We start from the raw sequence: 240768 nt of genomic DNA on the forward strand, positions 1-240768 counted from the left end.
ATATTCATCTCACTGTCTGTTATTTCTCGTTTCTTAAGCTACATAACTCTATCAGTAATGTAACTTACATTCATTTCAATGCAAAGGAAACATTAAAACTATTTAAAAGAGTAATTTGTTGGTTATCCTTTGCAGACTTAAAAAAACAACAATGTGAACATGAATACTGATTGCACTTTGTTGACTGATTTCCATTCCTGACTACAGACAAACAATTGAACTGCGGCAATTTTCCATTTTTGTCAGGATTCTCTGATGCTCGTACAAGATGTATGATCTCCCATGTGGGGTCTAGAGTGTCAAAGAAGACCTAAAAGTCACTTGTAATACGATGAAGAAGGTTAAAAAATGAAATATTAAGTTATAAGATTTTAAGGACGTGTGTGAATGAGTATTTAGCAATGAAATCAAGAAGGGGAGGGGGGGAAGTCAACCAAAATTATGGTTTAAAAATTTGTTGATGAAGCTTTAGGGTTTTTTTTTGGAAAAATTAATAAAATGTTATTAAAGAAATAGAGAGAGTGTGTGTCAAAGAAGACCTGAACAAAGTGCTCTTTCTTCATGCTTAACTTGGCCCTGAGTATTCTCTGTCACAAATGTTCCAAGTGAAGAATCTCTAAGTCACATCAAGTGCCTCACAGCCTTTATTTTGAGGTCAGCATAAGAGATACAGAAAGCTTCCACCAAGATTTCTTTTGCTGCAACATTTACTGTAATATTCATCTAAGATGACAGTCCTCCTGGGGATCCGCAGGGTGCTCTCATTCAATTCACTGCTTCCTTTGCCATTTATTTATCTCTAATGACAAACAGAAAGACAAAGTACTCTTATATGAAGATTGGACATATACCCAACGGTGCCATAAAAGCACGACTTTGGGGGAGAATGAGCAGGGCGATCCTGGAATGCAGCAAGGCTGGGTTACCGAATATTGAAGTAGGTGGAGTAATGCATACTGCCATTTTAAAAGGGTAGAGGTGTTAGCACCATCAGCCCAGAGTCTGCTATTACGTAACTGCACAACTGCATAGACTTCCTCATTCTGTCCAAAGCTTTACACTGATCATTTCAACTGGATAAATTTAAAATGGGTGAAAATAATAATATGCCTGGAGAGAGAGAGAAAATAACTTTACACTCGGTGCTGGGGTTCTTCCCAGTTCATCACATTTGCCGCAATCAGGTCTGGTAGTTGGCCAGCTGTCAGCAAGAAATATTTAATTCTTCATTTTTATTTTGTTAAATTTATATACCACCCTCCACCTGAAGATTACAGGGCAGTTTACAATATGAAACCAGAAAAAAAATCAGAAGATACATAACATAATGAACAAAAAACACACCCCAAAACCTTGAAAAGGCCACAGGTTGTTCAATCAGCCAAAGCCCTGGGAGATGAGGAATGCTTTTGCCTGGCATCTAAAGATATGTAAAGAGGGCATCAGGTGAGCCTCCCTGGGGAGAGCATTCTGCAAACAAGGAGCCACCACAGAAAAGGCCTGCTCTCATGCTGCCACCCTCCAGACCTCTTGTGGAGGGGCACACAAAGATGGAGCTCAGATAATGACCACAGGAACCAGGTTGGTTCATGTAAGGAGAAGCTATTTCCCAGTATGATGGAACTTGGATGACATCCGCACCATAGATTTAAAGCAGTCATATACTGATTTTACAGTCATGGCTTCCCCTGAAGATTCCTAGGAACTAGTTTGTTAAGAATGCAAACCTCACAGATCTGCAATGCCAGGCACCCTTGACAAAATGCAGTTCCTAGATTCTCCAGAACTATTAAAGTGGCATACGAGTGCTTTAAATCTATGTCACAAATGTGACCATTCAATGTACCACAAGAAGCAGAGTGATGCTGTTCTCATTTGCTGAAATAGTTACTCTTTTATTTTTATTTTGGACTCACAGCTGTCCATGGAGGCACAGGTCAAATCTGTGTCCAGGGCAGCTGTTTACCAGCTCCATCTGGTACGTAGGCTGAGACCCTATCTGCCTGCGGACTGTCTCGCCAGAGTGGTGCATGCTCTGGTTATCTCCCGCTTGGACTACTGCAATGCACTCTACGTGGGGCTACCTTTGAAGGTGACTCGGAAACTACAACTAATCCAGAATGCGGCAGCTAGACTGGTGACTGGGGGCGGCCGCCGAGACCATATAACACCAGTCTTGAAAGACCTACATTGGCTCCCAGTACGTTTCCGAGCACAATTCAAAGTGTTGGTGCTGACCTTTAAAGCCCTAAACGGCCTCGGTCCAGTATACCTGAAGGAGCGTCTCCACCCCCATCATTCTGCCCGGACGCTGAGGTCCAGCGCCGAGGGCCTTCTGGCGGTTCCCTCCTTGCGAGAAGCAAAGCTACAGGGAACCAGGCAGAGGGCCTTCTCGGTAGTGGCGCCTGCCCTGTGGAACGCCCTTCCAGCAGATGTCAAAGCGATAAACAACTACCTGACATTCAGAAGACATCTTAAGGCAGCCCTGTTCAGGGAAGTTTTTAACGTGTGATATTTTACTGTATTTTTGGTTTTTATGGAAGCCGCCCAGAGTGGCTGGGGAGGCCCAGCCAGATGGGCGGGGTATAAATAATAAATAATTATTATTATTATTATTATTATTATTATTATTATTATTATTATTATTTGTTTACTTAAAAGCATGTATAAGCTGCTTAGCATTTTTCTAAAAAAAATCCCTAAATACTGTATGATATAAGAAAATATAATGAAAATAAAAACATGGCATAAAACTATAGAATACAGCTTTGTTTAAAAAAGAAATTAAACAGGAATTTGGGGACTTCAAAAACATAAATCAGGATCTGATATTAAGGGTCAGTTAAAGCCTTGGCAAAAAGAAGGCTGTTGGTTTTACATATGGGAGAGGAAATGACATTGAAGAGCACAGAAAGAATAGAAGAAAATACCTGCTATTGAGCAGAAATTCCCACACTTTTCCAGATTAGTGGGGTTAGAAACAGATTATTTTCTGGAAGCAAGTAGCATGAAAATGTGTACCAAACTCCTGGAAAATTAGTAGAATAAAGCAGTAGTGAAAGATAATACAACATGATGGGATTATCAGGTAAGGAAATGTCAGGGAAACAGAATAAAGTGCTGTCCGAATGCAACTTCATTGGGCCCAACATTTGATCCACGTGGCTTCAAAAAACAGATGCACAAATAGTAATTACTGTGTTACTGGGAATAAACTGTATTCACATACAATACGGCCCCTTTCTCCTAACAGGACTTGTGCAATGAGATACAGAAACAAAAGACTTTCTTCTCTCTCTCTTCCTTCCAACGCCTTTGTTGCTGTTGTTGAAAATATAAGCAAAATTGGTTTCTAGTATCAAAGAACTACTTTGGCTAATTGAAAACTCACTTGAGCTTCCTCAGCCATTGTGATGCCAGTTCTTGCTTCAGTCTTCAAAGCAATCCCTCCCAGGTTGCTAAGGTGCTTCAGGTGTCAATAATTAAGCAGCCATCCTACCAAGGGGAGGTATGTCCTGCAGGGTACAGTGAATTGAAAAATGCCCTTTGTCCTAGGCTCCAGGGAATTCACAAATTATTCTGGGAATTGCTGGATGATCACCTCTGCTTTAACTTAGTTTCAGTTGGGGAACATGTGGGCCCTCCAGATGTTGTGATATTTAAAAAAAACAAAAACAGAAAAGTTGTTGAGCTTTATAAAAAAAAAGTGGCCAGAGAAAATTGAAGTTTCAGCAATTCCCATCCAGACACAGTTTCCAACAGTTGATTGCCACCTATGTCTGGGAAATTCCGAACATATGTCAACCCTAAATTAGACTTTCTTCATCCCTGACCAAGGGTACTGGCAGCTGAAGTTCACAACAAGCTCCCCACTTCTGATTTAAATTATAAATGGGTCAGTTGTTGTTGTTGTTTTTACCCTGCCTTTTCCCTCTGACAGGGACTTACAGATAAAATAAGGTAAAGGTAAAGGGACCCCTGACCATTAGGTCCAGTTGTGACCGACTCTGGGGTTGTGGCACTCATCTCGCTTTATTGGCCGAGGGAGCCGGCGTACAGCTTCTGGGTCATGTGGCCAGCATAACTAAGCCGCTTCTGGCGAACCAGAGCAGCACACGGAAACGCCGTTTACCTTCCCGCTGGAGCGGTACCTATTTATCCTCTTTGACATGCTTTCAAACTGCTAGGTTGGCAGGAGCAGGGACCGAGCAATGGGAGCTCACCCCGTCGCAGGGATTCGAACTGCCGACCTTCTGATCGGCAAGTCCTAGGCTCTGTGGTTTAACCCACAGGGCCACCCACGTCCCTACAGATAAAATAGGAGCAGCTAAAACATAGGAGGGATCATTAAAAAACAATTACACATTAACAGAATTAAAACTTTTATATATTTTATATGCAATCTATTAAAACATACAGATAATTACAATAAAAGCAACATGGCAAACAACAAAACATTTCAGGAGAATAAAACAATAACTTCTCACATTATACATAGTTTCGACCTGAAATGCAATGCGGGAATATAACTCCAAGGAAGGTTGTGCAGTATTATTAAAAATGTCTAGAAAGATCTCAGCAAAGGCTATGAAACAACCAGCATTTCCCAGTTTGAGTTCTTTTTTCTTTTTCCTTTTTGGCCAGCTCTTAGCAACATAAAATGGGGAAAGCCTAATGGAATCTAGCAAAGTTTAGCCATGCCCTAAGAGGGTAAGACTTATGCATAATGCAGCAGTACAAATGTTAACGGACTCTTCCAAGAGCGTTTACATTTATTTTTTATGACCTTGAGAAATTGATCTGTAAAATGGTCCTGCTGGAGGGTGCATTTGGGCCCTGAACGATGCCCAGAGAGAGAAGCCTGTCTTCCTTCCATCGCATCTGCTATGAATTTACAGATCTCAGAAGAACAGGGGATTCACATGTCCACTGCTGGGTTGTTACAGGCAAAAAGTGCTCCTCATGTACAGAATTTGGGTTGTAAAACATCAGTTTGAGCAAGGTGTTCTCTTACTTCCTATCAGTCTAAAGCACACCTCTGAGAAGCAAAACATGAATGCCATTACTAATAAAATAACAGTGCTGAGCATCTGTTTTTAGCCACACATTGTGAAAACAATCCATTCTCTTTTAATCCTGTCGTATCTCTCAGCGCCGTTCCCATTCACTAGAAATGAGGGTGGAGAATTGTGTTTGTTTTTCTTTGTTTCAGAGAAAAACCCGAACAACCTTACTGGAAACTTGTGACAGTCATTGGTGTCTGTCTATCTACTTTTTATTAACAGAACTGGGAATCTAACCTGCAGCTCATTGGGAATTATGACAACCTTCCGTTTTGCCAGCAGAAGTCATGATCCCCAAGCCACTGAAGGCAGATTACCTGGATTTCATCCAACAGCTACCCAGTTCACAGAATAGTTAAACTGGGGCATGTGGACTTAAGCTGATTTTGTTTAGTTAGCTTTACAGAGACTTTAACTAAAGTAACCTAAATCCATGGACTCTCTATGCTTCTTGGTGGTGGATCAGGTTGCCTGTTTCCCCAACGTAACTGGCAAAGAGCTCTCTTGCTGTTACTAAGCCACGTGTACAAATACTGCGGCTGTGATCTGGTCGCTCTATTCCACACACTGAACCCCTCATGCACAAATGTTCCCCATTGTCCTCAGCAAGACAGATGTTGTAGGAAGCAAGAAGGACCTGCAACAAAATGGTGCCATCTGAAGCACTACTGGAATGTTCAGGGTTTAAACCAATCCTTTTCTAGGATACTCCGATACTCCTTTGCCAGCAGCCAATCAACATTCTGTGCCCACTGAGCATGCTGAGTCCTCACTGATCTATTTGGGATCCCTGCCTCCCTTTAAGGTTTCTTTCTAAAGGGCTTTGCTTTTTTACTTTTGCACATCTTGGGGTTCCCCATAGCCTGCTGTTCCCTCACTTATGTATGTGATTGGAGCTGCTTTGGATCTAGGGTGGTCTTCAAGGCAGAGGGCCTTCTCAGCAGTGGCCCCCACCCTGTGGAACACCCTCTCATCAGATGTCAAAGAAAAAACAGCTATCTGATTTTTAGAAGACATCTGAAGGCAACCCTATTTAGGGAAGTTTTTAATGTTTGATGTTTTATCGTGTTTTTAATATTCTGTTGGGAGCAACCCAGAGTGGCTGGAGAAACCCAGCCAGATGGGTGGGGTATTATTATTATTATTATTATTATTATTATTATTATTATTATTATTCGACTAAGTTTGACTCAGAGTAGGCACACTGAAATTCATGAACATAACTAAGGTTCATTAACTTCAGTTGGTCTGCACTGAGTCACCTTGCATACAACCCCAGAAGCATCCATTCTCAGAGAGTGAATTTGCTATTAGCATTGTATGGGGCAGACCCCAGTCCCTGAGCAGTAAGAGGCTGCAAAGGTCTCCACACATACTGTGGGTTATTATCTCCACAGAATGAAGGTCATTTGAGATTCCAGTATCCTTGTCATATATACAGTTCTATTTGCACATATATAGAGAGGATAAGTGGTTCACGGCATTAGCACTCCAACAGGTACTGGTCCCCATTATATTTTGAGGGCCACAATCCCTCCCTTTTTTCCAGATTCCAGTTACCAATCTGGCTACTCCATCCACAGACCCACAACATCACCTTCAGCCAGGGGAGGGGAAAAAGTGTGTCCTCCTCAGCCTACCTTCTGGAAAGGTCTCCATCTCTTAGTTCCTATGCACCATTTGGACCCCAGTTTAACACAACAAAGGTATTACTTAACATGCTTGGCTAGAGCCATTCACTTAACCAAAAATTGGTTTGGCCTCTTTTAGCAGCCTCTCTTTCTGTAGAATCCAACCCCCTGCCTAAGAGATGGGGTGGGATTTGAGGGGACCCAGAATGACATCTAGAGACTATATAGGATATCTGTGGACCATTCTCATTTTCTCTAATATGAAATCCCTGAACGTGCAAATAATGTTTTTAGGTGGCAGCAGACGACACACACTATTCTACAATAGCTTTCAGTGCAAATCCCAGTGCCTTGAGAAGTCTGCATGAACTTCTTTGAAATGCTGCCTTTAAAAACAGTGAATGGTTTTGTTTCACATATAAATCCTCCTGATTTTAGCTGGGTGACCTGCTGAAGAACAAGTGATGTTCAAATAAGTAACACAATCTGCATAGGAAAGGGAGAGAAGACGTGGCTTATAATTGAAAGAACTTGAAACGTATCCATTTTCTACAAATACATGTGGAAAGAGTAACATTTCACATTTTAAATCTCGGCTCCTTGTTGCTTTACATTCCGAGGATTGATCTTCCAATGGATCACCACAACCTTTTCTGTTCTGTCTGTTGGAAAGCTACTGCACTGCTATACCCGTTATTGGAAATCTTTCATTAAAAGCAACTGTTTAAAGAGGTTATCCAGACCCAGGGCCTTTCTTTTAGTGAAGTGGGTGGTGTGTAATAATACAGCTACAAAGCCAAAGTGTGGCACAACGTCTTGGGTGGTGGTGTGGGGAGATAAAAGCCCCATTCTCAAGGTCACTAGAACAGTTCTTTAACTGGTAGGTTTCAACTGAATACTTCAGTTGTTTACTTGTTTACTTAATTGTTTACTTGGAACAGTATTCCAAGATATAGATGGGTGTGACACACAAAGAGAGAAAAATGAAAAATGATGCACTTATATAATCAGTCAATCAATCAGTCACTTGATAGCAGAGGAACTCTGTGGGGCAAGTGGGCACAGCTGGAGGGAAATGGCCATATAGGGGAAATTAGGGCCCCTGCCAGGCTTTAGATTTCCAATGCCTGCTTCAGAACAACTAAACTTGGGAATCAATTCATCAACAGTTCCATTTATTTCAACAACATTTAAAGCAGATAAGTTGTACAAACGTTTTAGCATATATATGAGTGCTTTCAGCTATTGAACTGTAACATTTAAAATCCACAGTAGCGAAATATCTTTATCAGTACAAACCAAAAGATCACAAAAATAGTGAGCAAGCTTTTGAGTTGGGTAGCATTACCCAGTGGCTGGCGTTTGGAATAGGGCTAAATTACACCAGGATAATCTGCCCTAGGCACAAATTATGCTGGTTTCCTATAGCTCGAATTGCTCTGTAAGTCTCACTGACTTCAAAAGGATTTACTCCCAGGTAAGTGAGAATAGGTAAGTGAGAATAGGATTGCAGCCCAACTTTCCTAAATCTCTTAGTTTTAATTATGTCCTGAACTATAATCTGGAAATATATGTATGTAAATCATAAATATAAATCCTCTCCATTTTTATGCAATCTGTTTTGTAGATTTCACAGAGGCAATATAGATGAAGTAGCTCTATTCAAAATCGATTCCAAGATTGATTTTCCTCCAGTTTTAAAATAACCTTTTGTTGAAGGCACTGGAGCAGCCTTTTGCCATTCAACAGATCCTTATGGCCCCTTGTCTCTCTGGAGTGTGCATGATATATAGAACCAGAATTCCCAGCGTTGGCCTCAGAAAAGTGGTTCAAGCAGTTGCTGGAAGATAAATGGTTCCTTCCATTTCAGCCTGAATGTGCTTGATGAGTACAAGGCAGGGAGATGCCAGCCCTTCGCCTCCTAATCAATGCCATGTGATCAACTATGTATAGGGTTGATAAATGATAGTCGGGACAAGTACAAAAAGCTTTTCTAATATCTTCAGCTCAAAACCTCATATTCATTTCAATACGGCAGAGATGAAGAACCTGCAATCCAGCCCTAATACTTCATCCAGGATTGTTGTTTTGGAGTTGGGGCATGTAATATGTGAATATCCCATCTTCAAATGCAATCTTCCAACCTCTTTGGAAATCCTTCCAAAGTTGCATTATTTTCCTTTCCAGAAAACTATTTTCCCTGCATTAAAAATGCTGGCCAACTTCATATATAGAAAAGTACTTTTGAGGACAGGGTTGGGGGATAATATTGTCACCTTTGTTATACATACATGCAAATTAATTTTCATAAAATCGTTCTTTTGAAAGATCACACATTCCAGTTACATAACAAGGTGTAGCTGAAAGGTTATTGAATCTGCTTTCATTAACTGGCTGTGTGAGTACGGATGGGGGAGAAACAGAACTCACATTTAAAGGTGAACCTACCTAACTCACGCTTTCTGAAAGAATACAGGAACTGATACACAGCCAGCCTTTGAAAGCCACATTTCTGAGAATTTTCTGATGTAGATCTCCAGCCAAGTGGTATCTACAGAAATGTATAAATGACTGGGGTAAAGTGTGCCTATAAATGTATATATTAGCAAATATAATGCACAAAGATGTCAAATTAGCAGTAATTTGCAAAAAAAAAAAAAAGGATATATTAGTCAAAACTGCATACAAAGATGTGTGTAGTGGAAGAAATTCATACAAAAATACTGATGACAACTTTTTTCTTTTCTTTTTGCAAACTGATGTGGAGAACCAAACTGGAAAACTTGACAGATTTGCCCATCCTTATGTATGAGGATGTGGAGAGAGGATCACTTTTGGCGGTGTTTAGGGCTGGCATTCCACCGAAGAAGCTGAAAGTCATTTTCTGATTTACAAGGCAAAGGTTTTCAGGTAGCTGGAGACTGATTCTAAGAGAGAAGCCTGATCTGTTGCTTCCTTTGCCAACATTGGTAGACCACACTTCCATTGCTCAAGCTGGACAAGAAGAAAAAAGAGAGCAGTTATTCTTGGTGTAAAAAACTTCAGGAGAAGGCTAGTGTGCTCATATCCTGCTTGTGGGCTTCCCATAGACATCCGATTGGACACTGTGGGCGACAGAATATAGGACTAGATGGGCCTTCAGTCTGATCCAGTTTTTCTTATGTATCCAACAAGTGTGCAAATGGCTTCAGAAATATACAGGAATGGCAGTTCTGAGAGCCGGTGTGATGCAGTATTGCAGATATTAATATTGTACAACTTGAAGCAACTGGATGCATAAAAACTGAATCCTTTTGGAATAAAAATTGTCCAGACCCATAAATATTATTCAAAGCTTTACTAACCAGAACTTCTTCAAAACAGGTGCAAAAACCATCAATGATGCACCCAGAAAGCTGTATAAAGGATATACATATTCAAGCATAGGCTCTTCTCCTTAGATATATAAATAACATAATTAGGATCAGAGCAAAGGCCAAAACACTGTCTCTCCTATAGCTTGCATTAGTCTGCATCCAGCCTAAGGGTATGCAGCTGCTGGAGAGGCATCTTATCACATCCTTCTCTCTCTGTGCCTGAGAACAAAAAACCTTTCAAAATGGAGATTTGCAATTGAATACCTTAATCGCATGTTTCAAGGTTAAACACTCACATGACTGCTAGTAGAGAACATCAAATTATCAACTCAGCTAGAAGCTCAGAGAGCCCTCTTCTAGCTTAGTATACTCCAATGGAATTCTCCAGTGTTAAACCCTTAGCAACACACAGGCATTCTCCATTTCATTGTGCAATTATACTTAACATGTAAGGGATGGTGCCAGAAGAGTGGGGCTTTGGGTGAGCTGGAGAGGATAGGCAAGGGGGTGGGTGAGGTGTAAAGAGAGCGGGTTGGGCAGATGGGTGGAAGGGGAAAGGGATAGGTGGGGTTGACAAGTAGAGTGAGCAGTGGCAGTAGACTCAAGTTCTTTGGTTTTTAATGCAAAGTCACATGGAAAAGTGAAGAACTGAAGTGAAGATGAGAAATTGAAAGGAGCTGAAATTGACAGATTCAGCCATCCCTACTTTTAAGGCAGCCATTTCTCAGAAGTCGCTTCTCTTGTAGTTCCAAGTAAGGATTGTGATGGTACTCAAACTACGCAGACAACTGAAGAATCTGACCTGAATAGCTTTGCTTATCTTTCCTTTTGCTATACTTTCGAGGTAAAGACATTCCCCAAAGATAAAGAAAATCTACTCACAGGGTTCTGAAAGGCAGAAATAATCAAGATCTTTCGTATCACAGTCTGTTCCATCAGTGGTTCTTCCTTCACTGTTGTCATCGCATGCCATTACAATGAACTACAAAACAGGTAATGTGCACATGTGAGTTTGTATAGGCACATAATAATAATAATAATAATAATAATAATAATAATAATAATAATAATAAATTTTATTTATACCCCGCCCTCCCCAGCCAAGACCGAGCTCAGGGCGGCTAACACCCGATATAAAAACAAGTTAATTGAAATACAACTTAAAAACAAAGTTAAAATACAACATTAAAACATTAAAATATTAAAATACAGCCTAATTTCAATGGAAACTTTATTGCAAGCTTTATTGAAATGAAGGGGACTCATTCATTTCAATATGGCAGAGATAAGAGCTCTCCAGATGTTCGACTACGATCCCTATCCTCCCTGGCCAAGCTGGCTAGAGATGATGGAAGTTTGAGTGCGGCAACATATGGACTGCTACTTATTCAGCCATCCAGCATATGGAGAGTCACAGGTTCTCCAGGTTTCCAGTTTTTTTTAATTATTATTATTATTTCATGGACTTACTTCAGGGCATAGCCACAAAAACTTAAATATGAATACTCTTCTACCAAAAAAATATATATCTCTACTTCTTATCCATTTTATTGTATACCTGAAGATCTTCCTACTGACCCAATGATGAGGCTAGACTAACAGAATTTGGATCCTACCAACTGCTGCTAATAATTTCACTATCAAGTAAAGCAATGCAGCAGAGAGAAAATCAACAGTGAAAAATACATCACAGCAGATTAAGTTAGATTTGATTTTATTGACTCAGTCCACTGTTTAGATGTTTAATTAACCCTCATACTCAATGACAATTATATTACTAGCCAAGATTAACTGCGGCAGGAACCACTGCAAAGGGCAGCCTTATTCAGCGATGACAAACAGCTTGACGTGAACAAGGTGGTTGCAATTCTAATACATCATTCTGGTTCTAGAAGTTCTAGATGAGATGACAAATTAGGTTTTTCGCCTATTGCCTCAAATAACGCAGGTTGTAAAATAAAACCTTTGGTGCAAAATGCAGCATTAAGGCACCTTTATTCTGTCAGGGTGGTATAAAACTGGCCTCCATGTAAAAGTTAACAAGGAACATGAGGTGATCTCATCAGATCATTTATCATTCTCTTTGTTTCACTCCTCAGCTGCCGAAATAAATTCAAAGCTGCTTCTGGTGCAGAGGCATTTCATCCCTTCCAAACCAAACATCCCTAGGTAGCACGCAGGATCTGTGAGCGGCAATTTGGTACCAACTTGAGCATGCTTCGGACTCCTGGACTTGGGTGGCGAGCAAGCATGCCTAACTGGTTTCAGGATTGCAGGCTCGGTCTCTAAGAAACGAAACCCGTTTACATCTCTGCTGTGAGAATCAGGCATGTCATCACATCGGTATTCCTTAATTTAGAACACATCCCCTCCAACTGTTGTGTGCCGAGCTAACAATAACACTGTCTCCTGCCTGCAACGCACCCAGGCAGCTGTGAACTTAGAAGGATAACATAACAATGAGGTAAGAGGGACTGGGGTTCATAGCTAAGCACTTGATGACCCCAGCAGTTATTTAATATATTTAAGATGTGAATTATTTGATGGATAATCTCAAGTGGATCCCTAATGCCCTTTGATCCTTTCTCCTTCTCTCACCACTCCACGTGTTAATATAGAATTACCAGAGGCTCGTTGCTGGGGAGCTTCGTGTTCCTGCTGTCAGCACTGCTGCCGCTAGTATCTTGTGTTGATTCTATGTATGGCTCCTTCTTGAAAAGCCTCCTGTGTCTACTGAAAAAGAGAAAGGAGCCAAGGAAATAAAACGCCCTCAGGGGAAAGGGATACTGGCCACACAACACAGCTCAAACACTCCATTTGTTTTGGCAGCTGAGCTTCGTTTCATCACTACCAAGAACCAACGTAGTCTAGCATTGCTCTTCAGCTGATGAGTCGGCACTCAATACTGCAGGGTAGCCAATGGGATGGCCCTCCAGATGTTGGCGGACTACAACTCCCATCAGCCCCAGTTCAGAGATGATGGGAGCTGTAGTGCAGCGGCATCTGTAGGGCACCACAAGCTGGGACACAATTCAACCTACAATTAGATGCAAAAGTGGTTGCTCTCTGCAGTGGTCGTCCCCCTGCCAGAAGCCTGCCACTAATTTTCTTCCACCTTCAAATGCCATACCCTTCCATATGAATCTCTGGGGAATGCTGTCCATATCCCCAAATGCTGGCCGAATTGTGGGATATAAAATTTGGGAGGCTGGACTCTTGAATTCAGCACACTTTCCCCCATAAACAACCACCTGAGTGTAGCACCATTTAGCTAGCTATGGATTACACTGACACAGAGGTTCATCCTTCCAAAGCCTACTGAGTTAATTTTTTGAATGTGCATCCTTGAAGAGCACCATGACCACACAAGATGGAGCTTTAGCAGGCTTAGTATAAACCATTTTTTTTAGAAATACTTTTTTTTTTTTAGAAGAAGAAAACAAGCTAGGGCACCCCAATGAGGACTGAACATGCTCACTGCCCACAGAATGCTGGCTAATTATTTCTGGGGAACCTAGAATCAGGAGTATCCTTAAAGATGGCATGTCTGAACAAGAGCATTCCACATGGCAAACGTTGGTTGCAGTACCCTCCTGTAAATGTTCTGAATAGGTAAATACACGGAAGTTGGCGGGGAGTGTGTGTGTGTGTGTGTGTGTGTGTGTGTGTGTATGTTTGTAGGTCTTGGTCTTTAAAAAGTCTTATCCCAGCAGCTCATTTTTTATTCCTGCAAGCCTCACATTAAGGGGCAAGATGAGTTTATGTTTTATGGATGAAGGGAAGGACTTTTACTGACCTGCTCATGGAACTTAATCGATAGGTCTTAAAATACAGCAGAGTATGAGCAAAAATGAAATAGCAATCCCAATCCAAATATTGGTTTCTGGACTCCAGTTAAAGGGGGATTTAGATCAGTGGTTTCATTTTGATCTAGTTAGGCTACTAATAGCTGTAGTACAAACCCAGCCGAGCATGTAATTGAAAACTTGCTTTCAAGATAAACAGTTATATTGATCAAAACCATTTGGTAAAGGAGGAAAGTAAATCAGGGCAAAACAATGACTTTTTATTTTTGTTTCTAAGTGAGAACAGGTTGCAGAAGGAGAAAGAAGAATAAGAGTGCATGAATCAAGGCACCCAAATTTATATATACTGTATATATATATATTCTCAACAATATTTCCAGTGTTGTTAAAATGACATTTTTAGTGCTAGTTCACCAACAAATTTAGGAGCCTCAGTGTCATGTAATGATTACAAGTATATCACTCAGGTTGTTGGGAAGTGGTGAAAGCAGAACAATCAGCGATCAGTTTTCACTATTGAACTCTAAAACCAGGCCACAGAATCTATGAGGCACAAAAGCAGCACTATGTATGAAAGCAACATGTACGTAGTCTAAAATATTGCATATACTTTGCATTAGAATAATGCGCTGGGTGACTCAGGGCCACTCTGAACTGGTGCATTTTTTGGGTGTATGTATGTCATTGAGGCAATAATAGTGCATTAGTGGTGGACTTTTAATGGACCCCCAGACAGCATTCAACATTATTAGTTGTGCTGTGATACTTCACCAGCCTTATTGCATTATTGCAGCCTATTGTTCACTTAATAGTGATATCCCTGCCGTGAGGTGTTATTGGTCTACAACTCCCATCACCCTGGGCCACTGGCTATGCTAGATGGAGCTGGTGGAGGTGGCCACAAACAAATCAGAACCAATGCTTGGTAAAGACTGGATATAACCTAACTTCTGTGTAAGCTTTGTGCAAGCAAATCAGGGTGAATGCTCAATAAAGAGGTTCTCTGGAGGGGCACTGTGGCAGGCTGTGCAGATAGTTTTACCTGTAGCAGTAGACAGCGGCAACTCCAAGGAGGAGGGCCAGGAGCAACATGGCCAAGCAAGCTGCAGTGACCATGTTCTGGTTGTTTCTTTGCATCACTTGCTGCTGCTCCCACCACTCCAAGTCACTGAACTGGCAGCGCTCTCCCAGGTAGCCTTTTGGACAGCTGTCAAACGAGGAGACACAGCAGCCAATAAAGGAGAATACTACAAAGATCACCATCATGGTTTAATTCCACCAAATTCAGCCATTTCAGAAACCTTGGATTAGGGTAATCTAAAGCAGTCGAAATCAATGTGGGCTTTGCTAATGAATCCAGGAGGGGTCGACTACAACCAGTTGAGCACTTTTAAAATGAGGTTCTCTTGAAACCACCAGTAAGGAAATTAAAACGAGCTATTTCCTGCTGAGCAAAGACACCCTCTGGGTGCCAATTTTACTCCAAACTATACTGTGCAGAGAAGCCCAACACAAACCATGAACAAATCATAAACACTAAGGGTGTTTGCAGAGGGATGCTGATTGTGGAAAGGCGCTCCTCATGCTTACACATTTTTTGCCACAGCAGAATTGCCATTAAAATTAGGGCTGTGCACAGACACACCTGTGGCCCCTGGATTGGACCAAGCCTGCCCCCCACCCTATGCCAACCTTGGGACCACCTACCCCAGATCTAGGGCCAGATGGATTTGGGGATGAGGCTGCTTAGTTAGAGTTTTTCAAACACTACTTAAACATACAATGAGGAGAACAGAAAGAGTATTATTCACTGCATCTCTTCCCCGCTGCAGGCTGCTGCTTGCTCACAGTTGCCTTCCTTGCAGCAGAAGCGGTTTTAGGGTAAAGGTAAAGGTAAAGGACCCCTGACCATTAGGTCCAGTCACGGACGACTCTGGGGTTGCGGTGCTCATCTCACCTTATTGGCTGAGGGAGCCGGCATACAGCTTCTGGGTCATGTGGCCAGCATGACTAAGCCACTTTCTGGCGAACTAGAGCAGCGCACGGAAATGCCATTTACCTTCCCGCCGGAGCGGTACCTATTTATCTACTTGCACTTCGTGCTTTTGAACTGCTAGGTTGGCAAGAGCAGGGACCGAGCAATGGGAGCTCACCCCGTCATGGGGATTCAAACCACCGACCTTCTGATCGGCAAGCCCTAGGCTCTGTAGTTTAGGCCACAGCACCACCCGCGTCCCTGTAGCTGTTGCCAATGATCCGTCTCCAATATCAGAACTACCCATTTGTAATATTAAACTCCCATCTAGAAGCACCCTCATTTTGTTGAGCTCTGTAAATTCATCATGCTTTCCACCTAGCGGTACCACCACACACATCTGAAGAATTCAGTTAGCTTTACAAGATAGTTTATATCACTAGGCTAGGAACATATATATGCTGATATCTAAACACTAATCATGTCATCTGCTCTGTAAGAATGGCATAACATGAGCAATATTAATAACTTTATACCTCATGTATGCTTCCCAAAGTAAGTCAGAAACTATGTAGTTTTGTCTACTTGAAACATATGGCAGAAGAGTGTGTGAGAGAGTGTGCACGCACGCGCATTTCCTGCTATGTTTTCTGTGGGACCAAGAGTGTGCATGTGTTGGTGAAGAATGGTGAAACACTGCCACCTAGTGTGAATTTATTTTCAAAAAATTGACTAACATATTTATTATAGCAGAATATTTCCATTTAATGAAATGCATGAAGTGTCATCCTGAGTTGCAAGCATAGGAGCAGGGGTGAATTATAAACAGGGAGGTCAGAAGGAAAGGAAATTCAGAAATTACTGGAAGTGAATTAAATTCTTAACTGTTGTTGGTGATATCACACATCTTGACATCGTTAAGATGATTAACTTGGGAGGGGGGTTTCTCATGGAGAATGTACATATAATCATTTCATGAAGAGGGAATTGTGTGCCTCTTTTGGTCAATATCTCTGCTGAATTCTGTACATGAAAAAAGAGTGAAAAGCAAACCTCCCTTCTTCCTGCTGCTTGGCTGATCACAATTTCCTCTTCACAGAAGAATGATGTGCTTATTCTCCATGAGGTTTGGTGAATGTGCCCAATGGCTGATTGTTATGAGCTCAAATTATGGTCCCCTATGCCTCTGCTAAACACTAGTATATTATTAACATGTTCAGCAACACTGTTTAACCTAGATGTTATTCCACTGAGCCCCAACCAAAATATTATATGTCATGGACGAAAGAATTCCCACTGCAACAAGTAGAAAACCCACAGCAGGGCCGGCCCTGCCATTAGGCAGAGTGAGAGGCCTCAGGTAGCCAATTTGGGATGTCATGAAAGGGCAGCAAATTGTTAGTTATTTAATGTGTTATTATGGTTGTATTTTTACTGCCATGGAGAAAGAGAGGTGCTTGTGGGATTTTCAGAGTAACTCGACTGGCCTATGATGCAGGGTGGGGGCAACAAAATGTCTTGGGCTGCCCTAGCAGCACTAGAGTTCTCCACTTACTTGCATGCAAAAGCTTGGAGATCAAAAAAATAAACACAAACTCCCTCATGGAGACAGTAAGATGGAGGGCAGCCAGCAGAACTTTCTTGCTCAGATACGGTGGACTCATCACATGTTGCAGTGGTAGGAGACATGGCAGGTTCTGAAACACAGTATTCCACAATTGTTTTTGTTTGTTTTTTTAAGAAAAAAAGAGAGAACTGGTTTGGACAAGCTGGTGATTTACACTATAATGCAGGGCAGTTGCGATGTCATGGAAGAGAAGTTCTAAGGACCAGTAAATAGACCTAGAGAGCTTTCAAGATAAAAGAAAGATAGAAATGTGAGAAATAAAAACATTTCTTTCATTATCTCATACTACTATATGCAAAATGGATTCTTGAATTGTTTTAATTGTTTATTTTAATTATATTTCAAAGTCTTCTAAGATGACAATGTGATATATTGTGGTGTACTTTGTCATTTCTTCTGTGAGTAGTCACGCAGAAAGGCAGCACACATGCTACAAATGAAATGAGAACAAAATACTGAGAAACTGGGAGAATAAAAGCGATATACAGCATAGTGATAGAATAATGTCAGACCTAGTTGTGGGGATCAGTGAGTCTGGCCTTAATTGTGAACATGGATTTAAATGTATTCAGACTGTAAATGTCAGCACTCTGAATCTCATGACTATTAAACCAACATAAAATTATTTGCTGAGTATTATGACTGACTCAATACTTTGCTTTCGTTTATATGCATGTTAATGATTTCCAATAAATCTCTGTTGAGTCATTCCCCACCCCCACCCTCCTTCCATTAGATCTGCCTAACAAAAGGAGAAGAAAACATCCAGTTGACAAGGTGGCAACTGAAGGCTTTACATATAGATGAAGTGTTGAGGCTGCACATCATGAAGAACAGGAAGGGCTCAAAAGGAGAGCATCATCGGAGCTCAGAAGTTTAGCTTTGGCACAGAAGGCCCTAAAGGCTAGTTTATATAGGAATTACAAACACACTGAAGCATTTTTAAATTTATTTTTTACATCATAATATTTGGGTGTGTGTTGCAAGGAAAATCTATCTTCTAATTAGTGGGGGAGCCCTAACGCACAAGCTTAGAGGTTGAAAATCAAGGCTTGTGGCAGAGCTGCCTGGTGGTACAGGCTAGAGCAGGGGTTGTTAGCCTGGTCCCTCCCACCCACTAGTAGGTGATTCAGGTTTCTAGGTGGGCGGTAGAGGGTTCTACAGCACAAGCTGAATCCTCCTTCCATCGAGCACTGGTGGGCAGTAAGGAAATTTTACCATCAAGAAAGATGCATTAGTGGGCGGTAGGTATAAAAAGGTTGACTATCCCTGGGCTAGACTGTACCACAAAAGGGGAATACTTAGAATATAAGATCAACAGGTAAAGTTGCATCACTACAACCCTAAGAAAAATAGCTCATGTTCAATTTGGGCTGTCATTCAGAAGCCTGCCACAAAAATCCCTTTGCAGAATATCAGCAAATCATCCCAAGTGCAAGATTTTAGAGGACAAGCAGGAACAGCCTCCCATCCACTCACCAGAGCAGCGAAGCCAGTCTCCCGTATATCCCACAAGGCACTCACAAAAGTAGCTGCCTTCGGTATTGATACACGTTGACAAGCTCCGATCGCATGTGTCCATGTCGAAAGCACACTCATCAACATCTACAACAGAAACAAGGTTAAAAGCTGCGAGAAGGAATGGAAAGGGTTTTTGGTGTTTTTTGTTTTTTCGGTAAGAACTAGATTGAAAACAGTGTTGACTGCATTAAAAAAAATGTAACTGTTTTTAAGTGTAGATCAAGCTTTCTCAACCTTGGGTCCCCATTCGTTTTTGGACTATGACTCTCATGATCCCTGACCACTGATATTTGCTTTATTGTATATTGTGAGTCGCACCCAACAAAGTCACACTCAGCATGGACCCATTGAAATCAATGGACCTGACTACCCCTAAGCCCATTGATTTAAATGGGTCTTCTCTTAGTGGGATACAACTCTATATGTCGGAGGAGGTAAAGATGTACATCTCCTTGGGAGGGCCAAATAGTCCTTAAAACTTGTACACAAATATCCACATGAATAAAATAAAATAAAATAAAATAAAATAAAATAAACATGCGACACTAAAATTACCATAGCACAGTTGGCCTTCCATGACGAACCCTGCCTGGCATTGACAAGTAGTGCCATCTTCATTCAAAATGCACTGGGCGTTGATATCACATCCCAACCATATGCAATTGTCCTGGTCTGTGGCACAAAACAAAACATGCTCATTCTCATTGTTCATAGTACATGTGCTCAGAATAGGTCATTACTCAGGACAAATTAATTAGAGCCAACCTTTCAATACACTTCTCACTGAAGAAATTTGCAAAAAGTTCACCCCCCTAAAATGATATGCCCTACTGTGCAGAAACGTGTCCTCAAATATACTTGCAACGAATTATTTTTGTGTTTGATAGCAGCACCCATGCCCTGGGACTCCCTGCCTTTTAACATCAATAGTTGTTGATAAGCCTATTCAGGGCATATCTGTCTGAAACCACATTGCCCAACGCTGGATGAATCAACCACTTCCTGGAGTTATGAAATAGGGAATTGCAATCTTTACTAGACACCACGATTTCAGCAGTCAGCATCGGTTTCATCTGTTGTGCATCTCCACTGCTATCTCCGTATGAACTGTGCCTCAGAGGATGCTGGTGGGGTGTTTTCAGAGCTAATAATGTCTTGTTAGCCAGCACTCCTGCCTTGGATGTGACTCTGCAACCTGAAACAATAACAAGAAGACTCAAAGCATTTTGAAGTTTAGGTCTAGGGTGGCATCCAACTGGGGCTTTTGATCCAGCACATGCCTCCACCAGTAACTTCCAGATGAGAATATGGCAATGCACTCTACATGGTGCTGCCCTTGAAGACAACTCAGTGATTTCAGCTGGTCCAAAATGCGGCAGTCAGATCACTGTCGAGGTTGCCACATAACCCCGGTTCTAAAACAGCTGCATTGACTTCCAGTTTGTTTCCAGGCCTAATTGAATGTGCTCACATTGGTATTTAAAGTCCTAAATGACCATGGTCCCAAATATCTGAAGGGCTGCCTCTTTCCCTATAGACTTTCTCAGGTGTTAAAATCAGCAGAGAGGGCCCTTTGGGTAGTTCCACCTCCCTCAGAAGTTTGGGAGGGTGACCCAGGAGAGGGCATTCTCTGTGGCAGCCCCTAAATTGCTCTTGACACCTGAGATTTGTGTTTTCAGGACCCACCCTAATCCTGTGATCGTACTGTTTTTAATTCTTCAATTTTTAATTGTTATAACCTTCCCTAGAACTTCATGTTGAAGGGTGGATAAATTTGTTGTTGGTGATGATGCTTATAGAAGAGAAGATGGGAAAAGGCAGTTTTTGCTGATTCATTCTTTCCCCTTTCCCTACATTCTCCTCTGCCATATTCTGCAGAGTCCCCCAACTGTATAAAGTTAATTTTCAGAGGCTGCAGGGGGAAAGGGCTATCTTCAAAAGTCCTTTCATGCATGCCAAGTCAATGCATTGGATTTCTTGCATAGCTGACTGGTGATTAGCAAATATCACAGTAAATATCACAGTCGTATATGCAGCTTTCCAATTTATAAAAGAAAACAAATGCAGCTTCTTTCTGGGACCAAACGGGCTAGTAATAGCTGCAGGGATCTGCATGTTGTGAAATAACACATATTGATTTCACATGGGATTCCTGTGACACTCACAAAATTCAGAGTAATAGCAACAACATTCAACTGATAAGATACTTCACACATGGGTTGTTGGTCTCTATCTCATTTGCCACCAGGGGTTCGTTTCTTTCTTCACTATCTACAGCATTCGCCAAATAATACCTAGCCCATCACTCTGCTCCTCATTCAGTCAACCTACCTAATAGGCCCTGTTAGCTGGAACTAATGGGGAAACAGCTGTCTAACCCTTGAAATATACCTGGTTTTGCTAAGGGGTGAATGACGATCAATGACGAGGGTCTCAACATGCTCCCTCCAAGTCGGACCCTATTTAGGCCAGTCTTCTTGTCCATTCTCAGCAACGAAGGCCTTGCCCAGTCAGAGATCCAAATGTGATCCTCAAACACTGTTATGTCAAATGGATGGCCTAAAAAATATAGATATGTATGCTCTTTATAATCCCATTGCACCAACATACTGAAGAAAACATCAATGAATATGCACACAAGCATCTAGTCCTCACCTTATACTTAACATTGTATATAGATCATAGGCTGTCATAGGTAGGACAAAACCCACAGGTGACCCAGGAAAACCTCTTTTCCTGAGGAAGCACATTCAGCAGGGGTTGCCAACCTTTTGAGACCACTAAGTGTGTTTGGAATTTTGAGAACGTGCTCTGGATACCAATCACAAAATGGCAGACATGGGTGGGGGGCTTGTAAAGAAAATGGCTGCCATGAGAGGGCATGGCATGACACATTGCCAAGCCCTGATCCACCACCAAGAACTTATTCAGTGCTTAAAAGCCTCCAAGGAAGGAGATGTCACAAACATGCTGACAGCTTGTTCCATTGTTCAAAGTAACTTTCCTGGAGTTCAAACTGCTGCTTGTTGCATTATGCAGAGCGGATAGGAAGTCAGCTGCTCTTCCTTCTCTGTGGCATTTTTTAGGCTGCTGTTACCTTGCTTTTGCATTTCTGCTTTGTGGCATACCGTGGTTGAGATGGCCAAAGTTAATTGCAGTAGCAGCTAGAGGAAAACTGGACAGAGAACTGAGCTTTTGGTAGTGGATAGGACGAATGATTTTGTATCCCTTTTCCAGCCCTATAATTCTATATCAATCATATTGTTTGAGTTTCACCATAGACTTAATTCTTTAACTCAGTTGTTGTTGTTTTCATATGACCTAATTCCATGCCAATTTATGAGGGACAAAAAAAACCCTTCCTTGTCCAAATCAGGAGCTGAAATATATATATATATCACTCAGTACATAACAGGAGCTATAATTTTATGATATATTTTCAGCCCCTCTTAACAAGGGCAGCAAAACAAGGAATGCAAAGCCATGCTGTTCTTGCAGTTGATGAGTCTCATTATTCACAGATCACGACACCAAGCTCAACAGCAGATGGCAGTAGCACTGCAGCAAGAATCCTTGCTCTAATAAATCTGCATATTAATAGTACTGCTGAGCCAAAATGGGGCTGTACATTTTCTTCCCTGAAAGAACATGCCCAGTTTTCCAAGATTTTTCACATCTCTTTCCAAAAGGGTGTAAAATTGCAATGAAGTAGGTGCTAAAGGTGCTAAAGGAATACATCTCCATTGCCAAGGCAACCACACCAATGCTTAAAATTATAGGAGGATAGTGTTGAGGGGGGTCTTGTAGGTCATCTAGCCCAAAGCAGGAAACCCAGAGCTAAAGCATCTCCAACAGATGGCTGCTCAGTCTCTACCTGAAGATCTCCAGGAAGGGAGAGCTCACCATCCTTCTAGGAAACAGGTTCCAGTGTCAAGGCATTCCTCCTGATGTTCCACCAAAACCCACACTCCTGTAACTTCCACCCATTTTAACTAGTCCTGCCCTAGTCTTTGCCCCAATGCAGTCACAGATTGTTGACTAGTTGGGGCAAAAGGGGAATAGGGAAGTGGACTGGGCACATCCAATTGAGAATAATGGTGACAACCCAAGACCTTTGCAGCATAAACTGAAGCCCAACTCCTTCTTTGCTGCCTTCATTTATACTTCCTGAAGTACACCAGTTCACCCTGCTGCATGGCATGGCCAAGCTATGTATCACAGATGGCAGATCCACAGATGCAAATCTGAATGTGGATAGTATACATTTGTTATCCACTTCCAGTGGAATGTACATCTGGATGTGTGTTCCTATGCATAAGCTCATCCACATACCGCCCAATTAGTCATGAGTAGAAATGGAAAGCTGTGCCAGCTCAGAAAGTCTTGTCATACAAGCACTGACACAGCATAGCAAGCCAGTGATCCTCAATTCAGCTGACAGAGGAATAGGGACATATTCCCTTATTCCCAACTCAAGTGAGAACAGTGAAACGGCTTTGTTTCCCCAAGAGGCTGGGATAATGCAGTGAAGAAGTTTTTTTCAAGTTGCACTGAAACAAGGAAACAAATCAGGGAAACAATGGCTGTAGGCTGATAAACAAACTGCAAGAAAGAGGTTACTGTCTGAAATGGCAATGCTTGTAGCAAAAAAGATTAAAATGCCATGAACTTTCAGCAGAGAACTAGTTACTGTATATTTTTAGTTGTCTCTTATAGACCTTTCCATTTTAAAAAAGAAAAGCTGTTCCCCTCTCATATTATTACACATTTCTCTTTTCCCTTTGCAAAACTGCAGCTTGTTTCTATAGCTATCTTTGAATATATGTATGTTTTCACCCACCCCACCCCAGTTTGCTCAAAGCAGTTCACAATATAGACTGATAACTTCAGTAAAAGCATAGAATAAATATGCAGGTTTCCTGAAACTGGGTTAAGCATTTACTCCTTTTTCAACTGGCATCAATCTGTAGAATTCACAAGGCACTGGTTAACGCAAAAGGTGGCCTTTCACTGATATTTCGATATGTGCAGCATACCAATGCACTGAAACTCTTGCATCTATGGTCAGAAAACTGTCAATCCCAAAGCCTCACCTACATCATTCTGTGTGAGTATTTGCCGTTCAGAACCATCCAGATTTGAAGTCTCAATAGCAGCCTTTTTGGAATCACACCAGTATAGCTTGTCAGCAAAGTAGTCAATCGTTATTCCACTGGGCCAAAGCAAATCGGAATCTACTATAATGAGACGATCAAAGCCTTGTAAGGAAGACCTTTCAATCCGTGGATTAATCCCTAGGTCTGTCCAAAATAGTTGCCTTTATTGAAGAAAAAGAGATTTATTTATTTTTTTAAAAAATTACTTTCACCTTGCAGTAAAGAGAGAGAGAAAATACTTAAAACATTATATACATTACAGGATTTATTGTTGTGGATGATATAAATGTAAGCAATTATACAGGTAGGTTATTATTTTGTATGTTAAATTCTCTCCCTGATCCTTGAGCTGTGACAAGACAAAACAAAAGTCACATGACAACTTCAACAAGCACATTTCAAGCCACAGTGGTCACCAAGAGAATTATTTTTATTTTATTTTATTTTTACAGAATTTATATAATTTGACTGGGTTTTTTTTTTTTTGTAAACTGCTTGGTGGCTATATTTGCAAACATTAGCATTGTCAATAAATGACAGGGCTAAAATACGAATTATTTTTTTAAATGAAATAATGATTATAGTCTACAATAAGCCAAAACCAGAATCATAGAATTGTTGACTTCTACATGTCTGGATAGGCTTGATTGAAGAAAAATGTTTTAAGCAGTTGCCAAAAAGAGTACAGTGAAAATGGCTGCCTGAGATGAGGGAGTTCCAAAGGAGAGGTGCTGCAACACGAAAATATTTATTTCTTACAAGTGTGGAATGAATATTATGTAGCACCTATAACTGTGCCAGTTCCGCAGATCAAAACTGTCAATTATGCTTTTCTCGTGATGAGTTCAGCACATGACAGCTGTGAGGAAAGCCTTTGGGTTTAACTGAGGTAGACAAACCCACCCCTACGTGGTTAATTCAACGTTGCCATGCCACTGCACACCGTGGTTTAGCATTTGTTTTGCATGCAGAAGATTCCCTGGGTGAATCCCCAGTATCTCTAGGTAGAACAGGGAATGTCTATGGTCTGAAATCCTGCAAGTCAATGTAGGCAGTGCTGACCCAGATAGACCAATTGGTCTGACTCCTGTGTACACTAACAGTTGACAAGTGATTGCCATAAACCCACAATTATCCTACAAGCTGTGTATGTCAATATGCTTCAGTTTGATGTTGCCTTACTGGAAAAATTGACTCCCTTATCTCCCATGTGCACGTGATTCCCTGTATTAGACCACCACAACCTCAGGTGTCATTCTAGACAGATGCTCTAGGATAAAAGACCCTTTGAATTATTTTAATGCCTATTTTTATTTCATCCCCCTCTGCAGGGATGCCAACTTGAATAAAATATTGTGGGGCCCAGATAAGTCCCGCCCCGCATAATCAATCACATGACACAGTGCAAAAATGCCATTTGAATGGGAATGCTCATCAACTTTGTGAGCAAAGTTTGTGCTCAGCCCCCTCAAATATTTTATTGGGGGGCTCAAAGCCCCCATAGCCCCTAGGAGTTGGCTCCTATGCCTCTCTGGGATCAAAACACTCAGACAAGAGCAGGTTATGAATACTTAGAAAGAAAGAAAGAAATGATCCCTGTTTTGAGTGGCTTAGCTTTGTACACACACTCCATAAAGGCATTCATGCCAAAACAGGAATCTAAATAATAGTTTCACATACTTTGTTCAGTGGTGCATTCTGGGCAGGATTTGGGGGCAGAAGTCCAGAACCCCACTCAGCAGAATGATCATAATATCAACCCCCCAGCCCCACCCAACACAGCAGGGCTGGCTAACCACATTTTCTTTAAATAAAGTTTTAAACATTCCCATCTAACGAGCCTGTAAGGCTGCAGTCTTAACCACCTCTTCTCAGAAGTCTCACTGAATTCAATAAGACCTGCTCCTAGGTAAATGGAGCTAGGATTGCAGTCTAAAGAAGACAATGAAGCCCAAAATCTAAAATAATCTAATTGCACTACTGGCTTTATTCTTTAGTCTGTACACTTCCTGCTGTCAGTTTCAAAGAAAGTTTCACTTCTTACTCAGTGAATGGATGGACAGCAATTCCCCGAGGCTGAGACACGTCTTCCCAGATAATTATTTTCCTCTGCATTCCATTCAGATTGCTACTTTCAATTTGGGACTTCCTGCGTACACAGGCAGATAGATTAGTTACTACAGTAATTTATTACCAAAAAAATAAATTGTTGCTCTTTTCATTTGTGGCTACAGTCAATTCATGTTACCATCTATATTTCCATCCAGTTTTGTCCCGCTCCATCGCTCCTATCTTCCTTCCTGATTTCTCCTTCTCAGTTTTGCTTTGTCCCTCTTACATGAGTCATAAGCTGCCTAGGTAAGGGAGTTTCTATTGTATTTTGCTATGCAACCAGCCATTCTGTTAATGTTACTGCATATAATTGCAGCAGTAATTATAACAGATTATATCAGGATTAAGAACCGGTTTAGCACAAACTGTCTGCGGACAAACGCCAGCTCCCTTGGCCTGTAAAGTAAGATGAGCGCCGCAACCCCAGAGTCATCTGTGACTGAACTTAACTGTCAGGGGTCCTTTACCTTTTTTAAGAGCATGAGCTATGCATCAGATTGCCCTGTTTAAAAACCACATATCAGTCCCAAAAAGCCATTGTTTGTCTTAAGCAAGCCTTATTCACCCCCATCAATAACATGGGGATAATATTATTAGCCTGCATCATAATTTGCTGATACATAGCACACATCTCCTTAAAACATGTTGCACACTTCCCTTTAAGCACCACAGAAGTATCACTGAATGCAAATGACATGACATCATGGCATGGCATGACATCATAATTCTTTGGTCTTGGCTCAAAAAGGGTGCAGCTTCTCCCACACCCACTCCATTGAGATTTCCTCATTTAACTAAAAAATTGTTCCCTTCCTTTATGGTGCCCCAAAGCTGAGAAATTTCTGTAGAAGTTTCAGAGAAAAGAGGCTTAAGAGAATTTACACGCAGGGGACATTGATCCACCATTGATTTTATTGCCCCAAAAGGTATGGATCTTCATGCAGACACTGCCTTCCATGACCACTTCTACGCAGAATAATGTTCAGTAAAAAGGTCTGTCTGACCCTTCGACATTGGGCAGCAATGGCATTTTCCATTTGCTAAACCTTTCCGTTATGACTTAAGCACACAAGAGCACACTGGCATCTTTGAGAACAACATTTCAATTACGCCAGTCTTTTGCCAGTCCTTCATTTCCCACAATGTCTTACGCCAGCATTAAGTTTGCTGTAATATGTGTGAGAGAGAAACCTACCCCCAGTCAGTCCAATACAATTTGCGGTTAATCCAGTCAATGGCGAGTCCTTCAGGTTTCTCCGTTGCTTCGCGGATAACATTTTCACGATCTGAGCCATCCAGATTAGTTCTCTCTATCCACTTCAAGGCTGTGTGAGCAAAATAAATCTGTAATGAGAAAAACAGAAGGTTTATAGCTGATTATTGCTCATCTTATTAGAGAGCAGGATTTCCTTAGCTAGTGGCTTTACCATCAGCAATGAAATTTCTTGGGGGGGGGGGAATAAATGAGTAATTACAAAATTGTAGCCCATGATTACAGATCAAATAAGCAGGCACTTATCCTTCAACCAGAATGACTTCTGCAGCCTGAGCATGCTTAGCAAGTAAATCCTGACTGCCCTATATACCATCTCTTCAGTAACCTGTGCTTCTCTTTCAGCCAAGCAACTTGCAATAGGAGAAATAATCAGTAATCTATAAAATAATTCTGAAATCTGATAGGCTTTAACTAAGGACCTGCAAAAAATGGTTTCAGAATGTACTGCTCCTGTTCAGTGCTCCAGTCAGTTAGTTACCCCCTGCTCCAAAATACTCAATTCCACGCCCTCTTCCACTCAGTTTTCCCACCTGGCAACTGTCAGTCATTCCATGGCTACTGCTCATTCTCAGTCTTTCTTGGGTATTTCTGAGGGCCCCCCTTTAGTTTTCTAAAGGGCAGCGGTTTTTCTTTTTGTTTTAAGTTCTGCAAACCATGGGGTTCCTTCGAGGCTGCTCCTGCCTCTCTCGTGCATTGTTGGTACTGTTTTGGCTACATACACATTGGCCTTCATCCCTGAACACTGAAAACAGTGGGTATGGTTGCTGATATCTTTTGAAACAAATTTGGAAATGCCAAGTATGAAAGATAAGTCATGTTAGTGCATTGAGAAAGTCAAACTACAGATTGCAAATGAGGAATTCCTGGTTTTTTTATTCCAAGAATAAAATATAAATTACTAACTGATTCTAAAGAGAGAGGAGGCTTCTCTTTGCCAGATTTGAAGTTATATTATGAAGCGACCTGTCTCTGCTGGTTGCAGGAATGGATCTTGTTAAAAAATACAGATTAACTAGATTTGGAGGATCATGATAATAGATTTAGGTGGCATGCTTATTTGTTGTACGATAAAACATAAAGGAAATATAAAGAGAAAGAGGGCACTTTCTATCATATGTGGTGGACATGTACATTGGTAAAAAACTTTCTGGTAAACGATATATAATGAGTTAAAGAAAATATTTAAAAACACATTTGTCAAAAAACCAGAAGTCTTTGTACTAGGTATAATAGGTGAAGAGTTCCCAAGAGAAGATTAAAAAAAAACTTTTTATGAATGCAACGACGGCACCAAGAATGCTACTAGCCCAGAAATGGAAAGAAGGAGAAGTACCAACAAAAGAAGAATGACAGGTGAAACTGATGGAGTATGCGGAAATGGCAAAACTGATGGGGAAGATCCGAAACCAGGAAGATCAAGTATTTTCTAAAGACTGGAGTAAATTTGTAATTTATTTAAAAGACCACTGTAAATGGTTAAAATCTTTGGCAGAGATGTAAAGACACCTGTAATGTGAATTTTTTTATGGTAATTATGGTTATATAATAGAGAGATAAGGGTAAAAATGCAATAAATTTAATCTTCAAGATGGAACCCATGGAGGGAGGGAAGGTCTAAGGGTTCAAAAGAACTCTGTATTTTAATGTTTGACATGGTTTTGTTTTATATGTATAAAAATTTTAAAAAAACTTAATTAAAAAAGAAATAAAAAGAAAAAAGAAATGAGGAATTCCATTTAACCATTGATGGATTCTTAAGGATCATAAGAAATAAGCACAAGGCAACTGTATCCAAATACATTATCTGAAAAGATAGCAGGTCGTCAGCTGTTTCCAAGAACTCTTCTCATTGTGAGATTTTTGTGGGTGAGCTGTGAGTTTGTTGGACCCTGGGTGAGAAGCCGGAAGCTGACAGGGTATGTCGGAAGCAAACTGAATTGATACTGATTTATACATACTAGTAGCTTTGTATTAATGTAACATTTTTATATGTAACTGTGTATTTTTGTAATATTGCCATTGTTTGTGTTGTGCCTCATTCCCAAAAGGAAACACAGACCTTGCATAAGTGCCTGGAACACCATGAATCTTGTACCACTCAGAGAACAGGGTGGCATGCAACAATGTTCTGTTTAAGTTGTTTGATTTTGCTTCAGTTTTCTGTACCAAGCTTAGAGATATTTTTAAATATATTAAATGAATCTAATCTAAACTATTGCACATCAAGAAGAACCAGTAACCAAGAGGTTAAAATGCAAAGAAGCAAAAGCCAAGTGTCCTTGCAACACTTCAAAATCCTCTAGTTTGCAAATGCCTTACCTTATTTTCAACAGGGTCATAGTCAAGAGCTAAGACTATTCCCATCTGCCACTCGAGTAAATTTGAGTAATCTGTTCCATCAAAACCAATACGGCGGATCTCTCGGCTCTGTGCAAACAACAGAAATGGCTTCGGCCCTGTTTGTGACAAATTTCATAGCATGTTAGCTCTTCTAGTCCCATAATAATCTTTAGAGAAGAAACCTTGAGGATTACAGAGTTACTTTTGCCTTTTACACACTAAGGAAAAAGGGTGTTGCAGACCATTTTTCCCCTAAAAAGTTTTTTTTTTAATGAAGTCTACAGAAAAACAGAATGTGACACTTGAATGGTATGGCATATGCTTCTTTTTCCATATGGAAAAGAGAAAAAAGCCACAGTGCAGGGAAGAAAGAGAAACTTTAGAGGCAATTAGGGAAAATTAGAGAAACTCTCTCTGTAAGGTCAAACTCAAAGGAAACCTGAGCTGTCAGTCTTATCTCTCCACCATGCTTTTATCTGAGCTGTACATTTTTATTTTTGTAAAGAGCCACTTGTGCATTGAAACAACATAGGCAGATATAATCGATAGAAGACATCTGAAGGCAGTCCTTTATAGAGAAGCTTTTTAATGTGTAATGTATTATTATGTTTTTATATATGTTGGAAGCCACCCTGAGTAGCTGGGGAAACCCAGTCAGATGGGTGTGGTACAAATAATAAAATAATTATTATTATTATTATTATTATTATTATTATTATTATTATTATCTGAAAATTGCTTCAGAGGGAGAGGAGCAAAGGAATTATGACATCACAGCTGTCAGCCAATCAACACTGTGCACAACCAACTTCAGAGGTTGAAATGGTTTTCTCTTAGCTCAACTTAAGGAGAAAGAGTGATGTCAGACAAGAGCGTGATCAGTACACTTCCAGAGTTTTTTCACTACTGAAATCATGTTTGCTTGTAATGAAACCAACTGTTGTGCTACTAACCTGCAGCAGTACAGTGTCTTTTGTCCTCCTGGAGAATATAGCCAGGAAAGCAATCACATTCCCAAGTTAATGGACTCAGAGAAACACAAATGTGGCTGCAACCACCATTATCAGGAGATGAACAACCTTTAAGAGACCATGGGAAAAAATTGAACACTAAAACTCTATTACAACAAGGCTTACATTAAACATCACCACCCACCCTAATGAAGCCTTATTAACTGTTACTAAACCTTCTAAATAGTATTAAACTTTCTAAAACATGACTGTTCTTTTGAAATAAACACTTGGAAGTGTTTGCTTCCAAGGAAGGTAAGGACTAAGGTCTCTACCATATTGTCTCTCACTGGAGCTTCAAGGCAAGGAGGTTCTTCCAAACTCCAAAAAAGGAAGTTCATTCCTCATGGTTGGCTGTCTCCAACAGTTAGCAAGTCTGGACACTTGTCACGATGTCTAGATAACTTCAGAAAGATTTGCCGTAGCTGCTCACCACTCTAATTTAGTAATATAATCTCAGTATAAGAAGGTTTACTCATGCATCACCTGTGTACACACTATATGTTTAAAGCTCATTTGAAGCACATTATTTTCCCTCAAAGAATTCTGGACACTGTAGTTTACCCCTCACAAACTTACAATTCCCAGAAGGCCTTAGCAAACTAGAATTCTTTGAGGGAAGAGGTGTTATTTAAAGTTAACGTGTATGCAGAGTCTTAAACTCAGAAGATACTGATTGTTTACAACACTTGAAAGGCCACATTCTCGTGTCTGCCCATGGTCTATGAAGTGCTGCAAGCGCTGCCCTCTGAATGTGGAGTGACAGTCGGAAAAGAAAAATGATGAGTGGTGGGGAGGGGGCGGGATTGGAAAACTAGAACCCTAAACAGGAGTTCTTACTTTAGGAAGGTTGAAACACTGCAACATTTTGCTGCAGTTCCTATGTGTCCACTAAGCAAGAACCTCTACTAGCCAATCTGCATGTCACATGCAAACATATGGTTTGAAATCTGCTTCTTTTAAGGAAAAACAGCTTTGGGAGAAGAGATTTTGAGTAGAGAAGAAGCAGACATCATGGTGGGGCAGTGTTGTCACTGAAAAGTAGTGGGTACGTAGAGGCTTAAAAACACTGCTGCTTCTACACTTAAAATCACCCCTTCCCAAACCTTAACCCTCTCCACCACCAGAAGAAAGATTTTAAAACATACAGTTGTGTGTAACATTTAGTTCAGCCCTAAACAATTAATGTTATGGCTGGACAAAGACTTAAGGAAAAGGTTTCATCCCTAAGCTCCATAAAACATTTGCAGTAAAATGGATGAATATCACACATACACCAGGGAAAACAGTATTTTTTGTTAAACCCTGTTCATGACAGACAGAAGAATCTCTGCCAAAAAAAGCAATGAATTCTAGCAGATATTAAGCACCCAAACCTCATTTAATGACACACCAAATGAAAGTCGTTCACACACCACAATATGAAATGGCTTTGGATAATGAAGCAGTGAAACCCAATGATCCTGAAACTTGTCAAGAGGATGCTTCATGTTTTATTGCATCTTTTACTTTTAAATCCGTGTCTCATGATGAGTTGGGGGGGGCTTTAACCCTTTCCCTGCCTTCTGTTTTTCCATTTCACAGGGTTGCTACTGTAGATGATGAAAATCTTGTAGCAGGCTGGGCAGCAGTTATCTCAGTCAAAACATTTGGGTTGAAGTCCAACTTGAAGCTTACCTGTTACATGATTTAGCTGCTAATAAAAATGGGTTTCTTATTCCTAGGATACCAATCTGGACAGTGCAAGAGTGGTGGTGAGTACACACAAACACACTCACCTCCCAGGCAGGTGGCTCACTCTCCACATGCTTACCTGTGCATGTTCTTCCATCTGCTTGGAGAACTGATCCCTCAGGGCAGAAGCAAACAGGCCCCATCACTGTCTGCCCGCAACCATGGCTGCAATGAATGTAACTGCTTGGACAGGGAATTAGTTCTACAGTAAGTTTAAAACAAAGGCAATAATAGTTAAAGGGGGAACAGATTGAACAATGGAAATAATGGTTTGCAGGAATTTCAAGGAAGGGATAAATTTCAGCCACCCTGGCTCCTCAAGCCTCAGCTCTTTTAACATATGGCAAGATGGTCTCTGAGTGTATGATTTAATACACAGTACCTCTGCTTTGAGAATTAAGCTACGCAGGTCTCTATAACCAAAATAATGCATCTTGCCTCCAAGATCATAGTTTAGCCTCTGGGGTTTTTGGAGCAAGGACTGGCACTGCTTTAAGTAGGGATGGAAAAGACTGGCTATTGAAGTTAGAGTGTCTAATGGACCAGGAGGATGCGGGGAAAGGAATTGTGCAATGTCCAGATAAATGGAAGCAATTTATTTGTCTTCTTCCAGCATTGCTTGTGTGTATCATATCATCTGCCTTTTGAGCTATACTGTATGGTGCACCTGGGACACAGAGCAATTGCTGCATATAAGCAACATTTGTGTGAATGAAGGAAGAAGACCAGCCCTACCCGAGTACAGTGATGTCAGCAACATGAAAGCTGAACACAGGATAAAGTGGAGGACTCCATGATCCAACAACGATGTTTGATCTGGAGGAAAATCTCATTTGTCCCCATCTGTTCAGACCATTCATGGCTGTTGTTTTTTAATCTCACAATGCACACGTTTCTCATTTTGCTGAATAAGATTTTAGAATTTGGAGATAATAGGCTGATAGTAATAATGCATACTTTTCATCTCTAAATTCTGGCTTTTGTCCTTCTTAATATCTGCAAGCTGGAGGAGGAGCCCCTCACCCCTCTCTTTTGCTCCCTTAATGGCCCATTCCCCAGGCAACCACCTATGAGGAAGCTAGCCTGATCTACATTTTAACACTTGCTAGCATTATAGGGATTAGAACTCTGGGACCCACAAACTCATAACAATACATTTGAAGCAGTATCATACCACTTGTGCCTTCCCCCAAAGAATCCTGGGAAGTTTAGTTTGTTAAGGGCGCAGAGCAGTGTTAAGAGACTCCTCTTCCCCTAACAGAGCTACAGTTCCCAGAGTTCCCTGGGAAGAGGGATTGACCGTTAAACCCCTCTGGGTTTTGCATTCAGAGTACCCAGGTTCACTCCACAGCTTCTCCAGGGTAGGGTTGGGGAAAGCACAGCCTAGAATCCTAGAGAGCTACTGCCAATCATTGGAGACAAGACTAAGCCAAATGGACCAAAGTTCTGGCTCAACATAAGACAACTTCCTATTTCCCTGTGTAACAAAATTGTCGGATTAGCGTGGCTGTGCTGGTAAACTTCCACTGCTATAAGAAGAGGACTTTCAGAAGGCAGGAGCAAACATTTGTGTATTTGTGTCTGACAGCTACCTACCGTGGCAAGTTTTCTTGTCAGACAGTAGAACAAAATTTCTTGGACATGTACAATAATAGGAGCCTGGGACATTGACACAACCTAAAGTACATCCATGGTTCCAAAATGCGCATTCATTGACATCTGATGGGGAGGAAAGAACAATTATAAAAACTCAAGGGGGGGTTAATAAAAAAAATTGAGAGAACATCATTAATGATATTATGGGCTGTCACTATTTGGGGGGTGACATGCAAATGCAGGTAACACAATTAAAGCTGATTTGGAGTTCCTGCACAACAAACCCACCCCCCACAAAGATCAGACTTCTGTGAAAAGGAAAGTAATGGAGAAATGACCTAGAATGCGTATGATAAAACTTGCTTTGATGTAACATTACCTAACCTCTACACAAACAAATCAGAGTGAATGCTCATTCAATAGTCCATGCCTTCTAATCTCACTGCAAAAAAATAAAAATCAGCAAGCAGGTCATCTGCAGGTGCCCAATATTCATATTTGGATGTCTTGAGTAAGAGAAGGCAGCTATGCTACTTTGGGGAGGTGAGGGTTATTGGCTTCTTTTGTTTTTGTTTTTATTATGTATTTTGTGTTTTTATGCTGTAAACTGCCTTGAGATCTTCAGATAAGATGCAGGATGCAAATTCAATAAATAGTAATGATACAATACTACGCTGGAAACTTCCTGCAACTATTGGGAGAGAAAACTGAGCTAGATGAACCAAGGCACCCAACTCAATATAAGGCAGTTTTTAATGTGCTGTCCAGAAGAGCTATAGCACAACAAAACTGGAACAAAAAAACCACCAGAATATTTGTGGTATGAAAAATTATGGGGTTTCAGCAGGAAGTTACATGATATGCCCTATTTGGAAATGAAACAGTATGACTGCCCCAAAACTCCACCCACCCCCGAAACAGTATTAAAAGCAGGATCCCATGTAACCATGCAAATACTATTGAAAGTGTGATTGTGTATGACCATCCCAATAGCATCGTGCACACAAATCACAATGAATGTGCAATGAAAAGCATGTCTGGAGGAGCCCATAGCATGATCACAACCAAACATTTTATCACTTATCTGTACCTAGCTCTGTACTTAGCTTGGTGGCCACGAAACCATGCACCTCAGGCTAAGAGACCCAACACCATCATCTGTCTTGGTTCATACATGCCTATGCTTGGGACAACTCATTCTACAAAAAACTGGCACTCCTTTTATTTCTATGTCCAGTGTTAAGTGCTGATCAGTTTAGAGTGTATTATGTCTCATCAATCCCCTGCTTCACTCTGAACAAACCAGCACTTGAATTACAAGGGACAGCCTCATTAGTTAAAAAGTGTAGGGAGTCATGATTTGGCAAAAAAAGGGGGGGTGAGTCAGGAGCTGGGGCTTGTGCATTTCACAGAGGGCCTCCTTGCCACCCACCTCAAATTAGTCCAGCATTGTGAACCAGACTGAAAGATTTCAAAAGAGCTGCCTTGTGGTCTGACATTTTTGTCCCTCTGTTCCTAAAATATATATGGTGGAGAAACACCATCTATTTTTCTAATTTAGTGCATCTGTTTATAGTTTAAACACTAGAGAGTAACAAGTATGCCTGCCTACCCACATCATTCAATCACAAGCAGTTATCCTTCATTACCTTCACAATATTGCTTTGTTTTGCTTAAGGTAAACCCACTCATACATTTACAACGACTGCTCTTGGGGTCTCGCTTGCAGGTACTTGTCTTGCAGCTTTTTCGAGTTGAAAGACATGGCCTTCTTTCTGGAAAAGAGGATTATATCAAGATAAAGAGTGACTCAAAATGCACCCAGTTTTTATTTATATATTAGGGGCTGATGGCTTCCCTGGTGGCTTCCCTCAACAATCCCTTCCCCCCAACCCTTCCCCCAGAACCCGCCTTCCCCTTACTCCTTGCCCAAGCCCCCATCCCCAAACCTCTGTCTACTCTACCACACTGCCCATCTCACCGAACCTGCCCTTCTGATGATTTGCAGCATAACCCAATTCCACAAGGACATTTGCTACAATCAGTGGCGTAGCGTGGGTTGTCAGCACCCAGGGCAAGTAATTTGCGCCCCCTAACCCGTGGATTTGCGCCCCCTAACCCTAACCCCCAGATGTTGCGCCCGGTGGGGCCGGGCCCCCCTGCACCCCCCATGCTACGCCACTGGCTACAATACTGTCTTCCTGGAGAATAGATTCACTTGAAGAACAAATCTGAATTTCAATGCTCCATCTGTGTCTCAATTAGAAATTAGGGAAATTAGAAACTGAGCTGGATGCAAATATATCTACAAAAAAGGCCTGTGTGTAAAAAAAAATTGAGCAGAGAAAATTAGGTGTGTTTATGCATGAATGAATTTTGTGTATGTGTGTGTGTGTGTGTGTGTGTGCAGACATATACAGATAAATGACCTATCTAAGGCATAGGTAGGAAGATTAGATAGATAGATAGATAGATTAGATAGATGATAGATAGATAGATAGATAGATAGATAGATAGATAGATAGACAGACAGACACACACTCACACTCAAGTAAAGGAAGCCTTGGGTTCTTTTGATAGGAACATTGTACAGAACATGGCTGTAAGTGGGTTCATCTTCAAATGCCGCTTTGTCACTGTATACAATTGTTACTTCATAAAGGTGCACTGTTTATGAATAGAGCTATGACATTGCACAAACACATTGCATTGGTTTTGAAGCCAACGTACTTCTGTGCAGTGCCATGAAAGAGTCCTGGTAAAGATAAGTCAGAACGCCGAGGGAAGGGCAGGTAAAACAGTAGGAGGCATCCTGGTTTGACCTGTTGGAAGCAGAACACTAATCTAGTGGAAGGAAAAGAGCTTGCAACTAATAACCCAAATTTGACCTTAGCAAGCATTTGACAGCTAAAACAGTTTCTGTATTGTACGTGAAAAGCACAGCAACAGCTATTTCTTTTAAAAAAAGAAAAAGGAAACAATGTTAGATTGTGCACTTTTAACTCCAGCGCACATTGACTTAGCCTCTGCAGAGCATTGAATTAATGCTCACATGATTTCATTTTCAGGTTTCCCTTGTTGTAAGATCCCCTTATAAATCTCATTTGTACTTTAGGCTAATTAGCCTTCCCTCAATCCAGGTCCTTGGGCTGGATAAGCTAAACAACGCACATGCAAAGTCCAAAGGCTTCATCTGGATTGGGCTACTTAAGCTTCTTTCCACCCCCTCAATGTTTTATAAGAAGTCATTGGTGGGGGAGTGGGGGGAGGCCTATATTACATCCATTTCAAATTCCTATGCTCCAGTCTATCCTGCCGTAAAAGGAAGATTCCGGAGTCAATGAAGAGCTCGTTTTAAAAGCGAACTAATTATTAAGGTGGGAGAGAAGGGAAATTGCATCTCATCTCAACAGCTTTATATTATGGTAGCCAAAAAGGTCATGAGAAAAGGCAACTAGGAGCATACACATGAGTCAATAAATTGCACCTTACTATGTACCTTCATTTGGATGGACAATTTACTTTCCCAGAATCCTCTGCCACTCTTGTCAGCCATCGTGACCCATGTCACCTACAGTGTTGATTGCCTGTTCCCCAGCTTAGGTAAAGGTAAAGGTACCCCTGCCCGTACGGGCCAGTCTTGACAGACTCTAGGGTTGTGCGCCCATCTCACTTAAGAGGCCGGGAGCCAGCGCTGTCCGCAGACACTTCCGGGTCACATGGCCAGCGTGACAAGCTGCATCTGGCGAGCCAGCACAGCACACAGAACGCCGTTTACCTTCCCGCTGGTAAGCGGTCCCTATTTATCTACTTGCACCCGGGGGTGCTTTCGAACTGCTAGGTTGGCAGGCGCTGGGACCGAACGACGGGAGCTCACCCCGCCGCGGGGATTTGAACCACTGACCATGCGATCGGCAAGTCCTAGGCGCTGAGGTTTTACCCACAGCGCCACCCGCGTCCCATTGTTCCCCAGCTTACACACATGCAAATACACTGGCAGGCCTCCAGTCAATAAGAGCACAGGCTGACTGAGGTGATATTATGCAATGATGCTTGCTAAGCTTAGGTTGACTGCTTGCATCATCCTCCGCAACAGGATGGCACCTCAGCACCAGCCCACAATCATCTTTATTTGGCTGAGCGCACACAACTGATTAGCAGTGTTCCATTTACAAGGATAAACTGCAACGAACTCACTGTCTACCATATCCAAAAGAGCAATGGTCCTCAAGGATACAGGTGGACAGGTTTTACATATTTCTTGAAGTGTCATAAGCTTTGCAATTGCCCAAACATTCCCTTCTCTCTCCTCCTGTTTGTAAAGGTCCTGCATATGAATGGTCCATAGATGGGCAGACTATGCATGTACAATGGCTATGCATGTACACTGCGGCATTCAGACTTTCAGGCAACACTGGCAGTGAAAGCAGTACACAAGCATAGAGTGTCATCTGACAGATTTGGGAATTAGGCTGAAGGGAAGAGAAGCATGGTCAGGAACACATTCATCAAGCCAAGTTCCTTTGGCGTTCTTCCAGTTTCATTCCTATTGCTTAAAGTAAACCATTGTTTTAATTTCAATCTTATATATTGGTGGGTTTGTGGGGAAGAAGTATCCTTTATTCACAGCCATTTTATACTCCCTCAATAAATTAATCCAGAAGTATCCTCAGTGACACTATTTTTAAAATAAGGAATTTATAATGAAGGGTGGTTTGAAAAACTACAAAATTTGGGACACGTTAACATGCAAACATTTGTTCCGAATGGATTTCCAGTGGTTGATTATTATACAATATGTCTGTGAAGAACAATGGGTATTATTATGACTTATTCTTAGAGGAGGAAAAACTTCAGATGAATAAAAGTAAAAAAGGAAGAGAATGAGGTATATTCATGTTTATCACATTATTGGAAATGGAAACAAAAGTAAGTTGTAAGAGCTTTTTTGTGCCAATATCAAGGGAAGGGGAATACAAGTGTATGTGTGCATGTGTGTGAGTGTGAGTGCTTGTTTTACACAAACATGCAATCTTCTTTTTAAAATGAGGTGCTGGAGAATGTGATATTAATATTGCAGTTTTTATACCTACATGATGAGTATGCTTAGCTAAGCAATGCTGAACAGGGAGAGAGATGAAAGGAATTTCTAGATATAGAAACATTCAGTTGCAGCATTGTTAAGGCATTTGAAAGGTTTGGTTGGAAAATGTGAACAGGAATTATCATGACAGTATATTCCTTGAATATCATAACAGTAGCAAAAGCAGGGTGGTACAAGATAATTTAAGATGTGATCCGAATGACCAAGCAGAACAATTATGCAACATCAGTTAAGTTTAAATTCCTTAAATATTTGATAATCAAATTAGATGGAAACTTACCAAATGTTTTAGAACCCATCCTTATGCTGAGCTGTTTTAATGGGTGCACTACCAGTATTTCAGCAGGTGGGAGAAGTGACAGCTGCAGGTTAATGGCAACTATATCTTTTCCTGTATATTTATTGGCTCTCCAAATACTACCAGCGGTTGAGTCGGAATAGTACATGTGGTCAGCAAAGAGGAATATGTCAGAAAGTTGGTTTCTATGGGAAAATAAAGCAAATAGTTGCATCTGTTCATTAAATTGCTGAAAGTTCATTAAGTCATGGACATTCTAGCCCATTAACGGCCAAACTCGGCCCTCCAGCTGTTTTGGGACTACAGTTCCTATCATCCCTGACTACTGGCCCTGTTAGCTAGGGATGATGGGAGTTGTAGTCCCAAAACAGCTGGAGGGCCAAGTTTGGCTATCACTGTATCTAGCCAGTTAGGCAGCAATTCAGAGATAACAGGGCAGATCCTTACTATACATTTAAAACACATTCAGACACATTTAAAGCACATGAATTCCCCAAAGAATCCAGGGAACTGTAGTTTGTTAACATTTCTGGTAATTGTAGCTCTGTGAAGGGAAAACTACAATTCCCAGAATGCTTTGCAGGAAGTCATGTGGTTTAAAAGCATGTTGGATGTACTTTAAATGTATGGGGTAGCCCCCATATGTCTCCTGGCTAGATTGGGGTAATTTATTTTACACTTTGGCATTATATATTCACTAGCATATATATAAGTTATATTCATTAACTTACCGTACTATGTATTTGTGCAAATGAACAGAACTAGCATTGTAGTCACAGCTTGCAATATGTGAAACTTCATCACTGGCATCATATTGGATCCAGAAGAGCTTCAGATCAATAAGATCTAGTGAGATACTTCTGATTTTTCCTGTGCTCCTCAGAAGTCTCCACATGTCTTTCCCATTCAGAACTGCTCTGTAGATGCTGTCAGTGGTTCCTTCAGAGGACCAAAATAAAAACCTGTTGATAAAATCAGTTATTGTAATTAATGTTATTAAAATTACTTCAAGAGCAGCAGATCATAAATCTCTCACTTAATTCATTTGCAATCATAACTTGGAGGGCTCACCAAAATTTACCAATTCAGACATAAGAGGAACCTAGGTTCAATCATGCCAGGAAATTACTCATTAAACTGATACATAAGAGGAGGAAGGAGAGAGAAGATGAGAAGGAATATCAAAGTACATGACCCTTTCCCAGTCCTCCAAACCACAGAGGATCCTTCAGTCTACATTTCATCTAAAGCTTTTTGTTTCATCACTGTGTCACTATAAACCATAAAGACAATCTCAGTTACCTTCTGTTTGGATCAACCACAATACTTGTGGGATGGTGTCCATCATTTATGATGATTTGGGAATGGTTTCCATCCATGTCAACTGCCTCAATTGTGGCCTTCTGGTAGTGAGCGAAGTAAAAGTTGTGGTTTATCCAATCCACTGCAAATCCAGAAACATCTTTTTCTATGTGGTAAATTGTCTGTAATGGGGGGGGGGGGAATTGTCACCCAATTGTCATTATACTAAGACACCAGATCACTGGTTGAATCAGAATACCATACAGAGTATTGGAATTAATGAACCTTAATCAAACAATTCAGGATGAAAGCCGCCTGAGATTACCACTTCAGGATATACATTTATGTGTTTACCAGAAAAGCAAGAAAAGGCCTGTTAAATTTGTAAGCAGCTATGCTATTTTTTCTATCATGAGACTTTCCTTGCTTGGACATTTTAGCCTTGGTTTTGTCTGCCTGACAAATAGCTGCTTTCTCCTAGCATCTGTGGGGGGAATTGTCATTAGGACTGCTATGTGGAGATGTTTAAACCTCTGCTCATCCTCAGAGGAGTAGAGAAACAATAAAATTAATGACTAATTTAACATCATGTCTAGTTTGGTTGAGTGGCTAACCAGATATCTTACTCAAGATATTATTTCACACTACATGTAAATGCACAAAACACTTTTAGCTTAAAGTAAGGAGAGGGGAGGGAGACATAATTTTAAAAATATACACACAACAAACAAGCAAACAAACATAAGGAAATGCAACAAAGAGGAAACAGCTTTGCATTAAAATTGTAATTTATAAGTATAGATGCAAATTTAGAAATAATTACTCTAGTTTATATAGAGCTACAATACATCTCACCAACTGTGTGTGTCTGCTCAAGGCTGCTGTAACTTCAAGGCCCTTTCTCTTCCTTCTTCTTCTCTTCCTTATCTTTAAACTGGGCTTGGTTTACACTTCCAAGACAGGACTCATTGTAATGGAGGGTGGTCCTCTGCCAGTCCTTCAATTAGAGGACTACTCTCTGTAAAGTTGGGTGAGTGATCACTCTAGTTATGATCATTAATAATAGACCGACCATCACTCCTACTAATAGTGAATTTAGTTGGTGAGTGCTGAGAGGGCAGCAGCTAAAATGTGTTTTTTATATTGTAATTTTATGTTGTGAATTGCACTAACATCTATGGAGGGCAGTGTACAAATTTAATAAATAATAATAATAGAGAAACAGATGGAGGTATCAGCATGCTCCAGGGAGATGCAGAGGTTTTCAGAATTTTGATGATTACATTCCATTACCTGTTGATTTGAACCATTCAGATATACTCGCCGGATAAGACCTTCTTCAGTGTCCACCCAATAAAGGCAATCTTCTTCATAATGAAAATCTATTAATGTTGATAAACTAGCATCAGCCACCAGTCTTTTGTGATTGGTTCCCTCAGTGTCCATTCTAAAGATTGCATTTCCTTGGCTGAAAACTAGGAATGGTGCAGGATCTAAAAAGGCGAGAGAGAGAGTTAAATACAATAAAGTAGAGAATTTTGGATGTTATAGAATTTTAGTGACTTCTACTCAGACATCAGGACTTCCTCTTTCTCTCTTTCACCTCCACCTGTTCCCTGTGTGTTCCCAAAATTTTATCCAAGGAGTACCTCAACCCTCTGGAACAGATTTTGGGGGTACATAGGTATGTTGCCCCAGCCACTCTGGGCAGCTTCCAACAAATTATAAAACCACAGTAAAACATCAAACATTTAAAAACTTCCCTATATAGTGCTGCCTTCAGATGTCTTCAAAATAGGTGTTTGCATGGAGAGGTGAGGAAAGGAAAGAAAATAGCTTTCAGGGACTTGTTTCTTTTGCCTTCACCCTAAAATTCAAGTTAACTGTAGTTTTGCTTTACGTATCTGAGCTTTAAGCACATCATTGCTATCATGCGGCTGGTCATTTGGGTTTTTTGTGCTCAAAACTATCTCCATGAATCTAAGGTTTTGATTTTGAGTTATCTAATAACACTTTTAATAAATATTAGACTGGCTTATAGATTTATTCAATGGGTAGTCCTGGTTTTTGGCTACTCAAGAGAAAACATCACGAAGTGTGGTTTATTGGGGGGGGCGGTGTTATTTGGAACGTTCAGAGTTGCTCCTGCATTTGAAGTGATGTTGCTTTCTGCTGTTTGCACTGGGAGAATATGAAACTATGTAGACTTGCTTTGCGTACATGGTAAATGAAGGCTGAACTGCAACAAAGTTGATTTGTCTCAGGAATCTGACAGCTGTACGACTTGCACTTTTTCCAGTTACTCCCTTGACCAAACATTAACATACATTTTGTTACTAAGTTGTCTGAGACATGGAATTTCACACTGAGGTAGGCTAGTCCTACAGGACTTTGGAGGAGCAAATAGCTATGATGGCAAAAGTATTTTTGCTGTTGTTTTTGCTGATATTCTAAAATCTGTTTTTATTATTTAGTTATTGTCCTAAAACGTTGCCATGAGGCACCTTTGAGTATATGGGGAAAGGAGTATAAATATATAAAATGCATAAATACATGTATGCTATTTTTTTCCGTGTGAATCCTAGAGACAGAAACACTGGTCAGCTAAAACCATTACGCCTTAGTTGAAACAAGTCAGCAGTTTCTCAGTCAATTTGAGAGGATCAATATATCACCTTTGCAAGTTATCATCATCAAAAGCTATTTTCAACAGGACACTAAAAACCAAAGTGATATCCCATTAAGAAAATTCCTACCATGCATTTGGCTGATCCATGAATTTTGGGTGACTCAAGAGACCACTATGTAATAATTACCCACTTAAAAATATCTCTCCTTGCATATGTTTTATTAGTGGGAGTAGGAGAGCTGGGGGGGATCACATCTGGCAACCACTGCACCCCTTTGGTTCCAGATAGTACATTGGTAAAGGTAAAGGTAAAGGTACCCCTGACCATTAGGTCCAGTCGTGAACGACTCTGGGGTTGCGGCGCTCATCTCGCTTTATTGGCCAAGGGAGCCGGCATACAGCTTCCGGGTCATGTGGCCAGCATGACTAAGCCACTTCTGGCGAACCAGAGCAGCACATGGAAACACTGTTTACCTTCCCGCTGCAGCGGTACCTATTTATCTACTCGCACTCTGACGTGCTTTCGAACTGCTAGGTTGGCAGGAGCAGGGACCAAGCAATGGGAGCTCACCCCATTGCGAGGATTTGAACCGCCGACCTTCAAGCCCTAGGCTCTGTGGTTTAACCCACAGCGCCACCCACGTCCCATCAGTACATGGGTAGATGAGTCTTAAAAGCCCGGGACACAAATTTCCAAGGCCCTCTAGGGGCTATGTTGCCTCATTTACCGGAAGTAATGTACCGTATTTTGCATTAACTCTGGAAGTGTATACTCAACTCTGACCAAACTAAGCCTCCTAGAGCAAAATATACATTCATCAATATCTATAAAGTAATCATTTATAGGTTAGAACACAACGGTAAACCACAATCCAAACATGTTTCTAATTGTTCAAGTACTGGAATATGTCAACTACCAATTGCCAATTTTTGATTCCTGTAAATAAAGTAGTATGAGTTATTGTCTTAGATTTAGCTGTTCATGACACCTGGTAAAGAAAGCAAGGAATGAGAGTTGATGATCAGCCTAAAATAATGTTCAGGTACTTTTTGAGGGCATACTATCTCCACTCTCCCTGTATTTATTTGTGTTGATAATCTGGCCCTCATCCAGCTCTTACACAAATGGAAAGCCATGTGATCTGAATGCACCTTGAATTGAAAATGTGTGCTGTCACCATTAAAGTTGATAGATACATCTGATGTCACATCCTCATTCAGGTCGACTAGTCACATATTATAAAGCACAAATAGAACTGGATTTGGGCACTGGCTTTTGTTAAATAAAATAGGTACTCTATTTAGTTTGCTCTACATCTGGAGCTCAGTAGGCTCTATTCAATAAAGTCTTATGTAACTCATTTTAAACATGTGCTTGACTGTCAATGCATTTCCATCTTTATCCTACAGATTTTGGTATTCAGACAATCACAAATAAAAAATCAGACCCCTGGAATTCAATCCAAACAGCAGCTAAGATTCAAGCACAGACATCCAAGTTCTGCAGGCTCCAACTAGATCAGCGGTTCTCAACCTGTTGGTCCCCAGATGTTGTTGGACTACAACTCCCATCATCCCTGAGCTCTGGCCTTGCTAGCTAGGGGTGATGGGAGTTGTAGTTCAACAACATCTGGGGATCCACAGGTTGAGAAAGGCTGAACTAGATGTTTTGCATGTTAACTAGCTAGAGAATTGCATGTAAAAGAAACAGCAAAAGTTTTCCCCATCCCATCATCACCTGCTGGCTCTGCTTGTAGATCAAAAGCCAATGTGGTGAGATGATATGATGGTGTCATATATCTGTGATGGTCCTTTCGGACAACTCTAGAATGTTACAATTCTATGATGTGGCAAGTGATTTCTTCCCTTTAGCCACAACTTGTCTCTGTTCCCTTTGCTAACAAATCAGGCAATTCTGGCCAATGCAGGGTGCTGCACTGTACAGACTAGACATCCAATACCTTGGGCGAAGCCCAACCCAAGAATTTATCAAGTTCCACATAATTCTGCAGACTGAAAAACACGCCGATTCCACAACAGAGGGGGTGGTGTTTTGTTTATTCCATTTGCAACTCTAGGTTTGCCTGTTTTAACCAGCAGCTGAAACATCTATCGATTTGTAGAGAAGATGCTGTTTCTTAACATACGTCCCACAATATCAAGTGCAACCAAGTCTTAATCATCATCAGCTGCCTGTTTTTACCCCACACCCATCAAAATAGTGAAGTAGCTGCCATCTTCCTGCAGCTGCTCTGGATACCCTGGCAACAATTTCCCCGTAATGAGAACTTTCCCTGTGTTAAATAAATCCTCTTAGGGAGAACAAAAGTTTCCTACAATGCTCTGGCAGGCAGCGCAGAATGGAAGAATGAGGTTCTGCTCCCAGCTCAAAGGCCTCTTTATGCCATCTCAGCAGAGGGTCTTAAGACGGAGCAAAAACGATGAATCATGTCATTGCAATGCTAGTAGCCAGTCCTTAGCATCTTTATACACAAGCAACCTCATTTACCAAGAGTCCGAAAAAAAGACACAGTTAGAGAAGGTGAAGAAGCATTAGTATGCTTGTCAGGGACGCAGAGTCCACATTGGTGTATTGTGTAGTGAGCCAGAGTCTGCTCTTGTTTATTTCCTCCCTAATGCCAAGGCCTATACAGAATCTTCTAGTATGATAGCAATATTCAGCTATTCCAAATTTAGGTTGCTACATGCTGCTGCTGAGTGTTATCTGCTGTGCTGCTACAAGTTTCTTCCCACCCCCTCTCTCCTACTCTTCGTTTCAATTTCAAATCATATGCTGAGGAGAAAATATACTTCGTGTTAACGCAGATGCATTTTACCTCACCTCCAAAAGACTGAGGCTGTGCAAACACTATTTGAAGCATTGTTTGAAGCACATTTCCTCCCTCTCCAAAGGATTCTGGGCACTGTACGTGGTTGCCGGGAATTTTAACTCTGTGAGAGGTACTCTATGGTGCCCAGAATTCTTTGTGAGGTGGAAATGTGCTTCAAATGTGCTTTAAATGTATAATGTTTATGCAGCCTCAGTCTTTTGGAGGTGAGGTATGAGGGACCTCAAATACTGTGGTGTCTTTATGATATATGGTTTATTTACACACATATACAACTTTACTACAATGAAGAGGCTCACACCCCAAGAGCTGTTGCTTCTCCCATAGCCACAGCCTTGAATTCCAGCAGAAACCAAGCACGTCTCTGCCTCCCAGGCTTCTGCCTGCCGCCTGCTTCTGGCTCAGTCCCGGCTTTTGTACTTCTAACTACCAGCCACTTGAGGGAGGTGGCACACCCATTTGACATCTGGCCAGAGTCTCTTCCTTTGTTGCCTTAATGACCTACCTGTACATAGACTATTACCAAGAAATTGACTGGGCTATTCCAGCAATTGAATCCTTGCTGGATTCAAGAAGTGGAAGGGACTCAGGCATACAACCTAACCCCTGCCCCCAGATTCACAACACTATTGTTTACTCAGATGCTGGACTCTGATTTGCAATTTTCTGATTGGTGGTCCTTTTTTTCTTTTTGAGCAATGCTAATTTTGTCTATGGTACATCATTTCATTCTGTTTTTAGTCAGCTTTTAAAAAGTTTTATTTGATTGTTAATGTTGCACTTCTACATGAATTTATATTGAGTTTCCCCATTATTATCTCTTATGCCTTTTTACATTAAGCAAAATGGAAATTTCATGAACAAACAAACAGTGTGGGCAATAAACAAAAGGACCTCATGCAACATCTATAATGGAGTCCTATCCTGACTGTTAAATCCTGCCTTTTGTGGATTTGAACTAAATGTAGAATTATTCCCAAAATCAGTGTCTTCACAGGGTCTTGAACTGCAAAAATTAAACTTGTAGTGGATAAAAAGGTCATGTGAATTCACCTTCAGTTTAAGGAAATCAAAGGATTGCTAGTATATAGGCCTTTTTAAAAAAAACACCCCAGTGATGGAGAAGCAACACACCTTTCAACTATTTGATCCATCTGATGAGAGCTCTTATTGCTATGGTTTTAGCTTTCATGGGTTTGGAAACACTTCTCAATAAAGATATCTCAGAGGCAAATCCTGCTGAGTTAATGGGATTTACTCCCAAGTAAGCATGCGTATGATTGCAGCCAATATCTATTATATTTACACTGCAGACTTACATTCCTTGGAAATGGTAGTTCTGTGAGAGGGGGATAGGCATCTTTCACAGATAATACTCATTGGCAAATTACTGTTCCCAGTGTTCTTATGGGGAAGCAAGAACTCTTAAAGTGGTAGAAAGAAAATCAATAAAAGTTTTTTGAGTCGCTCAAGAAACAATTGCTGCAAATTAGTTACTCCAAGGCACATATGAACCTAACTTCCATTAAATGTATCAATACTAACGTCTCCAAACCCACACACCCCCTCACCCAAATATTTCTCCTGCATGCTTTCGTTTTGTTATTTTTTCTGACAAGTTTCTTGGCAGACATCTCAAAGCACCTGTTACTGTTCCACTGGAAACTTATCAAGGTTGTAGTCCTAGCTATTTCTTCTAAAAATGCACAGCAAACATAGCAGAGACTTCAAAGAATAAAGGCACATAAACATGGTTTCTTTTTAAAGAAAATAGTGTTGAACGAAAAAGCCCCACATTGCTAAGCCTCTTAACTGACCTGAAGTTTGGAAGGGGGGAGGGACCAATTCACTCACCTACACAAGAGGAATTTTCCTTCTGCATTTCGTATCCTCTGGGACAGCTCCAGAGCTTCTCAGCTGACAGACTGACCAAACTGATTTTAAAAGCCACAAGCAAAAGATCTGTGAGCAACATAGTCTTGACCCACTTTTTCAGTGGCAGTAGGACAGGCGAGACTGCTCAACTTCAGGCATCTTCAAGACAAAAAAAAAGCAGGTGTCCTCATTCCCAAGGTGCATCAACGACAGCAGAGACACATCACCTCCCAGCTCAATTCTGTGGTCTGGCTAAACTTGACACTATGAGAGCAGAGGGGCTGGCTGACTCCAGTTCTCACCCTCAAAGAAATTCCAGGGTGATCTCTTCTTTGCTCATGCACACACTTCTTCTTCTTCTTCTTCTTTTTTGGAAGCGAAGTATGAAATGCCTAACCCTCTTGTTACAAAATTAACATGGCTTTTTTTTTAAAAAAAAAAGTGCTACTGCAAAATTCAATACCAATGAATTTGTTGTAGGTTTATATGGCTATATAAAGGCACTAATTTTTAAAGTAATATTTTTAAAATAATAGGTAAGCAGAGGCACTGTACTCCCCAAAACATAGATCCCATTTTTGTACGCATGCTAGAATGACGGTCCTTCTCTTCCTACAGCTTCTTGCCCCCCCCCCTCTTTCTTGTATTGTTAGTGCCACTTGAGTGAAGCTTGTGTTTGCAAATAGAACTGTAGCCAGCTCCATGGTCCAGGGAAGTTAGGCAATGCATAGCTAGACAATCGCTCCCAGTTAATTGCCTATTTGAAGGGAAAGGGAAAGGGAAAAGAGAGGGGAAGCAGCAGCATGGTGTAGTGACTTAGAGTGTTGGACAAGGACCTGGGAGACTAGGGTTCAAATCTCCACTCAGATCAGGCGTAGGAGAAGGAGCACAGAGATCAGGTGGGCAGGATGGTGTGGCAGGGGACGTCCTGCTTTGCCCTCCCAAAATGTTGGAGGATATGCAGCCTCCAGTATTTGCTGAAGAATGCTGCATGCTGACTCTGGGCCTGGAGGGACGCCCAATAGTTTGATAGGCAAACCACAGCAAAATTGTGCCTAAGATGGGCCCAAGATGAGAGCCACCGTGGTGTAGTGGTTAAGAGTGGTGGACTCGTAATCTGGTGAACCGGGTTTGCATCTCCGCTCCTCCACATGCAGCTGCTGGGTGACCTTGGGCTAGTCATACTTCTTTGAAGTCTCTCAGCCTCACTCACCTCACAGAGTGTTTGTTGTGGGGGAGGAAGGGAAAGGAGATTGTTGGCCGCTTTGAGACTCCTTAGGGTAGTGATAAAGAGGGATATCAAATCCAAATTCTCCTCCTCCTCCTCCTCCCTCCTCTTCTTCCTCTTCTTCTTCTTCTTCTTCTTCTTCTTCTTCTTCTTCTTCTTCTTCTTCTGTCGCTTGGAACCAGGGCTTCTTTCTCACAACAGGCTTGGGGACCTTTTTTAGGCCTGAAAGATTCCTCTCATGGGGAAACATCCAGACCAGATGCAAATGGATGGTACTCTTACTCTTACACACACACACATACCCTCCATTTTCCAACCAGGCAAGCAAGAGTCATTATCACAGTTCAAGGACACATTCCAGTCATGCAAAAATACTCAAGGATGATGCCGCCTATGGGGTAGTTTGCAGACTTGGGAAAGTCCTGAAGCCCAAATGAGTAGGTTGGGAGAAACGCAATGGGTCCCCAGGCCTGAGATTCTCCACCCCTGCCTTAGGGCTATCAGACACCTAAAGCCCTTTAGCTTGATCAGACAAGCTGCTATCTTGTCAGCGCCTCTTTGCTAACATTGAAGTCTCAGTCTCTTGGGTCCTCTAAAATTAATTTGCTCTTTAATAGACACAGCTACTTGTTATCTTCCAGGCCTTTGTTTCCAAGTATTGCAGAATGGTTTCAGCATGACACCTAAACATGACTTGAACTCTTGAAGGAGCATCTCCACCCCCATTGTCCAACCCGGACACTGTGGTCCAGCTCCAAGGGCCTTCTGGTGGTTCCCTCACTGCGAGAAGGAACCAGGGAGAGGGTCTTCTCAGTAGTGGTGCCTGCCTGGTAGAATGCCCTCCCATCAGAAGGCAGTCCTGTTCAGGGAAGTTTTTAATAGTTGGTGTTTTACTGTGTTTTTAATATTTTGTTGGGAGCCACTCAGAGTTGCTGGGAGAACCTGGTCAAATGGGCAGCATATAAATAATAAAATATAACAACAGCAGCAATAATTCTCTGCTTCCTGATTTGCTTATCTCTAAAGAAGTATTTTAGTAGATTAATTAGATGGGACCCTTCAGGCAACTCCTTGTGAAATGTGAAGTATATTATTATATGATTAGCAGCATGATGCAAGTCCCATTGAGTTCAGTAGGGCTTGCTTCCAGGGACATGGGCCTAGGACTGCAGTCTGGAATTGCACAACACAGCAGCTGGCAATCCTGGCAGCACCCAGGAGATGCCACGGCTGTACATGGAGCCATTCCTAGGAACACTAGCTTTGTTGACCTTAACTGACAGAAACTGATAAGCGTGTACTCTTGGAAACGAAGAAATAGCATGAAATAGCAGATCAGAAACTGTGCCAGTAACAGCAATGGCACGAAACTGTTTCATTGTCGTTTATACATCTATGCAGACTAAATCTCCTGTTTATGTAATCCATTCCATCCATTACTGGAGAGATAGGAAACCTTTTGCAGCCCAAGGTGGGTGTGTCCAGAGACAAAAGTCACCAGAGCCATGAATGTAAATGGTTTTGTGGTCCTTTCTTTTCATCTTCTTTTTAAAATGTAGTAGCAATCCCCCACAGCAGCAATTTTGTGACCTACAGGGCTTTCTCAAAATTCCAAATATGTCCACTGACTCAAAATGGTTGATAACCCCTGGCATAGATGATCTAAATAAATAAGTCAGGTTCTGGGCAGTAACATTACACAGCTAAGATAAGGTGTGTTGTTAAAACAGACTAGAAACTATTACAGTTACTTTAGGAGTGAACTGTGTTTCACCCAGAGATTATACTGTTAAGAGGTGATATCACAGCTACCTTCAAATATCTAGTGGCTATGACTTTGATGATAGAATAAATTTGATTTTACTGCTCCTGAGAGTAGGATCTGACTCAGACAGTTCAAATTACAGGAGTGGAAATTTCAACTAATCCAGGAAGACCACTGTTTGACAGTGAAACAGACTGCCTTGGAAAGGTAGTGAGTTGTCCTTTGTTAGAGCCTTTTAAGCAGAGCTCTGGGTTGTCTACCTATCAGGGATGGAGTAGCAACAGATTTCCTGAAGGACCTTGGAGATAGGGATGGGGCAGAGGAGGAGATTTGATTCAATTCACATTTAAAAGTGAACTTACCTAATTTGCACTTTCTGAAATAATACACGAACCAAAACACAGTCATCAGATGGAATTTGCACTTCTTTGCCTTTTGCAAGGCAATTCTCTACCCAAGTAGTTTGTACGAAAGAAAATGCATATACTAGGGTAAAGCGTGCATTAAAATGCATATATTATTGAACATAGTATAAAAAACTGCATTAAATGAGGGGGACACTCCTTCCAAAAATATCAGGCAAATTGGCATACAAAAATGTGTATATTAAGGGAAATTCACACTAAAATGCAGGTGGATTTTCAATAGGACTTTTTTTGGGGGGTTTCTTTTAAAAAATGCAAACTGGTGTGAAAATATGGAGAACGTAAGATTGGAAAAACTGACAGTCAGAAACTGAAATTGACATATCCACCAATCCCTACCCAGTAGTTCCTTCTAACTCACTTCCGCACCAAACATTTAGGGGATTTATACTGCTTTAACAGTCATGGCTCCCCCCCCCTCAAAGAATCCTGTGAACTGTAGTTTGTTAAAAGTGCTGGGAATTGTAGCTGTGAGAGGGAAACAGCAATTCCCAGGATTCTCTGGGTGAAGCAATATGCATTAACTGTGCATTAAATGCATGTGTGGATGTGACAGACGATTCTCCACAACTGGGGTGAGAAAGTTGAGGTATAAAATGCACTGTGGAGGAAGTGTTTCACCTTGCGAAGCAAACAAATCCAGTATAAGATATAGTGCACTAGCAATGGCCAAGTCTTGTTTATTTCAAGACAGTCTGAGACCCACATTCTCCTAACATTAGCTCATTGTGAACAGTACCTTTACTACAAAAAGTTCAAGTGAAAAAGGGTGAAACTTGGCATAAACTAGGTAACTCAATGCTGGGCATAATTAAAAGCAATTGTAAGTAAAACATATATTTCAATTATGGCTTTATTTCTAATCAGGAAGTGAGATAGTTTTGTTCCAAATTAGGCCAGATTCAGTTGCATCTGTGGAAAATAAGTGAGTTGCTTTGAGATCAATATGAAAAGAAACAGGATGATATATCATTCCATCAAACTCAACTATGAAGTCTTTGAATGCCTTTTCCATTTGCAGTCAACGCTTGATTTGAATTGATGAAACAGGGTTTTTTTTAAAAAAAAACCTACCTGAAAATATTCCAGATAACATTTATGGGGAGTGTATCTTATTTTTGAGATATTTTGCTTTCTGTTTATTCATTTGATGCATCTTTGTTTTTTAAATAATATCTATTATTATTTTGACTTGATCAGATAGATATAATTCTCAATGCACCTCCAAACTGATCTGTCCTTATGAAGCTACAGTTTTATTAGAAAACCTTTTTCTCCCACTGAAAATTAGATCCCAAGGAAGGAGAACCTCTTTGGAAACCGTGCCCAAAGTCAGGATGATTTGTTAACCAACATCTTCAGCGCTGCTTTTCCTTGATCAGTGCTGCAACCAACACTTCTAGAATATTCTGGAGTTCCTGGAAGTGGACCCTTTCAACAGTTGCAGCAATTGTAAGCAGTACAACACCGCTTTCAAGTTAACAGTTCTAAAGGTTTTTAACTACAGACATGTGGATAAGCCTTCAACAACATACCAAGCTATGCTACTGATAAAATTGGGTCCCAAAGTCTGTAAAGTATGTATTCAGGGGGAACTAGTTGATATGGAAACTGAACATGCTCTGTCTTCACTGAGCTATTTTTTTGTCATCCCCAATAGGAGTTTCTAAAGATGTTTGTACTTCTGCCAACCCTGGAGTTTCCCTCAGCCTGCTGACATTACTCTCTTGTGCAGATAATGTTGCTTAACATAAATCTGGAGTGGCACTGACACCTGAACATTGGAAAGAGAAGGGGAAATGTTTTGCATTGCCAGGGGTATCCTGGAAATTTATTTATTTATTTTTTATTATTATTATTATTATTATTATTATTATTATTATTATTATACAGGATTAAACAAAAATCATGGAGTAATAATAGTCGGCCAACTGCTATAAGTCATGACAGCTGAAATGGACCTTCCATAGTCCACAGTCCACAGCTGAATTGCAGGTGCTGAGGAAAAGCAATGAGGGAGAGCTAGTTTTGCCTATATTGAAATACCTACCTCAGAAGGCCTATTTCAGTGCCTGTCTGTAAAGGCTTTAAATTGGTTAGCACACTTAACAGGGCCGTCTCAGCAGTGGCTCTGCAACCAGAAGCCAATTCCCCATCTCTTTTCTCAAACAGTTTTGATTGGGGTGGGGCATGAGAGAAGGTAGTTAACTACTATGGTATTGCTGAATGATTTTTTCTACTGGTGGTTGGTTTATTATTGCTGGCTGTGTTTTAAAAGGTTTTATGGAATGGATTTGTATTTTAAAATATTGCAAGCTCCTCTGTGGAAGATTTCTTCCAGAAGGGAAGGAGAAACCCCTTAAATAAACAAGCAAAACAAACATGCCCTGCTATGTGCCTTTAGACATCTGGATCAAAAAATTTGGATCAAATTTACCTTGATTTCCTCTTATATCTTTAGCACTTATATCTAACCTGGATTACAGTGTAAATTAGGAATATATTACTGTAGCTATCTTCTACGCTAGCTGCCACCAACCACGTCCCTCCAGATGTTTGGAACATCAACTCTCATCACCTCCAGCCAACATGAATGTGTTGGCAGGCAGGCAGGCAGAAATGAGAGTTGTAGTACAAAACATCTGGAGAACCCTATTTTGGGGAGGCTGTTATGCACTTCTGTATAACATAACACTTGTGTCTTACAAAATTCTATATATTCATCCTTTCCTTAAATTCAGAATGCAGATAAAACTTCTCCCAAATGTATCCATCATATACAGCTGATGCATAATTTCTCACAAGGAAAAAAAAGCCATGAATTTTGACTAAGTGGTTTGGATCCACAGTAAGTTAGTTACCCTTCCCTTCCTTTGAAATGAATGGGACCTAAGTAGGTCACTTAGTCTGGATCCAACCTGCATATCAAAACAAGGCATTATTTAATGTTCAACTGTGTTCTACAACACAAACCATGTTTTTATCACCAGACATCTCGCCCACAATTCAAAAAGCAGAATTAAACCAACGAATCCACACTTATTTCAATGAGTTGAGCTGGATTGTGGCCCTTGTATCTGTCAAATGTCCAAGCATAGAAATCTAACATTTTAACTGCACATGAAAAATGTATTTTTTAATACCTATTAATCTAAAGTTAGTTTATATAAAAACAAGAAACATAGATAGCAATGGACAGGCTGGTGGTACATGTTTTACACAAAATCTTTCATTTGAACAAGAGCAAATTGATAAAAAGACAGAATATAAACAGGCAGAATGCTTCAAAAATAATACAAAAGTTCAAAAATGTCACTTTTCAAAGAGGCATTCCCCCCCCCCATATGTCCCACCAAAGACGATTCTGATTTCTATTCAGTGCTGCTGTCCTTAATCCTCACATTTTATAACTGGCACTGATCCAGCATCTGAAACAAGGCTGCAGTCACTCCCCTATTCCCCAGTAGGGATCTTCAGATGGTCCGCAGAACACCCAGAGTCAGCAGAGGTACTCTGACCTTGAGCCTTCACTTTTGAAGGTCATCTGAGAATCCATACTTGACCTAGAACACAGCAGTAGTCTTTCTGACTCATCAGTGTTCCGCCGAGCCCAAAGCTCCCCACCTGCCACCACGGAACGTGGTTTGAGGGAAAGGGTTTCAAATTTGACGTAAGTCTCTTTTTCAAGGTCATCTTCCCTGACAGGTTTTGGTTTCCTGTGAAGCATTAAGACTTTATACAGTAAGAAAAATATCAATGGCAAGACAACGGCACAGGCCACCCCACCAGCTACCAGCAAAATGGGAATCTGATAATCATCTTCCATGGTAATTCCATCAGTGGAAAAAATGATGCATTGGTCCTTCGTAGGTGGGGTCCCTTTGGGAACAACACAGGCCATATATTGTGTGCTGGGTTCCAAACCATCTATGGTGACTTTGTTTTTCGAGGGGTCTGTGCTCAGGGGCAGCATGTCTTTCTCCCCATACTTTGAGTACAACACAGTCAAAGAAGAGTTGCTTGTGACATTGGCAGTTTTCCATGTTAAGGTCACTCTTTCATCAGTTTCAGGAATTACTCTTAGGTTTTTTACTGGACCGTTTTTTTCAGCTCCTGCTGCTGCGCTGAGAGATGTCCCGTCATCCTTCTTGCTGACATCACCTGGTTGTTTCTTGCCTCCGTTTGTATTTGATTTGGCGTTCTTTCTTCCATCTGGCATTGACTTGGGTGGTTTTTTGTCGCTGCTTCTGTCAGTTGTAGGCCTTTCACTGGTAGCCACTGTTGTAGGAGAAGTGGTGCTTGTAGGCAATGTTGAAGGAGAAGTGGTGGTTGCATTCAAGGATTCTTGTTTGACCTCTTCCTGGGTGGTGTTTTGCTGGTCTGGTCCAGTCTTTTTCCCATACTTTTGTGGAGAAACAGTTGTGGTGACAACGCCAACAACAGTGACTGTAACAGCAGCTTCTGACATTCCAGCCAAATTTTTGGCCTTGCATCTGTAGTCACCTGCATCCTTGTAGGAAATGCCGGTCAAGCTGATGATGGACCATCTTACACCTTCACCGGGACTTTCTTGAATAACTGGAAAACAATTCAATGCAGGTGAGTATGATAACCTGAACACGAAGCAGCAGCATTCATACTACCTTAGTGTGCTTTTTGTGGTGTTACAACATACATTTCAAACTTTTTTCATAGGGCTACAACATTTCACTGATTAAGATCAATCAGTTGATTAAGGTCAACCCGTTAAAAACCTTTAAGTCTGATTATTCAGACACCATCTTAGAAGAAACATTTCTCCTGCCGTATATCGTATTTTAATCCAAAATCCACTGGACTCTGTAGGACTTGATTCTAAACAAATATATGCAAGGGTGGGTTGTAAATCTGTTTCAGGTATGTGAAACTGGTAGAATGGCACAGGATCCAAGTCAGCCCTACATACAATGATCTATAAAAACAGATTTCTTGTTTTGCCTCTCAGACCAGCAGCATCCAATACAAAAGATCTAATACATTTCTAAAAGGAAACACAGACCCTGGGTAAGTGCCTGGAACCCCTGGAATTTCACACCACTTGGAGACTGAGGTGGTGTTCAACATAAGGAAGGCGAGGGCGGCAGGAGAAGCATCATTCATATCCCTGCCATCCATTTCACCACACTTCCTCTCTACACATGAGTAATGCACGAAGAGGGCTATAGTGGCTGGTCAAGACTACCTAGTGAGCTTCATGGCTGAGTGGGCATTTGAATTTCAGCCCAGCACTCTTGATGACTACACCCCTATTTTGGTTCTCAATGATCTCACAGGTCGCTGTCAACTCAAGGTAAAATGACCTCTAGTCTCCCTTTTGCTTGAGACTCAATACCTGTATAGTTCACCGGCACATTGTCAGACCTAACCCAGGTGAGTTGTGGGGTGGGATAGCCAGTTGCATCACAGCGCAGTAGGACGTTGCTTCCCAGGGGCGAGGTGATCTTTGTGGCTGAAGTCATGACAGATGGTTTCAAGCACTGTTCCAGCTCTGCTCTTTGGAACAAAATCCCAGCCAGGCTCTCAGGTCCACTGCAAGCGACAAAAGGGTCCAGAAGCAAAATGGCAGTATCCACAATTTTAGAAAATTCAATTAGCTTGGAAATCCGACAGTCACAATACCATGGGTTGTCTTGCAAGCCTGAAAACAGAAGAACAGTATGCTCATAGTCTTGCTAGCAATGCAACTCAGCAGTTAGACTAGGTTTATGTACATACCCCCATTTATTCTGCATCCAAACAGTGTACATATTGCCAGCTTAAAACACAGCTAGGCAGTTCTTTTTCTCAATTCAAATCAAAGCTAGCTTGGAAGAAACACAGTATTTCATAAGAAATGACAGGGAAGGGCCATAGCTCAGTGGCAGAGGGTCTGGTTTTCTATAGTGGCCAACTGAATGCCTTCCAGAGATCCACAAGTATGAGGAAAATACCAACCGCCAGCTTCTGCGGGCAACTTGCTTACACAGCCAATGCAGGAAGCTGATGGGCAGAAGAGGTGAAGCCTGCTTTCTGCAGGCATCAGTTACATGGGCAAGTTCTTGGCAGGGATAGGAGCGTAGGAAGCTGCCTTATACTGAGTCAGACCATTGCACAGCTGGGACAAAGAGCAGGGAGCCCAACAGCAGGCAGAGACAATGAAAGGCAGAGCAAGCTAATTCTAGCCTTGTCCCCATCCTCCTCCCTCCTGAGTTTCTACAGGGTCAACTCTGAGACTCAGGAGGAGGAAGCCAACAGGCAGTGCCAGGCCCTAGAGTGGTTGTCAGTAGGAAAGTGGGCTTTGAGGACTCAAGGCTCAGGTTGGTGGGTGGTGCCCCATTTGCCCTAACAGAGCAGCCTCCAGTAGACATTAGAGGCAATGTCTTAGCAATAAGCCTACAGTGCCAGCCTATCTGGTGCTGTTGTTTTGGCCTCATCCTGCTTCTCATTCTTTAAGCAGCTGAAGTTATGTCTGACAACATGGGGGCGGGGGGGCTTAAGTTATACCAAGCCGGGCCTTTGATCCATCTAGTTCAGTACTGTCTGCAATGACTGACAGTGACTCTCTAGGATCAGTGGTCTCTCCCAGCACTATAAGATGGGGACATCTCCCTCCCTCCCTCTCCCTTCTCCACACCCTGAAATGTTTCTGTCAAGGTGGAAGTCATGGAAGTAAAGAGGACAGGTAGCAATGGGCCAACTGCTTGAAATATTTTGAAATATCTTCCCATTGTACTTTCTCCTTTTAGCCCACTCCAAAATTTGAACCACATTACACTCCAATGAAAAAAGGAGGAGTCCAGGTACATCTCACTAACCAATCAATGTCCCCCACCAATCTGTGTGCCTCATTTTGCTGCCTGCTCCCCTTTTTCCTCACACTCAGATGAATCTGTCAGTAGTGACAACTGGAATTGAAAAGTCTTAAGTTTGTCCTTACAAGCCCTTTAGGAAGCATAATAGCTAAGTGCTAAAGCTTCTTCTTTGCATGCAGGTGGTCTCCAGTTCAACCCATGTCATCTCAGGAGAGAACCTCGCCTGACATCTTGGAGAGCTGCTGCCAGTCAGTGTGGACGATACTGATGGACCAATAGTCTGACTCAGTAGAAGGCAGCTTCCTATGTTCACTTAATTCCAAACTTTGATGCTATCATTAGAGTAGAAGGCACCAGTAAATATATTTAAATCTGTGCAGACGGGAAGCCAACCCAAGCATCCAAATTAGAATGAATAATCTGTGCACATGGTTAAAGATTTGAAGAGAGAACAATTGGGGGGGGAGGGGTTATAGGGGAGGGAGGGAGGGGAAAAAATTAGGATAAATGAGTAGGGACAAAAGAATATACTGTAATGCATAACTAATAGGAGGGCGATTTTGATGTATGTTATAGTTAGATTTTCAACTGAATTATTTTTTTATAAGTTATTCAATGAGCCTGGAGGAAAGTGTGATTATAAAGAGTAAGAATAATAATTTTATAAAAAAACTTGTGCAGATCTGAACATTGAGAAAGGGCCCAGCAGAAAAATTCAGAAAGAATAGGCACTTCCGAACAGGAGAAAGAAAGATGGGGAAAAGGAGAGAGAAAAACAACATTCTAGGCATGAATCTCTATTGCAGCTGATTCAATAAATGAATCCCTAATTCAGGGCAGTTGTGCACCAGCTCCCTTGTGCAGAAACAGTGCAAGGAACCTTAAATGCCTCCCAGAATTTCCAGTACTGAGTTTTATTTTAGAATTGGAGATGCAAGACTTTTGTTTTGTTGGCTTTTGGCACTGCCAATTCTGCATGCAAAACAAGATAATTTGTGAGGAGGCACCTGATATTGAATCAGGATCAGCAGCGATGATTTATGAGAAGATAGTGCAAGAGAAGAATCAATCCGCAGGAGAAATGAGAAGTGATTTAAAAGTCATGTGTACAGCATAACCTTCAGAGTGGCGCATTCAGAAACTGGTGCTCAGTTCCAACTATAAAAGGAACAGCACCCTCTGCTGAACAGCGATTTGTACTACCTAAGTTGTCTAGCAAAGTCACCCGCAAGGATAACTTTGGAATTTGGACAACCCAAAAAACCGTGTTTCCCAAAGCGTAGTGCATGCATCCCAGGGGATACATGAAAGGGTCTTAAAGGGTGCACAGCAGAATATTTTTATTTTACTTTATCATAGTTAAATCGTATTATTAATACTACCCCCAAATTATATTTGTCTTAGAAGGGGTATTCAGGTAAGACTAAAGTCTCAGCAGAGGTATGCAATTCTTGCAGGATTAGGAAACACTCCTATATAACATATAAAGTTAGCAAACTCATTCTCTGAATGTGGACAATGGTGCATATTTGTCCTGGCACATATTTGTATGTGCTACTTGAACAGCCCATCAGTGCATAGGAGAGATGTAACAGCAGGCTTTGTGAAACCTCAAGAGTTGCCCCCATATTAATATGCATATTTGTAGAACACATGGGCAAAAGTACAATCTTTAGAGGGGTGGAAAACTAGGGAGCCCACTCCAAAGCTGCTCTGTGAGGAGCTCAATGGACATGGAATACTGACTGCCTCTTGAAGAAAACAGAAAACTGGGGTTGGGAATTGAATGGAATGTCCTGGAAAAGGGTATCCTGAGCAGAATCACATGACACTACTAGATTTTGTTGCAGAACCCACATGTGTGGTTATAATACCAAAGCCAATGACTTTGTGTATGCCCGCCCCCGGATCATGAATGGAGCTTTTGTCAGGTCAGTTCCTTTAAGGCGCTTAAAGCAAACATGTCACAGTAATGCACATCTGCAGTGGGTTCTGGTCAGCACATCAAAAGCTCACAAGGCACACAAGCAGTGGCAGTGCTTCCCGCTAGTCAGCAAAGCAGACCATAGGAATTGTGGGTGCTCCAATCAACACAATAGACAGCATTGATCAAACTATTCTAACCAAGTTCCAGATCTTGCTGTTCTCACATTCCTTTCATGCTAAAATGCCAAACTAAAATTTAGGGAAACAGCAGTGCAAGAAATGTATGGCCAGAACTATTTTTCAATGGCCCAGGGACTCATTCAAGATTCATGCCAGCTGGCACAGTTCAAAGAAGGAATTTCACGATATTTGCCAGCTTACCTAATATGACCCTCTGTATTATGGAGTCTGCATTCCTGGGTTCTGTGTTTCTGGGCAATCCTGTTTCAGAAAAAGGAAGCAAGATATCCAAGATGTCTGATGGCAGAGAGGTTAATTTGTTGCTAGATATGTCCAGGTAAGTGAGATTCCTCAGATATTTGCCAGCCTCAGCAGGAATGCTGGTCATTAGGTTGTTGTGTAAGTCAAGTGTTCGGAGGTTAGGCATCTCAGCCAAAGATTCCCAAGGGAAACTCGACAGCAAATTCCCATCCAGGCGCAATTCATGCAATAGTTTTAAATTATAGAAGCTGCTCGTGTCAATGTTTGCTATAGAGTTGTAGGTAAGCCACAGGTATTTGAGATCCACCAGGTAGTAGAAGGCTTCAGTCGGGATCTTTCGTATGACAGTCTTTTCTATCCGGAGTTTCACTGTATCCACTGGAACATTTACAGGTATCTCAAACATATCAGGATCATTGCACAGCACAGACCTAAGGTAAAACAAAAAGAAAGAGAGGCGATAATGAATTGTTTTCAATGAATTTTTCAAGGAACCCTATTTCCCTCACAGCTATAAGTCCCATAGTAGTTTAACGAGCAATCCCATGGAACTCTGGGAATTATAGCTCTTTGAGGGCAACAGGCGTCTCCTCCTAGCAACTCCTAACAAATTACAGTTCCCGGGATTCTTTGAGGGAAGCCATGGCTGTTTAAAGTGGCATGATACTACCTGAAATGTACAGTGTCAATAGGGCCATAGCACAGTCACATGATGGCAATGGGCCCAAGATGGGCCTTTTCGCTTTGCCAACCTGTGTTGCAGACGGGCATTTTCCTCTTCCTCACCCATCTTCTGCCCTGGCATGTGACAGTGGTTACACCACTGTTAAGCCCCATTGCTGCTAGCCAAGGGCTTGGATTGCAGCCTAACCCAGTCAATAGCACAGTATAAAGGGGGTTATGATGACCCAGGCTTCCTCAACCTCAGCCCTCCAGATGTTTTGAGACTACATTTCCCATCATCCCTGACCACTGGTCCTGCTAGCTAGGGATCATGGGAGTTGTAGGCCAAAAAACATATGGAGGGCTGAGGTTGAGGAAGCCTGTAATAACCCTTCAAACCCTCATGTCAAGTCTGCTCTTTCACTGCAGGTTGATGTTAAGTGAGCAGAGGAGGATGTAGCCCACACCAGAGGAAGTCCACATGGTGCTGAACAACACTGGCTGGGGATGACAGGAATCGGAGACTGAAAACAGATGGCGGCAACCACTCTTCGTCCCCAATGGTCTCACACCAAACCGATTGCCTTCAGCCGGTGTTGTGGTCCTTCTGAGGTACATATACAAAGTGCCCATGACACACTTCCTCCAATTGGGTGGGCACAACAGTCTCAGACACTCACCTGGCTTGATGTTTCAGGCAGATTTACTTGAGCATCAGCTACTTTCCTCAGGTGTAAGAAAAAGTCAGAGATGAAAGGAGGGCAGATGACACCGTCCCTCACCCTACTCCACTGCTTAACCATGTGCTCCCCTCACCTGCCGTCTGACGGTACAATAGTACCATTTAGGAACTGGTTTAGCCCCTCATTTTTTATTTTCTATCTATCCCTAGGCCACCTTTCAGGGCAAAAGCCCTCACAAGGCAGTTTACATTTAAAACAACAATAAAACCTAACATCACATTTCAATAAAAATTTGATCATTCAAAGCAGCCTAAAACACCACACAGGAAAACAGCATGATACACTTCATAATAATGATGATAAAATGTAATCAGACGTGCTATGTGTCCTTCAAGAGAAACCATCCAAAATAAACTGGTTTTGAAAACCAAGTTATAGCCTCTACTACTGGGGCCATAAGCATATTACTCAGGATTTCAACAAGGCCCAGCGCCTTGTGCCTTCTGCCATTTGTGGTATCACCTACCAGAGGCCACAAGCAGAGGATAAGCACAATTCAAGAAGGAACATGGGCACAGACGACGCCAGATGGCTGACAGCATACATGATTTACAGTAACTATTCTTATTAAGCTGCTATAAGATTGCAGCATATTTGTGCAAGAGAAGAAGAACTGCACAGTTCCTAAAGACAAACCCCTTTTCTAACTGACCACTAATTCCACGACTCTCCGACCAGAGAAACACTAATGAGTTCTCAATAGGATTATGTAAGAACAAATGGTGAAAACGAAACCTTAAATGTGGAGCACCAGAGCCAAAGAACCTTCAAGCACAATTTATAACATATCTAGACTCAAAAAGCGTCTGGAATGCTTCTGAATTTATTTTCTGAAGGAAGGATTTTCAAAACCACTTCATCTAATTGAGCTGACATTTTGTTCCCTTCCCCCACTCAATGGCATTTGGGGAGATAAGGCAGTGCAGTTCAAAGCGTATCTACTCCCACTGAAACCGGTATAAGATTGCAGCATATCTGTGCAAGAAAAAAAAAACTGCACAAGTCCTAAAACCAAACCCCTTTTCTAGCTAACCATTATATCTGGCTTTAGAAAACATATATATATATACCTAAATGATATTTGCAGGTGCTGAAAATTCCATGAAGCTGCTGAGGCAGGGTCCAAAAAGGCTAAGCCTATCATATTAAAGATCTCATTTTAGAAATTCTAGACAGTTGGATTTTCACTTTCATTTGTGTTTTACCTTATGCTGCACCATTCCATTATTTCCATCAGTTCTTAACATTTGTTTAGTCACTTTAAGCAAATCAAAGTCTCAAAGCCACTCATGATAAAAAAACAGATAAAACCAATTTGAAGTCAACTATTTAGCAAAAAATGTAATACAAACTGCAGATGTTTGTATTGCTTTTATGTCCTTTGTTTGTCCCACATAAGGTACAATACAGCTAAATGAACATTGTTTTCTTTTCCAGAATGAGAATAAAATACATGTTTTGAATCTATCATTACAAATTGTATTGAAGTTTCCAGACCTTGGCTTCACTCCAGTGGTGTTGCTGAGGACCCCAAACCCCACCGAGGAAACAGGCTTCTGTCAATGGATTGCCCCACCATATTTGCAAATGGTTACTGTGGGGCCACAGAATCCACTGCATCCTGAAGCCTGGGTTGCACAAATAGTTTCTGGCCTACAATCAAGTCCCTCAACCTTCTCTTGGCTCAGTGTACCATCCTTCTCTATTCCACCAATTATCTGCTTGGAATGGAGCAAAGCTGAAAATTCGTGGGCATGATTGCTCTCATAGAATTCTGGACCTGGATATCAGTATCTTCTTTGTTTCAAATCTGGCTTCCCTACGGAATGAATAACTGTAAAAAAGTGATGTGCACTGACTAGATGTTCTTTAAAACTATTTTCAAAATACTGGCATTGCAGAAGGATGTAGATTCTAGGGGCATTTGTACCAAGCAATGAAGGAAACACTTCTATACTCGCTCACTTACCACTAAAGCCACAATGAGTATAATGGGGGTTACTTCTGAGTAGACATGTATAGGCTTGCATTGACATTTTCCCCCTGCAGTTTCAGCCCCCTTTACTGCAATCCAATTAGATCAGACTTTGCGGCCAACTACCCTGCCTATGCACGTAGCTTACTATAAGAGTGCAAAGCGGGGTGGGGGGTGGGAATTCTAATTTCTCCCCTGGTATATTAATTTGCTACAGAAATAACTTGCAAAGCACATGCACCACTGTAGCATTTACACCAATCACTAGTAGCATTGGATTATTTTTTTTGAAATTTCATCGGCTGCTTTCCTGTGGTTGTACTGAGTAGCATTTTCTTTTGAACAGAAAAGAAAAGAAAAGCCTACCTTGTTCCAGTGTCGTCCCCTCTGCCATGATAGATGCAAGTGCACTGAGATGGACAGAAACTATCGACCTCTTCCAAAAAGCTCATCACAATGCAGACAGCAGCAATCAGATACATGACTTCCTTCCAGGACAATTGATATACCCAAAACCTAAAATCTTTTATTCCTAGGCACTCCCTCTGTGTGCCACGGCTGTGAACATAGGCATCCATTTAGTAAGAGCAGATTACCCTGGATTAACCAAGAGCTGCAGTTACTTAACCTTCAAATGTATTCTGCAAAGGATCAGTTGAAACAGCTCGCTCCTTATTGTGTCAAAGGAGGAATATATTACCTTTAAACTGCAACCATCCTAAAGAGGGACTCTTTAAATATCAAATGAAAAACTGAAATTAAAGTGGGGAAATGTCACCAGAGAAACTCACAGTTTAGACAGCCAATGCAAGTAAAACACTACCATTTCATTTTTTTAAAAATGCTTTATGCTTTGAATAACTGTGAAGCACACCTATATTATGCAGCAAAAATAAAACACCAAATTGGCAGAAGCATATTATGGGGGCAAAAATGCTTTTTGACTGGGTGCTATTGTAAAAGACCAATTATTTTAAATTAACAGCTGAATAAAATTAGCTGTATACAGATGGAGACCCATGAAGCATAAAGGAACTGATAATCATTTAATGAAATATACTTACAATTAGTAGCAGATGGTACCAATAATCTGAGTGCAATAATCTTGAAAAGTGGCTTCCTGTTGATTAAAAACTTAACTGTTTGTCCTTTGCTCTTCTTTAAAAACGATCACATATTTGCTTTTTTAAAAAAGCACAGATTAGCTATCAGATCTAATTACTTTCTTTCAGAATAGTTTCAGTAAAAATCACTTTGAAGCATACAAGAACTGGGAAGAGAAGGTGTATTGCTCGCTACTGTTTTTCTGTTGACATTTGTTTGCTTTTAAGAAAAGAAACAGGAATATTGGCTGTTTAAAAATATACTTGTTACTGTAATATGGTTTATATTCTTGATGAAAATGTACCATCCCCTCCTCCCTCAACCTAACAGGTACAAAACTGACTAATAATTGTGGGAAAGGATATAAACCAGTCAAAAACACTAATCTCTGAAGTCTTGATTTTTATTGATGTTTTATTATAGATACTAAGGGCACACGCCTATGAAATATTGTGCTTGTACAATGAACCACAAGGGTCCTTTTGCTAATACAATGCTGCAGCAGATAGCTTGGCACCAGGGGTCAGCAACCATACAGCCTGGGCCAGCCAGGACCCTGGTACATCTCGGGGAATAAAATATATGGTGCTTGTTACCATCATAGCTACCACAGGATCCAGCTATGGAGTCAAATGACTTGAAAGTAAGCAAAGGCCTTGTAACACAACTATCCGCAAAACAGATCAGACTTGCTTCTTTCCAGGGATTCGACAAGCAAGTCGAACATAGAGGCAATGCTTTCCATCAGCATCCTTAGGTAATTGTGCTTTGAGACGCACTCATTGGCAAGAAGACATGGTTGATTGTGATCTCCTGCCGTGTTTGACATCTGACCATCGCAAAGATGGCCCTTCGAAACCTGAAAGAGGGAGAAATCCTTTCAGTGTTGGATGCATGAATTCCGTGCCAATCCCTCGAATTCCAAGAATTTCACCTCCAAGAAGTGAATGGCTCAAGGGCTTCACCATCCAAGTCCAGCAGTCTAACCACTGCATCACACCGGAACTCTCACATTTACAATTATAACACATTCTCTCCCCACAGAATATCCACCTCTTAAGTTGTGGTAGAAGTGAACCACTTACTTTTTGTTCGCAATGACATAAATACAGGGATTATAGAATGTGGAGGACTTGGCAAACAATGGTGCTATAATTGCCATGGCAGGAGAAATTTTCCTGGGATCCCCAAATGAAGACCATAAACACACGATAGAATATGGTGACCACGCCACCAGGAACATTAAAATCATGACAACGGACATCTGTAAAGGAAAATGAACAAAGTGTGATGTCCCAAAATATTTTCAGTTCTGTTCTAGCATCTCTTTGATCGTTACCTCAGACCTTCATTCTGTCCAGTCCCCCTTTTTTGTTACAAGCCCATCTAAGGTTGGAATAAAGTAGGGATGGAGGGACACAGAGGAGATGTGAGGACGTGGGAGGAGGGAGGCTTGAAGGAGCCGTGAAGATATTTGGTTTTGTGAGGTGTAAAGGAAGGAATTTGGTTTGGCAAGGTGGATGGCGAGGGGTGGCAGAGTTGTCAAGCGATATGAGCAGGGGCGGCAACCCCTAGTGCAGTGTTTTTGGACTACTACCATCCCTAACTAGCAAGACCAGTGGTCAGGGATGGTGGGTATCGTAGTCCCAAAGCAGCAGGAGACCCAAGTTTGGGTAACAGTGCCCTAGTATATCATATTTGTGTTTGGCATGAACATATGTAGCTCAGTGATAGAGCAATGGCTTTTCATGCAGAACGCATGGCTGGGAAGCCCCATTTCTAAAACTCTGGGGAACCACAACCAATCAATCCAATGAACTTGATGGACCTATAGTCTGATACAGTCTAAGGCAGCATCTTATGATCTGATGATTTGTTTCAGCACCTCAACGTGCAAAAGAAACTGATTTCCTCCCCACTGAAACAGAAAAGGGAGCTCTGCCAGAATGACCATACCTTTGTTACATCTACTTGATCAGACCAATCTATGTTGATGCTCTCCAGGCAACTGCTTCTGGCGTACCGCTTCATAGTTCGCGAAACATTGAAGTAACAGTAAAACATGACCGATAACGGGATGACAAAGTTAACGGCAATCACAGACATCGTGAAAGAAACAAAGGATCTGAAAGTGGAAAAAACCCCAAAGAAGATGACTAGAAAACACCACCTTTCATCCTGGTTTAACTGTAAGATTAGAGTGAAACATTTTATGTACTGTGCAACATGTTCTAAAAGTGTTTTTTTATACTGTACCCATCAATAATGGCTCCATTTTGGCTGAGTTTAGACACACAGCCTATTACCCACTTAATAGGGAGTATTTCCCATTGAACCCAGTAGCACTTGCTTCTGAGTAAATATAAAAAAGGATTGTGACCTTCACAACTGCCCACAAGGGTTTGTTTACTTGTCAACAGTAAGGGAGTCAGACTCTCTTGAGTCTCTAACTCCAATCTATTCACAGTCCACTATGAAGACTTTAAATATGGCTTTTTAATAAAATAAAAAACCCTTGCTTTTATATAAAATATAAAGAGAAATAATAAAAAATAATTTAAATATAAAATCAATACAATATATTTTAAAAAACCCATGCTTTATACTCTTGGAGAAAACATAGTTTGGAAACCTTTCTTGCCCTCTTTAGAAGCTCTTTCCTCCCCACCAACATCTCAATAGTTGCCACTTTTTATGGTAAGGCTGCACTGACACAAGCCCAGTACAAATTTACGAACAAACACACACACGTACTACCCGACAAGTCAAAACATACGCATCGTTTTTCCTCCAGTTCACTGTACAGGTAGCTCCAGTTGGATCTGGGGCATAGCTTGCCCAGCCCACAATCGGCATCGAGGCCCAAAAGACTGCATTGATCCAGGCAGCAAGAATCAGAACTGTGTAGTTGTTAGCAGTAAGTCTACTACCTATGGAGACAAAACAGTGATACCTCTGTTTATTCTCCCTGGTCACTTACAACATTTTACACTGAAGTAAACACGGTGTTTGAATGATAACAAAACTGTATAAACAAAATCAATCTACACTTATTGTAGATCTATATAAGTAAGCCCTCAGACATATTAATACCCAAATTATATATTGGCTTCATATAGTTAATGAAATGGAAGCATTTATTTTCCCCTCCATCAACACACTTTTTACAATCAAAAGTTGGCCCCCAAAAGACAAGAGATGACAAAACACCACCCCCCAAAACCAGGGGTAGGAAACCTATCACCGCCCACAAGATGCTGTTGGTCTGCTAAGCCCCATCTGCCCCAGCCTGAATGGCCAATGTTCAGGGATAATGGGAGATGCACTCCAGCAGCATTTGGAGAGTCACAGGTTCCCCACACCTACCATGAACCTTTCACTAACAGGATTACCCCTGTACTTTATTTTCATTTATATCACACCTTTCTCCCATCATGGAATTCAGGGCAGCATGCATAGGATTAGGTTCAGCAAGGTAGCTTCATTGTGTCATAAAATCATAGGATTTTAGAGTTAGTAGAGACCTAGGTAATCTATCCCAAGTTGCTCAGTGCTGGATCTCCAATGCAAGATATGTAAGTAAAATATTAAAATGGTGCTTTTGCCCACAAAACCATCATTTAGTTGCCCTGTTCCCAGATCAGTGCTCTGAGCCTTGTGGCTGCACTGCAGCCTATGCTGTTTTATGACAAAACAAATTTTTTAAAAATCCTTCCAGTAGCACCTTAGAGACCAACTAAGTTTGTTATTGGTATGCGCTTTCGTGTGCATGCACACTTCTTCAGATACACAGATAGTGTGCATGCACACGAAAGTTCATACCAATAACAAACTTAGTTGGTCTCTAAGGTGCTACTGGAAGGATTCTTTTTATTTTGTTTCGACTACAGCAGATCAACACCTATATCTTGTTTTATGACAGTTGAATCTCCCTCTACACACACCCAAACACCCACACACCCATGCAAACTGGTCACCAAGATTGTCTGCTTTCGTCTTCACCCCTTTCAATTTTTCAAGTGCTGGATCTCATAAACCTTATTAAAATATGACTTGGTTAACTCTGTGTGGGTAACAAAGTTTCCAAAGAGCACTAAGAAAGCAAACAGAACTGCTGGTGCTTTAAATGGCAAAACTCTGTAGCATTTATTTGCTCAACTGGTCCTGCTGTGCGTAAGCGACAATCAACTCAAGCATCTATAACAAAAAGTCTATATGAAAAAACCAGTTCATGAGTTTAGGCAATAAAATATAACCTAAACCTATACCGTGTTTTATACAGTAGTTGCAACAGACTATATTTTTGTTTGTGCAAGAATATAACATACCTATATGTGGCTTGCAGATTGTCAGGTAACGGTCAATTGCAACAACAGTAAGCAAACCAATACTTGCCATTCCAAAAAAGATATTTAAAGCAGCATAGATCTGAAATTGGAGAGATTATATAATCATTTTCAAGGAATAATCGTCATTGTTTTCAAAGGTTTTGAACTCTGATCCTTGTTACTGTTATTTTTGCAGTTATTATGCATTGTTGCATATATCAACCCCAAATAATATCAAGTTTAGCTTTAAAAAATGTAACACTGAAGTTCCCGTGTTGGATTTTGGCTAGCTGAGCATTGTTATCTGTTCATATCTTAACAAGAGAGAGCCATAAACATATAATACATATAATTTCCTCAAAAATTGTATTTGGGTCTCATGTTTTTTAGAGATTTAAGTTGCTTTGATAACTTTTCCATAAGGGAAATGTTCCATACACTTTCCAAGCAAGTTTCCAGTGTCTACATTAGATCTTTTAAATCATCAGCAAACAAGCTGAACCATGCTATTTGGGGACCAAAGGGTACTGTTTGACCTGTAACAACATATACTTCATTCATAATTAGTTCCCCAAAGGATTGAACCTTCTTGCAGCTCCACCACATATTGAGATAAGCCCCCATTTGCCGACATCCTCTCCAACAGAGTAGACTAGGTTGAAGATTTATTCTGTGACTTTTTATAGGTGGATGGTGCTATCTATATACTTTTTTTGCTGTTTTATTTTTTCTGGTAAATGAATTGCCATTTCCTCTATATATTTTTACTAATCTGACATTTCTCTGTTACAATTCCAGCATAGATAATACTGAGAAGAATACTGGTCTGACTCAGCCCATTATGTACTGAGTTGAATAGGATCCAAAAAAGCAGCAGTCTGATTGGTCCTAGAACAATAGGATTCAGAATGCAGCAGTCTGATTGGTCCTAGAACAATGCAGCAGTATGATTGGTCCACAGGAGCCACCCAATCCAGGTCCAGGTGGAAGTGAATCCACAACCTGATTGGCCTACAGGAGAATCCCAGAATTAGCCAATCACGTGTGACCCATTGTGTAAATAATGTATATAAAGCAGATATTTTGGGGAAACTTTCATTCCTCACTACTATGACCTGAATAAAGAGCATGAAATCCACACTCGACTCCAAGTATATTTCACAGCCTCAGTGGGTTTACAACTAGTGTGCCACAGGCAACACTGGCCTCTTTTTTTCCCTTCCTTCCTTCCTTCCTTCCTTCCTTCCTTCCTTCCTTCCTTCCTCTGTTGCCCTCTTGCGTCTCTGCCTCCCAAAGGCTTGCACAGCTGTTTGTTGCAGCAGCCTTGGTTACAAGCTCCCCAGACAATTGGTGCCTCTGTGGCTGGCCAGGGGATGCTGGTTGCCAGGAGCAAAGGAGCTTCAGAGATGGGGGGCGGGGGCTGCAATGGCTGCCTGGAGGACTCCCAAGGAGATGGGAGAGGAGAGGAGGCTGAGGGAACACTCCACAAGGGAGGGTGTTTGAAAAAGGATGAGAGGCTGCCAGTTCGGCAGGCAAGGGGTGACATAACTGGGCTCCTGAGCTCCACAGGGGTGCTACAGAAAGAACATATTTGGTCAAGGGAGCTGTGGACTCAAAAAGTTTGAAAACCTCTGGCCTAAGGCATCATCTCAAGCTCTGTTTCCTGTTCCAGCTGGCAGTAGCTCTCCAACAGAGTTCTTTATTTTCACCTACTCCCTGATCCTTTTAGCTGGAGGCACTGTGGGGCCTGTGGCAAGTGAAGTGTTTTGCCCCTGTGCTGGGTCCCTTATCCACCAGGTCTTCTGCCCATTTGTTGCCGCTAATAGTTTTCACAGCTGAAAAATGTTATGAATAGCTAGACAGTGCTAGGAGTCAGACGTTCTACTCTAGGCAGCCATCTAGTGGCAAGCCCAATTTAGTATGTGTTTTAATTTACAATTCTGAAATGCCTCATTTCCAGCTTGCAGACGGGTAAAGGTAAAGGGACCCCTAACTTAGCATGACTAAGCCACTTCTGGTGAACCAGAGCAGCGCACGGAAACGCCGTTTACCTTCCTGTCAGAGCAGTACCTATTTACGTAACTACTTGCACTTTGACGTGCTTTCGAACTGCTAGGTTGGCAGGAGCAGAGACCAAGCAATGGGAGCTCACCCCGTCACGGGGATTTGAACCGCCAACCTGCTGATCGGCAAGTCCTAGGCTCTGTGGGTACCAGATACCAAACAGCTTTGTGCTATCTGAAAAGCTAACAGATTTATTGTGACATAAACTTTTGTTCACTAAATTCTCTAGAGCCTATTTTATCAGCTATTCGCTCTTTGGGAGCATGCATACCCTCCAACATTTTTCCATTGAAAATAGGGATGTCCTATTCCATAATAACTGTGCCTCTGCTGTAACATATGGAGTGGCTGTTAGGACTGCATCACTGTTTGTGCTCAGAATGGAACATGAACAATTGTAGGAATGACCTAGATGCATCTCACTTGTTTACATGCATTCAAATCAATCAATCAATACTGCCCTCTTATACCTGGAGGTCTCAGAACAAAATAAAAATATAAAACCACCAAATATATAATCGAAAAAACAACCCAGTCACCCCCTCCCCCCAAAACCCCACATTTTAAAAGGGCATAGGATGTCAGTCAAATCAACCAAAGGCCTTATGTGCACTTCAGCTGGAACAGGGATAAACACAAACACGCTTTGGTCTTTAATTTCTAACTTCCAAGTACCTGGCAGCCTGCATAGCCGAATTTCCAGCTTCCATGCAGATCTGAAGCTGCGGACATGGGGTAGCCAATCCCACTCACTCCAATGTCAGTGAAAGCCAGGTTAATAATAATGGCATTGGTTGCTGTTCGAAGTTCCTTATACTTAACAAAGATGCCTAGGACCACTATGTTACTCAGAAGACTTACGACTCCTGTTAAAAGACCAAAAAGGGAAACTAAACAATAGCAAATAATTAACATTAGCATTCTGAAAAACAACAACAACTCTATTATGGCTAATTTATTAAGGGTATCCATAACTCAGCAAGGCATTTTAAAAAAACATTTCTATAAAACTTGGAAATGTATGCTAATGTTAATATAGTCTTATAATGTTGTGTTGCATGCTTGTATACAAAGCTCTTGCTTGTTTTGAAAATGGGTGGATAGTTTTCTTTACCTCAACCCTTTCCAACTCAGAATTATTCATGCATTCAGCAATATTGTACCCAACATATGTCCTGCTTTCCTCAAGACTGGGTTACTGTAGTATGTTCTATATAGGGCTGCCTTCAAAAAGCATTTGGATCCTGCAGCTTATCCAAAGGAGTCAAAATAAATCATGGTCCTGTGTACAAACCAATGAGCAGGAACCATCCCATCACTGAATCTATACCCTTTAGGAACACAATCAAAGAGTTTAACAAGTTCATCAGTGGGGTAGCTCAGTCGGTAGAGCATGAGATGCTTGATCGCAGGGTCGTGGATTCGAGCCCTATGTTGGGCAAAAATATTCCTGCATTGCAGGGGTTGGACTAGATGACTCTTAGGCCCCTTCCGTCTCTACAATTCTATGATCACCAAGCCCTGTTTTCAGCAGTAAGAATCAACAAAGCATCACTATGTGCCCCCAGGTTCAAAAAGGTTGGTGACATCTAATTTGCATCAAAGAGCTGCACTTCACAAAACAGCTCCTTGCTTTATTGAAGCTTTTTCGTCTAAGGCAATACAGTCTGAAGCAAATAGAGCAACAATAAAACATTACTTCTTCATCAGCATATACGCTACTATTTATTATAAGGTGTCAGACCATCAGTGGGTACTTAGTGTATCTATATATTTTCTACTCCTACACAACGTAACATAAGACACAAGCCCAGAAGATAACAGAACATGTTCAGCATTCCAATTGCAAAAAGTGCATTTAAACAGAAAAGTTGTAGAATTTTGTCATTTGTTCAGTTTGTGACTATAAAAGTAATAGTGACTAAAATTTGAGCACTCTGGCAGTAAGATTAACTCTCAGGTGGTATCGCATTTGTTATACGCTGTCACATTGACAATACTGCTCAGTGAGTCTTCCCTTAGAAGGAAAAGATTTGCATCTAAGAAAACTGTGACTCAATTTATCATGATAAGACTGGCCGACAGTGACATCTTTAATCAAAATGGGTGAGAGCATTTATGATCCAACTGCTACAATGAAAAGCATCCATTAAAAAATATAGCACTGTAAGAATTTGGATTTTAAAAAAACTTTTCTAAAAAATTATTTAATTGAAAAAAGATAGTGCAATATACCTGACCTACAGTAAAACTACCACCTACTCACAGAATGTGGAATCTTATATTGATGACAGAAGGCAGCCTTTGCATCTATGACCTCCTCCGTTGCTTTGCTGCATAAAATAGCTCACCATATCTCCCAGTACAGCCACTGCTTCAGCCAAAATAGAGATGCTCTAGCCTTTTTGAGACTATGCAACAGGCTCCTTTAGAAGCATGACAATGCTTGTTGTATATGTCATAATAAGCTACTCAATCTTTAAAGAGAATTCTTGCTCACACTAGCCACCTCCTTTACTGACCTAGAGCACATCTAGGGACCAAATATTATTTCTGAGTATCCAATATAGATACAAGTCTTCAACAAAACATATAGCTGAAACAAGGACCTATAGTTGGAGCTTTTTCCTCACGAGCAATTCAACATCTCCCATAAAATGTACATAAGATTATATTAGGTGGAAATCAATTATGACCAATCCATGCACAATGTTGTTTTTAAAATATATTCCATAACCACTGCTATGGGAAATGGAGTTAGAGCTGTTGAAATAACAAGCACTTGCTTCTTGAGGATAGTTTTGAGGCTGTATTGCTTAATCATTCACTGGCTGCCACTTGTGGCTGCAGCAGAGGACCCCAAAACCAAGAACAAGGCAGAGAGGAATGCAAAATGGGTGAACTCTCTGAGCTCCCAGACCATTCCAGCCTAGAACTAGCAAACAAAGAACTTCATATGGAGAAGTAAACATAGGGCTGAGAGCCAATATCCCTGCATACTTTTTATTCCTCAAAGCGACAGATTGGAGACAAAGCCATTAATGTTCAGTAGTCAAACAGAGGCCATTGGGACTTAAAGTTAGCCACGGTTTCAGTTAGCCCACTCTAAGCAAGACTGCATCCAGGTCCAACCTTCTATCTTTATGATAAATGGCTCCCAAAACAGTGACAAACACATCATTTTACAAATCTAAATAAATTACATTTCTTTTGCAAATTAACATGTACCATCTGAGTCACATCCACTCCACATATATGCATATAGGGAATTGCATCCTTAATGTCCATGTTTGATACTTGTTTAAGATCAGTTTTATCATTTCACATTTGATTGTTCCAAATCTTCCCTATCTTTAGAAAATGCTGGACAAAAACCAATTAACAGCTTTTTTTTGCACTTGAATAACACAGAATGCCTCTATTCCAAGTCTTAAATCCTGGTTTTTCATCCCCCTGCCACAAATTCCATCAACATTCATACCTGCTGTTATCAAATAAGCTGCAACTATGTTGTGTTCAGTCTGTGAAAAGGCCGAATGAGGTTCATTTTCACCTTCTGAAAAGTTAGCAGAATCATTCAAAAACATTGCAGGGGAAAGAAAATTGGAAAAACACCCTCCAGGGTTATCCTGTAAATGGCCATTCGAAACAAACACACATCCCCAGCTTTTGTAGGCAGATCCTCGTCCTGCAAAACTGACTATAAAAGTTTTTCCCTGCTGCAAAGCTCCCAAATGGATTTCCACTCAAGAGCAAAGGGGTTTAGATTCCCAAACTATGAAAGGGGAAGGCTTGTTAGCTCAACAAAGAACAGCACAGAGCTGCAAGTGCATTTTTAACAAGATCCTTACGGTTCATGGCCTTATTACTAAAGAGATTAGCGGCTGCATAGGCCCCACACTTTGGACTTCACATTTTCTTTCTGTTTCAAAAAACCCGGCAGGAGTTGATTGTTCATCATGTGTATGTTTGCATCTGAGAATTCTGAACCAAGTTTTAAAAAGCAATTAAGCAAAACAATAACTATAAAAAAACCCTATTGCAAAAGACAGGGCAAAACACATCTCAATCTACAGTGGTATCTCGGTTTACGAACTTAATCCATTTCAGAAGTCTGTTCTTAAACCGAAACCGTTCTTAAACGGAGGCGCGCTTTCCCTAATGAGGCCTCCCACCGCCACTGCCCTTCCACCGTTCGGATTCCATTCTTAGACTGAGGTAAAGTTCGCAAATCAGGACACTACTTCCGGTTTTGCGGTGTTCGTAAACCAAATAGTTCATAAACAGGACTGTTCTTAAACCGAGGTACCACTGTATTTGCAAGAAGAGGTTGAAGATTCACATCCTGATTTGAAATCCCAACTCGAAATACCTGTAATGTATCTGCTTTAAGAGTATCAACTTTACATCAACTTTGATTATTTGTCCATGGAGTCCATTATCTATATCAGGACTGTAGCTCAATGGCTGAGTTGAGGCCCAAGATTCAATCCTCAGCAACTCCAGGTATGCCTGGAAACGACTCCTAGCTGAAACTCTTCGAAGTTTCATTGGTGGAATGGCATTAATAAAAACATCCAGGTGAGAGCACTTGATGTGACACACACAGACTGGGACCTGATGGCACAAGCAGCCAAGAGGCCACCCACATATTTTGGATAGCTGTGTATGAGTGAAATAATGCCAGTTTCTTTCCTCCCTGCTGGTTCCAAGTTATTATGGTACATTCAAACCAGATATCTTGGTTTGTTTCACTCCCAAACAAATCATAATCAGTAACCCAGGAACAAACCATGGCTACATATTATGGTTTGCTGGGAGTGAAACAAACCACGATGCCTGGTTTGGACATAACACCAAGCAAGGGATCGTAACTAAAAGGCCATCTTAGATGTGTACACAATAAACCATTAACTATGGATGCGGGTGGCGCTGTGGGCAAAACTTCAGTGCCTAGGGCCTGCCGATCGCATGGTCGGCGGTTCGAATCCCCGTGGCGGGGTGAGCTCCCGTCTTTCGGTCCCAGCTCCTGCCCACCTAGCAGTTCGAAAGCACCCTTAAGTGCAAGTAGATAAATAGGTACCGCTTTATAGCGGGAAGGTAAACGGTGTTTCCGTGTGCTGCGTTGGTGCCGGCTCGCCAGAGCAGCTTCGTCACGCTGGCCACGTGACCCGGAAGTGTCTCCGGACAGCGCTGGCCCCCGGCCTCTTAAGTGAGATGGGCGCACAACCCTAGAGTCGGACACGACTGGCCCGTACAGGCAGGGGTACCTTACCTATGGTTTACTGTGATGTGTGAATGGAAAAATGAATTTAGCACAAATGCCCATCAATTATACTTTTGAGCTCAAACCTAAGTTATTACCAATTTTATTTTTAAAAAACAAGAAAACTTTTGTCATTTAGACATATCATTCATTAGACAGCCAAGTTAAATATAACTGCGAAAGCATATTCAAGTTGTTTTGATACAATTTTGTATGAATCCATGAAACACTATTTGAAGATTGACAAAAACCAAAATACAAAGACGGATAATAAAAAATAAAAAATATATTGAGAAGACCATCTTCTAAGTTATTGTTTAGGAAGTCACTGGTTTCCCAACTTCAAGATGAGTTTTTGACTAAAAAAATATAGCTCATAAAAAGTGTTTAAAAACAACATTCTGTTTAATGTCAAGAGCACAAGAGGTCCAAGGGGATTTCAAGAGAAGTATTTGTAGATCTGCAATTGGTTCATCTCAGTAGAAATCCAGGGACACGTGTGGGAGTACTTTAGACAATAACGTATTAAAAGTCCATTTTACGACATTCAAGTTCATAAAAAAGATCTCTCATTATATTCTGAAGATGAAACCATTAACTTGGAATTTCCCAGAACATCTTCACTTAACGTCCTCTGCCTAATTTGAAAGAAAAACACAAATCAGATCATCATTCCCATCTAGCCTGGAAAAATGCAACAAGTTTTCATAACAAACGGGTAGGTTGTTGTTGTAGTGCCTGCAATATTAAAGACATCTGCATTTCTGGTTTTAACATTCCACTGAAGCACTATAGATAACATTCTACCATTTACTGGTAGAAGTTTGGCTGGGTATTCTATCCAAGGGCAGCTTCACATGTGAGGATCTCCCAGAAAAGTAACATGAAATGGGGCTCCAAAGTGTTCCTCATCACTACCATAAGTGCCTTTGCACAGGATTACTACCAACAGTGGTAACAACACTGTTGTGATCCACAGCAAACACTTGTGAGACTCCTATCGCTGTTACAATGCCCCAACATAGAAACATCCTACATGTGGGAACATCAAAATGGGCATCTTCCTAAATATTACTTAACTGTTAGTGCCTTGACAAATTCAGGTGAGAGAATATGCTCAGCTTGGAGCGCCTACCCAAACAGCAGCATGTCCTCTTAGAGCAGCTGGACCTCTGCACCTCACCTGTCTCCATCATTATAAACTTTCAGGGCAAAATTGAAAACATTCTGTTGACCCGGGGATTTGGTGGCTGAAGAATACTGTTGCTGCCAACCTCAAGATCATTGGATCAAGTATGTTTCTAGGTGTAACTGCTTTTAGACATTTACAATTGTAATTGTTTTTGGAATGCTGTAATCGGTTTAAAACATTTTTGCTTTGCTTCTGTTTTGGAATTGTTTGCCACCCTGGGCTCCTTGGGGAGGAAGAGCCGGATATCAATTCAATAATATAATAATAATAATGCATGATACCGATGGCCTTGACTCTACTCCTGGTAGTTTTAAAGCTTTTTACCATCAACAAACACTGTCCACATTGCAGAGGACTCCTCTGTTCATTCACTATGGGGGTATGCTGTATGTTGTACAGAATATCACTGGATCCCTTACCAGATCCTTGGAGCATCACCAGTGCCCTGTGCGTGAACTTAACATGCACCACAGAGCACATCCAACACTCTCCTTTGGTTGCACATTGCTGGGGGTAAATGGGTACTTGTGAACAAGCTATTAAGAAAGCCTATCATCCAGTAAGGATCAGGAGCTCTTGATAAATTTCCAAGAAACCCTAAGTTTTCTGAAACAGGTTTAAAACAATTACTTAAGTCACAGTAAGAGAAAGGTAGCTGAATAGTGCATAGCTGTATTACCAGAAACAGTACCATAGGTAATTAATTCCGTAATGCTGCCATTATACTTGCCTCTAAATCCTCGGCCACCTCCACCACCTCGTCCTCCTCTGAACCCTCCACCACCTCTGCCACCCCTGAAACCACCTGGAAAATAAAAGCAGAAGGTAATTAATTAATTACGTAATTTATTAATTAATAATACTAATATCCGGCCCTTCTGGCTGGGTTTCCCCCAGCCACTCTGGGCGGCTCCCAAAAGAATATTAAAAGCACAATAAAAAATAATTAAAAGCACAATAAAACATAGGTATATTTTATGACAGCAATGAGGTAGTACAACTTCCAAAACCATCAGGAACATCTTGCTTCCAGACCTGGATTTTCCAACTTTTTTTGGGGGGGGGGGGAGAGAGAGAGAGAGAGAGACAGAGAGATGTCTACCACCTAATTTCATGCATCCAGACAACAATACCTACCTCCCCCTCTGCCACCTCCACCTCTGCCACCTCCTCTTCCGCCACGGCCTCCTCTTCCACCTCTCGGAGGTCCTTTTTCACCTGGAGGCCTTGGCAAAAATCTCTGAAGAGGGAGCAATTTTGCTGGATCGATATAAAACTGCGGGGGAGGGGGGGAAAGGCCGAGGTTAGGTTTTGTCCAAAACCTTTCTTACATGTGTATATAACTTAAAAGTTAGAGTAAACAAGTTTACTTTAGATTTAACAGCTAATATTAGAACTAGGTGTTGCTGTAACCCTATGTTTCACTGCTTTCTTGATCCATGTAAAGTCATCACCAAGTCCCACTGAAACAAATGCTAGACATATCAAGTTTCACAGCATCACAATGATATTTATTTCCTGCCTTTTTCTCTGACAGGACTCAAGGAAGCTTACATATAAGAATAAGAACCTGTCACACCATAGGGAAAAAACAATAATTAAATAGCAATTGAACACTGATATTACATACGTATATAGTTTTACTTCTACTTAAAACCAAAGAAATAAATACAGTGGTACCTCTGGTTGCAAACGGGATCCATTCCAGAGCCCCGTTCGCAACATGAGCAGAACGCAACCCGCGTCTGCACGGGTCGCTGCTTCTGCGCGTGACATCATTTTGAGTGTCACTCAATGACTACTTACATACCATTAATACTTACTGCACATGCATTTAGAAGGTAAGCTTAAATAACACCCCATGGTATGAGAGCTTTCATGCACCTTATCCAAGTTCAGAATTTTGAAACACTGGGTAATAGGTACTTTACCTTTTGCAACTTTTTGAAGGAAGCAGCTTTCATGTTTTCCGACAATTTGACTGAAAAATACTATTTGACTTGTTTAGGAAAGATTACATTAAATGCATGTCCAATTCTTTTCATATGGATGAAAAGTGCCCAAGCAATGTTTGAGTCTCATTACAGCTTTTTTGTCATTTATATTAGAAATTATCTCTTTGACATCTGATGGAAGAGCATTCCACAGGAAGGGCACTACTGCTGAGAAGGCCCTCTGCCTGGTTCCCTGTAGCTTTGCTTTTTGCAGTGAGGGAACCGCCAGAAGGCCCTTGGAGCTGGATCTCAGTGTCCAAACTGAACGATGGGGGTGGAGATGCTCTTACACACATCCCTATGTGGACATTAAGCTTTGTCTTCCCCCACAGAGAGAGATACCAAATGGAGATCCCAACAAACTAACTTTGTAAATCAGCTGAGAGAATTATGCCTGCTTTATACTCATAGGAAGGGATGGCAGACATACGATTCCATCTCTGTACAAGCCCCTTGCGTGAGTAAAAACACAGGCTAGCCACACAAAAAAGTTTCTATTCTGGGTGCGAAGGTAATGTGTGGGGTTGCATTTCACCCCTTCTCCAACAGCCCATTTGCTTGAATGAACTACAGAAAACCAGGTAAATGGTTAAAATACAAGGCTGAGATTAATCTTAAAAGATATCCTGAAATTAGGTTCTAGATTATGGAACACTAGAAAATTAAACAGAGAGGAAATGCTAGTAATTTATCTTCTGCAAACATTCAAAAGTACACAACTAAAGGATACAAAGTCTCTGAGCTGCCCAAAGATTTCATCCACTTTCCCAATCTGTTCCTTATTTTCTAAATAGACGGGTGCATTGAAATAAGGTACTTTGCTCTCCTGAGTCACACATTTGCAAACAATGTCATCTTCACAGGGGTGCATAAACTCTCCCAGGACTGTAAATAACAAAAGGAAACATATTGAGATCAGGAATTCAAAGTCAGGATCTAAACGTTTTGTTTCATGTACGTTAAGAAATGACTGTAACTTACTGACTACACTTTCTGGAGGTCCTTGGTCATATGATCTGTTGAAGCCTCCTCGTCCACCACCTCCACGGCCAAATCCACCTCTTCCACCACCCCGTCCACCTCTATTGAAGCCACCGCCACCTCGGCTGAAGCCACCACCTCTATTGAAGCTGCCACCGCCACGATTGAAGCTTCCACCACCGCCTCTTCCTCGATACGACATGACTCTCTCCTGTTCAGTAAAGAATTCATGAAAATCAGTAGCACTCCTATATATCTCTGTAGCGCTTGAATCACTCTAGACTTGTGACAATCATTTCACTGCATGCATTCACTAGCGTTATCATGCATTAATCTACATCATCCAAAATACTTTTCAAAAGATCAGTCACGTTGAAGGCATAAGATGTTAGGTTTTGAGTTTGGGTTTTTTAGGTTATTGAAATCAAACAGTCACTTAATCATCATAAAATTCCTGTAACAAGAGATTCTTTTCTCCCATTAAAAAAACATTCTGTTTTCACATTTCAGTTGCACCAACTATCCAAAAACTAGATGCACAGATATATTTGATTCCTTAGCTGTTCCACACAGCAGTTGTAATACAGTGGTACCTTGGTTCTCGAACGTAATCCGTTCCAGAAGGCAGTTTGACTTCCGAAATGTTCAAAAACTGAGGCACAAAGGGGCTGGCTGCAAATTCAATGGAGAAAATTGAAAAACGCACAGCGGAAGCCATTCCACTTCCAAGGCGTGTTCGAAAACAAAAGTATTTACTTCCAGGTTTTTGGCATCCGAAACGTTCGGCTTCTGAGACGCTCGAAAACCTAGGTACCACAGTATATGAATCAAACAGATAGTTGTACCTTGGTTGATGAACACCTTGAAACTCAAACATTTTGACTCCTGAATGCTGCAAACCCAGAAGTGAGTGCTCTGGTTTGTGAACCTTCTTTGGAACCCAAATGTCTAATTGGCTGCAGTAGTTTCCTGCAGACAATCAGAAGCCGTGCCTTGATTTCCGAACGTTTTGGATGTTGAAAAGACTTCCAGAACAGATTCCGTTCGACTTCCAAGGTACCACTGTACTGGTAGTTTTAGACAGCAAGTCTACCACATTCATGAGCTAAATGAGGGAGTAGGAAGGTACTAGTCTGCCAAGGGCAACCATGAGTCTAAGACAGGGGTCAGCAACCTAAGGCCCATGGGCCACAAGTGGCCCATGGGGGTCATTTAACCGTCCCACAAGCCGCCCCTGAACCAAGCAGCCCACTCGAGTCCCTGCACGCTGCGCTAAACCGGCGCGGCACGGCACGGGGACTCACTTCTGTGGTGCTGGAAATCGCGTCTGCGCAGATGCAGAAAATCGTGGGCGTGGGTGCTCCAGCCCACAGAGGGATCTCCGCTGGAGTGAACTGGCCCTGGTAAGGTAAACTTTGCCACCCCCTGGTCTAAGACACCTGGTAAATGAATAAGACTCCCTACATTTCAATTCCGTTATACAACACAACTTTATTCCAACAAAAGGTGAAATTAAGAAATTAAGTACTATTCAAGGAGTGAAGCAACCTTTAATTTGAACCATAGTTATTTAAAATGGTACTACTTTATCATTTGGCCCATGAAAGTGAACGAAAACCTTACCCAAATACTCAAATCATCATAGAATTATCAGTGTTGTGAAAGGACATATAGCAAGTACTGTTTTTTATTTAAAACAAAGGGAGAAGGGGAACAGCTATTTCTTCACCCACGACTATCTTCCTTACACTGCTTTCAACTTAAATATTACACTAAACTTATACTGAAGTGTTATTTACTCTTCAGTACAGTGGTACCTCAGGTTACATACGCTTCAGGTTACATACGCTTCAGGTTACAGACTCCGCTAACCCAGAAATAGTGCTTCAGGTTAAGAACTTTGCTTCAGGATGAGAACAGAAATTTTGCTCCGGCGACGCGGCAGCAGCCTTCAACGGCAAAAACCAGGATATGAGGAAGTGGGTCATTTTAATAGCACGCATCGCCTTAGGAGTAAGCCTCACCGAGTTCAATGGGGTTTACTCGCAAGTAAGTGCGTTCCACATCCCAAGCTAAGAGCCACGTATTTCCCAGCACAGCCCCGCTGCATAAACGGCCAGGAGGTTCAGAAGCAGGCGCCCAACCCGGGGTTTTGCAGAGAAGCACAGCAAGGCTGCAGCAGCAACCACGACCCCCGCCCCCCCTCCTCCCAGCCCACAAGGGCTCCAGGCGCCTGCAAGGCGCGCAAGCCCCTGCAAGCAGCATTGCAGGGGGTCGGGCTAGATGACCCTCAGGGTCCCTTCCGACTCTAACAGGATCTCCCACCTAAGCGCAGCACACTCCGCTCTTCCTCCCCACGTGGCCGCACCTCTCTTCCGCCAAGGACTCACGCTCTCAGGCCACTTCCGGCGGCCCTCCTTCTCCTTCCACGCTTGCCGGCGATCCGGCCAATCGCAGGCCCGCCGTAAAATCACGCGCTTCCGTTTTACGACGCGTAGCCAACCATAGAGACGCTTTGTTTCTCCGAGGAACGACGAGCCCCTAGGCGAAGCGAGGCAGGCGAATTGACGGGCGCCCGGAGCTCCGCAAGGCGCAGGTTGTGTCGTGGAATATTATTACCTTACGGATTATCTCACGGAGTGTGTGTTCGTGTGCAGCAGAAACACACACACAGAGAGAAAATTGCAGTATTTTATAAAATTTGCAGTATTTTGCACAGTTCGGACGTCACCGGCGGCAGCAGAAGCCGCACCTTGTAATAAATCATATTGCGGAAAAAATGAACGCCGTGTCTGTTTTCGTAATTCGCTTGTTTCCACATTACTGTGTTGTTTGCATGCACCTGATGGAAGCTGTTGTCGCAATACGTTTGTGTTGCTACAACGGTGGGACGCGAAACTTCCAATGTGAACTTTTTTGTCAACTGCTGCGGACAAAATGTATGTCTGTATCCTTGATCAGAGCCGGTTGGGGCTGATAGGAGTCGTAGTCCAAAACATCTGATGAATCAGGTTCCAGGGAAAAACAATTTTTTGATAGAATTTTCCCTCAATCTTTTGGTGTTTCCTTATGTATCATATAATAAATCAAATTATTATAACAGTAAGAATAAAAATGTCTATTGTAGCTGTGGGCATTCTTATGGAAATATCTAAACATGCTTATTCACTTTATTTTGAATTTTACATGCAAGAATTGTTTCCAAACTAGCGTTTTGAATGCTAGTTATTAAGAAGCTTCCTTGACACTGCATTTGATTACTGGGAATTTGTTGGACGGAAACAACAGAAAAGTTTTTATACGTCGCATACATTACTAAATCAGGCAAAGTGCGGGAAATACCTGCAGGGCTAATTTTCTGTTTACTTCCTTGTTTCCTAATCATCAGTGATAAGAATTACTGAGAAATCAGCTACTGTGTTTTTAAAGTGAAAGAAATATGTGTATTTTAATCACACAAAGCCCAAAGTCTTCTGCACACTGATTTGAGATTAATCCCTATTGAACTGAGTGGTGCTTATTTCTAAGCAGGCATGGCCAAAACAGAACTGTTCTTTCCAAATAACTATTGGCGTACACCAAGAGAAGTTACAGAATGTAGACATGCAGACCTCCAGGGTCCCTAAACCCATGACAAAATTCCTGGACATAAGCCATTTTCTTGTATGTCTTAATGTGCCGGAACTCACCATGAACCTTGTTCTCTTAAAATGGCAATGGTGCCCACCCTCAGGTGCAGGAACTCAGTTCTGGTGAGTTCCAGCTGAAAAAAAGCCCTGACAAAGAACATTTGTTGTTCTACTCCCCCTACAACTGTTTTATGGTGTGGTCCCCCAAGTATCAGTACAGATGAAGGGATGGGGCAGGAACTGTGTGCTGTAACTTAAAGTTGGAGGTGGCCCCTGGTGGGAAGGCTTGTGTGAAGAGGTTGCCGCTACAGGCAGATGGACCAATGGACTGAGTACGGTATGTTCCTAAGAAGAAAAACTAAAACACAAACCTTCTTCCCTTGCTATTATTAAATAGAAGGATTTTTGAACTGTACAGCCCCACTATTTGTTGATTTTTAAGGGCTAGTTGATTAGCCATTCCCAGAAACTGGCACTCCCAGAGCTTAGTGCACAAATACTTTTTTCATCCGTTTGCCAAGGCATTGAGTAACTGGCCAAACACAACCTTGAAATCTTAGTCTCCTGTCAGTTAAATATGCAAATCATCCATTATCTTTTGTTCCAGAGAAGCAGGCAACTATAAAGCAGCTACATAAATAAGTGAAAGTATTAAGAAAGTTGTGTGAGAGTTATGCACAGGAGAGCACATTCCTTCAGGGATCTACCAGTCTTTTTACCTGTTTGCTTCTCTTATCGTTCTTGCAGTGAACATTGAACTGAGGTTTAAGCAGGATCTTGTCTAAGAGCTGAGAACCATCCATGCACATGGATGCTCTCGTAGTTATTTCAGAACCATCTTTTTAAATATTTGCTAATGGTTAAAAATTAAACACAGAGCAAAAATCTGAGACGGGAAATTTTAGGGAAACAAAATATTCTAAATACGGACAGAAACTCTTCACCATGAAATCATTATCCGCTCTCGTGTTTATTTCATGCTTACCACTTGGAATTTTTCAACAAAAGGTAAGGATTTTTTTTTTTAATGGTTGGCATTGTAAGAAACATGTTTTATTGGTAATACTTTAAGGCTTGTGTTTATTTTATTTTTTAATGTACTTAGCATGCATCTGAAGGAAGTGTGAAAATAACAAATCAACTTCTGTTGCTGAATAGTATTTGTTTTTTAGGACAATACATATCTGATAGAAGAATGTGTAAACAATGGCTACACTCAGAATTCTTGCGAGAAAGTGTTTTGCCAGCCATGGCAGAGGTGTGTGGATGGCTCCTGTTTCTGTAAGCTACCTTACCAATGCCCCAAAAACGGAACCTTGGTTTGTTCTACTGAGAAGAGGACTTTAAATTACTGCCAGCTAAAGAGCTTGGAATGTCAACGTAAAAAGAGCAGATTTATGAACAGAGGAAGATGTAGCTCTCAAGGTAATATGTTTCATTTTCTTCTTCTGAATTGATTGTTGATCCTGATAAAGACCAAGCTTTAAGGGTGGGGTGCAGACATGTGCCGACATTGATGTCTGCCTGTAATTCTGTTATACTTACACAGTTTTGGTGGTATCCAACTGTGGCTTTGCCTTAGCACATAGTGCTTCCACTTGCAAAAGTTGGAGCACTTGATTTCCACCAAACCACCACCACCACATTAACCCACTACTACCCACCCCAGGGATAGCCCATTGTTATTTACTGTTGTTAAGTGTCTTTTGAGTTATTTTTGTAAAAAAGAAAAACAATGAGTAATTTTAATATAATAATTTAAATGTGCATTATGTATATGCAGTCAAATACACAGGCAGAACAATCCTAGACTCGTATAACAGCTCTTGACACTCTAGGCCTACCTGTAAAATGTTGCACATTGTCATTCCAAAAGCACAGAGTATTTTCTATCATGCCTTATCACTCTCCCTCCACTGCATTTACTAGTCATATGCACAAAAAGCAGCAGAGAGTCTCGCTTGCTTTCCGCTCAGAGTCCACTGCTCAAAGACTGGCTTAGTGACATTCCAGGCTCTTTAAAATAAACACGCCCTGTAAATGGGGAAAAAACCCTGAGCTTTTTGTTTCTATATAAAACATCCAGCCATTTCCTGGTATGCATTTGTGTGAATTGTTGTAGAAATTCAAATCTGGCATCCCAGAGAGGAACCAAATTGACAAAGAATGTGCCATTTGATTAAATAATACAGTACCCGCCTTCCCATTCAAGGTTAATTTATCCTTTCACTTATTTTAACTCCACCCTTCAGACAAACAATGCCAACTGAACTATACACATGGTGCCTTGCATACAACAAAGTGAGTTTTGTCCACATTGCTGTCTTTTGTAAACCTTACAGACCTAAACATTAGCAGATTTTGCTTTGCTTTCTAGAGACTTTTCAAGTTTCGTTGAAGCCTGAAAATGCAACATCAGCAGGAATTATCCAAGTTGAAGTGAATCAATCCCCAAAGACACCTGTGTGTGGATCTTCTTGGGGTATGAATGAAGCAAATGTGGCCTGCAGACATCTTGGTTTTCCAGAGTAAGATTCTGGGGTGGAATGGAGAGCTGCTTATATGTATAAAATGTTACTTAAATAAATCTTAAGAAAAACTCTACATTACAGTGGTACCTCAGGTTAAGTACTTACCGTATTTTTTGCTCTATAAGACGCACCAGACAACAAGACGCACCTAGTTTTTGGAAGAGGAAAACAAGAAAAAAAATATTCTGTATCTCAGAAGCCAGAACAGCAAGAGGGATCGCTGCGCAGTGAAAGCAGCAATCCCTCTTGCTGTTCTGGCTTCTGGGATAGCCGCACAGCCTGCATTCGCTCCATAAGACGCACACACATTTCCCCTTACTTTTTAGGAGGGAAAAAGTGAGTCTTATAGAGCAAAAAATACGGTAATTCATTCCGGAGGTCCGTTCTTAACCTGAAACTGTTCTTAACCTGAAGCACCACTTTAGCTAATGGGGCATCCTGCTGCTGTCGCGCCGCCGGAGCCCGATTTCTGTTCTTACCCTGAAGCAAAGTTCTTAACCTGAAGCACTATTTCTGGGTTAGCAGAGTCTGTAACCTGAAGCGTATGTAACCCGAGGTACCACTGTAGTGGGATCTATCTTTATGATGGATTTGAGCTGGGATGGGGAATCTGTGGCCCTGCAGGTGTTGTTGGACTCCAAGTCCCATCATGCCTGTGTTCTTTCTCATGCAAGGGTCTCAGCTGGGTGCAAGGGAGGATTTTAGCATGTGCTGAGTAAAGAGCCCAGAGACACCAGGTAGTGTATTGCTAGCTGCTAGCACCACTTCCAAATCCTGGAAGCAAAGTCAGGTCAAGCAATGCCAGTAAGTCCAGATAAGGAAGGTTTAGCAAAGCAAAGGCCAAAAAACAAACAGCCAAGGGGGATAGCTCCAAGCAGCACCTAGCTGGGATGTCAGCCAGTGCAGGCTGGATGTTGCTCCAGCAATGAGCAAATCCAGACCAAGCCTTAAATAGGATGGCTTACACAACACTGTCAAACCGATAGTTACATATGCGGTATCCGGCATGTCACTTGTTCCATGTCTCTGATACACAAAATATGAGTATGCCCGGCAGGGTGAAACAAGGTATTATTCCGCAAATCCTTGTCACGTTTAAGTTCTTTCGTCTGACACCGGCATACAACAACTATATTTTGCAAATGCACATGTTAAGATCTTTTGTACCCTTTTCTGATACCTGCATACAGCAGCTGCATACAACAACCATACTTTGCAAAGGCAGATATGGAACATTACAAAGAAAAGTTCATCTTTTGCAAGTACTGCTCCTTAAAGTTGTTACATTTGACACTTGTATTCGCTAAGACATACGTGGAACACAGAAAGCTTTTATTTGGACATTATGTTTTAAAAAACTGATTCATTTGTACATACGTGGAACACAAAAGCTTCTATTTGGACATTACGCATATAAGCACTGATCCATTTGTATTTCCTGTTCTAAATGTTGGTCCTTAATTGCTTCTACTCAATTAGATAATATGAAAAGAGTTATGTTTATATGATGTATAAAGAATTAATATAGTTAAAAACAGCAAGTTACGTTGTGGCTATGTTTGTTAAATAGGATGGCAGCTTCTTTCAGCCCTGATTAATGGAGCCCTTTCTCTTAAAGGGGCCCTGGCTGTTTACTTAGTTTACTTTGGCTATGGTTCTGTTTTGCATTCTCAGCTAGAGTCTGAAGAGAGTAATGTGGCTTCTTCAAGATGGCATCAGGTGCTCCTCTGGTGCTGGAATTCTCAAGGAGATAGGGATGCCCAAGGTGGGCTCAGAGGGCACATACTTCTCCCAGCTCTGAATTCGTAACAATTTTCCCTGAGGATGGGGAGGCAGAGCCCTGGGTCATGGTTCCCTGACCACTGGGCATGGTGGTTTTAAGTTGATGGGAGCTGGAGTCCAGCAACACATGAGAGGGTCCTAATTCCCATCTGTGGATTATGAGGTCAGGGCCATAGTTCATACAGCCAGTGCTTTTTCCCCCAGGAGGTACTCAAGAGTATGCAGTTTGAAGTAGTGGTGGTGTAGTGGTTAAGAGTGGTGGACTCATAATCTGGTGAACCGGGTTCGCGTCTCCGCTCCTCCACATGCAGCTGCTGGGTGATCTTGGGCTAGTCACACTTCTCTGAAGTCTCTCAGCCCCACTCACCGCACAGAGTGTTTGTTGTGGGGGAGGAAGGGAAAGGAGAATGTTAGCCGCTTTGAGACTCCTTTGGGTAGTGATAAAGTGGGATATCAAATCCAAACTCTTCTTCTTCTTCTTTGAAGTAGCAGCACTTGGGAAGACCTTTCTTGAGTCCACAGAGCACTACTGAACCTTATAGAAGGTCATATTATTTGCCCATCTAGCCTGCTGTTGTCTTTTCCGTCTTGCAGTGTTTTGGGCTGCTCCCCATAAACTGGCAAAACCAAAGAGATGCTAGGTTCCTTACAGTTCAACAGCTCTATTTGTAACACACACACACTTTTAATATATAAAACATGATAATTTTATAGCAAACCAAGTTATAAAGAATGCATTTTATATTCCAAAAGTAACAAAGGGACTTTCAATTTCTAAAGGAGGGGGGGAGATTGAATCTTTTCCAATTTCTCCCCAAAGTTCTGTTTTTTCCCATGACTTCATTTTATATCTCTACTCTTCCCTTTCTGGAGTTGTTTTGGCTCCTGGCACACAAGGTGGGCTGGTTTAAAGACTGTTGCAAATATGTTTTTTTTCCTATTTCCCATCGGGTAAGTCCTGTATGAGTAATATGTGTGGTCCAGGACCAATGATTACTTCTCTTCTTCTTTCTTGCATTGCTCAGAGGGGCTGATCGTACAGACACTGTTGACCCAGAAGAAGACTCTGATTCAATGGAGTGCCTTAAGGCAAGATGCAGAGGAACAGAGACCAGCCTAGCAGAATGTACTTTAACTAGAGTGAATAAAACTAATGAGAAAGTGGCAAAAGTGGCGTGTCATACAACACACAGAGGTTGGTAAAATAAGTTTTATTGGGGGGGATTGTCTGTAGTAAGCCATTTCTAGCTTGATAATTAGATGGTAGAGATGACAAGTGGGACCAAGAACAAAACACTGCAATATGAAATATTCCTGTTCAGTGTGCTAGACATGCTACACTTACAAGAGACTCCATTCCATTCCATTTCTCCTCTCCTCACCATTTCACTGGCATTAACTCCCCTTGCAACAAATAACTCAGCATTCTGTGGTCACTGAACATATCACAGGGTTTCAGCATGTTGATACCTCTCTTGTGGCTACATAGCTGTTGTAACTCAGCACCTGAGTTCATCACAGTATTAGTATATGGCTTTAAATGATCTGTTGGTGCAGTCCCTCTCTCACTTTCCCTGGGGTGGCTTAAGAAAAACTAGGGTACCCTGTGTCAGGAGTTCAGCCTACACTCAAGTAGGACCCTGGCAGAGACACATGCCTGACTGGCATGTTTTCTCCCACCTGGTCGATCGTTCGGGAGCTTCATAAGCTTTCTTCAGTACGAACATCACAGCGACCGATGCCAACCGACACCGGCACACTTAGGGATCCGCAGAGTTTGCACATCATGTGCGTGACAGACCTCAGACAGCCAGTGTGGTGTAGTGGTTAAGAGCGGTAGATTCGTAATCTGGTGAACCGGGTTCACGTCTCTGCTCCTCTACATGCAGCTGCTGGGTGACCTTGGGCCAGTCTCACTTCTCTGAAGTCTCTCAGCCCCACTCACCTCACAGAGTGTTTGTTGTGGGGGAGGAAGGGAAAGGAGAATGTTAGCCGCTTTGATACTCCTTCCAGTAGTGATAAAGCGGGATATCAAATCCAAAATTCTTCTCTTCAGTAACTCAGCATTTTGGCTAATCTACTTTATTTACATATAAACACACACAGAGCACTGCAACATGGCTCCCTCTCTCTCCAGCATCAGACAGCCAAGAGAAAAAGAACAAAGGACAATAGTCCCACTTCACGGACCATAGTAACACAAACATCCTGTCTCCGTCACTTCCCACTTTGTGGAGTCAAAACGTATACCGTCATGTGATAGACAAAAATCCCATGACTGCAATCATGGAGCAGGAATTCTAACACCCTGAGGCAACAAAGCCCAGGCTAGGAATCCTATGCCATCAGGCCCAGAAGAGACTTTTGGCATGGCAGGACACTTTTGCTTTATGTCTTACACCATTTCATAGAATAGAATCTTAGAACCATAGAGTTGGAAGGGACCACAAGGGTCATCTAGTCCAGCCCCCTGCAATGCAAAAATCTTTTGCGCAATGTGGGGCTTGAACCTGCAACCCTGAAGTAGTCTCATGCTCTACTTTTTTAAAAAAGGTAAACCAGCTTGGGAGCCTTGGCAGAAAGGCATTGTATAAATGCAGTCACTCAGTCAATATGATAGAAAGGTTGCCTCTTAATTACTGCTGCTGTTGCTGCATATTTAGTCAAACTACACTGTGGATTCTTTTTTTTAAAATAATTTTTATTAACAGACCAATCAAATCAAATCACATAAATTCCAAATTACAAAGCCGAATTTTAAATTTTTTGTTGGGGGTACCCATATTTCAAGTTCTGAAAGGGATCCAATCTTCTTGTTGTTGCTGCTGCTTTAATGTCCACAAATCTGTCCAAATAGTGTTCACCATTCTATCCAATCCTTTCTTGTTATTTTCCACATCTCTTCTTGTTATTTTCATATATTTTTCCTTTCTCTTTGTGACCTCTGATAGTCTCCACAAGCGGGTTGAAACAAATTGTAATCCTTTGTGGGTTTTTGCTCGTTAATCTTCACAGATCTGTCACTCCCTTTCTCAGTCCTCTGAGGAGGTTCTGCCAGTCCATAGCTTCCTCCTCCCGATCATCAATCTTTCGACAGAACCTGCCAAGATGGCGACTCCCTTTTTATTACTGCGTCATTCCAAGAGCCTTTGTTCTTTTCTCGATCTCCATAAGCCAAACTTTTGGTTAATAATTCATTTCCACACAGTTTTTAATCATCCTGCTTAGGTCAGTTATGCGACGGTTCTTTCTTGGGGAGGGGTTATTGGTTAATCACATAGAAGAAAAGAAAAAAGTCCCCCCCCCCCCATCCAGTCCCGCTCTGACATACCGAACCTTTGATGTATCTTCTTCAGATATATTCCTGTTAAATCCAACCCGTCGCTCTACTTTCACAGAGGTCACTTCAATTAGCAGTCTTCACTCCCGTTCTTCACTTGAAATATGTGCATTTGCTTCTCTCTCTCATTGTTTATTTTGAGTTGCTGCAACTAGTGCGCGATCAGAGACAGCGTCCGGGAGAGCCGGACCCACACAAGGGCTTTGTGCCTATTGCCCTCACCCCCTTCTTTCGAATCCGGGGGTGATTTATGGCCACAGCAGGCAAGGGAGTGTTTCCCATATCCTTGGGGCAACAAGGGAGGCTGCATACTCCCATATCAGCCACTTAATTACCTCGTGTGAGCCGGAGAGATGTTATTGTCGGCCATCTTCCAATGCGCCCCTATCGGCCCCTACACTGTGGATTCTTTGAGACAATGCAGTCAGTGTGCACAGTCAGTTGCGTTACCTGAAGACATGCTGCTGTGTTTTTAGGTTCTTAATGGTCGTGTTTGTTTTAGCTAGTTTTAATGTTAGTTGCTTTGGGTCACTGTTGCAAGGAAAGTGACTAAATAATAATCATCATGAATAAAGTCAGGTGACAGGTCCCACTCAATTTTCGAAGTGAACCCCGTCCCCCAGGGCCAGCCAGATCCTGTTCATAGCTGTCAACTTTTCCCCTTTTTAAAGGGAAATCCTATTTGGAATAAGGGAATTTACCTTTAAAAAAGGGAAGTGTTGACAGCTATGATCCTGTTCCCCTCCCCACAACATACAGTTTTAAATCTCTTTTTTGTTTTTTAAATCCTTGTGAATGCTATGCTGAATTCATCTTTTTGTTTGCTGTCTCGGATTTGTCACTGATGGAAAGGAAACATAGAAATGCTCTTAATAATTAAACCAGAGGCAGATAATTATGCTGAACACAATAGTTTCATGCCTTCAGCTGCTGTGCACCCATCCCAGCAAACAATCCTATGGATTTCTATACAGTATTTCCTTTTCTGCTGTAGAATATCTAATCAAAACATTATTTCTTTCTCATCCCACTTGACAGAATGTTTGCCAAAAGAATTCCGTTGTGTCAATAGAAAATGCATCCCTCTCTTTAAGACATGCAATGGCGTCAATGACTGTGGAGACTTAAGTGATGAAGTATGTTGCAAAGGTATGCTCTATACTATGTAATCATTCTTTTTGTGTGTGTGTATTATCAGTCATATACACACAAATGGTTCTGAAAGATGCTTTAAAGCTATATGTTTGTCAAACAAATGCTTGTAAACATCATTGCTCTAAACTCTGCTTAAGAGCAAAAGGTTAAAAGTTTCAAGTCATATTTCTTCAGTCATGTTAGGTGTCAGTTAGATTTATATACCAACTTTAACTCAAAATTCCCCAAGGTGGCTTATAACAAAGCAAACTAAAGCTTCACCAATCAAAATCAATGGATCAGAAGTAAATCAATGGATCAGAAGTAAAAACAGTACTATGAACATATGGGGTGGGGGTGTTTTCATTGCTCCCCAAAAGGAGAGAATAGCATTCAACTTTATACACACAAAGGAGCAGAAAAGCTGGAATATTTCAAAGTTACATTGCTGAATTTTTAAAAATAACTGAATAGTTCAATCGGTAGAGCATGAGACTCTTAATCTCAGGGTTGTGCAAAAAGATTCCTGCATTTCAGGGGGTTGGGTTATTCGATGGCCCTCGTATGTAATATCAGTGTTCAATTGCTATTTAATTATTGTTTTTTCCCTATGGTGTGACAGGTTCTTATTCTTATATGTAAGCTTCCTTGAGTCCTGTCACAGAAAAAGGCAGGAAATAAATATCATTGTGATGCTGTGAAACTTGATATGTCCATTTGCAGATGACATAGTTTTGACGTTACAGGAGCCAGAATCTAGTACTAAAAGAGTTTTAGAATTAATTCAAGAATTTGGTCAGGTGGCAGGATTTAAACTGAATAAGACCAAAACTAAGGTTTTAGAGAAAAATATGACATTGTTTGAAAAAGAGAAATTTCAGAATGAAACAGGTTTATCAGTGGTGAGGAAGGTGAAATATCTGGGGATTAACATGACATCTAAAAATGGGAACTTATTCAAAAATAATTATGAGAAATGCTGGTTAGAAGTGAAAAAAGATCTCGAAATATGGTCAAATTTGAAGCTTTCCTTGATGGGTTGAATAGCAGCTATAAAGATGAATGTATTGCCTAAAATGTTGTTTTTGTTTCAAACACTACAAATTGTGGACAAGATGGAATGTTTTAAGAAGTGGCAGAAATATATTTCTAAATTTGTCTGGCAGGGCAAGAAGCCTAGGATAAAATATAAGATTTTAACTGATGCAAAAGAAAGGGGTGGCTTCGCCCTGCCAGACTTCAGACTCTATTATGAGTCAGCAGCATTCTGCTGGTTGAAAGACTGGCTGCTTCTTGAAAACACAGACATTTTGGATTTAGAAGGTTTTAACAATGTTTTTGGATGGCATGCATATTTGTGGTATGACAAGGTTAAAGCTCATAAAGCGTTTAAGAATCACATGGTTAGGAGATCTTTGTTTAATGTTTGGACCAGATATAAGGATTTACTGGAAAACAAAACCCCAAGGTGGTTGTCACCAATGGAAGCGAAAGCTCAGAAAAAACTCAATATGGAGGCCAGTTGGCCAAAATATTGGGAAATTTTGGAGCAAGAAGGAGATAGACTGAAATTGCAGAGTTTTGAGAAATTAAAAAACAAAGTCCGAGACTGGTTACATTATTTTCAGATAAGGGAGGCATACAATTTGGACAGGAAAATTGGCTTCCAGGTGGAAAAATCTAAATTAGAAACAGAAGTGCTAGAACCTAAAACTAAAATCATGTCAAAAATGTATAACTTGCTGCTGAAATGGAATACACAGGATGAAACGGTTAAGTCAGCTATGATTAAATGGGCACAAGATCTTGGACATAACATCATGTTTGCTGATTGGGAACAGTTATGGACCACAGGTATGAAATTCACGGCATGTAATGCCTTAAGAGAGAATATTATGAAAATGATATACAGGTGGTACATAACCCCAGTCAAGCTCGCAAAAATATATCACTTGCCCAATAATAAATGCTGGAAATGTAAGGAAGTTGAAGGTACATTTTTTCACCTATGGTGGACGTGCCCAAAGATTAAGGCCTTCTGGGAAATGATTTATAATGAAATGAAAAAGATACTTAAGTATACCTTCCTGAAAAAACCAGAGGCTTTTCTCTTGGGCATAGTCGGCCATTTGGTGCCAAAGAAAGACAGAATTTTCTTTATGTACGCTACAACGGCAGCAAGAATACTTATAGCAAAGCACTGGAAGACTCAGGATCTACCCACTCTGGAAGAATGGCAGATGAAGTTGATTGACTGTATGGGACTGGCAGAAATGATCGGCAGAATCCGCGACCAGGGAGAAAAGTCAGCAGAAGAAGATTGGAAGAAATTTAAGGATTATTTACAGAAATATTATAAAATTAATGAATTTTGAAAAGATGTTGGTTTGAACTTTGGTGGGGACTAGCTGTTATGATAAAGATAATGGGGATTATAATGGTTTATGTTATTAAATTTTAAAAAAGCTGAATGGAAAATAAGGTTTTATTTTAAAAGGAAATTTAAGAGATTAGGATCTGCTGAATTAATAAGGTGAACTAGAGAACAAGAAGGGGAGGTATGAGGAAGTCAAAGAAATATGTGATTGAAAAACTGTTATTGAAACTGAATTGTTTTTAATATTTTTCTTTTTCTCTTTTTTTTGTAAATTTTATATAAATAAATTTTATATAAAATTGGAAAATCTAATAAATATTCATTAAAAAAAAAAAACAAGGTCCCTTCCAACTCTACAATTCTTTGTGCTTAGGCCTTAAACCACTGTGCTATTGATGTACCATTTTGTGTTTTATATTCTGACTGATCTCTTTCCGATAGCATGTAGGGGGAAAAGCTTCCACTGTCATTCAGATGTGTGTATTCCAAGAAAATACGTCTGTAACAACGAAGTGGACTGTTTAACAGGAGAAGATGAGACTCGCTCACAGTGTAAGAGTATACCTTTCTATTTATTTGTGGCTGCATTCGGACAATAATCCCACACCCCCCCCCACACACATACCATGTAATGGGTTTGGATAAGCTTAGAACATTCTAGCTAGCTCAAATTGTGGTGATATCTGAGACCATTGCACAGCCCATCCTTCATGTCCACTTGTCCCTCATTAACAGACGAGCAATATCAAAACCTAAACGGAGTGCTCCCGCACAACTCACAGTACAACAATGCAGCTTGAAAGGGGGGAGGGATGCTTTCTGTAACCTAGTAGCTTACTTGATTTGAAGTTTGTGCTCCACTTACTGATATATAATTTGCAGCTGCGTTTTTGTTCATCTTATTTGTACAGCCTGCCCCATCCAAAGAGGTTGTTGTAGCTAAAAAAACAGAAAACAGCTCAAGAAAATGAGCATCATTCATTTCAATGGGGCTCATAAAGGCAATGCTTTCTGTTTATTTAACAAAAATATATACCTCTCTATTGTAAAAAGAACCCCTAAACAATTTACAAAAACGAAACGAAACATAAATGGCGGTATTGTCAATAAAAGGCAGCTGAAAACAGCTATTTTTAAAAGTTCAAAATATAATTAAAATTAACAGTAAGCTAAAAACACATGTCACCTTCCCAGGTGGATATCGCAGGTTGATTTGTACTACGGTAATTGAAAACCAAACCCTTCTCATTCTCATAGTAGAAGCAGAAGCAGTTTGCAAGCATATCTATGCATTTTCTCAACAAAGGCAATCATCCCCGTTCAATATTCTGCATTTTCCACAAATAGATTTGTGCACAAAGCAGTCCACAGCAATAGGACATAATCATAATAATGTGATAATCGTAATGAATCATAATTTAATCACATTTTTTAAAAATGTAAACCACCTTGGGTATCATGGTAGAAAAGTGTGTATATATCTATATAAAACACAATAGAAGTTATATGATCACTGCAATGCAGCACTATCCATCCAACTATTAACAATTTCATTTAAAATTCATCAAAAAGTGAGCATGTTTCTGGTCTACATATCATGCTTGTCTAGTCACTTCACCCTGCAGAGCAAAAGGAGTGAATGGAGCCTAGGTCCATATTAAACATGATGCTAGAAAAATTAATAGCAAGTGAAGCACAAAGAGAAAGAAATCACCCCATCAGCACAACTGCTATTAGCCCTAGGAGGAAAGCTAATAGGGATTCCCAATGTCTACTTTGGCCCTTAGTCATCCGTATTACTGAGCAAGGTTCATATGTAGTTTTGAGCCACTCCCTACAATCCTTCCAATTTAGAGGTGGAGTTTAACAACATCTGCAGGACTATAGACCCTTAATATAATGGAAGCCAGTCTAATTCATTGCTTGTTGGTGGATTGGTTTTTTTCTGTGCTCACCTTTCTTATTTTATGTATATGTGCATGTTTTAAATAGGTGATAAAAAAAGAGCTGAAGAAAATGAAAACACGGGTAATTATTATATATATATTATTTTATAACTCTCTTCTTATGTTTCTCCCAGGGTTCTCTCAGGAGTGACCTGTTCTTTATAATTCAGCTTATTGGGCAGCAATAGCCCAGAAAAAAAACAGCCCATTCATGGAACCACAGTTATACAGAGCAATACAACAGTTTCCCCACAAATAAATAAACGCACTATTTGAAACTATAGTATTTGAAAAAAGAACAATGCAACCAATGGTCTCTCTGAGTCAGAAGAGAAAATGTATATATTATTGCTTGCAAATTTTGTGATCAGCCCATTTAAATGTTCCTCTGTCTATTCTCAAACTTGGGTCCTCAAATGTTGCTGTACTACAGTGCTCATCATCCTTGACCATTAGGCCATGCTAGCTGGGGCTGATGAGAGTTATAGTTTAACAACATCTGGAAATCCAAGGTTGGTAGAGGCTGCTCTTGTCTACCAAGGTGCAGAAGGCTTCCGAGTTGCTCTCTGCAATCAGCTTTAGTCCCACAATGAGAGGACAACGGCAATTGGCAACTTACAAATTGCAGCTCTACGAGAACGGACTCTGCAACCCCATGCTAATTACTCATGCATATAAGAAAATGCAATTTAAGTTGTACAGGGTGATCTACCCTATAATCTTATTTGGCTTCCCAGCTCTCTTCAAGAACTCTTCGAGAACTTCACCCCTGCAAGGCTAAACCTGGAAGGTTATACTAGCATAGCCAATGGTCAAGTCTGATGCAGGCGTTATTGGACGTCCAACATCTAGATTCTCAAACCCCAATATACAGCAAATTCATAGCATAGTGTGCATTGGTGTATGTTTTTTTCCCTGTGTACACCCTACTTATATATAATATGTGTGTATGTTTTTAATAGGCAATAGAAGAGCTCAACAAAATGCAAGAGGTAACATTTTGAGTTTTGATATTATTTCATGGACATCACTAAGTTCTTTGCAGCATGAAAATAAACATTTTCACTTGCAATTGCTGTATAGATCAAAGAGCTGTGAAGGCTCAGCTGCGGGGATCAGTTCAAAATGTTCATAGGTTTAGGGATCTGAAACTAGGTTTTCAGTTACAATAATTTAAAGTAGTTATTTTATTTCAGAAGGAACAGAAGTCGCTGAACAGTCTATGGATGAAGGTAAATACACTATATCATCATCAATAGACAATATGACAATTGCTTGGACTGATTCAGCAGTCGAGTCCTATGCATGCTTAATCATAAGTGAAGTCTGCTTTGCTCAATGGAACTTATTACATGCATTCACTAATCGCTCTTGAAAATGGGAAACTACTTCATGGAGAAGCTGCTTGTGTCAAATCATGCTTCTTGCTGAGCTTCCAATGATTTTCACCATGCTGGTTTATCGCCTCTTCTGGGGCACTTTTGACAGTGCGCTGTCAGAAATGTACTGGAAGATGCTCACATGAACAGCTGTGTAAAGCACATGAATATATGAACAGAGGATGAAGCTTTCAAAGGTACACAGGAGTATGTTGCTTAACAACCCCCTTTCCACCTTTGAAAACAACAATCAAACGAAAGAGCTGGCCTTGAAACCCCTGAGTCTTGATTCTTTTCTCAGGAAAGTGCCACGCATCAACTCCCTGAATGGAAACCTTTTAAAAAGTTGCTTACATTCACTCAACAGTCCTGATTTAAGTAGGATATCCCGGAATTACAACAGCCAATCCCGACTTCTGATTAGATCCTGGAATGTCCCATTCTTTGGTTTGGCACTCTGGTGAGAGTCAGTAGACTTGTGCCAGAGAGCCGGAATGAAAGCCGCTTGGTTTTTGGTCTCATGAGACCAAAAAAAGAGCATCCTGGTTCTGGTCCCCAAGATATTAGAGGATATATGCTTAAAGAGAATTTTTATGTAGGCTTAGGTGAATCTGCCAGTTTTGGTTTCTCATTTTTCCAATCTTCAGTACACCCAATTTCTGCATTTGTTTGCAATTTTTTTAAACAAAGGAAAAGTAGGTATAAAAAATTATACACATTTTTGGGTGCACCTCCTCTAAAATGTGCATTTTTTGCAAGCAATTATCCCTAATATGTGGGGGTTCTAGATTGCACAGGCGGCCTCCACGAGAAGGGGCAGCTCCCCAGTTCAGAAGTTCACAATCCATCTTGTGAAGGACTGGAAGAACAGGGGATGTGATGTTCCGAAGGAGGTGCGGTTTGCCAGTGCACCCGACTCTCCTTCGTTCAATTATCATCAATGCACGTATGTAATCTAAATGCCCAAAGAAGTCATAAAAATCAAACCACATGACACTGCTTATCTCTTTTGTTAAAAGAAAGAAGAAAGATCAAAACATTGTTACCCCAATTACAGTGCGGCATTGCAAACCACACGGCTACTCGACGGAAGCGAATTGTAGGTGGATTCACTGCAGGAAAGGTAAAAGGAAAATCAGGCGTAGCTAACAATACAGGCACTATACAGTGGTACCTCGGGTTACATACGCTTCAGGTTACATACGCTTCAGGTTACAGACTCCGCTAACCCAGAAATAGTACCTCAGGTTAAGAACTTTGCTTCAGGATGAGGACAGAAATCGTGCTCTGGCGGTGCGGCAGCAGCAGGAGGCCCCATTAGCTAAAGTGGTGCTTCAGGTTAAGAACAGTTTCAGGTTAAGAACAGACCTCCGGAATGAATTAAGTACTTAACCCGAGGTACCACTGTAATGTTGAGTCTGTTAAGTAATGTCAAGTCTGTGTTTTTAATGCATTTTTTAGACCTGCAGGAACGGTAACAATGGATAAAACAATCTAGAAATCTATGGTGAAGCATAAGCTTTTTGAGTATAAAGTAGGAAATCGAAGAGTTAATTTTCAGTCTTTTAAAATATTGCACAGCAATATATTTTCTCCCCTTTCCTACTTCTCAACCTTCCCTCCCTCCAATCATAAGCTAGGGAATCTGAATCGGCAGTACAGTTGAAATAAGTGAAACACTCCAGTTAAGGGCCTATCGTGGATTTTTTTGCTATAGGACATTTTAGTACATCAAATATTGTTTTTAAAAATCCAACTAGAAGTACGAACCAAAAAAGTGGAATAGACAAAAGAGCTATTTCTTTATCCAACAGGAAAAGAAGCAGCAGCACATCAAAATGCTGAACCTTTGTTTCTCTGACTTTTCCTGAAGAAAGTAGAGTAGAAACAGTAGGTTCTGAAATAAATATCTACTTTGTCAACCAACGTTGATTTTTGCTCCTACTTCTAGTTCCATCTGGAGACCACAAACATAGATAGATACAGGTAATATTGGTACGTAGTAGAACTGGTCTAGAAAAGTGTAACATCATGCCTCATGTATTTGCAGGATGAATTTCCTTGGCAAGTGGCCATTAAAGATGAGCGGACAGCAGTGAACTGCGGTGGCGTTTATATTGGGGGCTGTTGGGTTTTGACGGCTGCACACTGTGTTAGGTAAGTGGATTTGGCAACTCTCAAGTGGGAACTGCCTTGCAGCAAGAGACAGAACAAAATGAACTTTTAGGGTCTTGGACGTCTGCGGCTCCACCTATGTTACAACCATCTAGCAGTTCTATATTGACTTAATTGACATAGGTGTAGCCGGGGGGGGCGCAGGAGGGACAATCATGTAAATAAAAAAAAATATTTCCCTCCCGAAATTCTTTGAGATCTTTGGGGGAATCTCTGTTGGTAGTCCCCCATGGCTCAGACACACAGCTCATAACTAGTAGAAGCTGTACATTCAGCAGAGTGAGCTCAAGACTGTTGAACTCCCTCGCAACTGAAATTAGAGAGACACACTCTCTGTTGAACCTCAGGTTCATGACTGAAGACTTTCTTGTTCCAGCTGGCATTTTGGTTTTATTGTGATTTTTTAATTGTTTGATTGTCCCATTTTCTGTGGATTTTTTTTTAAAGAAATGCAAATAATTAAGTGGTTTTAAAAAAACAAATCTTAAAATGAATGCAATAATAAATAAATAAATAAACATGTAGCCAGGCCTCAGCTATTTTTGCTGTATCTCAGATGCAAATCAGCTTTTCTCATCTAATGGATTTCATAAAGGCACAGAAAGCTGTGCAGGAGCCTATTGCTAAAAGTGGGCGCTTGTGTATGTAATCCATTTGACTACTTGATTAATTAGCTGGGAAATTTTTCATAATCCAAAGTTTGTGTTTCTGCTTGTACTCTTTGAAACACATTTCTTCTTTGCAGAGAGAACCGTGCACATACTTATCAGGTGTGGACTGGAATGCTGAACACAGTAGTACAGGAAGGTATAATAGAAGCATTTCAAGTAGTTAAAGTAATAGTTCACGAGAAGTACAACACCAAAACATATGAAAATGACATCGCTTTGATGGAGATGAAACCCAAGGACGTGAACAGCCCAACATGTTACCCTGTGGACTCTGCACCAGTCTGTGTCCCTTGGTCAAAATACATGTTCAAAGGTGGCCACCAGTGCAAAGTGTCTGGCTGGGGACTAAATGAAGGTAAATGGAATAGGCTAATTACTTGTTTAAATTATGGTTACAATTTCCTCATCTCTTCCGGCCTCAAACTTTGCTAAGCTACAAAAGCACTTCCTTTCAACTCTTCTTTATAACAGCTCATTAAAAGCTGTTTCACTAGCATTTCCTATTGGTCTCAGCTAGTATACTGCTGAACTTGTCTCCCCTTCTTCTCCCCGCCCCCCATCCTCCATCAAGGCATAAGAAATTGCATTCCAACATTATCAAAGGGGAAAGAAAACACCTGTGAAATTCTCATGGGTGAAATCCGCAGATGGATTTGGGAGTCTCTTCAAGTTTCAGCTAGCACAGCGTGAGCTCTTTAGAGATACCTGTTGCTAACTGGTTCAGCAGTCCATATTGGCCAAGTCTTCACAACTCCTTCATTCAGTGACTTGAATGAAATTTATGTGAATTTTTTCACTTTTTAAAATTTATGTGAAATTTTTCACTTTTTTAAAAAAAAATGCAAGTTGTTTTGTCCTGCACTGCATAAGAGTCTCATCAGATACTTAAAAAATCAGATTAACCTGACCACGCTTGAAATGGGATAAGTTTATGGACGGAGAATGAAAGTACTGAATTGTGAACAATTAATAAATGGTAAAATGAAACACCAACTGTTATTTATTTCTTCTTTAGAGTTTTCAAGGCAATTTGGCCTTAAGTGGGGCTACATTTATCTAATGGAAAACTGCTCTGAAATCTATGGGAACCGGTACTTTGAAGGCATGGAATGTGCAGGTGAATATGAACTGTATCTTTTTTGACACCCATCTGGATGCAAACTCATGAGACAGTATTAAGTAAGCAGAGACGGGTCAACACATATCAGTGCCTGAGACAAAACAAACACACATATAGCTCCCCACATGAGTATTAGACTCGTAATCTGGTGAACCGGGTTCGATTCCCTGCTTCTCCACATGCAGCTGCTGGGTGACCTTGGGCTAGTCACACTTCTCTGAAGTCTCTCAGCCCCACTCACCTCACAGAGTGTTTGTTGTGGGGGAGGAAGGGAAAGGAGAATGTTAGCCGCTTTAAGACTCCTTCGGGTAGTGATAAAGTGGGACATCAAATCCAAACTCCTCCTCCTCCTCTTCTTCTTCTTCTTCTTCTTCTTCTTCTTCTTCTTCTAAGAAGTTAACAGGAGGGAATGTTGATCTGCCTGCTCCCTTCTGCCTTGGTTGTCATGCATGGCAGGGCTATGGATGCAGCCATGGCCCCATTGCTCCATGTGACTCCACTGGACTAGTAGGAGTTTGGATTGCTCCCTAAATCACCAGCATTTAAAGATATTATCCAGAATAACACCAGTTCACTGAATAATTATGTCAGTCTTTGACAAGGATCAGGCTCAATGAACTCAGGCTCTGGATATGGGGGAATTGATTAATTGTCCCAAATGGGCAAAAAACAAATGCCTGAGCTATAGACAAGATAAAAAAAACAACACCACAAAGCCATAGTCATACACACACTTTGGGCTTTCTACTCTATTTTGACTGTATCCAGTATCAATAGAATACTTTGGGAATGAACGTGCACCCATAATTGTCTTTGTTGTGGGTGAGGGCATCTGTAACAACTTACTTTGTTTTTCTCTTTTCAGGAACGCATGATGGCTCTGTGGATTCCTGTAAAGGTGACTCAGGAGGACCCTTAGTTTGTTTTGACTCTAATAATGTGGGGTATGTTTGGGGTGTTGTGAGCTGGGGTGAAAATTGTGGCGAAAAAGGACACCCTGGGGTTTATACAAAAGTGGCACATTATTTCAGTTGGATTGGCCGTCACACTGGACTGAATCTCATTTCGCGATATAACTGGTGATTTGGAATGTAAATATTACCTCTTTCTGCCTTGGCAATAACTATAGATAGGCTGCAGAACTTGTGGCTCAATCCAGCCAAAGTGAAGCATTGTCCTAGTGGTTTCAATGAGAGAAATGTATGGCATGATCAAGTTTACTCAGAAGATGTAACTTACTCCCAAGTAAATATGTGTGCAGTTGTAGCTTTAAGCTTGCTGAAAACTGTGGCAGGGATGGGGAAGGAACCTTTGGCCCTCCAGATGTTTCAGGCTCCAGTTCCCATTAGCCCCAGCCAGCATGGCCAGCAGCCAGGACTGATAGGATTTGTAGTCCATTAACATGTGGAAGGCTACTGATTTCCCATCTCTCATCTGTGAAAGTTAGAAGTGCTCAGCTCTGGCTGGATTATGCTGCGAAAGATCATCAGTTATGAGTTGTGAAATTTTGCATTTAATAAATTTTAAAGTATGTGTGCTTCTTTAAACAGTTACTGCATTTCTTTTGTACTCATTGTATATTCAAATAAAAGTGATGTATACCACCAAGGAAATGTTTGTTTTTATTGTGGGTTTTGTATTGAGATTTGCTAAGCAGGCTCCACCGTACACAAGATGGCACAATAGCTATGGACAGAGAATATTCAGGTATCTTACTGTACAGACTATTTTCAAACATTTCAAACAGTTGCAGAATCCTTAAAACTCTGAAGTCCTGTTTAGGTGCTATTTTCCCTATTGTTCAAAAAATGCATGGAGAATGGCATGGCCTTGGGCCAATAAACTTCAGGGATTTAGTTATGCAGCAGTAGCTCAGAAGAAAAATCAGAGCCTGGTTTAAGGGGAGGACCTATACTTGGATCCTGCACCCAACCTGATAAAACCCAGGGAAGTACTGTAAACTGCCCTGTGATCCTCAGATGGAAGGGTGGTATCAAAACAACAACACTGTTGTCACCACCCAGACTCAGAGGAGTAGACTTCAGACTCCTCCAATGAGCAGGAAGGCTCTGGGGAATGTTCCTCAACTAGATTATCATTATTCTAACCTTCAGAAGCCAGCAAATGCAGAACATGATTCAAGCCTTTAATATAGCTAGCTAAAGCAGCTGAGGCCACTAGAGGTGAATGGACCACAGTGAACTGCAGTTGAATTTATATCATAGCTGTCAACTTACAGATTTGAAAATAAGGGACCAGCAGCCTCGAAAATAAGGGATCAGCAGCCAAAATAAGGGATTTTGCTTAGCTTATACATAAATCCAGCACTGATGGAGCCATGCTGTTTTGCAGTTATGAAAGAGTTATGAAAGGGATGCAGAGGGGGAAATCACTACATTAAGATGCTGCACTGGTTGGAGGGTATGCTAAGCAGCACGTCGGGGCTGCCGTTGTCCTGGCGCGAGGAGTTCCATTGGCCCTTCCCCGCCCAAGAGAGAGGGAGGGAGGGAGGGAGGGAGAGTCTTGCCCACGCCGCCCGTGAGCCCGGCATGAGGCGGTTGCGGCGCCATGGCAGCCGCTGAAGCACCGCCCTTCTGCGTCCCTCCCCATCCCCTCTCTCTTCCTCTTCCCTCAGGCCGCCTCCTCAGCCGCCGCCGCCTCCGGCTTCGCCCGGCAGCACAGCGGAAGTCTCGCAAGAGAGGGGCTGCCTGCCCGCCCACTGCCACCCGTCTCCTCACAACACGCCCCTGAGGGGGAAAAGGGAGAGACGGAGATGTGGCAGCTCGTGCGCGCGCTCTCGCAGCGGAGGACCCCGAGCCACTGCTTCCCTCCCAAGCCAGGAGAGCATGAAACCCGGGAAATTTAAGACATCATCAATAAGGGACAGCAGTGGGACACGGCGCTGGGATAAGGGAGTTTCCCGCCAAATAAGGGACGGTTGACAGCTATGGTTTATATTGGGGGGGCTGTTGGGTTTTGACATCTGCACACTTTTAGGCTTGGGCAACTCTCAAATGGGAATGGTGGGCAGGTGGCCTTGCCTTGCATCAAGATACAGAACAAAGTGGCCTTTTAGGCCTTGATGCTGTATGGCTCCATCTACACTACACATTCTACCAGTTCTCCATTGTCAAACAAAGCACAACATGGGTCTATACAATATAGGCTCTATACCACCTCAAATATAGACACAGAAGCATAGGTAAAAGGAACGCGGGTGGCGCTGTGGTCTAAACCACCGAGCCTCATGGGCTTGCCGATCACAAGGTTGGCAGTTCAAATCTGCACAACGGGGTGAGCTCCCATTGCTCTGTCCCAGCTCCTGCCAACCTAGCAGTTTGAAAGCATACCAGTGCACAGAAGCAAATCTTGCTTTAAGTCTGCCACCCACACTGATCTATTAGCATATGCAGTCAGGACTCAACTATTATTGCTGTGTCTCAGATGAGTATAATCTTTCCTCATCTAATTAATTTCAGAAAGCCCCAGAAAACTGGGCAGGACACTACTGCTAAAAGTGGACACCTGTGCTTATGAAATATTTGACTATGTTTCAGATTTATACTAAGCCAAAGTTTACACATTTGCTTGCACTTTTAAAACCATTTTCTTCTTTGCACGGGGGAAAATGTGCATACTTATAAAATCTTGACTGGAGTGGTAAGCCTCTCCCCAATAGAACCATTTGCTTTAAACAGAGTAATAGTCCATGAGAACTTTGAGATACGAAAATGGCATTGCTTTCCTGGAGATGAGGCCCAAGGACAAGCCTACCAGCCCAACATGTTCTCTGTAGGACTCTGTGTCAATTCCCTGGTCACAATACATGTTCAGAGGCAGCCATCAGTGCAAAGTGTCCGGCTGGGGATTCAGTGAAGGTAATTAGAACTTACTAGCTCATTGCAATCAAGGTAGCACATGCAGTTAGAAGTTTGTGAATTAAAGGGAAAAATAAATTGTAAAGCCTGGTGACAATATCTAATGAGTTGCAGGCTGCTGAAATTTCAGCCTAGAAAGTGGTGAGGATTGTGTGGCTCGGGGGAATTAAAGAAATCAGAAACTGGCCAGACTGTGTGTGCAAGTTTATGGTTCATAGTACTTTGGACATAAAATGTTAGGAAGAACATAGACAACACCAGGGGAGGAAATTGGGCTGTTTAAGTCACCAACAGCTTCTTGGAAGGGAAAGAGTGAAATACTCATCTATTGCACTTAAATAGGGATAGTTCAGTTTCTAGAATTGTTTCACAGTCACTATGTAGTTTAAAAATGCTATCGTTTAGGGCTGACAACTTTAAATACGCACACGTATAAAAAATTTAATTTTTTTTAAAAATGCAAAAAATCATTTAAAAGAAAAGCAAAAGCCTGTTCTGTCCAGAGTTGTATTTATCGCGCATTAAATGTATACCTCCAGAATAAGGATTTAGCTCCTCCCAAACCATTTTTCTGTGTCTTTCCCCTCAGCCAGAGACTCTACCAATTGTGGTAGCTAGCCCCAAAAGAAAAATAGAAACAGCGTGGCGTGAAAAGAGCTCAGGCAAGGCGGTGGAGGCAGAACAACTACATTCGCTCATCCGTGCGCTCTCTATCCCGCGGTTGCGCCCGCAGTGGGGAGGGAAAGGTGACTTTTGTCCCCGTAATACAGGTCCGTCACCCACCCACCCCCGAAGTGGAAGCCGTGGGATCCAGGGAAAGAATGCGCGCTTTTCCTTTAAGGCCTCTGGAAGAGCTTCAAGCGCCTGCCCACCGCGCACCGCCTACCTCCAACCGCCACGACCTCTTTCCCTACCGGGAGAGCGCTAGCCGCGCCCCCTTTCCTTCTCTGCGCCCGAAGCGCCCTGACGCGAGCGCGACTGAGGCGGGGCTGCTGGAAGCGGACGGCGCGCTGCAAACAGGGACCGGAGGGGCTTGTCCGGGATGGTAGCGCTTCCGTGGCCTCCGAGGGGTAAGTGCCTTGGAGGCGAGGCGGCTGCCTGCGGCGGCGACTGTACGTGCGTAATGCAGCTGCCCGCGGGAGGAACGGGAGACTAGCCGGCCCGGCAGCGTGCGCGCCTCCCTCCCGAGCCCTCCGAATCCGTGGAGCTCCGTTGCGCCGCGCGTGGGCGGCGTTCTAGCACTCTGGCCCCTGCGCGCTCGGCAGAGACGATGAGCCGGGCCCTGCTGCCGCTTCTCGTGACCTGCGGCTTGCTGGGGATGCGGCCCCTGCCCGCCCAGTGCCAGGAGGCCCAGACCCCGGACTGGAGGATGACGCTGAAGACCATCAGGAACGGCGTCCACAAGATCGACACTTACCTGAATGCTGCTTTGGATCTCCTGGGAGGAGAGGATGGGCTCTGTCAGTATAAGTGCAGCGATGGTAATGCCGATAGGGTCCTAAAGAAGTGGGGAGAGCGGGAGAGAGGTTAACACGGTAATTCCCGGTTGGTACCAGTCCCAGCTCCTGCCCACCTAGCAGTTCGAAAGCACGTCAAAGTGCAAGTAGATAAATAGGTACCACTCCGGCGGGAAGGTAAATGGAACTTCCATGCGCTGCTCTGGTTCGCCAGAAGCGGCTTTGTCATGCTGGTCACATGACCCGGAAGCTGTGGGCAAACACCGGCTCCCTTGGCCTATAGAGCGAGATGGGCGCCACAACCCCAGAGTCGTTCACGACTGGACCTAATGGTAAGGGGTACCTTTACCTTTTTTTTTACCGAATCTTAAAAGTGTTAGGTTCAAGTCTAAACGGTTTAGAAGGTGCATCAGATAAGGGATCTCCTGTATGTACCTCCTTGGGTTCCAGAAGGCAAGGTATTTTTTATTTATTACCTTTATCTTCTAATGATCTCAAGGCTTCCCATTTCATCCTCACAACAACGGTGTGAGGTAGGTTAGGCTAAGCGATGGTGACTGGCCCGTGGTAACCCATTGAGCTTCATGGCAGAGTGGGGATTCGAACCCTGCTCTCCCAGGTCCTAGTCCAACATTGTAACTATCATGCCGCACTGGCGTATAAATGTTATAAATAAACTCTCTTTAGATCAGAAGGTGCACACTGGGTCCATTTGGTTGAAAGATGCAGACCTATAAGTTCTACTGAGCTTTAATGGGGCATATTCTATGTAAAGGAGTAAAAGATGCAGCTTAAAATACGTTTGCCAACCTTATGGCAGTTCAATCTTGAAGCTTTGCATACTTACATGCGTCCGTAGGATCTCACTTGTGATGCTAGCCAACAACAGTGACCTTTTAAAATGTTGACTGTAAAGATTAGTGCATTGTTGTCTTGGTTCCTGGATGCTTAATAAGCCTGTGTTAGTATTGTTGGTTGTTTTATCATGACCTCAAAGTTCTCTTTGTTTTGGATGCTGGACTAGATGGGCCTTTGATCAAATCCAGCAGAGTGCTTCTTAGTGTTGTCAGGTCTGAGGTTAACTTGTAATGGTGCCAAATGATTATATTACAGAAAGACTAAGCTTTTATAAATACATCCTTCTGTGTTTAGGCACCACTTTAATAAACTGTGGATTGAAGTATTTGGAAATCATTGTGTAAAATAATCCATTCTTCCTTCATCAGCACTGAAAGTTCCGGTTAACCAGTTGGAGCCCAGTTTTTAAAACCAATTTGATTGAGGTTTACCCCTAGTTATCTCTGGTCAAGGAGATGAGAAGATGGCTATGTGGAAAACTAGCTACTTTTAAAATGGTGTTGCTGAAAAATATAACTTCATAACTATGGTTGTATACCTTTTCCCTAAATTGTTAGATATTTTATGTGTTTTGAGAAATGCATCTTTTTAAAGAATCCTAAGGGAAGGGAGATTCTGTGATGCAGGAGATGCCACTTCTGGAGGAGCAGGAAAGCAACCTCTTGAGGGCCACATGAGGGGAATTAGGATCCTGATGATTCACAGCCTCTGACATCCCCGTAAAACAGCTTATGTCTGGGTATGGTGGACCAGTAAGAGCAGCAGAGCTTTCTTCTGTTGCCCTAGGAACACCTCTCCACCCCCAGGGAGAAAGATCTCCATCATCCTGTCCCTCCCCACCCCACTCAGCTGCCCTCCCAGGGAACATAGGATTGCTCCCTTAGTACAGAATAGTTCCAAGTTAATGGTGTAGTGGTTAGAGTTGGGCTAGGACCTGGAAGGTGAGGATTCGCTTCCTCACTCAGCCATGATCCTCCTTGGGTGACCTTGAGTCAGTCACCACATCTCAGCCTATCCAACACTGGGTTTTTGTGAAGATAAAATGTGGACTCCCCTTTGAAATCCTTGGAGGAGAGGTGGAATCTAAATGTAGTAATAAATTAATTTTCCTTACCCTAAAGTCTCCAAACACAACTGTATATAACAGCTTATACTGGGTTATTTTATTGAATTCTGCGGTACAGATAATTTATATACATCTGTACCAGTTGGATATTATTCGCGGGCTCTTGCCTTGAGACATCTAATCAGGTAGAAATGAAACATGTTGAGTATTCAGAATTCTTTATATTTTACAGGATATAAGCCTTTACCTCGCTATGGCTATAAGCCTTCGCCACCCAACGGCTGCGGTTCTCCTCTTTTTGGAGTTCACGTAAGTATCTTCTTATCAAGTACTTCCTCCTGCTCACTAGCTACATCTGTTACAGATAGGTAGCCGTGTTGGTCTGCCATAGTAAAAACAAAAAAAATTTTTTCCTTCCAGTAGCACCTTAAAGACCAACTAAGTTAGTTCTTGGTATGAGCTTTCGTGTACATGCACACTTCTTCAGATACCCTGAAGAAGTGTGCATGTATCTGAAGAAGTGTGCATGCACACGAAAGCTCATACCAAGAACTAACTTAGTTGGTCTTTAAGGTGCTACTGGAAGGAATTTTTTTTTTTTTTGTTTTAGCTACATCTGTGTTTGGATGAAAAGAAGGAAAGATGCTTAAATGGCAATGTAACTGGATTAACCTATATTAAATTTATGAAAACACTCACATTTATATGGAGAGACTGTAATATATAAATAGTAAATGTGCAACTAGTTTATGTAAATAGTAGGCTACTGTTTTTGTCTAAGCACAAAGTGTTGTGATTATTCTCTCAAAATCGCTTTTGTAAAATTTTAAAAACTAAATATCTCAGTATCCCAAGAGGAGTCTTCGCAGCCTCAGAACTATAGGTCTAAAATATGAGAACCTTCATTCTGAGACCGTGGCCAGTTGTTGTTATTATTATTATTTATTAAATTTTATTCCACTTGATTGTAGTAAAACTTCTAAATGATTTACAGATAATATCAATAAAAACAGTTTATAATGATTTTAAACATTTAAAGATAATTAAAATTAACAGGAAAAAGATTGAACTAGTCAACATCTGTGTCTAGATAGGCTTTGATAAACAAAAATGCTTTGTGCAGGTGCTTTAGCACAAAAAGTTACATGGCCAGGCCCGAACCCACATTGGGATTATGTTATACAATAATGTTTTCAGCTGTTCCACCACTACTCTCTCCACTACCTTCCCCAGAAAGGGGTTATTTGTGATTGGTCAGTAGTTATTCCAGTCCAAGGGGTCCACAGCAGGGTCCTTATAAGTAATGACACCACCACCTCTTTCAAGGCTGCAGGGACCACCCGTTCGTGCATTGAAGCATCAACCACACTCTGCACCCAACTAGTCAAACCCTCTCTGCTAGATTCAGTAAGCCAAGAGGTGCAGAAGTCTAGAGAAAATGTAGTTAGGCGTCTAAGCTGCCAGCACCTTGTCCGCATTCAGCTGACTCCACCAGCTGAATCCCATCCCACAACACATAAGAAGAGCCTGCTGGGTCTTGCCAATGACCCATTTAGTTTAGCATCCTATTCTCACGGTGGCCCAACCAGATGCTTGTGGGAAACCCACAAGCAAGGTTTGAACACAACAGCACTCTTCACTGCTGTGGTTTCCAGTAACTGGTATTCTGAAGCATTACTGCCATCATCTGTAGCGTTCCCCTCCATGGCTTTGTCCAGTCCTCTTTTAAAGCCATCTAGGTTGATCATGGATCAGTGCCTCCCATGAATCTGAATTCCATAGTTTAACCATGTACTGCATGAAGAAGCACTGTGGAATTGTTTCTCCTTCATTGTCATCTCACATCATTCTGCCAGCCTAAATGCTCCTGTTGTGCAAAGGCTGTCTCTTAGTCCTGTAGGCAGATCAACTTTCTTTCTTTCTTTCTTTCTTTCTTTCTTTCTTTCTTTCTTTCTTTCTTTCTTTCTTTTTTGCTGAGGGTATTAGGTGGGGTGCAGGATGCATTGAGAATCTGATAATAGAACTATCCTGTACAGCAAAAGCTAGGAAATTTTGTTACAGGAAACCACATTACAAGATTATCAGCCAATATGGTCAAAAAAGTCCTCTCTGACCCCTATGTGATTATCAGTTGGTCTCTGAATGTGCAAATTCTAGTTTTCTGCTCCTCTGGAATATACGCTTAGCTAGAACAACAAAGTGCCATGTTTAGTTTCTCCAGACTGAGTAACTGGGGTCCCCTTTTCCTAGTTACTTTAAGATGTGTGTTTTAGACTACATCTGCCACCATCACTAACCATTGGCCATGCTGGCTGAGGCTGATGGGAGCTCGAATCCAACAATATCTAGAGAGCCATAGGTTAGCCATCCCTGCACAGCTGAAGCATCAGAAGAAAGCATAGATTACCATGGTAAACTCATCTAGTGCTGTTAGAGTGAAATGTATTTCTTTGCTCCCATGACAGCTTTAGAGAAACTTTTATAATTTGGTTTCTCTGATGAAAATCCTTTTCCAATTTCCATCTTAAATTTCCTGTGGGCCTTTCTTTATTTGGTTTATTAAAATTCTCCTTTAAGACTTGTTCTGTTTTATTAACTTCTTGATATATTTTTGGAGTATAAACTCAGCCCTCTTCTAGCTGGTTCTGAGTTGTTGTTGTTAAAATTTATATACCAGCCTTCATCTGCAGATCTCAAGGTGGTTCACAATATAAAATTTCAATATAAAAATCACAAAATACATGAGTTTCCCTCAGGAGACACAATTTCATCTTCTAGTACATTAAAAATAATAATAACAAGTCTCACAACTGTTCTCAAGGAATGCTATTATATTATAATACTATATACTATTATAACTTGCTTTTCAGTTTGACATTGGCATTCCTTCAATGACAAAATGCTGCAATCAACATGACAGGTGTTACGATACCTGTGGCAACAAAAAACACGATTGCGACGAGGAGTTTCAATATTGCCTCTCTAAGATCTGTAGAGATGTACAGAAGACACTGGGAATACCAGAGAGCGTACAAGGTAAGCTTGTCTGGAATAACGCAGCTGTAATGGATATTTACAGAGCTTACATATAACTGTAGGTAGTGTTTTATTAGAAATAATAAAACCAGGAGGCACAAAGTAACGTGACTTAACTCTGTTCAGTTTTCCCAGGGCCTGGGTGCAGCTACTAAAGAAGAGCACTTTCTAACAGATGATGAAATATGGATTGTGTTCATCATTGCACAAAAGTGGAAGGATTTGCCTGATACTGGAAATGTTGCATTGAGCAATGCATGATTATGTTGCCCAGTTTGGGCGAATTCTTCTCTCCTTGTGCAGCTCTGTAAGATGATGTTTTGGGATAGGTTTTGGCTGGGTCAATAGGTTTTGGAGTGTAGTCCTGGACTGGAATAGGTTTTGTACTGTGGTCCGAAACATCTGGAGGGTATCCTGTTTGCAAATGCTGTTCTATGTTGTGTCACCACTGAACATTCCTCCCCTTACAGTAGAATGTGAAAAAGACATGTCCTCCTAGCAGATGTTCTACCTAAGCAAAGCCATTAGCATGTATCAGTTCCACTGAATTGCTATAGCAGTGTGGAGAGTGAACATTAGATTTACTATATGATGAATGAATAAAAGGCTTCTCTTGATGGTTTATTATCTGCCAGTTCTTAATTTTAGGCCTCCATTGCACTTTTGATTTCTGCAAGTTTGGTGCAAAGAAGGTCACAATATTTTCTTTTTCTGGGGCTAATTCTACTTTTGACACAGTGTAGACAGGCCACAGTCACACTTATGAGTTAGCCAAATCTTGTAGGCTGTATTTGTGATCAGCGCAGTGCAAAATGCAAGCAGCTTCTGTCCTATTGCAGGAGCTGAATTGCTTGTGTATTGCTATGAACCTGATGCTCACTAAACCTTAAACTTGCCCAAACATTATAGCTGACTACATGTCATTATCTCAAGCACGTGTGGAGCTGGTACCTCTACATGGATCGTATTTCCACATCCACCCCAATTCCCATGGTAGTGGTCTTACTCTGAGCAATGATGGTGATGGAAGTGACAAGTATAAGGTGGTTGTTCAATAAATTGAAATTTCATCTTATGTCAATCAGCAGAATAAGCTGCATACCTTGTGTTGGGTCTAGGTTAAGTGGATGCTTTGTTTCTTTATAGTGACAACTGGGCCTCAGTACAAGAATTTAAAAATTGATTTGCTTTTTCCTCCTTGCAGCGTGTGAATCAACAGTTCAACTAGTGTTTGACGCAGTCATACATTTAGGATGCAAGCCATATCTTGACAGTCAAAGAGCAGCATGTATGTGTCGGTATGAAGACAAGACAGACCTTTAAGAGAGAAGCTTTCGACCTGGTTCAGTTCATCTGTATTGTGAGAGCCCTTTTGTTGTTACAAAGCTGTTCAAAGCATACAGTCAGAGCGTCAAGCTGGTCTACACTTCTGTAGAAGACACTAATTTTTTATATAGCACTTCTTCCCTCTGTCACCTTTGCATCCTTAATCTTTAAGGATCTTTTGCATACAACTTTGAAAGCGAAAATTGCAATTTTGGCAACTGGCCTCGGACTGGTACCTCTATGTGAGTTTTTCCTCTTGAGGGGATTGTGGATGCTGCTCTTAAACTGATAGAGGTGAACACCCGTAACTATTGCATGGGGTAAAAAGTAGGTCAAACTTTGGTCTTACCAGCATTTGGCATCTCCTCAGAGCCTTGCTTTATGGACAGAAGGGAAATGCCTTAAAAATGTATGGGTTTTGTTTGCAATCTTATGCTGCTGTTATAGTGGAATATTCCCTTGAGTAGATATTCAGTTTCTGCTTCTGTAGTTCAGTCCTGTGTGTGTTCAATTAATTAATGAACCTTCTGTATGTTCAATTAAGTCTCACTATTCACTGAGGCTTACCACTTAGTAAGTATATTTAAATTTTTCAGCATTACACAGCAATCCTCTGCGTTCTTACTTGGGAGTAAGCCCCATTAAAAACAGTGGAGCTTACTTTTTCCCCACCAGAAGACACAGACCAAACTTTATTAAACATTCAATAGTACTTAACATAGAAAAACCACAGGAAATTTTCTTTCTATCCACTCCCCCCACCCACCCTGGTTTGTAAATAAAAATCAAACTTATTTTGCCCCTGTATGGGCCTATGGCCGTAATAAATGATATTCTATTCTATTCTGCCCCTTCTGATTAAGTAAGGGGAGAGAAAACAATGAGGTTGTTGCTTGGGTTGGCAACAGATTTCTCAGCCTCGTTCCTCGGAGTGATGAAAAGGCTGCCATCCATTCTGGGCTGCAGCTCAAGCACTGCACCATTGCAGGAGAAGTCACTGAGAAGAGAACCTGGGAAGGACCTGAGTGATTAATTTTGTTGTGGCTCTCCTGCTCGGTCAGATGAATCACTTGCTGGCAGGTCCACTTTCTGTGGATTGATCTGCTTTTCAAAGGGAGTAGCAGCCATTGTTTCTTTAGTTACACATTCTGTGTTAGCACCTGGAAATTCAAGTACAGATGGATGTTCCGGAAGAACTGCCTTTGTCATTCCTGGGCTAGAGACCTTCTGTTTAAGCCCACAGCCCTGTGGCAAAACTTCCAGAGCACCTTCTCCAGGGACTTTGCTGGTGGTCTTTTGCAGGGCTCCAGCAAAGATTGGGCGACAGGAGCACACCTGACATTGGCTTGACTTTGTAGGTGGTCAAACCCTCCGGAGGCTTGAACACAAAATTCTCAGGGGCAAATGAGCGCTCTCTCCTTGTTGGTGCAAGAGCCAGGATGATAGGGGCTGGAAGGTTATCTTTTTCCAGCTCTGTGGCTGTATCCAAAGGGATTTGGGTGATCACACCTTCTTTAAGAGGCTCCACTGAATGGTTCTCTTTCATGCCACACAACACTGCTGCCTTTGCATTTTTGACCCCTCTCTGCTGCTGTTTTCTGTTACTTGTTTTGCTTTTCTGCAGCGGAAGACCTGCATTCACAGCAGGCCGGGATACAGCAGCTGTGGCCCCTGTAACTCTTCCAGCGGCAGTTGTGGAAGTTGTAGGCTGCGCCCCTTTCCTCTCTTTGGGGGGGTTTGTCTACGTAGATCTGCCTCTGGTTATGCTGAGCTGTTTGCAGAGTGGAGCCCTTGCAAGGTACCATCACTGAATGCGGTGGTCTAGCTGGTGGTATGACTGATTCTTGCAATTGGTTCTTCATCGTTGACCTTGTTAACCGCATTTCCACACTTCCTCCTTTTGTTACCGTCTCCTTTGGCTTGTTAAGCACCGGTATATTTGTTGATTTTGAAAGGAAGGCAGGGAAGGCATGAGACTTAGCTGAAACACTTGATTTTGGGCTTGATTTTGTGCTGCTCCTTAGTAAGTACCCTTCACCTGTCTTCTCCAGCAGTGGAGACTCACCATTTCTTGATGCCTGTGCATTGTCATCAATGAGTCCAAACTGCCTGCCTTTATTAAACTCCTTGTGTCTGGTCTCCTTTCGGGACTTTTGGTGGGCAAGTTTTGCCTTCAAGGTCTCCGTACATAGGTCCTTTTTGTATCGAGCAGCAAAAGTGGCAGCCATCCAGCTGCTTACTCACCAACCACTTCCTACCAGCTCCAGCATCGACCCCCAAACTGCCTCTCGGCTCACCCCAGATTCCAGTGGAATTTACTTTTGCCTCTACCAACAATTATAGCATGTCAGATTATTAATCTCAGTGTTTAAGGATTACTTTAATGTGAATTAGATGCATCTGAATCCATTTATACAACAGATTCTCAAGTGCCTTAAAACTATAGATGGTATCTGACTGAGTCATATTCAGACTAGATCCACTACTGTGTACATTAAGCACACTGACCTCATTGGATCTACTCTGACGATTACTTGGTTGCATATCTCCCTTAAAGTTTCAACTGACAAAGTTAAGTTGTTTACATGTTGGAATTCTAGGGTGCATCAAATCCATCTGCCAAAGCAATGAAACCACGCTGCCTCCCAATTATCCAAGAACACTATAAATTTTTAAAATTATTTTTGATCTCTAATCAAGTGTTTTAGACACATAGACATTCTGCGAAGTAACGGTGTCTTAATATGTATTATTGGCCTGAACAAGAGAAATATTTGCATTTAGTGTGCGGAGCATTTGACTATCAAACCTGTTTCTTCTGTACTGTTTCAGAACGAAATAATATGACTAATGAATACTTTTACCATTGTTTCTGTGTTTTAGGCTTATGGAATTGCTTTGAGAACTCTGCAAGGGTTGTTTCCCACTTGATTTTTAATAATTTATTTGTACTTTCGCATTTGACATCAATAGAAAAAGATTCTAATTTATTTGTCTGTACTTGCCTATTTGACATTAGTAGAAAAAAAATTCTCTTAATCTTTTCTATATATATATTTTAAAATGAAGTAATTTGTGAGAAATAATCTGTTCCCATGCTGCTAATGTTAATTATAACTGACCCAATGAAAACAGTGGGGCTGTCTGCCCTATTAATTCTAATAGGTCTTGGTCACAACCAACTTTAGTTGGATTGAAACCTACAAAATGGGTGTTCCATTTTTTAATCTTGGATTTTATAGAGGTTTTTTTGTCAAATGTCTTTTGTCTTTTATGAAAGAATGTGAACTTTTAATGCTGAGTTGTTCTCAAGTTCTGAACACACAAGCACTAGAAACTACTGAATGAAATTACTTGAAGAGTGTTCTGTGATATATTTTCTTCTGGGAAATAAGGGATTTCTTTAGCATGAAAATTTGTAAACAAAAAGAACTGTATTTGTGTAAAGTGGGGGAGAAGAATTAAAGAGTCAAAGCTCTGTGTGTGTCATGTCATTTTGCTATAAATAAAACTTAACTGAGTAGCATGCTATATTGAGGAAAATCTGCAGGATTCATTTTATAAGCCTTTATTCTTGCTCAGGGGTAGGCAACCTAAGGCCCATGGGCCGGATGTGGCTCAATCGCCTTCTCCATCCAGCCCACGGACAGTCCGGAAACCAGTGTATTATTACATGAGTAGAATGTGTCCTTTTATTTAAAATGCATCTCTGGGTTATTTGTGGGGCCTGCCTGGTATTTTTACATGAGTAGAATGTGTGCTTTTATTTAAAATGCATCTCTGGGTTATTTGTAGGGCATAGGAATTCGTTCATTCCCCCCCCCCAAAAAAAAATATAGTCCAGCCCACTACATGGTCTGAGGGACGGTGGACCGGCCCACAGCTGAAAAAGGTTGCTGACCCCTGTTCTAGCTGCATTTGGATGTAACATGAGAGCCTGCAGCACCCAGTATGGCTGCAAGGTCAGAAACTTTCCCTTCCATTTTTGGCTAACTGTAATTGTCTGAAGCTAGACAAACTGTGGTTAGTCATAACTTTTGTTTACTGACTTACGGAGCTGGCTTGTTTCAATAAAATTCAGGTTAAGAGTAGGTTCAGAACTAAACCTTTAGGTTTGTGAAGAAGTATTTAATACAAGGCTCCAAAAAAAGTACACTATAACAACCTTTCATTGAAATACACAAGTGCAATGAAGATGCAATTCAAACAGCAAATTTCAGTACTACTTTGGCCTGCCAAGAGCATTCCTAGCAATGTGATTCAAAGCTAGTAGTTTATATTATTAGCTTGCTGTAGGTACAAAGTTCAGCAGGAGCAATCTGCGAAACACAAACCAAAGCCAGAGGAAAGGAAGAGCAAACTACTTTCTCTAGATATTTTAATGAAAGCAATGGCAAGCCAGAAACAAGAGAACTTCAATTTGGAGAAGTTTGAAGGAGTGTAAACTTTAATCATGGATCTAAAATCTAGAACTGATAGTTAAATACCCCCCTGCCAAAACACACTTTGGGGTAGAAGCATTTATACTAACCATTTAATGCTGGTGAATCATAAAAGTTCTGGCCAGTTACATAATGCTGAGCTATGTTCCCATTGCATTCTTAACAAATGTTAATTCAAAAAGCATGGCATAAGACTTTTTTTGGCATTGAAATGTCAGTTATATAAATAGTGACCTAGGTTCCTTCTGAATATTCAAAAAAATGTCAATACATTTATAAACTATTGCACTTGGCACAATATCCTGAAAAATACCTGCTTTTGTTTCTGAAAGAGGAAGTTTATACTATCTAGCCCTTTATACTGAGGTGATTGTGCCTGGTGAAAAATTAGGTGCAGAAGAAAAGGCGTCTGCAGCTCTGAAGAGAATATCTAGTTACAGGTGGTAGTTGGGCTTCCATACTCCACATAGGTCTTTTGTATTTCCCCACAATTTAAAGATTTGTATACTGCTTGACTGTCATAAAAACCTTTAAACAGTTTACAAGAAATATTAAAATTATCAATGAAAACCAGTTAAAACCAAAAAAATTAAAACAATTTAAAAGATAATTAAAGTTAACAATAAAAGGTTACAGCATGTCAATATGTGTCTGGGATTATTGTTGTTGTTAATGCAAACTGAATAAATTTATACAGTATATGGGTCAGAAATCAGGTTACTGTGACCCAATAGTTTTATTTATTTATGTTAGCACAGGGTTGACACAACTGTGACTAAGAGATCAAAGATTCCAGGTATACCTTGACCAAGGTTTAATTTTTAAGTTTGGAAAGAAAAGGTGATTCTTATATAGGAGTGCCATAACACAGGCACGTCCAACTCTCAAGAGACTGTGATTTACTCACAGTATAAAAAGACCAGCTGTGATCTACCCATTGCCATTGCAGGAGTTAGGGGTGGGTTGACCAAAGGCAATCACTAAACTTCATTCTGTGATCTACATGGGACACCCCTGCGATCTACCAGTAGATTGTGATGTACCTGTTGGACATGCCTGCCATAACACAATGGTAGAGCACATGGATTTTTTGCATGCACATTTTCCTAGGTTCAGTCTCTGATATAGGGCTGGGAACTGCTTCTACATGAAACTATTGAAAGCCCCCATCATCCAAACATGCAGGCCTAGGTGGACCAGTGTATGAGGCAGCTTCCTGCAATGTTAATCAGACGGTCCTGGAAGTGGTCACCACAGAAGACACTGGATTTAGTGGTACTAAGTGGGAATTTGCCAGCCTCATGAAGAAGCTTTTCCACCTACAAACAGTGAACCCTCTGGACGTTGTCAACATTTACATTATTACACTTGCTGCACAATCCTATACACGCCTCAGTAGTTAGTCCCAATGGATTCATTGGAGCTCACTCCCATTTAAGTAGGGATAGATCCTTAGACATAAGGTCAATTTGAGTTACTGGGTTGCAGTCAATGGTACCTTTGTGCTAGAAGTGCTTCTGCTAACAAGGTGAGACAACCCATTTTCACCAACCCTCCCTACAATTTGTGGGCCATACCCATTTTCTACCCAGCCTGCAGGGAAAGCTTTTGGGGGGTAGGAGGAATTGTGGTTAGTAGCAACCGGATGTTTAACTTATGCAAGCAGACACGCTTCTGCTAGCCCAAAGTCATCATTAGATACGATTCCTAGTCTTCAGTATGTTACATGTTAGAAACAGCGTGTGTCATGCTAGTGGCTTTTTTGTGTTGGGCTACATCACAGGTGATGTTTATATCCTCTACCACCCTGCCAGCAGCCTGTATATCATGTTTTAATTTAGTCAAGTGGAAACATTGGTACACACCCTTGAATGCTAACCATTTTTATGTCTAGTCAATTATATTTTCTTTCTAGAGGAGGACTACAGCAGGCTTCCTCAACCTCGGCCTTCCATGTTTTTGACCTACAACTCCCATGATCCCTAGCTTGCAGGACCAGTGGTCAGGGATGATGGGAATTGTAGTCTCAAAACATCTGGAAGGCTGAGGTTCAGGAAGCCTGGATACAGCCTTACAGTAGTTGCGGGGTGGTGGTGGAGGCAATGAGAATACCCATAGATAAAGGCAGAAAGACTGCCTTTTGGAAATTTCCTTTCAGTGTGTCCACCAAAACCCCTAGAGACCCTTTTCACATGTGCTTCTAGTAAGCCAGGTGTCCCCCATCTTATATTTGTGCATCTGGTTCTTCCTGCCTAAGTGCGGAACCTGACATTTATCCCTATTGAAAAGCATTTTATTAGCTTGGGCCCAGTTCTGCAATCTGGAAAGGTCATTTTGAATTCTGATTCTGTCTTCTATGCACTGCTACCCTTCCCAGTTTGGTGTCATCTGCAAATTTGATGAGTATCCCTTCAATTCCTTCATCCAAATTGTTTATACAGACATTGAACAACATCTTTTGCTTCAGGCGGCAAAATGCGCTGGCCTGCTCCTACTAACATGCAGGGATTTATATTTTGCAAAGTGAACCATGGAAAGAGAAGAAAGGAAGTCATTGATATTTTAAGGTTGTTTAAATGAATGTTCTAAAATGTAAAACAGAAAATTTAAGAAAAATTATAGAATAAAATAAAAATAAATTAAGTTGTAGGAACAGGACCGGCCCAGCCATTAGGTAATAGGCAGCAAACCGCTATATATTTATTATCAATGTGTTTTTTAATCCCAGGAAGAGAGCCTGTGCTATTTTTCTACCTCACAAGTGGGCCAGCCTTGGAACTACCGTATACACCTTGTGGAGGGGAGGCGGTTGGCATTTGTTGCTTTGCTTGGACACGTCTTGGGAAGGCAGTGTTGGGGGCTGGCAACGAAAACAAGCCTCGGGGACAAGCCCTGGCGAGTTCTTTGACCTTCGGAGGGAAGGAACACGGAAGCTTCCTCGAGCCCTGCGTCCAGGCTGGCACCCAGGAGCAGCAGCCCACGCCCCGCCTGGATAACCGAGAGGGACAGAGGAAGATAACTCGGGCTGGGTTGGGGTGGGGGGAGAAAAAGGTGGGCGGAGGAAGGCGGCTGCCTGGAGGTGGAGAAACGCTGACTCCGGCAGACGCAGCACTCAAGGGGGTTCCTCCCTCAGTCTCGGGCGTGCCAGTCGAAAGCCCAGCCATGGCGAGCTCCAAGCGGCAGAGAAACTCCAACAACGGCTCAGGTAGGCGCCGGAAGCCGAGCGCGAGGGGCGTCTGTGCACAAAGGCGCCCTTTGCGCACTGGTGGAGAAACCGAGGGGCGGCGGGGCAGGAAGCCTGAGCGCGGCCCGGGTGCAGCCGGTTGCGGCTATTCCGTCCCCTTTGCTCGGCTTGTCCGCCTGCATGGTCAGAGCTCGGAGATTTCTCCTGGCGGGGAGGAACAGCCGCGGGAGACGGGTCTCCAAAAGGTGCCCCCAAGTAGGAAGGCTGCGCGAGGGATCCTGTCGGTGGGGTCTGGAGTCTGCCTGCGTGTCAACGTCTGAATGGGAACCAGGGGGACACCCAGTTCATTTAAAGCGTATTTGCTCCCCGGAAGAGCCCTGGGAACAGCAGTTCACCCCTCAATGAGCCCCCGTTTCCAGCACGCTTTATGAACCCGCGATTCCCAGGACTCTTTGAAATGGGTGGTGTACATGCAAGAACTCTCATCTGCAGAACGCTCGTGTTCAGGAAAGAATGGCTTGTGCATCTGTACTTGCATTTAGTGATCAATATATGATACACGGTCCTCCTGAGGCTTAGTTCAAGCAGGGGGGCACTAAGGGGTATTCTTTTTTACCGTTGAGGTAGGGGGAGAGAGAAAGCAAAACTGCTGTCCACGCCCGCCCTTTGTCCTCTTGGTTCGAGTCGGCTTCTGTTCTACTTGTTCCTTTGTTCTTTCTCGCCTTCCTGTGTTTACTCACGCTCCGCCCCTCCTTCTCCTTGTCGTCACGTGGCCACGTCGCTGTGTTTTGGGCTGGGTTGTAGCTGCCGGGCACGTTTGCTGTCGCTCCCGCAGGGCAGGGAGTCGGGTGCTTGGCTGCTGGGGAGAGCCGATTACTCCGTAGTGCTGCAAAGCAGCCAGACCCACGCCCACATTTGGGGGTAACTGGAAAGAACAGTACAGGGTGCGCTCAGCTCTCACCTGTGGCTCCTAGAAGCATAGCTGTCAACTTACAGATTTGAAAAAAAGGGACCAGCAGCCTCGAAAATAAGGAATCAGCAGCCAAAATAAGGGATTTTCCTAACACGGGTGTGTTCAACTTCTGAGCCCCTCTGAGCCAAAGGCAGAAAGCCCAGCCAGCAGCCAAAGGAAGCCTCAAGCGGTGGTTCCCACAGCGCAGCAACCTGGCAAAGGGGATGCAGCAAGGAAAATCACCGTCACCTCTCCACTGGGAAGCGCTGAGCAAAGGCGAGTCCCCAGGCAACTCAGCCGATTTGATCGGCACAAGGCATGCAAGCTCCAACCCCCAGTCGTTCTTAGACTCTTTATTGGGTGAGCAACGCAGCCAAGCAACACAGTTGGAGCCTCCCTCCTCCCTGGCCGGCAGGGAGGGAGGGAGAGGAGCTGCTTCCTTTGAAACCCGGGAAATTTAAGGGACATCATCAATAAGGGACAGCAGCAGGACACGGCGCTGGGATAAGGGACTTTCCCGCCAAATAAGGGACAGTTGACAGCTATGTCTAGAAGCTGTCAGCAGGTGGCCGCAGCAGCCACACCCCGAGAACATAGCTGTCAACCTTCCCTTTTTTTTGCATGAAATTTGCTTAATCCAGCGCTGCTTCCCGCTGCTATCCCGGATTGTTAGATATCCTGTAGACTGTCCCTGGGACAGGTGAGGTTGCTGATCCCTTATTTTCAAATCTGAAAGTTGACAGCTATGCCCGAGAATGGCTTTGATGGCCTGGTTGGTCTCAAACCTTCAGTGAGTTAGGGACTTCCCCTGCATGTGAAGACAGGGTTCTGCGGATTTAGCAGACAAGACCAATGGTCAAGACGACAGTTTCTGCATGTGCTGTGGAGCGAAGTGAGGGGCAGGTGGGGCTCATTCACCTGGGAAGGTAGCTCATCTAGGAGAAGGAAAACTCTGACCCTAAACCTCTGCTGCTTTGCGGGATATCTTCGGGAGAAGACAAGGCTGAGGAATAAACCCTATACAAATCCAGAGTGGCATCCCTAAGATAATTGGATGGCGTCTTCCAGCAGCTCCTGCCAAGCTGGTGCCAAATGCATCCCTCTGCTTTCCTTTGAAACACATCAGTGAGGCCAAGAGGGAGGGGGGAGTCTTGCCCTTGTGCAGCTCAGGACATCCATAAACACTGCCCAGGTTTGTACTCCAGGGAGGTCACTTCAGTGCTGCTAATGCAGCCATTTGACTTCACCCCCAGAGGCACATTCCATTGTCTCATGTGTCAACAACAATGTGACAGTCTTTAGGGCAGCATCAACTTCCATTTTCTATTCCAGAGAAAGTGTGAGCTGTAAGTTTCTTCTTCGTTTTACAGCTCATGATTTCTTTGGAGAAGACAATCTATGAGCCCAGGTTTGGTCAGCACACTAGTCCCAGTCATGAGTTACCTTGCTGCAGCAGGTACACCAGGGGAGGAGTGCAGTGGCTGTGATTTCTCTGGGAACCCTTGTGTTCATGCTAACCCGTGTTTTGTCTTAGAGTGCATCATAGTTGGACTTTCAATTCCCATCAGTCCCAACCTGCATGGCCAGAGACAAGGTCATGTATGTAATTCAAGAGTGTCTGGAAAGCTACAGTTTCCCTATCACTGTTCTGCAGGCACACAGCTGCACAAATCAGCATGGACACCTGGCCAAGGCTGGATTAAAGTCTTCTTGAGTTTAATGAGCAAGCAGAATCTACATAACCTTGGAACCAACACAATTATATATAGAACTTCAGAAAAGAAGTGAACAGTCTACACTTTTATTGCAACACTAAATATGTTGTTTTCTGTCATAGGAGAAATCCATGTGGACAGCAAGAATGTACTGCAAGACAGAGGTAAAGTATCTGCTGTTCGTTCAAAATATAATTGAAAGCTATTCAAAAAAGTGTTCTGTTTCCACTTAGCTTTTCTAAGTGGGAACAGAACAGGGAAGCAAGCAGGAGAAGGAAATCTTCCTCCCCTGATGGGGTGTGGGTGTATTCCTGTGGAGGTGAAAACATTCAGAGGTGGATCTGATTTATGGGAAGGTGGCACACTCTTGCTTCATTAACCCAAGCTGGATTGTTTGCATAGGGAATGAACTAATACACATTAAATTTGTAGGCATGACGGATTGTTCTAATGAAGCTTCTCTGTATGTGCATTTAGAATGGAATGTACACGTCCTGTTATTTCCCCTGTTCATTGCAGGTGCTGTGATCCAACGATACACAGAAACCGTCCTCTAAGGATTTGTGCATGTCTCCCTATGCAAAAGACAATTGATTAGGCTTGAAAGTAGAGACAGGAGGCAGAAGTTTCGAGTTTCAAAAAGATTGAGAAAGATAGACCTTTAGGTACACTTTCAAGATTTCAACTAGGGCAAAAGTTGTAACATATTTTAAAAGATGAAATGCTGTTTTTTATTGTTAGCCAGGAACAGTGGAGGGGAAAAGCAGGACTGAAATCTGCGCATACCTATTCATGCATAAGTACAATTGATGGCATATCTTTCAGCTTTCAGGCATATGATAATACTGGAAGGCAGACAATTAATTTCTGGGATAAGCAATTATTGTCTTGGTGGCAACCTTCTTTACAGGAACACACAGTGTTATTGAGACCTTGGTATATTGGGGCACCGTTTTTACATTTTGCATATTGTATGGATAAAGGCCAGTTTTTCACTTCGTTTTTATGTATTGTATATTTTTATATTGTTGTAAGTTGCCTTGGGTTTGTTTGAGAAAGGTGTCAGCAAAATTTAATACATGAAAACAACAAAAATAGTCAAAGTTGGAGTGCTATTTTTTAGATTGCTAATTACAGATTTGGGGACAAGAGTTGTAGAAGCTCCTGATTTACTATAGCAAAATCTTAATACAGGAACAAACCCAGTTATCTCAAATGAAAACATCTTTGGAACATGTTGATGATACATTCCTTAAAAGCTTATTTGAAAAATAGGTCATTTATATATCATTTGTGCCTTTAAGTATATTGGGTCAACCATGTTTTGAATTATTTTCAAATTATAGATGGACAGCAAAACCACACTGAAACAGATGCCATTGGTGAAAGGTAAGGATCTCTATTGTCCTTGAACAGCTGTTTGTAGCTGAAAACAAAGAGATGGAAAAGTATTTTCCACAGTATATGCACAACCACACCCCCAATATTTACTGGATCTCTAATAAGTATGGCTGTGCTCTGAAGTGCTCACAATACAAAAGATAACCTTTCTAGGAGCAACCAAAATTGTACTTGCTGATTGACTGTTGTAACTGGGTTTATCACAGAATTAAGAGTTGTCAGTGCAGTGTAAATTTTCTATCCTAAAGCAATGTGTTTATATTTGTGTGTGTATATACAATGACTGGACTATTTTCGTATGGAATAAATCCTGTTTGATTGGCAAAACTACAACTGGCATATGGAATTGGGACCTGTTATTTTAGAATCATACAAGTCCTCTGGCCATGTATAACTAGTTGTACAGTTCTTTGGATCCTGGCTTGATCCAGTAGATTCAGCAAGGTGGTATGCATATGAGAGAGAGAGGGAGACTGGATTTAATAAGTGAAAAAACTCCTTACTTTTGTAGAAACATCCAGCTTTTTGATCCAGCAGTGGAGTATAACATGAACCACAAGAGGAGGGGACTTGCTCTGATCTTCAACCACGAACGTTTTTTCTGGCACTTGACATTACCAGAGAGACGTGGCACCCAAGCTGACAGGGATAACCTAAAACGCAGGTGTGGAGATGTTCTCAAATAATTTTTAAGCATGTGTGAGTTTGTGGGCGGAGTAGGGAGAATCGAATTCAACTTCATGCCATTTATACATAAAAACACCAAAGAATGAAGTTTCTTAAAGACAAAATCATCGTGTATAAAAATGATGAAGCCCACTTGGGACTCACCCTGACTATAAGGACTAAAAAAGCATGAGCTGTGAAGTCCACAGTTCAAATGCCTCAGACATGTTCTTCTTAGTTGGTCATTATGACTCAGAGTCTTTCCCCACCGGCCAATATACAGGTGAACATTACAGGTGCAGTTGAAAGAATGACTGTATATAAAGCACTTTGAATGCAGATTTCAAACCTATGGCAACCCTTCCCATGTTGACTTGTCTGTCACAAGCCACCTGTGTTTTGCAGAGAAGCATGACGCCACGTGAACTGAAAGTGTACCTTAGAAGACACCCAACCTACTCTTGTGGCTGCACATTCTTTTTCTCTTCATTTATAGACCACCTACTTGCCAAAAATGGCTTCTAAGCAGTTTTGAGTGCAGGATAGGAGTACACAGAGCAACCTGTTAAGAGTTGTAGGAGAGAAAACACTTTATTTTCCCTCTCTCCTTCAACCAATAAATTACATGGCAGATCAGTAATGAGGTGCAGAGGGGAGTGTGCTGAGCTATCAATATGCTTTTTTGATCCAGTATTTGCTTTGAGAAGTCCCAAGAAAGTTTCCAGAGGAACCCCTGGTTCCTGTTCAATTAAGATCAAGCCACTCGTAAACTGCTTCCCAGCAGATTACTCAAGTTGGGATAGCTTTCTCTTAAAAAAGTAGTTTCCTTGCCTGTTCTTTTACTGCTGTTTTGGAGAAACCATGTCATATGTAATGGGTTAGTTATTACACACATTTCTAATGCTGCATTTTCTCAAGAAGAGAAAAATCAAGAAACAAATGCAACTTGTAAGACTTTTCTTGTTCCTGTTTATACTAGCTTGACGGAGCTTGGGTTTGAAGTGAAGTGCTTTGACGACCTTAAAGCAGTTGAAGTGTTGCAAAACATTTACAACGGTAAGTGACTTTGCTTTATTTACTTGAGTAAATTCTGCTATGATTATTATACAGCTTTAATAGTGAATGTGTTCAACTTAAAACCTTTTGTTTAACCCTTTCTTGATAAAAACATGTTACAGTAAAAAAAAAATCATAGAAAAGAAATATGGTACTGTCAGAGTTGCTTAGTTTCCTTATGAGAATTGAACTGATCCAAAGTATCTATATCGGGCATAGGCAAACTCGGCCCTCCATATGTTTTGGGACTACAACTCCCACCATCCTTAGCTAACAGGACCAGTGGTCAGGGATGATGGGAGTTGTAGTCCCAAAACATCTGGAGGGCCGAGTTTGCCTATGCCTGATCCAGATCGACAAATCAATAGCTGAATTATGACAATAGCAATAAGTAAGAGCAGATATGATGGCCAAATATTTGAAGGGCTGCCACTAGAATGGAAACACTCATGTTTTCTGTTGCGCCATTAGGAAGAAAGGTGGAATACTGTGTTGTGATAGTGGGAGACTTACTCTAATATAGTGGGAGACTTACTCTTCATTAGAGTAAGTCTCCCGCTACACAGTGGGACTGAATAACCAACATCAGGGATGCTCTAGTAGTGTATTCCAGCATCAGCAGGACGTTGAACTAGATAGCCTTCCAACAATGTAAAGGAGCGTGTTTTATATTTAATGAATGAAACCTGCTGCTGTAGTTGACTTAAATCTGGAAAGTTGCAGCAGTGGTATCAAGTCTGAAACAAAGCTGGTTTTGAACTGCAGTTCCAGAACAGCCAGAATGCACCAACTGGCTTTAGCAAAATTGTTGTAAGAGACTTGCAGCACAGTCTCATCGTGTCTTCTTAGAAGTAAGTCATAGTGAATTCGGTGGGGCTTACTCCCAGGAAAGCAGGGTTAGGATTGCAGCCTAAGGTACTAGAATTTGAGTGGGAATGTATAATTGAATTAGCAGGCAATATAGAAGTAGTTTAATAGCCTTTCCAATTAAGTCACCTGACTCTAAATAAGAACTTGTTCCATTCATAGTATTCACCTGCACTATTTGCCCCATCCGTAGTTCTAATCGTCTCTGCCTGCAAGGAACCTCCTTTCCTTACCTTGAATCCAGATACAGCAATAGCCCAAGCAGTAGCTTTTTGGGTACCCAAGTCCCTAGCATGGATGCTAATCAATCTGGCCTGATGGAGGCAACAAGGTCACCTTGAAGCCCATGTCACTTTCATTCTGAACACTGCTTCTGTCAAGAACCTCTAGTTTTGAGGTTGCCACAAAATGGCAGCTGTGCAGGATTGAGGACCTCATGAGGAACTTGGCAAAGGTGCTAGGTACAGCAAAGAGATCCAGTGATACAATTGAGAGCAAACTATGGTTCACATTTTCAATCCATCTTGGTATTTTCCCTTTTTGGCTTTGCTGAGCTCAGTTCCAACATGACCCCAGGGTACTTTGTTCATCACTACTTTACCAACCATTGCTTTTAAAATTATGTTTTTCAATGGCATTGTTTCGCAGTGTCCACAGACCAGCATGAAGATGCAGACTGCTTCGTGTGCATTTTCCTGAGCCATGGAGAAGATGATCACGTTTATGCCTACGATGCTAAAATAAAGATACAGGAATTAACCAAGATGTTCAGAGGAGACAAATGCCCAAGCCTAGTTGGGAAGCCAAAAGTATTTATAATTCAGGTGAGAAAGTGGAGCTCGTGAATTAAACCACAACATGATTCCCTCCAGGGGTTTTGGGCTGGAATTCCCACCAGTACCAGCCAGGTCACCGCCAGGCTAGGGAAGGCAGGAGGAGACAGTTGCATATTTTATTGGAAACAATACAGAAATAAAGAAAAAATGGAAACACAAAACCCCCTCCTCCAACTGAATAGGCAATGGCCCAGTTATCTGCTGCTTCTTGCAGTTCCTGCCCTCAGTTTGGGGTAGACAGAACTTCATGTGTCAGTTTATGGAAAACTCTTTGGTATCACAGAGACACCTTTTATTCCCTTGCTTTTCTGAGTATTGCCTTGATTTATGCATATGATAGGAAGTACAAAGCATGCTTCTTTCTAAACTCAATTCTAAAGTGAAAAACACACACCCTTTTCCCAGTGTTTGCTGCACTTTCTAAACTGAGTCATCCTACCAAAAGACTCAGCAAAGCGTAACCAAATATTTAAGTATATATTCAGTGTATGTCAACAAAGGCAGAACTCGGAAGGGTTCTGCGTTAGAATGGTGTCCAGCTGTGAGACTTCGTTACCAACTGTTTCTCCTCCCGCAGGCATGCAGAGGAGATAGGCATGACGACCCAGTCCTTCATCGTGACACAGTGGATAGCAAAACAGAAATCAATGAAACACAAGTCGATGCTGCCGCTGTATATACACTGCCTGCTGGTGCAGACTTCCTCATGTGTTACTCGGTTGCAGAAGGTAAAATGCACCCTCTCCGCCCCCCCCCCCCCGGCTGTCTGCAACTGCTGATTCCTTGAAATAGCAGTTATCTACAAAAGAAATAGACAATCTTCTTGAAGTTAGTCTCTGTGTATACTTGTATTATTGCTATGTGCAGGGTTGCATGCTATATTTACGATAAGAAAAACTGTATGCAAAAACCACCCATTTCCTTTAATAGGAGTTGCTTGTGGAAGGTTTAAAAATTTGCCTTGAGAAAGTAAAAAAACAAAAACACCCTCTGTAGCTCAGAGGTGTCTCTGAAGCTTTGAGACCAGACTGCTTCAAGCAAGTTACCTCAGTTCAGAGCTTTTAAGTATCTGCCTTGGGATTAAAGCTTTGTCCAAAGTGGATGTACACCTGTTGTCTTCTGCTGTTGAAGTTGGACACTGGGATTCTTGCTGCAAGGTGTACTCATTAATAGTGCAAAAAATATTTTTAAGCCCTTAATCATTCTTGTTCCACAAATGAATATCCCTCAAGACCAACTAAGGCTGTAATCCTAAGCATATGTATTTAAAAAGTTCAGTTGATGACAGGAAACATGTTTTTGGATCAGGGTGTGTGATTATTTTCAGCTTTCCCAAAGCATGGAATTAGGTTTAATAATCTCTTAGATTACTATTTGCTAGTTTAAAAAAAATAATTGAATGCAGGTTCAGATCCAAGGTTTTTCTGCAGACATGACAAAGACTTAATACCCTTTCCCCCTTTTTGCAATAGGGTACTATTCTCATCGCGAGACTGTAAATGGCTCTTGGTACATTCAAGATCTGTGTGAGATGATAAGAAAACATGGTTCTTCCCTGGAGTTCACAGAGCTACTGACGCTGGTTAACAGGAAAGTGGCTCACCGCAGAGTGGATATGTGCAAAGATCTTAATGCTATAGGGAAAAAGCAGATTCCTTGCTTTGCATCAATGTTGACTAAGAAGCTGCATTTCTACCCAAAATCAAAATAACACTGAAGAGCAGTAACGAGAGGTTATCTCAGACTACCCACAATCTTGACATATGGGGTAATAGATTCAGGCTGCAATCCTGTACCCTTTTACCTGGGAGTAATCCCCACTGAACTCAGCGGGGTTGCTTCTGCGTAGCTGATGTTTGGAACTGCACTGTCAAGCATTGTCAGTGTGCACTATTTCAGTTTGCTTAAGAAATCACCCTTGTTTTTCTTGATCAACTAAGACGATTTGCAAAACTACAAAGTAGCAATAATGGAAGACCCAAGTAACCAAATTACAACCAGCAAGGTCTTTTTTTAAAAAAAGTGATTGTAAATATTGTAAGATAATTTCAAAATCTGAAAGACTTTTTTTTTTAACTTGTTAGAAAAATTGCAAAAAGAAATTTGAAAGGAAGTTGTACAATGCTGAACATTCCATAAAATTCAACATTTCTAAACAGGAAGTACTTTTTATGCACTGCATTATAAATTATTGGATTAGAAATCAACATTATACTTACCCAACCTCAGAGAATTTTGGAAAATGAGTCAGTCTTTTTACATTTGAGCAAGAAAGAAGCAATTGCATTTTCAAGTGCATGAGTTTGCAAGCTTCATTTTGAAACTTTAGATTTTGTACTTTCTCTCCCCCCCATACAATAATGCTTTTGTAGGGATCATTTCCATTATCTGACCTCATCCCCATACTTTAGCCTGGCAAATACTATTTGAACACTGTCAGACTCTGTTGTGCAACTGCCACTGATTGGTGTAACTGGCTAGTACGGTCAAAAGAGTTCCAGGCATCCCATTTATAGTTCAAAATTATTATTAAGTGGCTTGACCTACTGCAGGCCATTAGCTATTGTTTTATAGGTGCTAGGACATGTACTGTCTTGCTCCCTGATGTTGGGGGTGGTGATGTTTGTACAGGTGAGTTGTGCCCCATGGATTTTGCATCTTAAATGTAACAAGAAACTTTATATGTTTATAAAAAGCCACAGACTCTGAAACTCTTTGTGCATGTGAGGATTTCTGAAAACTTAGGAGGTGCTTTTTAATTTTTTTTTGCAGAACAGATCTTAACTCAGAAAATAAACCCAAAACAGCAATGCATTTTTTATTTACCTTATTATAAAGTTACATTCAAATAGAGGGGTTCCAGATTAAAATAAAAATTGTAAAAATCATTTTTGTCTCTTCTTTCAATCAAGTATGCATTATTAATTCAACAGTAGCTGCTACATGTTTCTTTTTATTGTGAACAGTATTAAGAAACAAACTATATACATGGGGAGTCTGAATTTCTTTGTAAAACATGAAAAAGAAATCTTGGTTATCAGAAACAGTTTTAGCTGTTCCTTGTAGATTTCTTCACCCCCAAACCCCTTCAAAAACAGAAGGACTACGTTAGTCCAGAATACTCCAGTTTCAAATCTTATGAGGCAATTCAACAAGGCTAATTATTATGAAAAAAATTAATGTTTGTCATTTATTTCTTCGATAGGAAGACGCAATTGTAAGGGATTCTTCAGCCGCCTCAAGGATTCTTCCACCTAGCAGTGAGAAGAGAGAAATATAAACTGGTGAGCTTGCAGTTGTGAACCCCTTCAGAATCTTTCTGATGCCTAGTTAATGCCATCTGGATGGCTGTTGGCATTCAGTCATGCTACAAGGCAAAGAAGGGGTTCCTCAGAGGGAAACTACAACAAATAAAAGCAAATCAAAAGCAGAAAAAGCAATGCAAAATACACAAAATGCTCACCCAATAAGGACCACGAGAAGCACCACCTTAGGAGGCAACTTAATTACCAATGGCCTGAATAAACAAAAAAGGTCTTGGCCAGGTGCCTAAATGCTGACAAGGACAAAGCCAGGTGCATCTCAAGGACACCATTCCACAGATACCACTGAAAAGCCTTTATTTTTCATGCAGCCCAACTCTTCCTCCAAAAATCTCTGCAATGTTTTCCACCCTAACTCTGAGATTAAAAATTTGTTTAGTTGAAGGAAAAACAACCTTGGGGCATAGGTAGAGAAGAATAAACCAGGAACTGGTTCTATTAACTCCCAGCTGTTATTCACTGCATGTTGCCCTCCAGCACTTGAGTGCTTGCTGTAACATTTAGTTCTGCTCTTAGGTTAGTAGTTGTATACATTAATATAACCTTTAGGCTAAGGCAGAGGTGGGAAACCTGTGGGCTCTAGTAATTTCTGGACTGAAACACCATCTCTGAGTTGGGAGCCTGACAACAACTGGAGGGACACAGATTCCCCATCTAGGCCTAAGGAACTGGATAGTTTAACTGCATCCATCTGTCAGCATAAAAGGTACTCCAATTGTTGGCTTCTAGAGGAACTTTTTATATATCACATGCATGGAGGAAATCTGCTGTCATTACAGGAAACCCTGTGGTTATTTACATGTGGGGTTCCTGAATTTTTAAATCTCACAGCATGCATCCAAACTGTTTCCCCCAGTTAACTGCCACTTAATTCCAAGGAAGGAAATTCATTGTGTCTACAACCACTCGAAACGATGGACAAAGGGCAGTAAGGCGTAATAAGAGGAATATCAAGTGTGTGCACACATACACTTGTATATGAATGAATGAGTGGCAGGTATCGCTGGGACAATTTTAGGGGTAGTCACTCCTTTAAAAATCATAGCATTAAGAAGTAACAGGCTAGCTTCAGTTGCAGAGCCTGGTGAGCAAGCAGAGGACTAGTATCTTAAGCAGGAGTGGGGAATCTAAAGCTGAAGGCCAAACGTGGCCCTCTAGGCTTGTTTATCTGGCCCTCAGGACTCTATCCCAGGCCACACTGTTTTTGCTTGGCTAGAATGTATCCTTGAAGTCTGATTGTGCCTCCTGCTTGCTTGGAAGAAAGAGGGAATGTGAGAGTATATGTAGAAACTAGCCTGTAGCACAAAGGTAAAAAGTTCTTCCCACTTTGGCCTCTGGCTCTGACCATCAACCACCACTGGCATGTGCCTATCCATGCCCCATCTGAAGGTTGGCCAGAAGGGAATGAAAAGGGTTCCCCAGCCCTGCTTTTAAGGATGATGAGACAAGCTTCAAAGCCATGTCCAACCTTTAAAGCAGTGGAAGGCAAAAACTGCCAAATCACTTAGCATCAGGGTATTTGCTCCTCTGCTCTAAAATCAGATGGGAACTGATCCAAGTAATCACTGTCATTTAGAAAACCCTGCTGCTAAGGAGCAATCATGAATTTACCGCATTAAGATACAATAGACTGGATGCATGGTGACAGTTATTAGCTTCATCAGGGACAAGGGTAATTTTTAAGCCTTTTTAAGAGAGGAACACGGGTGGCGCTGTGGGTTAAAACACAGAGACTAGGACTTGCCAATCAGAAGGTCAGCAGTTTGAATCCCCGCAACGGGGTGAGCTCCCAATGCTCGGTCCCTGCTCCTGCCAACCTAGCAGTTCGAAAGCACATCAAAGTGCAAGTAGATGAATAGGTACCGCTCCGGTGGGAATGTAAACGGCGTTTCCGTGTGCTGCTCTGGTTCGCCAGAAGCGGCTTAGTCATGCTGGCCACATGACCCGGAAGCTGTACGCCGGCTCCCTCCACCAATAAAGCGAGATGAGCGCCGCAACCCCAGAGTCGGCCATGACTGGACCTAATGGTCAGGGGTCCCTTTACCTTTACCTAAGAGAGGGAATGCTTCCCAGAGTTTTGAAGGAAGGCACTGATTACCTCTGGGACCCAACTGGATATGCCTAAACTTGTCACGTTAAGGGCACAAGAAGGGCAAGGGTCTAGCTGCATATATGCAGTTGGTTTCATTTCTTCAAGGACTCTGTCCATTTCTCTGAACTCATTTCAAAAACTGGAATCCAAATCAGAACTTATGCAAGGAGAGTTTAGCTGCAAAAGGTCTTGCATGATGCTCACAGCAGGCATCAATGGTTCTATCACTTCCCCTGCTTTGGCCAGATTGTAAGAGGCCTTTCAACACCTGCGCAAGCTTAGCTCTGTGACACTGAGCAGACACAATGGTGGCAAAGAAGACTGATTTCCACATTTCAAATCCAGATGTCCACCATGAGCCGATCACTCATCTCACAGATTGTTGTGTGGAACAAATGGAATATACATCTCAAACATCACGCTGCCTAGTTACATGGTTTAACAACCAAGAGCACCCTGCAGGTTCGTGTGTCCCTCCCACCTCTGATTAGAATTAAGTATGGTTCAATTAACTAAAATCAGGAAGCTGGTTTGGCCATCGTACAGCATGACATTTCAACACGGACTTTTATGGGCACTCCCTTCTTCAGTACCCTTGGGCAAAGTGCAGGATATAAATGCAATAAATAAATCTACTTAGTGTAAGTATATATACTAAAGTATAACAGCATGAGCATTCTTCCACTGAGCAACTAGTGTTAGAATTTATTTAATCATCAAACAGTGGTCAAGTGTTTAATGGGGATGTCTTCCAACACAAAACCTGTACCTCAGCTTACACATTGCTACAGGTCAACCCCCCCCGCCCCAAGATCTGGAGCCTGGTACTCCCATGGGTTGCAACACATGTCCAAGGATGCCTGAAATCTGAAAGGGTAAGCAGAGGCAGTGACAGGGAGGGAAAGATGCCAATAGGGCCACTGGACAAAGAAGAACTGAGAATAGCAAGGGAAGCTATTGGCTTTGTAACTGTGTTGTGCTATATTGACAGTGAGCTCCTGGCAATCACATAAGCAAGTTAATGTGCCATCTAGGATGGCAGAATCCTCTTCCTGGCTGGCAAATCCAGTGAAAGCAGCAGCCGCTGGCAGCAGCTGCAAATCACAACACTCTGCCAGGGTCATCTTCTGCACCTGGTGACTATGGCAATGTCTCACCAGTTCTGAGAGAGGATATAGAAGGTGGGCAGGCCTATGATTTGGCTTTCTCTTTTGCAGCTGGTGCATTGTAAATTGTCACCGAGGAGTAGCAATGAAGTTCATAATCCAAACAATTCTCTATGGACTTGGAAGGTTTGAGCAGAGCTGGCCTGGCAAGGTCAACACTATTCATTTTTGTTTTAAAGCCTACTGAAGTAGCTGGGAAGCATTCCATTAGCTTTTGGAGACAGCAAGGGAGATAAGGGTTTGTTTACTTTGGAGCTGGAGAGTTTTCCATTTCACATCTCCTTGACACTAATCACAGCTGCTGCAGCAGATGGAAAGGGAAGCTGTACCCATTTCCTCCAAAGTAAGATTATTACTTTTCTTCCTCACCTGTCAAGTGGCTGTCAATATGCATTTTAAACCCACTTTTCAAAAAGGAAGCCTGTATACGGCTACAAGAGTGTGCTTTCTATGCATGTTGTTTAGCAACAGACTACAGCGTTACTCCCTGAAATGTGCCAGCTGCAGAAGTGGGGCCAATGCTGGGATTTCAAAACATTTATGGAGCCACTATTATGTTACAGGACAAAATTTAAGTACCGTATTTTTCGCTCTATAACACGCACCTGACCATAACACGCACGTAGTTTTTAGAGGAGGAAAACAAGAAAAAAATATTCTAAACGAAACAGTGGATGTATGATTTTTGTGGTTCATGCTGTGGCCACAGACGTGATCTGACGGTGAGTTTGGGGTAGCCCAATGCAAAAATCCTGAGGATCCATGTGGATCCATGCTTTGTAACCACATTTTTGCGCCATTGCAACCCCATGAAACAGTGGGTGCGTGTGTGTTTTTTGGTGCAGGCTGTAGCCATGGATATGCTATGTGATCTGATGGTGAACTTGGGGTGACCCAATGCAAAAATCCTGAGGATCCATGTGGATCCGTGCTTTGTAACCATGTTTTAAGTGGGGAGGGAAGGAAAAGCATTCAAGGGACAAGGAGCACGCGTGGGGTGTGTGGAGAAGGATGCTGCTAATAATGCAGAAGAGGGGTTTAAGGGGAGAAGGAACACGCGTGGGGTGTGTGGAGAAGGATGCTGCTAATGATGCAGGAGAGGGGTTTAAGGGGAGAAGGAACACGTGTGGGGTGTGTAGAGAAGGATGCTGCTAATGATGCAGGAGAGGAGTTTAAGGGGAGAAGGAACACGCATGGGATGGGTGGAGAAGGATGCTGCTAATGATGCAGGAGAGGGGTTTAAGGGGAGAAGGAGCTCGTGTGGGGTGTGTGGAAAAGGAGCTTTTCGGTGAGCTGAGCGGGGAGGGGGGAGGGAAAGAGCACTGTTGCTTTAAAGGAGCCAACTGGACAGCAGCCACTTACAGCAGTGTAAGCAGCTCCTTTCCTCTCCCGCTTTGCTCCTTCTCTCCCTCTTTGCTGCTTTACACAGCTAATGGCCCAAGTCCTGCTCAGCGGATCAGCTGAGATACTAGGAGAATCGTAATTTCCCCCTCTCCCTCATCCTGTGCCCTCCTGTCCCCAGCAGCCTTTTTAAAAACCTTTTTACTGGTTTTCACTGCGCTCGTGGCTCAGAGCCCTCCTGTGCCCTGCCGTCCCTCTGCAGCCTCATTGCTCCGTTTAGAGAGCGCACGGACCTTTGCTAGCTGAGGCTGCAGCAGCTGTTGCTGGCTACACAACGCTTTTTCCAGCTCGCTATGGCTCCCGTCTGTCCCTCCTCCCGTGTAAGCGGCTGCTGCCCGCTTTGCTGCCATGGCTCTCCTTCCCTCCCCCTCCTCCTGGCTGTAAAGCAAGCAAAGCTAGAGCCGTGCAAAGCCCTGCAAGCGGCTCCCGCTTTGCTTGACTGACGGCAGCCATGGCTCTGGTCGAGTGCATTCGCTCCGTAACACGCACAGGCATTTTCCCTTACTTTCTAGGAGCAAAAAAGTGCGTGTTTTGGAGCGAAAATTATGGTATATTGTCTCAAAGCAAGTTATGCAACTAACCTCTGCAAGATCATCTTTTAATTTGTTATACTGATCCACATCAAAGTTCTGGCTTTTGGATTTCTGGTGAAAGTAGTGGAGAAATTGCCTGTCCCGAGCATCTGGGTAAATATAATCCTGTGTAGGAAAACAAAATATAAGGGAGTACTCTGAAATTTTCAAACAGGAGATCACAATTGCAGAGCTGTCCATTTTACTGCAGCTGCAGTCATTAAATGTGGATAAAGTGGTTTTTCCAAAAAAAATAATAATTTAGATTTCAAGCCCATTTCCCCCTTTAAAAAAGTAAAAAAGAACCAAACATACAATGTAGCATATGAGAGACAGAGTATCTACGAGACTCCTAGTTCCATCAAATCAGTAAACAGAAAGATCTAAAAAATGTTAAGGGCTCATTTTCACAATAGCTTTTGAGGTAGAAAAAATCACAATGAAATGCACGTTACAAATCTGAGTAATTTTCAGCATGTGGCAACGTGCTCTTTATCACATGGGATTATTCTTACAAGGCCACTTTCACATGAAGTCTAAAAGGTGAAGCCACCTCACTGTGACTCTTTCATATAACTAATTTTAGCCTTTATAAATGATTGATTCAAAGTCCCAAGACATTAATGACTCTCCCAAGGTGACAGAGTGAATCAGCCACTGGAAAAAAAAAGAGCACTCAATATGGTATGGATGAGATGCATGCATTTCACATTTAGGCAAGTACTCTTGGTTGATTGTGGATATGTTGAAGGACAGAAGGTGACCCTTCAGGCATGTAGCCCCAGGCATAGAAGCTTTATAGATCCAATGACCAGCATCCACAAAATTGTATGAACCCCGTGGAGATCAGAACAATAGGACAGTCTATTCCAAAATAGGTCTAGTTCAAGTGAAGGCAGAAAACAAACTGCCCCCCAAAGGAAAGGGAGGAGCCAGCATCCAGTCAAATGGGCGATGTTTTTCACCTTCAAGTGAGTGGTGCATAAAAACACCCACCTGGTAGTGCACTTGTGCCCACCTGAGAAGTTGAAGGACCCTAACTACCACAATCCCTTGTCCATTGGCCATGCCAGCTGGAGTTGATGGGACATAGAATCCAATGAAGTGGAGGGCTGCAGGTTAGCCAACCTGGGTCTATGGACATTTTACAACCTAAAGAAATCCTAGGCCTCCTTGTTAGGATACTTTAGAAGATTCACAGATATGTACTTGCAGACTCTCACTATGATAACCATGTAGATTCCGCTAACATTACAGCTCCAGATTTACTGAGACTCACCTGTTTAGTAAGCACAAAGTAAGCATAGAATGCCATGGCAGTTCCATAGGTGATAAAGTAAGTAACAGGCTCCATGATATCCCATGAATAGACCCACCAGGTAAGCCATGCCAAGGCTCCACCTTGGGTTGACATTAAGGCTAAGCCAATCCATAGAAGCCGAGAAGTCTTAGCATCAACATCTGTAGTAATTCCAGCTTTAAGCTAGGAAGAGAGAACCAATGTTAAGACCGAAGAGACAACATTGTTCAAGCATGCCCCACCCACTCCCACAGATTACCTTGTATGCAAAAGTGCATTAATAAATAAATTAAAATATTTCACTATGTGGAGTGTAGAGAAGTCTCAAATGATGACTTCAGCCAGGCCTTCCCATGGAGACAAAACATGTTTCTCCTGCATCACTCACTACAGCCATAGCAGGTGCTGCAACCTTCCAATACGTTGACTTCACTTATAAAGGTGGACTCCTCCATTGTCCCCCAAAACAGACGGATGCCAACAACAATTCAACTGTTTTCAAGAAGCCATTTAACAGTAAGCACTGTCCTTCTTCCTTAGTCTTTTAGATGGTCTTGAACACTCTTCTAATCTAACCACTTTGGGAGAAGAATGTTGGATTTTGTAGACCTTGGTCTGATCCTGCAAGCCTGTTCTACTTTCTTATTGATAAAGCAGGTGTGACCATTTTGCTTTGTTCAGAGGATGTATCTAAGCCTGATTTCTATGTAGCAGAAGTTGAGTCTGACAATTAAGTTGTTATTTAAATTTGTATACAGTGGTACCTCGGGTTACATAGCTTCAGGTTACATACGCTTCAGGTTACAGACTCCGCTAACCTAGAAATAGTACCTCGGGTTAAGAACTTTGCTTCAGGATGAGAACAGAAATAGTGCTCCGGTGGTGCGGCAGCAGCAGGAGGCCCCATTAGCTAAAGTGGTACTTCAGGTTAAGAACAGTTTCAGGTTAAGAACGGACCTCCGGAACAAATTAAGTACTTAACCCAAGGTACCACTGTACAGCCCTGTACCCGTAGTTTTTCATTAACAACTATGACATTCAGGGGGAGACGGATTAGTCTCCTTAGTATTAGCACACAGAAAAATCTAGTGTTCAAGGAGAAATTTTCAGGCGTATAGCAGACACATTTCATTTACTTAATAGAACTTAAGCAAGCAATACAGATAAGAAGATAAATAGCATAAAAACCTTATAAAATAACATTACTGATGCAGAGCTGAGAAACCCTAATTAAATCATAATTACTTTAATCAGCAAGGCTAGAATTGGGCAGCAAAGAAAAGGTGATATGGGCCCCCAAATGAAAGACCAAAAGAAGCTTTAAAGAAGGGATATTTACACTCAATTTTTGCTTCCAAGGAGATAATTTTTGCTATCCTTTCTCAATTATCAAAGAAAAAGAGTCTCCATTTCACAAACTATCCATGAAAGAAATTGATTAAGTCATATGTCCAAAATACATACACTGCAACTTCTGCAATAATTTTAATTTTCAATTATTAAATATAGTTTACTATCATCAAAGCAAAACATCTAAAATAACTACATCAAATACAAACCACATGCTGCTTTTAAAAAGTGTATCTGGAAAGAAGTTACAATATCAATATCTAAGTTATACAAGAATGTGTTTGGCTCACATCTGAGCATACTAAGAGAGTTTCAATGTTAAAATACAACTTGGTTTACTTATCTATAAAGGTGGATTAATTAAGTTGAGCCAATTCAAAGTATTATTTTTATAACATAAACCTAGTGGTTCAATATAGGGAATGGGGAGTAGAAATATACCATTTCAGTATGCAGATCTGACCTGTCTCTGAAGGATGTTACAAAAACAGAAAGATGCCTTGTATTCCCATTTTGATAAGTTAAATTGTGTTGAACTGGGGTAACAAAAATCAGGTACTGGGCCCATTCCAGTGTCTCTGGAACCAGTCAAAAATGGGGGCAGAAGTGGGAAAATCTGCCACACATTTCATGGACTTCACCTGCTAAACTCAAAATAGATTTCCACAATATGAAATGTATGAAGAAATATTTTTCCAGACCTGCTCCAGAGGCAGCAGTTCTTCTTTCAGAAGTTCCATTTTTTGCATTAATTCCCTCTCCCTCCTTGTCTGGTGGTCTTCTAAATGAAGTGCTGTAAACAACTTGTGGACCATAGACTTGATGTCATCCATCTCCAGTTTATGTTCTGTGCTCATTTGATCTGAAAGAAAGAAAAAAACTGGAACCACTATACCAGCGCAGCTTTTGGGAGGCCTGAAATTCCATGCCTTTTCAGGGATATGGCCAATGGGCAGGTACAATGGACCCGCCACTTACATGAGGGTTTGATTCCGGGAGTCTTTGTGCAAAGGCAAAATCACCAAAGTCAGGAACCCCATGCGCTATGAGCAGAGGGCTGTTTACTGGTCTCTGGGAAGGAGATGTTAGGCCCCTGGGATGCTCCCAGAGACTGGTAAGCAACTCTTCACATCACCTTTATTTACTCCCCCCCCCAACACCTTGCATAAGGTTGCGATCTTCTGTAAAGTGAGCATAAATTGCAGGCACACTGTATTTTCTCCTGCAGGCTGCCTTGAGCTGCCAAGCATTTCCTGCTATTTCTTTTTCTCCCACTTCACCTCTTATTCAAGCTCAGAATAATGCAAATGAAGCAGGGCTATGCAAGAACAAGAACACCTGCATGCATTTCAATAGGCACCATTTATTTCAAGAGACAGAATTCAAATTAAGGTTGGGGGTTTGCAAAAGGAAGGAACAGCTCTATCATCCTAGTCATTTAAAGCACAGAATAAAGTGTCAGTTTTGACCGCTTAAGGTTGCAATCTTCCTATTCACAGTTACCTAGGAGTAAGTCCCATTGAACTCAATGGGGCTAACTTCTCAGCCAGCATGAAGTGGTACGAGTTAAGTTTCTATTTTTGAAGGGATTAATTTTAAATATATTAAATATGTCTGCAGATGATTTCACATTGGTCATGGAATTGTGTACCTTTCAGTGGAGGATGAACACTGTATTCTGCACCATTGATGACAAGTTTAAAATCATTCATCAAAAGAACCTCCATCAACGTTGAAGAAGAAATCATGCTGCCATCTGTAGGGAGAAAGCAAATACCTCAATACTAGCAATAAAAGGCTTCATTAAGTAATGAAGCACCAGTACTGTGTTGATCACAGATAATGAAGTTCAATGCAGGCAAGGTTTACTACACCAACAATTACTGAGTTAGGTTGTTTCTATGATAGGCCCATGTCTTGTCGCTTCCTGTTTCTTGTCACGTCTAGTGAAACTCAAAACGGGACATGACATCAAGGCAATGGAAGCTTTCCTCCCAGGACTAATCTAGGAGGGAGATGGTTGCAATCGTCACTGAAATCATAGCATGGAGAGAAAGGGTTAACCCTTAGGACTCTATATGGGCTCTTGGATACCCCATAAGGGGAAAAGGGCAGATTTTGTTTACAACACCCTGCTTCCCAAAATCTACTTTTCCAATCCTGCCATTTACCTGGAAAAAAACAAGAGAAGCTACCATGCATCCATGCACACCATTAGTGTGATCTACACTTTGGTCCGAAGATTCTGAAAGTTAGTAAGCCAAAAATCACCACCTATGTGCTCACATCTAGATCAGAACCACTGTATCCACCCATGTATAGATTACCGTATTTTTCGCCCCATAGGGCACACCAGCCCATAGGGAGCACCTAGTTTTTTTGGGGGGAAATAAAGAAAAGAAATTATTTCCCCCCCAGGCGCGGGGCTGGGGCAGGGGAAACCCGAGCTTCCCCCAACCCCAGTCCCCAGAACAGGCTGCTATCCGCAAGCCATGGGAGAGCTGCGCGAAGCTCGAAGCCTGGGGCGTGCTGAGCTCAGCGCGCCCCAGTCTTCTGGGTGCAGGCAGCTCTCCGCAAGAGGTGGGAGAGCTGCGCGACTTCGCGCAGCTCTCCCACGGCTTGCGGAGAGCCGTGCGAAGCCCGAAGCCTGGGGGCGCTGAGCTCAGCGCGCCCCAGGCTTCTGGGTATAGGCAGCTCTCCGCAAGAGGTGGGAGAGCTGCGTGACTTCACGGAGCTCTCCCACGGCTTGCGGAGAGCTTCCTGAAGCCTGGAGAGCAAGAGGGGTCGGTGCGCACTGACCCCTCTCGCTCTCCAAGCTTCAGCGAAAGCCTGCATTTGCCCCATAGGATGCACACACATTTTCCCTTCATTTTTGGAGGGGAAAAAGAGCGTCCTATAGGGCGAAAAATACGGTAATTCCGAACGCATACTCTAAGAAAAGCCTATCTTCTTCCCAATATAATACTTTTTGGAGCAGCATTTTGCTTTGGGGCTCTTGACCAATGTGGCCAGGGTTAGGGAAGAGCTATACCTCAATGGCAGAGCACGTATTTCGGCTCCCATTGGTCCCAGGTTCCATCTCTGGCATTGTCAGGTACAGCTGAGAGACTCTTGCCTGAAACCCTGGAAAGCCACTGCCAGTACATATAGACAATACTGATATAGATAGATCAATGGTTTGACTCAGTAGAATAAGTCAGCTTCCTATGGTTTTATCAAAACAAGGAACAGTGTAGTGATTGCCTGCACACTCTCCCTGTTTCCCTCTTCCTGTGCACTGTATGGTCAGAGCTGTTTACCATAATTTGCTGTCCTCCTGTCATTTGCAGGTTATGGCAAGTGGCTTTCTATCATAGATCCTTCTCGCTATCAGACTGCTTTAAATGGAGATTTATTTTCTTTAACAATATTGATATACCATTTGATTGTAAGGAAACCTCCGAGCGGCTTAAAGAATATAAAATAAAACATTAAAATTATTGATAAAAGCAGATATATTAAAACCTTTCGGCTTGTAACTTCTACATGTCTTGATGGCCTAAAATAAAGATGTTTTAAAGCAGGTGCTGAAAAGAGCATAGTGAAGGACCCTACCAGAGATGCCAGATGGAACTGGGGGACCTTCTACATTCAAAGCATGTGTTCTAGCACTGAGCTGGTCATTCATCCAAAAGGTGCAACGTCAGTGCACTAATGTTTCTTTAAAGCTAGCACAACAAGAGGCTCTGATAAAACATATTACTATTAGCTTGGAACATGGCCTGCTTCTCTGTCTTATGTCTGACTCAAAGTAATGTGCTGTTAGCAAAGGCATACTGGCATATTCTAACTGGAATTCTGTCATCTGGGCTCATGCTGGGCTTCTGATTACAGTAGCAATGAACCAAGTACAGCAGCTTTCTTCTCCACCCGCTCTTTTGGGGATGCAATCTGGCCCAGTATCATTTATCAAAGGAGGGAAGGGGGGGAACATTAAATATTTATATGAAATATTATTCTCGCTGCTTTGTTTTGCTATTAACTTTTATGGGTCGGCTACCAGGCATTCTACAAATAAATAAAAAATGCAACAACACAAAAATGCCGATTTAAGAAATGTTAAGTGCAAGTGAGATTCAGTATTCTCATATAAACATAAATTAGGTTTGGGGAAAGAAATCCAGGAGGGGTGGTATCTTTAAAAGGAAATATTTCTCTGAAAGCACTGCACACAGACTCTTTTGCACTTGTTGCAATGGTAAATTCACATCGCCCTAGAGACTGAAAGATAGAGGAGAACAAATACAGGAGTCTCTCTAGTACACTTCTTAACTGTAACTGTCGTCTGCAAGATAATTTTCTATTTAATGTTGCATAAAGTGAAGCCTGGTTGGTAGTTATCTCAGCTTATGCAAAGATGCAGAATAGAAACGCTGCAAATGTTTTGGGAATGATAACATCAGCAGTCTGATAATCTCTTCAGTTATAGATTGCTGACAAGGATATTACTAAACTATGTTATTGATCTGACTATCAGCATAATAAGGTTTTCAGTTCTATGATTCCAGCCAACAAGCCAAGAATTCCCTCCCATTTGGTTACACCTATAACAACTTTTTAAAAAGTGAGTAATTGTAATAGAACTAATAGTATGATTGGCTATATTCATTCATTTAAAAAGTTAGTAATACCTATCCAAAAAATGAAGTGGCTTCAATTAGTGACACCATTAAAAGAGATAAAAGTCAACCATCAACATCTTGCCTGGTTTGCACATAACACCAAGTGATGGTTTGTTTAGCCAATGTGTGGGGTTTTTTAATGTCTCAACACAGCCCAAACGAACTAACTATGATTTGTTTTCTGGAGACGAAATCACATCCTCTGTTGAGATGTTGGCAGGAGCCCAACAATGCCAATCCCTGATGCTAGTCCTGCTTATTGCTAGCCCAAGATTGTTCAGACTTCAGCCTTGTTCGAGCTTCCCTTTTACCCCCTTGAACCTCAAGATGTACCAATCAGAGCCAGGTGCAAAAGACATTACGAGTCAGAATTAAACATCAGGGGGCCTTTGAGCAAATTCTGAGCCTCACAATTTGTTTTCAGTCCAAGAACTGAACTGAACTCATATTCTTCCTTTCAAACAGAGGTCCACTCCTGCCTAGCTATCTTAATCCCAGAAGCCTAATATAGGTGGGAAAAGACATTTTGCTGTGGCTATTGTTAAGCAACAGCATGTGTCTCCTGAGAAATCTCTATGTGGGACAAGAAGCTACAGTTAGAACTGGATATAGAACAATTGATTAGTTCAAAATTGGGAAAGGAGTACAACAAGATTGTATATTGTCTCCCTGCTTATTTAACTTATATGCAGAATTCATCACGCGAAAGGCTGGACTGGATGAATCCCAAGCCGGAATTAAGATTGCTGGAAGAAAGATCAACAACCTCAGATATGCAGATGGCAGAAAGTGAGGAGGAATAAAAGAACCTTTTAATGAGGTTGAAAGAGGAGAGTGCAAAATATGGTCTGAAGCTCAACATCAAAAAAACATCATGGCCACTGGTCCCATCACCTCCTGGCAAATAGAAGGGGAAGTAATGGAGGCAGTGAGAGATTTTACTTTCTTGGGTTCCATGATCACTGCAGATGGTGACATTAGTCACAAAATTAAAAGACGCCTGCTTCTTGGGAGAAAAGCAATGACAAACCTAGACAGCATCTTAAAAAGCAGAGGCATCACCTTGCCAACAAAGGTCCATATAGTTAAAGCTATTGTTTTCCCAGTAGTGATGTATGGAAGTGAGAGCTGGACCATAAAGAGGGCTGATCACCGAAGAATTGATGCTTTTGAATTATGGTGCTGGAGGAGACTTTTGAGAGTCCCATGGACTGCAAGAAGACAAAACCTATCCATTCTGAAGGAAATCAGCCCTGAGTGCTCACTGGAAGGACAGATCCTGAAGCTGAGGCTCCAATATTTTGGCCACCTCATGAGAAGAGAAGACTTCCTGGAAAAGACCCTGATGTTGGGAAAGATTGAGGGCACAAGGAGAAGGGGACGACAGAGGACGAGATGGTTGGACCGTGTTCTCAAAGCTACCAACATGAGTTTGACCAAACTGTGGGAAGCAGTGGAGTACCTGGCGTGCTCTGGTCCATGGGGTCACGAAGAGTCGGACACGACTAAACGACTAAACAACAAAAATTGTTAAGCAACTGAGCATCAGAAATCTTTACAGAACTACTGGAGATCAGTTACAGAGATCTACCAGTTTACTTTCTGCCCACTCTTGTGCTAGACATCTCATTGAAGGGGAAACCTCTACACCCCCAAAGTAGTACAGTTAACAAAAATTTCCAAAAGTCATAGTCTGCTTTGCATGTAAAGGAGCTGCAACAGAATGTCCTTTACTTTCAAGGTGACAGTGGTGTTAGTACCTGCTGTGAAGACTTCTACCTTTTCAATGGCATTATCCTCTCTTTGTATGTCCTGCAAGAAGACTCCCACAGTCATCAGCATCGGCTTGACTGTAAACTGGCAGCGTTCCTTTCTCGAGGGTAATGTCAGAGTTATCGCAGGCAATCCATGTTTATAATGTACAGTTACTTCTGGGGGAGAAAAGGGCATTTTAATTGATATATCACTCAAACTTTTTTTAAAAAAATGATGACAACAGAGTAACTTACAAGCACATATTGAAAAGCTTGGGGAAAACAAAGACATGACACACCTGACTATATGCTGCCACATATACTCTGCACTGAAGATCTTGAAGAAAGGATGTGATAAAAACCAAACAAATACATATATATTAAATAGAAGGTCCAAAAGTGGAATGGGTAGCTACTAAGTGTATATGATATGATAGAAGGCCTCACTCCAGAATCCTATATATCTACATTACAGGATATGAAGAACTGAAAGTGGTTGAAGGAAATGCACTCTCTGCAGTACATGCCATGCAGAGTTTAAAGGAGGAATATGCTACTGAAATCCTGCACCCGCCCCTGCCAGAATTCATGCAGAATTTAGTGCTTCTGCTTGGGGTGCAATGGGCTCCAAAGAGACCCGGGATTTAAAGAACCTGTGAGACTTGTTATCTATCAAGCCCCAACACTACTGATCTTTGCCACACCTGCGCCAAGATCTCCAAATGCAGCACCGTTCACTATTCCTAGGAGTTCAAAATACACGAGCATCTCATGACACACGAGGAGTATACTATTATATGATTGGGGTGGGCAAAATACTAAGAAGTCCGAAGCACTGGAGGGATATATGTTGACCTAAAATTTTGAAGACTTTCAATTGTCCAGAATTAAAACAGAGAAATTCTTGGATATGCATGCACCCAGACACTGTGAACGAAGTCATCACTTGATATGAGAACAGTAACTGATAAGAAAGCTTACCATCAGATGGCACTAGTGTGCTATAAAGTGCTCTTCTGTGATGTCTTAGATTTCCAGTTTGTCTCAGGCAAAGCATCTGTAAAGAAGATTGATTAGATGTCAAGAGTTCTCAGCTGAATACATTCAATGTAAGGGCTGCTTCTCATACCTAAGTTTCCTCACAAAGAGCCCACTGGGAGAAAAAGACAAGATATTTATTGAATATCTCCAGTTTAGACCCAAGTTTGTCCAGATTTTAGATAATATATACAATGCACAGGCATAGGCATGGATTCAATTATATTGTTGTCAACAACACTACAAACTCTAAAGATGAAAAGCTCTTTAATGACTTTTGTTCACGAGGCTGTGATGACTCCTGAAAAGTAATCTAAAAGAAGTGGGAACAGTTCCCTGACTGCGATGTGCTAAAATATCAGGCAAAGTTATTACCACTGACAAAATGGCACAGAAAACACACAATTCTTAAATAGGAATATAAGATATTTAAATTCAGGAGAAAAATTGTGTTAATAACAAATTCCAAAACATGCAAAAAACACTGTGCAAGACCCTGTAGTGAAAAATTATATGTGTTTTAAAAAGAAATACCTGAGCCAAACTAAGCTAAAAAATTGAAATAAACTTGCATAAACAAGCTATGAATTTCAGCTCCCAGCAGTTGGTTTTTCTTATGAAAAGCAGCTTTGGTGCCAACTCATTTTGAGTGATATATATAGGCAGAAGAAAGGCAGATGCCTAACATTATCCCCACCAACATTTACTATTCCAAAGCTCTGCAAGCTTTTCCTCTCATGGTGTTTCAAACATCAGCAAACAACCTGCACTATGGCAAAATGCTGCTGAACTTGTTGGGACTGCAGAAGTGGAAGGCCAAAAACCATACGTGCAATTTTGAAAGTGCTCTCTAATCACTACTGATGAAGATTCCCTATTTCATGCAATGCACACAAACACAATTCACAGGTTATCCTGTTAAGAGTTCCATAATGCCACCACACATCTTCAGCTAGCATAGGAGAAGACACTCTTTGACCAACCTGTTAAAAAATGCTAGCCGTTCTGTTCTGCACTCTCACTACACTGGATACAGGTGAATCCTTCTAGTCCACCTCACTATACAGGTAAACATGCATGCCCTTTTGGGTGGGAAAATGGTAGGAGAGAAAAGGAGTAGATGGCTGAGGTCATCCTGGTATCTGTGAAACTGACAAAGCTTTCTTTGAACATAATCAACTTTCACGGGAAGGCAGGGAAAGCAAACTGTTAAGAAAGCCTACAATGTTAAATGACAAGGTTCCCTATACTTCCATTCAGAGGATTTATTAAAAAAAACATGAAAAATGCTATTTAAATGTGTATAAATATATGAAAAAATGCACATTGGGTAATATACAGCAATTCTTCTACAAGGTTGGTGACACAAAAACACGGCGAGGTGAAAATGCTAGTTTAAATCCACCCTCTCCACCGCCAATGAATGCTAAAGTTATGACACACAGATGGATGCCAACAAACTATGACACACAAGCATTTTAAATTGACAATCTGGACTTTCACATGCACCCCCATGGGGCAAAAGTGGTTCACAAGGGATGACATGATCCCATGAGAAATTGATTACTAGACAGACATGCAGAGGAGGTCATTCATGTAACTGGGTTCGACACTGAGACAAGAATTTCAAATGAATAACCTTAACACTGATGCATGCTGCACTAAAAAATTAGAAATCTTGGCATGAAGGACTACTCTTATTCCTGTTTCTTAATATATCTGTCACAACCAGCACAGCTATACGGAGACACAAAGGAAAACCTGGTCTCTCAAGCAGCCATAACTACTACGGATGTGGGTACTATCATGGCATAGGTGCTGAAAATAGTAAAAAGCTTTTATGTTGATTGTTAAGAAATGCACATATAGCAACTTTGGTTAGAATAGTTACCTTACAAAAACAATAATAATCAAAAGTGAACGCCTCAAATTTGAGAATGAGTCTGTTTTGAAGCAAGACAAACAGAATAGAACAAACTAGGAAATTACCAAAAACAAGCAAAGTCTGCTTTAAAGGAAATGTTTACTTCTACCAATGACCCATTATTTCTGCTTTCAGTCAATATCCAATTATTTGTGGTTCTGGTTACTATACCCTGCTGCCAAATTCTAGTAGAGTTTTATTTCATTATGCTAAAAGAGTTCTAGCCAAATTTCCGAGTAATAACCTTGTCTCCATGTAATCAATTTAATACTCTCATTTGCTTTTGAAATTGCCCAAGTGCTTGCGAGGGCCACCCCTATTCTTTGCTTGTAAAGTAACTGATGCACGTTAACCCATACACACACAGCACATTTGCTTCTTCATCATCTCAAATTTGATTTACAACCCCCAATACAAATGAATTGTGAAGCAATAAAAAGGTTGCTGCGGATGCTAGAAATTGAGTGCAAGCAAGTAGCAGTCGGCTAGGCAATCAGGCACTGCAACTATTTATCATGCCAACTGCTTGGTTAATGGGAAATGCTGTTTGGTATACAGGGGCTTGGCAGATAAACTGAGGCTAACGCTGAACAGTGCCAATGCTTGCTCAACACAATCAATCTGCCAAGAGCATATTGGATTATGATATACACAAACTCCCAATGTTTACCATACAGTGCTCACTACTATAGTAGATTAAGGGACAGGTGACGACAGAAAGAGCAACCGGTCTCCTTTAGTTCATTTAATTAGGGTTTCCAATAGTCATGGTGCATAAATAGCAGGATCATCAGAAAGTCTTTGCCCTTCTTCAGTACACTTGCCACCAATGTCTCAGGGGGCAATTCATCTCTGGCTAATACCATTGCATGATCAATTTGGGCTCCAAAGAACCAAGAACCTGTTTTGCGGGCACACAAATTTTGTTCTACAAAAAGGATCCACATCCTTCTACAACCTGCTGTGTCCTGTATCCAGCATTGGTGCATTATGTAGCAACATGAAAATTAACTCTTTCAGTGGTGGTGATCTTGAATGCGGAACACCCTCTTCCTTGGAAGTCAGGCTGTTTGCAGGCTTTTGGTGCATGCTCAAAACTTATTTTCCTAACCCTTAAAGATTTTAATGGAACCATCCATAGGAATGAATTTTAACTGGCTTGAGTATTGGTTTTATCTGCTCTTGTTGTGTATTATTATATTCTGGGAACATTTATTGTTTTTATACATTTGTAACCTACCCTGGGATCAAGAATGATGAAGAACATTCCTGCCCAGTGATTTTTTTGGTTGATTCAATCTTTAGTGAGTTTATGGTATGATCATGTTTCCGCTTAATCACAGGAAAAGTTTCTACTTAGTTTATTATAGTACATATTTTTTTAAAAATAAAATATATTATTTGGTTATGTACTGTACAGAAAGTGCTTATGCAAAATATTACTTAGGATACTGTCAGAATTTAATCCCGCCCCCATGGGGTAGCCATGTTTGTCTGCTATGCAAAACAACAATGAAGAGTCTTGTGGCACCTTGAAAGCTAGCAAATTTATTGCTGTAAGGGCTTTTATGGAAATCGACAGATGCATGTAGTGTTATCCTAATCTTTTTTTTTTACACAAAGTATTTACACAAAGTATTTTTTGGGGGGTATGGGTGTAAATAATTGGGTCAGATAAAAACGAAATGCAAAAAGTACAGGTAGCAATAGTAACAAACTGGCAAAAGTTGTTGATAATAGACATCCTGGTATTCATAAGCTAATTTACACATGTAGAGTAATAATAATAAAAAACAACCTTTGAGCCAGTTCAAGCTACAGTTCATAGAATTTGATCTCTTGCTGAATTGTAATTCAGCAGTTTCAGGTTGCAGTTTCCCTCTGAAGTTTCTTTGTTCACATAAGAACACATACAGGGTGTCCTGGGAGAATGAAGTGTTGCTTCACTACTTTTTATTTAGTATTGTCATTTCTTATGTCAGATCTGTGTCCATTTATAATTTTCATTAGAGCTTGTTTGTTTGACTATTAACAATGCTCTTCTGCATTCTACATAGGTTGAAGTTTCTCGTTTAAAAACATGACTAACAAACTCCAGCAGCCTGCAATTACATGTTGAACTGCTGCTCAGATAAATGAGTGTGTGCTGGGAGCCAAGCTTTCTGCAATTGGAGGAAATAAAAATTAATCTCACACTCAAGGCAGGAGTGACATGATTCAAGAGCTGAAGACTGATCTGGAATGAGCCTCTACAGATTGCAAGAAAAACCCAAACAGAGCATTTTGGCTGATGTATCAAACAAGAGCATGGTAGGATACCAGTTTTATCAGTGATTACTGCTGAGTTTGCAGAAAACATGACCCTGAGTTGCCTATAAAAAACCAGTTTGTCTTGGAAAATATGAGTTCTCTAGTATGGAAGTTGAAATTGTTGTAGTTCTGATTCAACCGTCTAAGGACTTGTTTCATGGACTTGTAATTTAAAGCCTCTACAGAGGCTATAAGATGCAACAAGTAGAATCTATTCTCTTAATTTTAGAACAATTTAAACTTTGTATTTAATTGTTACATATTGCTTTTATTGACCAACATTATTTTTTATTAAAATACATTCTCTTCATTTTTTGGAACTGATGATTACTGTTCTGGAATTGAAAGATTAAAAAAATAAAAACCTGAATGATAAATTAAAAACAAATAAGTTCGCCAGAAACGGCTTAGTCATGTTGGCCACATGACCCGTAAGCTGTCTACAGACAAACGCCAGCTCCTCGGCCTGTAGAGCGAGATGAGCACGCAACTCCAGAGTCGTCCGCGACTGGACCTAACGATCAGGGGTACGTTTACCTTTACCTTTACTCCATTTGAAAGTATTCTACACTTTTCTATTTCATTACATCGTTACAATATGGCTAAGAATATTATCAACATCATGATGCACAATGGTGGCAGTAGTGGAATAACTCATACATACAACTTCAGCCTATGATGGAGGGGTTCAGAACCTTAACACCCCAAGATGGTCTTGCTTCCCATAGTCACAAATTTGAATTCAAGGAGAAATTAAGCATGGTTTCACTTCCGCCTGCTTCTAGCCCAGCTCTCACAAACAACCCTGGCTAATGTCCTTCTCAGGTGAAGGAGCAGTGAGGGAGAGGGTCCACTCCTTTGCCCTCTGGCACAGAACGACCTCCTTTGCCATACTAATGATCACACTTAGGTGGCAACTATGATCCTTGTATGGTTAATTCAACAATGGAATCCTCCATTAGATTTTAACCCTTGCTCAATCCAGGGGATTAGAAAGTATTCAAGCACCATACATACTGATTCCTCCCCCTTCCATCAAACTCACAACACTATCAAGAATTCAGCAAAATACTTCAGCTAGTGGTGCCTGCATATAAGAGGCAACAAAAGCAATAGTGGGGAAATAATGATTGAAATCTGACAAGTATTCTGCTGACATACAGGCTATAACAATTCCATTGGTAAAACCTCTACAAGCTCACTATCTTGCCCTCAGAGAAATCAAAGAGAAGAAAAGCTGTATGGGTGGTTAAAACCAGTTTAAATAATGCATGACATAATTCATCACGGGCTTAGTTCCAAAAATTCCACTAAACAAGTAAAGTCCCTTCTGATTACATAGCAGGCTCTTTGGATCCAAGCCTGTTGTTCTTACTGCCCCTTTTAAAAATTCTTCAGGTTTCAGCAGGATATCTGTACAATGGATATCGAACAAACTTTTTCATTTCTTAGAAGGATGTTTTATATAAATGAAGGTTTTATATCAGGGAAGTCCCCCCATAGCATGTATATAAAGAATGAGACTAACACTGCTATACAGGCAAGAAAATCCAGAAAAAAGATTACAGCCAAACCCTTCAAGAACACTGAAGGTACTTCCTAGAATGAAGGCTTCTTGTTTTATGTTGTTAAATACTTTGCTTTTAACTTTTATGAACTTTGAAGCAGCTGTCCTTTCTTAGAAGGAAGCTGCAATTGTACCTAGGTACAGTAATCCAGAGGCACAAACCTCAGGGGTGAAACTTTAAGAGAGCCACATTTACGCAAACAACCACCACCCTCACACGTTTCCTTGCTTAAAATACAGCTCAAGGTAATTTCAGAATTTTTTTGTTTATACCCCTTTAAAACACACACACATGCGCAATGTTAAACACTGAATTCTGGCAGAATTCATGAAGGGGGAAACATTTCAGCAACCAAGGAGTTGCACAGAACCCAGTCCAAGCTTCCTACAAGCTACTCCAAAAGCATTTACCTATAATTCAAATATTTTCCACGAAATGATGAGTACAGAATATCCATCAGAACAAATAACTCCATATCCTCACTACATGAAGGATAAGCAATTAAGTTTGTTAATAGCATTTATTTGTTTTACCATTTGTCTCACTCATTTTTCTCCCAGTCTCATCATCAGATCGACACCTTCCATGGATCACTTCAATATCATGTCCCATCCAGCCTACTAGCATAATTTCTGAATAGGCTTTAAATTACTCTTGGTATTTTATAGGTTTCAGTACAGTATTGGACATTTCAAAGATTGATTGGATTCCCTTCACAGTAACGATTGCTAGACACATTTTATGTCTCAATTTTTAAGTCTACCTTCATTCTCTAGCAATAAAAGCCTGGTACTTTGACAGAAGAAAATCCTTTTTGAAAGGCAATGAATAAAATGAAGTCTGATCATATTCTAAAATCTGTTTAGACCCCAAATATCTGAAAAACTGCCTCCATCCCTAATTACCTTCTTTGGTGTTAAAATCAGCAGAGTGGGCTCTCTTGGTACTTCTACCGCCCTCAGAAGTGCAACATCTACACTGCAGGAGGAAATAATCAGAACTCAACCCATAATAGTTGTTTATAAATATTTATTGGAGTGTTATAAATGGGATGATTACAAATGGAAAAAAGAGTTAAAAGTGTTACATTCAGCTCAAAGTTGCTTTAGCACAGGGCCAGCCCAACCATGAGGGAAGGTGGGGCAACCATATCAGATGGCAGAATTCACAGAGGCAAAGGATCCTCCAAGGAATGCATCAACTGCTGCTGCAGCCAACTTCTTGGAAGCCGAATCTGGCCGTCTCTACAGCAGCCTCTAGGCAAATAGGAAGTGCTGCTGGTCTCCTCCCCTGCTTGTTCCTGATCTGGATCTTCACTCACCCCTTCTTCCCAAGTATGGGATGGGCGCCATTTTGTGCTTCGCCTCAGGTGCCAAAATGTATTGGGCTGGCCCTCTGCTTTAGCATCTATACATAGAATCTATACATAGTGTATCTTTAGATTAAAGACTGAGATTGAATCAACAAAAACACAGCATTTTTATTGGTATCTGAGAGAGAGGGAGCAGAGGTAAGGGGAGGAATATTTCCACAAACCCCACTACATAATTTGCTTCCCAGTTACCCAGTGATGTTTGAATACGAGTCCTTCTGCCTAATACCTGGTCTTAACACAATTGGTTTGTGGTAGAGGGAAAGCCCCATTGGCCTCTTTAGGATTGCAGCCTCAGTGGTCTTTAATCTAAATGCTTCAAGTTCACTGGGGGCTCCTGGGAGATTCCTAGCTCCTTTTTCACATTTTATTCTGCTCTGGTTGCAGGCAGTGAATAAACTGATTGCTGTGGAAGTACAACAGAAGCCAAATTTTCACTCCCCTGCCCTCCTACAATTCCTTTATTCTCTACAAAGACACATTGGCAATGGCCTAAGATTTTGACTTTGGTGCAACCCACCCATGAGAGAAAGGTGGGGTAATTAAAGGATTGCTTAACTTGTTCATTGATTTCAATGGGTCTGCTCTGACTATGGCTAACATTGGATGTTGCCCATAGTATTGGGTATAATCAAGTAAGGGGGGGGAGGTAAAGGATCCCTGGGCGGTTAAGTCCAGTCAAAGGTGACAATGGGGTTGCGGCACTCAGCTCATTTAAGGCCGAGGGAGGTGGCGTTTGTCCACAGACAGCTTTCCGGGTCATGTGGCCCACATGACTATACCACTTCTGGCGCAACGGAACACCGTGACAGAAACCAGAGAGCACGGAAACGCTGTTTACCTTCCCACGACAGCAGTACCTATTTATCTACTTGCACTGGCATGCTTTCAAACTGCTAGTTCGGCAGGAGCTGGGACGAAGCAATGGGAGCTCACCCCGTTGTGGGGATTCAAACAGCTGACCTTCTGAGCGGCAAGCCCAAGAGGCTCAGTGGTTTAGACCACAGTGTCACCCGTGTCTCTGTATAATCAAATATAAACAAGTTGACTAGTTAGCACCTTGATTAAGCTGGCTATAATGCTGAATAGAATTTGCTTGTCATTCTGTAGCATTTCCACACACACCCAACAAAACCTACCAGTTTTGAAAGTAATGTAATGAAATACATTTCATCACTGTAGAAGTTATACATCTGTCACCAATGTACCTGCCAAAAGCACAGTTCTGTTGGCAGATCAAATTGTTAGAAGCAATTGGAAAACAGTATTGCCAGTTCTCATTTACTTCCATCAAACTCAAGTTTTAAGTCTAATTGTTGTAGGCATTTGCCTCTCCTGACCTCTGCATTCAATCCTTAGTTTGCAGTTTTCCAAGTTAAATGTCAGTGACAATGAAATCAGCACACAAACCTTGTTCTTAACACTCTGTTTCAGCAAGGGTGAGCAAACTATGCGGCATTTCAAAGTATTTGTCACTTAGGTACATTTTTGCCTTATGCTTCATATACATTGGTACCTCGGGTTAAGTACTTAATTCGTTCTGGAGGTCCGTTCTTAACCTGAAGCACCACTTCAGCTAATGGGGCCTCCTGCCGCCACTGTGCCGCCAGAGCACGATTTCTGTTCTCATTCTGAAGCAAAGTTCTTAACCCAAGGTACTATTTCTGGGTTAGCGGAGTCTGTAACCTGAAGCGTATGTAACAGGAAGCGTATGTAATAGATCTAGTCTAGCAGATCTATTCTGCTATGACGTACTGTACTATTTCTTGGGCATTCACAACACCAACGAATAGCACAGTTCAAGCCAGAACCAGTCAGAAGGAGCAGTAAATGCTCGGGCACCTACAAAGATACCATAGGACGTAAATTTGGATTATCCACTAATTTTCTCCTCAATCCTTTTGTTAGTTAGAAAGACACTAGTAGTGGCTTTTTTGATATTTTTCAGCTTAAGTTATTCTTTTTTAGGGATTGTACAGTGGTTGCAGCCCTTATCCCAAAAGGATCCAAATTGCAATCATCCACCCAGGCCAAGGAAATTGCATTGTCCCAGCTCTAAAACTGCAAAATGCAGCTGCGGGTAAAATGAAATTTTTGCCCAGCTAATAAAAGCTGCTTGCAGTTGTGAGTATTATCAGATTGTGGTTCTGTACTCTAACTACCTATGAAATGGCACCAATACATCACTAGAGCTGATGCCTCAAGAGTCCCTTCCTATTATACATGCTGTTTTTGAGAAATGAAATGCCATCTCGTCTCTTTAAGACAAATCAGAAGACTGTACACTGCAAAAATAGTCCTCAGGGAGGGAGGACCCATACCAAGGTTTTAAATTAAAGCAGGAAAGAAAGAACAAGAAGCTAACACTCAGCAGGTTTTATTGATTGCAATACAGCCAAACTGTTGATTTCTGCCTGACTACAATGCAGAACACAGTCAATACAGGACCAGAATGAGGAGAGCCCAAAGAGGCAGCAGCACAGTAACGGCAACACACAAACATCTCCCCAAAAAAGTATCCACTTTTTTGCCAACATCCACTTTATTAACTGCTCAATTAGCATGCAAGGACCAATCTAGAGCATCAGTAAACCACATGTCCCAATCGAAAACTCAGCGCGCTTGTTTTCCATTACAAAACTCCTCTTACACTTTGAATTAATTGAAATTCAACAAAAAGACTTAAAAAGGGAGAAAATGGGTATCGAGGACAGGAAGCAGCAGTTTACATAATTTAAGATATCTGTTGTAGCAAAACATTAAAATTCCCAAAGCGGCACTTATTGGCAAATGAGCAAATGCTCCCTTCAGTTTTGTTGGAAATGAAAGGGAGCACCTTGCTGATATGCTTAAGTGAAAGTGTGTACGACAAGCACGGCTAAGCAAATAATTAAAAAAGCAAATGAGTCTTTTTAAAATAATAAGAAAATACAAGGCTACAGATGAGAAAAATATGGCACTGACCTACAAAAGAGATTTATAATCTACAGTCATACTTTGTGTTGTGTTCCGCTCTTGTTATGGACTTTCAGCTTACGAACGTGGTTCGCCACCCGCACATGCACAGAAGCAACCTACGCGCTTCACACATGAGCGATATGCTCATTTCGCGCATGCAGAGCAACGCTCGATCACTTCGCACACATGCGCAGAAGAGGAGCTCTAGTTGCGGACTTTTCGGGGTGCGAATGGCACCCCAAAACAGATTAAGTCTGCAACTAGAGGTACCACTGTACTGAAATTTCCATGGGAGAAGTATGTTGCATTACCATCTCCAACAGTGCTATAATACCTACTGTATTTAAAAAGGCTTTTAAAAAATCATGCCCAAAGTGCCAAGAATTCCACTACAGTGGTACCTCAGGTTACATACGCTTCAGGTTACATGTGCTTCAGGTTACAGACTCCGCTAACCCAGAAATATTACCTCGGGTTAAGAACTTTGCTTCAGGATGAGAACAGAAATCGTGCAGCGGCAGCACAGCAGCAGCAGCAGACCCCATTAGCTAAAGTGGTCTTCAGGTTAAGAACAGTTTCAGGTTAAGTACGGACCTCCGAACGAATTAAGTACTTAACCCGAGGTACCACTGTATTATAATTATTCAGAATTGGAGTTGAAAACCACATTTGATTTTAAATAATTATAGCACACCAAGCCTTAGACTTTATCAAAAAGAACGCCCAGCAGAATTTGCAGAAATAACACGCCTGCAATGGTCGTGCTGGTGTTGTTCATGGTTTGCTGTTGATCTGCAGTGAGCCTCTGGACTGAAGACACAGGATGAAGTAAACAATCTGATGCTGAATTATGTCTTAATCCTGTGCAACTTATTTTATGAAATAAAATCTTCACCTGACTCTCTGCCTTCTCTTTTGAAGTACTATACATCTTTTGTGCCTACTTATAGGCACATCTATGACACTATTTCATAAAGCCACCAATGGCAAAAGCATTATTAGAAAACACAAGTTCCAAGGCAACTTTACTAGCGAGACAGTTTTACTGCCCACTCTTTTAAGTTCCCCAAGGACACACAAGGAGATTAAATAGAGCTCAAGGAAGCCAGTAATTCCTCTCAGAAGTTTCCAGCTTCCCCTATATTCTTTACTGCATTTTGTTTTTTAAAAAAATAGTGCCTTTCATATAATGTGTATATATATATATATATATATATATATATATATATATATATATATAAAAACAAAACAAAAAAACCCCAAAACAGTTTTGAGTTGAGCTTGGAAAATCTGCATTCCCAAGTGCAGAATATACAACAGGTTTATCTGTGCTATAATTTCTGAAAAAAACAAAAACAAAAAACTTGAGCAGAATATTCCATAGGATATCTATCTGGCCATGAGTTGAGAAGCTATCCGGGGGATACCAGGGATTGAATCTTGGACCTAGTACATACAAAGCATTTGATCCACCACTTAGCTTCAGCTGTGCATAAAATGGAAGTCACTTACCAGTAGAGCGTCCGTTCACATTAGGAACTGGGCAAACATTCAAAGCAGGAGCAGTCAACTAGGTAAGCATCTCTGCATGAATGCCGGCAAGCTGAACACAATCAGGTTCAGTCTGACTTGAATGGGCTACCGTTTAAATCCCACCTGCTCTCTACCTAGTACTCTGCTGCCGTCAACACTATTCCCTTCCAACCAGGGAAAGAATGCCTGGAAAATGAGGCTTATTTGGTTAGCTGTATTTCTTCAGTCTTAAGCTAGACATTAAATATGCCCACTTGGCTCATTAAGCTGCTTTAAACTCTGGAGGAAAATTAATGCCTGTTGTCAGCATGCTGTGAAAAAAATAAAAGGTAATGAAGGTATATAACTGCATGCAATAGCATTCTTACAAAAGAGCTTGTGGTGGTTCTTGCTTCCTTCCAAGTTTCTAATGCCAAGAAAGACCCCATACTAGCCAGAAAGTTTATCTGAGTTACAAACGCCTCTCTTACATTAACCACTCGCTTACATTAACACAAAGAGAGTGAGTCTCAAACGCAATTTAAGCTTCAATATAAACCAATATGAGACTGCATTGGTTATTGTGGATGTAAATGTTCCATCCTTCCCCAGTCTTTGACTCTAAGAAGAATAAGGTGCAGATGAGGCCTTCTGAGCTTCAGCGACAGAGTACAACCATTTCATCTTTTGAATGGAGGGAAGGATTATCATATGAAATAGTATTGGAGAAACAAAGAATCATTACTGCTTTAAAATTGATAAGCTGAAAATCACCACAACGGCACACTCTCCTGCACAGGTAGTATTCATAACATATGCCTCTGAATTTTATTGTTTCTACAGGAAGCCTCATTCTCAAAATATTGAGATGAGTGCATTAATTTATGAAGTGGGACATAGTGGGAAGCAGCTGCAAACGAAACTACAATCCCTGAACTCGTTAGATTGCAAGTGAAGTCCTGAACTACACATATCCACATCTACAAGTGGGACTTTGTTTATCTGGTTGTAAGTTGTTTCGACTTGCCTTTGACAAGAAAAAGTGACCAATAAATTTAATTAATGAATAATAATCATAATAATCTTTCCTGCTCCCATCCAGACCACACCACATGATGTTTATAATCATATCCTACGACAGAGCTACATTTCTTCCAGTTCCTCACATAGGTGTCTTGGCTCTTCTCCACTGGTAGAGGAGTCAGTAGATTTGGGAGTTTGGGCTGTTTAAGTGGCCACAAGGCTACTTTCACTATTAGCACAACCACACAGTTAATCTATTTCTTAATAATTACTGCCTTTTCTGAATGGGAAGGCCAGAAAAGGAAGCAATTATAGCTGTTAGAGGAATGAAGTGATAATAACCACATCAACTGTTTATGCTAAATGTGTGTGGGGTGTGTGAGGAATATTGTGACTAAAATATATATTTGCCTCTACCCTAATTTGTATTATATGAAGTAGAAAAATAGTTACCTTTCCATTATACGTAACAAAACATTCTAATGATGGATGAATGCACACCTGCTCATAGCTAGTTGATTATGTAGAAAATGTCTTCATATTCACACACAGAGGAAATCTTAAACATAAAAAATACAGCTATCTTCTTCATAACTTATCCAGTAGGGTATTATTGCACTTGGGAGCAATTTAAGATGGGAGGAGGTCTAGAAAGGAGGGAAGACAGGGGTATCAATTCATTATACTTTTCAGTCCTAGGAAAGCCTGTATGATAGCACAAACCATAATATCTGTCTCTTAGCAAGCACTTTTCTTTTGGAATGAGGGATGGGAATGCAAAAAGAAATTCATTATATCAAGTTTAATGCAAGTACTGCATGACAGCTATAAAAGATGACATGGTTTGGCCATTCTATGGAGTGCCTTTTACAGGAGCACAGAATCCTAAGAACCTCTATATTTGGCTGGCAAGCCTTATAATACAAAGCTGACAAAAATCTGCTAACACTTCCAGAGAAGTAGGTCAAAAAGTAAGCATTAAAGTAGAACTAGTCAGTATTTATATATGAACAATGATGTAATATTCAAAGATAGTGAATTGGCACTGTACTTTAAAATGACTCAATCATTTTATGGACCCTCTGTGTTAAATTTCACTTAATTTGAGATTGTTTGGGTTTTTTATTTAGCATTTACTGTATTTGTGTTTTAAATTATGGAAGCTTCTTCATATGGCCCCTTGGAGGCTGTGAGGCAGGGAAGACATTTTCTCAATAAATAAATAATAGCAATAATACATGCAACATACTTTGGACAACAAGGTTTTAAGGCAGCCCCAGTCTTTCAGCATTCTGCAAGTCTGATGATTCTCTAGCACACACAGCTCATCATTTTTCATTACAGCAACTCAAGTGTAACTTAGGTAACAAATTATTACAGACACAGAGAAACCACTGTACAGCATCTACACTGATAAGATCAAATATTCTCCAAGGGGAATGGGAAAGTATAAGATGGCTTACTGCTCATTTCTCATTCAATTTCCTCTGTACCTTATAAAGGAATTTGTGCTTATCACCCAGAAAGGGGTTAAAAATCTCATTCTGCATTCAGATTTGTAAGACTGCACTGAATGATCAGACTTTTACCGTAGCCTTTCAACTTCCATCTGCTACTACCTGTTAATAATATAGGGTAGTAGCAGATGGAAGTTGAGAGTCACAGACTAGCGCAAACATGAATCAAAACAGACAAAAATGTCCAGAGAGATAACTACATCTATAACAGCTGCAGTTTGGCTGCGAGTTACATACAGCCACGAATAACTCAATTAAACAGATGTGTTTAGGAAGAGTTATTTTTCTGCTCTTCTGCTGGTTTATACAAAGATACTGCAATGATACCCATTTCCCTGCCACATAAGTGGCCACCTCTGCTCTTGATTCTGCTCAACCTTGCAAGTATTTCATATAATTTCACATGCTCTAGTCACCTTGCATCTTAATTACTGTAAGACTCTCTACATAAGGCTACCCTTGAAGACAGTCTATCCTACAGCTTGTGCAGACTGTGGTTGTGAGAATGCTGTGTGCAATCATGTTAAACACAACCAGACCCAAATTAAGATACTAATGCTGATACACAAAGCCCTAAAAGGCTTGGCAACCAAGTATCTAATGGAACAACTTTCCTTGTATTAGCCAACCTGGACTGAGATTAGCAGAGGTGGCACATCCCACACCCAATGCAGAACTGAACCCTACCACCTGCTCATCAGCTGATGTTAACCAGCAACATCAGCTCATTGACAGGTGACCATGGTTTGGGGACACAATGCCCTCGCAGGACAAGACTGGCCCATAGGCTAGAAGTTGTCTACCCCTGATGTGGACATCTCACACATACAACTTAAAATATTCTTTCTAGTGAGTTGCATATGCATATGTTTTTATGTGCTGTAAACAGTACAGGGTGGCTGGGGAAACCCAGCTAGATGGGCAGGATATTAATAAGATAATAATAATAATGTTGGTAGCATGTGTTTGGAAGAGTTGTTATCCATCCTTCTATGATACAAGGCTTCATAGAGTTATGTTTAGGTTTACATGAAACAATTCCAATTTAAATAATGTGACTAAATCTAGCCACACTATAATTCTTCCATCAACTCCTAGTGAGTTTTTCAGGGACCCTTTAAGTCAACATGTTTAACTTAACATGGTACAGTTATTGCAACAGTTGTGCTATGAATTGTTAAAGTTGATTACTATGGTTGTTATTTGCATATTTGAAATTTTTTGAATAAAAATATTCATTTAAAAAAATCCTGATTTACATACTATGGATTCTAACATGGCCAAGTCTATACTTTTAAAATATTAAAGATTGAACTGAATGATTAAAGGGCACATAAATGATACTTGACCATAAAAAGGGCAGCAGTTGAAAGGCTCCACATGGAATAATTATAATTAGAGCTTAAATATTACCGTTATCAAGCTTTTTTGCATTTTACAGCACAAGCTAGCTAGCTCACCAGCACAGTCAAGCCCTTCATTACATTAGATATGATTTTTTCCCCACCAAATTACAGCCCAGGGCTTTCAACATCTGATTAATGGCTGAATTCCCACATCTGCCATTTTGAAACTCTTGGCAGGAGGACACGGGCAATTTCCAAGTAATCAGTAAGAGTTCTCCAACATTATTCAACATAAAAAGGAATGATGTATAGCCTTCAGTCATCTCTGTTCTGTAATTAATGTTGTAATGCCGCAGCAATGCCCTCGTAAGATACATCTTACAATTCTTATGAAGGCAAAATGAAAGGCATTCTCATGGCAAAAGGCGAATTATCAAATGCTCTTAGCTAGGAAGTTTCCAATTTGGGGCCATTTAATACAATATGAAGAATTCAAAGAATCATTATTAGTGTTAGCTCTTTAGTATTTGTTCCATTCTGTACATAAGGGGGGAGAGGGGAGGAAGAGGCACATATAGTTGCTACTTTATTAGTTAGAAGTGGGTACAGTTTGTATCTGAAAAGTCCATGTTATTATATAAAAGTGACGGGAACACACATTAGGAAAGTCCAGACAAATTCATTCACCAATTGACCATCGCTTTTGAGAGCGTCACAAGAAGCAATTTATGGCCCAGCCATTGTAGCAAAACAGGTTCTCCATCCATCTCCATCCTGCCTTGAGTGTATGCTTCCTTTCAAGCAGGAGTCCTTTAAGTAAATCGTTTTATTATCAAGATTGATGTTGCTCCTTCAATATACTTCCAGTGATCAGAATTAAGGAGCAGCAGATTGTCTGAAGGCATGGCTTGGATCCAACAGGGCAGATCTGCAAGCAGAAAGCACTCCGAGACATGCAAAGCTGTTTTCCACAGCTTTAAATATTTTATTTTAAAATTTTGCAATATAACAACAATTTTCCATTCATAATAACACCATATTTGACTTCCCCTACCCACCCACCCCGTTTTCCAAATTTTTTCCTTTCTTTTTCCTTGAATATAATTACTTTTTCCATTTAATTTCCAAATATTTTAAAACCTAATTATAGAATTACTTCATAAATGTTACATCAATCCTGCTAATGTTTTAACATGCTTACAGTGTTCCTTAAAATAAGTGTATATTTTTTTCCCATTCTTGACTGAATTTCTTCTCATCTTGATGCCTGATCTTCACAGTAAGTTCAGCCATTTCAGCATAGTCTATCATTTTCATTATCCATTCTTCTTTCGTTGGGACCTCTTCTTCTTTCCGTTTCTGGGCAAATAACATTCTAGCGGCTTTAGCAGAATACATAAACAATCTCCTTAGCTTCCTTGGCAATTCATCACTTATTATTCTAGCCGAAAAGGCTTCTGGTATTTTTAAATAAACGTTATCTTAAACATTTTTAAAAATTCATTATATATCATTTCCCAGCAGCCCTTTGCTTTTTTGCAAACCCGCCACATATGGAAAAACATACCTTCTTTATCTTTACATTTCCAACACATTTTAGGAGAGTTTTTAGACATTTCTTCAAGTTTAACTGGTGTCAAACACCATTGGTACATCATTTTCATATAATTTTCTTTAAGTGAACTACAAGCCGTAAATTTTAAATTCTCTCTCCACAATCTTTCACATGACTCAGTGGAATATTATGTCCCAAATCCTTTGCCCACTTTTCCACAGCTTTAAAGGGTGAACGGGAGACTGTGGCAGAAAGGAGGCAGCCAGCAGCAAAGCCCTGTTCTGCATGCCAAACACCCATCTCACAATTCTTAGGATCCAAACCTTCGTGTTTCATTGGACTCTGAAATAAACTTGGTATCTAAACTCTCATATTTCAGTATCAAATATGTTCTTATTAAAAATATTGATTAAAAAGGAGCTACTGTAAAACGCCAGCTGTTTTTCATTGCGGTTTTTTTTTTTTTGTACAGTGATAACTTCTGTTTTTGGTAGGAATCGCCACAGACAGTTTAGTACCATAAGGCATACTTTCAAATTGCCCATTATTTTTTTTATTTCTTCAGTAAGAAATGTATTGCTCTATACATTACAACTTAGCCTCAGATTAATAATAATAATAATAATAATAATAATAATAATAATAATAATAATAATAATTTATTTATACCCCACCCATCTGGCTGGGCTTCCCCAGCCACTCTGGGCGTCTTCCAAAAAAATATTAAAATACTGTAATACATCAAACATTTAAAGCTTCCCTAAACAGGGCTGCCTTCAGATTCTCTAACTCTACTTAGCTTATGCATCTGACATATCTTAATAATAACTCCACCTGGCATAAACCAGTTTAGCTCCTACTGACTTACCAGTTGCACATTTAACCAGAACAGACAAGATGATCCTTAGCATCTGTTCCTTTCCATTACTTAAGTTACACTATTACACAGTGGAAAAGACAACAATGTACTACATGAAAGTTATGCTACATTTCACATTAGATGTTCCAGTAGTTGGCCCAGCATGAGAAAGAGGGCACAATGATCAAACTAGACTAGTTTTATTTGCCATCTGTTTTTTTCTTTTTTGGCACACAAACACACCAATGAAGGGAAGTGATACAGTACTTGGTTTTCATGCACTGTTAAGTTTTCTTTAGATTGTAAAGAATAAAACCTCAGTGTGGAATTTTAAAAAGAAGCATTTCATGGCATTAATTGCTGACTCCTTATACTGCAACCGCTTAACTTTTGACATAAGTTAAATAGATCTTTGCATTGCCTATACCTTTTCAAGCATTATAAAACCTCTAGGAAACAACCCAAAACAAGCCAGTGACAGTCTTGGGAAGCAAACAACTACTGAAGAACCACAGAAAGTGCAGAACTCTCTAATTTAAGACCATTGAGAATACAAAGCAAAATACTGTAAGAACATTTGACAACTTTTCTACTAGTGGTGGCAAAAAAATTCCTAAATCCAATTCCTTAATTGAGCAAGTGTTTAAATTACACAGCTCGCCAAAAGCCCTTGGTGAATGTTTACTCATTTGGCTGCTTATTGAGATTATGCATTGCTGATACGAAGCATCTGTACTGTATTTCATTCTTGCCAGAACACACTTAAGCATTACGTTGATTAACATTACAGTTGAAGCAGCATTTTCAGTTCCGAAAACAAGCTAAGGGTAATATAAGAGTCTTACTGAACAGGAAAGGAAGTTTATTCCTATTTGTTAGGCCATCTACAAAAGTGTCAAAAAGAGGTTTGTGTGAGGAGGATCTATTGGCTGTGAATATGAACATATGCTGTCAACATTTCTGTCAACAGAAGCTGCTCAGATACTTAGTGATGGCCACACTCAACAATGACCACACTTGTGGCTAACGTGCTAGGCCACAATGGTGTGGAAAGGTCAAGCATAAACCTGTACTCAGAGAAGAACTTGATCAACAAGCTACTCTCTCTACTTATTTAGCCAAATACAATGTACAGTGGTACCTCAGGTTAAGTACTTAATTCGTTCTGGAGGTCCGTACTTAACCTGAAACTGTACTTAGCCTGAAGCACCACTTTAGCTAATGGGGCCTCCTGCTGTCGCTGCGCCACCGGAGCACGATTTCTGTTCTCATCCTGAAGCAAAGTTCTTAACCTAAAGCACTATTTCTGGGTTAGCGGTGTCTGTAACCTGAAGTGTATGTAACCTGAGGTACCACTGTATTAGGTAAAGGTAAAGGGACCCCTGACCGTTAGGTCCAGTTGTGCACGACTCTGGGGTTGCGGCGCTCATCTCGCTTTACTGGCCAAGGGAGCCGGCGTACAGCTTCCGGGTCATGTGGCCACGATGACTAAGCCGCTTCTGGCGAACACCGTTTACCTTCCCGCTGGAGCGGTACCTATTTATCTACTTGCACTGTGTGCTTTCGAACTGCTAGGTTGGCAGGAGCTGGGACCGAACAATGGGAGCAAACCCCGTTGCGGGGATTCGAACCACCAACCTTCTGATCAGCAAGTCCTAGGCTCTGTGGTTTAACCCACAGCGCCACCCGCATTCCAATATAATTAGGAAGGCAAAGCTCCCTGGGGGAACACCAAGGTACAAATTTAATCCACATTTAATCTTGAAAATGCCCTGATGAAAGTATCATAGCTTGATTCTTGCACAATTCTGCTTCATTTCAGTGTAGTTTATGCAAGAAACATTTTTGGCATGCTACCCTACCTGGAGAAGGGAGAAAATATTTTCAGCATTATTTGTAATATTTTGAATATTTAAGAACCAGAAGGTTTTGCAACAAGCCTCATGAAAGTTTTTGATTTTGCACTCCCATTAACCTGGTGCTAAACTGCATATTAATTTATGTTTGAGAATATTGTTAATGTACATATGATAAATGATAAAACCGAAATTGCAATTATACTTACAGCGAGAAAATGGATTGCATTTCCCAAAATAACTGAAGTGTTGCCTCTGCCTCATCATCATTACACTAGGGGTCTTTCATAATAATGCCACAGAGGGGCAATTAGGGACACGGAAAAAAATAATGGAAAATGCATTTCTTCTCCTGTGATTGCTCAGACTAAATTGAAAAAATGCTTTCCCTATTAAGCTACATCAAAATACATTACGTTTTCAATGCTGCACAGTGGCAGTAAATGTGGCCATATAATTTTGATAGAGGGATCGCATGAGAAGTAAAACCAAGACACTTTGGAGTCAACAAGGTAAGTCTATACTTTAAGATAAAAGGCCAAGAGATTATTGGGGCAACGGTCCAATTTCAAGATATAGGAGAAGGAAAACTTTGATCCTATACTTCTCTGTCTTATGGCTACACTCATTCATGAGAAAGGCTTCGGGAGTAAGCCCTGAGAGAAAGACTGAACACTATGTCACAGTTAAAATTATTTAAGAACCACCACAGAGAAAAAACTATCTGTGCATGAAATATTTCATCAAGCTATGCACTGTGAGAGCCAAAGGGTGAAAGAGAAGGGCTCAGATTTAGTAATGACTGTTTTGCTCCGCATCCCAGTTGACTGCATTCTGGGACCAAAAAGGCAGAGGACACACACATATGCCACACATTACATTTTATTAAAGTTTTATTCTACCCTTCTTCCACAGAGGTCAAAGCAGTATACATTGTCCCCTCTTTCTTCTCAAGACCCCTATGAGGTAAGTTAAGCTCAGAGATATTGGCTGAACCAAGGTTACATAGTGGATATTTTAACCTGCGTCCCTTCACTTCAATGGTACTTCCAAACATGGACAATTTAGCATCACCCAATTGGTGCTGGCCTGCTTTTACCTGGACAAGGAATAGAAATTCTGCTTCCAGACTTCTGACACTCTCTAGCCAAGCGGGCAGTCAGCTCCCTCAACAGGATGAAGGAGATATTCAATAGAACCACTGTGTATGTGGAAGCCTTAAATACGCCTTTCCCCCCCTCACTGCGCTCCATTTTGTTTGGAAAGGGTAAAGTCGCTTGCTAGAGTGGAGAAATGGACCACAGAAGAGAAAATGGCAATAGCAATATGCCCAGGTCACTACTGGACAGAACAGCAGCATGAATGGCAACATTCCTTAGAAAATTGCAGTTATTTCACTGAATTTTAAAAAGTTAGGATTTTCTGAGCTGGGAGGTTGGGGGAAGGAAACTGAACAGATAAAACATGCAGGGGATGTTTTCTTCACAATGTTGTGTAAGTGCCATGTAAAACATGAGTGAACAAGGTATGGTTTTTTCCACAGGAAATGCTTAGCACAAAAACAGCCTAATCTCTACCACACTGACACTACATTTAATAGTTATAACAGGATATGACTTGGAGTTCCATGTATTTGCATACTGTAGTTTCATTTTCAGAACAGAAACAAAGTTACTTCAGAGAGTAACAACCATAACAACTCAGATACAAATAAGAGCAACAAAAGCAGCCTCCGTTGACAATTTCATTGTGTTTAACTAGGACTGAATTTTTCTGAATGCCTAGATTCTTCAGAATGACACCTCTCTTCACAGAATCATAGAACAGGCTTTCTTAGAGAGAACTACAATAATGGACCTTCAAGGTATTTAGTAATGCAGTTCTTATGATTTTCCCCAAAATGGTTAACATTAATTCATGGCAAATCTAAGCCATGGTTTGTTTAACAGATTCTAAGTTAACCATGAGCTGCCCCACAGAATATCAAATAAAAGCATGGTTTGTTTTCTTTTGTAGCTACACTTGCCTCATACCTGTATACCTTGGTGAGAGTCTGGAGTGGCCAAGCAAACCACAGGGTTGAGGAAGGATGCTGGGTTTGCACCTAACACCAAGGTTAAAAGTTAAAAGAAACCAAGGTTAATAAGCCAAGAACAAACCATGGCTTCAGACTGTGGCTTGTTGGCAGTAAACAATTCATAATTAATCTGCTGGGCAGGGTTCACACACAACACTAAGCCATGGTTTAATAAATTATGTGTGAATCATCCCATTCTTGGAATAGTCACATGTTCAGAATATTCTGTTAGAAATCTCATTTTATATCCCTCCCAGTTATAGCTCCCTCTGCCTTACTTGGCATCTACAAACTTTATGGGCAATATGGATTAATGTTCATGTTTGGATCACAGCTTTGCCAACCCATGTCTTTAATTGTGCCTCATAAATTCTAGACACAGCCACTTTAACTTTCCCCTTTAACACTTCCACATGAAATATTTCAGAAAGCAAGCTCTCATAACCATGGCCCTTCCAAGGCAGGCATCAGTCTATAAAACACTGAAGATCTCTTGGGCCATTCCAAACACCTCATATTCACATCACAGGTAAAGAGTACAGAGAGTAAAATCAATGTAGTCTCATAGGTTTAAATGGAACAAAGGATGGATTCTTACATACTAGACACAATAACAGTAGGGTTTTTTTAAGGATTGCCGCCCCAAAACATATACATGCAAAGTAATATGTTCCAATGGGCTGCTCTCACCAAAAGCAGCTTTTAAATGATGTACCATATAAGTGTGTTTTCCTACAGAATGACTCCTCTGTGCACAGAATCATAGAACGGAATCACAGAATTGGGACCACAAGGGTCATCCAGTCCAAACCTCTGCAATGCAGGAATCTTTTGCCCAACAGGATGCTCAACTCCACAATCCTGAGATTAAGAGTCTAATGTTCTACAAACTGAATACCCCACATGTGCCTGCAAATGTGATTAGGGGCACTGTGTACAAAAAAATTCCAGAGACCGTTTCATCTTCAAGATATGTACAAATCCACTAAAAGTCAACTAAAGTCAAGTATATACACGTAGTGATTTGTAAATTCGACTGCAAATTCTTTTTAAGAAACCGATTTCTTAAGAGTAAAGCATCTCCCCCACTGCCAACCAAATGTCAAAATCCCAATATTAATGACATCTTCCCAGTGAAAAGACCCTCTAGGTAGGAATGAACCATACAGCACTAGGCATATGAAAACCATCCAAGCTGAAATCCCCTTAAGATTAATAATGACAAACACCGAGGAAACTATTATTTATAACCCAATAGTGCAAGCCCAGTGCACAGGAACAGTGCGAGTCCTTGAAGCCTTTGTCCCTGATCGCTATGTGTGCCCAAGAAAGCATGGCTCTGACCTGCTCTAGCTACAAAGACTGTTTCTGTTGCTGAAGGTCCAAGAACAGCTTTCCCCAGCTTGATGCCCTTCAGAAATTTCAGGCAACGATGGCTGGCCATGATGGCTGGAGCTGATGGGTATTGTAATCCAAAACACTGGGAGGGCACCAGGTTAGGGAAGGTTGTCCTGATGACTATCAGGGCACAGTCCTTTTCAGGGGCTGTTTTTCTATTGCTAGGGTTTATTAATTACTGGTGGGTTTGTTTAATCTGGGTGTATGCTTATTAATATTAGCAGCTTAATCAAAACATCCCATATTTGTATGCCTATTTAAATGCTAACCTAGGTAACTGTCAGTGCATTAACTTAAAATGTAATGCTTTTATTATACACATTTTTATGATGTCATGAGCCACTCTGGAGATGGTTTACCATGGAAAAGTAGTGTCCAAATAATGTAAGGCTATGATGATAGTGCAAGTTCAGCCCCTGAAAGGGAAGTCCTTCCTTCCAAACTGTGCAGCCAGCATATTTCATTTAGTCGATTATCACAAATGCATATGCAAGACTAGTATCATTTTTTTTCTCACATGAAAGGGCATTTTAGAAGCTTCAGGCAAACATTTCCTTCACTAAGCCATGCAATTTTTTTATCTGTGCTATTACAGAAAAGGGGCATCACCAAGTCTTCTAGTTCTCTGATGAGTTCTATTTAGCAAGCATTTTATTTCACTGGGAAATACTTAGCTCAGGAATTCTAGCAGGCCTGCATGACATTTAAGACACGTACCTTGCTCCCAATTGTTTTATTTTCCAGGTACAACTCAGCTTTCCCTGTGGGGAGCCCTGAAATCTTACCAGTGTGGTGTGTGTGCAACTTGACTCTTTAATCTCATTTCCTCCGTTGTGATGCTGGACATCAACTGAGTACAGGTGGGTCAATACCCTGAACTGGCAGAGTTCTGTTTTGTTTCGCCCCCTCTCTTTCTTTTCTGATTCTCTAACTTGAAAAAGAGTAACTGAGACACAACACACCAAATGTGTTTTCTTCAATGAAGAGAAACTCGGGAAGAGTTCTACCACTAAAAACTGGACAGCACATGAAAAGGTTTGGGAAGGGCCATAGCACAGTGGTAGAGCATCTACATTGCATAGCGATGGTCCTGGATTTAATCCCTGGCATCTCCAGGCAGGGCTGAGATAGAATCCTGTCTGAAATCTTATAGAACCTCTGCCAACATGCACAATACAGAGGTAGATGGAATAATGGTCAGTATAAGGCAGCTTCCTATGTTCCAATGTTATCCACTAGACTCTGCCCATCCCCATTGCTGTCAGTAAACCTCTCAAGTTATGGGAATGCTTATGGTCACATTTCATGCCAGAACCTCCTTGGGGAAAGGGAGTGTTATTTACTGCATAACCAAATGCTAAGAATAGTGATGAATAGGTTTCAAAGCATCTGTGTGCTGCATCAATATCAGCCTAAAAATACACCCGCTTTTTGAGCAATACTATATATTTTGTTATTAAGTCTGCAAGGTTTTTTTGTGCTAGTTTGAAGGCACATCAAGCGAAATCTGAAACTGAAATCTGATATGGTTTTAATGTGTTTTAACATGGTTGCATGTTGTACCCATCATGCATTTTAATCAGGCCAGATGAATAGCTAATCGCAGTCCATTGCAAATCTGATGTTACTCCTTTCCTGCAATACTAAATTTATTGTGCTTTAGTGACACACATTTAGAGCATATTAGACTATCACAAAGCCATTGCAGAGACCAGAGCAAATTCTGTATGACAGATCCGTGTCCATTAGCAACGTAATTGCAGTAATTACCTTCTTTAGATGTGCCACTGCTCATCTTTTATACTGTGTAAGAAAATATAATTATATAGCTCTTAGCACAGGAGGAAATAATTTTCTAAATGACAGTTTATTTGTAAAGTGGGCACAGAGAGGAACATTTACCAAATTCCCAATGTTAGAATTTCACTTGAGTGTAGCACCAAATAACCTTAAAAAAAAAGTGTCTCCTCATTTAAAAATTAGCTTAATGTTCTCTATCTGTTGGGTAGTTTTGCTAACATGATGTTGCCTTAGTTCTTTTACCTTACATGTTTGTGCCCATCTGTGGAAAAATAAACCATCTACTGCTATATCCTGCCCAGTCCTTCTTGGCAGAAGGGTGAGATGCATATACTATTAAGAAAAAAACCATAATAAGCCTGATTTCATTCAATAGCTGGTGGGGAAGAAAATGGGAGTCCAGAATGAGTTTATTTTCAGTTATTTATAAACTGGGGGGGGGGGTTTACAAGCCATACAAGGATCTGTATAAATTTTACAGTGTTTGAAAAAAGAATAAATGCAAATTGACAAAACTGGCTCCAGATATTGAGAGCTGAAAAAATATAATCAGTTTCTGTTTAAGAGAAAGGGGGCAAGGGAAATAAACAGTCCCATCTGCAGTTTAGACCCACTTTCCTCATCAACTTTGAATTAGGTTCAGTGTCCAACAGGAAACAATATCTGATAATATTTACAACTAAATTGTTGTTGTTGTTTAGTCGTTTAGTCGTGTCCGACTCTTAGTGACCCCATGGACCAGAGCATGTCAGGCACTCCTGTCTTCCACTGCCTCCCGCAGTTTGGTCAAACTCATGCTGGTAGCTTTGAGAACACTGTCCAACCATCTCGTCCTCTGTCGTCCCCTTCTCCTTGTGCCCAACATCTTTCCCAACATCAGGGTCTTTTCCAGGGAGTCTTCTCTTCTCATGAGGTGGCCAAAGTATTGGAGTCTTAGCTTCACGATCTGTCCTTCCAGTGAGCACTCAGGGCTGATTTCCTTAAGAATGGATAGGTTTGATCTTCTAGCAGTCCATGGGACTCTCAAGAGTCTCCTCCAGCACCATAATTCAAAAGCATCAATTCTTCAGCGATCAGCCTTCTTTATGGTCCTTACAACTAAATAGCGATTAATAATTGTACAAGGGGTTCATTAAAAAGTGAAATAGAAAAGGATTTAGCATGGACAGTTTTTTTGCCAAAACAGTGTTCCCAGAAGGGTTTTCATGCTCTACATCCCATTCTGTAGAGACTTTCCCAGCCCCTTGGATTGTACCCTGAAGAAATGCCAATGCAGGAATGACAATGTTGTATTCTTCCAGCGACTTTGCTTTCAGTGCACATTTAGGGTGTTTTGTACCTAGCCAAGCCACTTTAAAAAAGTAAACACTTAAGGCCACATTGCACACCTCATTTGCTGGTACAGGATAAATGCATATGCTTCCTCTCCCTCAACTGCCCCTAGAGGATGCACGTGACTAGTACCAAAATCAAGCAGGCTCAAATCTTAAGCCATCAGCTTGCATACAAATTTAATGCACAGAGCAAGTGTAACATGGCAAGGAGAGCATCTGAATTCTGACCAACAGAGTTACCTCTTGCCTCTTTTACGGAATAAAAGCTTCAGCTAAGAAATAAACAGGGGACTCTTTTCTTAAAAAACAACAACAAATAGCTTTCACTTTGAAGCTACTTGATTAACAGAATGCTTTTTTTTATTATCAGAAAAGAGTTTTCTCCCAAGGACATATTCTAAAAGAACTGGAAATGCCTATGACAAATAATCATCCAGGGCACTCTCCTTCTCAGAGCTATAATTATCTTTGGATGGATTTTATTGCCTGGGGCAAGCAGAGGCTATTTGCCAGAGCAGGCTGATCTGCCCCAACTCTCTGTGGCCCGATTAGGATGCATCCAGAGTACAATCTGTATTTTCACAACACAGAAGGAAAGATTTGTTCTCAAGGAAACTTCCCCAAAGCAGTATGATTAACTTGCCGAATTAGCAAAAAAATAACCTTCAAAGGATATTTATGGTAGAAAGGGTGTGCAATTCAAGCAAGTTGGGACTAATTAAAAACAAGCTGGTAAGACAGCTATGGCCATTTCTGGACTGGGATAACCTGACCACAGTTGTTCGTGCAATGGTAACCTCCAGAATGGATTACTGCTATGCACTCTATCTGTGGTTGCCTGCAAAGTTGGCCCGGAATCTGCACCTAGGCAAAATATCGGCATCATGTTATACCATTGTTGAAAGAATTGAACTGGCTGCCAGCTAGCTAGCAGGCTAAGTTCAAGGTCCTGGTACTAGAGTATAAAACCCTATACAACACCATGGGATCAGAATGTCTTAAAAATATACCCATTATTGTGCTCTGCAGAATAGGGTCTCCTGCAAATATCAGCACATTGGGAGGTTGCTTCTAAATGCTGTAGGAATCGGGCCTTTAGTGTGGCAGTGCTAACCTTTGGAATTCTCTCCCATTAAATATTATCATCATATTCTCAGTGCCTACTGAAGAGCTTACTTTGAAGTGGAGATTCTTACCCCAGTCCATATGAGCATTAGATTTGGATTTTTATATGAGGTTGTTATTGCTGATGTTTTTATCATTAAATCACACCAGGGAAGAGAATAATAAATGAAATAATTAAGGAAAGGACCAACAAATGACAGAAATTATGGAGAGTGAGAGCAAGTTAGTCCCATCGGAAATAAAAGGTGAGGAAAAGGTTGCAGATTTTAGGTAAATGTTGCAGTGAAAGTACAGGACATGTTGACAGGCTGTGACTGACGAATGACATTTTTTCGCATGCAATTAAGGTACTACATTGCATTTTCTCCTTACCTAGACATATTGTAATGTGTATTTTGACCTTGAGGGGAATATTTTTGGAAGCAAAAAACTTCATATGCAGGGTCCTTAAACCATTTTTGCACCTTACATCTGAAGGTCAATACCCAAAAGGCAAATTAAAAGAATCTCAGGGAAGTGGTTGGGGTGGTTTTTACACACACACGCACATACACACCTCTCAAGGGTGACTAAATGAAAGTGAGCTGCTAACTTTTTCAAAAATAATTTTCTACCTCATCAAAATTTCAAGTTGCAAGCTCATTAGCAAGAAAGCAAAATTTCATTTTTGCACTTTCAGCTGCTCTTTTGGGTATGGATACATGCTGCAGCAAAGATCCATTTGAGCAGAGACCTAGAACACAAGCCTTAGAGCCCAATCAGTGTAGAAATACCATCCCTGTAATTTGTAGTAGTCAGGTATAGAGAAATCAACTACTCCTATTGGTTAGGTTAGGTCTAGGCATTTTTCCATGTATAAATGTTTGTGTTCTTAAGAGGCCAGTTATTATTTTCAAGCTAACATCAGGCTTTTTTCTATCTAAAGATTAATGACAATAATTTATTTGCTGAAATAATCCTGCATCAAGAATGGAAAATGAGTTGAAGGTTCACAAAAAATATGCCTAACATCTATGTTAAACTCTCAAACTTGCCACAAGCCTGGATAGCTCAGTTGAGTAGAGCATGGTGGTGATACTGCCAAGGTTGCAAGTTCGATCCCTGTTTGGAACAGCTGCATATTCCTGCTTTGCAGGGGGTTAGACTAGATGATCCTCAGGGTCTCTTCCAACTCTATAATTCTATGATCTGTGAAAGCATTACTATGTGATTCAGCTTTCCATAGATACACAACCTAAAACAAACATGTATATGATTGATTGATTGATTGATTGACTAGCTACATATTGAGATCTGAAGCATGTAACTGTGAGGAAGATATGGGAAGCAAGCCCTACCTTCAGCAGGGTCATGCCTGGGAATATGGACCCCCTCAAAATGAAGGTCAACTTAGGTGCCCCCCCCCCCATCCCAGGTTGCTGTTGAGAGCTTTATGGCCCATCTGCACCTCACTTGGCTTCGGGACAAAGACTTCTACTTAAACCCCATTAACAGACAATCTGTGATTCACCCTGAGCCCAGAACTGGACTAGGATTCTACCCAATGCCTTATCCACCAAAAGTTGTTACAATTTCTATGAGGAAGGCAAAACTTCCAAATGGGCCAAAATGGTTTGCAAGCAAATTCCTTCCTAGTCCCAAATACGGCAACCATTTTTCATCCATAGCAAGGTCATCATACAAGGTGCATAAGGAAACAAAGCAAGGTTATCACACAAGAGGCAAAGAAACAGCAATTTAGGGATGGACGGGTGAGTTGATCTTTTGCCAGCTGCGCTACTGAACTCATGCACAGCTGGTTATTATCCTCTGACGGCGGACCAGAGTGAAGGCTTCTGCACTCCTGTCCGCTGTCAAAGACATTAACGAAGGATAGGTTAATAGGAAGATGTGTTGTATTGTTTGCTATCCTAAGTCACTCAGAGCCTTTTCAGTGGAAAAGTGGGTACAAATGCATAAAATAAACACAGATGTTTATACACAGGACAGAAATCCTTCAACACTAACCCTAATTCAGCCAAGCAAGATGAATAGCTGAACTCTATCTCAAGAAAGAGACAGGGTAGTTACCTTTTCATTGAAAACATTTTCAATAACGAGACATAAACAAAGCTATCAAGCAGGTGAAAGCTATCTCTGTATCCTAAATTGCAGTGTACCTACCCTCCCACTTGCTACTTGAGCAACATCACGCCACTTGTATGCAGCAGGTGAGAAAGGGCATGAAAATGGTCCCAATGTGGGGAGAGTCCAATTCTAGCCATGTGAAGATAGCTTTTGCATTACTAAAAAAAGAAAGTGGACAGCACAATAAGAGAGTCTACAGCAATGACACCATTACCAGACAAAGAAGTGAAAAAGTCAATTGCCTTCTCAAAAGTGACAACCAGTATTGAACTCTGCCCCTTTATCCTTCAAAGCCACAGGAGAGCTTTTCACATTCCTCTCACAAAGTATGCGGTACAACACTGCAGCCAACTCCCAATGGATCAAAGAAGCAGTGTATAGATTGCAACGGTTAGCAATTTCTAACAGGCAGACTTGCCAACTTACGTTCAGCCTTACTTTCACTCCTCTCTGTGAACATTGGATTTGGTGAACATAATACAGTGCACTTATTTGACTAAGGAAGGTTAGCTTTGCTGGTTCTGTAGTTAATGTGAAAAACTAAAGACAGCATCACATATACAAGTGTTAATATTGCTTGTGCTATATATTGGAAACAGACACAAATGCAAAATGAAAACCAGTGAGTGTGAAAGAGATTTCAGCAGCAGGAGAGATTTCTTCCTTTTTTTAAAGGATAAGTAGAATCTATAAAACTTCACAAAAAGTGACCCCTAACTTTTTATTCTTTGTTATGGTAGCCACCAAAATCTGTATGGAATAGGCTCTTTTTAGGGTTGGCGTTATGGACGTATATCATTTTGCAACAAAAAGGAAGGTTTCCCCTAGCTCCCTCCTCACCTGAAAAAAGAAGCACTTAAATTTATTCAACTACAATAAATGGTTCAACTTTTTGGTAGTAATTAGCGCAGCTGAATTTCCATGATCTAAAGGTGGAAAAGGAACCAAAACAAGCATGATGGCTGCCTTACTTTTAGTTTAGTTATTTGTTCAACACTTCCCACAACCAAAGGAAGTACCAAAGTGACACAAAAAAAGATACAGTAATACGAGTGATAATTAACACAGTACAAATAAACTAAATATGGTCATCCTTCAAAACAAAAATATCCACCTTCACCCAACATCAAAAGCAGATACTAAAACCCAACAATTATTGTTATCCAAATGCTTGGCAGAATATATATGTCTTCACCTGGCACTGAGAAGATATTGGTGTCAGGTGCAACCCCCAAACATTTAATTGAGGGGGCACATAGAGAAGGGCCTCAGCTGCCAATCTCAGACAGAGAGCCCTTGAGATATTGGGGTCTCAAGCTGTGTAAAGCTTTGTAAGGTCAAAACCCACACTCTGAACTGGGTTTGGAAACAAACTGGCAGTCAGTGCTGACAGACCAGAACTAGAGCTGTGTGTTCAGATCGCCTGGTCCTAGTCAATAATCTGGCCACAAAATTCTGCATGAGCTGCAGCTTTCAAACCATCTTCAAAGCAACACAGCATAAACTGGGCAGTAATCTAACCTAGAGGTTACCAGAGCACAGACCTTGCCTTGGAGTGCAATCATGCTTACTTGAAAGCAAGTCCCACTGAGTTCAATCACACTTCAGTGCAAACTTTGCCCAATGAAGTAGGCATACCATTACAGCTTTCATACCCACCACTCTATAGAGCACAAAACACCAACACAGAGTCCCCTCCAGATGCGGTTGGACTACAGTTCTCATAACCCCTGACCACTGACCAAGCTGGTTTGAAAAAATGGTAGTTAGGAGTCCAACAACATCTGGAGGGCACCATGTAGGCTACACATGCTCTAGAGCAGGGTTTCTCAAACTTAGGTCTCCACCTCTTTTTAGACTACAATTCCCATCACCCCTGACCATTGGTCCTGCTAGTTATGGATGATGGCAGTTTTAGTCCAACAGCAGCTGGAGACCCAAATTTGGGAAATCCTGCTGTAGAGGAACCTGTGACCCTTCAAATGTTGTTGGACTCCAGTTCCCATAAACCACAGCCAGCTTGGTCAATGGTCAGAGATGACGGCAGTTATAGCTCAACAACATCTGGAAAGCTGCAGGTTTCCCATACCCCTTCAAGACTCTTGTTGTTTAGTCGTTTAGTCGTGTCCAACTCTTCGTGACCCCATGGACCAGAGCATGCCAGGCACTCCTGTCTTCCACTGCCTCCTGCAGTTTGGTCAAACTCATGCTGGTAGCTTCGAGACTCTGGCAGCCCTCAAATATATGAAACTGTTTTCAGTCCAACTAGTGTCTATTCTGACAGGCACTGGATCTCCAGGGTCTCAAGCACAAGGTCTTTACCACCAGCTGCTACCTGATCCTTGTAGCTAAAGAAGACAAGACATGAACGTGGGTTCTTTAGCATGCAATCCATCAAGGGAACGTAGCTTTCAGTGCATTCATTCCCTTGTTACATGACAGCTGCCTCTCCTGTAAAGTAGAATAATTTCATACAACCATTCTTTCAAAGAAAAACACAACCACATTTCCATTTCAGTAAGGATTTGCATGCAAACTGTTCAGAAAAACACAGACTTTATCTCCCTCCCCCCGCAAAAGGCTATTTAAATTTCTAGAGGATGGATGCTTTAAGAAGCTAATTCCTCTTCCGCTATGTTTTTGTCTATTTTGTCTATTTAAGTCTTTTGATAGCTTTTCATTTCCCAGGATTTTACATTAAGTAGAACTGTTGATTGTAGGACTTGAAAAGCTCACTCTCTCCCCTCCCTTTTTCCGGGATTTCTTTTGAAAACTTGACTTTCTAATTAAAGGCATGTTACTGAAGCCTTATCTCCCAGGTGCCAGTTATACATAATAACAGTTTGCTGGGTTTAGCTTGCAAGCTGTATTTGCAGTGAGCTATTTCCTTTTTCCTTTTTTCTGGATAGGGAAGGTTAGATCCAGGGCCACTTTGCAGGTTACAACATGAATGAGGAAGAGTCTACAAAGCTGTCAGAAGACTTCTGAAGCTTCCCTACAGATCTCAAAGATTACACAGTATTTGCAAATACTGCATAATATATAAAGATCTAACTGAAGAAAAACAGCAGGGTGTCTAGAAGCCCGTAGCCAAAGATTTTACTGAATTTTTCACACAAAAGTTTGAAATTCAAGCTTGGGGTGGTAGTTCAATGGCGACCAGAGATTCTTGTAACCACATCTGTGACACTTAAAGCAGCTCACCCAATCACTGCTAGAGCTGCAACCATCACCACAAAAATGTCAGCGCATTATAATTAATATATGCTAAGAGAAGTAAATTGAATCAAGTAGATTGTTAATAGAAAGTAGAGAACATTTATTGCCAAAAATATATCATCTGCCTTATAATATCAAGCTTGAGCATGTGAAAGAAGAAGAGGAGGAGGAGTTTGGATTTGATATCCCGCGTTATCACTACCCGAAGGAGTCTCAAAGCGGCTAACATTCTCCTTCCCTTCCTCCCCCACAACAAACACTTTGTGAGGTGAGTGGGGCTAAGAGACTCCAGAGAAGTGTGACTAGCCCAAGGTCACCCAGCAGCTGCATGTGGAGGAGCGAAGACGCGAACCCAGTTCACCAGATTACGAGTCCACTGCTCTTAACCACTACACCACCCTGGCTAAATGATTTAAGTGGGCGAATGTTTGTTGTGTACTGAAATAAACTACTTGCTCCCCAAGATAAAGCATGGTTTTGAAATACTCTGACTAGCTTCATTTTGTTTGCTATATAGATTACTAGTACAGTGGTGCCTCAGGTTAAGAACTTAATTCATTCTGGAGGTCCGTTCTTAACCTGAAACTGTTCTTAACCTGAGGTACCACTTCAGCTAATGGGGCCTCCTGCTGCCGCCATCCGATTTCTGTTCTCATCCTGAAGCAAAGTTCTTAACCCGAGGTACTATTTCTGGTTTAGTGGAGTATGTAATCTGAAACGTCTGTAACCTGAAGCTTCTGTAACCCGAGGTACCACCATAGCCTTATGGTGTTAGGGACCATCACATAAAATGTGGTTACCTTAAGAATTTGGTTATCTTAAGAAAAATCATAGTAACAACTGAAGTAGCCAAAATGACACCATCCATGCACAACCCAAAGTTTACAGAACTATGGGGGAAAATATTTATGAGAGAAAGAAATGGGAAAACCCAAAAGAGTTTATGGAGGCCTAAGCATGCTTAATAGCTACATAATGCTAAGTTTCGATGGGGAGGATGGCATACAGAACACTGGAGAATACTGGCTGGAACCACAAAGATGACCAACTACTCCACACTGAAACATTTTGTTGCAGGAGCAAGTTATAAGAGATCATCTTCAGCAGAATTGTTGCTCCAAAAGCCCAATTTCAGAAAGGGTTGAGATAGGAGCTCTAACTCCATAATTAAACCTTCTGAATAAGCTTTTACCCTTAATCTGAAAGCAGCAACTATAACCCAACCCCTTGGCCAAACAAAATACTACGGTGGCAGTATGCCACTCTCAATTCCATTATGTCACATTGGCACTGAACCAAAATCGAAAGCAAGAGAATGGATGTTGTTGTTACAAGTGCTGAGGCAGGCAAGTTCCTTGTAATAGGGATGAGAGGATCTGCCTGGCTTTTCTCCAGACTCTGCAATGCAATATTCACAAAACAGATGACAAGCTTGGACCACAAATGTCTTGCCTTTTATTGGCCTTCTATGCACTCTCTCTTTTTAAATTGGCATTTTAAGATCCAAGAAGCTCTACTTGTGCACATCAACAAGCCAAGACTAGAGCTTATTCACACAACGTTTTCTGACTTAGACAAGAATTTTTTTGCAATGAAGTGTTCTTGTGAGAGGGGGAGGAATCTCAAATAAAACAAAATGGTAGATATTATAATCTTGGATCAAAACTTTAGAACATATTCATTCTGTAGGACATATTAACCTACCTTTCATGTGGATACATGGCATGTTTGTAAGATATGCTACTTCTGGAATTATCGGGGGGCGAGGAAAGCACAAGACAAATTTACTTGAGGAAAAGGCACATATAAATTCTCTCCCCTCCACATCATAACAGAAGACAGGTTACTAGTGTCTGTTGGGACTTCTCTGTGTATCTACTACCCACTAAATCCCTTGGAGAGAAGAGAATCTTTCCATTGGGAAGTAACAGGCAGTTTCATGGCCCTAGTGCTCTCTCCTGGTAAGAAAAAAAGCACATACATAGCTATAGGCTACCTTGTTGGAGATTCATTCCCCGTGTCTGCAGTCATGGGATTGTTGTCTATCACATGATGGTGTACATACGTAGGCTGACCCTAGGTTTTTGCCAGTTCCATGGCATTAAACGAGGGCATAAAGTCAAGGACATGTAAGTGAATTCCAAGAAATTCAAAATGCTTTCTTCACAGTCTCTGATCTAACTATATCATGGACTCAGGCCTGCCTGCCTACTGTGTAGCAGGCAAAATCACCAAGGAAATTAACCTCATGAGACAAAGGAACATAAATAAGATGCCAACTGTACAGATGCGAGATATATTTGGAAAGCTCTTCTCCAAGGCTAAGGAATGATTCATTACAGCTGCTGCTGATGTACTGGGGGTGGCAGGATCTATTACAAAGCTTTTAAGTAGGTTAAGAAAGTGTCCCTTTCTGTGCTCTACACCAACTGAAGAGCTCACCTGAGAGGAGACATTCAATTGCATTGTTGAATTTATGTCATCCAGGCACCTCTAGGCAGGGAAAGTGTCAAGAACGATAGCACTCTGTTGGCAACGACAGACAAGAGTAATTTGCAAAGCAAAACTTGCACTTATGCTGGGGCTTTAGCTACAGGAATAGAAATCAGAACATTTGGATGAGACATCTAAATAGTTTTGCTCTGACTGCATCTCTCTGTACTATTTCATGGCAGCAAGTAACAAAGGTGCCTTGATTTGAATCTTGTTCAAAGATGTTGTAATGCTATTTTACGTTGCTGGTTGGAAGGTTTGCAATATCATAGAGGTTGAAAAAAATACTAAATCCTTGATACTCTTGAAATCTGATAAAGGGACCTAGAAAATATTAATGTGTTCCTTCAGCCACGAGAATTGAACTCCACAAAACCAGTGAAACAGACTCTTTCATAGACCTGTCCCAGCCACAGGCATGGCACAATGACACCACAGTGCATGGTAAACTGAAGGTGGAAAAAGCTCCCGGTTCTCCCTGTCTCCTCCTTCATTTGCAGAACAAACTGCTGATATATAAAGAAGCCCAAACTTTAATAGCCTTGAACAAGGATACATTCAGAACCACATTTTCCTAACTCAGATGTGGCTAATCCGTGGCACTCCGTATGCTATTGGTTTACAATTCCCATCAACCCTGATCACTGAGAACCCCTGGGTGGGCACAGGTTAACCACCCCTATCCTAAAACAATACTGCTTATGCCCAAAGGTAAGCTTCATAGGCTCTACTCTCCATCACCACTGGGATTCAACAGGCAGACAGGTATGAGCTATGTGGCCTTTTTGGTAGTGGCACTGAAACTTTAGAATACCTTTCCTGAGGAGATGAGTCTTAGTCCTTTTCTTCCTGCACTGAAACTGGGTATGAACCTCCAACACCCATTTAAATAAGTCTGTGACCTGCTGCTTTCAAGTTTGTCTTAGTCTACTGCAACTCTTCTGTAGTTTCAAGATTATGTGTGTTTTCATTACTTAATGGATTGTTATATGTGTTTGAAGAAATCATTTGTGTAAATAACAAAGCATAAATTATATAAAACTTATTTTTATAACAAGTTTTATAGTCTGGGTTTTTGTTTTTTGTTTAATGCAGATCATTTGTGAAGGATGCAGATTGCCGTGGGCCTCTGTAGCTTCATTTTGCTGCAATCATAAATATAACTGTGGATATCCATTTTAATATCAGTCCTAAAAATGTTATTTCTGGAGTGATACATTGACAGACCAACAACAGTAAAATTTATTTTTAACCCACATGAGATCTCTATCTCAAGCATTCTACCCAAACAGATTTTGAAAGACCATTTTGTTGTCACAAATAAAGGCTTTATCGGTGACAAGAGTTTCACAGAAATTACTTACAGAACAGCATAGTTGTGCTAAAACCAGTTTTGTCCTGCTGATAGTAAACCCACTTAAGAAGTTTATACAGCCAGCTTTAAAGCTGCAAACTACAAAAGGTAAAGCTATGGGAAAATATTAAGTGTGGTAACAGGCTATATAAAATACACTGTATATTAGACTGCTCTTATAAAATCACTCCGAAGAATCAATACTCAGAACTGGATTCTTGTACACAGATGGGTTTATTCCAAAAGCAGAACGCGTCGGGAAACAACTTAAAATTGGATAAAGAGTCTCAGCTTTCTCTTGCTAAGGTGAGTGGGCAATTCTCAGTTACTGGAGGGTTATAAATAAGTAAAAGAATATTTGAGCACAAGGCAGAGAGAGAAGAACCAAACTCAGCTACAACGTTAGCCACTAATGGCTGATGCATATAGCTCTGTTTATTGTGGTAAGTAAACTGGTACTCAGTCTCCAAATATATGCTACTTATTCATGGAGAATAAAGTTATAAAGTCACAATAGATATATTTACTATGTGTAAGAAGCAGAATGCCTCCAAATCATTTGCTGGCGACTAGGAGTGGGAGAACGATATTGCAGGCTTCCTAAAAGTGTGTTTGGGCACTGGGGAAACCAAAGGATGGAATAGACCTAGGATAGTTCAGTTAGTAGAGCCTGAGACTCTTAATACAGTGGTACCTCGGGTTACAGACGCTTCAGGTTACAGACTCCGCTAACCCAGAAATAGTACCTTGGGTTAAGAACTTTGCTTCAGAATGAGAACAGAAACCGCACGGCGGTGGTGGGAGGCCCCATTAGCTAAAGTGGTGCTTCAGGTTAAGAACAGTTTCAGGTTAAGAACGAACCTCCAGAACGAATTAAGTTCTTAACCCGAGGTACCACTGTATCAGGGTTGTAGGTTCAAAGCCCCACATTGGGCAAATGATTTCTGCATAGCAGGGGATTGGACTAGATGACCCACATGATTCCTCCCAACTCTAAAATTCTATGATTCTAGATGGGCCTTTGAGCATCTTTTCTGCTTACGCTATTATCCCTGGAATTCCTCCTCCTTTAAGCAATGCACCCTTTTACTATTTTTAAACAGGCCTTTTGGCTTTTAACTAATAGTTAAATGTTCTGCATTGTTTTCAGCTGTCACTGTTCTAATGATGTTTTAGTTAATAAACACAGTGCTTGCCTTCATTTTAAATGGCTGTTGCATCATTTATATGGGATATTATTTATATGCTATATGAATAAAACTTTGTTATATGCGAACACACACACACACACACACACACACAAAGGAGAAGCTCTGCTGGATCAGGTAAAAAAAGGTAAAGGACCCCTGGACGGTTAAATCCAGTCAAAGGCAACTATGGGGTTGTGGCGCTTAACTTGCTTCAGGCCGAGGGTGGCGGCGTTTGTCCATAGACAGCTTTCCGGGTCATGTGGCCAGCATGACTAAACCTGCAATAGAACACTGTGATGGAAGCCAGAGTGCACGGAAATGCCGTTTACCTTTCCACCATAGTTGTACCTATTTATCTACTTGCACTGGTGTGCTTTCGAACTGTGAGGTTGACAGAAGCTGGGATAGAGCAATGGGAGCTTACTCTGTTATGCAGATTCAAACCTGCGACCTTCTGATCAGCAAGCCCAAGAAGCTAAGTGATTTAGACCACAGTGCCCCCGCCCCCCTTTATCCTGCTGGATCAGGATAAAGGTCCATCTCAGCCAGTACTTTATTCTTACAGTGGCCAACCAGAGGCCTATGAGATGCCCAATATTTTAAGACTGGTTTCTGTATCACTACGATGCAAGCACTCTTAGGAGGGTTAGCCCATAAAGGAGACATATAGATATTTATATACATAAAACTGGCATCAGCACTATTAATTACAGGTATGCTTAACCAGGATCTCCTTTAAATGTAAAATGTGAAACCATAGTTTGGAGTGAGTTTCAGTCCCGGTTTTGAAGAAAATTGTATGTAGTCTCGATCTGGGGGGGGGGGGGGTTGATTGCTCCAGAAAGCAGACAGATTGAGGATATTGAATGAGAATTTTAAAGGCTGGCTCCCAAGTTTGCCGCAAGGAACTGGCATTACTGTATGTTATCATAGCAGGTAGGGAAGCGTAAACTTCAGCTGAAAGAATGTGTGATGCCCATTAGCTTGAAAATACAATATTGCTGTCAAATATACTGGATGTCTGGTACAATGCTCTCAAACTTCTTTGCTAATGATATGTAGAATTTTGGAAGAAGAAACTTGAAGGATGTCTTGGGTATGTTATGTTAAGTTTCTATCTTCAATCTTTCACTTTGATCACTGAGTGTCAGGTTCTTAAAACCTGCAAAAATCACTCAACACACTTTTCCCCCTTCAATTGAATGTGGAAGAAGAGGCCATTGTCAAGATTCTGAGCACAACCGCAGTTATTTGTTTGTTTGGTTGGTTGGTTGCTTTTTTTTAAAAAAAACAAACCCTTAGAAGTAGAAATGTGATCTCTCATTGTGCAGCATTTGTGTTATATATTTAGAGAACATTGATATAAAAAACAAACTTAAGCAACCTTTCACAAATGCTCATTTCCTTGCAGCTTTATACTTATTTCTTCACTTCAATAATACTGTTGTTACTTGTGGCTATCTTCTGGTGCTGTTGTTTTTACTGCTCTGTCTCAAGACCTCGTTCACACATAACCCTGGGTCATGGTTTGCTTAAGCTATGGTTTAACAAACCATGGTAAAGGTCAAGGGACCCTACCATTAGGTCCAGTCACGGACGACTCTGGGGTTGCGGCGCTCATCTCGCTTTACTGGCCAAGGGAGCCGGCGTACAGCTTCCGGGTCATGTCACCAGTATGACTAAACCGCTTCTGGCAAACCAGAGCAGTGCACGGAAACACTGTTTACCTTCCCGCCGGAGAAGTACCTATTTATCTACTTGCACATGACGTGCTTTCGAACTGCTAGGTTGGCAGGAGCTGGGACCGAGCAACGGGAGCTCACACTGCCGCAGGGATTCGAACCGCTGACCTTCTGATCGGCAAGCCCTAGGCTCTGTGGTTTAACCATGAGTTCACTCCAAATTATCCCACAGATGAACAAACAAGCCATAGCTTGTATCTGCAAAGTTTGTTTCGTTTTTCTTGCCTCATGTTTTTGAAGCTTAGTAACTACCCAACAGAATAGCTAAACAAATCGTGACTAAGGAAGAGTCCTGGGTTTATTTGTAATGAAGGGCTTCAAACCTCCAGATGGTTGTTTGTTGGCAGTAAACAAGCTGGATTCAATCAGCCCCAGCCAAGTATTGTCAATGGTCAGGGATAATGGGAGAACCACCTATTATTTCCTCTGTAGTGGCACACCATATATACTGTATTATGGATTTTTTCCCTTGCCTCTGCAAGTCTGGGAATCTGTTCCACTACCCATTAGACTTAGACATACATTCTCCTGCTTCAGCTACAGAGGAAATGCAGTCAAGCTGGTTTACATGCCTTTGAAAAATGTGCTTTATTGTGTTTAAGGATTAAGAGGAATGTTTGCAAGTGCACCAAGCAATTGCATGTCAGGTTCCCTTTAGGAATCAGGCTGAATTGGTTGGGTAATTGACAATATCACTGTTCTTATAACTTGCTTTCTCGTTTTAGGGGACCCATGCCCCTAACATTGATGCGAGGTAAGCTCAGGACTGCAATACCTCAAGGACCGCCTCTCTCCATATGAACCTACCCTAACCCTAAGATCATCCTCTGAGGCCCTTCTTCGTATGCCTCCTCAACAGAAGTCCAGAGGGTGGCAACATGAGAAACAGGCCTTTTCTGCATCAGCTCCCCATTTGTGCAATGCTATCCCCAGAAGGTTCTGCTGGTGTTTTAATTATACACCTTTAGGCAAAATGAAGAAGAATTTGGGACTTGATCTTGTGAAGGCTTCCTTGCTCTAGTTTTAAAATAATTTTGGATCCTCAAAATTCCTAGTTCCACATGGAGCTTTCCTGAGAGGGGCTGAAAGTAATAATGATTATGTAGGAGGAAAGTAATATAAATCTACCATTTTAGGCAAAGTGGGCCAGGGCAGATCCACAAAAGGGAAGAGGGTCTGATTGATTCATGAATTGATTGATTCATGCAATACAATCCACTTGCACATGATATTTCATTCTGTACTTCTTTCTTGTTCTGCCACATCTTCCCCATCTACCCAACACACACCTGGCTAAAAGAAATAGCACTGGAATCAGCATAGGCTGTGCAATCTACATGGCATTGGGCAAACCATTTAAGCCAAACTTCTCCCTTCCACCAAGTTGGAATTTATGCAATCAAAAATTTGGGCTGGATATCAAATTTAAGCAATGTTTCCAAAGTAATATCAAAAGGTTAAACATAATTGTCAATTTATGCATGTGCTTTTGGGTATAATGCAAAATCACCGAGGGCAGTATCTAACGAAATGTTTTCATTATCACAAGGATTTCTACACAAAGGAATGTCTTCTCCCTCTTCTTTTTCCATGACACCCCTGAATCTGCTCCAGATGATTAGAGGAACCCCCAGAACAGATTTAAGGGTGCACAAAGAGAAAAGTTGGAGAAGTTCCACTGAACAGCCAATGTCACTACCAGAAGCACTTTGTTGAATATTAGATCTAGTACAGGTTCTGTTTTTCCAAATCCCATTTGCAACTCAGTAATAGCACATTTAATGGTTCCAAATCTAGCGTAATTGTTTGAAAATGGATTTGCTGCAGACGTTTGTGTCAAATTAGAAAAGTGGATTGCTAGCATTAACCATGACAGAGGATTAATGCAACTGTTGGTTATATTTTGCTATTATTTACAATTTTAAGTTTTATCTTTCAATTACAGCATATACAGTAAAAAGCACCACAATCTTCTTTTTCATGCATGCAGTTTTTTCTATACCCTATGCACTTCAACACAATATTATGGACACAACTGCAAACCAAGCACATAATCTTCCCTATAGGAATACTACAGATCGTTTTTAAATAATCTGTCTTGCAAGACAATGAAGCAGATTTATAGTCATCTCAGAGGCCCTCAATATGGGAGGCAGCAATACAACCACTTGATGAAGAACTTTATTGTTTTAAAGATTTATACCCTGCACTGTCAAGGCCCCTTGGCATTCCCACAGCATATTTTTAAGCAAGTGTCTCTGAATACAAATCTATGAAAAGGTGTTTACTAGAAGCGATGCCAAACGATGCTCAAGCTTCCATTTTCCAAGGGAGTAAAACTGAAGTTACTGATAATCGTGCCACATGGTACACATTAAGAAGTAAATGAATAGTTATGATTCACTTAACTATAACTGTACAGTACACAAAATGAGATGGGGTGGAATATTAGAACTGCTTGTCTACATTGCTACTGTGCTGTCCATAAGTGATTGTGTTCCAGGGATATGTGCCCTAAAAGTTCCAGAAATTATGGTAATGAAGACAAACGTTTTGCAGTATCTAAAAGCAGGCACTTGCAAATGACAGGTTTACCAAACCCTGCTGATTTATCAAGCGCATATTTATTTGCAGGATTCATTTCTATGCAAATTTTCTGTTTTCCAAACAACATTGTCTCTGTGCCAGACTCAACCCAAAAAGCGTGCAGCTGTGCTAAATCAAGTGTCATTTAAAACGCTTTCCATGGATGATTCATTACCCTTTCAGAACTAGGGCAAGTTAAGAAGAAGAAAAGCGCTGGGAGGTCATGGCTTTCAACTCCGGATTTTGAAGACCTTCTTTGTTTTGCCTGTCATAGGGGAAGACTTTGCCTCCAAGCAACAAGAAACTGACTCCTATCATCCCTGTTTTCCCTGAACAATGCAATAACTCCTGCCAAATGCATTTGTCTCAGATATGCCTAGAGGCTCCCAAAGAGAGAAATCCTTTACTCCTGTATAAAGGTTTGGCAAGGAATGAAAAGCCACTAGCTGCACAGATATAAAAAAGCTGGTGGCTAAACATCTGTCAGCAACTTTCGCGATTCACAAAACTCTTATCTTAAGGAAAGCACACAGACTATCAATTACCTATATATACCTTAGATTTCTATGTAATACTGGTGCTGGGGGCTGGGTAGCAAGAACTAACTTCCATACTAATTTAATACTATATTACTTGTTGCACCAACACCTTTTCCTCTTGAGGCATAGACCACTAGGAAGCCTGTTCGACAACCTGTAACGTAAGGTATGAAAAAGAGTGACAGGCAAGGTGAAAAGAATAAGAAGCTACCTACCACTGCTTCAGCTAGCTGAACTAATTGGTGTCTCCTATGGGACCATCCCCACAGGCCTCCTAATAATGAAACACAACTGTGCAGGAGACTGATTAACACTGAGTCTTCTAGGATTACAGAAGAGCACTCTGAGATATCACTGGTAGGCTAGCACTTTGCAGCCTCTCTTTAATGTTCACAGTCAATGTAATAAGGTTGCCTTCCTCCGACATTTTGCAAGGTGCACATATGCCAACAAGGCAGGATAGGACTCGGGACGCCATTAGTGCTTTAAAATGGTTTTAGTGAATGGGCGATTAATGAGCTATTAATACCTAAGGGCTGAAATCCCATTGGCGACTCAAATAAAACCCCCGCAGCATGTACACATAGGCTCTCTTATTTACGACTGAGCATGCATGTAACCTTCCTCCGACAGTGGCAACATTCCCAGTTCACAGCACTCAAGTCTACCAAAAAAAAAGAGGCATTTCCAAGGAAGACAGTATCACTGAACGCAGCAGGATTTACTGCCATGTAAATACACCTAGGATCAGAACGTGTAAATCATGCGGAAGCTTACACCATAGGTTAACAAGCATTCAAGTGTCTGGCTTCTTGCTTTTGCTCTAAACAATAATAAAAAAATTATTTATACTCCGCCCTTCCCAGGCTAATAACAAATTTAAAGCACTTATTTTTGGGACTTAAAAATGAGACTTGCTTTCATATTCCCTCTCTTTGGAGTCGGCCTGGGGACCTCCTCCTCCTCCTGAGTTTGCACGCAGATGGATCTGATCAGCAAAAGGAATCCAAAGCAATGACAGTAAACTTCGAGAACAGGGGTGGGGGAACCCTTCCCTACCCCGCCACCCCACCCCATTAATGTAAGCATCCTCCCTCGCCCCCAAGCCGGAAAACACGATTACAGCCTGAAACTCAAGACGACAGAGACCAAGGCGGAGGAGGAAGAAGAGGGCGGCTCCTTCCTCTCTTCCCCGCCCAGCTGCAACTTTATACTTCGCCGTCTCGCGGGCGTGTCCCCGCGGGCGGCCGAAGTTCCAGCAAGGCAGGAAGGCTGTGGAGCAACAGACGGCCAAAGCCGGGCAAGCGCCCGCCTCGCCCTGCCTTGCCTTGCCTTGCCTTGCCGAGGAAGGAGCGGGTGGCGCGTGCGCTAAGAAGTTTCTTTCCTCAGGCCTGAGCCAAGAAAGGAGGAGGAAGCAGCGAGCGAAGGGGTCGCCGCCTGGGCCGGGGGGCAAGCCGTGTCCGCCACTCACCTGCAGCCGGTCCGCTGGGAGAAAGCCGCCGCTCTCCCTTCTCAGAGGAGCGGCGAGGAGCACCAGGGGCTGAGGCGCTCGCCACCTTCTCCTGCAGCCCCGGAGCAACTGCTTGGCGGCGGGGAGCATCCTCGCCACCTTGCCCTGCTTCTCCTCTCCGCGCTGAAGGGAGCCGAGGGGCGCCGGGGCGCGCAGCCGCCGTCGCCGTCCCGGCCGCGCAAGAAGCGGCTGCTGGGCGCGCGCGGAAAGCGAGGCGCGGCGCCTGCAGCACCCGAGGAGCCCGTTGTGCGAGTGAGGAGGCGCGAGCTCTCCGAGTGAGCAGCAGAGGGCGGGTTTAAAGGGGAAGGCGTTTCTGCCGCTCGTCGGGCTCTCCCTCCCTCCCTCACCCAGTCACATTTCGTTTTTGCCGACAAAAAGAAAAGAAAAGCAGCAGCAACAGCCGAAAAGCAGCTCGCGAACGAAAGCGCAAGAGCTGCAAAGTACTTTTCTGCTCCTTGCTCTAACCGCGCGAGAGAGGCGAAGAGCGGCGCGCCCTTTACCAGCTAGGAGGTGCAGGTCTTTCCCCTGCACAGCTTTCAATCTGCAAAATATTATTATTATTATTATTATTGTTGTTGTTGTTGTTGTTGTTGTTGTTATTTTATTACTCTTAGGCACAAGATGGCATGGGAGAACATGAAGCTCTTAGTCTCAGGGTCGTGCGTTCGAGTCCCACATGAGGCAAAAGGTTCCTTCATTGCAAGGGGTTGGACTGGATGACCCCCCCAGGGTCCCTTCCTACTCCAACAATTCTCTGAAAACATCACAGTTCGAATATGATGGATTGCAAGCAAAAACAAACAAACAAAAGGCCAAGAGCGGAAACATTGCAAGTGACCATACACTCATGACAGGTAGCAAGTCAAACTCGCCACCCTCCCAGCAAGCACAAATTTCACGTGATTCTTCGTCAGTTAAGGATTTAACTGGTGATCACCATGCTTAGGTGAAAAGGCTATATCGCAGCCGCAGCTATGCAAAATAAATTAAACGCTTGGGAAGAGAGAAACCTGACTCTGGAGAAATGTTAATGTGGGCACCAGAGAACAAGGAATATAGGAATTTGCCATATACCGAGCACAGCATTGGTCCATCTGGCTCAATATTATCTTCACTGACTGGCAGTCGCTCTCCTGGGTTGCAGACTGGGATATCTCCCAGTCCTACCTACAAATGTCAGGGGTTGAAATTGGGACTTTGTGTCAACACTCAACCACAGAGCTATGGCCAGGAGATCTACAAAGTATGAGCACAAAGGACCCTGCCCCAATCGAAACAACTGCTCGATAGAGGATAATACAAGTCTGCCCCTTGAAGGGTTACCAATTCTCCAGCACCCCAATGTCTGCAACTCCAGATATGGATCTTGGTGATGTTACCAGGTTGCCCATTCTGAAGAGTCAACAATAGAACACACACATGGGTTGAGCCTGGGTGCATGGACCAGCCATGAAAGCGAGGAAGTTAGTGATGTATAGGCTCACAGAAATGGAGAGAAAGTAGGAAAACAGACTTGGGGGTGGGGGGGAGTTGGGTGGAAGAGAGCAAATTTCTTCAGAATTGTGATACTTTTAAAATGCATGCTCCCACTTATCTTGTTCAGCAAGTTCGCAACACTGCAGCCAGGGGAATCCACTAGCTAGTCTAGCATACCTGCACATTTAGAAGCCATCAAGGGGACAGTTCCCCGAGAATTAACCCCAAAACCTCATCTTGGGGCCATAATCTGACAACTGGCAACCCTACCTGCTAGGGTTGTTCGAAGAATTACAAGATAAGGTAAGAGAAATGCTTCCAAAAACTAATGTATGAATGCTAAATTTTGTATGGATTATTCTGTTTCTGCTAGTGAGTGATGGGTATGATGCAAGGCTCATGGGTACTGGAAATTTAATCTGCCATGATTGCAGATTCACCAGGCACAGAACAGTCTGGAATTTACCGTAAGTCATATGTATAAACGCTAGAAGCCTGCCTTGAAAACAAAAAAAACCTACAATTGTCTGCACTAAAAACAACATTCTTCAATCCCTTCATATCACCACCACATACAATTTTTCCTCATCTGTTCAATTCAAATTACAAATTAAAACAAACTCATCTGATTCATGACAAACTTGTGTCTATTTTCTCAATCTCGCTGCCAGGCTTTGGGATCATTCTACTATAGAAAGCATTATCGTTGTGTTGCTTTTTCCACCAGCCAGAGGTTTTTGAACATTAATAGGCCACACACTGTTTCATGACATTTCTCTTTCCAGAGCATGCTGAGTCCAGTTTGCAGCAAAAGGCAAATCACATGACTTGTGCACAAATTAATACAGGAAGTTAGGCAGTTGTGCTCTCTGTTCCCTCCAGCTTCAGCTTTGTCTGCCACCACTTCCAGTCAACAGCCAGAATGTGATAAATTGTGGAGACTACACAGAAATCAGAAAATAAAGCATTCAAGACAGCTCAATACCTTACAATAAGCATTCCCTTCTTTTTTTGCACTGATTAACATCCAACATCACCTTAGTCATCTAGAACTATGGGTTGGATTCAGTGTACATACAGCATGGAGTAGGCCCTTGATATCAATGGACATGACTAAGTTAGGGTCATCACTTTCAATGGGTCTACTCTTGAGTTAAGCTTAGCTGAATACAACCCTATAATAGCAGCTTTACTGTACATTTTAAGCCAAAGTTTAATTTACAATAGGTTGAATCTAATGGATTCAGTTGTTAAAAATAAACATTTAGCAACTTGTCTACGCAATATACTTGAGAGTAATAGCTACTGAACATATTGGGACATATGTAAGCAAAGGATTGAGTTATTACATAATAATCTATGGTTGAGAATTATTGAGAGCCTAAGTAGTGTAAGCTTTTGGGGCCCATGAGCACACATGAAACTTGGAAAAGGCAACGTGACTTGCAGTAAAAATTTCCGATCTGACATTCCCAGCACTCCATGGCATAAAAGCATCAATTGCAGGGGAATCCCTTGAAAAAAACCATGTTGTTGTGCCATGACGGTTCTGTAAAGTCCCAAGTTCCTGATATGTTGGTTCAGTCCATGTCATCTGTGTTTTGATGGTGGTTTGAGGAATGCATGTAAAAAAAGCCGCCGCCCATAACGGTTTGCATGCACACACCTTCTGTCAACCTGCACCCCTATCTCTTACTGTTCTGCCCCTCTCTGGTTTCTCTACTCCGCTGATACCAATCTGAATCTCATTCAACCTCACTTTCAAAGATTAACTGCATAGAAAACCAGACTACAGCTTCATTTCATTGCAGAGTGTTTGCACTGCACTAAATCCATCGCCGAAATCGTATTGAGCCATTTAAAATATAGTTCTTGCCAGAGAAGCAATAACGCTTAAGGGTCCTGGCAGGAATTTCAACATTTACAAAATGCCTCCTGAGCTCGCTCATGCAGTATCTCACAGTTGCTCTTTGTACAGAGACAGTATTAGCAGGTAATAATACTCGCACAAGATTTAAAGATTACAAGAAGATTATGCACATGAAGTGCTCTTAACTCTCAAAAACCTTATGCAAATACAAAAGCATAAACCTGAGACACTTTCGTGTTTGCAAACATCAAGGATCAAGCAGGTAGAAGACTGATTAAAAAATAAACAGGGACACTGGTACTATATTTCAGAACAATCTGTCAGTTTCCCAACAATATGAAACAAACACTCAGTGTGTCCTTTTTAGCAGGGTCAGCTTGTAGTAGACGTCAATCACAGCTGGGCTCAGTCATCTAGAGTATAAAACTAGTTTTGAGATGTGATCAAGGCCGTTCTTTGAGAACTTCAGAACTTTCCTGCAGCCTAACAAAAGTAATATTAGAACTGGTGACTGTGGCTAAAGAAGCATTGCATGAGGGGAAGTAAGGCAGCTATTTACTCCTAAGGAAGTCCCATTGAACTCACTTCTAGGTATACAAACCCAGAGTTGTGTTATAAAGGAACACAAAATCAACCATGTTTATCTTTGGACACTTAATGGGTTTTTTAAAATAGGAATTCTACTGATTTCTTCTAACAGTGCATGGCAAACTCCTATGTTCCCATCCTTCACCAATTTTCATCCTCTCTTCAGCCCCCTGAAAAGTTGCTCTGGCAGACTGGGGAGCTCTTTGAAGGTGATGTTAAGGCTGCAGAAGGAAGGGGGGAATCGGCAAAAATCATGTCCTAGCTTCCGCCTGTGCAAATATCTGCTAGAATCCCATCTGTGAACAGAAAAAGCTCTTCCATTCATTGAACAACTCTGCATCTATTCCTAGATATTTCCCAAGCAACAAGCAAAAGGAACCTTACTCAAAGCAAAAACATCTCCAAAAAAATTTCAGCATTTTTTATATACAAAATATAGAATAATAGAGCTTTAAGTAATGGTTTTACAGATCATTTACCATATATCATGGCTTTGTATGTTTTTGGCTTATCAGCACTAAGCTCCACAAGCAACATTTTATTTCAAATTAATTGTTTGTTAAGATCACACTAATACATCTGAAACATTTATGGCTCCATATGACATATATTACCAGCTGATTTCTTTACCAAAATAAATTTGACTCATTTTATTCCCCCCCTCTCTCAGGTCAAGTATGGGAAACACTAACTTTAAAATGTTAGGTGACGGCTTCTTGCTGCAATAAACATTCTTAGACTTAAATGTGCCATAAACAAAGTTGAACAAGCAGATGATTTTTCTTCTATGAAATCCTTTGGCATGCTTTTTCAATCTTAAGGAAAATGTAGCCACAAGTATTTATCCATAAAATAAAAAGGTGCATAGGTAAAATAACAACACAACTTTTGTTGCATATACAAATTGTGCACAGATGAAAAGTATACTGGGACACAGTTATATTTTAGTGAGTGCATTCATGTATTTGTCATCTTTTTAAAAAAGAAATGCATTGCTTTGAAAAATTATAATGTCCCATTACTATTACATGAAAAATTAAAGAAAACCAAATTTGTGATGCAGCAGCCCAAACAGACATCTCTCTCCATATGTGCATAAGAGCTCAAGTAAAAAAATACACCAAGATAAATGTGAGTCTGTACTTGGATTATGTGTTGAAGAAACTCCCAGCTTAAAGTGAAATATAAATTTTCTTTAATGTCTCATGGTGGCAAGAGAAAATAAAGGATCGAGGACCACAATTGTTGCAGAGTACATAAAGTAAACCAGTTAAAAGACACTATCAAATGCCAGGTAGTGTCACAAGTCAGCTATATCCTTTACACAATCCAAATTCAGCCATATTTCCACTTACCCTTTCCCCAGAATTCTATACAATAAAGTAGTAAACATTCTCTCTTTTAATACAGCAAGCCAAATTCAATATTAGTGTCTAAAATTTAGTAATCATGTAGATATAAAAACACATGATCAAGCAAAATACTTTTAATTAGCTGATCATAAATAAATCCACATAAAAGAATTAAATGGATTACAAAGTTGCGTTTTTTCTATGTGGATTCAGATTTAATATGCATTAGTCATCTTTATTCTTTAACTGAGAGTGATTTGTCATCAAATCACAAACACTGCAGCACGCTAACCAATTCATAGTCTGTAGTTACATTTTTACAACTTCTTTACAAATGTTAATACTTCTGTACACTATATATATTTCATTTCTACAGTTCATGTATGCTGTATTGAAATTCTACAGTCTTCACAGAGAAAATGGTGAAGTCTTCAAATACGAATTTTCTCTCTTACAAATTCATATAAACAGCATGGAGCACTGCACTTTGGCATCTCTGCTGGAGATAATCTGGCTACCGTAGTAAATATGAGGGGGGGAAGCTCTCCAATTTTAGATTTCATTAAGAAATACTATTCCACATCGCTATGTAAGTTCACCAGCTTGAAACAGAAGCACCATATCGTTGCACTATTGAAAACGCATACAAACCAACTTAAAAACATAGTACTAAAACTGCATCATAGCCATCATTTTTATACTGAAGCAAAACTGTAAAATTCCTTTGGAAATGTGTACTCTGTCCTCTTAGCTGAAAAGCTTTAGATATGGATGCTGAAGAACCCATGTCTGTTTATCATTTCCAGTGTACTTCTTTCACAGCTGACATTTGTATAAGTCCAGAAATGTTTTTTTTATTATTATTATTATTTCAGTTTCTTCCTTCTCACTTACAAATTTGTTGTTGAATGTGAAGCAAAAATTCATAGTAAGAGAATGCTGCCTCGGTTTTGTCTTCAACTAAATGTTGAAGAAAATCTGCTTTTGCAGGGCTTTCATCTCTGAAACAGAAAAAAAACAACCCACCTTGTATTTGTTTCTTCCAACATTTGTACATGACTTATGGCCCTTTAATTCACAATTCTAAGTGCTCACGGGGAGCACAGGGAACCGACAACAGCAACCGCCACCTAGTCTGGTGCAAAGCTGAATTCCTGGAAGGAATCAGCACAGCCAATACAATATTCCAAGTGTCATCCAGTCAGCTCTCAGTAGTAGAAGTCAGAAGAACGAATTCTTTCATTACAGTCATACCTCGGGTTACATTACAGATGCTTCAGGTTGCGCGTTTTCGGGTTGCGCACCACGCCGAACCCGGAAGTACCGGAACGGGTTACTTCCGGGTTTCGGTGCATGCGCAGAACACTAAATCATGCTTTGTGCATGTGCAGAAGCACCGAATCGCGACCCGTGCGTGCACAGACGTGGTGCTGCGGGTTGCGAACGTGCCTCCCGCACGGATCACATTCGCCACCCAAGCGTCCACTGTATTAGATTATGAGTCAGTAATATTGTAGGTACCTGCCAATCTGGCACTTAATACCAGCCAAATACAGAAGGGACAGCTGGCCAATCATTCTATATGCCCTATATTAAGGGTGAGACCAGACAAGGACAAGAGCACAAAGATGTCTCAGCCCCCATTTCCATAAGCAAACTTCCCTACACCTAGCACTGCCTCATGTTTCTTCACTACCTCATGTTTCTTCCTGCAGCTATTGAAATTGCAAGACTATCACCACCTCTATTTTTTGCTAAACACATGCTGTTCTTGTTAACGCTGAGAAACATGCCTAAATAGGTACCAAGTGTCAAGCCCAGATAAAAAGGCAACCTTACCCATTCCACTCTCATCAGATGGTTTTAGGCCAGGAATGAGGAACCTGCGGCCCTCCAGATTTTGTTGAACTACAACTCTGGAGTAGAGTCCCTAAGGCGGTTGGATGGCACCTTGTATGCCTCCTTCTGGCTACTCCTGCTGCCAAGCTGGTGCTAAACGTATTGCTCTGCCTTTCCTTGGGCCACATCAGCAAGGCTGAGAGGGTGTGTGTCTTGTCATCTGGGCAGATCAGGACCTCCATACATACAGCCCTGGCTTGTGCCCCAGAGAGGTTACTTTGGTGCTGCTAAGGCAGCAAAAACAATGTGGGAATCAGCAGTTGCAAGTTACTGGTCTGTGTAGCTATAGGAGGCGCTGTGATTCTCCAGTGGTTTGACTTCACCCCCGGAAGCGCACTCCATTCACTCTTGAGATAGATGGATGTCAACAACTCCAACCATCCCTGGCTCTTGGCCATGTGGGCTGGGACAGATGGCCCAGCCAAGGAGTTGAAATCCAACAACTTCTGGAGGGTTGCAGGTTCCCTGTCCCTGTTTCACGAACTCTTTCTAGAAAAACCTCTTGATTTCCCCACTCCTGACCCCAGCTGACACTAAGTATCAGTTCTCCATCCTTCTCTAAATCAAAATTATGACATTATTATGCACTGATTAGTATCTGTGAGCACTTGGCAAGATTCATGTTTTTCTCCAATCAATAGAATATTAGATTGCTATGTGCATTTAAGCACACACACACGCACACACTGGATCAATAGAATCCAGTGGAGATAGATATTATTTTATAACAAGATATAATTAGCACAATATGTCTATTAAGAAGAAACAAAGAGCTGTTGTGTATTAAAATATCATTGCAGTCAAAGATCAATCTGCTAATAAAGTAAGTGAATACTTACTTTATTACTTACTAAAGTAAGTAAGTGGATACTTACTTTATTACTTGAAGTACTGGGCTTAGAGATTTACTTTCCTTAAGCCAGGATATGAAGGACCTGGTTCGCTCTGAAGAAAGAGTATCTAATTCTGGAAGCTGTGTCTAGAAGAATTCAAATATTATTTTATTATCTTTAATTCAATAGCATGATTATGTTAAAGTTCAATTAAACACCAATGATGTGTTGCATAATTCAGAAATTCAAATAACACAAGAACAATTTAATTATTTATTTATTCCATTATCTATATTTTATTCTGTATATTTATTTATATCCTGCCTCTCTCAAGGCAGACTAAAATGCTAATAATACAAAATGAAACTAGATAACTGTTTTGTGAGGAGAACTGGGAGCAGGGAATAAAGTGTATTGCTTATACCTCATGTTTATAAATACTGAATTTGTATAAGAAGATACATACAAGCCACTTTAAGGAACAACGGAAATGTTTAAATGGCTTTCCTTCAAGCAATGATGTGCTTCAGAAATAATCTGTTGCTACAAAAAGCTCCTTAAACAAAAAAAAGTGTTATGGCATGATCCACTGCTTATTGTGTAGGACAAAGTTACATAGGTGCAAGGTATGCTCTAAACTGGGGAGTCCCCCAAAGGACAGAGGAAGGAACAGCCAGTGGACTGGTATACCCTGACCACCCCATATCAAACCACAACAAGACTCATGCCTTGAATCAGGGCTGGCCCAAGACATTATGGTGCCTGAGGCAAGCCAGAAAATGATGCCCCCTGGGAATCCAGCTTAAGATTATCAATTCCAAAAGAAGAATATAGGGGCAGAAGCGAAACAATTCTATGCCCCACAGCTGGTCTATCACAAGAAAGGGGTGCTCAACACCTTGTGGATCACATGACCAGACTGCATTGCAGAAAAGGAAATCTAATCTCGATTTCAACATTAACATAATAATGTGTAGCTCCTTTCAGGTATTATTATTTTCATATAAACATTACAAATAAAATTATTTATAAATAAATATTTTTTAAAAATTAACCCTCACCAGTTTCTGAGGAACAGCTGCATAATTAGGGCATCCGAGGACATCTTTTATGAAGTTATTAGCACAATTTCTTCCAATCCAAAGGTACAATATCTAAAGGTACAATGTTATTAAAGTAAACACATCTGGTTAATGTAACCAAGATTCTCTCAAGAATGAAATTGCTTTTTAAAAATATGCAAACTGCGACAATTTACATAATGAGGATGTGCTTGCAGATAAACATGGCAGTTTCCTTATTAGAAACTAAGTTTATAGCCCCTTTAAAAAATGATAATGCAACATTTTATAAAACCATCTAAAATTACTGTGCAATGAAGGGTGGGATACAAATTAAGTAAGATAGTGACTAAATCGTATGTTGCCCCATCTGTGCAACTTACTGAGCCACAGTCCATAAGGAAAGCGCCTTCCCTTGTCAACTTCTCTGCAGACAGCCGCTGAAGAGGTGGCTGGGGTACAACTCTATCGTTGACATGTATAGCACCCTACGAGGAGGTGAAAATTAAGTTTACATGAAAATGGATATACAATTCAGTAGCACTGCAGCAATAATTAAACAGTTAGGAGCTGGGCACATGCACTCACAACATAAATCACAATGCAACACAATAAATGAGGAAACTGAAGTTGAGGTTATTGTTCATGTAAAGGAACATCAGAGTTGTCACTAAGTCCAAACAGCTAAGAAGGGTTTAGTAAATTCCAGTCTGTGAACAAGCCTAAGAAAGTATGGTGTCTGGAATAGAATACCAAAACTTTGGGGAAAATTGTAAACGGCCTCCATTAGTTCTGCTAATTGTGAGGAGGCTCTTAATAGAATTCAGATATTAGTGCAGCAGCACTTGAAAGACCCGGGAACTCCCTGCCTATTGATAGCAGGCAGGTACCTTCACTGTATTCCTTTTGGTGCTTGCTGAATACATTTAAAAAAAAAATAATTTTATTGATTTTCTTTTCTCATAGCAATTATTCAGTATCATCATTTAACATCCATTTTCTACTCCCCCCCCCTCCCTGTTGACTTCCCCCAACTTCAATTTCTGGTTTGTTACATCAAATGTTACATTCCGCGGTATATATTGCTGAATATATTTTTATTTAGACAAACCTACACAGATATTTAGAAAGTCTGTAGGAGTTTTAACTATTTTAGTCCATTTTGCTACGGTTCTAACCTTTCGTATGGTTTTAAATTACAGCTGTAAATTTTTTAGTGATAATTTTACTGTTTTATATATTTTTTTGTAAACTGCTTTGAAGCTCTTCTAGAGTTTATTAAATAATTAAATAATGATGCTTGCACTGTTAAATAATTTGTCAATGTACTTTAAAGAATATACATCCAGAAAATTAAATACATAGAATACCGAAATATTGTAACTCCTAACATTAACACTATATTAAAGACCACAAAAAGTATTCCTTCTACTTTCCCTTCTACTTTCCCAATGTACTGAAGCCTAAAAGCTGACAGATTCAGTGCTAGGGAAAACCTCTTGGGAGAGAGCATTCACCACCTACCTAATTTCTAATGACAGAGCCATGGATGATGTGTTACAATTAGGCAATTTTAACTGGCAGAAAGAGATCCTTCAAGCACCTGGGTCCCAAACCATGAAGGGCTTTAAAGCTAAAAACCAGCATTTAAACTGAGTTGGAAAATGGATCGGGAAAATGGTGCAGCTCTCCACAGCAAGATGTTTATATGAATAGCCCCAGTAAGAAAACTAACTGCTATACTGTGAATCAAATTTTCCCAGTTATTTTTAACAGAGGTGTCTAATCAGAACATTCCCAGAACCTATGTCCAGAAGCAATAAAAATTGTAACATACCTCATCAGTAAGCTTGTCTATCCTATATAGATTAGGATAGATCATCTTCATCAAGCCAACCAGAGGCTGACTTTTTATTTGGCACATAGCATATACACGATCATCCAAGCGTGTACTTGTACCAGTTCTAAACGCTTTCTATAAAACAAAAAAACAAAGTTATTATTTAACAAAAAACTTTCTATTTATCAGAAGAATATTGTAGCTAAATTGGGAGGGACAGGTCTGGGGAGTGGCTAGTAGACTTTTTGATTCCACCACTCCTTGAATGGCAGCTACCACCTCAATCATACCAAAAATATGAAAGGACCCTAAGTTTCAAAAGAGGTCTGTCTGGGGCATGGTGCCTTCTGTTTTAGAAACACACAGCCAGCCTTCCTCTGGGTGTATGGAACTAGTTGTGCAGTGACTAGGTAACTAGATTTTAAAGAAATCAAACAAAACTAGAGCTAAGAGCAACCTTTCAAAAATAGTTAATTCCATCCTTTTCTTACAAAGGCCTCTTATGACAAAACAAGTGTTACAGACTATCTATAAGTACTCAGCTTTAAAAACAGACATATGTGCAACTCTCTCAATAGTTACATCTATGCAAGTTCTTTTAAGCAACCTGGCATCTAGGCTCTTTACACTATACAGTGCCCCCCACAAATTTAAGTTGCACATTAAAAAGAAAAAGGTAGAAGGTAGGCTTTTAAACTATGCATTTTCATGTAATGCACCAATGTTTCTGTAACTAAATCAAAGTTTCAAAATTGCCTGACGTCAATAACAATTGCTATTCATATGAAGTACCTGCTTGAAGAGAGCCAAAACATACAGAGGAAACAGCCTGAGGGAATTTGGAGCAATTAAAGCAGATTGCTGGAGATTTGATGCAGTTGACATATATGCAGACAGTGAATCTACCACTGCATTCACTAAGGCATCTCTTGCATCTGACAGACTTGAAGAAACTGATCGATCAACAGCTATGGAAGCGAAGCAGCAGTAAATAATTATGAAAGGAACCGTATTAAGAAAGGGAAACAAACAGCATACCACTCCAGACATTAATACTGGCCAGTACATTCTCATTTCTCTAAACAATCTTGAAAGTACTAAACATCCCAGCAAATCAAGAGTACTACTTTGACAAAACCTTCCGTTTGCACAAAATTTTACAAGACACGATAAAAAGGGCCCTAGTTTCTGTTACCTGTGTGGATAATGAACTTTGAATTGGGAAATGAGAGTGGGCTAAAAAAAACACCTGATAATTCTGAGGTTTCCCATCCGATAACTTAGTTTTAGATTTTATTGGTTTGTATAAATCATTTAATAAAATAACAGTTTAGCAACTTCTGCTCTCACTAGACCTATTTGCTACACAGAAGAAGGCATTCTTCTTCATCTTAAGGGCTGCATACTTTCATGGACATTTCAGGGGTTGTGTGCCAGTGGAGCCAGACCCACATACACACTCTGACCGCACAAATCCATCACTTTACTCCCCATTGCATTAACATGCTTTTTGGGAGGAAGGAGAAGTATCATAGCATGGGGAAATGAGAGTTAATCCTTTGCTCTCCATGTATCAAGTCCCCAAATCATCCCTGTACTGCTTAGGAGGTTTTATGGGGGGAGGGGGGCATTGGGAATCACAGAGCAAAGGGTTAATCCCCAAGTGCCACATGAGAGGAGAGATCTGAAGGAAGGTGAACTGCAGGCCAGATCTAAAGATCTGGCAGCCTGCCGGTTCCCCACACCTACCTTGCAAGCATCCACACTGCATTTCTATCTTTCCAACAGTACTAAACACACAATTTTTTGCTTTCTTCTAATTAAAGGTGATAGAGGGACAAAATGACTTTGGGGGAATGGAGAACCCTCTGAATGCTAATTCTCAACTCACCCATATTAGCTAAGAGGCATATAACTGCTTGTACATCTGCTCCAGCATAAACATCTGCCAGTGAAGTCACCACAGGCAAGCAAAGTGTATGCACTCTGATTCTCCGTTCACCTGCATTAGAATAAACAGAACAGAACAATACTTAAGCTTTTTATCCAAAGCTATTGCTAATACCACTTTCACATGTCTGCCCCCTCCTTTTTTGGCTAAAACCACCAATCATCTGATTTTGTTCTTTGTGGGTTGTTGTTTCTTAAATTTATGTTGAGAAGTGAAGTAAGTGAAGTTACCTTTGCTGGAAGTATACAAAAGTGCTGTCTGAAAACAAACTAAAGATGTGTCTGACAGGCTTTCCTCAATGGACATCTGTACTGCAAATCCAGCATCAGGATTGACATTGGCAAGTGACAGCAAATCAGTAGATCGCACAAAGAAGTTACCATGGAAGGTGTGAATTGAAAGACCTAAAAATTGGTAATGTTTAAGTTAAAATGGCAAGGTTTTGTTTTTTTTAAAAAAGCATAGTTAACAGTTCAACCCTAAGCATAATTAATCAGAAGTCCTGTCAAGTTCAATGGGGCTTATTCCCTAAGTGTGCATGTTTAGGATTGCAGCCCAAGTTTTTAAAAAATTAGACCTATGGCTATTCATACACTAGTGACAGGAAACCCCAAGTCTAGCACCCTGAGCAAGGCCTCCTTTGGGCCTCCAAATCCCTCCCTGCTGGATCTTCCCAAATCAATTTTGCCAGAGGAAAGGGCAGGAATGGGAAGGAACAAGCCTCTAGCTACCTAATACCACCTCAGTCAAGAACTGAGGGGGGAAAGGCTGAGAGAGGGGGCCACTGTAGCAACCAGTGCCACATTTGTTTCCTCAGAATCCCTCTGGGACCCAACGTAGCATATACTGGGGGCAAGGGCCTAGGCTAGAGTACAATTTATATGCTAGAACAGGGTTGGAAACCTCAGGCCCAGGGGCAAAATGTAGCCCCTCCAGGTTTCTCTACCTTTGTACTCTACACTTTGTAGACCACGCTTCCTCCCCAAACTACACCCATTGAAGGCCTTGCTCTGCACTCTCAACACATTCCTGAACTGCCACCATGCCTCTTGCTTTCCTGGAAGGAGACGTGTGTGCATGTGTAGAAGCCTCTTACTTTTGCATGGTTGGAATATAGGCAACTATGCCAACGTAGGAGTCAGATATGTTGCTCTGCACACTTTTTATCTGGCGTAGTCAACACCAACATGGAGACATGTGGGGGCAACATTCTCTTGTCCCGAGAAGAGAATGCAGCCGTTGTGCAGGACCTCCCCCCCATTAGATACTTATATTCTATTTCCTGTAATTTTGTGGTGGAGAAATTTCATTCATGGATTCATGAAGAGCACACAGCCCTCAAAGTATAGAGAACATTTCTCCTTTTTGTTTTCTACGTTGTTGCTACTACAGTGCTAGAATCACCCTCCCAAAAAGGACTCCTCTGATGAAATGCCCTGCATCATTTTCTACAAGTGTGTGTACCATTTTTGCCCTAGCCACACTTTTTGAATGACATACATTCATGTTTGCTTGGAGTTGCTGAAAGAGGGATGATTTGGTAAGAGCACCTTTGGTAGAAGGGAAGGAGAAAACACTGTCTCAAACAAATCCTACCATTTTCACCAATATTGGGTACATTTAATAATAAACCAGAACCACACCATACCTTTCGTACATCTTATTCTCATGACTGCTTCAAATCCAATTTTCCGTGTAAGATACCTTTTAAGGTCTTTTTGCAATTTATCTGCTTGCATAGGGTTGTGGGTATGATGGAAAGATGGGTAATAATAGATGCATCCAGCAGAATATTTGGACATGCAAGCTTTCGGCAAGGATGAAAAAAAGAGAAAGTTGTTATTCATTCACTAAAACAGTTGCAATGCAGAGAACAGACCCTGAGCCGATGAAGCTGTTTAAACAATGGCAAGATAAGCATCTAGTGTTTCACTTAGCAATCTTGTAGTTGTATTCTGAAATAACGGTAGTTTCCTGACAGTCTTCAAAGGCATACTTCAAAGTGATTTATACCAGTCTAGTCTAAAAATTACCAGAGGGTAATTTCTATCACACCAAATATATATGAGAGTTTTTAAAAAAATCTAATTTGAATTTATAGAGCTTCTGGAAAGCCAGTAAAAACAGACAATGAAGGAAATCAGTGTATTTTCTTAGAAGATTGGCAGGCCAGCCAAATAATACATAAAAAGAATGGCATTTGCCAGCTCAGGTGGTAGATGAGCCTCTTAATCTTAGGGCTGTGGGTTCAAGCCCCATGCTGGGTGAAAGATTCCTGCATTGCAGGGGGTTGGACTAGATGATCCTCGTGGTCCCTTTAACTTTATGATTCTATGTTTCATGATTCTAAGCTTTTCAGAAATTACCTTCAAGCAATTTTCCATTTTTAAAAGCAAGGTACATATGTTACATAGTGTCTCTAGAAGCAAAGCCAGGTTACACTTGTATAGTGCCCTAAGTTTAGACTAAGGCAGAGATCCTAAAAATGCTTATTTTGGACTGAATTATAGAAGTGTCACTGAAATAAATAATTTACTTAAGGAAGCAACAAGACGAGTGGGGCAAGAAAGAACAAGTGAGCAGACCGCTTTCCTAAGGAGCCAGTATGTTTGCTAAATACATGTTTTAAAAAACAAGTCAACTACGCACTGGTTCACATTGCCGCTTGTTCCCATACAATCCCTCCAGAAGTATGCAGGGCCACTAACAGCCTCAGAGCCGCCCAGTGTTTGCACAGTAGTAGAGTTGCATTAATCAGCTCAGCTGGGGTACGGGTGTATGTTGTGCATGCAGCCCATGCAATTTGCATGACTGCAGTGGCCCTGCTACCATTTTCTGCACATTTTCTGAAGAATGATATCAGCTCCCATATAGGGGCATCAACTGGTACAACCTTTACACAAGGCTGACAGGATATGAGCTCTCATGAAATAGAGTGTCATGAACCAACCAACAAGAGTACATAATTTCATGATGGAAATATCTCCATTTTACAGTTCAGTCAGTCAGTTAGTACTTTGACATATTCCGAAGTGTGGGTGAAATATTAAAAACCATTAAAAATTTGCATCTAAGCAAATAGTATTTTTGAGCTTTAGAATTTTCCTTGGCAATTTTAACTGAACATAAAAATTGTTCTCTCAACACATGCTAATTATGAAGTAGCTCTGCAAGTTAAAAGCTCTTACCAAGAGAAGCCAAATCAGAATATTGTGAGCTTAAAAGGAACAAATCCACAGCTGTTTGCTGTCCTGAACAATCCAGTGCCAACTTTTTATAAAAATCTGTTGCTGGACCAAGATGCTGAACAACCTAGGATACAAAGAAAAAAATAAGGTTGGGAGTGCAACACAAACAAGTACATTTTTTTTAAAAAAAATGCAAATAAAATTCAGACTGCTTGTAATACGTAACATTTGGAAGGCCACAGATTCCCCAGCCAACATGGTCAAGTACCTGTTGCCCAAGCTATACCAATGCAAATCAGATACGCTTATTTTTATAACCCATTCTGTAATCCAAAGATTTTCAGGGTGGCACACAACATTAAAATACAACATTATAAAAACAATTCCCCTCCCCCAAAAAACCAGCCACCACAGAAGCTTGTTAGATCCATAATCACTACAGAGTCCAAAGTACCTTTGCATTTGATCTTTGATTGGGATCTTCCCTGGACTGCAAACGTCCTGTGCCCAACGATGGTAACTGTGTCTGAAACACCGATATGCGCCCGCCCGTTGGAGACATCAATTTAAAGGCAGCTTGAAGGGCTGGGCCTAATGCACTGTGCGTTTCTCTTGTGTTAGTGAACATATTTGGTAGTGCATTTAGCAAGTCTTTAATTAGCTGTAAAATAATTGTTAAAGTGTTAGAAGGAAATATTTAGCTTTTTTTTTAGGAGTGGCAAGAATGCTGAAGTCCCACCATTAGCCAGTGAAAAATCTTATTTGGCCACCTCTCTATGGATTCCGGGATTCCCAGCAGGCATTATGCGCACACTCTGAAGCTTAGAGATCTTTGAAATATTAAGTTGTGTATAAATTCATTTCAATAAATCTTTGAAACCACTGGGATCAAACACTTGATCGTTCTAAAAACGAAAGGCAAGATTCTCAGGAAGCTGAAATGATTCTATGCCCAGAGTCACATTCTTTCACGTAACTGGAGCCTGTAAACATTACCCTTTAATCTAAAACCTCCTTGGTATCATGGACATAAAGGCTATTCAGTTCTTCCCCATTGGCTGTCCTCTTTCCCTACTGTCCACATAGTAGTCATGTGTCTCGCCTTCGAAAAGGGCTGCCGCTATTCAATTTTCACTGGTCATCACCAGTTTCCATCTCAGTCTGACATATCTAGATTGCTTTCCTCTCAGGCTGGCCTCCATGTTTGTCCTACGTGGAACCTTGATTTTAAAGTCCAGCTCCAAGGACAGCAGAGGCCTTGGCTTGTCTGCTCAGCCTTCTTTTGTTCTTCTGAATCACAATGTGTCATAGGAGGCAAAACAAAAGCTGAAGGAGAAATTCTAATGTGGGAGCAGGACTGGAAATGCTGTAGGCCTGCTGTGATTTAAAAATCAGATTTAACATCCCCATTCTAAAGCAGTTTAATCAAGGACAGAGCAGTCAGAAAGAATTATCTTCACTTTTAAGATTTAATTCTTCTGTGAATTATCCACCTTACCTCCTTACTTTCATGCAGATTAACAAGTAAGCTATCAGGTGTTGGCAGGAAAATATCTATGAAGAAAACATATATTGGTATTATAGTTTTATGTTATGTACTTAAAAGGATACACCATAGCTAGGGTGCAAAGAGCTGCAGCAATGTAAGTTAAAAGCACTTCTGTACATGAAGAAGAAGAGTTTGGGTTTGATATCCCGTTTTATCACTAGCCGAAGGAGTCTCAAAGCAGCTAACATTCTCCTTTCCCTTCCTCCCCCACAACAAACACTCTGTGAGGTGAGTGGGGCTGAGAGACTTCAAAGAAGTGTGACTAGCCCAAGGTCACCCAGCAGCTGCATGTTGAGGAGCAGAGACCCGAACCCGGTTCACCAGATTACGAGACTACCGCTCTTAACCACTACACCACACATGCACAAGGACTTCGCCAATCTTCCTTTCTAGCTGTACCTCTTCATGTTGTTACTAATGGTCCCAGACAGTGTGTCGAATGCACACCAACTTGCCCTCATTTTATCTTGCAGGAATGAATTCTAGGCAGATATTATTCTATTATACTTAACATAGCACTATTATATTTCTTTTTCTACATCACTATTTTTAATTTTTTGTTACTTTCAATAAAACGTCTGTTAAATATGGTCTCCTCTCCTTGAATCACTCTATCTCACACTCATTTTTTGAGACAATTAGCCCTCTTACCGTCAATTTCTGACACAATTAGCATCTGAGGCTGTGATAATCCTTCTTGCAAATTGTAGAACTGAACAGTGCTGTCAAACGTTATGAAGCCTATTCTTGTTCTTGAATCTCCAGGCAACCTTAAGATTAAAAAGAAAAATGACCCTGATGCATTGGTTTAGCACAGATATCTTTTGCTGTGCCTTTAACTTGTTCTAATGTTAGGAAAAAAATTATTCAAGAGACAGTCTTCAATGCTTGAAGACAACATATGCCCCAAATACAGCCTAGTGCAGCTCTGTATTTAACCCACAGGGGTTAGCAACAGCTTTGTAAAATATGAATAGTTTATTATTGCAATGAATAAGGGGGGGAGGAGGAGAGAGATGACTGGATACATGACTTTCATGCTCCCATGATTTGGCTCTGCTTAATCATGGGACTATTACACAACAAGATAAGAAAAGCCTGCTGGATCAGGCCAATGGCTCAGCTAGTCCAGCACCCTGTTTTCACATTGGCCAGACAGATGCCTGTGAGAAACCAGCAAGCAGGATTCAAGCACCAGAACACACACCCCTCCTGTGGTCATGTAATCAAAGCAGGACCACACTGGCAATTATTTCAATGGCTGCTGTATCCAGACCATGAATACACACAACAACAAAAAACCAAGAAAGTTCTTACTTGTCTAAGTTTTCAAGCAGAGACTGGCACACAATTGACAAGTATCCAGCTTCTACTGCATTGTGGGATACATCCAACACAAACAAATACACTGCAGGCTGAGGAGGACGAAGCTGTAAATTAAAGTTTAGACTTTAAGCTTACTGACAAAGTCCTTTATATTCTATTTGTAATCATGAATAGTTTTGATATCGCATATTGCTATGAGCCCCACTTTTTACATCTCCATAGACACTTTGAAAAGAGGATAAGGGGCTGAAATGAAAACAGCAGAAGTGAATTCTAAATTCAAAACCCTCCATTCCCAAAGTTTTACAAATATTTATTTTAACCAATATTTTGTTCCAGACATACTTACCATGTAGTCTGAGGAAGCAATGAATTCCACTGTAGAGTTTTGGACTTCTGGCCGTTTGTGCGGCTCTCCATAGGACCGTGTCACAGGATTATACATAAATTCTTCAGGAACTAAATGATTATAAAATAAATATATTACCCATTGTTGAGTGCAAAAATACTAAACTTGGTCACACCATTCTAATAATAATTATTATTATTTATTTATATCCCGTCCACCTGGCTGGGCTTCCCCAGTCACTCTGGGCGGCTTTTAACAAAATATTAAAATACAGTAATCCATCAAACATTAAAAGCTTCCCGAAACAAACATTAAAAGCTTCCCGAAACCCTAGGGCAGCAGGCCCCACATGCCAAGGAACAATAGGGATATTCCATACCACTTGCCAGTCTGCAAAGGGAAAATGTCCATCTGCAGGCATAGTCTGAACCCAGGCCCACACCACCAAATGAAGAACATTAAAGGGTCTTCTTGTCAGTACCCATCAGCTGACTGGCACTCACAGAAAGATAATCTGAAGTCATGGTCAGACATAACAATGATGTCAAGTTATTGACAGGTGGCCCACAGGGGTTGGTTGAGATAAGGATTCAGCCCATCATCTGAAAAAAAAATCCTACGCCTGCCCTAAGGAGACTGTGTCACCCTATGTTTTGAGAGCTGCTTTCCATGCAAGGGCCAGGGGTGGTTTGCTTTCACAAAGGAAGTGCTGTACATCATCATTCATTCCTTTAGATAGTGCCATTTTTATTAATATTCACCATCATTAACTCTGTAGCACAGGTTACATTTCCATCTCCTTTGGTCAATAAAAGAAACAAAAGGGTTGATGTATGTTCTGCATGATCTACATCTCACAATGGTGTTCGATGTTATCACAGGCAATTGCTGAGGAATAAAGAACATTGTAAAATGTCAATTTGAAGAAAAACATTGAAGTTATTTCATAATATTTTTCACCCCTAAACAACAAATTCAGATTTTCTATGCATTTTTCAAAAATTACTACTGGAAAAAATATATTCAATTTTTAATTTTCTTTTCATAATTAAAATTAAGCCTAGAAGAATTCCATTATTAATGATCAGGGTATAAAGGCTACAATTAAACTCACTTATTTCTAAGTGAGCGTTTCTGAAATTTGTGCCAATTGCACATAAGTAAATTTAGTTAAAAGTGGTGTATATGTAAAACAGTAATTATCTATTGTAAATATTCTCTCTTGATTCCAGTGTTGTGTTTGGGTTTCAAGACAACTGATTCACAATTATTTACTGCAACCACAACTTTAAAATATGAAAGATGTTTTTAATTTATTCAAGTTTGGCTAAATAAAAATTCTGGGAATAAAAAGTCATTTTACCGTCAGATCTCTGAAGGGATGTAGAAGCAATCCCAAAGGAAGTTTTGCTTTGTTTAGCAAAGCCTGAGTTTGTGGAATATTTGTCAAAGTGCATCGAAATGAGCTAAAAGTGAAATTGTAAATGTTAGTTTCAAAGATTATGACTCATTTGTGCTATCAAAGAGGCCCATGTTCACCAAAATTCACCACCCACATCTCTACATGCAAGTATCCAGGTATTAAAAGCAAAATTCAAAGTTTGATGACACATAGATTCACTGATATGGGGCAAGCAGTGCAACAAGCCACACCCTTGCCAAAAGAAACACTTGTATAAACTCAGCGTGAAAAGTTCTTGAGCCAATCATAACTTTCCATCATTTGTAATAGCTGCAATGAATGGAACCATTTGTGTCAACATATTTGCATCTGGGATGAGTACAACAGAAGCAGACTTCATTTGCTAAAACTTTCCAACATTTCATAGAGAGGCAAAATGTGAGCATTACAAGGCAAGGCCTGAAATGTATGTTTGCCAAACCTATACCATAACAATCGAATCAGGATACCAGTTCTTGACTCACACACAGATATGGATAAAAAGAGAATACAAGTCTAGAAGCATGCTTAAGATTAGAAACTTTATACATACTCGGGGCTACAATTCAGTTTCTTCAGCTCAGAGTTCAAATTAGGCACAGGAGCTGGAATTGGACCAATAGGCAGAATATTTCTATCCTGAGTAACGTTGACCGGTCGCAAGCTCTCTGGTTGCTGAATACCTAGTCCTCCAAGACTAGCTGACAGTTGATTCATTGTAGGGTATTGCTGAAAAATAACATTTTAAAGAAGCATTTATTTTATATCATTAGCTGCTTGAACAGTATCTGCCTAATTTTCCCCACCCTGCAATACCTACTAAGCAAATTCAACTATTTACAAGGTTCTGTACTACACTAAGTTCTATCCTATATAATTTAAATCCCCCTCATTCCATAAGCTGTTCCTGTCTCCACTTCCCCTCCCAAATTCATATCTGCAATGCATCTGACCCAGGCATATGAGGTTCTTGATAGATTCCCTTAACAGGCACATTCACTTCTACCCCTTCTGTGGGGTGATCTATGGATCAGTGTTGCTTTTAAAAAACATCAGTCTACTAGCACAAGTGGTCTGGGACCATCTTGGGCAGATCACCAGCCTTTTCCATTACAATATAATTTGTGACTTAAATCAGGGATGGGAAACCTGTGGCCTTCCAGATGTGCGATACCACCTCCCATAAATACTCGTCAACATGGCTAATTATCTCTCATCTGTTCCTTAGACATAAAGAACATTCAAGATAGCATGGAGTACCAAGTGACATGTTTACAGGGATATTCTGGAGTATTTTAAGAAGCCCCCCCCCCAGCCCTATTTTTCTCTTCTCACAATAGCCCTCCATGCCATATTGCAAGCCATTCTGGATGTATCCCTGACCCTTTCTAGGGAGCTGTGGGGAAGAGGGCGCAGCAAAGCTACAGTGAATGAGCAGATTTCCACTAGCTTTTCATTGGATCCAACCCAATGTCACACAACTCTATCACACAAATATAGGACAGTTGCTTATTATTATTAATCAATGTACATGAACTTGAATGTATTTATTCATATGACTTTACTGGAAGTGCATAATCTTCATATATAACTGTCTGAAAGTCACATGCTTTGAGAAAATCACTGTATCATTAAAAACACCAACACAAACAACTATCAATATTAACCATTTATTGTCAACCAAGTGAAGAAGAAGAAGAGTTTGGCTTTGATATCCCGCTTTATCACTACCCGAAGGAGTCTCAAAGCAGCTAACATTCTCCTTTCCCTTCCTCCCCCACAACAAACACTCTGTGAGGTGAGTGGGGCTGAGAGACTTCAAAGAAGTGTGACTAGCCCAAGGTCACCCAGCAGCTGCATGTGGAGGAGCGGAGACACAAACCAGGTTCCCCAGATTGCAAGACTACCGCTCTTAACCAACACACCACACTGGCTCTCATACGGTGCATACGGTCTTCTCATTTTCTAATCAGATAAGATGTGCAAATTATCAGTCATGGCAAAAGTGTATTTCTTATGAAAAGAAGGGGAACAAAACAACCTTTGCCCCATAACTTTGCAATTTTCACCGGTCATGGCTGCAATCCAACTTCCATGAAGTGCCACATTTGTTTTCAATAGGATTTGCCACTTCCACTACAAGAATAGCAATTAAACTGACTAATCATCCTCCTTGACTGAATATATTAGATCTTTCCTACAAGTCACATTCATGTCTGTGGAGAACAGCAAGGTTGGTCCCTGCTGTATGAGAAGGTGGGAAAATGTGGACTGAAGCAGCAGCTAGTATTTTCTCATCTTGGTAGGCCTGGGACAACTGGTTTCTCTTCAACTGTATTTCATAGTGCCACCTTAAGTCTATGTGTAAGTACTGTACTGATGTAACCTGTGGACACAGTTCTGAACTCCCTACCGAGAGGTGAATCAAAATAATAGACAAACATAAATGTATTTACTCTGGTGACCTGTTTAACTGAAGTACAATTTTTTTAAAAAAATATGCTCCCTCATTCAGTTAATCTGTCACTATGATATCAAATATAGCGAGTATTTTCTAACCTGTGGATACTGAGGAAATCCAGAATTATATCCAGAGTTACTGGAAGGTGGAAGTGGTGGTGTCACATTCTGATAGCCAGGCTGGAGAGCTGGGTACCCATAGCCAAATGGTTTAGAGGTTTTAGACGTCTGTGGAACTGAGGGAACAGGAGCTGGACTACTTGTTGTAGAACGTGCCTCTAAACAGAAAAGCAATGCTTTAATACAGTATTTATTCCTTTAAAAAGCAAGCATCAAAATGCAAACTGTTGCTTATGAGAGTATTATGTGCCTATAGTATAGTGAGTGTTTTAATTAACAGAGCAGGAAAGTGAACTTCAGTTAAATATCCTGTTGTAAATTAGTATTTAACACACAACAACAAAGTAACTAGTAACACAACTACTGTCATTTGAGTAAATAAAAGCCCATGCTTAATTTGTATTGATTTTTAACTATTAAACAAATATCAAATAATTCTTAAACAGGGTAGTAATAAAAATTTGACTGCAAATAAAATGAAGTAATTATATCTACTTTGTTACATATTTAACCTTCTGAATGCAGTTGTCCAATAAACTTTATGCATTCAAATGCAACCAGAATTAAATAGTTAATTCATCAGAAGCTGAAATATCTGAAATAAAACCCCATGTTATATAGGGAAATGTCAAAGGTGTTTTTATAAAGAATACTTTACTTGGAACTACTTATTTTCAATATGAAAACCTGTGCTGTATTTGAATCTCTACTCTGAGCAAATAATGTATAGAAGCTGTACTACAGATGCTTCTGAACCTTGCATTTGTATAAGTGTGTGTATATAATATAAATAAAATAAACATTAAACAAACAAAAGCATGATTCACCTGGATAGCCACCTCCTTCAAGACTATCATAATTGTTGAGAACGGGAGATGCGCTGCTCGTAGTGGAAGAGCTGTCAATAGCTAGAAGAGAAAAACCCACACACATATTCATTAAATTGGCATTAAATCTGCACATTGAGAAATGTTTATCAATGCCAGGTAAGAAGCTGTAAAGAACCCTTAGGAACTTAGTATTTAGTGGTAATTTCATATGCTCATCAAACATAGGATTTCAGTCTTAATCTTTGTTAATAGCAGTTGCCAAACTGAACTAAAAATGCATGGGGGGGGGGGAGTTATAAAGGACAAACTCCAATTGGACAAACTCCAATTGGACAAACTCCAATTAAGAAAAAAATAACCTCAGAAGCTTTTGGTGATTATAGTTCATTTTACATATCCTGACTTCCCATTGCTGGACTTTGGAAGCAATTCTACTTCAAAGTTAAAGCATTTGCAAGCATAAACAAAAGGCTGGAGGCACTGTAAGAAGAGTCTAGGCAGAGGGAAAAGAAATGCTCTCAGCACTTAATGGAAGCACCTTGAATTTATTTGATATTCTGATTCTGCATATTTTATGTTACCTTATAAGTCGCTTTGAGACTTTTTTTGTAAAAACCAATGAATAAATTTAATAATCAATAAATGAGGAGGAGAATAATGTTGATGATGATGCCAGGGTTCCTGCTTACTGCAAATTCTCTTGCTTCCTGACTCCATCTGAACAGTCTACTTCAGGAGCACACATTTGTGGGGTACAGCTGCTAAATACACTCACACAAGGTTCCCATTTTACTCAGTGAGATATATACCAGAAGAACAGCTAAGTTAAAGTCTGTTAAACACACACACAATAGACTGGAGCCAGAGATTCCTTTTCTATTTGGATCCAGCCCTGTACCTTTATGGCATGCTGAAAAACTAACACCTAAGAAAGTATAGAGAAAAAAGCAATTTGTAAACAGTGGTGCCGAAAGGCCATGAAATGCCTGCTGTAATGTTTGGAATTTTCCTATGCAGAATTTGAACTTTGGATATTAATGTCCAAGACTGTACCTCTTGCATTTCATGACCCTTTTGCCATTTGCTTCTGAAGTTTGACATACCATATTTTTCATCCCATAGGACGCTCCGTCCCATAGGACGCACCTAGTTTTTTTGAGGGGAAATAAAGGAAATTTCTTCCCCCTTTATTTCCCCCCCAAAAGCTGGTCGGGGAAACCGAACCAGGTCGAGGAACAGCGGGATGGCGGCGCTGCGCCTCCCTGCTGTCCTCCGAGCTTGTGGGGCTGGCCGATGTCTGCCCGGCGTCAGGGGCGCTCTGCTTCAGGGTGCCCCGCGCACTGGGCAGCAGGCTGCTATCCGCAGTGTGGGGAGCCCTGTGGGGAACTCCTGCAGGGCTCCCCACGCTGCGGATGTCTGTCCGGCGTGCGGGGCGCTCTGCTTCAGGGCGCCCCACCCGCCGGGCTGCAGGCTGCTATCCACAGTGTGGGGAGCCCTGTGGGGAACTCCTGCAGGGCTCCCCACACTGCGGATGTCTGTCCGGCGCGCGGGGCGCTCTGCTTCAGGGCGCCCCGCCCACCGGGCGGCAGGCTGCTATCCGCAGCGTGGGGAGCCCTGCAGGGAACTCCCGCAGGGCTGCCTAGGCTGCGGATGTGTTCCCGAAGCGCCGGGCGCTCTGCTTTCAGGGCGTCCGACGCTCTGGGAAGCAGGCTGCTATCCGCAGCCTAGACAGCCCTGCGGGAACTCCCACAGGGCTGCCTAGGCTGCGGATGTCTTCCTGAAGCCTGTAGAGAGAGAGGGGTCAGTGCGCACCGACCCCTCTCGCTCTCCAAGCTTCAGCGAAAGCCTGCATTCGCCCCATAGGACGCACCCAGATTTCCCCTTCATTTTTGGAAGGGGAAAAGTGCATCCTATAGGGCGAAAAATACAGTAGATAAAATGTACAACATTGGAAAACTTAAAAACAAGCAGCTCAATATGTTTTAATCATACAGATGCCAATGTTAAAACTTCTTATTTAGTTTTCTCTAAGCCATGAATTGCTTGAGTATCTCCTAATTTGCTATGTTCAGGAGATTGAATGCCTCTAGAAAAGCCCTGAAATACAGTAATTAGCTTTAAGCTTTTAATCTGCTTTAAATGGATTGTACAGAGATGGATCAACTGTAGAAGCAAAGTGATGAGTCTACTTTTTCATCCAGAAAAACTTTCAAGCCACATTAAGATGCAGAACTGAGAACTCTACATTATAGTGACGCCATATACAGTAAGCCCGCAACTTACACACATTTAACTCATGCACATTCAGCTTTATACACTTGGCAAATATATATCAATAAATTAAAAGGGGGTGGGGTTCTGGGGAAAACAACTTTTGGCAATCCTGCCTGCCACTGAACCCAATGTGTTTTGACTATATGTGATTGTGGCGTTAGGCGGGATCCCTGGAACGTAACCCCTGTGTAAGTTGTGGGTTTACTGTATAACAATAAAATAGAGAATGGACAATGACAGGAAGTACATTTTTTTTGCTATACTGAAATGAGGAATGTATTTGTGTGGATTAATACAGGAGAAATACCATTTGAAAAATCCATGTTCAGCATCAGCAACAAAGAAAAGTTACAAAACCATCGACAAATTATTGAAGGCATATCTGTTCATGTTTTCAATATTTCCATGCACCACATGCAGCATACCGTACACATGTAGCTTGACAACACTACTTCCCAGATTTTAAAATAAACCCATTTCTTTTTCATTTATTAATTTGTGGTACTTAAAAAAAAATGTAGACTTTGAAACAACATGTTTATTACTGAAATTACTGTCAACATAATTACCAGCTATCTCAATAGTATGCATGCCATTCTATATACCACAATATAACTTTGGTAGTTTGAAGTTTAATAACCTTTTTGGTTTCAAGCATCTCCAGGTCCTTTTTTTTTAAAAAAAAAAGGAATTAACCAAAACTTATTAAATCTGAAATAAATTTCTGCACTACATATTCATTGCAACAGGAAGAGAGTCAAACAAAATATTTTCGCAAATATGTTACCATAATGGAGGTATGTTAAGGAAATGTTTGTCTGCGCAAGAAAACAAACAACAAACGGCCTCAAAAAGTATTTCTGTGTTCTGTCTTTTGGTTATTTGTAACTTTCTCACACATGAAGAATGACAAAATACTGTAGTTTTTTAAACAATAAAGGGGGTAGTTTTATGTTTATAGTAGGACAAATGAATATCATTGGACAATCTGGATGCAGTATGTTATACATGTCCACAACTGCAATTTTAAATAACAACAGTTTTATTGATGAGTGTCCAATTACTCCTTAATGAGTGGTATTCCATAATCCATGGAATAAAAAAAGAGTTGTAATGCTCTAAACTGCTTGAGCCAGTTTAGTTGAACATATTACTGTACTCCTAGTCATCAAATTAAGTTTTACTCAGACCGGACCCATTGAAATTAGTTAATATGACCAATTTAGGTTAATTAATTCCAGTGGATCTACTCTGAGTAAATCTTAATTGCATACCAAATGCAATGCATTTTTCCTTCAATTATTTAGACTGTTTAAGAATCAGGATACTTAGTGTTATGTACTTTTGTTCAGGGAATGGAATAAATGTTATCAAAATTGGGTATGAAAGTGAGAAATACTGGTGCAAAGCTTAAAGCAGACCTGCTTCCTCATCCTCCTCCTCCTCTTCCTCATCATCTGAACTTGATGACAAGGGAGTTGCTGGAGAGCTAGCTTGATTATTAACATATCCACCATACTGCATGCCTGTGAAGTGGAAAGCACAAATACAAGAATCAGACACACAGAAAAGGTGAGAAACTGAAAGCACAAATCAGAGCGTTAAGTGACAGCAAAACCAGGCATTACAAAAGACACCCAAACATGAAAAGTGAGTTACCCAATCCATACCAGGAAAGTTTTGTCTTTACGGAAAAACAGACTTTTTTATTGCAGTAGTTTGGTTAATAATTAGCAGTAGACAAAGAAATTTAGTAGAATTAGAACACACAGTTCATCCTCCAGAGATAGTAAAACAGCTCTCTTAATTAAGTCAGAGAATTTTTTTAAGTAGTTGAAGTAGTTTTGAGACCCGTTTTTTTAAAAAGTTGGGTGGATTTCACATTTTGACACCGTGATATTAATTGCCCATTGAGGAAAAAACAGATTTCACTAGTTATCATTAGCATATAGTGCTAATATCAATTTCAAAAGTACTAATACTTAATGAGTGTTATTTTTCCTTAATCCACACAACTTAAACTTCCAAATGATGTCATCGATGCTCCACATAAAGGGCCACACTTTAAATGAATTTTTGACTCTCTCTCTATGAAAAGTTACTTATATTCACAAACTGACAATAAGTGAATGGAAATGCCACTTCTGGTCACAGAACCTCTTTCCATTTATAGAATGGAACCTTTTGATCAAATACAATGAATATATACACCGCTGGCAAAAAGCATATCCATAAAACAAAGGTATTATTAAAGTGCTTCTAAGATCAACAGAATACTTTTTTGTTGCCAGTCAGTTTTCATTTAGCAGAACCTATACAAATATAGAGCTTGAGACTGTGAGACTTGGATACCTAAACGATAGTCTCAACCTTCATATACCCAACCAATGACTGCATGTTGCAGGAGGCCTGCAGATAGCACCTTCTCAAGAGATCTGTTCCATATGATGTAGGCATTGAGCCTTCAGTGTGGTGTCACCTACCCTTTGGAAATCCCTCCTGTTAAGTATCAGAAAGTATCTGTTGCCTTTACAATGCCTACCAAACACCTTCCTTTTTCAACAAGCCTTTTAAATGGAGATTCTTATCTCAATCTGTATCTGTACTGGATCCAAATTTGTTTTTATTGTGGACGTTTCATGTAGGGGATTTACAAATAAAATAAACTTCAGCTAATACCTTAATACATTTGCAGCGTATTAGTCTCTACATGAGTAGTACATGTAAGAGTCATAACACAAAGGCTTTATAGCGTGCCAGGGTTAAGTTCACAAACACGTGCACAGTTCAGCCGTGCTTACTTCAATGAGACTTGCTCCTGAGTGAACTTGCAAATAATCAAGCTGATTAGATGTGGGGATGGGAAAGGAATTTAAACACAGTTAAAACACAGAGTGGACAACTATAATATAAATGTGGTAATAAGGAGGAATTAAGAAGTTGGTAATATTTTTTCTACTATTGGTACATCAATCTAAGCTATGACAGCACATCTGTTATATCTACATACCGAAGTCACTCACAATGAACTCATTCTGACCTCAAATGAAACTAGGGGAGGGAGAATACAAAAAAGAAACCCTGTGACCCCCTTTTCTCAGATTTAGGCTGAATTACTATTCATACCTTTGAAACCTTGACACCAAGTTACAGAATTAAGTATGTCACCTGAGGTGCTTTAAGGCAAAGAGGTGACTTAAAAATACTACCCTCTAAATCTGTTTGGATGTCTTAGTTGCTGCAGAATCCCATGGTCTGTCCAATACTAAGAACAGGTTGCCAGTAACACATTACACCAGTGATGTACACTGGTCCCCTTCCATCTTTCATATCAATATAAGGTAATGATACAGACTTATAAATCCCTAACTGATTTGAAGCCATTTATTACCATGCTCTCCACCCCTCCACACCATTACAATCTCCAAAATCAAAACAGCACCTTCTTAAGACATAGTAGGACTTGTATAGCAGCATTCTTTGTAGCTGTCTTATCAATACCTCTCCCTCAGAAACTTGAAAGGTCAGACTATTATTATTTACCAAAGCACTGGCTACAATCTCTTAAAGCTTTATGTGGTGGTCCCTGGAGCTCCCATTAAAAGGCTCACATTCAGCCAAGCCTACTGATTTCTGAATATATTTCGACTATATTTCTGTAAATTTACCATACATCCATCATCCTTGTAAAAGGCTCCTACTTGAAAAGTATGATTCTGCCTCTTGCAGTTGTAATTTGACAACTGAGTAGGTTGTCTTGCACATATCTTTCTAGATATACAAATGGAATCTGTGCTCACCTTGAAATGAGAATGCAAAAGTAAAGATGCTTTCTCAAGCAGCTTGCATACAGTGCGAGTGTATACATTATAAAACACAATATATCTTAATATATAAATAAACACAGTAACAAGAGCCAAATCTTACAGAAGTGCTAGCTAGAATTAATATTAAATTATTACTTGCACTGGGATAGATGAGCACATAAAACCGAGAAAAATGAACTCTTTAGAAATCATTAATTTCAAATTGTAGGGCAATTTCAAAATGTAGACACTTTAATTCATCTTCTAGTTTTATACCTTCTTGAAGCAAAGGATCAGATGGTTGTGTAAGGGAAGAGGAAGTGGTGGGCTTCGTTGTCTTTTCCACAACAGGTGTTCTTATTGAAGAAGTAACAGCTGAAGACGCTCCCTGGGCAGGTTTTATATGCTGAATATTCTGGTTTACAAGATGCGGTGACCCTGAAATATGAACCAAAAAGTGGGAAATGCACTTTTGTATTTTGAAATGTAACTGGCAACAGTTACATTGATTAACGGTTTTCACAGTTGAAACCATGTAAATCTGCTGCAGCAATGAAAGTTTTGTAGCTAACAGATTTACTGAGGCACAGAACTTTATCAGATACAGTGGCACCTCTGGTTACAAACTTAATTCGTTCTTAACCTGAAACCGTTCTTAACCTGAGGTACCACTTTAGCTAATGGGGCCTCCCGCTGCCACCACCGCCGCGCGATTTCTGTTCTCATCCTGAGGTAAAGTTCTTAACCCGAGTTACTACTTCCGGGTTAGTGGAGTCTGTAACCTGAAGTGTTTGTAACCTGAGGTGTTTATAACCCGAAGTACCACTGTACATGATTATTCTCAGTTTGCAAGAATATAGATTCACATGGATATATACGGATTGAGAAAAATACTGTCAACTGCTGGCCAAACTGCCATGACAATTCTATATTAAGTGTATGTGATGCATGCCAAATAAAGTGAGCCTTCTCAACAGGAGTTAACAGGTGAAATCACAATCTTCCTAGCATTACTATGCTAAATGAAACACTTCTAATGAGAGGAAATCACTATTTAGATTGAGATTTAAACAAACAGAAAGATTGGTGATGATTGAGCATCAGTATGCACAACCACTGCTGCTACTACTTATACCAGGGCATGTCATTTTAGGGAGTGAAACTTAATTCTTGCAAATTTACTCAGTGTGTGTGGGGGGGGGGGAATCTTTAAAACATTTTGGGTGTATTATTTTTGTGTTTGGGCAAATTTCACTTGGTAAGTCTATTTCTGATGAAGAAGCACAATTCCTTGGCTTTTGGAAAACAAAGGAAATTTAATTTTACCTTTGAAATTGTCATGCAATTCTTAATAATAATAATAATATATAACAATAATGATAATAGATAACTTCAAGTGATACGGAATATAACTTGCCAAGTAGAATCTATGACTCTATTAGGCAATCATTTTTAGTGATTTCCATGCAACTTTACACACATTTTAATTACCAAGCAAACCTAAATTATATTAATTTAACCAAAATATCTTTTCAAATCCCAAGGCATGTTACAACTTTTTTGGAATCTGAAAGTTGAAAAATTCAACACACCCTACAGTTACACACACATATGTATATGAGAGGGAGCAAGAGAAATAAAACATAGAACTGAGGACAAGCACTTAAGAAAACAAAGAACTAGTCTCTAGTCCCTGTGCACATTGGCGAAGCACATATAAATAAGCATGCCCTGTTCTGACCCCATTTTGTCCTCTTCTGGGTCTGAAAGGAACCATGCTTTAGTGATTTTGTGTAATTTGTGTGCTCCTAAAAATGATTGCTGCTTATATATTAAAATTAACACTGTCTGAATTTCTTACATGCTCAGATATGGACCGATCAAGTCACTGTAATACATACCTTGTCTATTCTAGGCAATATGATTTATTAGTATCACTTTTTTTTTTACAAAAAAATACAAATTAATTGTATGGAAGCAGTCAAATTCAAAAACATGACTGTAAGTATGTGCTAAACAGTACTCTCATGCTGCACAAACCAGAACATGCTCCTACAGCACATCTGGTTGTGTAGCTCAGCCTGGACTTATGGGGAAAAGGATCTTTATTTAAGCAAAGGGGGAAAGTGATGGAAAAGTGCTTGGGGTAATGGAGCTTGGTGAGGGAAGGTGGTGGGTAGGATTCAGCTCTCTTCATTAACACACCCCTTTTGTTGTAAAAAGTAGACCCCTCCCAACCTTTTTAAAAACATGAATGGTGCAGGTAAACGAATAGATAAATGTACAGTGTCACATCCAGTTTGGTTCTTTGTGCAATACCTGTGCCTGTTGGGTTGCTTGCTTGTGGCAAGGATCCTGCAAAGCTTCCGCTATGATTTTTCTGAGCCAGCTGGAGCTCTGGGGCAGACCATGTTGCAGAACTTTGACTCAAAGGAACCCTCTGCTGCCCTGCAGGTGGTGCTCTATTTTGACTGGAAGAATAAGCATTTGCCTCTACTGGATGTCCAAAAGCTGGTATGCTGTGAGAAGCAGTCACCTGCCCATATGGACTGCCGACAGACATAGGATATGAAACGTTAGGATAAGCAGCACTAGAGGCAACAGGTGTGGCATAGGGACCAGAAGGAGCAACAAATCCCTGAGATGGAACTGAAGAGCTGGCAGAGTGCAAGGTTGAATTACTATAGGGACTACCAAACGAGGAATATGACTGTGAAATGCTGGTATGTAACTGGGACGCTGACGAAACCATTCCTGGGACAGGTCCAGATGATTCTACAATATGAGGTTCTCTATTGTACAAGTACTGTGATCCCTGCATGCTCAACATCTTGGGAGTCATAGAAGATGCATTAACATTTTGTGCCTGTGCTGAATAGTGGGCAGAATAATAATCAGCACCATAGTGGTTATCCAGCTGCGAAGGGATAATGTTATTGGGCACTTGTGAGTAGTGTCCTGATGGAGCACTATAGTTCTGAGGATGTGATCCATATCCAGGGGAGAACGGCATCTGATTTTGCATTGGACCTGGGGGAAAAGGGAGAAAAATCAGTATATTAAAGTTGTAGGGATCATCTCTTTAAAGGATGTCAAACCACTTAAGAAACTATGGTAGTTATGCGGTACATAAAGTGTTTAAAAAATAAATTTTAAAAGGCATGATATACACCTCTTAAAAATCATTAGTGGCTTTTTATTATTTATTTTAACTACAGTATACATATTTAAAAAATAGAGTGGTTTACATAAAAGCATAACAATATTCAGTTTTCCTAAAAACCTGGGGAAAATGACATTTAAAAATGTAACATTTTGTAATACATTCACTCATCTGGAATACGTCCATGCAGTAACAATGCAGGCAGCATGTTACAAACACACACTTTTGCAACAACCTGGGCAATTACACAAGTAGTAAACCTTAAAGCAGTTTAGACTGAAACTTCATGTGTCACATGTGTGTATCAAAAACAGTATTATATATAACTGATGTTATACTGTAGAATGGCATCTATGCAGTGAAGACTTTTCCCAGAAAGACAGCAGATAGTGCAATTCAGCTAGCTATTCTGGGTGCCAAAGGCAGCTTATGATTCTGGGCCATCTTGCAATGAGAACCAGAGATGTATACTTATAATTCCGCATCCTATTTTGCACAGAAGAGCCAGAGTGACATAAAAACCTATATCAGGGTATAAATATTTAAATTAAAACAAACAAATAAAAAGCTAGACTAGGGGTATTTGGTGAGCTTGGCTCTGTCCTGGGTGTGGGAAATATGTAATTTCCAACCATGATTATGTGTATGCTTTGTAAAATAACAGTGACCAGCTATGACTTGTATCCATGTCCATTAGAGCGAATGAAGATCAGCTAAACCCGCTGCTAATTTACATGATGTTATCTGAGTTTATGCATAATTTACTCAGAAACAAGTATGCCAACTTTAATAGGACTTACTCAGTGACAGACAGTGACCTCTTTGTAAATATTTATATGAGGCTCTAATATTGTTAACCTCCTTTCAGAAACCATGCTCCTGATAGTCTCAATACTAATTATAAGTGATGCTTAGGAGACAAGCTACCTTAAACAGAGCCAGACCATTGGTCCCTTCAGTTCAGTATGAGCAGCAGCTCTTACTGGGTTTCCGAAATGGCTCTTTTCCAGCCCTGCCTGGGTAAACCAGACCTTGTGCATGCAAAGCATGTACTCTATTATTGAGCTATGGCCCTCTCTCCAATCATACTACTAGCAGTACTAGTAACATAAGCTTAGTTCACACATGGAATTTCTCAAACTTACTGAGTCCCATTGTATTTAACAGGGCACACATCCCAGTTAAGTGTATACTGGATTGCAGCCATAATTCATCTTTATCTGACTAAAAGAACCTAGAAATTGGGATTTCACCTAACTTATTTCAGTGTCAGTCCCAGCAATTACATACTGAATAACTAGAGAAATAAGGATCATTAGTACAGGTTAAGATAAAGTACTTTAAAGGTCACCTTACACCAATGGTAGCTAAAAACACTGGCTAAAATGATTATGATACTACTGATCTGCTGCTTATCACAGAGGTTGTGAAATTGCAGTCTGAGATCCATCTTAGCATACATCACCTGATTAGCACTAAGAGCAAGCTCCGAAGGTGAGATGTCAGTATCAACATCAAGCAGCTGAGAAACCACCCTAAAAGGAGCTCCTCTCACCATCCATTGGGTGCTGGGCACTGAGAGGGAGACCAGACTTCAAAAGGGGCCCCATCAAAGTGCCCATCAGCTGCTCAGCACCGAAAGCAGCCCCAATAAATGGCTGCAATGGGGTTCCTTTACCTTTACAGAGTTCCCAATGGGAACTCTCTTGTGCAACCAATACAGATCACATCTTTACCTGCCCCACACCTGACGTAACATATGCTATCCAGTGTTGGGCACACAACCATATTTTAGGGGAAACCGCCTTTCAGGCCTTATTAGGCTCATGGGCTGGAGCTTCCCCACCAGGGACTTAGTCCAACATCAGAAAGAACAAAAATGGCCTTTGGACTGATCACCTTTGAGGTACCTTCCAACTCTGTTTCTAGAACAAAACCCAAGATGTGTGGAACATATAAATTTTGTCTAATTACCTGTCCACAACTGTTACTCAAGAAGCACAAGTCCTGTAGCACTGTAAAGACCATCAACTTTTTTGTGATTTGAGCTTTTATAGGCTAGACTAGATTCTATTTCCCAAGGTATGATCATTGAATCGCTGCCCATGAGGTTTGGAAACACTAGAGTAGTTTGTTTTCTACTCAGAAGTCATGATGAAATCAGATTCATTTGGGGCTTTCGGAATTGTCCAAGTTTTATTTTTAAAACTCCTATTAAAAGGAGAGGATACAATCTACCAATTATAACATTTCCAAACTTTAAACTATTGCTGATTTCAGACGTGGGCTCACCAGGAGCAGCCTACTGGGAGCACAATCCTATACACACTTACATAGGAATAAGTCCCACTGAACTTCTGAGTAACCATGCATAGATAGGCTCAGAGTTTAACAGACACTGAACATTCACTTAACCAGGGCTCTTCTGCTTACTGTACTGCATATATAACATTTTATTTGCATTTCTAACCACCTAAGCAATTGTACAAGGAGTGGTTACTCTTTAGGATAAAGCAAGCATTCTGAAAATTGTAAACTGCTCATCTGACATAGAAGCCTGTCTAAAGGAGAGAAATATACAGCCCTGACCTGCCACTCAAATGAAGCTCAGCCCAGCATGCCCCCAAACTAGTACGGAATCCAATTAGACACCCTCCAAAACTCCCCTTGAAGCATCTCCAGCTTGCTGCATCTCCACACCTTTAGACTTTGTACTAATAGTAAATTTAAAAAACAGCCTCAGCTTCATCCTTATTGACTCCTTCACTCCAGGCAGAGAAAAGGGAAGGGCTACTCATCAGAGCTGGGAGGGGCAGGCACAAGGAGATGAATTGTGTATACATTTTTAGATTGCTGCCAATATAACTTTTCAGTTATTTAGCTATATCAGCATGTAAATATCATTTATAACTTTGAAAGAGTCCATTCTCTTTTCCTACAGTGAGAAAACCCCCTAAGAGAGCTGTTGGACTAAGCAGGCATACTGTTTTAAGAACAGGACTTTATCCTGGAGTCCAGAGAAACAAGCTTAAGTATTCTGATCAGTAATAAAGTATTTGAATTCCACCAAATTTTTCATTTTTCATCATAGTTTACTTTTGATGAATATTATAAGCCCAACACAGACTACCGCCCTCTTCAATCTTTTGCACCTGTTCATCTGCAATGGTCACACTTGGATATTTGCCCACAGCTTCATAAATCATAGTCTATTAAGCTATAGATGGGCACCATGGAAATACAGTGGTACCTCAGAACTCAAATGGCTCTGTTGTCAAACGTTTCGGCTCCCAAACGCCGAAAACTCAGAAGTAAGTGCTCTGGTTTTCGAATGTTCCTCAGAACACGAACATCCGACGTGGCTTCCACTGTGCAAAAACCTAGCTGTCGGCCAATCAGAAGCCGCGCCTCAGAAGTCGAACGGTCTTTCAGAACAGATTACATTTGAGTTCCAAGATACCACTGTATATGGCTTTCTCACACCTCCCACTCCATTCTAGCCTAATGCACCAGCTTTGGCACAGAAATTCTGGCTTGTATTAAAGCTAGCACTCCATATTATGTCCAAATCAGACAACTCTGGCTTAATGTCAGTTAGCAACCTAAGGCAGTCAACTTGAATCAGATCCTCTGTTGTAGACCAAGGAGAACGAAACTGGAAGCATCTGCTTCCACTTTTAATGAATGAGAGTTCCCAATTATGTCTGAACTTAAGGGACTCTGGTTATTTTTAACTGTGGTTAGTCCACACCCCAGGATCATAAGCTACAATTTGATCCTGTCTTTTAACTTGACATCCCAAAATCTGGACATAAGAGGAAACCCTAGTTAAAAAGTGGAAGCAGATGTTTCCAATCTCCTCCCCTGGCAAATGGTGGGTGAACAAGAGGTTGAGGTTTGCAGAAACCTCATGTAATGCTACACTAGTGTTTAGTTTTACATCCAAAAGGGCCCACAATCTGCTTGTGCAATATTGCTCTCAATAAGTTGTCTGATAGAATACGAATTCTGAAGCACAACCAAACTGCACACCTGGGCCAACACTTACCATTTTGCTGCACTGTCGTACGGTAAGTTTATTGTCACAATGCAGCAAAACAGGGAGCATTACCTTATCGCTAAAGCAAACAAGTCACTTCCTCTCCCATTACTAACACCCCCCCTCCAAGATACACATTCATTCCGCATTTGGCTCAGCCCTATTTGCAACAGCTGCAATATGATTCTGCACCAAGCAAACCTGATTCCCTTCATTACAACCAGTTATAGCTAGTGCACATGCATGCTTAGCTCATCTACAGGCGAAGAAAAGCTGAAAAGTTGTAATGGAAGAGGGCAGGTATATAACTTGTACTGTCCCTACCCCCCCCCCACCCCTCAGAGTGGTATGGAAGACTCTACCATAGAACAATTGTGCTGGGCAGGTATACACATAAGCTATAGGAACTTCAACCATCTGCTACAGCATGAAACTATAAAGAACTCACAACTTGCTCACTACTCTTCAACAATAATAATAGTTAAGTTTAGTGACAGGTATGTGTTTATTGGTCACATGTAACCCACAATTTACCCAAAGAACATGTACACTGGTCAGTCAGTTGATTACGCTGAGACCTCTGAGATGTATGTTGGGCAAGTCACCTTATTTCTGCCTTAATAGAGGAACAGTGAATTCAGCCTAGGTTTATGACATCTAAAAATCTCAGCTCTAGCTACTACATAATACTACTCTCAAAAGTTTATTTCTAATATGCACAGCATTCCCAGACCTCTGGCAAAGGCCCCACAGATTAGAACTGCTAACAACAGTAACGTGATGCCCTATGATTTGCCACCAAGCAAGAATCATGTCCATCAAGAAGCAAACAAGCCTTTCTAAAACCATACTTTTGAGACCATGTATCTAAAAACTATCATACATTTAACAATGTCTTGTCTTCCAAGGGTAGCCAAAATAATTAAAAAATGAAAACCACATGAGAAGTCTTTGCCATTACCTGCTTGCAACAATGAGGGCTATAAAATTCTGGAATCCTCAGGATCCTGACAAAAATCCTCGAACTGAATAAACCATATGAAATACATGGTTTGGCTTACTCTTTTAAACGTTAGCTAAAGACTTTCTTTTGTTCATGAAGATTTATTCAACCACGATATCTGGTGAGTAAACTGCTTTAGATAAGTTTGTTTATTCAAACAAACTTACATTACTGTCAGCAGCACTTGTTATTTTAACTGTATTTAGAAACTTGTATTTTTGCCATAAATACTTTCTTTAAAGCTTTGAGAAAACTCCACAAATCTTTGGCAACGTTAACAAATTTACACTGAAATCCAAACCTTGGCCAGGCAGCAGTGAGGCTTAATAGAGCAGTGGGTCAACCACATCATCCTCAGCCATGCTGCTCACCCTGGCTGGGTGTTCAGTGGGCAGAATAGGAAATTCCCCTCATGCGGAGTGACATTAGATTCACACCATCTCCCTAGCCCAAAATGGGGCTGGGGGCTCAATTGCTATATAAATCTGTAGCTATCTTACTAAGCCCTCTAAATGGTTTTTGTTGTCATTGTTGTAGCAAATAACTTTATTCTACACAGGCCAAGACATATGCAATTTTGATAATGCATACTTGTTCAAAAGAGATACAATCTAACCTGAGAATCTTTCACAAAACAAAAGCCTCCCAACCAAAAGGAGCAAAGCAGACTATCTGTGGTATGTTCTGTGTAAAGTTACTGCTCTGCAGAATCAGAGCAAAGACTCAACTAGTTCAGCAACCTGTTTCCAACAAAAGCCATCCAGCTGCTTCTACAAAGCATGCAAACTGTAGAAAGCAACAGCCATCCCTCACTGTTTCCTTCACCACCTAATGTTCAGAGGTATACTATGTATCCTCCATGGATCTGTTTAACTCTGGTTGACTCTGAGACAGTGACTGTGTTGTATGACGTAAGAATGTTTGACGATAAGAACATTTGTTTACATTAGCTCAAAACACACTTTATTGGGAAATAGCTTTAAAAAAGCTGTTGAAAAACCACAGTATGACAACTATAGCACTCTATTCAGGATCCCAGAGTAAGAAAAAGTTACCTTCAAGCTAAAAACAAGCAGATCGCTCAAAAACAAAATCTCCAAATTAGGTGAATGTACAAAATTGGGGGGGAGGGAATCTAATGCAAACAAATGTAAAGCCAATCACACTTTGGGGCAAAATCTCTAATACTGATCTACACAATAAAGAAAATGAATGTGTCCATTTAGAACAGAACAGCACAAAAAAGTTGATGTCAGAGATTTGTTTTGCAAACAAATTAAAAATAAGAGCCATTATCTTCATGTCTTTCCATAAATTTATGGCGTTGATGCAATATGGAACATGGACAGTACTGCGTCAAGAAGGCCACCAAAAATCTGGAAAAGGTGCAAGAAAGTCTCACAAAAATTGAGGGATTGGAGCACTTTTTAAAAAACAAAGTTCCTGAAGCAAAGTTCTTAACTCAAGGTACTATTTCTGGGTTAGCGGAGTCTGTAACCTGAAGCGTCTGTAACCCGAGGTACCACTGTACATCTTTATCCCAAGCATAATTAACTTCAAAGATGTGTCAGTGATCACCAGTTTAGATGACTTTAATGGGAGATTGGAAAAAGTCAAAGGGTAGCACCACCAATGGCTATTAGCAACAACAATTAAATGGAACCTCTCCGTATTGTACATATTTTGTAAATTTTGGCAGTCTTCCCTTCTACAGCCCCAAAGGCCCTTCTGAGGTTTTGTTACAATCAAGCAGCGTGTAGATCCCATGAAATAAACGTGTATGTATGAGTGCATGCCTTGAGCCAGCAAAGCCTTCCAATACCGTTTTCTGCCGTGCCTTCGTGCTGTTGCCTTTTCAAAAGCAACCGCCCTGCCACTGCTGAATACAGGGTGCAGAACCTAACTTTGGGGTGCATAGGGACGGGGGGGGGGCGGAGAATCCCAAAAGCAGGGCGCAAATCCCACCACCAAAGAAACCCCCATGGAAATTATGATACCCTGAAAGCCTTTAACATTTCCACGCTCGAAGTCAGCCTCCCCCCCTCTTTCTGCCCCACAACCCGCCCCTCACCTCCCGCTTGCTCCAACCCAGGACCTCCCCAGGGGGCTCCTTGCATCACCCCTTCCCGCCAGCCTGGCACGCCTCCCCTTCCCATCAGGAGCTGCCTTTGCCCCTCCCAGCTGCCCCCCCCACTTCCCACCTTCGCCCCCTGCACTGTGGGCCGACCCCACCCCTCATACCCCACCACCACCAGGCCCCGCGCTCCCTTCAGCCTCAGCCCCCCTCCGCCGTCCTGGGCCCGGCCGGCCCCGCTGCTCACTTACCGTTCTGACACAGCCCCACACCGCCCGAGGCTCTGAGGCTGGCGGGCCCCACGCTGGGCCCTCCCGGGAAGGAGGCGCCGGCGGAGCCGAGGGGCGACGGGGGGAACCCTGTCGGGGGCACCGACATGGCGCGGCTCCTCCCCTTCCTCGGCTACTCCGGAAGGCGGCGGCGTGGCCCGGAGGAGAAGCAAGGCCTCCAACGGAACCGACTCTGAGAGGAACGCGCCGAGGACTCGCGACGTCGTTCCTCGGAAACCGACGCGCGACGTCTCCGCCGGCGCCGCTCCTTCGCAGCAGCAGCCGCCCCAGCCCACAGCGACCCCTAGAGGCGGCGGCCAGCGCGAACGCTTCCTCCGTCAACGGGGAAGATTCGCGCTGGAACTTCTTGGCGGTTCTCTTCGCCGTCAGCGCCCGGCACTCCGCGCATGCGTGCTGGAAAGGCCCGCTGTTAGAAAGGGGGAGGGAGGGCTGCACCTGTATGCGTGCAGGTAACAGAATGAAGCGGGATTAGGGTCGGTGCTTTGCTGGGGGAATGGAGCGCGCCGCTTCAGGGGGTGGGTGGGTCGTATTTTGGAATATATTGCGCTGCTGTTCCTCTTGTGGATGTGTGCAAATGGAAAGCTACCAGTCGAAAGTCTTCACTAAAGCTCCTCCACAACTGCTGAGTTGACTTTGCGGCTCGCGGACGGCTTTTAGATAGATATGGATAGATAGAGGAGGCGCAATCAAAACCGCACTTCCCCACCTGCGGTGTGGAGTGGTGCAATCCAGGCGCAGAAAGCAGCCTGACCTGGAAGAGAGAACTAAAACGTCGTGTGCCTCCTTCCTTGCTATGCAGACGGAGCTCAGTAGGGCCAAGGAGGGGGCAGAGTGGAGGCTTGTCAGGGACAGAAGATGAAGGCACAGATCCGGAGGATCCATGCCCTTTCCAGTCCCCCAAACAAAATCCTCAAATCAGGGACAAAACCGCACGACTCTGGAAGCTGGCGTGCTGAACTTCCCCCTCCCATTCTTCCTCTTTTATAAGAAAGCGGTAGCTGAATGTATTTCTGTGGTTTGCTGCTTGCTTTTTTTTTTGCATTTATTTTGAAAGCCTCATAAATTATCTTCCATATGTAGCATTCACCCTGTGATTAAAACTATCTAGGAAATCCAGATGTGCTGGCAGAAGGAACACCAGACTCCCAAGCAAATTCCATATGAACCTAGATCCATTTTTTCCTTCATTGATAATGAATGGGGCCACATTAGCAGGATCTGGCTATTCAGCCTATATACAATTAAAGGCATTGTTCAGCCAGCAACATATGAGCACACTTATCAAGCCATACATTGTCTGTATCCTGTTTCAAGCAATGCTAAATCCGTGATGATTTTATGTAAGCACTTGACTAAAATGTTTCTAATCAATACCAGTAAACTTTTTCCCCAGCTGCACAATATTTCCTTTCCTTAAAAAAAAAATCCAGAGAGAATAATACTCAGGCAATTATTTGATCCGCATAATGCTTCAATGGTGTTGTTCCCTTTTTGCTGTACAATGAGAAATGAAATGGGTGCAGCTGTATCCTACCTTTTCTATCTTAGTTCTCTTTTAAAAAAATCAGGGTTAGTATTGTTTCTCCATAAATTTTAGGCAACTTCTCCAAACAAACTTAATTCTTGACATGAGTGAGGTTTAGTGAAAGTTTTTGTTGCTGGCTGCTGGCTTATATGCACAAATGCAAAACCACGAATGGAGCATAGCAACAAATGAGACCAGTAACAACTTTCAGACTTTGTATAAATCTTGGCCTCGACCTGTGGAACATTGGAAATATATAAGGCAGGGAAGGGGGACTGCAGAAGAAGAAGAAGAGGAGTTTGGATTTGATATCCCACTTTATCACTACCCAAAGGAGTCTCAAAGCGGCTAACATTCTCCTTTCCCTTCCTCCCCCACAACAAACACTCTGTGGGGTGAGTGGGGCTGAGAGACTTCAAAGAAGTGTGACTAGCCCAAGGTCACCCAGCAGCTGCATGTGGAGGAGCGGAGACGTGAACCTGGTTCCCCACATTATGAGTCTACTGCTCTTAACCACTACACCACACTGGCTTACTACACCACCACTGCAGGCCCTTCAGGCTTGTCTACCTGGCCCTCAGAACTCTCCCCAAGCCGCACTGCTGCTTCACATTCTGTGTGCCTAGCTGGCATGTGTCTTTGGAATGGCAATGCCTCCTTGAGAGGATGAAGGCTAGAGGAAAGTGTGTGCATGTATAAACTAGCTTATTGGACAAAGGTAAAATTGACTTTTGTTGCTCTGTCCACTTTTGCCTCTGCACCTACTTTTGCCACCTGTCATGGATGTGTGGCCTGAGATAGGAATGCAGAATTCAGACTGAAAAAGTTTCCCAGCCACATTTAAGGCTTTCAGTGCAAATAAGGTCATGGCCAGCCAGCGGTGGAGCAAGTGGACCGGGCGCCCGGGGGTGGTGCCAGCCGCTCATGGGGGCACCGCGGGGCCTCCAAGGAGTCTGCCTGTCTCCTCCCACTCAGCCGCCCTACAGCTGAGGGGGAGGCAACAGGCGGACCGTTTGGATAGCATGGAGCCTGCGGGTGCTCAAGCCACTGCGTCACTCCTAGGAGAGACGTGTGGCTTGGGCGCACTGCAGGCTCCATGGTGAGTGCTGCCTGGCATTTTGCCACCCCCCTCAGTGGGAACACCTGGGGCAGACTGCACCTACCGCACCCCCCTTGCTATGCCCCTGTGGCCAGCAGACATCAACGTGGGAGAGATCAACACAATCACAAAGGAAAACTTGGCTGAGTGGCCATACCAGCGGCCCACAGGAATGTGCACATTTTTCAGTTTTGTCTTATGCAATTTAAGGGCTTGGGATACAGTTTACTTCTAGAGCAGCCACCCAATTAAAGAAAGCTTGGTTGATTAACTGTTCACCATTGTTGACACAGCATATTAAACCAACGCTGTCTCAGTATCTTCTTCAGAGGTTCTGGACATTGATCCAGTGACCTGGTGTTTAAAAAGTGAGAACAATTTTTAATAAATGTTTCCTCACTCAAAAAACAAAGGCAACAAAAACCATTAGCAGCTGCTAAAAGCCAGTTTAAATAATAATAAAAGTATTGGACATAATTTGCAAATCTTCAGGGGACACACTGTAGCTTCTCTAGGGATACATGGATGGTCTAGCAAACTGCTTTAAGGGTGTGTGTGTCTTTTACACTCTAGCGGTATGTAAACTATCAAATAAATAAATAAATATTCTTCATACTTTTTTAGTTTCTAAGATTTTTTTTCTCCTTCCCAGGTTGAAAAGCAGTTTTCAATGGATATTTCCAAGGAAGTGTGAATTTTTCCACTAGGGGTAGCTGTTGCACACCAATAGCATATGTGCTGAGAAGCCCACAATACATTTTAAACTATACTAAACAAAACAGGAGAAAGAAATGTACAGACCTATACACTGAAGCAACAACATTCATAATAAAACTTTAAAACTTTAATTAAAATATAATACAATTCAGGGAATGAACAATAATCAGCAGCCAGGGTGAAGAGGCATGGTTTTAGCCAGTGGTGGAGGTTTTAAAAATACATTGCTGCAAAATAAAAATATTATTTCCTCACCTCTTATCTTGAAACAGGAATGGAGTATTGCCAGGACCACTGTATAGAAAATCATGTGTGGAGCTGTGGTTTAATTTATTTATTTTTTGAATTTGCATTTTATTTATTTGTTAACATTCTTATATTACATCGGTAAATGTTGTCATATTACATTACAGGACTTAATATAATTTCCAAGATGTATACAAAAATTATATACAAATTTTATATACCTAGAAAGAAAATGAAACAAAAAAGAAAGAAAGAACAAAGAGAAAAAACAAAAACAAATTCCCCCCAAATCATATAGATACCAACACACTAGACTTCCTGTCTATCCCACTGTATATTCCTTTTTTACAAATGAATGTACTCTTATTATTGTATATTTCTTTACATTTTATCTAATACATTCCTATATCAATATGTTGGAGCTGTGGTTTAATTTTAATGTATTCAGAACGCACAGAAATACAGGGAAAGTATTTGAATTAAAGGAATGTCTTGAAGTATATTGCAATTCTGTTATTCCTCTTGCATCCACTGTCCAGGGACAACAGGTTAGTCGTAGCTCAGTATTCTTTCGGACAAGGAGGGGAGATTCAACTACCCTGCTGCTGCTCCTTCTCTGGTCCATGAGTGGGCCCAGGTTAGACTCACTCTTGATGCCATTTCTCAGAAACATGGAATGCAACCTCCTGGTGACCTTAGGTCCTCTGGCCAATACAGAAGCCAGCGAGTGCCTCCCCTTCTGCTCTCCAGTCCTAGCGTAGCTATGTCAGGGAGGCTGATGTTTCGAAATGAAGTAGGTGGGCTGATGGGAAATGTTTGCCTACTGCCATTTTGTTTTGCGGAAGCTGGCAGAACTGCACTTTCCACTGAAGTGAACAGGAGGAGACTCTGCACTCTCAAGTCTGCAGATGCTGCATCAGTGTACAGTGGAACCTTGGTTCTCGAGCGCCTTGGTACTTGAACATTTCGGCTTCCGAACATTGAAAACCCGGAAGCAAGTGATATGGTTTTCGAACGTTTTTCATTTTTTTTTAAAATAAATTTTTATTGATTTTCCAACATATATTAAGACACAATACAATTAACAACACATAAACAAACAAACATATAAACACGTATAATTTCATAACCTCTTTTTCTTAAGCCTTGTTTCAACGACTTCCCCATACCTCCCTTTTCTGCATCCCTGTTTTAAACTTTTCCAGCAACCCCTAATTTCAATTACTTATAAGTCACTTTCTTTAAACCTTTTTCTCACCCAGTTATTTGTCACTGCAATTCTGTTTTACATTACCCATGACATTTTAGCACTCATTAATTTTACAACAGTTCTTAAGATAAACTTTAAATTTCTTCCAATCTTCTTCCACCGTCTCTTTCCCTTGGTCGCGGATTCTGCCAGTCATCTCAGCCAGTCCCATATAGTCTATCACCTTCGTCTGCCACTCTTCCAGCGTGGGTAGTTCTTGTGTCTTCCAATACTTTGCTAAAAGAACTCTTGCTGCTGTTGTAGCGTACATAAAAAACGTCCTATCTTTCCTTGACACCAATTGGCCCACCATGCCCAGGAGAAAGGCCTCTGGTTTCTTATGAAAGGTACACTTAAGTACCTTCTTAATTTCATTATAGATCATTTCCCAGAAGACCTTGATCCTTGGGCATGTCCACCAAAGGTGGTAGAAAGTACCTTCAGTTTCATTACATTTCCAGCATTTATTATTGGGCGTATGATAGATTTTTGCAAGCTTGACTGGGGTCATGTACCACCTATAAATCATTTTCATAATGTTCTCTCTTAAGGCATTACATGCCGTAAACTTTATACCGGTGGTCCATAACTGTTCCCAGTCAGCAAACATAATGTCATGACCAATGTCTTGTGCCCATTTAATCATAGCTGATTTAACCATCTCATCCGGTTTTCGAACGTTTTTCAGAAGCCGAATGTCCAATGCAGCTGCGCCTGTGCCAATTGGAAGCTGCGCTTTGGTTTTCGAACATTTCGGAAGTCGAACGGACTTCCAGAACAGATTACGTTCAAGAACCAAGGTACCACTGTATGTGTCTTTGACCTTTCAAGCAGACCAATGCTGTGTAGTTTGCCCCCCCCCCCCCCGGCTTTTTTATGGTGCTAAAAAGTACTGGTAAATACAGATCACAGATCTCTTGCTTGTCTCCTAAACAAGCTCTAGCCGACTGCTAGGTCGTCATGAAATCAGCACAGATGCTCTTGGCCAGGAGATTGACATTGGAAGGCTTTGAAAGGAAATGTATTTAAGGAGGGATTAGGAGGAGGAAATGAAGGAAGCTTGGTATGTGAGGAGCTCTGATGAAACATTTCAGCTAGGTCCATAAATGACTGGACAGCAGTCAGAACAGTTTCATCAAAGGGCTTAATGGATACTTGATCCACAAGTGTCAAACTTGGAAAGTCCCTTGGCTGGTTGTGTTGCCACTAACATGCAGATTCACAAGGGCACTAATCTAAGTCAGTAAGTCTCGAAAGGAACACCTGTGGATCCTTACTGTTCCTGGGAGTGTAAAGATAGGTGGCATTCTCCTGCAAAGGGGCACTTGATTTTATTCTCAAAGAACTGCAAGATTAAATGTGGTCTCTGAAAGGGTAAGGTTTGCTATCAATTTATCCTTTTCTTGCTCCTGGCAATAAACCGCAACTACAGAAAACCATTCCACATTTGCTTGCAAAGCTGCATGCATAATAAGACAAGCAACTTTATTTTAAGGCAGCTACTGGGACCATATAAACCTGGTTAACTATTTTAAATAGTAACTCTGCAGAAGGTGAAATCCTACAAAACAATGATTGACGCATGTCCTCCAAACAATCTGTGCTGGTCCTGGGGGGGGGGGTGTTACCGTGAGGCGTGGTCAAAGTCCAGTCCTGGGCCGAGGGTCTGGAGACTGTCCACCAAGGAGGAAGCGGGGTCCAAAGTAAGAAGCCGGGCGTGGTCGGGAACTCCGGAAAAACAGGTCTGGGTGCTGGCAGAAACAGATTTCCAACGTCGTTGCTCCCGCAACCTGGGACTGGGCTGACTGGCCTTTATCTCCTCCGAGGCCAGGGGCGGTCCCGGCCCACAGGTGACCCGCCTCTCCTGGCCTTAAGGTGAACACTCCTCCTGAGAGAAACCAGTTCCCTCCGCCTCTCTGCCCTGAGGCTCTGCAGCTCTGGAGAGGCTGGAGGGTTACTGGACCCAGGGGGAGGCTCACCTTCCCCTGCCAGGGCTGGGAGAGGCGCACCTGCGGGCAATGGGTCCTCAATCACCTCTGGAGCCAGAGTGGATACATCTGGTGTCTGCTCCTGAGGACCTGGCACAGGTGCAGGCCCTTCAGATTCAAGCCCCTGCCCCAGCTCAGCCGGCCCTGGAGGCGGGGACTCCTGTGCAGGCTGGGACTCCTCAGACTCAGCTTCTGAATCAGA

General features: G+C 41.2%; 9 protein-coding genes and 1 long non-coding RNA gene across 23 annotated transcripts; 4 read left to right on the forward strand and 6 right to left on the reverse strand.

The window, feature by feature from the left end:
• Positions 1–7848: 7848 nt before the first annotated feature.
• EGF (epidermal growth factor) lies at positions 7849–48906 on the reverse strand. 2 transcript variants are annotated; one of them, XM_083571105.1, is made up of 22 exons: positions 48240–48906; positions 42201–42400; positions 40908–41089; positions 40337–40567; positions 39588–39790; positions 35853–35978; positions 34204–34326; positions 32687–32809; positions 30817–30942; positions 29843–29979; positions 27443–27591; positions 26180–26284; positions 24073–24296; positions 21371–21538; positions 20016–20174; positions 19535–19651; positions 18938–19063; positions 17387–17528; positions 14899–15063; positions 12675–12780; positions 10933–11032; positions 7849–9688 (listed from the first exon to the last, which is right to left on the reverse strand). In XM_083571105.1, exons 1-22 carry the CDS (start codon positions 48358–48360, stop codon positions 9684–9686), a joined length of 3138 nt encoding a protein of 1045 aa, XP_083427231.1. In that variant the 5' UTR covers positions 48361–48906; the 3' UTR covers positions 7849–9683. The 2 variants fall into 2 exon arrangements, with proteins under 2 accessions (XP_083427231.1, XP_083427230.1); XM_083571104.1 differs by having other exon boundaries at positions 12675–12783.
• Positions 48907–54603: 5697 nt separating this feature from the next.
• On the reverse strand, positions 54604–65771 carry LRIT3 (leucine rich repeat, Ig-like and transmembrane domains 3). 7 transcript variants are annotated; one of them, XM_083571284.1, is made up of 4 exons: positions 65321–65771; positions 60816–61306; positions 57050–57355; positions 54604–56256 (listed from the first exon to the last, which is right to left on the reverse strand). In XM_083571284.1, exons 2-4 carry the CDS (start codon positions 61279–61281, stop codon positions 55178–55180), a joined length of 1851 nt encoding a protein of 616 aa, XP_083427410.1. In that variant the 5' UTR covers positions 61282–61306; positions 65321–65771; the 3' UTR covers positions 54604–55177. The 7 variants fall into 7 exon arrangements, with proteins under 7 accessions (XP_083427410.1, XP_083427405.1, XP_083427407.1 ...); XM_083571279.1 differs by lacking the exon at positions 65321–65771 and adding an exon at positions 64623–65313; XM_083571281.1 differs by lacking the exon at positions 65321–65771 and adding an exon at positions 63858–64427.
• A 186-nt stretch (positions 65772–65957) lies between these two features.
• Positions 65958–76559, reverse strand: RRH (retinal pigment epithelium-derived rhodopsin homolog). The gene is made up of 7 exons (XM_083571703.1): positions 75234–76559; positions 72428–72618; positions 69689–69788; positions 68137–68290; positions 67317–67485; positions 66446–66624; positions 65958–66219 (listed from the first exon to the last, which is right to left on the reverse strand). Exons 1-7 carry the CDS (start codon positions 75337–75339, stop codon positions 66114–66116), a joined length of 1005 nt encoding a protein of 334 aa, XP_083427829.1. The 5' UTR covers positions 75340–76559; the 3' UTR covers positions 65958–66113.
• A 546-nt stretch (positions 76560–77105) lies between these two features.
• On the reverse strand, positions 77106–83612 carry GAR1 (GAR1 ribonucleoprotein). Of its 4 annotated transcripts, none has more exons than XM_083571951.1 (7): positions 83511–83612; positions 81186–81396; positions 80935–81089; positions 80142–80201; positions 79363–79486; positions 78937–79015; positions 77106–77652 (listed from the first exon to the last, which is right to left on the reverse strand). In XM_083571951.1, exons 2-7 carry the CDS (start codon positions 81385–81387, stop codon positions 77643–77645), a joined length of 630 nt encoding a protein of 209 aa, XP_083428077.1. In that variant the 5' UTR covers positions 81388–81396; positions 83511–83612; the 3' UTR covers positions 77106–77642. The 4 variants fall into 4 exon arrangements, with proteins under 4 accessions (XP_083428077.1, XP_083428075.1, XP_083428078.1 ...); XM_083571949.1 differs by having other exon boundaries at positions 79348–79486; XM_083571952.1 differs by having other exon boundaries at positions 83210–83528.
• An 82-nt stretch (positions 83613–83694) lies between these two features.
• Positions 83695–104882, forward strand: CFI (complement factor I). The gene is made up of 15 exons (XM_083571378.1): positions 83695–84287; positions 84510–85822; positions 85987–86239; positions 87192–87342; positions 90153–90322; positions 93506–93616; positions 96420–96530; positions 97971–98006; positions 98887–98916; positions 99121–99156; positions 100323–100426; positions 101354–101460; positions 102224–102504; positions 103165–103266; positions 104135–104882. The coding sequence occupies exons 2-15, from the start codon at positions 85760–85762 to the stop codon at positions 104350–104352; spliced, it is 1773 nt and encodes a 590-aa protein (XP_083427504.1). The 5' UTR covers positions 83695–84287; positions 84510–85759; the 3' UTR covers positions 104353–104882.
• Positions 104883–108113: 3231 nt separating this feature from the next.
• Positions 108114–118367, forward strand: PLA2G12A (phospholipase A2 group XIIA). Its single transcript, XM_083571979.1, has 4 exons — positions 108114–108628; positions 110761–110837; positions 113399–113564; positions 114769–118367. The coding sequence occupies exons 1-4, from the start codon at positions 108418–108420 to the stop codon at positions 114885–114887; spliced, it is 573 nt and encodes a 190-aa protein (XP_083428105.1). The 5' UTR covers positions 108114–108417; the 3' UTR covers positions 114888–118367.
• A 3852-nt stretch (positions 118368–122219) lies between these two features.
• Positions 122220–132897, forward strand: CASP6 (caspase 6). Its single transcript, XM_083571800.1, has 8 exons — positions 122220–122537; positions 125306–125347; positions 126530–126572; positions 127096–127248; positions 128230–128306; positions 129822–129997; positions 130587–130737; positions 131482–132897. Exons 1-8 carry the CDS (start codon positions 122495–122497, stop codon positions 131718–131720), a joined length of 924 nt encoding a protein of 307 aa, XP_083427926.1. The 5' UTR covers positions 122220–122494; the 3' UTR covers positions 131721–132897.
• On the forward strand, positions 122791–124216 carry LOC310742627. Its single transcript, XR_014538625.1, has 2 exons — positions 122791–123500; positions 124031–124216. It is a non-coding gene; the product is annotated as an uncharacterized lncRNA (long non-coding RNA).
• Positions 132803–193246, reverse strand: MCUB (mitochondrial calcium uniporter dominant negative subunit beta). Of its 3 annotated transcripts, XM_083571693.1 has the most exons (9): positions 192574–192642; positions 192373–192438; positions 148610–148685; positions 147635–147805; positions 142865–142969; positions 141915–142075; positions 139843–140046; positions 138573–138689; positions 132803–133263 (listed from the first exon to the last, which is right to left on the reverse strand). In XM_083571693.1, the coding sequence occupies exons 3-9, from the start codon at positions 148683–148685 to the stop codon at positions 133186–133188; spliced, it is 912 nt and encodes a 303-aa protein (XP_083427819.1). In that variant the 5' UTR covers positions 192373–192438; positions 192574–192642; the 3' UTR covers positions 132803–133185. The 3 variants fall into 3 exon arrangements, with proteins under 3 accessions (XP_083427819.1, XP_083427817.1, XP_083427818.1); XM_083571691.1 differs by lacking the exons at positions 192373–192438; positions 192574–192642 and adding an exon at positions 192922–193246; XM_083571692.1 differs by lacking the exons at positions 192373–192438; positions 192574–192642 and adding an exon at positions 192922–193191 and having other exon boundaries at positions 147635–147802.
• Positions 193247–198072: 4826 nt separating this feature from the next.
• Positions 198073–234201, reverse strand: SEC24B (SEC24 homolog B, COPII coat complex component). 2 transcript variants are annotated; one of them, XM_083571017.1, is made up of 24 exons: positions 233704–234201; positions 225493–226203; positions 223450–223611; positions 220789–220893; positions 217091–217171; positions 216243–216421; positions 214237–214412; positions 213606–213708; positions 213004–213130; positions 212243–212352; positions 211885–211997; positions 211219–211337; positions 210517–210572; positions 209473–209679; positions 209019–209142; positions 207479–207637; positions 206061–206234; positions 205771–205881; positions 204672–204847; positions 203877–204014; positions 202423–202527; positions 202040–202132; positions 201021–201124; positions 198073–199247 (listed from the first exon to the last, which is right to left on the reverse strand). In XM_083571017.1, the coding sequence occupies exons 1-24, from the start codon at positions 233828–233830 to the stop codon at positions 199133–199135; spliced, it is 3675 nt and encodes a 1224-aa protein (XP_083427143.1). In that variant the 5' UTR covers positions 233831–234201; the 3' UTR covers positions 198073–199132. The 2 variants fall into 2 exon arrangements, with proteins under 2 accessions (XP_083427143.1, XP_083427144.1); XM_083571018.1 differs by lacking the exon at positions 220789–220893.
• Between the last annotated feature and the right edge of the window lie 6567 nt (positions 234202–240768).

Source organism: Podarcis filfolensis (genome assembly GCF_964270895.1).
Source record: "Podarcis filfolensis genome assembly, chromosome: 9".
Classification (NCBI taxonomy): domain Eukaryota; kingdom Metazoa; phylum Chordata; class Lepidosauria; order Squamata; family Lacertidae; genus Podarcis; species Podarcis filfolensis.

What these genes read in the sequence shown, in the direction of transcription:
- EGF (XM_083571104.1), bottom strand. Translation starts at nt 48,360, where the DNA reads ATGTTGCTCACAGATCTTTTGCTTGTGGCTTTTAAAATCAGTTTGGTC. An exon ending in GTGGTTGATCCAAACAGAAG is followed by an intron (nt 40,568 to 40,907) that starts GTAACTGAGATT and finishes TTTTATCAACAG; the next exon opens with GTTTTTATTTTGGTCCTCTG. An exon ending in AACAAAGCAATATTGTGAAG is followed by an intron (nt 34,327 to 35,852) that starts GTAATGAAGGAT and finishes CCTCCCCATCAG; the next exon opens with ATGTCAATGAATGCGCATTT.
- LRIT3 (XM_083571279.1), bottom strand. Translation starts at nt 64,834, where the DNA reads ATGGATGCCTATGTTCACAGCCGTGGCACACAGAGGGAGTGCCTAGGA. An exon ending in GGGGACGACACTGGAACAAG is followed by an intron (nt 61,307 to 64,622) that starts GTAGGCTTTTCT and finishes GTTTTACCTTAG; the next exon opens with GTCTGTGCTGTGCAATGATC. An exon ending in AATACAGAGGGTCATATTAG is followed by an intron (nt 57,356 to 60,815) that starts GTAAGCTGGCAA and finishes TTCTGTTTTCAG; the next exon opens with GCTTGCAAGACAACCCATGG.
- RRH (XM_083571703.1), bottom strand. Translation starts at nt 75,339, where the DNA reads ATGTTTTTGAATGATTCTGCTAACTTTTCAGAAGGTGAAAATGAACCT. An exon ending in TCGGCTATGCAGGCTGCCAG is followed by an intron (nt 69,789 to 72,427) that starts GTACTTGGAAGT and finishes CTCCAATTTCAG; the next exon opens with ATCTATGCTGCTTTAAATAT. An exon ending in ATCAAGTAGATGTAACAAAG is followed by an intron (nt 66,625 to 67,316) that starts GTATGGTCATTC and finishes TTTCCTTTACAG; the next exon opens with ATGTCCGTTGTCATGATTTT.
- GAR1 (XM_083571949.1), bottom strand. Translation starts at nt 81,387, where the DNA reads ATGTCGTATCGAGGAAGAGGCGGTGGTGGAAGCTTCAATCGTGGCGGT. An exon ending in TTGGGCAGCTCAGAGACTTT is followed by an intron (nt 80,202 to 80,934) that starts GTATCCTTTAGT and finishes CAAGTCAAATAG; the next exon opens with TATTTTTCAGTCAAATTGTC. An exon ending in CCTTCAAAAAGTTGCAAAAG is followed by an intron (nt 79,487 to 80,141) that starts GTAAAGTACCTA and finishes CCTCCCCCGCAG; the next exon opens with TTTTATATCGATCCAGCAAA.
- CFI (XM_083571378.1), top strand. Translation starts at nt 85,760, where the DNA reads ATGAAATCATTATCCGCTCTCGTGTTTATTTCATGCTTACCACTTGGA. An exon ending in GTGTCATACAACACACAGAG is followed by an intron (nt 90,323 to 93,505) that starts GTTGGTAAAATA and finishes CCCACTTGACAG; the next exon opens with AATGTTTGCCAAAAGAATTC. An exon ending in ACGGCTGCACACTGTGTTAG is followed by an intron (nt 101,461 to 102,223) that starts GTAAGTGGATTT and finishes TCTTCTTTGCAG; the next exon opens with AGAGAACCGTGCACATACTT.
- PLA2G12A (XM_083571979.1), top strand. Translation starts at nt 108,418, where the DNA reads ATGAGCCGGGCCCTGCTGCCGCTTCTCGTGACCTGCGGCTTGCTGGGG. An exon ending in TCAGTATAAGTGCAGCGATG is followed by an intron (nt 108,629 to 110,760) that starts GTAATGCCGATA and finishes TATATTTTACAG; the next exon opens with GATATAAGCCTTTACCTCGC. An exon ending in AATACCAGAGAGCGTACAAG is followed by an intron (nt 113,565 to 114,768) that starts GTAAGCTTGTCT and finishes TCCTCCTTGCAG; the next exon opens with CGTGTGAATCAACAGTTCAA.
- CASP6 (XM_083571800.1), top strand. Translation starts at nt 122,495, where the DNA reads ATGGCGAGCTCCAAGCGGCAGAGAAACTCCAACAACGGCTCAG. An exon ending in AAACTCCAACAACGGCTCAG is followed by an intron (nt 122,538 to 125,305) that starts GTAGGCGCCGGA and finishes TTTCTGTCATAG; the next exon opens with GAGAAATCCATGTGGACAGC. An exon ending in AGGGATAACCTAAAACGCAG is followed by an intron (nt 127,249 to 128,229) that starts GTGTGGAGATGT and finishes TGTTTATACTAG; the next exon opens with CTTGACGGAGCTTGGGTTTG.
- MCUB (XM_083571691.1), bottom strand. Translation starts at nt 193,050, where the DNA reads ATGCTCCCCGCCGCCAAGCAGTTGCTCCGGGGCTGCAGGAGAAGGTGG. An exon ending in TCCCAGCGGACCGGCTGCAG is followed by an intron (nt 148,686 to 192,921) that starts GTGAGTGGCGGA and finishes TCTTCTTTACAG; the next exon opens with ATGCTTTGCCTGAGACAAAC. An exon ending in CACACTAGTGCCATCTGATG is followed by an intron (nt 147,806 to 148,609) that starts GTAAGCTTTCTT and finishes TTTCTCCCCCAG; the next exon opens with AAGTAACTGTACATTATAAA.
- SEC24B (XM_083571017.1), bottom strand. Translation starts at nt 233,830, where the DNA reads ATGTCGGTGCCCCCGACAGGGTTCCCCCCGTCGCCCCTCGGCTCCGCC. An exon ending in AAGCAACCCAACAGGCACAG is followed by an intron (nt 223,612 to 225,492) that starts GTATTGCACAAA and finishes TTCATATTTCAG; the next exon opens with GGTCACCGCATCTTGTAAAC. An exon ending in CCAGTACTTCAAGTAATAAA is followed by an intron (nt 199,248 to 201,020) that starts GTAAGTATCCAC and finishes TTTCTGTTTCAG; the next exon opens with AGATGAAAGCCCTGCAAAAG.